This window comes from Caretta caretta, chromosome 24 (assembly GCF_965140235.1).
Source record: "Caretta caretta isolate rCarCar2 chromosome 24, rCarCar1.hap1, whole genome shotgun sequence".
Lineage (NCBI taxonomy): Eukaryota > Metazoa > Chordata > Testudines > Cheloniidae > Caretta > Caretta caretta.
Window position 1 is genome coordinate 5,419,618 of NC_134229.1, and position 280,123 is coordinate 5,699,740.

The 280,123-nt window shown below is 50.5% G+C and overlaps 10 protein-coding genes and 2 long non-coding RNA genes across 26 annotated transcripts; 7 read left to right on the plus strand and 5 right to left on the minus strand.

Annotated features, from left to right (window-relative positions):
• Window positions 1-1,930: 1,930 nt before the first annotated feature.
• On the plus strand, window positions 1,931-59,064 carry LMNA (lamin A/C). Its single transcript, XM_048828931.2, has 12 exons — window positions 1,931-3,859; window positions 42,400-42,556; window positions 43,607-43,732; window positions 44,368-44,538; window positions 45,238-45,363; window positions 45,878-46,098; window positions 47,077-47,290; window positions 48,048-48,155; window positions 48,833-48,952; window positions 49,220-49,315; window positions 51,785-52,051; window positions 57,038-59,064. Exons 1-12 carry the CDS (start codon window positions 3,510-3,512, stop codon window positions 57,062-57,064), a joined length of 1,983 nt encoding a protein of 660 aa, XP_048684888.1. The 5' UTR covers window positions 1,931-3,509; the 3' UTR covers window positions 57,065-59,064.
• LOC125626205 (uncharacterized) lies at window positions 6,457-7,796 on the minus strand. Its single transcript, XR_007353696.2, has 2 exons — window positions 7,400-7,796; window positions 6,457-6,830 (listed from the first exon to the last, which is right to left on the minus strand). It is a non-coding gene; the product is annotated as an uncharacterized LOC125626205 (long non-coding RNA).
• Window positions 59,065-59,550: 486 nt separating the features above from the next.
• On the plus strand, window positions 59,551-112,649 carry SEMA4A (semaphorin 4A). 8 transcript variants are annotated; one of them, XM_075122689.1, is made up of 17 exons: window positions 67,963-68,101; window positions 76,410-76,572; window positions 90,794-90,953; window positions 95,570-95,730; window positions 96,155-96,217; window positions 97,017-97,115; window positions 98,499-98,610; window positions 99,006-99,122; window positions 99,760-99,890; window positions 101,148-101,317; window positions 102,089-102,239; window positions 102,597-102,786; window positions 103,645-103,760; window positions 103,881-104,044; window positions 105,919-106,037; window positions 109,003-109,161; window positions 111,078-112,649. In XM_075122689.1, exons 3-17 carry the CDS (start codon window positions 90,860-90,862, stop codon window positions 111,086-111,088), a joined length of 1,857 nt encoding a protein of 618 aa, XP_074978790.1. In that variant the 5' UTR covers window positions 67,963-68,101; window positions 76,410-76,572; window positions 90,794-90,859; the 3' UTR covers window positions 111,089-112,649. The 8 variants fall into 8 exon arrangements, with proteins under 8 accessions (XP_048684249.1, XP_048684248.1, XP_048684246.1 ...); XM_048828292.2 differs by lacking the exon at window positions 67,963-68,101 and adding an exon at window positions 59,551-63,594 and having other exon boundaries at window positions 109,003-112,649; XM_048828291.2 differs by lacking the exon at window positions 67,963-68,101 and adding an exon at window positions 64,496-64,637 and having other exon boundaries at window positions 109,003-112,649.
• A 4,700-nt stretch (window positions 112,650-117,349) lies between these two features.
• On the plus strand, window positions 117,350-141,247 carry SLC25A44 (solute carrier family 25 member 44). Of its 2 annotated transcripts, none has more exons than XM_048827982.2 (5): window positions 117,350-117,459; window positions 125,431-125,550; window positions 128,063-128,690; window positions 133,939-134,066; window positions 136,330-141,247. In XM_048827982.2, exons 3-5 carry the CDS (start codon window positions 128,069-128,071, stop codon window positions 136,519-136,521), a joined length of 942 nt encoding a protein of 313 aa, XP_048683939.1. In that variant the 5' UTR covers window positions 117,350-117,459; window positions 125,431-125,550; window positions 128,063-128,068; the 3' UTR covers window positions 136,522-141,247. The 2 variants fall into 2 exon arrangements, with proteins under 2 accessions (XP_048683939.1, XP_048683938.1); XM_048827981.2 differs by lacking the exon at window positions 117,350-117,459 and adding an exon at window positions 124,104-124,273.
• Window positions 141,248-144,335: 3,088 nt separating this feature from the next.
• PMF1 (polyamine modulated factor 1) lies at window positions 144,336-149,528 on the plus strand. Its single transcript, XM_048827984.2, has 5 exons — window positions 144,336-144,514; window positions 145,770-145,875; window positions 146,595-146,695; window positions 147,542-147,737; window positions 148,660-149,528. Exons 1-5 carry the CDS (start codon window positions 144,336-144,338, stop codon window positions 148,711-148,713), a joined length of 636 nt encoding a protein of 211 aa, XP_048683941.2. The 3' UTR covers window positions 148,714-149,528.
• A 903-nt stretch (window positions 149,529-150,431) lies between these two features.
• Window positions 150,432-157,285, plus strand: BGLAP (bone gamma-carboxyglutamate protein). Of its 2 annotated transcripts, none has more exons than XM_075122967.1 (4): window positions 150,432-153,387; window positions 155,227-155,271; window positions 155,758-155,824; window positions 156,842-157,285. In XM_075122967.1, exons 1-4 carry the CDS (start codon window positions 152,979-152,981, stop codon window positions 156,966-156,968), a joined length of 648 nt encoding a protein of 215 aa, XP_074979068.1. In that variant the 5' UTR covers window positions 150,432-152,978; the 3' UTR covers window positions 156,969-157,285. The 2 variants fall into 2 exon arrangements, with proteins under 2 accessions (XP_074979068.1, XP_048683940.1); XM_048827983.2 differs by lacking the exon at window positions 150,432-153,387 and adding an exon at window positions 153,436-154,673.
• Window positions 157,286-158,903: 1,618 nt separating this feature from the next.
• PAQR6 (progestin and adipoQ receptor family member 6) lies at window positions 158,904-184,152 on the minus strand. The gene is made up of 8 exons (XM_048828390.2): window positions 184,004-184,152; window positions 178,429-178,620; window positions 176,131-176,258; window positions 174,122-174,327; window positions 172,439-172,565; window positions 168,546-168,642; window positions 166,271-166,415; window positions 158,904-165,564 (listed from the first exon to the last, which is right to left on the minus strand). Exons 2-8 carry the CDS (start codon window positions 178,477-178,479, stop codon window positions 165,293-165,295), a joined length of 1,026 nt encoding a protein of 341 aa, XP_048684347.1. The 5' UTR covers window positions 178,480-178,620; window positions 184,004-184,152; the 3' UTR covers window positions 158,904-165,292.
• Window positions 184,153-190,894: 6,742 nt separating this feature from the next.
• On the minus strand, window positions 190,895-235,676 carry SMG5 (SMG5 nonsense mediated mRNA decay factor). Of its 2 annotated transcripts, none has more exons than XM_048828079.2 (22): window positions 235,512-235,676; window positions 227,830-227,928; window positions 226,473-226,596; window positions 224,437-224,593; window positions 222,478-222,567; window positions 221,268-221,357; window positions 218,762-218,840; window positions 217,712-217,837; window positions 216,248-216,316; window positions 214,221-214,429; window positions 213,131-213,268; window positions 209,881-210,591; window positions 205,917-206,086; window positions 204,986-205,061; window positions 204,348-204,523; window positions 203,051-203,209; window positions 201,899-201,958; window positions 200,755-200,914; window positions 199,320-199,410; window positions 198,176-198,250; window positions 197,443-197,581; window positions 190,895-196,179 (listed from the first exon to the last, which is right to left on the minus strand). In XM_048828079.2, the coding sequence occupies exons 1-22, from the start codon at window positions 235,586-235,588 to the stop codon at window positions 196,096-196,098; spliced, it is 3,159 nt and encodes a 1,052-aa protein (XP_048684036.1). In that variant the 5' UTR covers window positions 235,589-235,676; the 3' UTR covers window positions 190,895-196,095. The 2 variants fall into 2 exon arrangements, with proteins under 2 accessions (XP_048684036.1, XP_048684037.1); XM_048828080.2 differs by lacking the exon at window positions 235,512-235,676 and adding an exon at window positions 231,042-231,211.
• Window positions 235,677-238,550: 2,874 nt separating this feature from the next.
• Window positions 238,551-252,859, plus strand: TMEM79 (transmembrane protein 79). 2 transcript variants are annotated; one of them, XM_075122886.1, is made up of 5 exons: window positions 238,551-238,636; window positions 240,810-241,757; window positions 242,896-243,109; window positions 244,637-244,852; window positions 252,256-252,859. In XM_075122886.1, exons 2-5 carry the CDS (start codon window positions 240,947-240,949, stop codon window positions 252,329-252,331), a joined length of 1,317 nt encoding a protein of 438 aa, XP_074978987.1. In that variant the 5' UTR covers window positions 238,551-238,636; window positions 240,810-240,946; the 3' UTR covers window positions 252,332-252,859. The 2 variants fall into 2 exon arrangements, with proteins under 2 accessions (XP_074978987.1, XP_048684710.2); XM_048828753.2 differs by lacking the exon at window positions 252,256-252,859 and having other exon boundaries at window positions 244,637-247,880.
• Window positions 252,860-252,912: 53 nt separating this feature from the next.
• LOC142069943 (uncharacterized) lies at window positions 252,913-254,512 on the minus strand. The gene is made up of 2 exons (XR_012665905.1): window positions 253,253-254,512; window positions 252,913-253,199 (listed from the first exon to the last, which is right to left on the minus strand). It is a non-coding gene; the product is annotated as an uncharacterized LOC142069943 (long non-coding RNA).
• Window positions 254,513-255,653: 1,141 nt separating this feature from the next.
• On the plus strand, window positions 255,654-265,449 carry LOC125625837 (uncharacterized). 4 transcript variants are annotated; one of them, XM_048828366.2, is made up of 3 exons: window positions 255,654-255,966; window positions 259,954-260,361; window positions 264,104-265,449. In XM_048828366.2, the coding sequence occupies exons 1-3, from the start codon at window positions 255,879-255,881 to the stop codon at window positions 264,241-264,243; spliced, it is 636 nt and encodes a 211-aa protein (XP_048684323.2). In that variant the 5' UTR covers window positions 255,654-255,878; the 3' UTR covers window positions 264,244-265,449. The 4 variants fall into 4 exon arrangements, with proteins under 4 accessions (XP_048684323.2, XP_048684326.2, XP_074978880.1 ...); XM_048828369.2 differs by having other exon boundaries at window positions 264,198-265,449; XM_075122779.1 differs by having other exon boundaries at window positions 264,878-265,449.
• Window positions 265,450-266,284: 835 nt separating this feature from the next.
• GLMP (glycosylated lysosomal membrane protein) lies at window positions 266,285-275,179 on the minus strand. The gene is made up of 6 exons (XM_048828365.2): window positions 275,035-275,179; window positions 271,850-272,107; window positions 271,062-271,250; window positions 269,563-269,781; window positions 268,400-268,677; window positions 266,285-267,895 (listed from the first exon to the last, which is right to left on the minus strand). Exons 1-6 carry the CDS (start codon window positions 275,125-275,127, stop codon window positions 267,727-267,729), a joined length of 1,206 nt encoding a protein of 401 aa, XP_048684322.2. The 5' UTR covers window positions 275,128-275,179; the 3' UTR covers window positions 266,285-267,726.
• Between the last annotated feature and the right edge of the window lie 4,944 nt (window positions 275,180-280,123).

A 280,123-nucleotide genomic window follows, 5' to 3' on the forward strand; every position in this document is an offset into this window, starting at 1 on the left:
AGGATGTGAGGATAAATACACGGAGGAATGGGGAGGCCCTGACAGTGATGGGGACCAGGTGTTATAATTTATTATTGCGATGGCACATGGGAGCCCCGCTCACAGACCAGGGCCCCATGGTGCTAGGACAAACCCAAAAGAGAGAAGGACCTTGTCTAGCTAACTAGCCAGATCTAGGGTTAAAAAAGTGCTATAGTTCTCAATCGTTCCAGACTACTGTACCTCTTTCAGGAGTCTGATTTGTCTTGTGTATCCCCACGTTCCGCCTCACTTAAAAACGACTTGCTTACAAAATCAGACCTAAAAATACAAAAGCGTCACAGCTCGCTATTATGGACAATTTGCTGACTTTCTCCTTATAACCATATAATTATAAAATAAATCAGCTGGAATATAAGTTTTGTACTTACATTTCAGTGTATAGTATATAGAGCCGTATAAACAAGTCTGTATGAAATTTTAATTTGTACTGACTTGGCTAGTGCTTTTTATGTAGCCTGTTGTAAAACTTGGCAAATATCTAGATGAGAGGATGTACCCCCTGGAAGACCTCTGCGTACCCTCAGGGATACACGTACCCCTGGTTGAACCCTTGCTATAGAGGGTTATTACTCTCGTAAGCTGATGAGCGAAGACTTCCCTGACTGGGGAGAGGGAGATCAGTCAAGAAGGAAATTGGGATTCGGCTTCGTGCACTAGGAAGGCACCAATTCTGTGTCGCCTCTGGCCCAACAGGTCCCTGGCCTAGGTGTCATCGCTGCGTAAATATGGCTAACGTGTCCCCCCTGGGGACGATGCTGCCCGCAGCAGGCTGGTCCTGAGATCAGTGCAGTCCACGATGCCCATGAATGGGGTGGAGGAGGCAGCCTCAGCTGCTGCTGAGGTGGGGGAATCAGTTGCCACCCTCTCTAGAGGAAGAAGCTGGCTGGATAGTTGCTTCCTACTCTGATCCTGCTGCCAGGTTGGAGGGGGAGAGAAAAGGGGGGGTCCCGTTGTCCCTAGCGATGACCCCCCCTGCACCCACCCACACGCGCACACAGCTGCTTTCTCTGTCAGGACATTGGGCTATCCTTAGCATCCACGCTCTGTGTATCAGCTGCTGACATGTTGTCTGAACCCAGCTGAGCCTGATGGGACTGGGACCCAAAAGCTATCTAACAAGCTCTAAGAATAGGAGGACTTGTGGCACCTTAGAGACTAACAAATTTATTTGAGCATAAGCTTTCGTGGGCTACAGCTCACTTCATCAGACGCATGCAGTGGAAAATACAGTAGGACGATTTTATATACACAGAGAACATGAAACAAGCTCTGCCCGCTAGAAGCGGCTTGGGCCTGGTCTGAGTGACAGCAGTGGGAGGGGAGGGGAAATGTCCTGGTCCTGCCCCCTGCCCTGTGCATCGTCTATGCTGGCCCACCACCTGGTCGAGATGTATTTAGAGACAGCAGTCAGATCTCCTCTCAGCCTGTGCTTTGCCAGGCTCAACAAGTCAAGCTCTTGTAGTGTCCTCTTGTAAGACTGGTTTTCCGTTCCCTGGAGCAGTGGTTCTCAACCAGGGGTACACGTACCCCTTAGGGTACGCAGAGGTCTTCCGGGGGTACATCAACTCATCTAGATATTTGCCTAGTTTTACAACAGGCTACATAAAAAACACTAGTGACGTCAGTACAAGCTAAAATTTCATGCAGACAATGACTTGTTTATACTGCTCTCTATACTATACACTGAAATGTAAGTACAATATTTATATTCCAGTTGATTTATTTTATGATTATATGGGAAAAATGGGAAAGAGAGCAATTTGTCAGTACTAGTGAGCTGTGACGTTTTTGTGTTTTTATGTCTGATTTTGTAAGCAAGTTGTTTCTAAGTGAGGTGGAACTTGCGGGTACGCAAGACAAATCAGACTCCTGAAAGGGGTACAGTAGTCTGGAAGGGTTGAGAGCCACCGTCCTGGAGCATCCTAGTAACACTTCTCTGTGGCTGCTCCAGTGTGAATTCACTCCTGAGTCCCGCCTGGTTTTACTACTAGACCACACTCCTTGCTTTGATCCGAGTATCTTGCCAGCCTTCTGCTTGAACTAGGGGCTTGTCTGCTCTTAAAATGCTGCAGCGGCACAGCTGTGGGACCGGGTGTGGATTTTTCACATCCCTGAGTGATGTAGTTATACTGACCTAATTTCCTAGTGTAGACACAGCCTAATAGACCACTGCTAGTGCTTGGAAGAGAATGCAGGACTCCTGACTCCCTGAAGCTGCCAGATCTGGGCAGTAGAATCCGGGAGTCTTGACTCTCACTAGCCACTGGACAATGTCCCTCACTTTAGGGGGTTACTGTGTATGCTGAGTGGCTGCCTCACCCCAGCACCCACAAGGTCCTTTGATGCCATGACCTGGCCTGGCACAGATCTGGTTTGGGATGGGAGGTGTCTCTAAGAGCTTGTCTACACAAGGGGAAATTGTTGCAGAGTAAGCCTGGCTGTGAATTTAAAGCACAGTAGCTCTCCAGGTGGACGCTCTCATTCCAGCAGGAGGGTGCCTTTTTCTGGCATAGCTTAATCCACTTCCAATGAGAAGTGGGCTGCTTCGTATTCCAAATGAGCATGCCCACATGAGGTTAAAGCAGGTTAAATTCACACCTTTTGTTAATTCGGATAAACTTTCCTGGGTGTCTCCCTGTAGGAAAGGCCTTATTCTGGAACAAGAATGTCCACCTGGGGGGCTATTCTGGTCAACTACCCCATGTAAATAAGCTCTAACTCCTTGTGTGAGCACTCTTATTCTGGAGGCAGGATTGCCTAGTGGATAGAATACTGCACTGGGCTTCAGGAGATCTGGCTTTGCCACCACCCTGCTGGGTGACCCTGAGCAAGTAATTTCCCTGCCCTCTGTCTCAGTTTCCCCACCTGTAAAATGGAGACCATGATACTGACCTCCTTTGTAAAGTGCTTTGAGATCTACTGATGAAGAGTGCCCCAGAAGAGCTAGGGATTGCTGTTTATTATTTTTATTCTGGAACAAGAGTGGCACTTCGCAGTTCAGTTTAAACCCCGTCCAAAGCAGCAAAAACTAAACTGCAAAAGGTGCTCAAATTCCAGAATACTCATACGGGGATTATACCACTATCATTAGAGCTGTTTAAATTCACATCTGAACGCAGGGGGTTGGACTAGATGACCTCCTGAGGTCCCTTCCAATCCTGATATTCTATGATTCTAAGTACATCTCGCTATAACTTTTCCCTTGTGGACAAGCCCTTATTTTAAACATTGCCTGTTCTTCCAGGAGCCTCTGCTCCTTTAAATAATCAAAGCAGGGGGCTGGCCCTATTTTGCCTAGCCGCTCCCACTCCCCCATCTCCTACTTCCCAAGGATATTTGAGCCGAGATCCGTGGGAGTGACTCAGACTGTCAGTACCAGAGAGGCAGACGCAGACGTGGGGAAGGCAGCTCCAGAGATCTGAGTCACCGACCCGTGTTCCCGTCTCTCTGCCAGGCTGTGAACCGCGATGGACACCCCATCTCAGAAGAGGGCCACACGGAGTGGGGCGAGTGGCACCCCGCTTTCTCCAACCCGCATCACCCGCCTGCAGGAGAAGGAGGATCTGCAGGAGCTCAACGACCGGCTGGCCGTCTACATTGACCGGGTGCGCTCGCTGGAGTCGGAAAACGCAGGTCTCCGGCTGCGCATCACCGAGTCCGAGGAGGTGGTGAGTCGCGAGGTGTCGGGCATCAAGTCGGCCTACGAATCGGAGCTGGCGGATGCCCGCAAGACCTTGGATTCCGTGGCCAAGGAGAGGGCTCGACTGCAGCTGGAGCTGAGCAAAGTGCGGGAGGAGTTCAAGGAGCTGAAGGCACGGTAAGTGCCAGGGCAGTGCCCATGCTAAGCAGCGGGGCAGCTGGTAGTGGAAGAATTTCCCTTTTCCCCCCTTACCAAGAATGGGGCAGCCCCTAGAAGCTGGAGTGGGAGCAACCAGAGTTGGCAGCCTTGGGAAAGAGGCCACAAATATCCTGAGGCTGCGGGCCAAGCGAATAGCATGTTTGTAATGTGTTTGGCAAACAGTGAGGGACTGGAGGGGGAAAAAAAACAATCCGGAGGAGGATGGGAAAAATCTCTAACCTGGCTGGGATGTTACTGTGGAAGCGGGGGGGTGGGGGTGGGGATGATTCTTGGCTCCCCCCCACCCCACCCCCAGCAATAAATTGCTGCATGATGGTCAGTGTGTAAATTCAGCCCTGGGTGTTCAGGGGCCGGCGCCGTCCTTGGAGGGGAATTGTCTCGGCAGCTGTCCGCTGGTGTGGAGAGATCCTGATGAAAGTGCCTTTAATAACGTGACATAGAATTAGCAAGGGATCTGATCCGAACTCCCAGGCTTCAGAGGGAGTGGAGAGGGTTCGGTATCCGAATCTGAATCTAAACTCTGCGTCTGGCCTCCGTTTCTCTAATAGGCTGGACGCGGTGCCCTAGATCCAGTTGGCTCTGAATTTCCATCTTGGGGCCTATCTCTATCTTAGATTCTCTCTCTGAGGCTGCTGAATAAGCCAAGCAGTAATTGATCTAGCTGGCCCAGGTGTAGCTGGCCCTGGCTCTCCAGCTTGGAGATCTTGCTTGCCTGGCATATTCCCCCACTCCACCTTTAACAGATTTTTAAATGACTGGCTTGTGCTGAGCTGTCCCTGTTACCTGACCGGGGGTTTTCTGTGCGTTACCATGCGAGATGCCATGCGGGAGGGTCTTTGGGAATGGGCTGGAGCGCAGATCCATGGCTCTGCTGAGCCTCTTTCTATTGCCCTGTGTCTCTTTCGAAACTAGCCTGAGCCTGCATAGACAAATGGGATTCAAGGGCTTGGATTTGGGGTTAACTCTTGGTGTGTCAAACTCACCTTCTTATTGCGGCGCTCTGGGGTGTGATGGGAGCCCCCCTGGTTCTGTCTGACTGGTAGCTTCAAAGTCTGTTCCTCCCCTCCCTATATTGTACTTTCCTTTCCCCTGCTGCTGCCAAACTTGCCTAAACCCCCCTTTCCCCACCCATGCACCTCCCTGCTATACTAGACTTGGCATGGGGAGCTCAATAGCACCAGGTGGCATTCTGCCCATTCCGACGAGCTGGTTCCCTCCCAAGCTTTGGACCTTGGCACCCAACAAGCAAGGGTTGCCTGGGGACTTGGGTTTCCCGTTCTGTCTCTCCTCAGCCCATGCTGCAGAAGCACTTGTCCCCAGTGGACGGTGGTGAAGGTCAGAGGGATCCAAAGGAGGTTGGGAGTGGCTCCTATATCTGGAAAGCTTCAGAGCCCTGCTGTTTCACTCAGTGGTCCTGATTCAAAAGTCGTGGACTCCCATTGACGTCATGGAGTTTGGATCAGAACATGACCCCCTTTAGGGTCTTCAGCTCTGGCGTATTCTGGTCTCTGCTGAGACCAGATCCTTGCTGGGCAGCAGGGGACACTCCCATAGGGCTAAGTCTGCTGTCTCCATCACGCTCCCACCCACAATCCGTTCCAGGGAGCGTAAGCGGGATTCGAATCCAGGTTTGCATGACAGCAAATAAAGCACGTCTCCCATTCCTGCATTATATCTGAAGCGTCTTACCTCCCTGGCTTTGCTATAACGGAGTTTGTTTTCTAAAAGACCCCCAAAAGGGGCAGCCTGCCATGAATAATCAACCCACTCAGAAAGCGGGAGGAACATTTTACAGATGTCTTTAAAAACTGCCCAGGATTTTATATTTAGCTTCCTGTGTCTCTCCCCAACCATGGATCCGTCTCTAGATAACTCTGTGGTCATCTCTGTGCTAGAACTGTAGCTAGTTCTGAATTTAGATCCTAGAGACTCGTTGCTATTTGGAGATGGATTTTGAATGCAGGTTTCCGTGTGCTGAATGTCTGTGTCTGTTTTCCCCTGGCTGTGGGCATGCCGGGATGGGGGAGGATTTTGACGATAATGGGGAGGAAGAGATTTTGCTCCTACAACAGGAGCCGTGTTTTCTAAAGGTTTTGCAGCCTTAAACGTTAAAACCATCCCCTCGATCTTTTTCTTAAGCCATCCATTACAATAATGCCCAGCCTGCAGCCAGCTCCTGCTGCTGTGTGGCTGTTACACAGCTGCCCTGCTCCACTCCAGAGATGGCTGCATTGCAGTGATCCCTGTATATAATCTGTACGTTCTGTTGCTCACTGGAATGGAATGTGCATTCTTGAAAACTGGATGGTGCTGCTGCCATTCTCTGACACAACAGACCCCCTTGGAAAAAACTCCCTTCCCCGAGGGGTTTCCCAAATGATCACTCTCCTGTTCTGAACCTCGTTATCAAAAGCGACTGTTGGTGACTCAGGCCATTTATCTTGAAAGCCCCCGCTCCTATCTTTCTTTGTGCTTGGAGAACAGGCAGTGACAGTGGTTACCAAGAGACACCAAAGTGTTGTGATGTCTCAAACAGAGACCTGTGAATCAGCAGCGAGAGTAAAGAACAGGGTTTATTTCCCCGGATGTCAATATTGAATTATTCATTTACTACTTAGAGTTACTGTACCGGTTACTGTCAACATGATGAATTCTGGGAAGAGCTTGATAATGAATGTAGGGGTGGGTGAGCATGGAGGAGTTGTGTTGGGTTTCAGGAAACTTTCTGATCTGAAAAGTCCTCGTAATGAGCAGGATTTATTGCGTTCTGCTCTGATTGCTTCCTCGGGGCTGTGAAGTTACTCAGAGGGAGGCACAAGTTAAATGAATCAAAACAACTCCGCTTTGGGGAGGCGTTCCAGTAGAAATAGCATTTCGTGCCTCTGTAGCGTGACTCCTCTGAGGTTCTCAAAGCACTTTAATACACCGCCTGCAAGAGAGGTAGTTACTAGACTCACTTTACACATGGAGGGAAGCTGAGGCACAGAGCTAAAGTGACTGGTTCGAGGCCCTTCACTAAGCTGGGAATGGAGTGCAGGGGTCCTGGCTCTCATCACCCAGCTCTAACCACAGACAATATCCAGCGTCTCCTTTGTATGGGAGAGATCTGGGTTGGAAAGAGCTCTGCTCTGATCCATGCTAAAAGCGGGAGGTGTAGGCTGTTTGTTCTGAGCAGCCTTTCGCGCCGATTTCTGGGATAAAGATATTTGGGTCCGGTGTTCAGGGAGGCCTCCGTGAATTTACCTTCGTTTCTCTTCCTGGGGCTACTGGCTTGGAGAATAGCTGGCCTTCGTGGCGGCCCCATAGAGTTGACTGAATCCCCTACTACAGGCTAGGAAGGGAATTCCATAGGATAATCTTTTGTGGCAAAAGCTCTGGATTGGGCAGTCAGGGCTCCTGGTCCCAGCTGGGGCACTGTGACCTACAGAACAAGTCCTGTCCCCTCTCTGTTGCTCAGTTTCCCCCTTTGTAAAAGGAGCCGGGGACAATAACACTTACCCAGGTCCCAGAGGGGGCTGTGAGGCTGGACTCATTGGGCAGGACAAGGAAGTCAGGCCTCCTGCAGTCACTATTCCCATTGCTAAAGGGGTGCAACATGCTACCAGCTGAGAACAGGTTCTGAGCTTGCTTTGAGCTGGGGTAAGTGGCTTCACAGGGGGACGGAGGTTGGAGCCCATTGTCTGAAATACTCTGAGCTGCCCTGGTGGAAGATTCTCTAGGAGCATGACTAATCCAGTCCACGCGCGCATTCAGTCTTGTATCTAGAGCTGAGGCAGAAACATTTCCTTGGTATCTTCCCCCACCAGGCTCCCAGACCTCCTGTGTGAGCGTTATCTGGGCCGAGCAGCCACTGTTCCATTAGAAGGGCTGGTGCCTACAGCATGGGAGAGATGACGAGAACAAGCCAAGTGTCTAAAGGCTGGTGGTTGTCAGCACCCAGCGTCTCACGCTCATGAGCTCTGCTTTGGGTGTCTCATACCCCAGGCTGGTCAAGCCACTAGTGTGGCTGAATTCACCTGGCAGGGCGTGTCAGGAGAATCATAGAATCATAGAATATCAGGGTTGGAAGGGACCCCTGAAGGTCATCTAGTCCAACCCCCTGCTCGAAGCAGGACCAATTCCCAGTTAAATTATCCCAGCCAGGGCTTTGTCAAGCCTGACCTTAAAAACCTCTAAGGAAGGAGATTCTACCACCTCCCTAGGTAACGCATTCCAGTGTTTCACCACCCTCTTAGTGAAAAAGTTTTTCCTAATATCCAATCTAAACCTCCCCCACTGCAACTTGAGACTATTACTCCTTGTCCTGTCCTCTTCTACCACTGAGAATAATCTAGAACCATCCTCTCTGGAACCACCTCTCAGGCAGTTGAAAGCAGCTATCAAATCCCCCCTCATTCTTCTCTTCTGCAGGCTAAACAATCCCAGCTCCCTCAGCCTCTCCTCATAAGTCATGTGTTCTAGACCCCTAATCATTTTTGTTGCCCTTTGCTGGACTCTCTCCAATTTATCCACATCCTTCTTGAAGTGTGGGGCCCAAAACTGGACACAGTACTCCAGATGAGGCCTCACCAATGTCGAATAGAGGGGAACGATCACGTCCCTCGATCTGCTCGCTATGCCCCTACTTATACATCCCAAAATGCCATTGGCCTTCTTGGCAACAAGGGCACACTGCTGACTCATATCCAGCTTCTCGTCCACTGTCACCCCTAGGTCCTTTTCCGCAGAACTGCTGCCAAGCCATTCAGTCCCTAGTCTGTAGTGGTGCATTGGATTCTTCCGTCCTAAGTGCAGGACCCTGCACTTATCCTTATTGAACCTCATCAGATTTCTTTTGGCCCAATCCTCCAATTTGTCTAGGTCCTTCTGTATCCTATCCCTCCTCTCCAGCGTATCTACCACTCCTCCTAGTTTAGTATCATCCGCAAATTTGCTGAGAGTGCAATCCACACCATCCTCCAGATCATTTATGAAGATATTGAACAAAACCGGCCCCAGGACCGACCCCTGGGGCACTCCACTTGACACCGGCTGCCAACTAGACATGGAGCCATTGATCACTACCCGTTGAGCCTGACAATCTAGCCAGCTTTCTACCCACCTTATAGTGCATTCATCCAGCCCGTACTTCCTTAACTTGCTGACAAGAATACTGTGGGAGACCGTGTCAAAAGCTTTGCTAAAGTCAAGAAACAATACATCCACTGCTTTCCCTTCATCCACAGAACCAGTAATCTCATCATAAAAGGCGATGGAAGCGATGGTGCTACTCATAGCTCTGTTGTCAGCAAACGCAGGCTTGGTTATGATCTGGTGCTGGGGACGTTGACTCGCTTAACAGAGATGCTCTCCCCTTGCCGTAGATACAGCCCTGCTTCCTTCCAGGGCTGGAGTCTCTAGTTCTTGCTGGTGAAATTAACACTGGAGAAAGCCCAATGTTAATTTCACTGTGCGTTGACTCAGGCCAGGAGCTGAATGCTAAGTTAGTGCTGCTTTCTAGCTCCTTTCCTCAAGGGTCTTGGCTGGTGGTTTGGCAACTGTTCACCGAGCCTCCCGACAACTTTGTGCAGTAGGAGATACATTATTGAACCCATTTTAGCAATGGGGAAACTGAGGTAGAATAAGGCTCAGTGACTTGCCCAAACTCACTGATTCTGTCTGGAACAGGACTCATCAGTTCTGACTCCCCCATTCATCCCCCTGCCCCTTGCTCTGATCATTAGATCACACTCCCCTCCCAGAGGTGGGGGTCTGGACCCAGGAGTCCTTGAAGTCCTCTGCTCTAAATGGTAGGCCACACTCTCTCCTGAAGGCATTCCAGTCCATTGAATCTGCCCGGTGCAGGCAGTGAGAGTATAAGACCAGGTCTACACTAAAAAGTTAAGTTGACCCAGCTGCATCAATAAGGGGTATGAAAAAGCCACACCCCCCGATCAACAAAGTTACGGTGACATTACTCCCAGTGTAGACAGTACTGGGTCCAAGGAAGAATTCTAGCTACCACGTCTCGGGAAGGTGAATTAACAACAGTGTCGGGAGAACCCCTCCCGTTGCTGGAGAAAGTGTCTACACAGTGGTGCTGCCGTAGTTGTTTAAATGTAGACAGAGCCCACGTCTCGGTGCCCCTGCCACAGCCCTGCGTGGACAGGTACGGGGGGCGGTGTCTCCCTGGCCTGTTTTGCCCTGGGGCACTCGCTCTAGTGTTAGCAGTTTCCATGCTCCAATCCCCGTGCCCTGCCGTAGAGGGTGTGGCTTATCGCTGGGCTTCCAACAACATCTGGGCAGGGGGTGGCACATAGAGTGACCAGATATCCAGATTTTATAGGGACAGTCCCGATTTTTGGGTCTTTTTCTTATATAGGCTCCTATTACCGCCCCCCCCTCCATCCCGATTTTTCACATTTGCTGTCTGGTCACCCTAGCTGGCACGTGCCAGAGAGATCTCGTTGCAGGGTTGGGCTCTCCCAGTGCGATTGATGGTGGGAGACGGGCCGCAGTTGGCACTTGAGGGAGCTCCGAGCTGCCCTTGCTGAAGGCAGGCACACAATAGGCGCCTTCTTAAGGACCAGGGCTGGGCCCGCTGCATGGAGGTGAAAGGTGACGAAACAATAGACCACAGTGCAGCAAGGGCTGGGTTATGATTAACTACCTTGCTCAGGGAGGCACAGCAATCATGCATCCCGGGCAGCTTTTTGCCATTGCCTAACTCTTCCCACTCTCCTGGCAGTGCCCAGGTAGCTCTGTCAGCCAGAGCCCTCGTACAGACTGGGTAGGGGCATCTTGTTCCGGCTCTGAGCAGGGCTGGGTGGCGTGATGGTGAGAATGCCAGGGCCCAGTGGGTGCTAGCAGTCCAAGTGGCAGGGACTGCACCTGTGCTGGAAGAATGGAGGCAGCTGGAGAGAGCATTGCAGAAACATCCCATAGATTATGGCCTGGCACAAGGCAGATGGACACACGCTTGGCCTGCACCAGTTCAGGACACCAGCCAGAGCCCTGTCCTGTGCTGGTCTCTGGCAGGAGCTGCCTGCTGGACCGTTGCTCCTGTGCTGGGCAGAGCTGGCTCTGGGGTGGGGCCAGCCGCACGTGTCCCTAACAGCCAGGCTTGCCTGCCTGCCCCAGCAGCCTGCTGTTTTCCAACGGGCCAGTTGTGCTCCAGGGCATTCCCTGGCAGCTTGTGATTGGGTGGTGGAGTGGTAGTCTCCAGGTGGTTTGGATTTAAAGTGTGAGATCACGTCAGGCACGAGGGCTTGGCAGTGCTGGGGCGGCCCATGTCTGACTCACAGCTGCAGGCAGCAGCCAACGCCCTTCCCCTCCTGCATCACACGGCCTGGGATTCATGGGCCTCCCCTATCAGGCCCAGCCAGGCTGGAAGGATTGCAGCCAAAACATGCACCCGCCCGGTACCCCTTAGATCTGGGCCCCCTTCATGCCACCCGCTGTGCCACGTCACACCCGTGGTCCTGCGCTGTGGTCCCTGCCCCCACGGTGGCGATTTTCTCCAGCCCCGGCCTGTCCGTGCCTCTGAAGGACAGCTATGTCTGCACTGGTGCATCCTGGGAAAGCCTGGGTCATGCTCCTGGCCTGCCTTAGCTGCTGGAGGAGAGGATTGTCAGATGACATGAGATACCCTAGGCTGCTCTCCCGCGTGGAGCAGCACGAGCTGGCGTGGGAACAGGCAGTCACCCAGACGAGGGGAGGTGGGGGGTTTCCCTTCGAAAGCTCAGAAGGGCGGCAGCACTGGGACTCATGAAATGCAAACCAACCGAGCTCCTCCAGAAGGTGAATGACAGCTGCCTGGGACAGGTCAAGGGGAGAATAGGTTTGTCAAGCCCTGCCACGGCTCATCCTGTCCTCTCCATGGTTCTCTGCTTGGGGTGAAGGCTTCTTCAACAAGGGCTGCCCAACCCAGCCTCTCTGTCCTTCATCTCCCGCTCTCACAGCTTGGTGCAGCCGAGGCGCCATATATCTTCCAGGCGGTGGTATCCAAAGTCTGCACAAGCCATTGCTCGGGGACGGGGGACACCTGCATGCGGGAGAGGGGCTGGGATGGAGCCCTGCCTCAGGTTTACTTTGCAGAGGTGGCTTTGCTATAAAAGCAGCGCCCGCTCTCCTGCTGCTCCCGATCTCGTTCTCACTGCCCTGCACCCCCAAGCTGTACAGGAAGCTCAGTGGTCGGTTTCGGTGTGGCTCTGTTCCTTCTTAATTGGATCCTGCTGCTGCCCTCCTGGGTCTAAAACCACATTTGGCCTGATCCTTTCAGCACCATGGTTCTGCCAGCAGCAGATTCCAGCTGGGTGGCCTAGAGCCTCCGTGAGGAGCTAGCCACTCATGCCATGCACCCTTAGTTGCTTCGTGTTAGGCGGTGATGGTCTGGCGGTCTCTGGGGCCCCCACGGGAATGGATCTGGACACCAGGCTCTACAGGGCTCTTTACTCTGGTGAGTGAGGAGCTGCATCGCCAGAGTAAAGGTTGATACCCTCACTCTTGTTCAGGTCCATTAGCCCTTTGTGGGTACCTGACCCACTCTTATCCCACTGCTGAAGAAATCGAGGGCCTTGCCCCACAGCAAAGGGAACGGGATTCTTCATGGACCTCCCCGCTGCTGCAGTGCATGGGGAGGTGCAGTGTGTTTTGGGCTCCTCAAAGTGCAGTTTCCACGGTATACATCTGATGAAGTGAGCTGTAGCTCACGAAAGCTCATGCTCAAATAAATTGGTTAGTCTCTAAGGTGCCACAAGTACTCCTTTTCTTTTTGCGAATACAGACTAACACGGCTGTTCCTCTGAAACCTGTCAAAGTCTCTAGACGCTAAACTGTTCATCCCAGCTCATGCTTCATGTGTGGCCTAATAGTTAGCTAGTTCCATTCTGGCCATGGCTGGCGGTTTTGCTAAGAGCCTGATCGAAGACAAGGAAAGATAGAGCGTTGTTTTTTTCACCATTCCTTCTCCGAAACAGGAACCAGACCTTGCTCATTATAAGATTGTCTAAGCGATTGCTTCCTGAATTCCAGCCCCTAACCTGATTAAGCTGGTAGCTCAGTATTGACTTTCGCTCTTTCCCCAGCCCAGTTCTTCTCCTGTTTCTTAATGAAGAAGAGTCTCTCTGCCTTTGAAATCTGTGTGGACATGGAGTAACCAAGCAGCTGCGCCTGGCTGTGGGCAATGGGTAGTTAGTTAACATCCAGCACTGATTTCCCCCTCCCCACCAGACCTGAGCCGCAGCACTTTGTTAGTTGCAGGTGGGTCTTTGCCTGCTCTGGGATTTAATGGGAGACACCTGTCCTACCCACTGGGAACTCCACTGAGACTCCACCAAACTCATTCCTCACAGAGGGTCCCCCAACATCCATCAGATGGAAATGGTGGTTGATCCCTACTAAACTCCACTGGACTCAAGCAGGCAAGCTAGAGATGCCAGGCTCAGCAGCACATGGCTGGTCGTGCCAGCCAGTCCCTTAAAACTTCCACTTCTTGTTGTATAAAGAGAATTACATGGCTTCTGTGTTTGTTTAATCTGAGGGCTCTCTTGCTTTGTCTAAACAGCCAGTCTGAGCCTTGAGCCTGGATTCGCTTCCTAGGTCTGGAAGCGAGAGTGTCTGGGAGTGTGATCCAGTGGGTGAAGCAAGGGACTGGCAGTCAGGACTCATGGGTTCTGGTCCGAGCTCTGGACCAGAGCAGAAGAACTTGGGAGTCAGGACTCCCGGGTTCTAATCCCGGTTTGCTACTGACTTTGTGTGACCTTGTGCAAGTCACCGCTCTGCTGCCTGCCTCAGTTTCCCCATCAGTAAAATCTTACATGGGGACATGAGACTTAAAGTCCCCAGAGTACTTTGAGAGCCTTGTGTATGATATACAAGTGCATGTGCCTGCTAAAACTCTTCATGCTGGCAGCGATCTTCCCTCTTCCATTCATCCCACGCGGAGCTGCACCGCCCCTCTCTGAAATGCTTCACTATGATGATGATGTGGTTTCACTGGAACATTGTGCATAGGGAGAAAAATTTGATCTTTATGGAACATTCCTTCTCCCTCTACCACCACCCGCTTTATAAAAAGCCTCCAGAAGAAAAACCGTTTTACTTAGGGGGAGATCTTCCCTTCTGGGATGAACAAAGAACAGATTGTACAGTCAGGCCGAACTTCAAAGGGCTGTACAGGAATCACAAGAGCAACCTGCTAAAAGAAAAGTATATTGGGCAGAGGAATATCCCACATTTATATCCTTGCTAATTTCATAGCCACTGGGCCTGATGCTCATTCACACTTAGGCCCCTTTTCCCCCCCTCTGGGAGCATAAAGGAGCCTTAGAGTGGGTGTCAATGCGAATTGAGCCTGGTGTATTCAGTTACAAGCTCCAGATTATTTCCCCCAAACATTCAGCCATTGACACTCCAGGCTGGGCTCTGCAAATGGGAATTGGCCGGGCTCGGTTAGACCAGAGGTCTGCCTAGTACAGAATCCCATCTCTGACTGGCCCAGCAGTACCTGCTGCTTCAGAGGAAGGAGCACAAACCCTGCAGTGGTGGAATGACCCACAGGTTACTTGCCGTGCATGTTGTGTGTGTATAAAACCAAATCCTGCTTTTCATTCTTATGTCAACAGACTTTACTTGTTTCTACGCTAAAGCTGTTTTGGACCCCTCTGGCAATGTAAAGGGACCTTAGTGTAAATGAGAATCGGGTCCAGCGGTGTTCAGACCCAGGCAGGGTTTAGCTGGCAATGTTGGTGCTGTACACAGAATAAAGACTCCCGCTTGCTCCCCCAAAGCTTCAGGGTTAGTGGGAGCAATAGCTCCTCTGTCCCAGACAAATCTGACCCAAACCCAGACAGGGAGAAGGGATGTTATGTTAGGAGAGAGGATCCCTTTTCACATAGGGTACTTAGACTATGAGCTCTTTGGCACAGGGACTTATTTTGTTCTGTTTGTACAGCACCTAGCACCATGGGGCCCTGGTCTATGACTGGGCTCCTGCCAGCTGCCACCATAGAAATAACTAATAGGGTAAAATTTTCAAAAGCACTTAAGTCCCATCAGTGCCTAAATTGCATTGACTTCTCATGCAACTTAGGGTCCTAAGACACTTAGGTGATTTTCTGACTGTAATGACCCTTAGGAAAACGAGGGAGTGAATGAGAAGATGGGTGGGAAGGGGTGGGAGGCTTGGGTGTGCCTCTTATTTTGTTCAGTCTGTGCATGGAGAGAGATTTGATTTCTCCAGGAGAGAGGTTTGAATTTCCACTGTGAGTTTCTTAAAGAGCCATCAGGAGCCAGGATTTGAGTCCGAGGAAGCAAAGCTACCCTGGCTTGATTCTAAACCGGGCGTGGTAGGATTGTGGCTCCTGAACTGGGGGAAGATGGGAAGGCCTCCTCGATATTTGCAATTGGAGGGGACCTCAAATTATTTACTTGTATTATAGTAGGGGCTAGAGGTCCTAACTGAAATCAGGGCCCCATTGTGGTAGGTGCACAACATATACACAGTCAGAGAGAATGTCCCAAAAGAGCTCACAGCAAGACGAGAAGGGGGAAACTGAGGCACAGAGAGACGTGATTTACCCACGGTTGCCAAGCAGGTCACTGACAGAGCTGGGAATAGAACCGAAGTCTCCCAGTCCAGTGGCTCTATTCACTGGTCAGAGCTGCTGCTCTGTGCCTCAGTTTCCCCACCTGTAAAATGGGGAGGATGATCCACTGGACTATGCTGCTTCTCTGATTTGAAGAGGTTCTTCCCAGTTCCAGCAATGCTGCAGGATCAGGGGGTGAGGAAGTCACACGGCTTTCCCAGCACCGGGATCACTCTGCGGAGTCACTCGCATCCCTTTCTGCTGAGCATGCTCCAGTCGCTTGATCTTCCTGCTCGTCGCTGCATGGCTGGGATCTCCATGGCCCTGAGATACCCGCCAGTATGACAGGCGATTTATAAGAACCGGCTCTATACATAGCCCCAGTCAATCAGACCCCAGCCTCGTCTCTGATCGTCCACCTGTTCTTATGTTCTCTCCCTCCCCTGCAGGCACTCAATAGCCTCAGTGTGAGGCTAAACAACTGGCCAGGCAGTCAACTGTGGAGGGGACTGGAGTCGGGGGGTTAAAGAGGATCCAGTGACGAAGTGGGCAATCTGTGTCAGTTTCACATCCGCAGCTGTGGTGGAATGCAGCAGCCTGTCTCCTAGCAAGGCCTGGCGGTTGAGCTCACCAGGGCATTGGGAGAGCCGAGGGTGATGAGATCGAGACCAGGGCTCAGTTCTCCACTGCCCCGTTACGTGTGCGCTCATTCGCACCAGTGCGTAGCGGGTGTGAAACATTACCATTCTGATCACATTGCGCTGGTGCGACTGAGAGCACAAGGGGAGCAGGGCAGCAGAGCATCGGGCCCTGTGGCGTTGCCCCGCAGGCCCTCCCGACTCTGCAGCAGGCTCCAAACAGCAACAGGCCAGCACGGTTTGAACTCAGCATTAACACAGGGACAGACACATATCCTGGCTGCACCGTGAAAATACCTTATTGGGGTTGGGGAGCCCTCCCAGCAGAGCTGTGCGCCCCTCCGTACGGAATTAAACTGGACAAAACACATGTTAATCACACTCCAAACTGCACTACAGCCTTGGACTGGTCTGTGGCTAAAACATGCTTCTGCCCCATTTAACGCTGCAAGAGCAGCTGTTCTAGCCATGTTGGTGTGGACACCCATGTTGTTACCAGCTCCCTCCAACATGGTACGTTCTATAGTGTTGCAGGATCGTAACTGGTTGTGGGTTATAAAATAACGTCCTGACTGCACTGAATAGGGAAATGGCAGCACAACCGTGGGAGAGCACTTGTCAGTCCCCTTTCTCGTAAGAGGGATGGTCTTGTGGTTAAGCACTGACCTGGGATTTGGAAACCTGCCTTCAGTTTCCTGCTCTGCTACAGACTCCCCCGATGACCTTAGTCAAGCCACTTAATCCCTCCATGCCGCAGTTTTCCCAGCTGTAAAATGATGGATGATTCTGACCTTTGTAAAGTACTTTGAGACCTACTGATGAAAAGCATGATAGCAGAACTAGGGATTATTACTGCTTGCCTTGTCTAGTTTAGACGGTTTGAGGCAGGAATGGCCTCTTACTGTGTGTCTGTACAGTACCTAGGACAATGGGGTCTTGACTTCAGTTGGAGCCTGAACGTAGACGTTGCTGTAATACAAGAGAACGGTGCTTGGAGCAGTGTTGCTAACACCATTCCAGCTGTAGTGGGAACAGATCCTTGCTCTCTATGGCGAAGGGGGCCATCCCTTTTGGCTAAATATCACAAGTGCCATAAACATACCAACCGGAGCAAAGTCCTCAGTTAAGAATCAGGAGCAGAAGAGATAAAACACACACACCTGGAGATCAACACTGGCCAGTGTCAGATTAGAGATCACCTGCACTGTATACCAGATTCTAGTGTGTCTGCTGTATTTTACAATAATATAAACTGCAGTGACTGCCCAGGAGAGGCAGTAAAATTTGTAGCTCTTGTCTTTGCAGAGAAAAGCTTGACACTAGAAGGTAAACACCCGAATACACAATTTAAAAAAAAATTTTTTAAAGAGCCCCTCGTGACTTTTTAGGCCATTCTCATGGGTTTTCTCATTGTAATCCCTGACTCTTCCCCCCTCCCCCCCCAAAAAAAAAACCTTCATGGTAAAGTTCCTGTGTTTGCTATCAGTCCCTTAAGATCATCAGCAGAAAGCAGAAATCCTGACTCAGTCTGCTCACAAGATTCCCCCCCCCGCCCCCAATGTTTTGTTCCTTGGCTTCCTACAGAGGAAAGAAACCCCTGGGAATGCACAGCTTTGTGTCGGATGCCGGCCTCTCTGTGATGGCAGCAGCAGATGAGACTCAGGGAGCCCTTCGCCCATAAGGGGACGTGGGGCTGAGTTGACCTAGCCTGCCATTGTGCTGGGTGGCTGCTTTGAATGTGCTGTCTGCATGGATCTTAGGCCCTGCAAACCCACAGCGGACGTGGAACCCTCCCATATTGGGCCAGCTTGTGATGCCGTCGGTACAAGACAGTAACGATCCCCTGCTCCCATATTATAGGTATTACAGTAGTGTCTGGAGACTTCAGTTGAGCCTGGGGTGCCACTTTTAAAGCGTACAATCTAGACAAGTCAGAGGGTGGCAGGGGAAACTGAGGCACGGAGAGGGGCTGAGTGACTTGCCCAAGGTCCCACAGGGTTTGTCTACACAGCACTAGCTATGCACAGGCTAGCCTGCCCACGTGAGTTTGAATCCATCCAGCGTGCGGGGCAATAGCAGAGAAGACACTGCAGCGAACGGATCCGGGTGCGTGGTTGGCTCGCAAGCCTGTTCTCAGGCATGCGCTGCTCTGTCTTCGCTACTGTTGTTACCTGCGCTGGCAGGGGGTGGGCTAGCCTGGGTCGACTAGCCCATGCACGGCCATCGCTGTGTATACAGACCCACAGTGAGTCTGGGGCCAAACAGGGAATGGACACCTGACTCCCAGTTCTGTCCCGTGTCCGCTGGACTGTGCAAAGTGCTGGACGCTCAGCATCTCTTCGTCTTACTCTGATGCAGCCCCAGGCCCTGGAGCAGGAATCGAGAGGAACCTAGGAAGTTCTGCAATCTTGGTTGGTAAAAGTGGTGGGGATGGGGCGTGACTCATGCTCCATGGCCTGTGAGCAGATGCTATCCAGGGAGTGGTTGCTTCTGGAGTAAGCTGTAAAAACTGAATGGAAAGGTGCTGGCTGCCTCCCCTCCTCCCTCCCGTCCCAACACGCTGCTGTTTCCTTCCTTAAACATTGCATGAGCCGACCTACGCGCATCGGTGGAAACGTGATCTGACCAGACCTCCGTTCACGGGAGCCGGTCTCCACAGTGATCCCAGCTGCTTAGCTGCTACCTCTGCCTGCCACACCTGGCTGCATGGGTCGGAAGCTTTGCCTGCGCTGCGATTCCAGCCATCTGTGTATTGTGCCAGGGCCCCTCACACGGAGGGGATTTCCCCTGGCACAAATGGTGCTGCACCAGGGTGAATGGGCCGTGGCGGCTGAAACCCCAGCATAGACAAAAGCCCGAGGCTTGGTTCTCTGGAGAACCTGGAAGGGTCTGGATAGTCACACAGCCAGAATGTCGTGGCCAGCGGCAGACTCCTGTTCTGGCCTAGTGGGCAGTATTACGGGTCTAAGGGCGTTGTGTTTTAAGCCAGTAAAGCAACCTGCTCTGTTGCACGGGAGGTTTAGGAGCCCTCAGTTATCCAGCAAAAACAGCCCCACTGGGCTGGGTCTGTCTCATCTCGCATGTCACAGCAGCCAAGCATGCGTTTGTCTCCCCCACCCTTTCCCCAGTGCAGCCCAACAAGAAGCCCGACTTTGTTTGTCCCTTCTGGCAGGAGGTGGCTCTGAATTCCTGAGCCGGCAGTGCTGCCAACCCCGCCCTGCCCTGGGGGGGATACTCCCACGCTGGACATGCAGTCTAGGCAGCAGAGTCGGGGCAATTGGATTCCATGCTACAGGGTGTGAGATGGTTGTCCAGTGACTCAGAATTTCCACTTCTCCTCCCCCTCTTGTCCCCCAGCAGCGCTGGGAAGTGGGCATTGGGCATGAGATATGTTCACTTCTCACTATGGGGAAACAATGGGGTCTAATGGTTAAAGCTGGAGGCCGGAGTTCAGGACTCCTGGATTCTGTTCCTCACTCTGGGAGGAGGAGTCTGCTGTTGTGGTTAGAACAGGGGTCCTTGGTTCTGGTCCCAGCTCTGCTGGTAGCTTTCTGTGATCCTGAGGAAGGCGAGGCCTAAAGTTTAAGTTTCTGTCCTTGGACATGAACAGAATCAAAGGATTAGTGATAGCTCAGCCTCGCTGTGTACCAGGTGCTGGCATTTTTCTCATTAATCTCTGCCCTGTTCATAAAACAAGGTACTGTTCAGAGTCCCCTAATGACTCTGTTACTCTGTATCCTGATCGCACAAAGGTCACTGCAGGGCTGTTTGCTCAGTGCATGCATGAGACGTGCAGGGGAGCCAAACGCTGCACTAACAAACCTTACCACTCCTCCTCGCGGCTAAGCCCACGTATGTTTCTGGATGTGCCACAAAAGAGCCTTCATAATAACCGCCAGCCAGGGCACATTGCGAACATCTGCCATTCTCGTTAGGTGCAGATGGTAGAGCCAGTTTGACCACAGCACAGATCGTGGACTGTACGTGGAAGGAAAGCTGGGCTAGTCGTGGGTGGGCACCTGGGTTGGGACACTGGGGTTCAATGCCTGGTTCTTCAGGGCTTCCTGTATGTCCAATTTCTCCTGCGCCTCCATTCCCTGACTGTGAAATGAAATAATCCTTCCCTAACACGCACAGGGGGATTGAGAAGATAAAATCCCATAATCATAACACCTAGCTCTTTTCAGCTGTAGATCTCAAAGCACTTCAATAGCAATATCTCTGTTTCACAGGTGGGGAAACTGGGAGGGGACTTGTCAAAGGTCAGCTGGCAGGCCAGTGGCAGGGTCAGGATTAGAACCTAGGTCTCCTGAGTCCAAATCTCCAGTTCTCTATCCATTAGGCCACACTGCCTCCTTTGGCAATTGTGCCTCAAATACTACATTGCCAAGGGCCACGTAGGTACCTAGATAAAATTGGATTATTTCTATCCCTTCCGTCTCCCCCTCTTTTTCCCTTTCTTCTCTCCCCTCTGGATTTACAGGCCTGTTTTCTGCAGCAGCAGTTACTGCCAGCCCCACAATGCCACGTTTATAGACACAACAGCAGTTAAGAACTTGCTTTTAAAGGGGAATGACTCATTCACAGGCATCCTGAACTGGGCAAACAAGCAGGCTCCTCCGTCTGCTGCCAGCGCTGGCTTCTGTCGGGCCTTTCTTCTGCTGCTGTTGCTTCTCTGTCTCATGCAAAACAAATGCCCTGGCCTTGTGTAAATGTAAATAATTCTCCTGCATTTATCTGCATCTTTCCCTTGCCAGCCAAAATATAAAATCCCTTTTGTTCCAGCAAGGCCGGTTGTGGCTCCTCTTTAAACAGAAACCAGCATTCCCTTTTCTTTTCCCCAGTTATTACCTGCTGGAAATTTGCATATAAAGATCTATGCAAAAGGCAGAGGGAGGGGAGAGTTTCTTTTACAGGGGCTTGATGATGGATAAAGAGGGCTAGAATGTGGACCCCTACACCTAGCCAGGAGCTCCCTCCCGTTTCCCAGTATGATTGTCACAATCCTTTGATGCCTGTTTGGCGAGTCCCCGATTCAGAACTCCTCCCCTGTGTTAGAATTTGAGGTCTTGTCTACTCCATTCCTAGCGGGCCCCCTGGGACAACTGGGGACCCAGAGGAGCCCTGGTTATAGAACCAGTGTCCTGGATACTATCTAGAGATGAGTTGCTGTGTGGGCAAATTATCTTTGGCTGCATCAGTTCTTCCCAGTCGCTCATGATTAAGTCACAGAAGATCTCTGGTGCTCTGTGGGTGCTTCATTGAGTCTATTTGTATTACAGACTCCCACAGAGATCTGGGCACTGCACAGACAAGTAGTGAACAAGGTCTGGGGCCCATTGTGCCAGGCTCTGCAGAGACCACTAGGGAGGGACAGTCCCTGCTCCAGAGAGAACACAGTCTAAACAGACCAGATGGATTCAGAGTGCCAGAAAGGAAGGGTTATTCTCCCCATTTTAGAGCTGGGGAAACAAAGGCACGGAAAGATGACATGACTTGACCAATGGCACCCAAGGAGTTTGTGGCAGTGCTGGGAATCACAGAATATCAGGGTTGGAAGGGACCTCAGGAGATCATCTAGTCCAACCCCCTGCTCAAAGCAGGGCCAATCCCCAATTTTTGCCCCAGATCCCTAAATGGCCCCCTCAAGGCTTGAACTCACAACCCTGGGTTTAGCAGGCTAATGCTCAAACCACTGAGCTATTCCCCTCCCCACCCCCCTTCAGAGTCTCAGACAGTGTCCAAGTTACTGCAGAGAATTCTTTCCCAGGTATCTGCCTGGCGGCTCTTGTCCATGTGCTCAGGCTCTAACTGATCGCAGTATTTGGGGTCGGGAAGGAATTTCCTCCTGGGTCAGATTAGCAGAGACCCTGGGGTTTTTTTGCCTTCCTCTGCAGCATAGGGCATGGGTCACTTGCAGGTTTAAACTAGTGTAAATGGTGAATCCTCTGTAAGTTGAAGTCTTTAAACCATGATTTGAGGACTTCAGTGACTCTGCCCGAGGTGAGGGGTCTATTACAGGAGAGGGTGGGCGAGGGTCTATGGCCTGCAATGTGCAGGAGGTCAGACTAGATGGTCACAATGGTCCCTTCTGACCTTAAAGTCTATGAGTCTGAGTCTTAACCTCAGAACAGCCTGTTGATCTACCCACATCTATGCATAAAACAACCAAAAACACCCTGAACATAGACACCAACTGGCTGGGTCCAGGCACTGTGGTTTTGCCCATGCATGGAGGTCACTGATACAGCTCCTTCCCTGTCCCACTTGATCACATGTCTTCATTGAGCTGCTGTCTCTCTCTGGTCTTGTGAGTCTTCAAACCGTGTGACTCTTCCTGCAAAAATGAGCATAAGTCCTTGGAGGCCAGGCTGTCCTAATACTGACCGCTTCAGAGAAGATCACGCTTTGGCTGTATGACCTGTTCGACAAGCTCCAGCAAATGTGGGCTGTGTGTATATAGCTATGTAGATGTAGCCAGCTAACCCCTGATACATACATGCAGTAAGCGCGAGGTTATCAGTGTGAGAGATTTTCAAGGGTATGCCCGTGATGGACACTTTAGCTGAGTGCATCTTTTGTCTAATAAATCCACGTCGAACAAAGCCTTCGCATCCGTTGTACTGCATGCTGGGTCTCCAGCAAGACTGGGGATCTGATCCAAAAGCGCGGGCCCCTACCCCTCGGGCTAAAGGAGAATCCCCATCAACATTACAGGGTATATGAAACATAGTTGGGCAATTCCAATTCCATCCAGGAGAGGGCAGCAGTTACACCAAATCTTAAAATCTGGCATGAGACATATAAATTAGCTGTGAGGTTTGAGAACTGTGTTGGGCATGTTTCTCAGCTACCTCGTTCCTGTGCTCAGGGCTAGGATGGAGCAGAGAGGTGGCTTTAAGCCACCTTTGCACTTCTCATATTCTGGGCCCTGCCTGGCACCCCGGGGGGCCCTGGGAAGCAGAGAACAGCTGTCACTGTGCCAACACTCACAAGTCCCATCCCTTCTATACAGTGCTTTAATCCTGCTTTTGTGCCTTCATTTCTCATGGGGAGCCACGTGGGGGCGACGGTGAGGGGTGCAGACAGGTGATGGTCTAGCTCCCTTTTTGCTTCGGGAGCATGGAGTCAAGACGAAGACGTGGCAGAAGGTCGGGTTTTTCATTTCAGTGCTGCTCTCAGCTGTGTTGACGGTATTAGCCTTGCCCTCTGGTATGAGCCCAGCTGTTCTGCACATGGGTATACAAGGCAAAGCTCTCAAAAGAGAGGCTAACCCACAGTGTTTGCATGTTGGAAGCAAGTTTTGGTTACTGTGGGGCCGTACGCCCTAAAGGGGATTGGACAAGACTTCTGCATTCCTACATTTAAAGGATATGTATCAGCCCTTAATATTTTCTGTCAAGTTAGCAGAGTCATCAGCTCTTACAATTTTATCATGATTCTGTGAGGTTTGGAGTTTTTCTTTATGCCCCATGTGTTGGAGTCATGTGATTATATAAGAATCTCAGCTTTTATTTAAAAAAAAAAAAAAGTAAATTTCCAGCCTTCCTGATTACAGGGAAAAGTTAGAAAACGTGACTCCTAAAGGCTCAAACACCAAAAGGCAAATAAAAAGGACCTCAGCTGTTTTACTCTTTAGCCAATCTCGGCGTGTCTTGGGGTGAGATTCATGATTTTTGAATCCTTGAGGTTCTCAATGCTGAGTTTGTGATCCCTTAGCATTTACGCCTGTTTGATCTTCAGAGCTGCCTAAATATTGCTATTACCTTTATAATGTTTTTTTACATCCATATAGATTCTAAGACCAGAAGGGACCACTGTGATTATCTCGTCTGATCTCTGGCTTTTGATGGCTTTTTAAAGAGGAGGAGGACAGTTCGGGCTCTGAAGCTGCCCTCCCTGAAAAAACAGTTACCCTGTGGGCAGAATTGCTAGGACTTCAGTCTCCTTTTAGGGCTTGTGTTAAGCACTCAAGTTGCATCTGTTTAACTCAGGCCTTGTCTAAATGGGGAAATTGACCAGCGTATACAAAGCGGAATAATTATCTGGAATAAAATCACTTTCCTTCTGGAATAGTGTCTTTGTGGGATAGTTAGTCCAGAAGAGCTTAATAATAGCAATCTAGAATAGTTATGCTGGTCAGTTTCCCATGGATAGACAAGGCCTTAAGTCTGGTTTTTAAACTGATTTAGATAAACCTGTGCAGAACCCTGTGTGGATTCCTACTTCAATTTAAGAGCATCTTATTTTGATTTAGCTTAAACCTGTTCCTAACTGACTTTAAACTAAACTGAAATAAGCCTGCTTTAGACTGAAATAAAGGGGTTTGGTCCAAAAGGCTCTGTGTTTTAACTGATCAGTTTGAAGTGTCACACTGGTGTAATATTAAAGTAATTCTGCATGTAGACTACCTCTTAGACAAGGGTTAAGGCCATGTCTTCACTAGTGCTTTTGCAGCAGCACAGCTGTGCCGGTGTAACTAATGTCATCCAGAGGGGTGGTTTTTTACAACCCTGAGCGACATAAGTTATAGCAACAAAAGGGCTAGTGTGGACATAGCCTTAGTTACACCCAAACTATCTTCAAAGTTGCACCAGCTGAATTAAAGATGCGATTTGAGTTAAACTAAATCAATGTAAACGGGTTTAAATCAGATTAAATTAGTCCGCACAGGGATTTGCAATCACTCTGCCTGGAGAATGCAATGTTTTGTCCATTGGCATTTTAATGAAGGGCTGGGAATGCAGTCTAGTGGTGGGAGCCAGAGGGGCTGGGCATTGGCTGACTGAGATTCTGTTCCCAACTCTGCCACAGACTACTGAGAGACTGTGGGCAAGTCACTTCCCCCCATCCCATGCCTCAGTTTCCTTGCCTGTAGGAAAGGGATATAATTATTTAGCTGGCCCCAGGGGTTGGGGGGATGGGAGGGCTGGTCTGATTCTGAAGCCTTCCCAGATATTCTGCAACAAGGCACTGCATGAGCACAAAATAGTCACAGCTGAAGCCTATCTCGGCATGTGTACTAGCCTGTTCTTTCATCTGTATGTCCTGGTAGCACACAACTGTTTGCATACACCTGGCTCCGGAAACTCACCACATCCTGCCTAAGCCAAATACAGGGCTGCTAAAGAGATTCCCTAGGCAAAGAGCTGACTGATAGACCGTGTCAAGGGAAGAGGAAACTTTGTTACTCAGCTGATACCTGTAATCAGGCCCGATCCTCTGTCCCCCGGCGCCTTGTAAAGTCATTCACACCAGATCAGCAGGGTCATGTTCTGATGTGTGAATGACTGGAATGGGCCCTCGCATGTGCTAGGAGATTGGTTGGTGCACACCAGCTGACGTTCGGGCCCCAGCCTTTCAGCTGCTGTGTGGGAAGCAGAGTTCCTGTCTTTTTCCCCCGAAACTGTCCCAGTATAGCTGGCTGATTGCTCATGGTTAAAGCTCTGCTAAACACTACCATTTCAGTCAATCGCGGCCCACGCCTGGCAAAACCCAGCTAAGATCCCTTCCTCATCGATATTGCCCTCCGCCTGCAGCAATTCCTAACCAGAGCCAAAGCCCACCCGGTTGTTAGGGCCACATCAGCCCAAACAGGAGCAAACCCTGGTGACTTGGGGTTTCCATTTCTGGCCTTATGGAAATACGCTGAGCGGCTGGGATGACTCATCTGTAGGGGTGTGGCAGGCCTGGACGGGTGACAGATATGGGATCACTTCCAGCCACTGCTCTGTGTGGGGTTTTTTAAATGCAATATTTGTTCTAAAATCCTGTTTCTTGTTCTTAAGCAACTGAAAAAAACACAGCTGTTTGGTGCTCACAGATTCTGATCTGTTGCAGGAGTGACTGACTCCAGTAATTAGTAGCTAGGTAAGATCTGTTGGGGAGGCAGGTGTGTTGAGGTGCGTGTCTTGTGTTGTGGTGGGAGGAAGGATGGCACAGCGGTTAGGGGCTTAGTCTAGGACTTGGGAAACCCAGATGCAATTCCCTACTGTGCCACAGACTTCCTCTGTGACCTTGGGCAAGTCACTTAGTCTCTCTGTGCCTCAGTTTTCCATCTGTAAAATAGGCGTAACAGCACAACCCTGCCTCACAGGGGGTTGTGAGGATAAATACATTTTTTAAAAAAAATGATGAGGTACTCAGAAGCTCTGATGGCCAGGTAAGTACCTATGGTGGCGGTTTTTCACGCAAACAGCAGGATCATAAAAATCTGTGGCATCTAGAAGCCCTGTCTAAGATCAGAGCTCCGGTGCACCAGAAGCAGTACAGCAAGAGATGGGCCCTGTAAGGTTCATTCCATGCGGGGCTTGATGGCCGGTGAATTCCACCAGTGAGCAGAGCCAGCTGAAAAACGGAGGGGGAAATCTTGCACAGAAAGTTTTGAAAAGTGAGAAGCTGTTTTCGTTCGGCGGCTTTAGAAAAGGGACGCTCCTCCAGCTACTCAAAACTTTATTTTTTTTTTAACCAAAGATTCCCCCCTCAACCCTTTTTCTTTTTCTTCTCCTTTACCCGCCCCCTCCCACCCACCAATTTTGCCACTGAAAAGGGGAGAAGCAGGAATGTGTTAAGGAAAATGGCGGGGGGGGGGGCATGCAATTTAATGAATTTGTTTCCCAGTTCCATTTGAAATCTTCCTTTTATATGAAACAAAAAGCTTTGCTTGCGATTTCAGGAAATGGGGAACACCTCTAATTTTGGGCGAGGAATCCGCTGTTCTAATGGAAAAATGGCATGTTCAAAACATTTCCATCAGCTCTGCCAACAAGCTGTTTCCATCCTGTCGAGAGCCAGGCAGCCCTGAGAGAATTCCCATCTCGCCTTAATGAAATACATGTGCCCACAGAGGCCACTTGGGTATGGCCAGTGGGTGCCTGGCAAGGAGGTGCTGTCAGCTCTGGGTTGGCACCTCGGGGGCCCCAGGTCTGGTGTGTCTGGGAGGCGTGGTCTCCTAGCATCCTCTGATCATGTGGATCAGAATCGGTGCTGGGTTTGATGCCCCGACAGGATGCTCGCGCTGTACAGATGTTTTGCTAGACGCACCCCTCCTTGGATACTGGTATCTGTTTACCCAGGCAATTGGCAGCGTCTCTTCAGAGCTGAATGAGATGGGTGAGTCAGAAGCCCTAAGAAGCGGGTTCTCCCCATTGCCACATTGTAATGCTTCCCATTCCACCCTTTCCTGCTTTCTGCATTGTTTTCCAAGCACAACAACATGTCAACAGGAACCCTGCATCCTAGGGAGCCCTCCAAACTTCCCAACCTGCTTCCAGTGAGGTTTGACGTGAAATCAAAGAGTACCTGGGGCAATGCTTGCTCTTGTAGCAGGCAGTGAAGCTAGAACTGGCGGCTGGGAGGAGGCAGGATTCCTGGGCTCCGGGAGGGAGATGTGCTCTAGAAGTGAGAGCAGGTAGGGACTGGGAATTGGGACCCCTGGGTTCTGTTAACAGATCTGTGCAAATTAGAGTTTCTCCTCTGTGCGTCAGTTACCTCATCTGTAAAAGTTTCCTAAGCTGCTCTGGTGTAGAGATTCCACTGGAGTTGTAAGAATGTGGTATGGGAGCTGCTAGGAAATGATTTTTTTCTCACTGGATCTCTGGGGAGGTGAGACGCAAACTTCATTAGGGTGTTTGCAGATAATCACAAGGCTCATACGTGGAAACTCAGTGGCTGGCTGGCTTGGCACAAGTGTCAGACAGTTCTTCCGCTCCAGGTTAATTCTGCTTGAGCAGGCATTTTGCATGGCACGGCGTGGGGTAGATTTTAACGTAGAAACCAGTGGGGGAGGCAACGCTCATATTGCTACCGATTAATCCTGGCATGCTGGTTCAATGCCAACTTTGCAAACTTAACAAAGCCCCCACCCCAGATCGTCCCGTCTCCAGGACCCAAAATAGAAGCTGGTGTCTCCTAGCAAGGAGGCTCATGACTAGGAAATGAGGGCTGCTGCTGATTTATTTATAATAGGCATATTGGGGAGGTGTCGCTTCCTTAAACAAGTCTAGTGGGAAATCCGTGGCAGGCATGTCTTGCGGAAGTAAATTAGCAGGTAGGGCACTGCCAGTCACTCTGAAGAGCCTAGTGGCGTTCCAAAGCTTTCTCCCCTGCTGCAGCAAACACTCTGCTGTTACCACTCTTCACCTGGGTGCCTTCCGCGTTCTCGCTCCGGTGCCTCTGCAAGCCAAGCCCTGCTCTGAACATTCCTCAGGTTATTTACGCCCTGTCTTTGCCCTGCAGTCTGACTGGGGTGTGTTGGTTGCAGGTCCCATCTGCCTGAGCAGTGTCATTCCAAGGCAAAGTTTGCATGAATCAGAGCAATGTCGGGCTGGAAGGGACCTCGAGACGTGATCAGGGCCAGCCCCCTGCGCTGAGACAGGACCAAGTAACCCTAGACCAGCCCTGACAGGGGTTTGTCCAGCCTGTTCTTAAAAATCTCCCGTGATGGGAATTCCACAACCTCCCTTGAAGCCTGTTCCAGAGCTTAACCCCCCTGAGAGTTAGAAAACTCTTTCTACTGCTTTGTCTACACTAGCACGTTTGTCGATAAAACGTGTGAAAAAAACACACACACCCCAACTGACGTAAGTGTCACTGACAAAAGCACCAGTGTGGACAGCGCTATGTTGGCGGGAGATGATCTCCCATCGACATGGCGACTGCCACCCGTTGAGAGTGGTTTAATTATGCCAACAGGAGAGCTCTCCCTCCCCCCCCGACATAGAGCGGCTACACAAGGGAGACCTTACAGTGGCACAGCTGTGTCACTGTAAGGTCTGTAGTGTCGACATAGCCTAAGTCAAACTAAATCTCCCTTGCCGCAAGTGAAGCCCATTGCTTCTTGTCCTACCTGCAGTGGACATGGGGAACAATTAATCCCTGTCCTCTTCATAACAGCCCTTAACACATTGGAAGATTGTCAGGTCTCCCTTCAGTCTTCTTTTCTCAAGACTAAACAGGCCCTTTTTTAACCTTTCCTCACAGGTCAGGATTTCTAAACCTTTGATCGTTTATGTTGCTCTCCTCTGGATTCTCTCCAGTTTGTCCACATCCTTCCTGAAGTGTAGTCCCCAGAACTGGACACAGGACTCCAGCTGAGGTCTCACTGGCACTGAGTAGAGCGGGACAGCTACCTCCCGTCTCTTATATACGACGCTCTGTTAGTACACCTCAGAATGATATTCGTGTGTTTCGCAACTGCATCACATTGTTGACTCATATTCAATGTGTGATCCCCTCTAACTCACAGCTCCTCGTTAGCAGGACGGCCCCCTGCCTAGCTAGTTAGTCCCCTTTTTGTGATATCACTGCTAATCTTTAAGTGACCAGGCATTTGACTGGGTTGTAGAGATGTACCTCCCTTCTCGCTCCCGCGGGGTATCTCTGAAGGTCAGGATTATGGCACAGTGGCTGGGAAGCTCACCCAGCGCTGTATCTGCTCTGTGGATAAACAGAATTTTTTTTTCTACTACATATTTAATCTGGCATCTCGGTTCATGAGGAGTTCAGGAGCTGCAAAGTTGGGCAAGTCGCTTCCCTTGGTGCCTCGGTTTCTCATCTATAAGAGGGGAATAACAATGTCTCCTTTGTCTGGGTTGTTTTTTTAGATTGTAGGCTGGTTGGGGCAGGGACTCTCTCTCTCCTTCTGTCTGTGCAGCACCTGGCACCTGATCTCAGTGGTGGCTGCCGTAATAAGGAACAATAAAGATGAACTCCTCCACTCGGCCAAGTATTTAGGCAAGATCTCTCTGACACAGTGCAGAGACTTGCTGGCCTAAACTGCTTCCTCCAAAGAGCTGTTCCCTTGTATGTCCCATTGGAGCCCATGTTGTCTTTTCTGAACCTGAGTATGATTTCTCTCTTCCATCGTCAGATTAGAAGATTTTTCTCCCGCTTCTTAAGCAGCTGCTGTGATTTGCAGCAGCATCTGCCTAGAAGTTTTTTGTTTTTTTTTCCCCCTGTACTAAAGTAATGGAAACTTGGACTTGATTTAACTGTAAAGTTTGGATTTTCTTCCAGCTCAAGCAGTTGTTTTTTCTGTGTTTAAAAGCTAAAAATAAACACCTCGTCTTGAGGCCCTTTTCCCCTTGTCTTTCATATTTTCTCTTGCGACTTTTCCTTCCTGATGATTTGATGCATCAGTTGCATTTTTGTTGCTGATCCTGAAAAATGCCTGTTTATGACATCTAAATTTAGATGCAACAGGGGCTGGATTCTGAGAGACTCTGAGCGAGTTCTGGAGTGCTGTGCAGGAGAGGGCACTCAGCCCCCTGCAGAATTGCTCCCTGATCTGTAGTGAAACTTGAACTAGAATCATAGGTGGAGAGGAAGGATTGTCTAGTGGTTAGGGCACTGTTTAGCTTCAATTTCCTGCTCCAGCACAGACTCCATTTGTGAACAAGGGTAATTCACTTAGTTTTGCTCTGCTTCAGTTTCCCCGCCTGTAAAATGGAAATAATGGCACTGCCCTACCTTGCAGGGAGGTTGTGGGGATAAAAGTACATGAAAAATGGAGATGATCAGATACTATGTAAGGGGCCAGATAAGTTCCTCAGATAGATACAAACTCTCTATTGCCTACTATTTTTAGCTTGGCACAGACAGGCTAGAGGACAAAGGGGATATAAATGAAAGCGAAAGGCCAACGCGTGAGGGGGTAGATGGTGCAAGATTCTTCATCTTTCTTTAGTAATATAGAGCTTCTGGGACAACCACCAGACAAAGTTGCTAAAGCAAATGCTGGGATTTCCCTGGAGAAATGAAATTGCTCCAGGGCCACATTCTGGCTTCAGATGCACATGTTGAAATTAGAGGGAGCTGAGTGAACGTGTTCAAGGTCAGAAGTTTGGACCAATGTGTTAATTTGCTGGTAGGCGGCTTCCTTTAGAAAACTGTAATGTGGCTGGACTTTGAATTGGCCGCTTGCCTGAAATGGGCCAGTCCAGTGGTTATGGGGAAATGTCGAGATCAAGCCTGGTACATCCCACCAGCATCTTTGGTACCTTAGGTCAGTCTCTGTAGGTGCTCACTCAGGTATCTTAACAACCAGCTTTTAATATGAGCCCCCAACTAGCATCAGATCATGCTCAAACCATGGGCTGACCTGGTAACTTTATCCAGCCAATTAAAGAGACCCACTACTCTTTGAGCGGCTGGTGGAAGCCAGACTGTGGGGCAGTGAAGGCAAAGCTCTCTCTCTAGTCCCAGCAATTGAGCTCTTCCTTCCTGACGACTAACCAGCTTTTGCCTTTGTCTGCTGGAGTAGACTGGAGAATGAAGACTCCCTGTGCTAATTGCTAAATCATTTGCATGGAGATGGCAGTGCTGTCCAGATTTGGATTGGCCTCATTTGCTCACACACTGGGCAAACTGAATCCAGACAGCTCTTCAATGGTTGCATTGCACAGGAAAACCCCTAGCACCTGTTTCTAACACCTGCTCCTAATCAACGAAATGCAAGCGCAAGGGGCTGAGACTCCTGCACCTGCCAAAAGTAGGAGCCTTCTGGTGCTAGGGGCTCATGGGACCTGCTCAGCTGGTGACAGGAGGCTGCAGCCTAGGCTGATGGCAGGAGAGGGATGCAAGCTGCTTCCAGAGGATTTCCCCCTCTGGCCTGTGTGACCTGATCAGCTCAGCTCTCTGGGCCCAATTCTCCATTGCTGGCTCCTGGTTCTCCACTGCCCTGCGCCATGTGATGGGACCGACACCAGTACAAAATACCAAATCGAAGCAGGTAAGGGCACCGGTGTAAACGAGGGCGCAAGATTCAGGGTGATGGAGAATCAGGCCCTTTGTGGCAGCCGGTCAGTGCTGTAAGCCTAGCGAGTCTCACGTTAAATCAGCAGTGACTAAATGTTCTTGTGACATGAGATGTTCATGCAGGCAGATCGACAACAGCAGCACGTGAGCACGCAGATCCACTGAAGCCGTGACGTCTGTCCGGTCCCGCCAGCCAGCCAAGATGGCCCCGACCGTCTTGAAACCTCGCTATTTTTTCCCCCATGCATCCCTCACCAGATGTTTTGTTGAAAGCGAATCCTCCAGCCAGTTCTCTGTGCTAAAGCGCAAGCAGCGATGACTCTCAGGCCCCAGGTATTTGCCGTTAGCCTCGTCTTTTCTCCCCTCACTCCCAGTTCCCCACTCCGGAAGCACTGAGTTAGTGCTTTGAGCATTTGAATTGAAAAGGCACTTTCACTCCCAAGTCTTATCCCCACATGCTGATTAAAAAAGACCCCAAACTAATCCAGCCTTACCGGGCCCAAGGCTTCAAATATCCTGGGATTGGCTTAGAAATCAGGAGGTTTTTAAAATAATTGGGCGGTTTATCTGCTTTTGGTTTTGAAGCTTTCTAAGGAGTCACTTTTTCAAGCTTTTCTCTGCAACTGCGAGGGCCAGAAACGTGAAAGCTGAAATCCTCATGTGGCGCAAAAACCACCCATAGCCCAAGACTCACGGTAGAATCCCCATGGCTGGCAATGCTGTTCTGCTTTTCAGTTCAACCAAGAGCTACTCCAGAGCATGTAACTCATGCATCTGAGTAACAGGCAGATGATAATACCAAGTGCTTTTCAACAGTAGATCTTAAAGTGCTTCAGTCTTTAATGTATTTATCCTCACAGCAGCCTTGTGAGGCAGGGCAATGTGATTACCCGCCTTTTACGGATGGGGAAACTGAGGCACAGCGAGGCTAAATGACTTGGCTGCGGTCACATGGCGAGTCCATGGCAGAGCAAGGAATTGAACGTAGGACTCCCAAATCTCAGGCTAGTGCTGTAACCACTGGACCATCCTTCCTCAGGAATAACGTGTGTGTGTGTGTGTATTTTTCTCTCTGCAACACTTTACAGCAGTAGTTCTGGTGCAACATACAAGAAGCAGGCAGGAGTGTGCCAGGTCCCTTGAGATGAATAGCAATGTTGTTAGGATCAGCCAGTTTTTAGATGGTGTGGAAGGAAAATGACTCCCGCTCAGACTTTTTGATTTCTGTTTAGTAAAAGATCCTAGCATTCTACAGTACACACACTTTCCCTTGGCAAAGGACTCCCCCAGTTCCTAGCGAGTGAATCCAGCGTCTCTCATTCCGCTGTTCAAGCGAAGCTTAGCGCTCTAATCTTGGCATTTCTGCATCTTTATTCCCGTGTTGCTGTTATGGCTGCATTGAGGAGGCATAGACCAAAGGAGAAATTGGAGCCATTGAACAGGCAGAGAATTGCTAAGTGCTTAATATCAATTTGCTTCTCAGCAGAAAAACACGAAACAGCCATAAAAATTGTTTAGTTTTTGCGTGTGTATGTATGTTTTAAATTTAAATTCGGGGGAGGAAGGGTGGCCCAGTGGTTAGGCCATTCGCCTGGGACTTGGGCAGCCTGGGTTTAATTCCCTGCTCTGCCACAGACTCCTCATGTGTCCTTGGGTTAGTTCCTTAGCCTTTCTGTGCCTCAGTTTCCCCTCTGTGTAGTAGGGTATTAGCCCTTGCTTCTCCAGGAGGGGGGCTGTGAGGGTGAATACACCAAAGATTATGAGGCACTAGGACAGTTGGGGGCCACATACAGCCTGGTGACGCCTGTTTCTGTTGCACAGATGCTTCTGGCTGGAACCTTTGTTTCTTCCCGAATGGTTAATTGCGGGAAAGGACATTGCCCAGACAGACCAGCACGCTGGCATCCCTGTAATGGCCTCTAAATGTGATTGCCATATAAATAGTAATAGGAGCACCAAGCATCCTGAGCTCCCACTGAAACCGATGGGATCTGAGGGTGTTCAGAGCCTCTGCAGGACTGGATGCAAAGGGCCTGATTCTCAATTACACTAAACGAGCTTTATGCCACTGTGTCCACTTAGAGATTGGCCCCACTGAGAAATCACGCACACCCATGCTCAGGGGCCTCCCCAGCTGGTGTGGGGCAGGTGTCAGGGCCCATCCCCCAACATAGGGAGAGGCAAGGGGGGGACATGGACATAGCACCTACATTACGGCTCTTCTCTGCTTCCCAGGGACCATGGGAAGCAGAGTGTAAGTGAGAGCAGCCTCTGGGCTGTTCTGACCCACAGTGGGGACCGGGCAGGTCCCCAGCTGCCCCAGAAGGTATCTGCACTACCAAGGGTTTGTGGAGGATTGTTGATCTGAAGCATAAAAGCTGCTTTTGCCAAATCCAGCCGCATGTGTGTTGCAGGCTGCTGTCCGAACTAGACAGGTCCATTCTCAGACTAGCCTCCATTCTCAAAGATGCGCCGGGTTTGGTGCCGTAGCTTCCCTGGCAGATGTTAACAGACACAGACGCCTGCTGGAGGCCTCTCGCAAAGTATTTTTTTTAGAGCAGATGGGATCGGCCTCCCAGTTCCTCCTTGCATCTCGAACAGCGAATTAATCACCAAAGGTTTTAAGGAAGTTGGTGTGAATTCTCTTTCCTTGGTGGAAAAGCACATGCGACAGAGCGAAATCCTTCTTCCCCCTCCACCTCCGCTGTCTGCTGGCAGCTAGTCTGCTGACATTGTGGATCCTCCCTGGGACAGAGACCTAGACCGATTGCACGTGCAGAGTTGCTGTGTGGGGTACACCTCACTGACCCTTAGCTCCTAGTGATTCTTCCCAGGATATCTGGACTAAATGAGTTAATTGGGATGTGTTTTGTTGATTTCTTAAAGCCATGCCTGCCGATTTGGCTGCCCCATTCCTAGTAATTCAAATGGGAATGGCCCATCTGGGTCCCCTTTGCAATTTTCTGCCTTCCAACCTGGCCCGCACTCGTTGAGGAATCTCTGCAAAAAAAAATCCCCACCGCTGCCAGCACCAGGTCAGCTCCTCTGTTGTTCGAAATGTCTGGAGACAAAGAACTGCCCAGGGGCCATGCACTGAACCAGCACTCAATTTTGGTTCAATTTTCCTCTCTGCCACAGGTTCCCCGTGTGATGTTAGGCAAGTCACTTGTTTGCTCAGTGCCTCAGTTTCCCCAATTTCTGCAACATGGGGTGAATGATACTCCTGTGCATTGCATCTTCCCTGGGAGGTGTCAGTCCACTTTCCAAGGGTTTAAATTACTGACCCCATGTCTGAGGGGTAAACTGAGGCAGAGAGAGTGTGGGATTTACACAAAATCCCCGGCATCACAGTAGCACCTAGAGGACCCAGCGGAGATCAGGACTGCGCAAGCTGCTATATATACATATAGTGACGCGGTTCCTGTCCTAGACAGTGTACAGCCTAAATAGACATGGCAAAGGAAGGATTATTCTGCCCGTTTTGCAGATGGGGAAACTGAGGCACAGAGAGACTGACAGCACAGGGTCGCACCCAGAGCTCATGGCAGAGTCAGGGATCGAACCTCCATCACTGCTTAGTGTTTTACCCACATGGCCACCCTTCCTGGCTGTTGTTAAGAGCTGATGCTGAAGGAGAAGGCAGAGGCTGAAAGGAGCAAGCAGCAAGGGGTAGCAGCACTACCAAGAATGTAGCCCAGCTGCAGGAATAGGCCCACCCTTGGCTCCCCTTGGCATGCACTGTGTATGCCACTCTGAGACACAGCAGCTCCGTGATCCGTTCCCTGCTCGGGATGGCTGTGTGCCTGGATTCAGTACTCTCCTGCTGGCTCCGTGGACCATGGGAACATACAGCACGGGCCGGGTCTAGGTGTCGTTGCTTATCGTGCCCGCTTCCCTTCCACTGGGGCCTGATTGGCGCAATGCGGTTCACGCTATCAGTCCAGAGCCACTCTGGCGATCAGACCCTGGCCCAGTGTCGACAGGGCAGGGGTTTTCACTGGCATCACCTTGCTGCTCCCAGACTAATCAAAGCTGAGGAGTGTGTCTTGCAACCCAACAGAGTCTATTCATGTGATTTCTTTGAGGAACCAGGACCCCATGGTGCTAGGGGCTGTACAGACACAGACCAAAGGCGGTGTAGTTCTCATGCTGCTCTCATTTTTCACGTTGGCTGGAGTGGTTCTTGATAGCCCTGTGCCTCAGGTAGCCATCCACGCCAGTGCAGAATGGGTGTGAATTGCTGCCTGGTCTGATTGGTAACACTGGACTAAAGCCCACCCGAGGGGCAGGCCAGGAACTCTGGGACTGCAGCTCTTTGTCCTGGGCGGTCCTCAGTTTATGCTGTTTGACCCCAGCTGTAAGAATGACCTTTCTGCTTTGGAAAGACACGGCACAGCTTCATGCAGCCGGCTGGGACATCCCACGTCTCCGAGCCAGTGGGCAGCCTCGGAGAGAATCGCTCCTTGGCATTTGGGGCCAGGTTTTTGTTTGCACTGAGGTTTTGCACCTGGGTTTTGGGTCTGGGGTTTTGATTCAGGCCCATCTCTGTGCACTACGGCGGTGCTGGCTTTAGAGCCATCCGTGTTGCCTGCTTTCTCTAAAGCTTTCCTAGCCCCTGGCTATGCGGCTGCCTGCAGTGATCCCTGTGTTCCTGGAGCCTCAGCTGGCAGGAACCCTTTTCCCTTAGCAGCAACCTTCTGAGAGGCAGTGTTGACTAGTGGTTAGAGGGAAAGGGGGATTGTGGGTAGGGAGATCTGACTATATTAAAATCCAAGGCTGGCTCTGCCACTATTCACTCTGTGGCCTCGGGCAAGTCATTTCCCGGTCTGTAAACGCTACTGGCTGTGTCTGGGGAGAGAAGGGAGGGATTTTCCAATTCAGTAGGCCATGGGGTCCTAAAATCCCAGACAGTGCGCGCTGACCTTTGGCTAGCACATTGAGAGCTACATTCAGCTGCTCTCTGAGGGGGATGGAGGATTGAACCCAGGACCCTCTGCACTAAAACCATGAACCTCTGCTGCTCCAACTCAATGAAATCCATTAGGTTAGAAACTGCGGCTGACTCTGAAACCCCTCTTATCTAGGGGGAGACAACCATACAGCGTTACCAGGTGATGGAAAGTTCCCTGCAGGCACAGCGTGGTTGCTGCTACTGTTGAGTCACTTGGGGAGGCTGTATTTCTCGGGTGGTTATTTAAGGCGCCCCAAAAGTGAATTGAACCCTGGCCCAGCTCTTTAGAGTTGAAGGTCTCCTGGCTTGTCTGGACCAGGCCAGGGAGGGAATAACCAGAATGAGAATTTAAGTGCTGGCCAATAATCAAAGGCCCTGGGGTTTAAGCCCCAGATCCCTGTATCCTTCTCATGCTGGCTGGAAGGAAGAGGCTGCTGTCAGATGGGGATAATTCAGCATTAAAGGGTGTTTGTAATAAGCCAGAGAAGCTCCAGAAATGCTCTCGGTCGGCATTTTTCTTCTCTGAGTCACTGGCATGTACAGAGCGAAGGGTTCTGCTGGCCTTGACTTGGAAGCTCCGGGGGCTGGGTAGGGCCGGCCAGGAACCGTCTCTGCGGTGGGTGTTGTGTTTTGGCTAGATTAGGGCAGTTCAGATTTGCCCACTAGCCTCTGGAGCTGGGTTCAGGCCTGCCTCTTGCTGGAAGTTGTTTGCAGGGTGGGTGGTGTAGCCATATCGCTCCCAGAATATGAGCGAGACAAGGTGCGTGAGGGAATATCTCGTTGCCTTCCTCGGCCCGCACTGTGTGCAAAGCAGGCCAGCTCGTGGCGCTGGGCATCAGCCTTGGCCATCGCCGCCCTGATATTTTTACCCATGATCTCGTGAGCCCGGAGTTTGCTCCCGCCCCCTGCGGAATGCAGACACTGTGTGCCCTGGGATTCAGGTTGGCAGCTGCACAAAACTCAGCTCTGCACTCGAGTGTCAATGGCTGCAACAGTGCAAAGTGGTTTCAGAGGACGCAGAGTGGGCTTGAGCAGAGGCCTGGGACTCCTGGCTTCTATCCATGACTTGGTGATGGGATTTGCTGGGTGACCTTGGGCAAGTCAGTTCACCTCTCTCCATTTCCCCATCTGTAGAATGGAGATGGTGGTAGTAGAGATGGGTATGAAACAGAGTCCCTCTCGTGCACAAATTTGGTTCTTCTTTAAAGGTCACCTGCCTGCGGGTGCTCAGATTTGGGGCTCCGGCACATAGATGCCCATTCCACACAGCCGGAGCCAAATAGATCCCACCTGCACCCCCAGGTTATGAGATCTGAGCCCACAGTGTCTATTTAGAACAGGGCTGAAACTGATGTTGCTAGCTGAAATTAACAGACTTGCCTAGATCCTTCCTCTTTCCAGCCCAGCTTTTACTTGGGTGTTGACACCCACAGCAGTTGTTTCCAGGACAGTTTTAGGGAATAGGAATTATCAACGACCTGATAATGTGAAAGAAACTTCCAATCTTTCTTTTTGTAAGTCCTACCAAAATAGTGTCCGATAGTGTTTGGTTGTTTTTGGTCCAGCAGTCTCCCTGAAACCTGAATAATGATCAGCATGAACTGCATCAAATACTGAAAGTAACCTTGATGCTTTCTTCTTACGGCGTTAAGTCTGCCCAAAGCAAAGAGCAACAATTCTGAGTGTAATGGATTTTGTCCTTGGGAAAGCCAGGGTTCTTGGGTGTAATTTCAAATATTGCAAAGTGCCCAGCAGGCAGGAAGTCCCAATTTCTCCAGCGCCCCAGATGCAGATAAAGAATTTGCACACCTGAAAAAGTCCTCTCATACTTTACACTGAGTAATAATACTTAGCAGCATTTCCATGGCGCTTTAAATGCTTTACAGGAGCTATAATGTTTGTTACCAGAGGATTTTGAAGCATTTCACAAATGCCGAGTAAGCCTCACCATGCCAATGCAAGGTGGGGAAACTGAGTCCCCGGGAGGCAAGGCTGCACAGCTGGGAATAGAACCTCGGAGCCCTGACCCAGGACTTCTTGCTGTGATCATGGCTCTGTGGCAGAGCTGGGAATAGAACCCAGGAGTCATGAGCCTCAGTCCCTGGCTAAGATCATGGCATTCCCCATCTGCGGGCTGGATTTTTTTTTTTTTTCTCGAAAGGAATCTGGGTCAAATTCATTCTAGCTCTGTCCTCAGGCAGAGGCGGGTCTGGGGAGTTAGCAGGGATAGCAAGTTAGTCAGCCTGTATCAACAAGAGCAGCAGACAGCTAAGCTGCCAGCATTTGGCTTGTCTCTCTGTGCAGGCCTCATGTAGAATGGGAGGGACCTGAAACGGTCTCTGCAGCTCTGATGGGTGGCCTTTATGACGCAGTCCAACTGCCACCCACATGAGGACGTACATGATGTTTATACTATTGTACCAGACGGATCTAAGCCAGGAGCCGTCCTTTCAGCTCAGACTCGTTGCAAGAATCAGCCCCAGCCCTCCACAGGAGAGGGAGAAAACGTACAGTTCTTGTTAGTAGGGTGACCAAGTGTCCAGTTTTTGCCCAGAACACCCGGTCGAAAAGGGACCCTGGCGGCTCCGGTCACCACCACTGACCGGGCTGTTAAAAGTCCGGTCAGTGGTGCTGCCCGGCTATGGCAGGCTCATCCCTACCTGTCCTGGCACTGTGCTGAGCCCCGGAAGCGGTCAGCAGGTCTGGTTCCTAGGCGGGGGGTCATGCGGCTCCGCGTGCTGCCCCTGTCCCAAGCACTGGCCACTGGGAGCTGGGGGGCAGAGCCTGCGGGCGAGAGCCGCACGCAGAGCTGCCTGCGGGCCTCCCCCTAGGAGCCAGACCTGCTGCTGGCCACTTCCGGGACGCAGCGCCGTCCGCGGTGCCAGGACAGGCAGGCAGCCTGTCTTAACATCCCCACTGTGCCGCTGACCGGGAGCTGCTGGAGGTAAGCCTGCGCCCCAGTCCCCTGCCCCAGCCATGAACCCCCCCCGACCTGGAGCCCCCTAAACCCCTCATCCCGAGCCCCAGCCCAGAGCTTGAACCCCCAGCCCAGAGCCCTCACCCCGTCCTGCACCCCTGCCCCAGCCCAGAGCCCCCTCCTGCACTCTGAACCCCTCATCCCCGGCCCCACCCCAGAGCCAGCACTCCCAGCCCAGAGCCCTCACCCCCTCCCACACCTCAACCCCCTGCCTCAACCCGCAGCACTCTCCCTCACTCCGAATCCCTCGGCCCCACCCCCCAGGCCGGAGCCCCCTCCTGCACCCCAAACTCCTCATCCCCAGCCCCACCCCAGAGCCCGCACCCCCAGTTAGAGCCCTCACCCCCTCCCGCACCCCTGCCCCAGCCCAGTGAAAATGAGTGAGGGTGGGGGAGAGCGAGCCAGGGAGGGAGGGGGAATGTAGTGAGAGGTGGGCGTGGCCTCAGGGCAGGGGCGGGGCTAGAGCATTCAGTTTTGTGGGATGAAAAAGTTGGCCACCCTACTTGCTAGGGTCTCTGCAGTTTGGATTCCAAGTGGGGATATTTCTGAGGTCCCATTCCTCTCCTTCATGCCGGCTCAAGATGCCAATTGACCTTGCATTGGTCAAGATGAGAACGCACCACTTGGATTTCCTTATTTTAGGTAGCTCTTCATCCCGAGGCATCTCCTTTCGCTAGAGTCTCAGCACTTCCCCTCCACCTGTGGTCTGTCTTGTTTGTTTAGACTGTAAGCTCTCTGGGGCAGAGACGTTCTCACTGTGTGGGCTCAGTGCCTACCACAGTGGACCCATGATCTCAGTTGGGGCCTCCAGACTCTACCATAAATACACACAATAGTAAATAGCTGCTCATCGATCAACAGGGGGGAGGAGATGTTAACCTCACAGAGCTTAGGGGGTTGAGTTGTCCAACTCTCCCATGCTGTCGTTCTGTATGGAGTCAAAGTCCATCTTAAGCAAATTTATTTATCAAATAAATTTATCAAATTTATCAAAATACCTACGGATCTAAACAGGCTTCCCTGCAGCCTGAGTTCCAGTTTTGTCTCCTGTTGTATGCCAGGGATCACGCCCCTCTTGGGCGTGTATTATATATGTATAATATGCACAGCAACATCTAGTGGGCACATAATATAGTGCAAGCCGACACGGCACATCCACCACCCGCAGCAGGACCGCTGTGGTTTGCCCAGCACTTAAGTCTGGTTTTAAATGTCCTGTGGAAGACTAATCTGTCTTCTTGCTAGGAGGCGTTTCCTGATGATCTGCCTGCAGCTTCATTCTCCTTCATCTCCTCGCTCCTCGGAGCACCCTGAATAATTCCCTTTCCTTCCTTGGTGCATGTATCTTTCAAATACCCCATGATCCTTAGGGCCGAGTTGTAAATACTTCTACTGTAAATCTCTTGGTCTTTCCTCCTCAATCAATCCCTTATTAACCGTCCTCTAAGGCCTCAAGTTTCACAAGCAACTAGTGATTTTTGGGGTACCCAGATTTTTCAGCGCTCCACCTGAGTTGCCTTTTTAAAGGGGTTTCCCTTTCAAACAGAGCCGAGCACTGTCCTGTTGGAAATCTGGCGCTCTCACGGTGTCTCAGGTCTGGCGCCTAAAATCACGAGCCACCAGAAAGTTTAGGCCCAAGTTCCCACTCACCTTTTTCCATCCCTGATAACGTAAAATGTTTCTGAAATTTCCTGCGGCTCCAAGACCTCTTTAGTAGGTAGCGTGGAGGAGGGAGGTTGATTACATTGGTGGGCCTTTGAGGCAGGGACCATCTTGGTCCACGACTGGGAGGCCTAGATGCTGCTGCAGTGCAGATAATAAATACTAATGATATTGTGCTTGCTTTTCCATTCTGAGCTGGAGGCTGTTAACAGGGTGTGTGTGTGTGTTTTCTGTCAGATGTGCTGTAAAAGGGATCATTGCTTTAATTCCCCAGGGAGCCGCTTGCCAATTCATACGTCAGCCTGTGTTTAATTTTTAAACACCCACACGCCGCTCTGAATCACCAGCCAATAAACACCAGCAGGCCAGGGCCAATAAAACAACCCGTAACATGGGTTGGAGCAGAAGCTGATTTCACGGCTGATCACCTTGTGATGCGTGTAATGGGAAGCTGGGTTCACTGGGAGATCAAAGAGCCTCAAACCCTGTCTATAGAGGGGATATTTGTAGCAGGGAAACTATGCCCAGCGCTGCTGGGGGGGTTGTGCTGTATCGGTGTGAAATGGGGCTGGCTCCCGTGTCGTTTCCCCTGGTTTTGAAGCATCACTAACTGCACTGATGCAAAACCCATCCTGTCTGTGCAGATCCCAAGTCGGGGACATGGCAGCTGAATGAATCAGGAGAAAGAGGGCAGGAATTGGGCAGGCTGCACCTGTCCTGTGGCTACATGGGTCTCCGAGCACCAGGGCTGTCAGTCTGACATCTTCCACCGTTGTGAAATTCACCAAGACCATTGGGATCGGGTTCTGAGCTGTCCCCGGGGGCTGGAGGGGTGTTTGGATCTGGGAGTTGTGCTCTGGGCCCCTCTCCAGCATTGGGCCCTCATTTGCATGGGGCAGGGGGTTCCCCGAACACATCACAAGAGCAGTTTGCTGGCTGTGTTCCAGGAATGGCAAGAAGGAAGGGGACCTGCTGGCCGCACAGGCTCGCCTCAAGGACCTGGAGGCCCTGCTCAACTCCAAAGAGGCCGCGCTCACCACCGCCCTGGGGGAGAAGAGGAACCTGGAGAATGAAATCCGGGAGCTGAGGACACAAGTGTCCAAGGTGAGCAGCAGGTCCTGACCACTGTTCCCTCTAAGCTGTGCGTGTGTGCACGCACACAGATCCTAAACCCCACACACATGGCGAAACACCGCGCACACAAACATTTGCACAGAAGCACAATTTGCACAGAAGACTTTTTTTGCGCATACGGCCTGTCAAAAATTAGAGGGAACTTTGGTCCTGACTCCTGACCCTTGCTGCCCCAGGGCGCCCTGTGGGGCGCCAGAGATCATGGCATTCCCCATGCACATCCTGCCAAGCCTGCTGAAATACCCCTTATGGTTCAGAGCGGATGGGACCCCGCAGCTCTGGCCAGTTAATGGTCCCAGCTAGGTCTGAACTAGGGAGCCAACAACACCAGGCGGGATGGTGGGTAGCGGGATGAGCAGGCAACCCATTCCTCTAAGTATCGCCTGAGAGAGGTGCAGCCGTGGGGATTGATTGGTGTCTGGGGGAGTCGGGAAGGAGGCAGTCACCCTCCTACCACTGACCTGCAAGCTCTGGCATCACTTCGCTGATGGGAGAGGTGAGGCGGGAGCCTTGGCTGGCTCCTGTTGCAGCGGGGGACATATCCAGCTGGGCCATGAGCTAGTTCTGCTGAGTGCCGGCCATGGTCCCTTTTGTTGCCCTAGGCAAAGTAGGAAATGCCCAGCCCAACCCTGTCAATCTGCCCAAATTGGCCTGGAGACCCCCAATTTGGAGGGCCTTCTCCTGGGCCCCTGAGCAGCAGTCATAGTCTTGTGATAGGGAGAGCCACTGACCGGTGGGAGGCTGAGGGGGATGGGGGGATGGATTTGACAGGCATAATTTCTGTATTGGGAGGAGGGGAGAATTGATGGATTTAGCGCTGATGCAGTTTATTTAAATTGTGGTTGTGAATATGTATAATATGCAAATTGAGCAATCACAGTTTGCGTAAAATCTCCAGATTTGCCGGCCTGCAGTCCCCAGGCTCAGCAGCCACCTGGCTAGAGACCTCACTTGAGACCCGCCTGCTGGGTCTGCGAATCTCCGTCTAGCTGCGCTCACTTTCCCCTCTCCCCTCCCTAGCTGGAAGCCGCCCTGGGCGAGGTGAAGAAGCAGCTGCAGGATGAGATGCTGCGTCGGGTGGACGCCGAGAACCGTCTGCAGACGCTGAAGGAAGAACTCGACTTCCAGAAGAACATTTACAGCGAGGTGAGCGGGGTCGGGCTGCCCCTGAGCAAGGCCTTCCCCAATACAGACCCTCGGCGCAGACTTATGCACTGAACCGGCCCATGATTTATCTCTTCCCCCATGAGGACAGGTCATGCCAGCGCCCTCAGCAACAGAGAACTTAAGGCGAGGTGCATTAGCATTGTTGGCTCTGCTGAGGACAAGGAAGGGATCCATTTAGCAGAATTCACAAAACCCCACCTAGCTTTTGGGGCAGTGGGGAACAATCCACACCTCTGAGCGGCGAGTTAAGCCGATCTAAGTCCCCATGTAGACAGCACTAGGTTGATAGAAGAATTATTCTCCTGGGGAGGTAGATTATCTGTGTCGACAGGAGAAGTGCAGGTAGAGTCTACACTTGAAGCACAACAGTGGCCCAAGTGTAGACGAGCCCTGAGGATCAAGCACCAGATTCTGGGGCATGTACGTTGCGCAAGGAGCAATTCTTGCTTGAGCCTGGCTTGGCACCGCTCCCACCTAGGGAGCAGGTGACTCCCACCCGATCCCAATGCGGGTCCCAACAGGGAGGCTAACGGCTGTTTGCTGCCCTGTACCAGCGAGCTCCATCTCTGAGACCCATGGCTCACATAGCCCTTTATTGCTGTGACCGCCCCCAGGAACTTCGCGAGACCAAGCGTCGCCATGAGACCCGCTTGGTGGAGATCGACAACGGCCGCCAGCAGGAGTTTGAGAGCAAGTTGGCTGATGCCCTCCAGGACCTGCGGGCCCAGCACGAATCCCAGGTCAGACTGTACAAGGAGGAGCTGGAGAAGACCTATGGCTCCAAGGTAACACACTGCACAGGGCCAGGGAGTGGATAGGGCGGTGAGGTGGGCCAGTGGCTCAGGACTGGGAGCCAGGACTCCTGGGTTCTATTCCTGTCTTTGCCCCCAACTCTCTGTGACTTTAAGCAAGTCACTTAAAGCCAAATTTTCACCCTCAGCCTCTGATCTCTAGGAGCTCAGCTCACAGCACACGGGGGCCTGGCTTTGAGAGGCCTGGAGTAGCCTCCCCGCCGTGTGAAATCAATGAGGAATCAGGCTGAGCTGGCGAGACGGCTACAACTGGAGTGAGCACTGAAAATTGGGGGCCCACTTGTGAAAATGTTGGGGGCCCTTTCCTCTCTTTCGGCCCTGCTTTTCCCACCTGTAAAATGGAGAGATCACTTAGTACCAGCCTCCCCGGTGGGGAAGGTGGAGCTAAATCAGCACCTGCAGGACATGTTCAGAGCCTCTGATGGAAGCTGGCCCAGAGGCCGGGGTTTTTAAAGCCCTAGTCTAGATACCGCCATTGATCCTCTGCAGCGAGCGGCTCCCATTGAGCAGCGCTGCCAGTGCGATTGTCTCCTGCGAGGGGCTGATGGATAGCTCGCCCTCGCGGTCCCTCGTGACCGGCCTCTCCCGGGGCTGTTCGCTCCCACCACAGTGGGACGTCGGTAGGCAGCTGCTCCTCTGCTGTGCTAACCCTGCCTGGCCTGTGGGTTGCAGCTGGAGAACGCCAAGCAGTCGGCGGAGAGGAACAGCAGCATGGTGGGCGCCGCCCACGAAGAATTGCAGCAGTCGCGGATCCGCATCGACAGCCTGTCGGCCCAGCTCAGCCAGCTGCAGAAGCAGGTGAGCAGGAGATGCCAGCGAGAGCATTGTCCAGCCATCTGCCCCCTCCTCCCACTAGTTCCCCTTTGCGGCTGCCCCAGGCCTTTGCTCTGGAACCAAGCTGAGCGCCTGTCATGGGCGAGCTCCATTCAGTACATGAAGACGCCCCTTCAGTCAGCGCTAGGTGCTGCCCTCTAGCCACAGTGGGCTGATGGGATGGAGTGGAGCTGGCTGGCTGCTAGGCGCAGCATTCGCACCCCCATTGCCATGATTGCGGGGCATGGAGCAAAGGGGAGAGATGGGCAGGTTTGGAGGGGACTTGGGCATAACACCCCCAGCCTCCCGCAATCCTCTGGCTCACACTTGGCTATAACAGAGCTGTGTCTCAGGAAGTCCTTCATGGGCAAACATCCCCAGCAGGTGCATGACAGCGGGGTCTGTGTCTAAGGGGCCAGTAGCCCTGGTAGCGAGGGGCACCCTCTGCTGCTTGTGCTCTGCCTCACCCCCTTCCTCCGTGTCTCCTCTCTGCTCCCAGCTGGCTGCCAAGGAGTCGCAGCTGCGGGACCTGGAGGACGCGCTGGCCCGGGAGCGGGAGACCAGCCGACGCATCCTGTCCGACAAGGAGCGGGAAATGGCGGACATGCGGGCCAGGATGCAGCATCAGCTGGATGAGTACCAGGAGCTGCTGGACATCAAGCTGGCCCTGGACATGGAGATCCAAGCCTACCGCAAGCTGCTGGAGGGAGAGGAGGAGAGGTGGGTGCAGAGAAAGGCTCCTTGATGGGGTGGGGGAGGAGCTTGCTGGAGGCATGGCCAAGGAGGAGTGGGGGGTGGGTCTGATGGGTGGGGGGATGTGCCAATTGGGGCTGGGTGAATGGAGGACATGCCTGATTTGGGTGGGCTGGTAACACAGGCCTGGTCGTGTTGACCTGACCCTAATGTGAAGGGGTTTGGTGCTGCCGTGATGGGCCGACTGGGGGTGGGATATGGACCCAAGCAACTTGCCTCAATCGCACCTGCCCCAATGTGGGGAGGGGTGCTGGCCCAGCCTGTTACAGAGACAGGAGCCAGTCACAAAATCTGTTCCCACCCGCCATGATTGGAGCCTCCCAGATGCGGGGACAGTCAGGTGCCGAGCCTGGATCAGGCAGGGATGGGGATTTTAGGGCGTGGGTGAGGGAAGGGGGCACATCTGGGAGCTCAGGTGGATAGGGAGGCCAGTGGCTCAGAGCGGGATGTGGTGGACTGGTCAGGAATGGAGACTGAGTTGAGCTTCCTGCAGTCGCCTATATCCCCGCAGCCATGCTGGGGGTCTGGGAAGGGCAGCTGGTTCCTGCTGCTCCAGTCAGTGATTATCGTAAGCACCCCGGCGTGTGTGGAACTGACAGCCCCAGAGGCTGAACTCCCTCTCTGGGAAACAGGCAGCATCTGGCTGCGCTTGGCTCCCCGCCCTGCTGATGGACCTCCCAGCCCCATTGCTCATCCACCACAAGCTGTTCGGCCCTTGGTGTCTCTGCCAAGAGGTTGGGGGAAGCTGTGGGGAGGGATTTTGTGATGGAGACGTGTCCTTCAAGGGACGTCCCATGGGGTAGTGGCCTCTGTCTGCAGGTCACCAAGCAGCCACGAGATCTTGTCCCCTCTAGCGCTCCTAACCGGGCCCGGATCGGAGCCAGTGCCCTCAAGGGTCCAGGCAGCGGCCCAGCCCGCACTCACTCCCTCTCACTCTCTCCCAAGGCTGAGGCTGTCTCCAAGTCCCAGCTCCCAGAAGCGGGGCTCCAGGATCCATGTGAGCCACTCCTCCACACCAGGCTCCTCCAAGAAGAGGAAGCTGGAGGACGGGGAGCGCCGGACGAGCTTCTCCCAACATGCGAGGACCAGCGGTCGTGTGGCCGTGGAAGAGGTTGATTTGGAAGGGAAATTTGTCCGTCTCAGGAACAAGTCCAACGAGGTAGATTTTCTGGTGGCGATGCTGGTCATGCCTAAGCAAGGGCAAGATGGGTCAATAGCTGGAAGGGAAACCACGTAGTTTTTGGAATGTCCTTCCCCTCGGGTTGGCCCTAAACCCACTGTGCAGACAAAGGGTGCTGCGATTTTTGTGAGACTTAACATGTAGAGACAATTCCTAGTGTAAACCGAGTGTTGTTCTGTTTTGTGTGTTGTTAGATAGATGCTGTGTCCCCCCCCCCCAGAGGTGGATGCATTTCAACAGTTCAGATCGCGTTGGGGTGCTTTAGAACAAAAGTAGATCTCGTCAGATGATCTCAAAGCTCTTTACAAGAAGATCAGTGTCATTATCCCTCTTTTACAGATGGGGAAACTGAGGCACAGAACAGGGACATGACTTGCCCAAGCTCACCCAGGAAACTAGTGTCAGAGCTGGGAGTAGAACCCAGGTTTCCTGAGTCCAGTTTGGTGCGCTATCCACTAGGCCACACTGTACTGGGAGCTGTACATGTAGAGTGCGAGACAGTCCCTGCCCCAAAAATCTTTGTGTATATAGACAAGACAGACAAAGGGTAGGGAAAGGGATACAAGCAGATGGGGAAACTGAGGTGAAGGAAGGTGAGGTGACTTGCTGACGGTCAGAGGGTCTGTGGGAGAGTCCCAGCTCAGTCCCTTAACCACAGGATTTGTAGCCAAGGGGAGGCAAAACTGGAACAATCTTGAAGGTCGGTTTCTCAAGGCCTCTGCCTTCTGTTATGCAGGACCAGGCGATGGGGAGCTGGCAGATCAAGCGTCAGAATGGAGACGAGGCCCCCATCAGCTACCGCTTCCCTCCCAAGTTCACCCTGAAGGCCGGCCAGGTGGTCACGGTGAGTAACAAACTGCACTCGCGTGGGGCTACTGAAGGGTGACTGAGGCGCCGTTCTCAATTGGCGTTTGTCACCCTGGAGTCGCCCCGGGGAGACAGAGCAGCAGGTCCTACGCTCCTGAAGAGCAGAGCAAACCCAGCCCCTCTAAGTGCACACGCATCTCACCTCCAGGCCCCTCGGTAAAGTGGCCATAGGGCTCCTCCTTGGGCACAGATGGGGGATTGCAGCTTTGATTCTAGCTGAGATACAAAGCTCCGACAGGGGGGCCAGATCTCCCCTTTGCATGCAGGAACTGCTGACATTGCCGGAGATCAGCTTGGGATGGCAGAAATCGCACCCCGGCAGCAGCTCGTGTGGGATTCCTGCCATCTGGGACGGAAGTGGTACCACTGCAGATTCAGATCCTGCCTGTGGTTTTCTCAGCCCATCTCCCTTGCCTCCGTTCCTTGCAGTTTAGAGGGCAGTGACGCTCCCCACCCTGGTTCAGCAGTCCAGCATGGAGGTTTGAACCTGGAACGAGCGATCAGAGGAGTTCCTGTATTTAACAGCTGTAGTAGACTCTTACCCTCTTTTGTGGAGCAGCCGCTGGACAGGCGCAAAGACCCACATGGGGAATTAGGGTTAGGCGGATGCCACTGGCACGAGGTGCTACCAATCTCTCGTGTGTTCCTTTTTAGATCTGGGCTTCTGGAGCTGGTGCCACCCATAGCCCTCCCACTGACATGGTGTGGAAGGCCCAAAGCTCCTGGGGCTCTGGAGACAGCCTGCGAACCGCCCTGATCAACTCCAGTGGAGAGGTGAGACTCCAGGGGGCTGGGACAGTGGCAGCTGGGGGCTAGAGGTCTCGAGGCAACATGCTCGGGCTGGATGCAAGAGAGGGATGGGTAAGGGGTGGAAGGTGAAAGTGACCCATTGGCCAGTGGAGTTGGATCTGATTCTCCCTCGTGTGTTGTTGCCATCTGCGGGCTGGAAGTCCCTAGGGTGATCTTTCATTTGAGCCATAGAGCTAAGGGGGATATTGGCAGGTGTAGCTGCAACCTGATTTTGCCCTCCCTCCCTTCCAGGAGGTGGCTATGAGGAAGCTGGTGCGCACGGTGATCATCAATGACGATGAGGAGGATGATGATGACGAAGTCAGCGTCCACCACCGTCACCACCATGTAAGCATCATGCTCTGTCAGGGACAGGCAGCAGGATCCAGTGGGTAGGGGACTCAGGATCTGGTTCTGCTGCTGGCCTGCTGGGTGACCTTAGGCAAGTCCCCCTCCTGCTGATTGATGCACTGATCCTGCATCTTCCAGGACCAGACCCAGGGGAGCAGGGAGTTGAGGTGATGGGGGAAGGGCCCTGTGACTTACCTGGCTGGAAAACAACCAACCACAATGTCAGGGAAGCAAACTGCTCTCCATCGACTGCATGAGATTATCTCTGCACATGGAGACACTCCTAGCACCTGCATGAAGGGATCGAGCTGACGATGGGGGATGTGGGTTCGTTTGGAGCATCTCGAACAAAAGGGCTCTGATCATCCCCATGGAGGAGTGGCAGAATAAGCTTCCAGGCTGGAACCGTGAAGATCAGCCCTGAAATCCAGCCCGTAGCCTGAAGCACGCAGGGTTTCGTCTGGAGAACGATCCAGGCTTTGGTGGGGACCAAGCTGTAGAGAGGGCTGCTCTGATGCCCTCTGCTTTGCCAGGTAGCAGCTGACGGCCGAAACGCGTCCAAGGATCCCGATGGCTGCTGTGGTTTTAGCCCCCCTGGTGCATTCTTGGACTCTTGCTCTCCTCCCTGCAGAGCTGAAGGTGTCCTTCCTAATCTGGGGCCGGTGACAGACGGATGGCTTCATTAAACAGAGGATGGGCTGGTGCCCAACTAGAAGCGTGTTCAGTTCTTCTCCCCCATACAACGTCCCTTATCTAAGAGGGCGTGAGACAGAGGCACCCCCAGCGCGTACCAGACAGGAGGTCTAGGGTTCAGTAACTCCACCTAGGGGATGGTGTCAGATTCAGCTTTCAGCTGCTTGGATTGGTGCAGCTGGGACTGTATCGTGCATGATCAGCTTTTATATTTCATTGCTCTGGATCCAACCAGCCATGTCAGGATGAATATTGATCAGCCCCAGAGAAACGAGCCAGGATCTCCTTCTGGCTGGCATTACCCGTTTGTTTTGAGGACTGAATTCCTTCCAGGAGTGAGCTTCCTACCGTAAAGCAGAGTCACCCAGGCCATGTTGAACCCTTGACAGGGGAGGTGTTAGCCGTTCAGGATGGGCTTGGATAAAAATTTCTCCCCCCAGGCCAATCCCCGGCTTGGCCATCAGAGGCAGGGCTGAGGAATAGACAGGACTGGTTAGTTGGGTGCTAACTATAGGCAAGCCACTAATGACACAGCCCTCGATGTCTTCAAAGCACTGAATTGTCCATGTTATTGGTGCAGAAGAACCAGGCATGACAAGGAGAGGAAAGAAGCAACAGATCGACTCCAAACTGGCCCCATGTCCTCACATAGTGTGATCACGCCACTGCTGAGTATCCTCTGGGTGGGTCTGACTCAAAACCCTAGTGCTCTGTTACCACGGGGATGGACTCACACTGAGACGCCAAACCAGAACAGACTCCAAACTACCCCTCCCCTCCCTGCAAATTCACCAGATCAGAATCTTACATCCTGGGGCCTATCTCGGATCACCTCACCCTGGATCTACATATGGAGTGGTCCGAAGTGTGACTAAGTCGGCTCAGGGACTGCACCACTTAATTACGTCTTAGGTGTTCTTGACATGAAATTTGAGTGCCATGGTGTTGTTCCTCCAATACAAAGGGCTTTGCTGGCTCAAGAGAGATGCGATTCCCTTCTTGATGCACAAATCCAGCTCCCATCACTGTTAGCAGGAGTCGGGTACGTGCATGACAAGAGGGAGTAGCACCAGTGTCTAGACCAGACTGCAGGAATACACCACATGTCCCACAGCCAGCTATTTTGGGGGCCCATTTGCCCATCCTGGGTGTGAGTTGCTCCCTTTGGCTTCAGTAGGAGTTTGTCCGTTCCAGAGGTTCTCAACCATTTATCATACACTGACCACCATCTAGCCGGTACCCTTTGCCCCCACGTTCAGCAATATGGGAGTGGCAGGGAGGTCACAGCCCCCAGGTAGAGATTCCTCCAAACGACACATTCTATTTTATTCAGATTCTTCTAATGCACCCATCACCATGGACTCAGGGCTCCATGGTTTATGAGCATCCTGCAATGGCAGAACATCTGCTGGGGTCCAATGTCCCAAAGTACCGATCACAAAACTGGGCTGGGTGTTGGACGGGCACAATCCAGCCCTGCCACGGCAAAGAGGTTCTTGGCCAGCTCTGATGCCCATCTGAAAATAGGAAAGGCCGATGCCTCCTATCGGGGACTCCTACACAGCCATGGGGCTCCAGCCGGGTGGGATGGGTGTAGCTTGAGAATAGCCTTAGGGCTCTGCCTCCTTGGAGCGCTCATTAAACCCTCGAGCTGATTCATCTGGTCCTGGGATCAGTTCCGCTCCTCACTCTGATCTTCTTGGGGGCCTCTGGCCCTGGAGGAAGCTCCATCAAGTACTGAAGCTCCGTTTTTTTCTCTTCCCACCCCTCAAGGCCCACTGCGGTGGCACAGGTGATCCTGGCGAGTACAACCTGCGCTCCCGCACTGTGGTGTGCAGCACCTGTGGCCAGCCGGCAGAGAAAGCCAGCGGGGGCCAGAACGTCGCGGCTGGCTCCATGTCCTCGGAATCGTCCGCCTCCAGCCTCACCATCACCCGCAGCTACCGCTCCCTTGGGGGCACTGGTGGGGGCAGCAGCGGCCTTGGGGAAAACCTGGTGACCAGGTCCTACATCCTGGGTAACTCCAACCCACGCAGTCAGGTCAGTGCATGAGAAGAAAGGGGCAAGGGAATCTTCTCTGGGGCAAGGGAATCCCAAGGTAGCCGAGTGTCCAGGCTAATGGATCTCACTCATCTGAAGGTCCCACTGGGAATTCCAGCTGGTGGAACCCTGTCATAGTTCGGTTCACACTGCCCGCTGGTTAGGGCCAGTTCTGTGTCAGGATCCATGTGCTGCTCTAAATACAAACAGGTCCCCCACTTAATAAGCCAAAATCCAGCTCTCTCCTCTAGCGGCTCCCGCTACAAACACGAGTAGTTTGTGGATGGGGATCTGGTGAAGGCTCCTCTCTGAAGATCTCTGAGGTGAACAGACTGTGAAATGGTCTAAATGGATTTACTGACCCAGATTTAGCTCCCCCACGGCTAAACCAGCTGCGCCCGCGCTCCTCCTCTCAGGCCCCTTCTGTGCACCTGGTGGCTCCTCAGGCCGGAGTGTGCCTGTTCTGAGTCAGATCCCATCTCTGCTGCTGTGAACCAGCTTCAGAGGCCCCTTGCAGCCAGTTCCGATGCCCCACTGCCCCCAGTCCCAGGGTCCTCACTTGGGCCAAACTCCAACACAAGCAAACAAGTGTCTTTCTGGAGTGAGGACTGCAGGGTTCATAGAATCATAGAATATCAGGGTTGGAAGGGACCCCAGAAGGTCATCTAGTCCAACCCCCTGCTCGAAGCAGGACCAATTCCCAGTTAAATCATCCCAGCCAGGGCTTTGTCAAGCCTGACCTTAAAAACCTCTAAGGAAGGAGATTCTACCACCTCCCTAGGTAACGCATTCCAGTGTTTCACCACCCTCTTAGTGAAAAAGTTTTTCCTAATATCCAATCTAAACCTCCCCCACTGCAACTTGAGACCATTACTCCTCGTTCTGTCATCTGATACCATTGAGAACAGTCTAGAGCCATCCTCTTTGGAACCCCCTTTCAGGTAGTTGAAAGCAGCTATCAAATCCCCCCTCATTCTTCTCTTCTGCAGGCTAAACAATCCCAGCTCCCTCAGCCTCTCCTCATAACTCATGTGTTCCAGACCCCTAATCATTTTTGTTGCCCTTCGCTGGACTCTCTCCAATTTATCCACATCCTTCTTGAAGTGTGGGGCCCAAAACTGGACACAGTACTCCAGATGAGGCCTCACCAATGTCGAATAGAGGGGAACGATCACGTCCCTCGATCTCCTCGCTATGCCCCTACTTATACATCCCAAAATGCCATTGGCCTTCTTGGCAACAAGGGCACACTGCTGACTCATATCCAGCTTCTCGTCCACTGTCACCCCTAGGTCCTTTTCCGCAGAACTGCTGCCTAGCCATTCGGTCCCTAGTCTGTAGCTGTGCATTGGGTTCTTCCGTCCTAAGTGCAGGACCCTGCACTTATCCTTATTGAACCTCATCAGATTTCTTTTGGCCCAGTCCTCCAATTTGTCTAGGTCCTTCTGTATCCTATCCCTCCCCTCCAGCGTATCTACCACTCCTCCCAGTTTAGTATCATCCGCAAATTTGCTGAGAGTGCAATCCACACCATCCTCCAGATCATTTATGAAGATATTGAACAAAACCGGCCCCAGGACCGACCCTTGGGGCACTCCATTTGATACCGGCTGCCAACTAGACATGGAGCCATTGATCACTACCCGTTGAGCCCGACAATCTAGCCAATCTAGGTTTGCTGGCTGTGTGTGCGCAATGCTGGTGAATGTGGAAGGATCCTGCACCCCCACTCATCAGAGAGAGCCTTACAGCCCTCCAGGCAGAAGCTGCAGTATTTGGGTCTGCAACAGAAAACTTGTCAAATCCAGAGAAATATTCCCCAGAGCAAGGAGCCCTGGCTAATGAGGCTACATCCAAATCACCAGCTCCCTTTAGGGGCCCCAAATCAGGTCTACACCCCCTGCAGCAGAGCCCAAACTGTAGCCATCCAGGTCAGCGCTACCTCCGAATGGGCCCGTCTGTCCATAACCAGACTGTCCAGGGTCCTTCAGAATATGGGAGTTCTGAGCCGTCTGCTTCCGAGGGACCTCCCCTTACATGAGGGGCCCATGACGCACCTTAACTGTGGGAATCGCCAGTGGTCCATCGAAACCAGCGGCCTTGTCTCCTAGGGTGACCAGTGGCTTCCGAGGAAAGTACAAGAGACCCCTCCCTCCCCCCATGGAATTGCCTGGCTATGGGAGATGTTTCTTCCTTACCCAGGCAGCCAGTGACTGGCTCATGCCTTGAAGCATGATGGTTTGTACCTTGTACAAGGATGACGATGTTAATTATACCTAGAACATTCAAGATAAGGACCCTATTCGTAGGGTTAAGACCCTAGTTCCCCACCACTCTTGATTCTGGCTTGTCCCCTAGGCTGTTTTACTGGCTAGTCAGGTGGCCAGTGGCTCAGATCTCCAGGGCTGCCTGCTAGCCGGGCTGGCAAGTTAAAAGCCTCCCAACCCCCTGAGCCAGCCACTGAGGATCCCACTGGCAGCATCGCCACCACGAAGCCAGTAGCCGGGAGTTGTGGCTCCTAGTTTCACATTATCTGGGACTCCGAAGCAGGGGGGCAAAACCTGCACCAAGGACTCAACTGGCTTGGCTCAACTGAGTGAGAAACCCAGCTGCCGGCTCCTGGGAGGAACCCTGAACCCTCCCCCTCAGTCATCGTTCTAACAGAGGGATCTTTATACCCGCTTCCATCTCCCGTTTCGGTTCCTTTCCTGGCTCTTTCCCTCTCTCGCCATCTCCTGGCAGCTGCTGCTGCTTCCCTTCTGACCCTCAGCTGCCCACATCTTCGCACACCCCTCCTGGCAGCCTTCTCTTGACTAAACCCATGGCCCCCTCCAGGCTGCCTTCAGCTGAACGTCTCTGATGGAAGGTGCTTCTCTTAGGGCAAGTGGTTAGGTCCTCCCCGCCTCTGAAATGTACATAGAAATGCATCTGTGTCCCCTCCCCGTCTCAGTCGGAATCCAGGCACCAGGCTTCCATCCTTAGTGCTAAGAACAAAAAAATCAGTGGCTTAAGCAGGGAACGGGGAACTCATGGGTCCTGTCCCCTGCTCTGTCCATGTCTCCCTGCATGACCGTGGCAAGTCCCTTAGCTGCTCTGTGCCTGAGTGTCCCAGCTGTGCAGTCGGTTCAATAGCTCTGCCATGCCTCTCTGTGAAGTCCCTTGACCTCCATGGATGACATCTGCTTCAGAAGTGTTGTCATAGAACCATAGAATATCAGGGTTGGAAGGGACCTCAGGAGGTCATCTAGTCCAACCCCCTGCTCAAAGCAGGACCAATCCCCAATTTTTGCCCCAGATCCCTAAATGGCCCCCTCAAGGGTTGAACTCTTGTGTTTGTACTATGTTGCTGCTTATGCTCTAACGGTGGAGTACAGTGGAGCCCCGGTTGTCCAGCTCTCCGTGTTAACCAACAGCCAGCGCTCGCAGGTCCAGAAGCAGGTGACCTCTCCTGTGACGGCCTCACACTTACAAAATGTGGGCTATCTGGAGAATGGGTATTATCCTACCTCACCCCAGTCCCCATTAGATCGTATAAATGAGGTTCTGCTGTATTTATAATATTCTAGTGCTAATGAATTCTACTTCTACTAATGCTCTAATTGAGTATTTATAATACTCCAAAACTAAATGTGAGGACTTAGTATCTGAGTATTGTAATACTCCACCTTTATAGATCATTAGTAGTAACATTTTAATAGTTAATTAAATTAATACTGTTCTAATCAGTATTATTATTCTAATATACTACCACTAATTCTCAAACTATTTAATGTTCTAGAGACTCCATCTATAGAATGGGGAGAATGATTTTTATATGATCATCGAGCACTTTGAGATATGGATGAAAGGCACTCATTATTATTTGTATTACTGTACACTTGCTCATGGACCAGGACCCCAGGGTATTCTGTGCTGTACAAATTCAAAACGAAAAGATTATTCCCTGCCCTAAAGGGTCACAATCTTAAAATATGAGCTGAGTATTTTAACCGATTTAAAACTTTTATTAAAGCTAATGTTAAAAGAATTGTGTGTGTACATCTGGGTATAGTGCTTAGATTATTCACAAATACAAAGTTTGTTTTTAAAGTCATAAGGTACATATAGTGCATAATCAGCAATAACGCAAATGTAGGTGAATGAATTTAAGAATACAGTTTAGATATTTAGCATCTATGCATTCGGGTACATTACTCATGAAAAACGTTATACAGAGAGTTGGTGGCGGAAAGCAAAATATATCCGTGAGTGAAGATTCCTAGAATATCAGGGTTGGAAGGGACCTCAGGAGGTCACCTAGTCCAACCCCCTGCTCAAAGCAGGATCAATCCCCAGTTTTTGCCCCAGATCCCTAAATGGCCCCCTCAAGGATTGAACTCACAACCCTGGGTTTAGCAGGCCAATGCTCAAACCACTGAGCTGTTCCTCCCCCCAAATACCAGTGTGTTGCTCAGTAATTGAGAATTTTGGATAGGGTGTCCATTTAGAGAAAAAAACAGTCCATCAGGAAAGCATTTGAGTTACTTTCCCAACTGCGCTTCTTATCCGCACCCCAGCTCATCCCTCCTGGTAATGCCGATGTCCGGTGATGTGTTCTTCTGGGCATACTTATGGGATCATTCCAATACTGCTATGAGAGACATGCTGAGTTCCTGAGCTAGGGATGGATTTGAAAAGCAAAGTCCACTTACCCGTAAAAGTTAGATCCCTGATTTGTTCCTTGAAATCTGGCTCGTGGAAGGTTCCAACTGTCGAGCATTTTGTCACTGTCCAGAAGCGGAAGCAGGTATTCCTCCAGCCAGACCAATGAAATCTATGAGAGGAGTCACTTGTTAAGTCAGAACTCATGGAACTACTGGGGCCAGGGACCTGCAGCATGTAGTAATTCGTACTTAGCAATAGACTTTCTTGATGACTACTGCTGTTCCCCTTTAACTGAAGCAAACAGACGTTAACAATTATTTATTTTCTCTTTTCTCCCACCAGGGTCCTCAAAACTGCAGCATCATGTAACCAGCAGAGGGTGCTCTCCTTGCTGACAACCTGCCATATCATGCTATTCCCCCCACCCCCGCCCAAGGCTAGAGAACCATTTCCCCCCCCTTTTTAAAACAAAGGAGGGTTTTTTTGTGTTTTTTCTACAGCAGAAATTTTATATATAGATATATATATAAAAATGCTAAAAGATGCTTTGATTTTTTTTTAAGAAAAAGTCTATTTCTATAAAACAAAAAAAGCTTTTTCAGCTTCTAAATTTTTTTAAAAACTAAAACCAAAGAGGTGAAAGAATTGTGGCTACCAAAAAAAAAGAGAAGGGAAGAAAAAAGAAAGATTGTCGTTTAATAGCTTTCTAGATGTATTTTTTGGCCAAAGCTTCTTATGTAAGACTAGCTGCTGTAAAGCCACCAGAGCTGAAATGCTGACCGCTGTTTCCCAGGGGCCGCGTTGCTCTCAGAACCATGCACTTAGACCCGATGACAAAGCTCACTTGAAGTCAGTGGGCCTCACGCTGATGTCCGTGAGCTTTGGTTCAGGCCCAGAATCCTTTAGGAGGAGGAATCATCAGGCCTGTTTCTCATATACGCTAAGGCCCTTTTACGTCACTCTTTACAGTGGGAAGGGGCCTTCCAGTGGATGGAACTGTAACTTACGAGCACTGCGGGGAAAAAAGACCTTGGTACATTTCACCCAGTGGGCCTGATTCTCACTGACAGCTCTGTGTCAGCTTCACATTCTGTTTAATCGCATGGGGGCATTATTTTAAGCGCTCTCCTTTTGTCCCATTTCCTCTGCTTAACTGCTGTTCCCCGACCAGCTGCTGCACTGCTATAGCCATGGGAGATGCTGATGAGTTTAATTTTCGTACTGTACTGCTGTTATTCAATTACACTTCTTTTTCTTCTAAAGGCAGCCAAGTCGTGCCTTAAAGGGTGATACTGATTGGGTGAGCTTAATCAGAAAGGGAGATGATAGAGGAACGAGGAGCCCGGTTTAGAGAGCTTGATAGCCCAGGATCCAGTTCAGAGACCAAGGGCAGAGCGATCAGGGAGACGGAAAGAGAGACAGTTTCGGAATGTGCTTGTTCTAAGCGTGGGACCAGATATCGACGCCAGCCCTGACCAGAGCAACCTTTAAGGTTTCCAAGAGGCTGAGCAAAGCAGGTTGGGTTGTGGGGTTTATTCTCAGTTAACGTGAGCCAGATCCTCAGCTGGTGTGAAGCCTGCCTACCCCCGTTGCCTTACCGGAACTCACTGTCACCAACTGAGGCTAGGCTGTGTGTGATCACGGTTGCACTAGATGCTTCTTCTCCACCGCAGGTATGATCCTGCGCCACACCCCACCCCTTCTGCTGACTTCAGTTGGAGTTTGGGGGGGCACACTGGGGGGCAGGGTCAGACCCCAAGTCCACTAAGGAATTGGGGGCTCACATGGTTTGCAGGAGGACAGGTCTCCTCTCCACTCTGTATTACACTAACTGATTTGTTTTGGAGGCCTGTCTGAGCCCGGGATGGATCAAGACGGCTCAACAAGATCCATCCAGTCCATTTGTCCTGTTGTGCTCAGTGGCTTTTGTTTTCCTGCGTGACACTGTCTGAGCCCACCGCATGCCCCTCCTCCACCATAGCTGGGTGGGGGAGCCCAGGGCAGCTCAGAGCAGAGCAGCGTAGAGTTGTCCAGTCAATGTTGTGTTGGAAAAGTGTTGCCTTTTAAAATCCAACACTAAAATAAAACCACCGCAATCCCCGTATCTATTGATCTTATTGTCGTGGAGCCGCTACCACTGGCCAAGGCTTGTACCCACTACAGCGCCCGTCCTCTGCCCCGCCACCTCCCTTCAGCGTCACCCACCTTGAGCCACTCTGCTGGGTGCCGATCTCTGTTCCGCAGGGGACGTCCCGGCTTTGTCACTGTTAAGGTTTGGTTGCTGTAGGTGGATCTGGCAAGGCCTTGTACTGTTAATTGGAAATGTTGCAATATTTCTGTTTTCCAAAATCAATACACCAGAGAACCTACCCAGCCTGTGTCCTCTCATTATTTCAGCTGCCGTTTGTAATGCAAGGGGCACCTCTGACATCACCCCATGAAGTGGGGAGGAGGGGGATAGTGGGATAGCGCACTGGTTGCCATAGTTCAATGCAACTGCACTGGTATTCTCCTTCCCTGTGGTCCAGCCGGGTCACCCACTCTGGGCTCCAGGCTCCTCGGCTATCGCCTGTTTCGGGTGGAGACCAATGTTCCCCCTAATTTTTTACATCCATATGTGAAATGAATTTTGTTATGTGCACCAATATGGAGGTGATGTGTGGTGAGGGTAGGGCCAAGGAGGGTTCGGAGTGTGGGAGGGGGCTCCGGGCTGGGCAGAGGGTTGGGGTGCGGGGGGTGGGGTGAGGGCTCTAGGGTGGGGCTGGGGGTGAGGAGTTTGGGGTGCGGGAGGGGGCTCAGGGCTAGGGCAGAGTGTAGGGGTGTGAGGGCGCCGGGGGAGAGGCGCCTCTCCCTGGCCGCGGCAGCTCCAGGGCAGGGGCCAGGAGAGAGGTGCCTCTCCCCACCTGTGCAGCCCTTGATATCCTGCCACGCGGCTTAGAGGGAACTTAGGTGGAGACCCACGTGTGTCTCCCTCCTGACCAGGGTATTTCCAGGCTACGCTGATTACACCGAGTTTCTCAGCAAGTCTGACTCTAGTTAATCTATCCCCTCGAGTGACAGAAGCTAGGTCAACAGAAGAATTCTTCACTGACGTACCAGTGTCTACACTGGGTTTAGGTTGGCTTTTAACTACATCTCTCAGGGGTGTGAAGGTTGACCTAACTTTTAGGTGTAGACCAGGTTTCAGGACCCTCCCACAAACTCCACTTCTCAAAAGCTGAAGACTTCTTTCTCTCTTCCAGGATTGGTTGGCAGGGGCATCCCCCAAACAGTCTAAAACAATTAGCATCTTAAACAGCCAAGCTTTAGATATGGGCAACAGCCTGCAGCTTATTAGCAGCTTATGTTTTTTAAGAAAGGCCTTGGCTGCGGGCAGGTTGGCAGCACTGTGGCTGGGGAAGGAAATGCGGGGACGTGCCTTCCCTGGCGGCAGCCCTGCAAATCCGCCTGTCACTGGTGCTCAGTGCTTCCCCCTGGGGCTGCCGCCCGGCAAAGCTACTATACAGGGACCGTGCAGGAGCTAAGGGGCTGCAGGTTGGGAGGGGTGGCTGTGGGCAGGGCAGTAGCGGGGAGCAGGGCCTGCAGCCTGGAAGTTGGAGCAGAACGATACCTCTCCTTGCACCCTCCAGGCTGCGCCCTGCCGAGTGTTAACTAAAAAACAGATTTTGGGGACCCCCCCCAGAATACCTCACCTACTAACCAGTCTGTTTTTCCTAAAGTATGGGTTTCCAGGGTGGCTATGGAAATACCTGGGGCTTGCCAGGGGCTCCCCAGAACAGCTCGGATGTGTTACCCCCAGAAGACACGGATACAGCCTTCCGATAAATGATTGACACCGGCAGTCTTCTTTCCAAAACAAAGACACCTTTTTCTGGTGCAAACACCAACCCCTAATACAACAATAATCTATCCCCCTACCCCACAGATCCCTGGTTCCAAGTTCAAGAGCATCCCAAACCACAATAACCATACAGCTAAAATGATTCCAAGCGGCTGTGCCTTCTCACAGGTGGCCAGTCTGTCACAAGACACTGACAGCAGTTCGTAACTGTACTTTGTCTTCCATACATAAATTCCTTTTACAATCAACACACAGAACCTACATCTTCATTAACCCAGGCATACGCAATTACGCACGAACACTTAGACTGACTCTACTATAACTGTAACTGAGAGGCTTACTCTGCTGGCAGGACTCCCTCTGTTGCTGCTCGTTACAGTTGCTGCGGGTGCTGCTGTTTCTCCGACAGCTCCTCTCCCAGGGATTGTCCAACCCCCCTCCCATGCGTACCCTCCACAAACTCCTCAGCTATCTGCTCTCTCTCCAGCTGTCTTCGCCTTAGGTCCCTGCATCTCCCTCCTTGACTATCAGCTGCCCGCTGACACCCTGCCCTTTCTACTGCCCTGTCAGAACTTTCTAATCACTTCTGCTACTGTCCAATGAAGTGAGCTGTAGCTCACGAAAGCTTATGCGCAAATAAATGGGTTAGTCTCTAAGGGGCCACAAGCCCTCCTGTTCTTTTTGTGGATACAGACTAACACGGCTGCTGAAACCTGTCCTGCAACCGTTATTTACCCCACGGTGTTGTGATCTGTCAGTCGTTGTTTACCACTTTCTTTTTCCCACCAACTTGACTTTTGGTATGTGACCTTTAGCCTACGTTTAATGGGGTTACCAGAGCTTATCAGTGGAGTGACTCTTCTTATATCAAATGGAAACTAGGGACACAAAAATGGAGTCTGGGGAATTTCTCTGCTATCACCGGGGACTATACACAGGGAAGGAAGAGCTGGGATGTGCTGAGCCCCAATCCCCGGAGAGTACAGGGGTAGGTATGGTGCAGCCCCACAGACCCCCCCCCATGCCCCATAGAAAGCCCTGGCACCCAGGCTGCAGCCCCCTCCCCACTGCCACCCTGCCCAAAGCCAGGTATGCAAGGCTGCAGCCAGGGAAGGCACATTTCAGTGCCTCCTTCCCCAGTTGTTGTCTTGCAAACCTGCCTTCCACTTGTTGCCAGACAATAGCAACTTCTTGCTGGAAGCCAAGGGGCTGCCAATAAGCAAAATCTACTGTATTATACGTGACTATGATAGCAAGCCCTGGAGACTGCCGTGCTAAGGGGACACTTCTCCCTGTGACATGTGTAGCACACATCTTTGTCTTTCCACTGGCACGCTCTCCTTTGACAGCTTCTCGGTGTTAGGATCTGAAAGCCAAAATCAGCATGCACCCTAGGCAGAGCAAAAAAACATCCAGCAGATGATAGACTCCTGGCAGAAAACTGTTTCCTTGGGACATGGCCGTCTGGTGCCAAGAGGCTGGAATTTGCACCCTCAATGTACTGCTAATAAAACACCAGCTACAACTCTGACATTAGACCCACAGACTTTAAGGCCAGAAAGGACCATGGTGATCATCTAGTCTGGCCTCCTGCCCATCGCAGGCCACCGAGCCTCGCCCACCCTCTCCTGTAACAGACCCTGTAATGTTGAGCTTCCTGTTTACAATAAATTCCTGCAGGCTTTTTCCTCCAATTTTCAATTTAATGAATCTTTTTTTCAATCTGATACTGACTCTGCCTGCACTCATCCTGCCTGAGTCTGACTCCGTACGTCACATTCTGCTTTGTCTAGCCTGATTCATTGGGGCTGGGTCTTTTTAAACACTTTGGGGGGAAATCTTGAGATTTTTTTTTCCCCGTTAATCTCTCTGTAAAGTGTCCTAGCATGCAGGCACTTAATTACTCACGTAAAGTCCTACCGAAAGCAGGGCTAGGCTATGAACCCTTCTCTTCCGGACCATGAGCTGATTTCTCAGGCCCAGCTCCTTGGAGATATTCAGGCAGGGTTAGGGTTATCCGATGCAGTGAGCTGTAGCTCACGAAAGCTTATGCTCAAATAAATGTGTTAGTCTCTAAGGTGCCACAAGTCCTCCTGTTCTTTTTGCGGATACAGACTAACACGGCTGCTCCTCTGAAACCAGTTAAGAAGAAATTTCCTCTGTGGGCAGATTATCCCGTAACTGTCCAGTAGGGGGAGTTCTTTCACTTTCCTCTGACACAAGGATTACTGGGATCCTAGAATCACAGGGTTAGCAGGGACTGCAAGAGATTGCGGAGACTAGCCTGGGATGGATTCCTCCGTTTCCGTCCCATTTTCAGCCAGAGAAATGATCCTGAACTTCATTTACAGCTTCCTCTGAGTAAAGGACTTGACTAATTTTTACTAGTACTGGTTTTTTTTCACCTCTGCCTTGGTACCATGAGCTTAAACTGCAAAGCCGGCAGAGGGAGCAAATTCCTAGCTGGTACATTTTAGAAAAAGATTTTACAGTAACTTGAGCAAACTCCCAAGATTACAAACAAATCCCGGGTTTCACACGGAACTGGGCCTTTTCAGGTTGTTAGCCATTTCAAAAGTCGGACGAGGCAGCATTCTGGATTGGGCGCAAAATGAAAAATTTCAAAACTATGAGCAAATCGAAATATTGGCAAACAAATTTCATGGGGGGGCGGGTTGACTGAAACATTTCATTTCAACCAAATTGAAACATTTTGTTTCGGTTTTAAAACTTTTGGGGATATTGTTAAGGAAATTACAGGAAACTTGGATGCAAAAGGATGTTTCAAAACAACAACAGAAAGAAACATTTTGTTCTGTTGCGTGACTGCAGCATGAAACAAAACTTGGAGAGTGAGCTGCCTGGGATAAGTAGACTCCTACCCCGATGGAAACCTGGCTGAGGGCGAGAAGTAGGCGATGCTGCCAGCATGGGCTTGCTTTGCTTTTCCAATCTATCCTAAGGGACCCTCCACACTGTATTCCGGTTCTGGCTTATTCTGCAAAGGCTGCGCTGTGTCCCTGCAAAACATCGGCTGCGTGTATGCCTCCCAAGAGAGGTAAGTTTCCAGCAGGAGGTTCATGCATTTTTCGGCGCCACCGTGAGAAACAGGAAAGCTAAAGCCAGAGACCCAGTCTCGGAGGAGTCAGCGGGGCCCCTTGCAAAAAGTGGAGGCCTAAGGACCTAGCACTGAAGAGATAAATTGCCAGAGAGACTGTATAAAGGTCAGAGGTCTAGCATGTCTTGTGGATCCATGACACCCCCTATGCAAGGGTCCCCCACCCCTATGCCAGGGGCCTCTGCAGTGACATTGGAATCTAATAGCAGTAAGACTGGAAAGAACCAGTCTAGACCAAGCTGGGGGAGTTAGGCCTCTTGACCACAGGGAGAAGCCGGCTTTGTCTCGCTCTGTTTGTTTCCAGTGTGTTATTGTTCCGGATTCTAAGAATAAAAGTAGCATCCCATTGCAGCCCTCCAGCAAGAGTATTTGATATTTGTATCTACTGTCGCCGGGTGTGTGGGTTTGCTGTAAACATGCGTTAAGTAGCAGGTTAGACCTGCTTTGCACCAGTGCACGGGACAGTGCAGGGTGCTGGACGACGGAGCAACAGATCCATGGGTTTGTCTGGTTTTTGTATACAGCAGGTCCAAAGAGGGGAGATGAGTCCAGAGGTGTCTCATGGCCTCACTCTGGGCCCCTGGTCAGAGGCTCCGTCAATCTTGGCCGGGACTCTGAGGTCGGAGACTGGATCGCTTGAGGCCGGAATGGCTCACAGCAGCAAGTCTAAGCCCTTGAGTGTTTCTTGCGCTGGGAAGTTGCGAAAGTGTTTGGTTCTTTTAGCAGCCCGGGTTTGACGTACCAGGCGGTGCTCTGCTGGCAGCTGCTCGCCAGCTAATGCAGCGGCACTAACGAGGCTGGGGTGGAATGGGGGAGAGCCGGGCAAGAAGCAGCCTTAAAACCCTTTAGGGATCTGCTTGGCTAGGCACAGTGCTGGGAAGCTGCTGTGCAAACGGGTCCTGGGGCTACCCTTGTACAGCGAGCTGCCGGAGCGGTCATGAAGGGAGGGCGCCAAAGGAAAGCAGGGCCTGCACCACAGCAGTGTAAGTTACAAACAACGTTCCCTGCAGCTTTCCAAAGCATGAGGCCGGGGGGAGCCGGTTGCGGTCACACTCCAGGATTTTTTGCGTTTCTGACTTTTTGCGGTCAGATTTACAGATGTTGCATGAATGACTAAGGAGGGAGTGGGGAAAAAGGGACTTCTGTTTCATGGGTAGCTCTGTGGATGTCTCAGTGCGCAGAGGAGAAGATCAGATGTCCGGCTGCTTGGATTTTGTTACCCGCCCTGCCTCAGCGGCCTCAGCCACGTTATCTTCAGTTCTCTGTGCCGGAGTTGCAAAGAATAGTACTTGGCGTTCACGGAGCTGCTCATCCTCCCTAGAGCCTAATGTGGTCGGGGTCAGTATCGTTCTCCCTGTCTGGCAGATGGGGAAACTGAGGCACAGAGACAGGCGGCAACTTGCCCGAGGTGGTCCAGGGATGATAGGAATCTTTATCCTCCTTTGTAAAAAGGCTGCGAGATCACCAGAGGGAAGAAGGATGCTTGGGCTAAGGCAACATAGTGTGATCCAGGAGCCCCTGCCTCTGCTACCGACCCCTTGCATGTCCCGGGACAAGACACCACTTCTGGTCTTGTTTCCTCTCAGTGCAATGGGGGTGACAATTCTGATGATACAGAGTGCTGGGAGGAGAAATCCATCAATGCCTGAGGGGCGCTGAGACATATAGTGAATGGGGGCCCTGGAAGTACGTAGATGACATGATATCATCATCATCCAAGCAGCAAGATAGAAAGCCCTGCTCAGGCTTTGGCTTCTCTTGCTGGATCCCCAAAATGGGTCCTTTAATTCCAGTGGCAGCCAGGGAAGATCTTCATAGCTGTTAAACCCGCCTGCACATTGGGTCGCCCCAGGAGCTCTCCCTGGCTATGAGAATCGCCCTCAAAAAAGGGAACCCAACCAGGATGAAATCCTGGTTCTATTAAAATCAATGGGAGTTTTGGCTTCAGTGGGGTCAGGATTTGACCCCAGGACTTTTAAAGTAACAATAAAGGATGGTCTAGTGGCTAGGGTGTTGCACTGGGACTTAGGACACCTGGGTTCCATTCCTAGCTCTGCCACAGATTCCCTGGGTGACCCTGATTTCAATGGGAGTCAGGTGCCTAAATACCTTTGGAGGCTCTGGGCCTGTATCTAGCTTGGCCCTTAGATCCACAACTGCAAACTGGGGGTTCTGTTTCCGCTGTGAGGTGTTGAGGGCCCGGTGTGGATACACGTGTATATCTGAAAAGAATTCTTCACCCTGTGTATTACTCACAATGTCTGGGACGACTAACACCGAAAGCTGAGTTTAAGCCTTGTTGACTCTTCACTATTGAAAGCTGTTGGTGTATTTTTAGTAATTTCCCTCCAGCCATCTAGTCCGGTCAGTTTCACTAGGCTGATCAATTTCATTTCCTGATTCTCCTTCCTTAACACATCCAAGTAGGGGATTGGGACTCCAGCCCGCCACCTGAATGTTGGGTGATTTTCAAAGGAGTCTAAACCCTTGCCTCTGTTACAGTGCCGTGTTTGCCGCTATAGTTGTTCTAGTAAGCATAGCTCCCAGTGGAAACGCAGCTTATGCCAGCGGAGGAGTTCTTTTGCCGGGAGAGCTTCTATCAGTTCCCCAGATGGAACAAGCTTGGGCTTTCTCTGGTGTGGCTGGGTCCATCAGGGGAGTGATTTTTGTCACACGAGCAAGGCTGCCAAAACTATTTATGTTGAGAGCAGGCCCATGGCGGTGAAGTGCTGAATTCTGGGAGCTGGGCAACTAATTCCCTTAAACCCACGAAACAAACCAAGCGTGTTTCCTCTGAAACGCTCCCATTCCTGCGGGAGCCCTGGGCAGCAGGAATTTCGGCCGCCTTTGAGAGGGGCTGATAAGATACCATAGGCGTTGAGTTGCTCAGCTGAGTTTCCGCTGAAGTCAATGGGATTTCCCCTCCCCACCCCCCCACCCCCGTTAACTTCAGCAGGGCAAGGATTGGACCCAAGCTACCTCTTGTGCAAGTGCCAGGGGTAAGATACCAGGGCTTTATCTCAAATATGCCAGTGCGTACAGGGCGACGGGGTGCTTGGAGATTACAAGTGGGTCTAAATAAAGCGGATTAGCAGACTTCAGTCACGCCGGGCATTTACTGTTCAGCAGTGGCCCCTGACCACAAGCTAACAGCGCCAGAGTCTGAAGCTGCCCTGAGTTTTAAGCCAAAGTTACAGGCATCTGAGTTGGGGGAGAATTGGTAAACAGCAATTTCTTTCCCCTGCCCCATGTTTGCCAGAATCATTCAATTGACAGGTTGTATAGTGAGCCAGCTACATGTGGAAGAGAGAGAGAAAGAGAGAGACTGCCTGCCTTCTGTTGGATGGAATTAGAACTGTTTGACTGTGTGTCATAAGCCTTATACTGCTACTAGCTAGTGAGGATTCTACTTTAGCTCACATGCAAAAAGCCTGGGTTTTGGAGCTGGAGGATTTGAGTTTTAGACTGGCTGCTGCCGCTATAAAAACCACAGTGACTGGCCTGGTAACCTCTACAATTTGGCTGAGGTGTCTGGCCCCGCCTCACTTTAACCACTAGTCAATCCTGCCTTCCAGCGGTGAGATGAGAACCCAGGAGTCCTGACTCCCAGTGCCCACCACACTCCAGCTCTAACTGCTAGTCACAGCCTTTTGTTTCCCAGAGTTAAGAACAGAACTCAGGAGTCCTGCACCTGATTGGATTTTGCAGATACTCCTGATTGCGCCTTAACAAACTTACACAAGTACCCTTTCCTCACCCCCGCAGCGTTACAAAGCTGCTCATTGAGGCTTGCTTTGCCCTCGCATTACTCTGAAAGGGGTCAGTACATAGGGTCACTCCAACAGCACACTCGACTGCTTGGCAAGTTAACTGCAGGGCAGCTGCCTCACTTAACATTTCACTGCCCTGCATGAAAGCTCCCATGCCCACTGGCTAATCAGTTGGCCCGGCAGCCCCTCAGCGGTCACATGCCCCCTTCAACCAGGACCTGACTCCAGATCCAAACCACCCTGGAGCTGGCATCTGGATCTGGATCTGCACTTGCAGGCCTGCTGCTCCCTCCACAGATGGGGCAGGTCATGAACCTGGCTCCGAACACCCTCCCAGCCCCCAGGAATGTGGGAAATGCAGCCCCAGAGCCCAGCTTTCTGACTTGAATTCACTGTGAATCCAAACCCATGTGAGCTGCAGCTGTTGAGTTATATGCACGTTGCAGTTCAGCTTTTCTAGGGAGATCAGCAGCCAAAAGACGTGGCTGGGTAAGGGTTTTTCAAACAAGGGCTGAGAGAGGAGGCGGTTCTCCACAGCTGGTTCAGTGGCTCCTTTCTCTGACTGCCCAGCGTGGGAACGAGCTCCGGGCAGAGAAAAGCTGCAGGAGAAAGGCTGAGTTGTGAGGTCTACCAGGCGACTGGGAGTCAGGACTCCTGGGGCCTCGTCCCTGCTCTGTGTAAGGTTTGTTTGGTAGCGGTCGGATCGCGGGAGCCAGTCTGGGAGTCGGGACTCCAGGGTTCCCTTCAAGACGACAGGACAGAGTGGGGTCTAGTGGCTGGAGCGGGGGACTGGGAGTCAGGACTCCTGGGTTCTATGCCTAGCTCTGGGGGGCGGGGGGGCGTGTGTTCCACTGCTTGGCGCAAGGGACTGGGAATCAGGACTATTGGGTTCAGTTCAAGGCATCAGGAGAGAGTGTGGTGTAGGGGTTAGAGTGAGGAATGGGGGTGGGTGCAGGACTCCTGGGTTCTCTCCCCAGCCCTGGGCGTGGGCTGCGTTCAGTGGTTGAGGCAGGGCGCCAGGAGTCAGTACCTTCGCTTCAATGGGCTTTGGATCAGGTCTGAGTTCTCCCTGCTGTTTGGTGTCCACGGGCGGCTTTAGAAGCTTTGCAAACAAGGCCGAGCACGGACTGGGCAGGCATGAGGCACAAGCTCCTTAGTGCAGGAGATCAAGGTAGGTTAAGCCCCACAGCACCGTGGGAACCAGCCTTTCTGTCTCCTCCAGCCTGTAAAAGGACCCTCACTGTGTGAGATCAGCCCTGGTGGGAGGAGGAGCAAACCTCTAACTCCCACAGAACAAAGCAGGGGCCTGGGAGCCGGGACTCCTGGGTTCTACTCTCAGCTCTGGGATAGGATGGGGTTTCTTGTGATTAGAGCAGGGGTGAGTGGGAGCCAGGACTGCTGGGTTCAATTCAAGCCTTCAGGAGACCGTGTGGTCTAGTGGTTAGAGTGAGGGATTTGGTGTTGGGGGGGCAGGGGCAGGACTCCTGGGTTCTCTCCCCAGTTCTGTAACTTCTGGTTGGAGCAGGAGAGTGGCAATCAGGCTGGATTCATGCGTGCTAGCTCTGGCTGTGTGTGACCTTGAGCAAGGAACATCCCCTCCCTGTACCTCAGTTTCCCTATCTATGGAATGGGGCTAAATCACAGCGGTGCCATAGGGCTCAGTTAAGGTTTGTAAAGTGCAGTGGGCTCCATGGTGAGTGGAGGCTCGAGACGGGCAAATCTATGCAGAATAAATCTATGCAGAATAACGGGCTTTCAGTAGGGCCCATTTCACAGCCAGGGCTTCCCTGGGAGCAGGACACGTGATGGCAGCAGCTGGAGCTCAGGGGGTTAGTGCAAGGTGGCTAGTCCCCTGGCCGGACCTTCAGCCCGCCCCACCACTTTCAGATGCTATGGGTCTCTTTCCCCCTTAGCTTGTGCTTCGCATTATGGGTGGCCCTGGAGAAAAACCACCCAGTTCTCTGCTGCCTGGAGCCTCGCACAGTCATTTGCACCTGAAACGCTACCGACGCCGCAAGGTGGGAATTTGACACCCGCTGGCGTGTGGGCCTGTGCGAGCCGCCGGCCGATGGGGAATCGGGGCCGCTGTGCCTCCTCTCAGTGCAGGAGGCATTGCATTGCCTTTCAGGGCCAGCCCCGCCTCTGTTGGGCCTGCAGCCCCTGGGGACGATCCAGCTCGGGCTGGAGCTCTTTCTCCGGGCAGCTGGGACGTTCTCCGGCCTCTCCAGCCTCCTGCCCCTCTCTGAATCTCTGGCAGGAGGCCCCTTGTACTCTGCCTCTGTTCTTGGGCAGCAGCCAAGTATCCTTGGTTTCCTCCCCTACAAGTCCACAGCTGCCAGCAAAGGCAACTTGAGGAAGGGAAGAACTTTCAGGACCCTTCAGCAGCCGGGTCTCAATCCCAAACAGCCTGGGAGCGGCAGTTTTGAAGGAGGCAGTGTTGCCTAAAGGGTAGGGTGCTGACCTGGCACTCTACAGACCTGGGTTCCATTCCCAGCTCTGCCACTGACCTGCCGTCACGTTGCCTCGCTGTGCCTCAGTTTCCCATCCGTAAAAGCGGGGACAGCGATAGTGACTCACCTTCATGAAGTGCTCTGAGAGCCAGGGCTGAAAAGAGCTGAGCTTGAAATGCAACTCTGGTAATGATCACAGCTGTGCGGGGTCCTTGCGAGGGGGATTTCACCTGTCTCCTTCTAGATCAGCACCCCAGGAGGGGAGTAGGAATGGATGATACTTGCAAGGCCCAATTCCAGTTTTAGAGCCCCCACCCCTTCCCCAGCATGCAAATCTGTTCTGCTCCCATCTGCATAGATGCTGCCCCAGCGTGTGGTTTCTCGGTCACAGGAGACGTTTGCACAAGGAGCTCCCTGTGGCCGGAGGGTGTTGCTTCTTGTCACGCTGACGGTGAGCCCCTGGCCTCGAGGAAGGACAGTGAAAAAGCCGCAACCATGCAGCGACTGTGCAGCCGACCTGCCCTTGTTCGCTGAGCAGCAGCTGCGCTGTGCAGGGAGGCAGCCGTCATGCAGCAAGCAGCCCCGTGCAAAACACTGGTGCACCACGTAGCTGTTGTGCAAAAGCTGCCGTGTGCACCGTGCAGAAAGCAACGTGCTTGCAGTAGCCGCTTGTGCCTCATGCAACCATGCACAAAGCACGGACGCACGGAGTAGCACCTGGGCACCTTACAACAAGCCGTGGGCACAAAGCAGCCCTGCAATGAGTAGCAGCTGTGCAAGCCGGCTTGTGCACCGTCCATGGGGCAGCCATGGCCCAGACAGTGCTACGGACGCAGTTCCAACAGGCTGCCTATAAAGGCGAAATGAGCTCCGTGCAAAGGCCGGTTTCAGTGTCACTTCCCACCCCGGGCTGCAGTCAGAGCGTGCACCCCGCAGCACTAACCCATGGATTCTGCCACGTGCCCCGTGGCTGCCCGGCTGCCCGGTTCAGCTTGCTAGCAGCCTGGGGTGCTTCGCGCCTTCTTACCTCCTAGGAGCAAGAGCGGGAAGTCAGGCTCCATGGCCCAGGCCATCCCTGGCCTCTCTGCTGTCTGCCAACAAGGGCCCAGTCGTGATGATGGGGGAGGAGGGGTGGGTTGTGACTCGGACCCTCCAGCTAGGGCTGAGAACAAGCAAACTCACTGTGCACAGGCTATCGCCCCCAACCTGGGCTGGGTTTGAACTCGGCACCTAAAGGAGATGGTCAGAATTTAGAAGGGATTGTTAAACCTCCTGCTTTGGGCCTTGAGCTGAGCTCTGGTAGAGATGAGGGCGAGGCCTACGGGTGGCGGGGGAGAGGGCGAATTATCCAGCATCTGCTACTGCAGGGTTTTACAGAGGGTTACCCTTCTGAAATGCAAAAAGAACCCAGCACCCACCCCCTGCGCAAGGCCAGCCCTCCACAACCCGACCCACAACCACAAGGCAACGCCACAGCCCCCCCTTCAACAGCCACGTACAGTAGCTAGAGAGAGCACACGTACAGGTAAGACATCCCACGTGACTTTCTCTCACGCGTGGGGCTCTTGCGTGGTGGCGGGCAGGTAGCTGCTGTATTTTCCCCAGGTTTGATCTGTTATTACTTAAACGGGCCAAGTGGGAACGCTGCAGCACCTTTAGCTGGACACAGCAACTTTTAACCTTCGGCATCCCGGTGTGTTGTGATAATCATGCAAATCTTCAGACTCATGTTAAAAAAAAACCCCGACAGATTAAATTATTTTTCTGGCAACTCGCAAATCCGTTAAAAAACAAAACAAAAACAGCCAGGCCCGTCAAAGACCAGCGAGGTGCTAACCACAGTTTTACACCTTTCCCTGTAACTGGTGCTAGCCACTGTCAGAGGGAGGATCCCGGGCTAGGTGGGCTTTGTGACTGATCCTTTCTGGTGGCGTCTGGGTTCTGATGATGTTCTGTGTCCCGTCACCCCTTTGACACCACGGTCCATTCCTTTGGGACGGCAGCCCTAAGGACCCTGCTGAAATCCACGGGATGACTCCCCACGGACTCCAGTGCAGGTCCGGACATCCCCCTCCACTCGGCTCTGATCTCCACACTGCTTTCGTCAGTTTCCTGCCTGTGGCTGCAGCCAGTGATCCTGCGTGCGTGGCTGGCCCGGTCAGGGGCTGGTGCATCGCATCTCCCCGGTCGCTAACCTGCTGTGTGGGAGAAGGCTCTTTCCGGTGGCTGCTGCATTATTTCTCATTTTGCTGTTATTAGATGAAGGGGGAAGCCACAGGCGTGTCGGCCAAGCCTCCCACAGGGGAGCCTGTCACTAGCGCCAGCATAAATCAGCAGGGCCTGATTCTCCAGGACCCTGCGAGCTCATGCTGCCGGTTGCACTGATGCGGAGCGGGTGTGAAATGCTGCCGGATCAGAGGGCTTACGTGTTTCGCTCGCGTTGCACTGGTGTGAACGAGGGCACAAGGTGCCGAGCAGTGGCGAGCCAGACCGGCTCTGACGGGAGGGAGAGGGGAATGGGGCTGCATGGCTCTTGGGAATATTCTCCTGGAAGCACCTTGGGCCCAGTTGTGGTTCACACCGCAGCTCCTTTGCACTGCCCGAGAGGTGTGAAGGGACACCCCCCCCGGGCATTGCTAGCTCCCAGGCTTTCAGCGTGACTCTTGCGATATTTGGTGACTTGCTGCAGACTCCAGTTCCTGGAGTTGCATGAATCCAGCAGACTCCAGATGTGCGTTTAGTAGGAAAAGTAAATTCCTAGCTCTCGTGGTCGCAGAGGAAAGCTTGAAAACGTGACCCATGCAAAAGTCAAATGACAAATAAAAAGAACTCCAGATGTATAAAATCTCATGGGTTTTCTTAAAGCCAATCTCATGGGTTTTTGGAGGCCTGGCTTATGGGGTTTTTTTTTTTTAACTCTTGGGGTTGGCAGGATGAATTAGCAGCAGGCCTGAGGTGCTGAGTATGAGTGCAAATAACTGCAAAATATGCAAGCTTTGGAGTAGAAAAGAGTCTCTCTCTGTGAAAAAGTGTTTTGATGGCTCTTGGCTCAGGTCACAAGGACTAGGCTGGTTCAGTTTGCATGGACGAGCTCTCAGAAACAGGTTGGTGCTGGGGGGTGATTCAATTGGTGGCACATGCTTCCCCCTGAGTCAGTGGTGAATCACAGCCCCAGCTTCCAGGCACTGTTTTCAGAGATGAAGAGCAAAAGCCCTGACCATTTGTGGTTATAAAAGATTCCCCGGGAGCCTCCTAACCATCTTGTGAAATCCTTGCCACACGCCTAAATTCCTAGATTGTTTTTCATTTCCTTTCTTAGACTTTTGGGTGGTGTTCCTGTGCGCTGTTCAGACAGTGGCCACGCTCCAACGCAGCAGTGGCTGCATTTCAGGGGTGGAGACTGTTGTTGTTATTCATTGGTTACTTGTATTGCGGTAGCACCTAGGAGCCCCAGCCATGGAGCAGGACCCCACTGTGCCAGGTGCTGTACAAACACTGAACAAAAAGATGGCCCCTGCTTTGCCCTTGCAGTTTTAGTCTGTGAGACACTTGCAGCTGGACAGTGTATATGTCCTCTTTTCAGAGTAACAGCCGTGTTAGTCTGTATTCGCAAAAAGAAAAGGAGGACTTGTGGCACCTTAGAGACTAACCGATTTATTTGAGCATAAGCTTTCGTGAGCTACAGCTCACTTCATGGGATGCATACTTGCATAATGACTTAGCCACTCCCAGTCTCTATTCAAGCCTAAGTTAATTGTACCCAATTTGCAAATGAATTCAATTCAGCAGTCTCTTGCTGGAGTCTGGATTTGAAGTTTTACAGACATGAAAGTTGTGATATTACAACAGAAAAACTTCAAATCCAGACTCCAACGAGAGACTGCTGAATTGGAATTCATTTGCAAATTGGATACAATTAACTTAGGCTTGAATAGAGACTGGGAGTGGCTAAGTCATTATGCAAGTATGCATCCCATGAAGTGAGCTGTAGCTCACGAAAGCTTATGCTCAAATAAATTGGTTAGTCTCTAAGGTGCCACAAGTCCTCTGTTTAACAGAGATGCACCCCCCCAATACCCTGGATCCAAAGGCCCCTCACGTTAGTGTCATCTGATCCTAAACCTGTTCTCCTGATCCACAAGATACGATGCTATACAGACCACAGAGTGCTGTGGGATCCCTCAGGCTGAAGGGAGCTATCTAGACCACCTTGCATTTCCACACATGCCGTGGACAGGTACGTTCGGTCTGCTTTTTATTTTGGATGAAATGGCGGAAGGACAAAAAAATACAATCCCCCTGGGAGAAAGAGCACGGGGTGTGTGGGCTGCTCCAGGAGGGTCTGCTCCCGATGAAACCCGCAGTGGCTGCCTCTCTGAAATGTAGAGGGCCGGGACACTGAAGACCAAGGCATATCCTTCCTTACCCACCGGGTTCCTAAGCTATTATCTGTGCATCCATGGTACTTTTATGGCCCCTGTTACTGCCGCATCTAATCTGAGCACCTTGCCGTCTTTTATTGTGAGGTGATGTTAGCTCCATGTTGCAGATGGGGAACTGAGGCACAGAGAGGCTGAATGCCCCTAAGCTATTTAGGCACCTAACTCCCAATGGGAGTTGGGAGCCTAGATCCCTTTGAGGATTGGCGCGTAAGTGAGATACCCAGCGAGTCTGTGGCAGCCAGGGCATTGAACCGAGGGCTTCCACCGGACCATCCTTGCGCATGCACTGATGGCTTGGCACCGTGACTATCTGAGGACAGGAAGCGGCTACAGCTTGGTCTTGGAAGCCTGCGTGTTCAAGGAGCATTGACGCCACTGAAATAGGGATGTGTGTTTGTACGGCTGCCGGGGGCTCATTGAAAGGTGCATGGCAGTGGGGGAAACGCTGCTGCCAGCTTCTCCTTTTGTTCCGAGAAGAAGAACAGCAATGACTCAGGCCGGATGTGTCTAACCCAGCCTTGTGCCAGGCGAGCATGGCAGCCGCTCTAGACAGGAAGCCAGGTCGCCTGTCTAAATGCCACCTGCAGTGGATCGCTCTCCCATCTGCGAGCTTTTCCTTCTTGTCACCTGTTGTTGCTCTCCACGGCCTGCAGCTGGTGCAGGTTTTGCTCCACCTGCCACTGACATGCAGCTACCTCTGGGGCAGGGCGCGGCAGGGGGTCTGTGCCCGCTGCAACGATGCATGAGCTTTGCGGTGTCCTTTTTCTTTTCTAAAGGAGGGGAAGCGAAAAATAACTTCCTCCACGGAGACTTTCAGGGGGGATTTTTGCACAAGCGGAAGTGGAGTTAGCAGGACTCGTCCGGGGGGCCAGAATTACGATCTTTAACTGCATGGACAGAGGGATACGTTACTGGCCTTAACTGAGGGAAAGTTGAAGTCTTCTCTAGCCAAAGCAGGCAGAGTCCGGACAGGGGCAGTACGGACTTCCCCGGGCCGGCGCACAAGGCCCCTCAGCTCTCTTCCTTACGCTGCAAGGTGTTTGGGGCGAGGACAGCTGCTTTGGGAGGTGTTTGTACCACCTGCAGCACCGTGGGGCCCTGGCCTCGGGGTGTGACTGCCAGACAGATAATAGATCGCCTCGCTTGGATCGCAAGCTCCTTGCAGCAGGGGCTGTCTCTTTGGTTTGTGTTTGTACGGCGCCTGGCACGGCAATACAGATAATAACCGCGATGGCTGGTTGCTGCCATGCTGGACTTTCTTTGAACCAACAGCCCCAAGGCCCCATCTCAGCTCCCTTCCCCCAATCAAATCACACCCCTGCCCTTCGCAGCCGGTGGGCCTGATCCTGCAAAATGTTGGGCACCTTCCACGTGGCACTTTCCCCTTCTTGGCGCCTATTGCAACCCAAGGCTGGCCTGTTTGAGGTCAGCGGGGACAGGATTGGGCCCCCGCCTGCAGAAGCTGGATGGAGGGAGAAAATAACCCCACAAGCACATACAGGGCCCGATCCTGCGCTTGCTCGCTCCCCTGGCTTTGATATTCCTGATGTACCCTGGGGCACATGAAAGCAGCCCAGGGCCTCGCGCAAAATGGGTGCAAAACGCTACCGGGGTGCCGGTGCCGAGCGCTACCAGGCCAGCATGGTTGCGATGTGCACGGGGATCAGTCACTGCGTGCTGAGCTGGGCAAACAGGGCCCCACTGCACTGAGCTACTGGCATTTGGCACCTGCTTAGCCTGGGCATCAGTGACAGCACAAGAGGTCAGGCTGAGGGGGGGGGGCCCTGAGCTGCTCCCGGTGCCCATCAGGAGTAACCCCGCTGATGTCGATGGAGTCACAGCGGAGCAAGTCCAGGATCTGGCCCACGAGGCGCCAGGCAGGGTGGCCTGGGGGAACCGTCCCAGCAGGCGATGCCATGACGCCTGGTCACAAATGAGCCAGGTGGGCACTAAGCCTTATGACTGCGGCCTGCACGTGAAAGCTGGGGAAGCCCACAAGAGCCAGGGTGCCACTGGGTGTGGGGCAGCTGGATTTCTAGACGAGGGGGTGGAATGGGGAAGGACTGACTCGTGATGCATGTCTTTCTCTCCAGCCAGGCCATGCCGCTCGGGGGAGAGGAACTGAGCCTTTCCACTGACCCCAGCAGGTCAACTGGATCCCAACTGGAGCCGCACAGAGCTTCTTCCTGCTCGGCTGCTGCCTGGCTTGGGGTGTGCGTGTCAGTCGCACACCAGCTGTAGCTGGCTCGTTGGGAGGTAAGCGGTAACTATGGCAACGCAAGGAGGGTCCCCAGCAGGCTGAGGAGGGATGCACGTCTGGGAAGGGATTTTCCTCCTCTAGATCGCAGGGAGCAGCCCGTTCCAAGCAGGTTGGTTTCCTCGCGCCGGGAGCTGCAGTAGAGTGAGGTCAGGGAATCCGAGCTAGGAGGGGACCCGGCGGGGATAGGAGAGAGAGATCTGGGCTCCTCTCGGGTGAGGATGGGGGGCAAGCTGTTAGTACCCAGGTGCCAATCAGGAGCAGGTAAGATGGTGATGTTCTGTATTGGGGGATGACGATGGGGGAAAGAGGGGCTGTTTGGATGGGAGCTTCTAAAGAGAGCAGGCAAAGGGGGGAACCCACAGCTGGCTTTTTCCAAAGGGTTTCCCAGCTGGGGAATTCATGCAGCGAAGAGCATCGGCGCCTGGTTTCCTCCAGGAAAATCCCAGCTGCTAAAACAATGAGGAGCCCAGTGGTAAAACACGCACGTCCCCAATGGGAGCACCGCTCCCGTTAGCTGTTAATCAGGGAGCGAAACGAGGCACCAGGGACCTTTTGCTAAGCCGGGCTCCATTGTGCATTCTGGCCGCGCCTCTCTAGGCAGCTCACCGGCAGTGCCAGGGTGGGAAATCCAGAGGCCAGACCCGCCGATGTGTTTTACACACCAAGCTCATGCCGTTTCTCAATCGGCTTGCGTGGCCGCCGGGCCTGATCCCCAGCTGGTGCAAATCGCTGCGCCGCCGTTGACTTCGGTGGAGCCACCTCGGTGAACACCAGCTGGCAACACCGTCCGTGGGTTGTAAATTCACTCCAAAGGCATGAAATAACACCTGCCCAATGGGGCTGTTCTCAAGAGAGATGAAGGGTTTTCTTCTGTGCTCGGTAATGCAGCAGATGCAGAGGAAAACAGCTGGCATAAATCCACCAACTCCATTGAAGTCACACAAACTGGGCCACTGACTCCAATGGAGTGACACCGATTTACACTGGCTGGGGATCTCTTCCCAAGGTTCCTGTCCCGCAGGGTTCAGTGAGAGGTGTCGAGTGGTGCATTGGAGCCTGTGGGAATGGAGGGAGGGCAGTGCCGGGGCAGGGCAGGACTGAGAGAATGATACAAATGCAAACTACCCTGAAAGAGTCTCAGCACTGTGAGCCAGATCCTCAGCTGGTGTAAATCAGGGTTGCTGCATTGAGTTCAATTAAGCGATCCTGGTTTGCACCAGCTGAGGATGTGGCCCGTTGACACCAACAGAGCGGTGCCGATTGGCAGCAGCTGGGGATTTGGCCCAGCGCGATTTGTTTTGGGTGAACAGCTGCGTGGGGTGCTGTGCTCAGCCCGGTGCAGGGGGAGGGTTAAGGAGGGACAGTCGGTTGGCGGGACTAACAGAGTGATGACCCAGAGCCCTTTGCGTATCTCTATTGCTTCTCCATTTTTCACGGAGGTCATCGCTGCCCATTGCACTTGGTTCCAGGGCTGCAGGTGTCAGTAGCTCTTATCGCACTATCTACACAATACTCAGCGCTTTACATACCTGAGCTAATCCCTCCAGTGCATCCCCTGCTGGGGAAACTGAGGCATGGCAGGGGGACGTGATTTGCCCCAAGACCACAGACAGGGAGTTGAAGTAAGAGCCAAGGGGCAGAACTCAGAGGATCCTGGGTCGCTCTCCTGAGCTCAAACCACTACACCACTTTCACCCTCTCCCTCTCCCAAGAAGCTTTGCCTTCTCGTCTGTCGATCACTAGTACTGGAAAAAACCTTCTAGGCTGGGAACATAGGGGCAGAACCCCACCTGGTGTAGAAGGACATAACTCCATTGGCGACACCAGGGCCAGATCCCTAGCGGGTGTAAACAGGCAGCGCTGCATTGGAGTTGATTGGCCTAATATTTATTAGATAGACAATGTAATCTTCATTGGATAGGATGGAGGAGACCACAGATGGAGGGATATGGATAGATAGAGGCATATGGATGCATACAGCTGGATGGATAGATCAAGGGGCATGGATGGAGGGATATGGATGGATAGATACGAATGGATGGATACAGATGGATGAATGGATAGAGGGGCATGGATTGATGGGGATGGATGGATAGAAGGATATGAAGGGAAACAGATCGATGGAAGGTATGGATGGAGGGAGATGGATGGGTGGATGGAGGGGCTTGTTTGGTGATAGATCGATCAGGTAGCTAGGAACCCAGGGGGCTGCTGCCCTCTCTGAGAATCACAGGTCAGCAGCTGGGAATTACCTGCAATGCTCAGACAGGGCGGGGTCTCTCCTCTCCATCTCCAGATGAGAGTGTCTGTAATTCCCCGGGGTGGCTGGCTCCACAGGGTTTGGGGTGTGCGCAGCTGGGCGGCTAGCTCTGTGATAAAGAGGGCTGGACAGATCATCTCTTTCTGGCGCTGGTGGGGAAGGTGGGGAGAACCAGAAGAAGAACCCCCTGCTTTCATATTCCATGGGAGGGTGGGCAGGCAGCGAGAAAGCACCAGGCGCTCTTATTCCCAGCCTAGAGACCTGGAAAGAAGCTGCTGTTTCCCACCCGTTGGAAAGATAAAGCCAGGGATAGTGGGGAGGTAGAGAAAAGCCATGCTGATCAGCTGCAGACCCGCAGGTGCCAGCATCAGGCTGCAGCAGATCCACTGATCTGGGAGGAAGGGCAGCCAGGGAGAAGGTGGGAAGGGGAGGAATCTGTCTCTAGGGGGGTGCGATTTCTTCCTGTGCAGAGAGCCCAGGACCCCACTCAGTCCCTCAGTGACTGAAGTGTGTGCATTCATTTTGTGCTGGTCCCTCTTAACCCCAATGTAGCGCATCTGGTGGATAGTGCTACATCACGTAATACCAGTATAGAAGGGCCCCTAGAATTGCGAGTGGGGGGCGGGGTGGAATTAACCCTTTCTGCCAGCAGTTTCTGTCACTGTCACAGGTTCCCTCCCTGCACTGGATCTGAGAGGGATCCAGATGGCAAAACTGGTTCTGGACTTTGAACACCCCAACCTTTTAACTATCTTGAATAATTTTGTATCACCTGCAAATTTTGCCACTTCATTTCCACTCCCTTTTCCAGATCATTTAAGAATATATGGAACAGCACTGGTCCCATTACAGCCCCTTGGGAGGATCCCGCAGTTTACCTCTCTCCATTGTGAAAACTGACCATTTATTCCTACCCTTTGTTTCCCATCTTTCAACCAGTCACTGACCCATGAGAGGACCTACCCTCTTATCCCATGACTGCTTAGTTTGCTTATGAGCCTTTGGTGAGGGACCTTGTCAAAGGCTTTCTGAAAGTCAAAGTACAGTATATCCACTGGATCATCCTTATCCACCAGCTTGTTGACTCTCTCAAAGAATTGTAATAGATTGGTGAGGCATGATTTCCCTGATCGATCTGTTCTTTATTGTAGTTTCGACCAGTTTGCCCAGTACCGAAGTTAGGCTCGCCAGTCTATAATTGCCAGGAGGGCCCATGGAGCCCGTTTTAAAAATTGGCAATATATTTGCTTCTTTCCACTCATCTGGCACAAAGGCTTGTTTCAGAGAAAGGTTACATACCGCAGTTAGTAGTTCTGCAATTTCACATTAATACTTATAGAAATAGAAATTAATAATTAATTTCACATTAATGAATACCAGCTGGACCTAGTGGCTTATTGACGTTTAATGTATCCATGTGTTCTAAAACTTCTTCTGTTGACACATCGTTGTGGGACAGCACTTAACGATTTGTTGCCCACAAAGGAGAGCTCTGATGATGTGGGTAACTCCCCCACATCCTCGTCACAAAAGATGGATGCAAAGAAATAATTTACCTTCTCTGTAATGGCTTTGTCCTGCTTGGGTGTTCCTTTAACACCTTGGTCATCCAGGGGCCCCACTGCCTGTCTGCCAGGCTTTCTGCTTCTGATGTACTTTAAAAAAAAAGGTTTCAGTGTAACAGCCGTGTTAGTCTGTATTCGCAAAAAGAACAGGAGGACTTGTGGCACCTTAGAGACTAACCAATTTATTTGAGCATAAGCTTTCGTGAGCTACAGCTCACGTCATCGGATACATACTGTGGAAAATACAGAAGACGTTTTTATACACACAAACCATGAAAAAATGGGTGATTATCACTACAAAAGGTTTTCTCTCCCCCCACCCCACTCTCCTGCTGGTAATAGCTTATGTAAAGTGATCACTCTCCTTACAATGTGTATGATAATCAAGGTGGGCCATTTCCAGCACAAATCCAGGTTTTCTCCCCCCTCACATAGCCCCCACAAAAAACCCAGTCTCCTGTTGGGGCTCTCCTTACAATGTGTATGATAATCAAGGTGGGCTCGTTCACCTGCACATCTACCAATGTGATATGTGCCAGCAATGCCCCTCTGCCATGTACATTGGTCAAACTGGACAGTCTCTACGTGAAAGAATAAATGGACACAAATCAGATGTCAAGAATTATAACATTCATAAACCAGTTGGAGAACACTTCAATCTCTCTGGTCATGCGATTACAGACATGAAAGTTGTGATATTACAACAGAAAAACTTCAAATCCAGACTCCAGCGAGAGACTGCTGAATTGGAATTCATTTGCAAATTGGATACAATTAACTTAGGCTTGAATAGAGACTGGGAGTGGCTAAGTCATTATGCAAGGTAACCTATTTCCCCTTGTTTTTTCCTACCCCCCCCCCCCTTCCTCAGACATTCTTGTTAAACCCTGGATTTGTGCTGGAAATGGCCCACCTTGATTATCATACACATTGTAAGGAGAGTGATCACTTTACATAAGCTATTACCAGCAGGAGAGTGGGGTGGGGGGAGAGAAAACCTTTTGTAGTGATAATCACCCATTTTTTCATGGTTTGTGTGTATAAAAACGTCTTCTGTATTTTCCACAGTATGCATCCGATGAAGTGAGCTGTAGCTCACGAAAGCTTATGCTCAAATAAATTGGTTAGTCTCTAAGGTGCCACAAGTCCTCCTTTTCTTTTTATAAAAAAAAAAATTCTTACAGTTAGTTTTTGCGTCTAAAGTTGCTTCTCAGATTCCTTCTTGGCCTGCCTTGTACTTTTACACTTAACCAGCTGGAGTTCATGCACCCTCCTATTAGCCTCACTGGGATTTGACATCCACATTTTAAGGGGGGCCTTTCTGCCTCCAATGGCCTCTGTTAGTCAGCTGTTTCGCCGTGGTTACATGGCATTCGTTTGGCCCTCTTACTGTCTGTTCTGATTCAGGGGGACGCGCCTCTGTTATGGTGGTTTTAAGGAGGCCTCATGCTGCTTGCAGGCATTTAACCCTAAAGCCAGCTCCACACAGGTCAGGGAAGCCACCTGTGTATGGGGGATTTTGAGGGGGCTTCTTCCACCCACTTTAAGGCCCCTGTGGATGCCGGAGGGGTCCTACCGTCACTGAGGACCAAGCTCCACCCCCCTCCCCCCGCCATCACTCTCCATTTGTGGCTTTGCACCAGCGCAGAACAATGGGAATAATTTAAACCTCCCTGGGGCCTTGTTTCTCAGCCAACGGCTCCAGGGCAGAGTAACCTAGTTTCTGTGTCACAAGGAGCTTTCTGTCCCGGCCGAATAGCAAATGCGGGGGTCCCCCCCTCCTTCCCAGCGTTCAGACAATGCGCTCAACCACACACGTCCCTGCGATCGGCTCCTCAAAGGGGAAAGCTGGCCCACAGCCGTTCTCATGTCAAAGCCAGCTAGGGCTATATGCCCCTTTCCTGGAACCTCTCCTCAGAGCTCAGGGCCTAACTAGCTGCTAGTAGTCGGCTAAGGCAGGCGAGCAAGGTGCCTAACAGGCCTTGATCCTCAGTCATTTCCTTCTGATCAGTGAAGGGCATTTCCCATTAGGGGCAACAAAAGGCTGAGCAGTGTAGTGTATCAGAATGAGGTAGTATCCCTTTAAATAGTGTGTGAGCCCCACAGTGGCGCTCATCGTGTTCTGTGCTCTAGAAGCCAGCTGGTTTGCAAAACTATTTAAAGGGACACAAACCTGTTCTGATACATCACATGCAGAAGGGGCGCAGCCCTCTTGTTCCTGCTCTGGACGGATGATCTGAGGTGGAAGCATCAGGCCGTTCCCTGCAGACCGATGCCGTGGAGAGACATTGCATCAGGGAAATGGCTTGGATCTATAGCACCATGGGGAAATGGCGGGGTGGAGGATGAAGATGCAGTGCTGTGCCTTCATGGCTAAGGGAGAACAGGGATGGATAAAGATGAACAAACAGCTGCCAGCTATGATAATAATGCTGAGTGTACTTTGCAAGTGGGAGTTCTTTTCATGCAAGGATCTAAAAGTGTCGCCTAAGGGTGAGAATTCTGCTCCATTTTGTTAGGGGAAACCGAGGCACTAAGCGTTTTTAATGTGGTCTAGTGCTTGGAGCAGAGGATTGGGAATCAGGACTCCTCACTTTCCTTGTGGTTAGAGCACGGAGGATGGGTGTAAGGGATCCTGGGTTGTAGCTTTTGCTCTGGGAAGGGAGTGGGGTCTAGTGGTTACAGCAGTGAGCTGGGATTCAAGACTCCAGGATTCTACTTCTGCCTCTGGAAAGGCATGAAAATCAGGACTCCTGGGTTCCATCCCCACCTCTGCCACTGACTCACTGTATCACCTTGGCCAAGTCCCCACCTTTATCCAGGTACATGCGCGTAACACCAGTGGAAAAGAGTTCAAATGGGTGGAATGAAAGTTAACAGTAGCTTGCAGCTGTGTTGGCTGGGATTGGTTTGATCCTGAGTGTAGCTTGCACCAGTCTCCCAAGACAAGGACGATGAGCGTGTGCTGCCAAAAGATAAGGAGTGAAATTCTGGCCGCCTTGAAGTCAGTGGGAGTTTTGGAATGGCGCCAGAATCCCACCCGGGGTGTCTCCCAACCTGAATGTTCTCAGAACAAACCAGACTTTTTGCACCTTTCCCACCAAAAACCACCGAGTCTTGTTAAAAGGCCCTTACGGGATTTGAATAGCCTAATGCTGGCTTCCTGGAACCTGCTCTCTGCCTCCATTTCCCCGCCTGTGCATTGCAATGCTAATACGTGTCTCCCACACACCGCTGTTGAGAAACTTGCTGACTTTGTGGAAAGGGCTCTGAGGCTCTGAAATGACAGAGGCCAGAGAATGGCCAGGGATCATTATGGGTGTTGGGAAAGTAATGATGCTTTACAGCTTCTAACTGAGGGCTCAGCCCTTTTGAGAGGTTGGATGATCCCCATTTTACTCCTGGGGAAACTGAGGCATGGAGAGGTGACATGACTATCCCTGGGCCACACAGCAGCAGAGTGGCCAAGCCAGGCAAAGAACCTAGGATTCCTGCCTTTCACTCCTGTGTCTTAACCACAGTGTTATGCTTATTATGCAAGAAAAGCCATGTTCCGGGTGTGTTTTGCTAGACCAAGATGGTTCTTCCCATGGGTCTCAAGAGAGAGGGCCTGGTTCTCATTTAAACTGGCTATTACTAGTAAAAAATCTGTGTATAGAGGAGACCTAAGACCTGAAAACCAAAATATTTCAAGTTGGAAATGTTCATAGAATCATAGAATATCAGGGTTGGAAGGGACCTCAGGAGGTCATCTAGTCCAACCCTCTGCTCAAAGCAGGACCGATCCCCAATTAAATCATCCCAGCCAGGGCTTTGTCAAGCCTGACCTTAAAAACTTCTAAGGAAGGAGATTCCACCACCTCCCTAGGTAACGCATTCCAGTGTTTCACCACCCTCCTAGTGAAAAAGTTTTTCCTAATATCCAACCTAAACCTCCCCCACTGCAACTTGAGACCATTACTCCTTGTCATGTCATCTTCTACCACTGAGAACAGTCTAGAGCCATCCTCTTTGGAACCCCCTTTCAGGTAGTTGAAAGCAGCTATCAAATCCCCCCTCATTCTTCTCTTCCGTAGACTAAACATCCCCAGTTCCCTCAGCCTCTCCTCATAAGTCATGTGTTCCAGACCCCTAATCATTTTTGTTGCCCTCCGCTGGACTCTCTCCAATTTATCCACATCCTTCTTGTAGTGTGGGGCCCAAAACTGGACACAGTACTCCAGATGAGGCCTCACCAATGTTGAATAGAGGGGAACGATCACGTCCTTCGATCTGCTGGCAATGCCCCTACTTATACATCCCAAAATGCCATTGGCCTTCTTGGCAACAAGGGCACACTGTTGACTCATATCCAGCTTCTCGTCCACTGGAACCCCTAGGTCCTTTTCTGCAGAACTGCTGCCGAGCCATTCGGTCCCTACTCTGTAGCAGCGCATTGGATTCTTCCATCCTAAGTGCAGGACTCTGCACTTGTCCTTGTTGAACCTCATCAGATTTCTTTTGGCCCAATCCTCCAATTTGTCTAGGTCCCTCTGTATCCTATCTCTACCCTCCAGTGTATCTACCTCTCCTCCCAGTTTAGTGTCATCTGCAAACTTGCTGAGGGTGCAATCCACACCATCCTCCAGATCATTTATGAAGATATTGAACAAAACCGGCCCCAGGACCGACCCTTGGGGCACTCCACTTGATACCGGCTGCCAACTAGACATGGAGCCATTGATCACTACCCGTTGAGCCCGACAATCTAGCCAGCTTTCTATCCACCTTATAGTGCATTCATCCAGCCCATACTTCTTTAACTTGCTGGCAAGAATACTGTGGGAGACCGTGTCAAAAGCTTTGCTAAAGTCAAGGAACAACACGTCCACTGCTTTCCCTTCATCCACAGAACCAGTTATCTCATCACAGAAGGCAATTAGATTAGTCAGGCATGACTTGCCCATGGTGAATCCATGCTGACTGTTCCTGATCACTTTCCTCTCCTCTAAGTGCTTCAGAATTGATTCCTTGAGGACCTACTCCATGATTTTTCCAGGGGCTGAGGTGAGGCTGACTGGCCTGTAGTTCCCAGATCCTCCTTCTCCCCTTTTTTAAAGATGGGCACTACATTAGCCTTTTTCCAGTCGTCCGGGACCTCCCCCGATCGCCATGAGTTTTCAAAGATAATGGCCAATGGCTCTGCAATCACATCTGCCAACTTCTTTAGCACTCTCGGATGCCGCGCATCCGGCCCCATGGACTTGTGCTCGTCCAGCTTTTCTAAATAGTCCCGAACCACTTCTTTCTCCACAGAGGGCTGGTCACCTCCTCCCCATGCTGTGTTGCCCAGCGCAGCAGTCTGGGAGCTGACCTTGTTCGTGAAGACAGAGGCAAAAAAAGCACTGAGTACATTAGCTCTTTCCACATCCTCTGTCACTAGGTTGCCTCCCTCATTCAGTAAGGGGGAGTCACAGTTGTATTTCAGTGGCCTCGTAGCCTCTATTCTTCTTTATGGGGTGTGCTCTCTGGCCAGACTACATCTCCTATAATGCACCAGGGCCAGGGGCTCCCATGATAAACCCCCTCCCCTCTCCAAGTGGGGAGGGACACTGTGATGCATCATGGGAGATGTAGTCCAACCAGGAAGCCTGGCCTATAAAGGAGAGTGGGAGCATGCAGCAGCTGGACTACAACCCCCATGAGGTGCCACAGCAGCGTTTCCAAATCAGCATTTTTCAGGATTTAAATTTCTGTTGAAAATGTATTCTCCCCCCGGCCCCCGCCCCGTGGGGAAAAACATTCCCAATTATTTTCATTCTGCTCTAGCAAAGGAGCCTTAGTGCCAATAAGAATCAGGCCCAGAACTGGTCTCGATCGAACAGGCATGCCAAGGCTGCACCCGCGGGCTGTGGGTGGAGGTGTTAGCTGGCCACACCCGCTGCTGGGCAGGTGTCCAACCCGTGATTTGTTTCTACAGGGTGTTTTCCACCCTTCTGCTCTCCAGCCCTTTGTTCCAGTTTCTTCTTCCTGTTTAATTTGCAGCTGATGACAGATCCAGCTGTTGCAGCACACGCCTCAGCTGGATCAGCTGGGCAAATAGACAGGTTCACTCCAAATCACTCCCACAAACCTGGGTGCTCTCCCAGGGCCCCCAGGTACAGCAGACGCTCTGTAGATATCTGCAGAAGCTCTGCAAAGGAGCTCTGATCAGGGTAACAGTGGGGCACTGCTGGGCAGGGCGAGATCCGGCTGGCCTGAGCAGTCTCTGCCTCCTCCGTCACAGACCGAGCACCCAGATCAGTGCAGCTGACTCGTTGAAACCCAGTTCTTGGGGAAGGGGCAGTTCCATTTTATGACTTCTCGCAGCACACCAGCAACGGCTGAGTGGAAAGGAAGTGAGGTCTGGGAGCCAGGACTCCTGGGTCTTGTTCCCAGCTCTGGGGAGAATGTGATCTAGCGGTTAGAGTGGATGAGGACTCCTGACTTCTGTGCCCTGGTCTGGGGAGGCATGCTTAGACGAGCAACAGAAAGTCGGGACAACTGGGTTCTCTTCCAGTCTCTGGGAGAGTCTTGTCTAGTGGTTAGAGTTTGGAGGACCAGTAGCCTGGTCACCTGGGTTCTATACCCAGCTCCTCTTTTGACTCTCTGTGTGACTTTGAGCAGATGGAGGCGCGGCTCTGTGCCTCAGTTTCCCTATCTGTAAAATGGAGCTAATAATCCCTGCCTCGAGAACTGCTGAGGGTTGTCAGCTAGTGGTGCCTTTTCGGGAAAGGCCAAAGGCAGCAGCAAACCCCCTGGTACAGCTCTCCATGGGCTCAGCACGCTCCTGGTAAAGGCTTTGGGTGGGAGATGAGTTAAACTCCAAAGGTGCTTAGACAGACAGCTTGTAAATAACAGTGTACTTGAAAGTGCGTGGTGGAGAATTGGGAGGGGCCAGGGGCTTATGCGCTGGCCTGTTAGTGTTAGTACAATGGTTGTAATTAACCATAAATACTTACGGATAGCGCGTCTCCGAGCCTCGCAGTAGTCGGCTCACCCAGGGTGAGGGATTTTGTCACTTTGGATGGGCGAGGAACGTTTTCCATCATGTCTAAGGCCAGGTCTGCCCCAGGGGCTGCTGCCGGCACAGCTCTGTCGGTCAGGGGCATGAAGAGGTGAGATCCCTGACCAGCAGAGCTGTGCTGGCAGGAGCCGATAGAGGAGATGCAGCTAGACCAGCCCAACTGCACTTTGCACTGGGATAGCTTATTTTGCCCAGGGCAGCGGGCGAGGGGGTGGAATAAGCTATGCCAGGAAAAGAATCAGCTGTGCTGGTACGGCTGGATCCCTTCTAGGTGCGTTTTGCCTGTGTAGACCTGGCCTGAGACTGGAAAGGTTTGGGGGTTCTGGCTTGATAAACATTTGTTGTGCAGCTGCTCGATGCTTCAAGGTGCTGTGTTGGCAGTCGCTGACCCTCAGAAGGCAAGCACCATCATTATCCCTGTCGTACAGATGGGGAAACTGAGGCATGGACTGGCTATCCCTTGCCCCAGTTCATACAGTGGCAAAGCTGAGAAGGGAGTCCGGGAGTTGCCAGTTCCACTCTAATCGCTAGACAACATTCCCTTCCCAGAGTCAGGAATAGAACCCAGGCGTCCTGACTCCCAGTGCCCCCCCCCACTCTAACCACTAGACCCCACTCCCCGTCCAATGGTCAGGCATAGAACCCAGGCGTCCTGACTCCCAGTCCCCCTGCTCTAACCTCTAGCCCACATTTTCTCCCAGAGCTGGGAATAGAACTCAGGCATCCTGGCCCCCATTCCTGCTCCATCTGCTGGGCCATGCCACCTCCTTTAAAAGCTCTTGTTTCCTATCAAAGCAACCACCCAAGGAAGCTGCTTTCTGCCTGGCTGGGGGGAGCAGGGGAAGGTCTCTGAGCTGTCAGGATGAGTCGGGGAGGCTGGACTTTCTGGTTCCCTGACTCACTGTGACACCGATCTAGCTGTGCCCAGGCAGCTGCCAGTGTGAGCTGGAGACTTGAAACAGCCTCAGCTCCCCGGCCCTAGTGTTGGACAGGAGCCCGGGAGGGGAAGGAACCGAAGCCACGTCTGGGAGGAGAGTGAACCCAGGAGCCAGCCCCTCCAGCTGGAGCTGGGCTCGTCATTCCAATCCCATGGGCCCAGAGGCCACCCCAGGACGTCTCCAATGGGCACCGGGCACCGACCAGGGAGTCCATCCATGCAGCGCTGGGGGGATCTACCAGGGGCTTAGCTGCCAATGGATGATGCTGGCCGAAAGTCTGCGCTAATTCCGCCTGTGCCCTCTGACCTCAGCCCCAGGAGAGGTAATTTCGCTGGAGAATGAGCAGCCAGATCCCGCTCTGCAGGGATCCGAGGCAGAGCTCGGGGGGCGCTGGGCCCAGGGGGAGCGGCTCTGCACTGGGTGCTGAGAGCAGAATCTCTTATACAGTAGCGCCAGGCAAGGGGATCCGGGACGGAGGGATAGAGAGGGGACTTGAAGGGGCTTCCACTCTCTGCTAGAAACACGGGGCATGGGGGCACTTTCAGAGCTGGTATTTGAAGGGAGGGGTTTTCTTTTCTTTCTCCTTTTTAAAAATCCCTCCTCCCACCCCTGGGCCCCCGCAGCATCAGGCGCCGGGTCCTGTCCCACGCTAGCATGTGGTCTGTGTGTACAGCTTGGGGTCTGGGCGTCACCTTGCTGGTCTACGGGCCAGTCCTTGCTGGCTTAAGCACCCTGCAGTCAGTGCAGTTACCCCAGGGCTGCATTTGCCCCCCCACACACACACACCCATCCCCACCCTGTGGTTTATTAGCTGCTGTTCATGCAGAGGAGAGAACAAGGTTTAGAGTTGCGAGGCAGGATGAGGCTGCGGCTTGGCAGAGTAACAAACAGCTCGGGGCGGGGATTACCTCTCTTGCCCAGAGCTGGGACAGTAGGGGGTGGGCACTGAAGCATCTTCCTGCCCTGCCTCCGGCTGCATTTCAGGGGTTGGGGAGGTTCTAGGTTAGGCAGGGGCCAGAGTGGCTTTGAGCACGGTCAGGGTCAATCATTTCCTGCCCCCAGGGGAGCCGCGCGAGCGCCCCACATTTCACAACCTCCTCTTTCCACACCGTTTCCAGCAACAGGTGCAACATCTCAGCTTGCTGCAATCTGGCTGGGGTGCAGAGGAAGAGGAGGAGGAAGGACTGTGTGTGGAGACAGCATTGGGGCCCGGGTCAGCCTGTCACTCAGCTGTCGGTGGCTTTCGAGCCCCACTCACTGGAGCGCTTGGGGAATTTGCCACCTCCTGGGAGCCCCGGATGCAAATGCCTGCCTCGACCCAGCCCCCAGCAGTGCCCGGCGGTTCTGCGAGGTGTTTCTGAAATGCTGGGGCTGCAGGGCTCATGCCAGGGAGGGGCCAGAAGGCCTGATCCGAAGCCCACTGGGGATGTCAGTGGAAAAGCTCCCACTTCAGCCGGCTTTGGATTGGGGCTTGGATCTGGCCCAAAAGATCATCGAGGCCAGGAACACACATTCCCCAACCCTTTGGGGAGGACGAGTGGGACCCGGGCAGCTTGGCCATATAGTCTCCATAAAGGGCTCCCCACCGCCGAAAAGAGCATGAGAAACAAGTTGAGTGACGGGGGGAGGGAGGGGGAATCAGGTTTCGGGAGCAAGAGGAGGGATGGCAGAGAGGGGCTTGGGATGTGATGAGGACAGGAACACTGTGTAAGCATCGGCTTGGGGTGGGGGTGGGGGTCCTGACCCGGGCACCACTACAGGAAGAGTTAGTCTGGGTGCGAAGATGGCACCAACCTGAGCTAAAAAAGCTGCCCCATCAACTGGCAGTGGCAGTAGGCTATTATCTTGTATGTGGACTGGAGGGGACACGCATGACACGCCCACCCAGCATAGGGGGTGTGGCCGGAGTGCTGTGAGCTCTTCTTTGATTCCCAGGGCCTATAGTGGGCAGAGTGTAAGTTAGAACAGCCTTGAGGCTGCTCCAATTGATACGGGTGTGCTGGGTGGAGCCCTGCACAGTCCCAGAACATGAGGGGTGCAAAGGCTTAAAGGCATCTCCCGCATCCATCTTGCCCCAGCAGCAGGAGCCGAACCGCCGAGAATCAAGCCCCGAGAGGCTTCTCCTTGGCATCTCCTGCCACCTGGGTCAGCCTCCCAGTATCACCATGGCCCCATGCCGGCCCCGCTCTCAGCTGGAAAGGCTTCTTTCCTCCCTGATGCTGCGGCTGCCTGCGGGGCTCCCGTGATGGCGCGAAGGGGCAGAAAGCTCTGCCCCGGTGAAGCATGACTGCGTACGGCCCTCTCTCCAGCCGAGCGCTTCCGCTCCAGGTGGGAGGCTGGGGCGGGGACTCTTTCATGTGGTTACCTCACTCGTTTCAACCATCTCTCCCCATCCTGCTTTCTTGACAGCTCAACAGCTGGGGCCGGGCCCCTGCACATTTCACCGAGGGCCTCACCCTTTGCAGATAACCAGCCATGCCCGGCCGGGCGCTCTGCCTCCTGTGTAGTTTGGTGATGCCCGCCACCTTCCTGTGCGCAGATCTGCTTCCCAGGGTCACCTTTCCAAGAGGTGAGCAAAGGGGGCTCGGGGGAGAAAGAAGGATGGATGGATGAGAAAGCAAGAAAAGAGGGGTGATGGGAAGGAAGGAAGGAAGAAAAGGAAAGAAGAGTGCAAAGACAGACAGACCGGGCCTGGACAGACACGGCAGCGAGAATAAATAAAATGGAGAAAGCAAAGCGAGAGAGACCGTTGGAAGGAGGAAATGAAGAAAGGGGTTAAAGGAAGAGAAGGAGAGAACGGCGCCCCTCCGAATGGCCCGCTGTCAGCCTCCCAGGCCCGGGGGGAGGGGCATGGGGCGCCGGCAGAGAGAGAGGCTCCTTGCCTGTAGCCAGGACTGGGGGGCTGCGAAATGGCTGGGGGCGAGGGGGGGCATCTCATATCTCCCTGTCGATGCAGCACATGTAAAGAGCAGGGCTCTGATCTCGGAAGCTGCTTTTCCCCTGCGAGGTTGAGAAGGGGATGGAGGCAGGTGCTTCGGAGGGAGGATGTGGGGGGAAGATGTGAGTTCAGATCCTGAACTCTATCCCTGTGCCCCGGCTTGGGGCATCGTGGGCCTAACGTTGATGCCACCTTCCGGCAGGGCTCACCCTGCGGCTTGATCCAGGGCCCACCGGATTCAGTGGAAAGGCTCCTGCTGGACTTTAGATCAGAGCCAATGGGGGCTGTAGAAAGTGGTCTCCACAGGGCCGTGCCGAGCCAGCCTTGCTCACACGGCATCGTGGCCTCCAATAGGGAAGATGGGGCAGGGGGTGGGAGGGAGCTGCTTGGGGGGAGCGGTGTGCCAGTGTGAGCCAAGTGCATGAGGTATTTAGGGAGTGGAGCCATGGGGGGGCAGGGGCACAGTGAGTGCATGGGGAGCTTGCTATGTTTCTGCCCTTGCTGCTTCTCCCCAGCTCCTACAGAGAGCACCCTGGAACTGGCAATCCAGCCCCTATCCAAGGCTGGAGCTAGGCAGGACTGGCTGCCAGGACACCTGGGTTCTATTCGTAGAGCTGGCTGGCTCTCTGTACCTCAGGGTTCCCATCGGGGCAACAACGATGATATTCACAGTCGGGAGAGTTGGAGATGCTATAGACCAAAGGAGCAGCTGTCAGCACACCAAGGAACTGATACAAAGCCCACAGGGGTTGCCAGTGGCTTGAACGGGCCTGAGTTCAAATCCCAGATGGGCCCAGTTTTCCTACCCCAAGGAACTGGCCTGGAAGTCTGACATTCTCTAGCTAGCCTGCCCTGGGCAAGAGGTCACAGTAGATGATCGCAACGGTCCCTTTGGGCTGTGGTGACGTGAGTCTTTCCACCAACTTTGGATCAGGCCCTGATTGTACAAAGCGAATGCATTCTTCCTTTTCCAAACCCAGAGGCAGTACACACCAGAGCTCCGGGGAATGCTTATAATTACCCCGGCATCCGCTGGCACCCCATGAAAACAAATTCCAGCTGCAGCCTCTCTAGCGAGCAGCCATCTATTAAACCCGGTCGCCTTTCAGCTCCTTCTGAAAAGAAAAGAAATATCATGCGGTTTCCGCTGAGCTGGGAAGGGATTGTTGGGTGCGGGAGACGGACCTGATTTAGGAGGGGAGATGAGAAGAGCTAAATATGACTGACTTGGCAAGAGAGGACAAGCATCTAACAAGCACTTGAATATCAAGGAAACAGGATGGTTTGAGAGGGTTTAGCAAGGAGTATTTATTATTGGTAGCACCTAGAGGATCCAATCTAGGAGCTGCATAGACACAGTGAGAGACAGTCCCTGCCCTGGACATCTTATAAGCTAAATAGGCAAGACAGGCTGAGGGTGGGAGAAAGGAAGGATTGTTCTCCCAGTTTTACAGATGGGAAACTGAGACATTAAGGCCCAGATTCCCAAAAGTGTTTAGGCACCTAGACCAAGGGAGTTAGGTGCCTAAATATCGTTGAGGATCTGTACTGAAGCGAGTTGCTGAAAGCCAGGAATAGAACCCCTGAGTCAATGTCCAATGCCGGCGTTACAGAATCCTTGCTCCGAGTAACAGAAAATGGAGCAAAGGAACAGTCAGGCTGAGTATCAGGCAATGCTTCCTAATAGCAGGAGGCAGGGTTGTAATTAGAGGAGTTGGAATTTGTCCAGAATAAAATAATGAGCCTGATACTCAGCCTGACTCCTTTACCTCATTCGAGCAGAGTAAAAGGGGCCTCAAAGTGGTGTGTAAATGACATTGGCTCTCGTGTTATGCTGCCAGAGTAGTGAGGATCAGGCCTCCCCTCCACCCGCATATTTTACTAAAACAATTTCCCTTCCCTGTGGTAGATTATTAAATCAATAAGAGTTTAGCAAGATCTAATATTCTTATTTCACCCTTTGGTTTGGTTTTGTTTTTTGCTTCAGCTCTGGAAATAGACAAGTCACTTTGGCTTTGGGATCTAGTCAGTTTCTGTTCGGGGGGCGGGGGAGGGTGGGGCTGAACTAGATGATCTTGGGAGGTCCCTTCCTGCAGTTCATCTCTGTGATTCTGCAGAGCAAACACACACAATCCTAGGACATGGCTGCAATTTGGGATGCAAATGCCACCGGGGACTTTTTTTTGTCTATTTGCTTTCGGTATATATAAATAAACAGTAATGGCCAGGGAAGTGTTTCCGGTTCTCTGAGGCCTTCAGGAAACGTATTTATAGTATTCTAGGCTGAATCTGCATCCCCTTGTGAAGACTTCACCCTTGCAAAAACACTGCAGGATCTTCAATGATCACAAATGAGCCAGTCCTCGTTATTTCTGTCTCATCCTTCTGGCAGCTCAGCACTCCCTAACCCCACGTTGAGGTGGGAACAGAAGGGAGAGCGCCCCCTGCTGAGCCCCCACCCCGCCCCCTGCAGCACCGGGGGGGACATTGGGGTCAGCACTACCTCTAAGGGAAAAGCACCCCCTACTGAGTCACCAGCAGTCACCGCCTTCCTCTTTCCCACCCACCCTCAGCCTGCTGCTGCTGAGAAAAGGCCACGCTCTTCCCCCAGGCCCTTTGTAGGGTCCTGCCAGCAGCAGCACCGGCTCCAGGGCCATTTCCACTGCCATGTGCTGGCTGCTCCTTCTGCCAGTGTCATACAGCCTACAGAGCCTGCTCCAACCCCCTCTCCGCATCAATTCCTTTGACTTCAGTGGGCTTTGGGTCAGACCCCAAGAGCACTGGAAGTCTATGGGATATAACATGCTACATTACATTACATAGGCACTAAGTTGCAGTATCTAGGTTATGTTACAGTATATAGGTGCCAAGTTGTGGTATATATATGCTACATTACAGTATGTAGGTTCTAAGTTACCGTGTGTGTTTATAGAGAGAGATATGCTATGTTTCAATATATGGGTGCTCTGTTACAGTACATGCGTTTATTATTTATCTGCATTATCTCCAAGAGGCCTTCACTGAGATCAGAGCCCCATTGCGCTAGGAGCTGTACAGACACACAGTGAGAGCCAGGCCACGCCCTGTGGTGCTTCCATACGCAAGGCAAACCAAATGTGGGAGGGGAAATGATTTGCTCCAGGTCACCCAGTGGGTCTCCAGCCGAGACTGGACTAGAATCCAGATCTCCTGAGTCGTAATCCAGAGCAGTGGTTGGCCCGCGCTGCTTCCCGCAGCCCCCTTTGGCCTGGAGCGGCAAACCACGGCCAGTGGGAGCTGCGATCGGCCGAACCTGTGGATGCGGCAGGTAAAAAAAACCAGTCCAGCCTGCCAGGGGCTTTCCCTGAACAAGCAGCGGACTGGCTTTGAGAACCACTGGTCCAGAGCCTTCGCCACTGTACCACATACATGCTCTCTTATGGTACACGCATATGTATTACGTTATGGCATATAGATGCTAAGTTATGGTATATACATGTAAGTTGCTGTATACAGATGCTATGTTACAACATATACATGGTAAGTTGTGATATATTTGCCAGAAGCTGGGAATGAATGACAGGGGATGGATCACTTGATGATTGATTCCCTGTTCTGTTCATTCCCTCTGGGGCACCTGGCATTTGCCGCTGTCAGAAGACAGGACACTGTGCTAGATGGACCTTTGGTCTGACCCAGTAGGGCCGTTCTTTTGTTCTTATGATAGACGCTATGTTACAACACATACGTGTTATGTAGCATTTTGGGGGAAGTTACGTTTCTGGTTTTAGCAGGAAGTTCCGCCATTTCAAAATTGTTTTTTGTTCCGAATGGGAATGAAACGTAGAATTTCAACAATTCCTCCTAAATGAATTTTTTTTTTAATTTTTTCGAGTCAATTGATTTGGATTGTTTTAAATTATATCAAATAAATTGTGAAACAAAAGAAAACAGAGCATTCTGTTGCATGATCAAAACACTTTGTTTAGGTGATTTTTCATAAAAAAATGAAATTCTGTGGAAATCAGTATGTTTCTGACAAAAAAAACCACCCCCATTCTGTTGGGAAATTTTCAACCAACTCTAAGGCTATTCTGTACAGGTGCCACTTTACATATACGGTGCTGAGTTATGGAATATAGGTGCCAAGCTGTGGCATATAGGTGCCAGTTTACAGTATGTGGGTGCTTCTGTATGGTATATAGGACCCACGTTGTGCTATATAGGTGCTAAGTATCATCCACCATGCACTGTTTGATCCCTGCCAGGAGACCCCCGGAGGACCCTAACCAGCTTCAGCCAGGATGGAACCTTCCACTATGATACTTTCCTCTTGAGCGAAGATGAAGGCACTCTGTATGTGGGAGCTCGAGATACCATCCTCTCCCTCCGGGTGGACAGTGCTGGGTCCATGGAGCTGACAGGCTCAGTGAGTAGAACTCGGCCTTCCCCAGAGAGTGGGGAGCATTTGGGGTGCAGGAGGGAGGCAAGCTGTTCCCGGAGGCGGGGCAAGTGGAAGTCAGATCTGGGTTCTGTTCCTCTTCCCATGCCTCAGTTTCCCCATCTGTAAAGTGGGGATAATGTTACTCAGGAATTGTGAGTTGTAATTCATGAATGTTGGTAAAGTGCTTTGAACCTTAAGCAGAAGCCTCTAGAGAGAACAGAACTGAAGTAAAGAGTCCTGACTCCCTAACCCCCTTGCTCTGACCACTAGATCATACTCCCCTCCCTGAGAATTTTGCTCTCAGCAGCTTCCTTTCCTTCCAGTGCACTTTTACAGGCTCTTGACCTTTTCTCCAGGTGGAATCTTCCTCCCAAACTTTGAAGAATCTCTCTCTTTCCCCCCCTTACAGATAGTGTGGCAACCCGTGCCTGAAAAAAAGCAGGAGTGTGTCTTTAAGAAGAAAAGCAATCTGGTAAGGAGCTGGGGGAGATGCTGATGCTGGTGTGGGTTGTATTATGCCCCTTGAGGGCACAGTTAGTCTTGGAGTGTATATGGAGGGCGTGGAGAGCTGGCAACAATGCTGAAGGGTGGGTGCTGGGGTGGGTGGGTGCTTTGTGGTGCCGTGAGAGGTGGTGTCAAGCCAGGTGCAATTCCTGAGCCTGGTTTCTCACTCCCACAACTTGCAAAGGAAGCAATAGTGCTTGCTGGTGGACTAGGTGGCATTCTTCTCAGGGTCTCAGCGTGGGGTCCCGGGGGCGCTGGCTTGTGCTTGGGGTCTTTTAAAACATCCCATGCATGGGGGTGTTAATCCTGGTGTCCTGGCTAACTCTTCATTTGCCTCCCTAACTTCCCCTTGCAGCTCAGCTTGGTCGTGTTCTTCTTCTCCTAAACTGTACAGCTATCATGCTCCACTCTAGAGGTGGCTGCTTTTTAGGGCTGGGTGAGTGATCCCTGTGCAGCATTGCTATGCGCTGTTGAACAGCTGTCGCGTTCCACTTCAGAGGTGGATGCTGTTTAATGCTGACTAGTGATCCCTGTGTAGCATTGCTCTGTGTTATTGAACTGCTGCTAAGTCCCACCCCAGAAGTGGCTGCATTTTAATTATGGGTAAGTGATCCCAATGAGATGTTGCTGTTAAATCACGGCTGCATTCCACCCCAGAGGTGGCTGCATGTCAGTGCTGAGCATAGTGACCCTGTTCTGTGCAGCCCGTGAAGCAACCTGAAATCTGAGCTGTTGTTTTTTAAGTGGCATGTGCTTTTCTCCCACAGACAGAGTGCTTCAACTTCATCCGTGTCCTAGAGCCAGTGAATCAGACTCACCTGTACACCTGTGGGACCTATGCCTTCAGCCCCACCTGCTCTTACATTGTGAGTGTCTGCGTTGGGCTGGCGGGAAGCTCTGACTCCAGCACCTTCTGTCTGAGTTTCACCCGGCACATCGCGTCAGAGCCTGCATTCCGGAAATGGGCCGAGGCTCACAGAAGAGGCAGGTCTGGTCTGTGATTGACACTGAGGCTGCTGGCCACACAGAGACCTTGTGACTCTCTCTGGCCCTCCAGTTCCCCAGACTGCACTGTGTAGTGTTACCTAAATCCTGACCCGGACTGGCGGGACACAGAAGGCAAAGGGGTTTAGGCACCTAATGACACAGCTAGGCACCTCTTGGGATTTACAGTAGCACCTTAGTCCCATTGGTCTTCAAAGGGAATTAGGTGCCTAGGTGCATTTGAAGATCCCAATAAATGCCTACCTTTATCTTTAAGCACTTAAACGCTGGAAAATCTGGCCTTTATTGACTGCCTTGTCAATGATGTGTGTGAGAGAGAGGAGACCAAGAGAGCAAAGAGGGCGGAGTCAGGACTCCTGGGTTCTATTTCTAGCTCTGAGAGGTAGTGTGGTCTAGTGGTCAGAGCGAGTAGGGGGGATAGCTCAGTGGTTTGAGCATTGGCCTGCTAAACCCAGGGTTGTGAGTTCAATCTTTGAGGGGGCCATTTAGGGATCTGGAGCAAAAATTGGGGATTGGTCCTGCTTTGAGCAGGGGGTTGGACTAGATGACCTCCTGAGGTCCCTTCCAACCCTGATATTCTATTATTCAGAGTCAGGACTTGAATTCTAGTCTCTACAGAAGAGGCTTTGCTGCCCTCTGTTGGCTCTGTGTGTATGCTAAGCAGCCTCTTATATTTTCTGGTTATTTTCCTTTCCAGATGAAAGGCTCGGGTTTACGGGAGAAGTGGTGAGTTTACAGGAACCTGGGTCAACATTTTCAAACCTGGCCTCTGATTTTCTCAAGTTGCGCAACCAAAAAGAAGTAGATATGCAAAAACAAGCGGCCACGTTTGAGAGTAGTTGGCCCTGTTCTTTTGGAGTCACCAGAAGAGAGAGCTAATCTGAGCTATCCTGGGTTCTCTTCCAAAATTCACGGGTGTCCTGATTTTGGGTTCCTGGTTATTGGGATTCCATTATAATTTGACTTTATTGGGGTTATATTATGAGTGTGGCGTAATGGATACAGCCCTGGGCCAGGTCTCAGAAGACCTGGCTTCCATTCCTGGCACTGCCATTGGCCTGTGGGTGACCTCCTTGGTAAAACGCATCGATTATAATATAACATAGAGAGTTATCTTTATTATGAAAGTTGGATTCCCCCGTCCTGTTGCCTGGAGGGGATCTGTCTCTAGACTGAACTCAAGTGACCACCGTTTGCTTTGTTCTTGTCCTGCGACTGATGGATTGATTTCTAATTCCTTGCAGAATCTGGAGAATTTCAGCCTGGTTTCTGTCAGCCAAGGGCAGCCCCTCCTCCAGGATGGGAAGGGACAGTGCCCCTTCGATCCCAGCCACAAGTATACGGCCATCCTGGTGGGTGAGTATGGAGCCCGTAGGAAACCATGGGCTGCGCAGTGACTGCGTGATGGGGAGGGAGGTGGAACCCGCAGCCCTACCGTTATTGTGCCTCGAAGCAGAGGATTCGGTCTTGAGCTGCACCCGTCAAGTCCCATGTCTTCGGTGCAGCAAGTCCAGGATTCAAAGGCCTGGGGCTGGCTTGAAAGAGGCCTTTAAGGTCCTGCTGTCATCCTTTGGTGCTGTCTTAGAGATGTAGGTTTATCCCTCAATGCCCGGGTAACCCACTCTGATCCATCAGGATAACGAGTCCCAGGTCTCAAAGCACTTTACCTCTCTCTGACTAAATAACCAAGCCCAGAGGCACCGGCACTGCTGCCGGCCTGGGCTTCCCTCACCGCCTCTCTCCTCCTGCAGGTGGGGAGCTATACACGGGGACCATGAACAACTTCCAAGGCAACGAGCCCATAATCTCCCGCGCCCTGAGCAGCAGGACCTTGCTGAAGACCGATGCCTTCCTCAGGTGGCTGAATGGTGAGGATGGGTAGGAGGGCCTGCTCCTGCTGTGGGGAAGGGCAGGGGCTGAGGTAGCATCTGAAATCGACAGCTGCCCATTTATGGTCTTCCAGACACAGGACCTGACTCTTTTACCTGGTGGGGATGGGATGAGAGGCTGCAACACCCTTTGAGCTGAGGCTGTGCTCAGGCTGGCTCCGGGGCCAGTTAGAGCAGCCTCGGGGCTGCTCTAATTTACACTGGGCTCCCTGTGGCCCCCTGCCATCCCTGGAAAGCAGAGAATAACCACAGCACAGTGCACTCTACTCATGCCCACAATCTGCCCCCTCAGCTGGGGCAGGTGCAGCTCCACGATGGCCAGGGAGGACCCTGCTCAGGAAGGATTCTCAGGGGACCAGTCCCCCTCTCGTTAAGGCCCTTTAGCTGCTTAACAGGGCCTCACATCAGTGGGAATCAGGCCCAGGGACTCTTTGCTCGGGTCGCCGTCACCTATTAGCCAACAGGCGAATGGCTGGTGCCCACTGGCCCTCGGATGTGTTTCCTAGGCAACAAGTCCACCGTCTCCCATGAATATTTACATGCCCCCCCATCTGCCCTTGGGAAGCAGTGCGCAGGGATTCGGCATCTAACCTGCCTGGTCTCCTTCTCCCCACAGTCGACGCGGGCTTCGTGGCCTCCGCCAACATCCCTGGAGACGAGAAGGTCTATTTCTTCTTTGAGGAGACGGCCGAGGAGTTTGATTTCTTTGAGAAGCTCATGGTCTCCCGAGTGGCTCGTGTGTGCAAGGTATGAAGCAGGCCCGAGTTGGCTCTTGGAGCACGTGTGCGCCTATGTCTCGTACTCTCGCATTGTGGTCTCTCCTGCTTGTGGCCTGCCCCGGTGATGACAACTGACCCACCAGTAACACAGGGCCTCCATTCTGCCTTCCGTGGCATCTAGGCAGCTTGATTGCCTTCAGATCTGTGCCGGGGGCCTTGCATAGATGTAGCTGATGGGACCATAGTAGACAGTGACATTGATGAAGAATAAAATTCAGTTACCCCCTCCCAGAGCTGGGCTCTAGCCAAAATCTGGGACGGTTCCATTTGGATGAAAGGTGGTTGGTGTCACCTGTTTATTTACAGATATAGACAGATGCTGCCCCGTTTCCCTGGGGCCCAAGAACCAGCTGGCTGGCCCGCCTCCACTGCCTTTCAGGGTCACTCTGCAACTGTTCCTGCAGCCACGCCCTGCATTCGGACCCCATCGCTCCACGTGGGTTATGGGGCGGCGTGAGCACCGTCTATACGCATCTGTGTGGGGGACAAATATTTGATGATGGGCTCTTCAGTCTAGCAGGAAAAGGTCTAACACGAGCCAATGGCTGGAAGTTGAAGCCGAACAATTTCAGACAGGCAATAAGGCGTCAATTTTTAACAGTGAACGTAATTAAGCATTGGAACAAAAGACCCAGGGTCATGGTGGATTCTCCATTTTTAAATTGGATTTTTTTCAAAAGGAGCTGCTCGAGGAATGATTTTGGGGCAGCTCTCTAACCTGTTCTATACAGGAGGTCAGGCTAGACGATCACAATGGTTCCTTCTAGCCTTGGAATCTATTAATCCTGTATCTTAAGCTGGCCCACTAGCCTCCTAACAGCCCGTTACCACTGTCTGGGTGGTTTCCTGCTCGTGTCCACCTTTTTAGTTCCTCATATCTCACTGACTGCGCACGAGGGCTTATTACATCATTGTCTGGAACATCAGCTGATCAGAGCCTGGTGGTTGGTTTACTCACCACAGTTGTACCTCTAGAACTCCCCCTTCTTATTTTGAGCAGGGGATTGAGTTTGGGTCTACCCACAGGGCCATCCTTCCTCTCAGACCTTCCCTTCATTCAGAATAACTCTTCCCCTTTCCGGGGCAGCACACACACCCGGAGTTGTACCAGCACAATGGCAGCATGGCTGCGTGCTGACCCCCAGGACAAGCCGTCCTCTTAGCCATCCCTTTAAGGAGAGGCCCTGTTCCGGTCCGGGTGACCGGGCATTCCTCTCTCCTGCAGAATGACGTCGGAGGAGAGAAGGTGCTGCAGAAGAAATGGACCACGTTCCTGAAAGCCCAGCTGATGTGCTTCCAGCCGGGACACTTCCCTTTCAACGTGATCCATCACGCCTTTGTCCTACCCCAGCCAGGAGGGGGCGCCGTCTTCTATGGAGTCTTCACTTCACAATGGTAAGGCAGGAAACTTTCCTCTCCTGCCCAAAGGGCTCAGAAATCCCCCAAGGACCCATGTATTCCCAGGCCCGCACAGCCACAAGTCCCCTATCGCAAGAAGGACATTTTGGGGGGTGGGGTCTGTCCATCAGGCCCATTCAAATGGGTATGCTGAACCCAGAAAGTAGGACCCCTTCTGCGTTATGGTTCATCCTGAATATTTCGTTATTGCAGCAGATGTAATTAACCTGTGGAACTGCTTGCCACATGGTATTGCTGAAGAAGTTGCTTAGTAAATTTCAGACCTAAGAGATGAGACTGGTGTCTAGTGGTTAGAGCAGGTCAGGACTCTTGGATTGTAGTCCCACATCTAGGCGTGAATGTGATCTAATTGAGCACTTGGGACTGGGAGTTGGCATGCCTGGGTTCTTTGCTCAGCTCTAGGAAGGAGCATGGGCCAGTGGCCAGAGGGGGCTGCGAGTCAGGACTCCTGGATTCTATTCATAGGCAAGTGCCTGTCACTGTGGGATGGTGAGGGTTGATGCTTTGCAAGTGTTTGGAGGCCCTGGATGGAGGTTGCTGTGGAAGCACCTGGCATTATTATTTCAGAAGGTTTATATGGCCAAGGAACAGCCCTTCTAGAGGGCCCCAAAGGGGTGGACTTCCCATGCCCACTGACCCACACGTCACAGGCAGGGTGTGGCTGGATCCCACATCTGACCTGCCCACCTCAGGGTGTCCCCCTAGCGCTGGCGTGTACCACCAACAGGATCACTCGTCCCTTGGCAGGCAGGCGGGAGATGCAGGCAGCACGGCGGTGTGCGCTTTCAACCTGGAGGACATCGAAAGAGTCTTCAATGGCAAATACAAGGAGCTGAACAAGGAGAGCTCCCGGTGGATGACATACAGCGATGCGGTCCCTGAGCCCCGCCCGGGCAGCGTGAGTATCATCTGCTTCACGCATCGAACTTCGCGGCATGAGGATGTGCGCCAAAGGATGACTTTGCAGGACAGGTTTGGGGTGAAGCCAGGCGGCGGGAACTCAGGACACCTGGGTTCAATTTCTGCCGGGGCCGCTGACTTCAGGCAAGGCACTTAATTGCTCCGTGCCTCAGTTTCCCTGGATAATAGTCCATCTGCCTTGCTTTTTACGGGAAGCTGGCATAATCAACTGTGCTTTCCCCCTTTGCAAGGGTGCCTAGAACAAAAAAAAAACCCAACCCCCTAAGCCTGTCACTAGCCCAGTTCCCACTTCTGATAGCCCTTCTGATCCCCTGCCTTTGTCCTCCCACTGCAGTGCTCAGTGCGCCCATCGGCAGACAAAGTCCTGACCTTCATGAAAAACCACTTCCTGATGGATGGGAAGGTTGTGCCCAGGAACAAGCAGCCGGTGCTGGTGAAGCAGAACGTGAAATATACGCGGATCGCAGTCGATCAGACCCGCAGTGTCTCGGGCACCTCCTATGAGGTGATGTTCCTGGGAACAGGTACAGTTCCCATGAGCAGGGGACAGCACCTCGTCAGTGCGTGGGGCTGGATTCTGCACCCAGCTGAGTGTTTACCCAATGGGAAAGCTCCCATTGGCGTCAGTGGGATGGGGGCAGGCACTTATCGCCGGAGTCAGACGGGTCATTCGTTTTCCGGTGGTTGATTCAGGTGATTCAGGTGGAAATGAAATGAAATGAAACTTTTTGGGGTTTGGAATGAAACGAAAAAGTAAAAAAAAAAATAAAAAATTAGTTTTTGAGGCTTTTTTACCTTTTGAAAAAAATGAAATTGAAAATTCAAAGAAAATGTAAACATTTTGACAATTTTTGTTTGCCAATTTGTGTATTTGTTATTTTGGAATTTGTGTGTTAGCAGAGCAGGGAGGTGTTTCTCCCCATTCTGCTGGCCAATCTCAGGTCTGTTAATTGCACCCTGCCCATTGCACTTTCAGTTAGATATGTCTCTCCTTCACTTCCTGTCCCATGCATTGTTAAACACATTTACCGCTCTTCACCCCAGAGGTGGCTGCATTTTAGTGGTGGACAACGTGGTTTCTATAAGCCTGACAAGGTTGGTGCCAGCCAGCTAACAAAGTGCTTTGGAGGCATATTGGGGCAAAAGGTCCCATATAAACGAAGGGTCGTTCTCTTTTAATTAAGCAAATTGTGTGTGAGAGAGAGAGAGAATTGAATAGACTAGCCATTTAGATCCAGATACTCCACTTCCACTGAAACTAAGAACTTAAAAACCTTTGTTACACACAGTCAACTTAGAGAAGAGATCAGCTCCTCAAAGAGAGGATGCATTGTCTCAGCCCCATGGTAAATACACTTGTGTCCCTATATTTCCTCCCACAGATCAAGGATTCCTGCACAAAGCAGTGGCTCTGGCCAGCGGTGCTCATATCATTGAGGAAATCCAGCTGTTTAAGGACCCGGAACCTGTGCAGAACCTTCTGTTCTCACCTGGGAAGGTAGGAGACTTGCAGAGCTGCCTGGTGCAGCAGACAGGAAGGGGAGACGCTGCCCAGGGGGCTAAGTAGGTGATGTAGACGTAACTGTGTGACATTTTCTGTGTGTCTCCCCCCCGGCAGGGGATCCTGTATGTGGGGTACTCCAAGGGGGTCCTGCAGGTGCCGCTGGCCAACTGCAGCGTGTACAGGAGCTGTGCTGACTGTGTCCTCGCCCGAGACCCCTACTGTGCCTGGCACGGGCGCAGCCAGTTGTGCCAGGAGACCCGAGCCACAAACAAAAACACGTGAGTAGCTCAGTGTGTGGAACAGCTCAGGTGTAACTTCCGAGAGGGAAGCAGGCATGTCTAGTGGTTAGAGCAGAGCCTGGCCAGTCAGGACTCTTGGGTTCGACTCCCTGCTCTGGGAAGGGAGTGTGCTCTAGTGGTCAGAGGAAGGGGGCTGGGAGTCAGGATTCCTGGCTCTGTTCCCAAGTCCAGGATGGGGTAGGGCAGGGGTGGTTAGAGCAGGGGACTGGGAAATAGGACTCCTGGGTTCCATTCTGCCTTATCCCACCGTGTGAATTTAGGAAAGTGACTTGCTTTATTTCCTGCCTGCAAAGTGGGGAAAATAACACTCCCCTGCCTCCCAGAGCTTGCCAAGTGCTTTGAGATCCTCCCAGGACAGCTGCTCTAGAAGGGCAGACGGGTATTTCTGGGCCTCGGGGAGTGCGGGGAGAGGGGAGGGCGAAAAGCCCCTAGTGTTCCCTGAGCACTAGCCCGAAGGACCGCCCACCAGAAATACAGCCCTGCGGTGTCGCTAATGCACTTTGCTAGCTCTGACGGGCACTCTCAGAGCATGTGCCACTGGCCAGTCACCTGTGGGTGTCAGCCAGGATCCCTGCAACAGCCACGTGCTTCCTAGTCCATGGACCCACTGCTCAGCTGCCCTCAGCTTTCTTCTTCCTGATTGCTTTGCAATAAGCTCACGCCAGGAAATCGGTGCCTTCCCAGCTCTTGTCCTCTCCTCCACAGCGGCTCTCTGGATACATCCAAGCTGCTATTTTTAATACGCTCCCTCTGGCCCCACTAGCACCCATCTGTCCACCTGGCCTGCGAGGCTCCCAGCTGCCCTCCGAGGCTGCCTTGTCTCCCTGCCCCGGCTGAGGCACTGGCAGGCGAGACCTGAGATTGTCCGTCAGCCAGGAGAGGTTTTAGAAACAAACAAACCAACAAACTTTGCCAGTGAAGCTGGGGCCACGTGGTGGAAGGAGAGGAGCTGCTGGTTCCCACAGCCCGTGCGCTTCCATCCCAATCCACAGGCTCCCACCCCCTCCCGCTGTCCCAGCCCTGAGCTCCCCACCCACACAACTCTGCCAATGCCCCTCGCTTTTGCAGAACTCCCTGTGCTGCCAGTCCCGGGCAGACTCTACAATCTCACCAAGCTGCACCCAGATCTGGAGGGTGATGGCTCTGATTGATAATAAGACAGAAAATATTATGTTGCCTCTATATAAATCTGTGGTAGGCCCACATCTGGAATACTGCGTGCAGATGTGGTCGCCCCATCTCAGAAAAGATATATTGGAATTGGAAAAGGTTCAGAAAAGGGCGACAAAAATGATGAGGGCACGGAACAGCTTCCATATGGGGAGAGATTAATAAGACTGGGACTTTTCAGCTTGGAAAAGAGACGACTAAGAGGGGATAGGATAGAGGTCTATGAAATCATGACTGGTGTGGAGAAAGTAAATACGGAAGTGTTATTTATTCCTTCTCATAACACAAGAACTAGGGGTAATCAAATGAAATGAATAGGCAGCAGGTTTAAAACAAACAAAAGGAAGTATTTCTTCACACAACGCATAATCGGTCTGTGGAACTCCTTGCCAGAGGATGTTGTGAAAGCCAAGACTATAACAGGGTTCAAAAAAGAACTAGGTAAGTTCATGGAGGACATGTCCCTCAATGGCTATTAGCCAGGATGGGCAGGGAGGGTGTCCCTAGCCTCTGTTTGCCAGAAGCTGGGAATGGATCACTGGATGATTCCCTGTTCTGTTCATTCCCTCTGGGGCACCTGGCATTGGCCAGCAACCAGCTCACCTGCCGTCCCCACGTCAAGCAGCGGCTTGAGAGCGAATTCATTGCCTTGGGTTCTCAGTGTGTCACTTCTCTCTCTCTAGGAGCGACTGGCTGCAGGACATTGAGACGGGTAGGCCGGGGGCTACGTGCCAGCAGATCGGTGGGAAAGGCAGGGCCACGCCCAGATCTCGGGACGACTTGGGCAGCAGCCTGGTAAAAAGTTGAGTATCGATCTTCCAGGTTTACTGTGCTTGGGGCACGTGTCTAACGCCAGGTGGGACTCTGACACCAGCAATGCTACGAGGGGGGCTGGGGAGACCCTCTGTGAGCCGGGGGGGGCTGCCTGCTCTAGGGAGGAGCTGCAGCCAGGGAGGAACGAACGGGGCCAAGCTCAGTGCTTCTGAGGCGTCAGGTCTCCGGTGGGCTTTGGCCCTGCTTTCTGCAAACATCGTGGAGCAAATCCCAGGAGAAACTCTTCAATCAAAAATAATGTAATCAAGGCAGCGCTCGGCCCAGTAATAAATAACACGCCAGGGTGCCAGCCCCCCTGGACCACCCTACAACACCACGCCAGGGTGCAGGGCCCCCTGGACCACCCTACAACACCACGCCACGGTGCCAGCCCCCCTGGACCACCCTACAACACCACGCCACGGTGCCAGGCCCCCTGGACCACCCTACAACACCACGCCACGGTGCCAGCCCCCCTGGACCACCACTACAACACCACGCCAGGGTGCCAGGCCCCCTGGACCACCCTACAACACCACGCCAGGGTGCCAGGCCCCCTGGAACACCCTACAACACCACGCCAGGGTGCCAGGCCCTCTGGACCACGCTACAACACCACGCCAGGGTGCCAGGCCCCCTGGACCACCCTACAACACCACGCCAGGGTGCCAGGCCCTCTGGACCACCCTACAACACCACGCCAGGGTGCCAGCCCCTGTGGGCAACCCTACAACACCACGCCAGGGTGCCAGGCCCCCTGAACCACCCTACAACACCACGCCAGGGTGCCAGGCCCCCTGGACCACCCTACACCACTCCAGGGTGCCAGCCCCCCTGTGGGCAACCCTACAACACCACACCAGGGTGCCAGGCCCCCTGAACCACCCTACATAACCATGCCAGGCCCCCTGGACCACCCTACAACACCACTCCAGGGTGGCAGCCCCCCTGGACCACCCTACAACACCACTCCAGGGTGGCAGCCCCCCTGTGGGCAACCTACAACACCACACCAGGGTGCCAGGCCCCCTGAACCACCCTACAACACCACGCCAGGGTGCCAGGCCCCCTGAACCACCCTACAAAACCATGCCAGGGTGCCAGCCCCCCTGGACCACCCTACAACACCACTCCAGGGTGACAGCCCCTGTGGGCAACCCTACAACACCATGCCAGGGTGCCAGCCCCCCTGGACCACCCTACAAAGCCATGCCAGAGTGCCAGGCCCCCTGAACCACCCTACAACACCACGCCAGGGTGCCAGGCCCCCTGAACCACCCTACAAAACCATGCCAGGGTGCCAGCCCCCCCTGGACCACCCTACAACACCACTCCAGGGTGACAGCCCCTGTGGGCAACCCTACAACACCATGCCAGGGTGCCAGCCCCCCTGGACCACCCTACAAAACTATGCTAGGGTGCCAGCCCCCCTGGACCACCCTACAACACCACTCCAGGGTGGCAGCCCCCCTGTGGGCAACCTACAAAACCATGCCAGGGTGCCGGCCCCCCTGGACCACCCTACAACACCACTCCAGGGTGGCAGCCCCCCTGTGGGCAACCTACAACACCACACCAGGGTGCCAGGCCCCCTGAACCACCCTACAACACCACGCCAGGGTGCCAGCCCCCCTGGACCACCCTACAACACCACGCCAGGATGCCAGGCCCCCCTGGACTCCTGCAACACCACGCCAGGGTGCCAGCCCCCCTAGACAGCCCTACAATAACAAACTGTAGAGTTGCCCCTCTGTGCCCAATCCACTGAGGATTAGGGGCTGTTTTGGTGCTGGGAGCCTTAGCTCACACTTCAGCCGCTCTTGCTTTTAGCTCCGGAGGTCCCCACTGGTGCATCAGCCAACACGGTAGCCAACACATGGTCTGACACAGCAGCCGCCGCTAGCTAGCAAATCTCCCGGTTCCCAGCCAAAAGTTGCTATTCAGTGCTTCCCCGGCACTCCGCCTGCAGCCCTGCAAACCTGCCTGTGGCCAGGGCCTTTCTTCCGAAACCAGCGGTCGCTAAGCAGCCTGCCTGTTGCCAGGATCTGGATCCCCAGTGGGATGGAATCAGCTCCCGGCAAACTGTCGTTATTAAAGTTGGTAATATCGGGATTGCTGCAAACCGGCACCCAAATGTACTTAGATATACTCTTCAGTGCAGGCATTGTCTCTTCGCTCCCCGTTTCTACCGCAACCAGCGCAAGGGCGCCCTAGACAATAGTAGACGGCCCGAGGTGCAGGGCAGTGGAGAACTGGGCCCGTTTACTCCAGTTTTGGCCTGGATTCTGCTCTCAGTGACACCAGTGTGAATCCAGAGTCACTCTGGTTGCATCCATGTCGTTTATACTGCACTCAGAGTCTAGCCCTTCCCGGCCTGACTTTCCGAACTGCTTTGCTCTTGTGGCAGCCCCCCTTGAGGCGCAGAATGAGGGGATGGGGGGTGCCCAGTACCTTTGAAAATCCGGGTTTCTCACTAGGTGCCAGGGTGGATGCCCAGGTTGGAAATGGAGCTTTTTTCCCACAAGAACCATTTTTTGTTTGTAATGAAAACTGCTGATTCAGAGACACCGAAACATTTTGTGCATTCGTGTCAGTTTCACACCAATTGTTTGCCAAAAACAAACCCTGACGAATTTCCAAAACTCTTGAACCGTTTCAGTTTTTCACTTCAGCATTTCCTTCCGTTTCCGAGTGAATTAGCCACCTAAAAATGCTCAAAAATCGAACCCTTTCATTTGACCTGAAACACTTTTTGTTTTTTAACTTTTCGATTGGCCACAAAAACGGTCACTGTCGGTCCAGTTCGAAAGGAATTTTGTTCCCCCGCAAACGCCGTGACTCGCCCCGGCTCTCGTGGCAAGGGGCTGGTGCAGCTCTTTGGACAGCAGCGTCAGCTGGTCCGGGTGGGCAGCCAGAGACTCACCGCTCCCTCTCCCCTCCTTGTATCTTTCCAGCGTTGAGCCCAGCTCTGAACTCTGTGATTCGGCTGCCGTGCCCGCAGCTCTCTGCCCTGGCCGATTACACCTGGAGCTACCCAGGGCCGAAGACCCCGGCGGGGCTGACGGTGTTGGACGATAAGACCCTGGTGATCATCATGCAGCGCCAGGCAGCAGGCGAGTACACGTGCTGGGCCAGCGAGAACGGGCACCACCAACCTGTGGCCCGCTATGCGGTGCAGGACCCCACGGGGGGCGACGGCTACCCCGACGTCCTGAGAGAGAGCGGAGGGGACAGCATGGCCGGGGAAGGGCTGGAGCGGGGGGCAGGCCCGCAGGGCGGGCACCGCTCCTACTGGGCGCAGTTTCTGTCGGTGATGGTGCTGCTGTTAGTGACGCTGGCCGTAGCAATGGCCGTGGCCGCCTTCTCCTACCACAGCAGGCTCAAGGCCAAGAGCAAGGTGCAGGGTTGCAACACCCCCGAAGCCACCAAGGTGTCCAATCGGGAGAAGGTGCCGCTGAACGGAGGCCGGAGCCCACAGCTACAAGGGCCCTTCCAGGAGCGGGCCAAGGACCCCAGGGACTGCTGTGTCCAGATGGAGGGGCTGTACCAGGACATAGACGCGGACAACAACAGGTTAAGCGCCAGCCTGGGGGCCAGGCAGGGCTCCCAAGGGGCGGCTCTGGAGAAAGCTTAAGCTGGCCGTGCCTGCCCCGACCTGCCTTTCGTCTCGAAATCAGCCGTGTCGTGGTAACGAGCAGCCCTACGATAACAAACCAGTGTGTGTGTGTGTGTGGCTCACCGCTTGGGAGCAACCCTACAGTAACAAACCGGTCTGCGTCCACCCCCCAAATTCATAACAAACGTTGTATCAGCTGGTTAGACCTCCCACACGGCGCGCGCCCAGAAACTGCACCTGCTCCTCGTCCGTTGCCAGCTGCTGCCGCCCGCCCATGTGTGGGTCGCTCCACCACTGAAGAGCGATGGGCCCCGCCTGCCTCACTGCGCTGTCTGGGCATCACCAGCAGCCAAGTCGTGGGAGGGGCGTTAAAAAAAACCCAAAAAAAACCCCTTCCGCTTTTGGGTTTCCGCACCAACCAAGAGACAAACACGGAGCACATCTGGGGCTCTAGATGACTGGGTTCAATGGAGCTGGAGGGCAGAGCAGCACTGAAGAGAGCATGAGCCCTTCCTGGCTAGTGCCCGCTGCGGGTTCAAGCAGGGAGCAACCCCGCGGTGGGATCTGAATGTGCCCAGTGTCGCTGTGTCTATGTAGCTGCTGCTTCCCCGGCTGGTGCCCCCAGCAATTGGTGACATCCCTGCGCTGGCCTGGACTAGCTGGGAGTTGCCACGTCCCCTCTGCGAGTGCTGTGGACGAAGGCCAATAAGCGATGCTGCAGCTGCATGTTACCTAGCGTGCCCCTGGCCAGCTCGGTCCTCCCCTGTGTGGGAAGCAGTTGGTGCCAGTCGATGCCTGGGTGTAGCTCTGCTGGGGCCCAATCCGGCTCCTTACAGCTCTGAATATGGGGTCTAATGTTCTGCCTTTGAGCGCAGGGTCAGCAGTTCAAATCCAGCCGCGGCTGGCAATGATCAGACAGCTGATCCTCGTCGGCCTGCGTGCAACGAGCAGCTGGGCTCCCAGTCTAGTTCCTGCTTGGCCAGAGGTCTGGATCACAACAGCCAATGCTAACTGGCCCCCGCAACGGGGAGACCGGCGATGGCCCACATCACGGAGACTGCGCTCTGCTCTGGGGGGTGTCCTTCCATCAGAGGGCATTGAACGGTCACTCCCTGCTGTGTGTGGGTAGACGGCTTTAGGTCCTGATTCTCATTTACACTAAGGCCTCTTTACACCACTCTGGTCCGGTAAAGGAGGTATAAATTATAGCCACGTCCCCTCTGCACTGCCGGAGGGGTATAAGGGGCCTTTTAGTGTGAGAACCAGGCTGAGTCCCTGGGGTTTTGGAGCCAACAGCCTGAAAAATCGGCTTGGGGGGAGGGGAGGGGACTTGCAAGGGGCTTTGGGGATGGGGAGGAGGCAGAGGTTGTGACTGAATGTGAAGTTGTTGTTTTTTTAATTTAATGTTTTTAGATTTAAGTTAAACTTTTCCTGGTAGCAGCGACGAGCCATCGAACCCTTTGTTTCACCACCTCTGCCAGCTGCGGAAGGAATGCAGCTACCGAAACCAGCTCCGAGCCCAGCAGCTGGCCGATAGCCACACTGACAGTGCCCAGTGACTGGGTTCGGAGCCTCGGAGCCGGGAGCGCAAACGTGGTGCGGTTTTTGCACGAACCACTTGGTTGCACCCGGGGCTAAACACAGCCAGGCGAGTGGATTTCCCTGGGAAAGGCTTCAGATTGCTCCCTATCCAATGGGATCAGTTTGCTCGTTTCTAAAACCCTTCTTCAACCGCATCAGTATTATTTTGTGATGGATAAATTAGCCCCATGTATTGCTGGTCTGCTATAGCTCTGACACTGCTATTATGCTTCAGTGAAATCAACGCAACACGGGATGGGTTCACTTGTTACATTTTCCAGCAGCGCGGGCGGGTTCTACCAGGGTGTCCTTCGAAAATCCAGGCTTCTTTCTCAGTTACACTCACACCCACTAACCCTGCTCTGTGCAAGACTGGTTTCTCAGGCACTGTGGGCCTGATTCTCATTTACATCCAGGTCCTTTTACCCTGCTCTGTCAAGGTAGATGAGAACCAGGCTCTGGAGATTTCAGACGCTGGGGCAGTTGCATGGTTGCAAATTATGGCTTCAAGTGGCAATGCCTGTTAGCACCAGGGCTTCCAACCGTGCAACTACGCTGATGCTCGTAACCGGAGCAGATCCCCAGCTTATGGTACAATAGCCGCCTGATCTGATGTAAGAGCATTGTCTGAGCTCAGTGACAGACTCAACGCCCTTACAAAAAAACATCCAAGCAAAACTCTTCCCTGGAACCTTTCCCTCTTTCATTCTGTTCACTGGATAAAAATGGGTGTATCTACATGGAGATTGCTATGTGACTGTGAAATCCTGCTGGAGACAAGGCCAGGGAGTTTTTACCTTGATGTGGCTAGTCAAGGTGAACTCCAGGAGGGGCAGGGTTCACTTGGACAAGCCACACTGACAGCTACCTGGGCCTCGTCGGCATGTGGAGTTTATTCTGAGGTACGCAGGCCTTTCCGCAGTGAAGACCTAGCCTGTGTGTGCAACCTCCTGCTCTCATTCATGTGCCGTCTACTGCTCTGTAACAGTGACTAGATTCTTCGATCAAGGGCCTGAGCTTTTACAGTCAGGACAAAGCCCATTCTATCTCTCTGTGTCGCTGATCACCGGGGTCTGTGCCACGTTGTTCGGACTGCAGTGGCAAGCACAGCTTTCGGGCCTGATCCTCCGCTGGCGTCCATCAGCGTAGCACCTTGGGCTCAATGCGTATCTATACCCGCTGGGGATCAGGCACTATTAACTTCAGCGGAGCTGGACCAGTTTACACCCGCTTGGGATCTGGGCCCATTAACGTCAGTGGAGCAGGGCCACATTAAACCAGCTGGGGATCTGCCCCTTCATTGCTTGTTTTATGATGTTTAACCTTATTTTTTTTAAAGAAAGATGTACATCTTCCTGCTCTGGATACATTTTATTTTTTATTAAAAAGCGAATGTCACACTCACGTGCTGCTTTTCTATTCTTATGTAAAGCGCGTGTGGCTAATGAGAGAGAAAGGGCCTGATTCTCCATTGCCCTGTACCTTCCCCGTCATTTACACCAGTACCAAAGGGTGTGAAACACTACCCTTCTGCATTGATGGCCCTTTGCACTGGTGTAAATGACTGGTGTAAAAATATCTGTTTAATAACCAAGGACTGGATTCCATTTCCTTTGATTGTTGGTCTTAAAGGAGCTAAATTTACTTGATGTTTAATACCATAGGGATTACCCCAAACACTATTGAAAGGCAGCTGGCTCTGGGATGAACGCCTTTTAACAGCTCTCAGCAACACTACAGGATGAGAAGCAGCAGAGAAGCTGTTTGTTGAGTCAGAAGGGTTAATATATTAATACGCATGTCTAGTGGCTTGCATAGCTCTGTGATAAAGTGGGCATCATTGTCTCCATTTGACACAGGGAAAATGAGGCACAGAGCAGTAGGAGTGACTTTCCCAAGGCCGTCAGCAGAGCTGGGAGCCAGGACTCGTCATTACCAGCTGCCTACTCTGTTAACTTTTCTCCAGTAGGAGGTAAGCTCCTAAATTCCTTTGAGGAGCCGCAAGATTCCAAAGAACCACAATTTTGTGCACACAGCAACTCATAACTCCTTGCGGGAGCATTGATTCAGCATCTGATCCGAGGTATGAGCACTCCCTTACTGAGTCACCAGCACACCAGTTACATCTACGTCCCCAATGCCGCTCAGTTTGTTAGATGAGACAAGATCACAGTGTTATCGCTGCAAATCAATCTATGGCCTCCATCCCTGTAGCATCTCAGCACTTCACAATTGCTAATGTGTTTATCCTCACGCACACCCTATGAGTCAGGGCAGTGCTATTATCCTCGTTTGTCAGATGAGAAACTGAGGCCCAGAGAAACTAAGGCCCAGATCCTCAAAAGTGTTTAGACACCAAAATACTTTTGAAGCATCTGGGCCTAGGCGATTTGCCCAAGGTCAAACAGCAAGTGCGCAGCGGAGCAGGGAATTGAAGCTAGGTTTCCTAAATCCCAGGCTAGTGTCTTAACCACTAGGCTGTCCTTTCTTTGGGAAAAGCAAAACCAGACCTGGTTGTTATGGATTAATCTTCAAAGGCGTGTGGCTCCTGCTGACTTCAAGTGCAGCTGTTTGCTCAGCACTCATGCAAAGCAGGGCTTTATCAGCCAAACTCATCTGCCCCACCTGTACACCCATCTCACTTCAATAAAGAAGGAAGGCAAGAAATGGGTCATGAACCAGAGGGACCTAATGGCAACTTTCTCTCGGACAATGTGAAAAGACAAGTATGGGCTGACAGCTGTGAACTGCCAGGGATCAACAAAAGGAGTGATTTGAAACCGTGATCTCGGAAGAGCTAGCATGCTCACAGGTCTGAAAGAAGCATGCTCCTTACACTGTAATTACAGTTTTCCTGTGGTCCTCTAGGAGGGATTAAAAGCTTCTGGCCCTTTCTTTGAATTACACAAATTTTCTGTCCCTTTAAGTGCCTCTTTCCTATTAAGAAGGACTGTTTTAAGGATTGTTACTTGACTATCCCTTTAAAGAGTCATTATTTGGTTTGGTTCATTAAGAGTCATTAATTGTCTCTTTGTTCGCAATGTTCTAGCCATGTTGGTCCCAGGAAATTAGAAAGACAGGGTGGGAGTTGTAATAGTTTTTATTGGACCAGCTTCTGCTGGTGAAACAGACAGGCGTCCCAGCTACACAGAGTACGCCTGGGGGCATTCTGCGCTGAAAAATGATAAATTCTGCACACAGTATTTTAAAATTCTGCAAAATTGATGCAAATTTTATTTACCAAAATAGCACTACATAATCATGCCAGTTTCAATTATTTTACATCTGAAGAAGTGGGTTTTTTACCCACAAAAGCTTATGGCCAAATAAATCTGTTAGTCTTTAAGGTACCACCGGACTTCTAATTATTTTGGTAATTTATTTCAAAATACCTGTCAGCAAGTATGTCTGTAACAATCAGACACACACAAAAATTCCCCCAGAAGTAGAGAGTTAAAGAAACCCCTATGACAACCTAGTTCCTGTTTCTCTGCCTCCTCCCCCCCACCCCCAGAGCCCAGCTCAGGGGCCAGAGACCCACAACCTCTCCCCCGCCCTGAGCCGACCTGCGGGGCCCCCCCAGGCAATACACCCTAACCCCCTCCTCTCCAGAGTCCAACCACAGGGCCCCCCCAGCCCAGATAACTGCATCCCGTCCACCTCCCAGAGCCCAGCTGCAGGCCCCACCTTGCCCAGACACACCTGCCCCCCCAGCCCAGGGATCCAGAGGGAGAAATAACCTGATGCTCTGTCCCAGGCTTGCAAAGAGTTTCCTGCACGCCACCCTCTCCTTCCCTCAGGGCATGCTGGGAATTCCAGCTGCCAGGAACCATTAGCTCCCTCTCCCTCCCCCCCAGCAGTGCCTTCTATGTGCAAGCTGGGCTCTGCCGAGTCCAGTGGCCCCTAGTGGCGGCTAGCAGCATTGCAGCCCATTTCTGTGGGGGAAGGAAATTTCTACACACACAATGTTAATTTCTGCAAAATTCTGCATTGCGCAGTGGTGCAGAATTCCCCCAGGAGTAACAGAGCTCTTCTTCAGGTCTGGGAAAGGTATTCAGGAGTGTCATAGCTAAACACAAGGTGGAACTTGTTTAGCATAAGGAGTTAACACATATTCTAAGGGACCCTGCAAGGCGAAGTGGCTCATTAACACCCCTGCAGTTAGAGGATAAAAAGGGGGTTTACAGATTGGCTTGATGTCTTATTCCGACAATTGTTATTAAGACCACAATCGTTAATTCCTAGCCAAGTTGTGAATTTAAGCTCCCAGGTTTGTCTTTTGAAGGTGTTGTGCAGGCTTCCTTTGCAGCTGAGGACTGAGAGATCTGATATGAAGTGAACATTTTGTGAAAAGTGTTCACCTCTGGGTGATATGGTGTTTTTGTCCTTTATCATTTTTCTGTGTGAGTTCATTTGAGAGTGTAGTGATTGTCTAGTTTCACCGACACACTTGTTGTTGGGGCTGTTAATGCACTGGATGAGTACAGCACATGTTGTGATCGGCAGGTAGGTGTAGGACCCCTGGATCTTGAAAGGTGTGTTCTGGGCATTATAAATCTTTGCAGCCGTGGCAATACATCTGGAGGTTTTGCATGTTGTTACAGCAGGATCTGGTACTGCCAACTTTTATTTTTCTGGGTGGGTGCTCCACCCCCCACTCTGCCCCAAGGCCCCGCCCCCATTCCACCCCTTGCCCCAAGGCCCCACCCTTGTTCTGCCTCTTCCCTCCCCCTCTCCGAGCCACTCCGCCTCTTCTTGCTCCCACTCCACCCCCTCCTCTCAGCGCCTCCTGCCCACGTGAACAGCTGATTGGCAGGTGGCCGCTGAGCGGACACTATTCTTTTCCCTGGTTGCTCCAGCACCCATGGAGTCGGCACCTATGCCAGTGACCACCCCAAACCCACCAAAAAAAATATTATCTACTGCTGGGCCCTCCCCTACCATAGAATAGGCTCCCAGGAGAAAGGCCAGGGTACGCACCTCAACACGCTTAACATCACCTTCGCCAACCAAGGACATTCCACAAGAGAAGTCGATCACACCATGGAACGGGCTGGCCACTGGGCCGGTATTAAACCGGACCACTTTGCTTTTCAAGGGTTTGTCCCCCATCCGGTACACAAGCAAAACCAGGCATGGTTTTGTCCGGTATTGGGGGTGGGGGGTGAGATGATGTTTTTAAGAGCATGCCACTCTGCCCCTGCCAGCATGACCTCATATGCAATGTAACACTGACGGAAGTGAAAAATGGCACACGCGCACACCCGGGTGGTAACGTTCCCTCTAATTTTTGACAGGCCCTGCGCACAAAAAATTTCTTCTGTGCAAATGTTTGTGTGCGTGGTGTTTCGCCGTGTGCATGGGGTTTAGGATCTGTGTGCACGCCCACATGTGCACAGTGCCCTGCCCTGTGATCTTGCAGGCACCATGCATCCTAGGCTGCACCCGCGGGGGTGGGGAAGTGAGCTCTTAAAAATGCCCCCCTCCCCCGCAGCACCACGCTCTTAAAAAAGGCATCCCTTGTCAGCATGACGTTGCAGACATGTGCCCCAGGTCACGCTGGCCAGGGTGGGGTCACGGCAGCAGGAGCCGACCCACGCCATTTGCAGAACACCCGGGAATGTGTGGGTGACCCCCCACCCCCACCCCCAAACACCTCGAGAGAACCTGGTTCGATGCCAGTTACATACTCCATGGGGAACCACACCCTGAAAAATTCCTGGCTGACCCCCCTTTTCTAATCTTCGAAGAGCCCCCCGCAACCTGGCCAAGCCCCCCAGATCAGGACCCACCAACTCAAAACCCACCACACCCTCCCCCTCTCTGCCCTGCAGCCCACGTGCAGCACCCGTGGCTGCTGCAAGCCTCAGAACCCAAGCTGGCGGGGGGGGGGGGGGGGGAAAGCTGTGAGCGCGCATGCTCATTGCACGACTAAGCCTTGCGGGCGGCCATGTTTGACTGGGGCAGAGGAGGGCGGACGCCATCTTTGTTAAGGCCAAGAATCACGCGAGGGAACTGGGCCGGGCGAGGCTTCTGCCCGCACCTAAGATGGCGGGGCAGGCCGGGCTGGTCATTGGCCGAGCGGACGGCCACGCGAGCCGCGCCTCCCTCCGCTGACTTCCGGCCGGGGGGTGGGGCGGGTGCCGGCTGCTGCTGGCCCAGGTCTCGGGGGCGCCATGGGGGCGGAGCAGGGGCCTGGGGGCGCCCGCCCGAGGTGAGTGAGAGGCGGCCGCGCAGGGGGCGGGGCTTAGCTGGGGGGGTCCCAAGGGGGCTCTGCGACAGCGCTCACCTGGGGTGGGGGCGGCAGCTGGGGGCCCAATGGGGAGGCAATTGGGGGGCTCGGGAGACAGTTGGGGGGCCAGGGTGCGACATATGAGGGGCCAGGCAGGGGCAATGTGGGTTTTGGGACAGGGCCCACCTTGGGGGGCAGGGAGGGGCAGTTGGGGCAAGGTGAGAGAGTTGAGGAGCTGGGGGGTGGGCAGTGGGAGGCTCTGGGACAGGGCCCACCTGGGGGGCAGGGTGGGACAGGGGAGGGGCAGTTGTGGGGGCAGGGCAGGGACAGTTGGGATAATTGAGGGCCTGGAGAGGCAGTTGGGGACAAGGTGAGAGAGTTGAGGAGCTGGGGGGGGGGCAGTGGGAGGCTCTGGGACAGGGCCCACCTGGGGGGGCAGGGTGGGACAGGGGAGGGGCAGTTGTGGGGGCAGGGGAGGGGCAGTTGGGATAAATGAGGGCCTGGAGAGGCAGTTGGGGCAAGGTGAGAGAGTTGAGGAGCTGGGGGGGGGCAGTGGGAGGCTCTGGGACAGGGCCCACCTGGGGGGGCAGGGTGGGACAGGGGAGGGGCAGTTGTGGGGGCAGGGGAGGGGCAGTTGGGATAATTGAGGGCCTGGAGAGGCAGTTGGGGCAAGGTGAGAGAGTTGAGGAGCTGGGGTGGGCAGTGGGAGGCTCTGGGACAGGGCCCACCTGGGGGGGCAGGGTGGGACAGGGGAGGGGCAGTTGGGGGGGCAGGGGAGGGACAGTTGGGATAATTGAGAGCCTGGAGAGGCAGTTGGGGGCAGGGTGGGACAGTTGAGGAGCTGGAGGGGCGGGCAGTGGGAGGCTCTGGGACAGTCCCCACCTTGGGGGGGACAGTTGGGTGGGAACAAGGGGGAACAGAGGCTGGGCAGGGGCAGTTGGGGGATGTTGAGCTGGGGGAGGGTCCAGGGAAAAGCGCATTTGAGGAGATGCGTCTGGGGAAAATATCGGGGGCATTTTGAAGGAAGGATGGAGTGGGGCCTTGTGGGAGGGCAACTAGTGAGAATGCTGGAGGGGAACAGGCCGGGGACACCTTGAAGGGAGGATGGGGCAGGACACAACTTGGGGGAGGTCATGGGGAGAGGGAGAGATGGGGTGGCAAGGCCTGGGGTAGGGGGACTGGGGTGAGCTTGGGGTGCTAGGGAGGGGCAGCTGGGGATAAAGCTGCAGGCCAGGCAGTGATGTGAAATGATGGTGGAGTCAAAAAGGGGTGCTGTTTCAGAAGCTGGGACTAGAAGGATCCTGTTCTCCACTCAAGTCCCTTCTGCCAAAACTTTCAAATGTCTACTGACTTCTGCATGTGTCCGTTTTTGGGTGCCCCAAATTAAATACCTATAGCCTTGTGTTCAATAAAAATTGTGCAGCACCTGCCCCTCCACTGCAAGGAGTAGCCCTTACCAGTGACCCTCAGCTGATCTGCACACTCCATAAAACAAGGGAGAGTTCACCATCTGTACAGTAGATCAGAAGAGCAGCTTTGGATCTTTCCAGAAAGCCATTAGGTCACCCCAATCAGCTCTCAATTTGAGTTGTGGGTGCTTGCCTCTTCTGAAAACCAGCCATGGATTGTCCACATTTGGGTGCCCAAAAATTGAGGCAACTGAAATCAGTGTATGTGTTTGAAAGTATTGGCCTTAACCTCTCCATGACTCAGTTTCACTCTATGTAAAATGAGCATGATGCATAGAGGCACTGTGAGGCCTTATGTTTGTAAAAGATGTATTTTTTTATCCTCGGATAAAAATGGTATAAAAGTGTGAAGTATTTATTAAAAATTAGTTATGCTGAGCCACCTAACCAGCCCAGGTTCCCTCTGGCCTAGTACAGAGACAAGAATTAAAACTAGGAGATCCTCAGTGGCCTGGCTTTCAGGAATGTTTGACCTCCTGTGTTTAGAGAGAGTCCAGAGGCAACATAGATCTTGGGGTGGCAGTTTCTCAGCCTACTTTGGATGACTCATAGAATCATAGAATATAAGGGTTGGAAGGGACCCCAGAAGGTCATCTAGTCCAACCCCCTGCTCGAAGCAGGACCAATTCCCAGTTAAATCATCCCAGCCAGGGCTTTGTCAAGCCTGACCTTAAAAACCTCTAAGGAAGGAGATTCTACCACCTCCCTAGGTAACGCATTCCAGTGTTTCACCACCCTCTTAGTGAAAAAGTTTTTCCTAATATCCAATCTAAACCTCCCCCACTGCAGCTTGAGACCATTACTCCTCGTTCTGTCATCTGATACCATTGAGAACAGTCTAGAGCCATCCTCTTTGGAACCCCCTTTCAGATAGTTGAAAGCAGCTATCAAATCCCCCCTCATTCTTCTCTTCTGCAGGCTAAACAATCCCAGCTCCCTCAGCCTCTCCTCATAACTCATGTGTTCCAGACCCCTAATCATTTTTGTTGCCCTTCGCTGGACTCTCTCCAATTTATCCACATCCTTCTTGAAGTGTGGGGCCCAAAACTGGACACAGTACTTCAGATGAGGCCTCACCAATGTCGAATAGAGGGGAACGATCACGTCCCTCGATCTGCTCGCTATGCCCCTACTTATACATCCCAAAATGCCATTGGCCTTCTTGGCAACAAGGGCACACTGCTGACTCATATCCAGCTTCTCGTCCACTGTCACCCCTAGGTCCTTTTCCGCAGAACTGCTGCCTAGCCATTCGGTCCCTAGTCTGTAGCTGTGCATTGGGTTCTTCCGTCCTAAGTGCAGGACCCTGCACTTATCCTTATTGAACCTCATCAGATTTCTTTTGGCCCAATCCTCCAATTTGTCTAGGTCCTTCTGTATCCTATCCCTCCCCTCCAGCGTATCTACCACTCCTCCCAGTTTAGTATCATCCGCAAATTTGCTGAGAGTGCAATCCACACCATCCTCCAGATCATTTATGAAGATATTGAACAAAACCGGCCCCAGGACCGACCCTTGGGGCACTCCACTTGATACCGGCTGCCAACTAGACATGGAGCCATTGATAACTACCCGTTGAGCCCGACAATCTAGCCAGCTTTCTACCCACCTTGTAGTGCATTCATCCAGCCCATACTTCCTTAACTTGCTGACAAGAATACTGTGGGAGACCGTGTCAAAAGCTTTGCTAAAGTCAAGAAACAATACATCCACTGCTTTCCCTTCATCCACAGAACCAGTAATCTCATCATAGAAGGCGATTAGATTAGTCAGGCATGACCTTCCCTTGGTGAATCCATGCTGGCTGTTCCTGATCACTTTCCTCTCATGCAAGTGCATGACTCCCAGGACTTCAGGCCAAGGCATTAGTATGCTGACTGGGAGATATTCTGGTTTGGGGCAAACAAAGGCTCTGTCTTCATTGGTCAAAGAATCACGTTTAAATACAGGTTTCAGAGTAGCAGCTGTGTTAGTCTGTATTCGCAAAAAAAAAAAGGAGTACTTGTGGCACCTTAGAGACTAACCAGTTTATTTGAGCATAAGCTTTCGTGAGCTACAGCTCACATAATCGGATGCATAAAGTGGCTTTATGCAGCCGATGAAGTGAGCTGTAGCTCACGAAAGCTTATGCTCAAATAAATTGGTTAGTCTCTAAGGTGCCACAAGTACTCCTTTTCTTTTTGTTTAAATACAGTTACAGCAAAAAGTTTATAACACAGATCAGCCGGCCTGTGTTAAAGGGGTACAAATTGTGTTTGTTTGAGACTAGGTTGGGCTCTAGTTCCAATCATTGCTTGGCTTCCTTTGACACAGGCTACATTCCTAGTGATGCCAGGCACTCCTCTCCCCCGCTCATCTCCTTTAGAGATTAATCCACTGCCATAGCCCTGCTTCCATCACTGGCAAACGATGGGATTAAAGCAACGTTGTCTGTTAGATTTAGATTTCAAATGAAGGTGGTTATTAACAAGACATAGAGGAAAGTACAGTCTCTCCCCCAAGGAGCTGACGGTCTCAGTAATAAAATCAACACAGTATAGAACCTAAAACCAATGCAAACGTTTCTTTGGACTTGTAAAACTCCTGTGGGTGGAGGGAAGGCATTACAAGCCAAGCATTGCAGCTCTTGCAACAGCTTGAGAGCCAAACAAATGAAACTAACTAGATCCAAAAGTGAAAGTGACCAGTGTGTCATTGTTCACAATGAGCATGCTCTGAGAAGTAAACTAGACCTCACCTAGTTCCATGGTGATACTAATAACACAGGTAAAGTCAATATGATTTTTGACCTCGCTGTGTTACTTCTAAACCTGTCATTGAGCAGCGGAGCAGACTGGGTTGAAGGCCTGGACTATCCGTGAAAGTTCCACCAGTGTAACTGTGTTGGTTAAGGGGTGTGATTTTTATGTTGAAATAGTTCTACTGGTATAAGCCTAGTGTGGGCATAGTTATTCTGGTACAAAGGTGCCTTATAGTGATTTAGCTTATTCCCCGTCTTGTATGGGAATAGCTATACCAGTTTAATCACTTTTATATTGATTATATATACATATATCCAGACACTACAGAGGGTTTTACTGCTTTAGCTATACTGATGTAGTTACAGTGGTACAACTTGTATGTGTAGACAAGCCTTTAGCTTTCTTATATTCCATTTGTCTCTTTCAGTTGGCGGTAGCAGTGAGTCATGGTTTTATTTTTGTACCAGGTAAAATAGGATACCTTTTTTTTTTTTTTTCCATTCAGATTGTTGTTTTGCAAATACCATGTGGTATTTTCAACCTCACCCTCCAGTCTGAGCATCATTAGAAGTTGTGATGAAGCCTATAACAGTGTTTGCTGAAGTTCTTTAAACATTTTGTTGGCTGATAGTAAGCAAACATTTTTTTTAAAATGTAAAGGACTTTTGAAGGGATTTCGTCACCTTAAAATCCTCTATTTCCTTCCAAGGGAATAAGCAAATATGTAAATTGTTTTATCATGCAAATTTCTCTCATAGTCTTGGTTATTTGACTGTTACTGTAGAACCTGAAATTTGGGGCCTTATTCTTATTTACACTAAGGCTTCTTTTTATCACTGTAAAATGGCTTTAAAGTAGGCATGAATTAGTTAAACCTTACAGCTCCCTTTCACTGCCAGAGCTGTGTAAAGAGGCCTTAGTGTACCTGAGAATCAAGCCCTTCACAATAACTTAACACTGTCAATTACTCCAATATTCCATCTGACTGTTTTCCATCTGACTGTTTCCTAGTAGGTTGCAAACATAGGGTCCCTGCAGTCAGTGGCATTATCACAGCTGTCTTGATCTGTATGATTAGGGGTTGTCTACACAGGGAAATTGACCAGAATAGCTATTGCTTTCAAAGTGGATTAAACAAAACTAGGAAAAGGCACTCTTCTATAATAAGTGTGTCCACACAGGGAGCTGTTGCTCTTTAAATTCTACCTTCATCTGAAATAACTTTCAAGTGTAGACAAGCCCTTTGAAGCAAGTTGTACAAGTTGTGTCTAAAGCTGAATGGCTCTGACCTTTGTATTACATAGCCAGGATGTTCTCTGACCGATATGACTGTTCTACACTGAACCCAGGGAGGTGTCTTTGATCTGGAATGGGAAATGTTTGGTTTAACAATAATCTGGTTCCAGTTGGATATTATAACTTTATTTTGGCTTTTTTTTTTCGTAATGGTTAGTGACAAACACTGTCTGGTGGGAGTTCCCAGATTTAGATCTGTGAAGTCTATGGTGGGTTGGGGAAAACTTTGCCAGAGGAGGAAACTATACTGTATGCTTGGTCAATACTGGCAAAATTGGCCTTCTGTTGGCCCAGCCTGAGTGGTTAGAGCACAGGCATTAGAGGCAGATGTGGGGAGTTGTTCACGAAGCAGCGACTTTGTTCCTTACTCTGCCACTGATTAAGTATGGGACCTTGGAGCAAATCCCCTCACCTATGTACTTTTGATTCCATGTCTGTATAATGGAGCTAACGCTACTTGTCTATACCTGGGTGTGTGAAGAATCCTGTCTGAGATCCTGAGATGATAGGTTCGGTGCTATAGAAATCCAGGCGATTACTCTCATGGGTTTTTTTCCCCTGTGGAATTTATGAATGTATCCAAACACACTTTTCATGGGTCAGGCCTACCACCAGCCACCTCTTCAGCGTGAAAGAGGAGCATCCTCAACTTCAGAGAGCTCTCTTGCAAGCCGCTGCTATATGGCTAACCTTAGTATGATGCTTTAGAGCGAGCCTGTAAATAGAAGGGTGTGGGGGATACCATAGCAGAGGTAAAAAGAAAAGGAGTACTAGTGGCACCTTAGAGACTAACCAATTTATTTGAGTGGAAAATACTGAATGCATCCGATGAAGTGAGCTGTAGCTCACGAAAGTTTATGCTCAAATAAATTGGTTAGTCTCTAAGGTGCCACAAGTCCTCCTTTTCTTTTTGCAAATACAGACTAACACGGCTGCTACTGTGAAACATAGCAGAGGTAATGTCACGTGAGGGGTGAGTTGCCATGGCTCTCTGTGTCAAGTCTCTCACTTATACGCATTTTCGGGAGCGCTTGTCACTGAGGGCTGCTGCCTGGGCATTGTACCTTTCCACCTCTTCAGCACTGATGTGAAGGGGGTTGTTTTCAGTTTACAGGAACTGCATGAGAATCAAATACCGTCTGTTTCTGCTGATAGTCGGAAACTGAATAAGGGAACCAGCAGGAAGCTCCACTTGCTGCCTTCCATGGCTTTACTTGAGATAGTAAACAGACCTTCTAGTGAGAAATACGGGGGACCTATTGGCCGCTCTTCTGATCTCTTATACAGATCGTGAGTTTTCCTTTGGTTTATGGAACGCCCAGATCAGTTCAGTGTCACTGGCGTGGAGGGGTGGGCACTGTATCATCCCTGTTCCTAGCATCTCCACAGGAAATGGAAGCCTATAGCCAGTGTTTTTGAATGATCCCAAAGTGCATAAAGGCTCGAATCCTTTCCTGTAATAAATTCCCCGCTTGCGCTCACGCCCAGTACTGCCTCAGGTATGGGAGGGCAAAGAGTTTATTGTCTGGGGAGGCTGCTGACAGTGGAGTTGTTCCCAACCACCAAGGCTTGTGCTCTAGCATTCCCCTCTTAGCTCAGCAAAGTGCCTCTGGGCTTTGTCCTGGGGCATCCCTGCTGCCTTCCTCCTGTTCCTTCGTGGGTGCCCTGACTCTCCAAGGAGCTAGGCCTGCTCCAAACAATCAGCTCAAGCTTCGCGGCAGGTGAGCGCACAACAGTTCAATGGGAGTTGGGACGTACAGCTCAGAATCTTATCCCAGAGAAACACATCCCCACAAAGGTTGGCACTCGTTGGCTTATGGCATGGCGGGCAATTCAGCAGAGATCAGATGGTGGGTTGTTAGGCGAGGAGAGACCTGTGTTAAATAGGGTCGGCTGGGTTGAAGGGGGAAACTGAATTGTGAGTAACCTCTTACTGTGTCCTGCTGCTGGAGATCACGGTGTTCTGTGGCATGAATGTCCATATGGCCCCAAGGAGTCATTGTGTTTTACTGAAACTCCGCTCTGATCCCTGACTCTGCGAGTGCAGCCGTAGCTGGAGGCATAACGAGTATTTCAGGATTATTGCACCAGAGAAGATTATCTAATAATGAAAGTGATTATGGCTAAAATGAGCAAAGTTCATCAAAGTACAACCTGCATCTCCTTGGCTGTGGTGGGCTCCCTGAACCATGATCTTTGCTAACTTTCTTTTCAGGCTCTTTGTCTTCACCTTAGAGGCACTGCATAATTCTGTGCTTGTTTACATCTGTGCTCTCACTTCCTCCTTCCTTTAATCCTTATTCTTAACTTTACCCCTTGACTTGCATTTCCAATCAGTGAGGGGGAGGGAAAAATGAGAGGAGCATGGAAAAACACATCTGTGATTCATGCGATGAATCTAAGATCTTGTTCAGAGATTTCAAAACATATCACCCTTTACTTTGTAGACAGCCTTGGACCTGAAGGGTGGGATCCTGAAGGCCAGCAGCACCAGTGAACTCAGAATGACAGGGAAGAAGCTGCGCTGGTTGCCAAAAAATTTTCCTGCTCCGCATGCTCAGTAAGAGGTAATATTTAATTCTTCATCCATAGATCTCAAAGCATCTCACAAAGGTCAGTAAGCATTATTTTACAGAGGGGGAAACTGAGGCACAGAGGGGTGTGGTGACATACTTAAGATTTCAGTATGTCATAGCAGAGCTGGAATAGAATCTGGGTTTCCTTCCAGCTGGTGCCCTATCAGTTGGATCATGGCCATGCCACTCCAAAGGAAACTAAAGTCAAGATAGCATGAAGTGAGGGGTTCTCACTATGAGTAGGTTCTCCCTCATTCTGGAGAGCAGTGTGGATTTTAATCATAATTTAAATCAACAACTAGGAAACCTTGGGGGAGGGATAGCTCAGTGGTTTGAGCATTGGCCTGCTAAACCCAGGGTTGTGAGTTCAATCCTTGAGGGGGCCATTTAGGGGTCTGGGGCAAAAATTGGGGATTGGTCCTGCTTCAAGCAGGGGGTTGGACTAGGTGACCTCCTGTGGTCCCTTCCAACCCTAACCTTCTATGATCCTAACTTAAGTCATGTTTTCCATTTATATTTTCCTAAATAAAGATTGATTCTCATTGGTTGGTAATCATTAAAACATATTGATTTGCAGTTAAACATGGCCTTTGCACTTTATGTGGTGCTGCTTTTTGCTAATCAGAGGGATACACCATATCTATGCACAATTATTTAAGCAGTTCTATAGCTTAACGTACCCTTGTTGACATTCTTAATTTTTACATTTTTATTACATTAGAAAATGGTGAATGATGCATTTCTTGCTAGATTAATTTTTTTACTTACGATATGAGTCAAGCTCTTTTTGGAAATTCAGCATTTAAACTTTTTATTAAATCAAGCTACCCTAAATGCACTGGATACATAAGGAAAAAAAGTTTATAAAAAATGTATTGCCTTTGAAATTAACTGAGGCCTTGTTTACGCTACAGGGTTAGGTCAACGGAGGGCAGCTTCCGTTGATCTAACTCTGTATAACGTCTAGGATGCTACAATGTTGGTCCTGCTGTTGTAAGTCGCCCGCTACACCAACCTAATAACTCCACCTCCGTGAGAGGCGTAATGCTTAGGTCGAGGTAGTTAGGTTGATGCAGTGTGTGTGTAGACACCGCGTTGCTTGCCCAGCTCAGGCTGTCAAAGACAGCAACAGGTGATATAAGCGCAGGGCTGACATGCCAGAGCCTCTCCGCCCCACGTGGGGCTGGCAGGTGCAGTGGCTGGTCCCCGAGCTGTCAGTGCCCCATGCTGTCAGTTAAATCAGTGGAAGCGCTCCTGGTGAGGATGTGCACCACCAACAGAGGGGGCGTAGTGTGGACATCAAAGACCGCAGTCATTTCTGCGGTGGCTGTGCACCACCCTAATTTAGGTCAACTTTAATTTTGTAGTGTAGACTTGCCCTGATTTATTAAACAAAGAAAGTATTAGCTGTAGTTAATGGATTGAACTGATAATTTCTGGTCACTGTCCTTCAAGGTTTTAGTACTAGTAGATTTTGCCCTCTAACACCTAGTTTTTATTCATAGATTGGAAGAGGAGACTCATGGTTGGTTTCTTAACTTTGAGCTAGTCCCTGAACTGAACTAGTTGAATAAACTGAAGTGAAGACAATACTTGCTCTGTATCTTCTGAATATATCAAAAACTGGTTTGGCACTTCATACACTGGTTCCAGGTGCTTAGCCATGGAACTTGCACCAGTTCAGTGGCTTGATTTTCTTTAAAACTTGTCAGCAAATCTGTACTACTTAATATTTTTTATATTTAGGTGTTATTTTAATAGATTATAATGAATTTAGGTCTTACTGTAGGTTGTCATTATTTCAAATTTAATTTTAAATAGGTTTATTTTTTAAAAACCTGTATTTAATTTAAATTAAAAAAAATGTTTTAAATACATTTTTATCCACCCTACTGGAGACCTAGCATGATGTGGGCAGCTGATCCACTTTCTGCTGGTAGTGTGTTAGAATGATTAATCTCAGAAAATGGGGGAAATCAATTCGGTACCTCTTAACTTGGTTCAGGGATAACTGCTGGTAGACTCAGCAACACCACTGTGGGGCCTCATGGCAAATCCTGTTGAGTAACCACCTCAGCCTAGACATGTCTATGCTCAAGAGGCTTGAATAAACCAGGTGTGTCCTCATGTACAAAGTCCCTATAGCCACTTTCTGGTTGTGTGTTCATCTGTTAATGGCAAAATCTCTCCTTCTCATTGACTGCTAGCCAACTGTGGGATCCTCAGATTTACCCATCACTACCCCCCAGGCAATCAGAGCTTGGGTGCTGGGTGCCCAAGAGGCTAGGCCACTTGTTTCACTCAGGCCCCACAAACATCATTATTTATAATAATGGCTGGTTCTTAAGTGGACTTAGTCCAGCCCTTGGCTAGCTGGAAGGTCACTGCAGGGCTGAGCCCAACGGAGAAAGGAGGCTTAATCCAAAAAGTCCCTTACTCCCCTCCACCTTCCAAAGGATTAGACTATCTGATGATCACTAATTTTAATTCCCCTGCATTCCAGGGAATTATGGAGGACAAACGCAACATCCCAATCATCGAGTGGGAGCATCTGGACAAGAAGAAGTTCTATGTGTTTGGTGTCTGCATGACCATGATGATCCGGGTGAGCGTTTACCCCTTCACGCTCATCCGAACACGGCTGCAGGTCCAGAAGGGCAAGAGCCTCTACAACGGGACCTTTGATGCCTTTGTGAAGATATTGCGGGCGGAAGGGGCAGCTGGGCTGTACCGGGGCTTCTTGGTCAACACCTTCACCCTAATTTCAGGCCAGTGCTACGTGACCACCTACGAGCTCACCCGCAAGTACGTATCCAAGTACAACAACAGCAACGTGGTCAAGTCGCTGGTGGCCGGTGGCTCAGCCTCTCTGGTGGCACAGAGCATCACGGTACCCATAGATGTCGTTTCCCAGCACCTCATGATGCAGCGTGAGGGTGAGAGCATGGGCAGGTTCAAAGTGCGGTACCAAGACTGCAAACGTAATATGGTCTTCGGCCAGACCAAGGACATCCTTGTACAGATCTTCAACGCCGACGGACTGAGAGGCTTCTACAGGGGCTACGTGGCCTCTCTGCTCACCTATATTCCCAACAGTGCCGTATGGTGGCCTTTCTACCACTTCTATGCAGGTAGGTGGAACACGGAGGCTTCCACAATGACTTGGCATGGGCAGCTACTGGGCACTTTGGGGTCTGAGTGCTTAAATGTGAATGCTCCCTGATTTTCAGTAATCCCTTTTTTTTCGACATTACTCCTTGGGGCATTCTGCCCCAAAACGTTAAATTCTGCACACAGTATTTTAAAATTCTGCAAAATTCCGCAAATTTTATTTGTCAAAATAACACCATATAATCACATCAGTTTCCATTATTTTGGTAATTTATTTCAAAATACCGGTCTGCAAGTATGTCTGTAACAGAGCAGACAGACATACAAAAATTTCCCCAGGAACAGAGTTAAAGAAACCCCTACGACAACCCAGTTCCTGTTTCTCTGTCCCCTTACTCTCCCCTCACTCCCCGCCACCCCCCCCCCGAGCCCAGCCAGGGGGCCAGACAACCACAACCTCTCCCTAGCTGTGGGGTCCCCCATACCAATACACCTGAACCCCCTCCCCCACATAACCCAGCCATGGGATGCCCCTAGCCCAGATACCTGCACTCACTCCCCCTCCACAGCTCAGCCACAGGACCCCTGAGCCCAGCTACAGGACCACCCCCCCCAATTGCACAGATACCTACACTCCCAGAGCCCAGCCACAGGGCCCTCTCTTGCCCAGATACCGCCCCCCTCCAGAGCTCAACCATGGCCCCCTCCCAGCCCAGACACCTGCTCCTCTCTTCCCCCAGAGCCCAGGGACCGAGAAGGAAAGCCTGATGCTTGGTCCCAGGCTTGCATAGAGTTTTCTGCGCGCTGCCCTCTCCGTTCTTCAGGGCATGCTGGGAACTGCAGCTGCCAGGAACCCTCTAGCTCCCTCTCCCTCCCCCCAGCAGTGTCTTCTCTCTGTGAGCTGGGGTCTGCTGGGCCCAGTGCTGGCTATCAGGACTGCAGCCCATTTCTGTGGGGGAAAGGAAATTCTGCGAGCACAACATTAAGTTCTGCAAAATTCTGCATTGCGCAGTGGTGCAGAATTCCCCCAGGAGTATTACATGTAATTATGAAATTACTAATTCAGGACTCAATCTACTAATTTTGCAAGGTAATTTTGTAAGCATGCACACACATTAAAAAAGTGCATCTCTCTCACTGCTACTGAGGTCCGACGAACACAGGAAATAGTGTCGCGTTTGCTGGCGTTATTCTCCACCGCCCCACGGCACCTGTGCACTGCACAGTGAGACTCTGAAAGGAGGCAAGCTGCAGCAATTGTTTGAGGTGATGGATTCACCACCTAACCCACAGCATGCGTTGCAGTCTAACTGCCCAGAATGGACCCTGCTGGCCTATATTAATGTGCACTCAATAGGTAGTGCGCACCAGCAGGGACTGCATGGGGCGGTTAGAGCACAACATGTAGCCGGTGGCTTGTGCGGGGAATCCAACACCCCGAGCCCTACAATGCCCTATCAGACCCTCCCTACACGGCCTTCTGGGGAGGAGAAGTCGGAGGGGCAGGAGGAGGCAGTGGCAGCGGAGGAGAGGGAACGCAACAAAGAAGGGAGAAGAGAAGGATCATCCTGGGATAGATGTCCAGGCCCAGGACTGGCCACGGTAATTAAGGGCCCTAGGTAGCATAGGAGGGCAGCTTTCCTAGGGTCAGTCCACCCCTTCTTCTTGTTTGGGGATTGTTTTTACATAAATATTCCTAAACGTCTCAGAGCAAGGCTGTTATCTCTGTAAATGAGATCAGAGTCCCAGCCATAGTGATTCGCACTCATGCACTTGAACTGACTAGGGGCTGGAAAGGCGTTTTCCCCACAAGGCACAAAGGCAGAGAGCGGGTCAGGGGGGTATGACTGTCCCCTGGAGCATTGAGCAGCCATCATCTCTTGGATCAGGTGGCTTGTATCCCATTTGATCACATTCTTTAATCAGTGGAGAGCGAAGCATTGATAGACCTCAGCTCTGGCAAGAGAATGGCATGGTCTAACCCAGTGGTTCTCAACCACTGGTCCAGGTCCCCCTGGGGGGCTGTGAGCAGGTTTCAGGGGGTCCGTCAAAATAAACCAGAAAACAGGCCCTGCGTTAGACTTGCTGGGGCCCAGAGTAGAAAGCTGAAGCCTGAGCCCTGCCGCCCAGGGCTGAAGCCAAAGCCTGAGCAACTTACCATCACGGGGCCCTGCTTGGTACCCCATAATACTGACCCTGGCTTTGAATCTACTGCATATGCAGAAAACTTGTTGTTGTGGCACAAGTGGGCCCTGGAGTTTGTATAGCGTGTTGCGGGGGCCTTAAAGGAAAAAGGTCGAGAACCGCTGGTCTACACACAGGACTGAGAGCCAGGAATTTGAGTATTAATCCCAGCTCTTATATGCTGTGTGTGGCCTTGGGCAAGTCATGTGGCACATCTGCCAGGACTTCCCCATCAGTTACTTGTGGATCATACTTGCCTCCCACACAAGAGTGTGGAAGAGCTGATGTTCACGTAATGGTTTGAAAATTAAAACTGTTTCATATGTGTGACTTGTACTTTCTCAAGTGTGGAATGTGGGGCCCTTTAGGTTGCAAAAAGACTTCTAGGGTATGAAATCCCTTAGCAGAGCCAGGAAATGGAGCTACAAGCAAGTTCAGCTGTGGTTGGGCATCTAAATAAAGATATGCTTGTGTTCAATAGGTTTTAATCCTCGGGCCAAGCCTACTGTTACATCAGTGGCTCTCAACTATCCAGACTCCTGACCCCTTTCAGGAGTCTGATTTGTCTTGCGTACCCCCAAGTTTCACCTCACTTAAAAACGACTTACTTACAAAATCAGACCTAAAAATACAAAAGTGTCACAGCTCATTATTACTGACCAATTGCTGACTTTCTCCTTTTTACCATACACTTATAAAATAAATTGATTGGAATATAAATATTGTACTTACTTTTCAATGTGTAGTATATAGAGCAGTATAAAGTCGTATAAAATTTTAGTTTGTACTGACTTCGCTAGTGCTTTTTATGTAGCCTGTAGTAAAACTAGGCAAATATCTAGATGAGTTGATGTGCCCCCGGAAGACCTCTGCGTACCCTCAAGAGTACACGTACCCCAGGTTGAGAACTACTGTGTGACATAACAAAGCTTTCAGGAGATCATTGTTCCTGTGCAGAATGCCTCCGGACTCAGCTAATTTGTACAATACAGGTGATACTCTGGCTGTTACCAAACTGTAAAGTTGCTAGCCCAGCTGATATCTTTGTCTCCCACTAGCTGTTTGGCGGGTGTGTCATTCCACAAGGGGATTTGTTGGCTGTGATTATTGGATTAAGTTGGCTGTAACAGATTGCTGTACAGTGCACTTCACTGATTCTCAGGGTTTGCCACCATTAAAAATACAGGCATCCCATGTGTCCAGCTCTCTCCTCAGAGTTGGCAGATCCTATTAGCGAGGCAGAGAATTGCCTTGGTACGTGGGTCTTGGACCACCTGCTGGTTACAGTCGGCACGATTGCTTTTAATGCCACAGCTCTTATTTCTCCAGCTTTTGGGACACTGTTGTGGTTTGAGCTTCCCAGTAGCTGCAATCCTTACCTTTGAAATCTGCTCTGCCCTGTTTCATCCAGCTGCTGCTTCAGCACACAAAGCACAGAGTTGGGTTGTAAAATCTCCACGGTGTATAGGTGCTTTTTTAAAAAGGTGTGGGGCATAAACTATCCACAGTTCAGATAAGCTCCATTCTCTCCTCCCAAAACCTGATCATTTCTACTTGGATATTTATTTTTAAAGAATCATTTAACTTCTGTGATTGGGTCAGCTTTCCCAGAAAGGTGGTGAGATCTCCAGGACCCAGGCTCAGAATGCCTTTCCTCCAGCTCCTGATGCTCTGGATGCTTCTAGTTTATATCTTTGCACAGCACTCTGGTCTTGATCTGTCAATACAGTCATCATGTGACCTGTCCTGAGGCATAAAGTACACCAGTAGAAATGATCCATGGTTTTGGGTTTGCAGCCAAAATAGCCTCTAGAGCTCTCTCCTTGTTTTCTAAGCAGACACAAGTACATCTTAAAATATGAACCTATACAACAAACAGGGAATGGGGAATAACTGGATAGATGGCAGTACTGCTGAAAAGGATCTGGGGGTTAGAGTGGATCACAAACTGAGTCAACAGGGTGATGCAGTCGCATAAAGGCTAATACCTTTCTGGGGTATATTAGAAGGCAGGTCATATATCAGAGATGGGAGGTAATTGTCCCACTCTACTCAGCACGGTTGAGGCCTCAGCTGGTGTCCTGTGTCCAATTCTGGGCACCGTACTTTAGGAAAGATTTGGACAAATTGGAGAGTCGAGAGGAGAGCAACAAAAATGATAAAAAGATTTAGAAACCCTGACTTATGAGGAAAGGATAAAACCCTGCGTATTTTTAGTCTTGAGAAAAGAAAACTGGGATGGAGGGACCTGTTCAGTCTTCAAAACTGTTAAGGGCTGTTATGAAAAGGGTGGTGATCGATTGTTCTCCATGTCCACTGATGGCAGGGCAAGAAGCAATGGGCTCAATCTGCAGCAAGGGAGATTTAGGTTAAATATTAGGAAAAACTTTCTAACTAGAAGTGCAGTTAAGCTCTGGAATGGACTTTCAAGGGAGGTTGTGGAATCTCCATCATGAGAGGTTTTTAAGAAGAGGTTGGATAAATACCTGTCAGGGATGGTCTAGGTTTACGTGTGCCTGTCTCAGAGCAGGGGACTGGACTTGATGACCTTGCGAGGTCTTTTCCAGCCCTATATTGCTATGATAAACAATCTCTTTCCTGAAGAAACAGCCATTAAATTGCTCTGTGTGTGTAAGTGTTTAAAAACTACACATGATGTTACTTAATATACTAACATGTAAAAGCAGAATGAAGAAAGCGATGGCCCCCACAGTGTGGTAAGCTCTTTAGAGAACACATCGCTCTCTGCTTGGAGGGATGTAGCAAGAAGCAGTGTTACAATTCACTAGGTACTACCCTTCTGGAGACTTAAATAGCCTATGGAGGAGTCAGTTTAATACAAATCTTTGCAGACAACATGCAGTGTTTTTATATTAGAGCAAACAAGCTAGTCCTAGAAACATAATGAGGCATGTGAGTGGTGCATAGGTATGTAACAAGTTTTCCCATCTGTAAAACACGGATTCTACTCCGTGAAGTTGGTAGGGGTGAGTGCTTGGAGTTCTGGCTGGAAGGAGGCACAGAACAGCTGAGTATATACATATATACACGTGTCTGTAACTTTACTCTCCCTCCCGTTCCCAGAACAGCTCTCTCGCCTGACGCCTAAAGACTGTCCACACCTCCTCCTCCAAGCTATATCAGGGCCACTAGCAGCTGCAACGGCTTCCACTCTGACCAACCCCATGGATGTCATCAGGGCTCGCGTGCAGGTAAGAGCTCGTCCTAAAGGTAGCGTGGTCTAGAGGCTAGAGGGCAGGACTGGGAGTCACAAAGCACAAGTATTGTCCCAGCTCTGCCACTGATCTGTGCAGCTGTGAGCAAGTCACTTTGTCTCTTTTCTCAGTGGCTTCTAGCATTTATTTCTAGGTGCTCCGATGGATTGTTAAAAACTCTCCGTGGCTGTAAAATGGGGAGATTACCCCTTCGTTTTTCTCCTGATCTAGTGTCATTAAAGGCTTGTCCAGAGTGGGGTCAGAACCTTGCTAGCTAAAGCCATGTTGTGAGACTGTTGTTGGTCACAGGATTCCCGGATTGGTATGAACAGAGAAATGGTCCTGTGTAAATTTCATGTAATCTTGCTATGGACGGACTTCTAGGGGAATCTGTAGCACTGTTCTCACGGGAAAGATCCCTATCCACAATGGTCACGGAATCCATGCTAGTACCCTGGTACAGTTTAAATTCAATTATACCAACCTGCTTCTCCAGTGTATTTTATTTGGTTTATTTCCTGACCTGATGAGCACAAAAATACCCCCCTGATTTCAATCCCTTGCTGCTCCTATGAAACTCTGTTCTTGTTGGTCAAAGCTCATATTATTTTTCCTTTGCACTTCTCCTGATCTCCCATCTCTGCGCTCCAGACTGTAACAGCGTCGGCATGTAAAGACAGGTTTCAGAGTAACAGCCGTGTTAGTCTGTATTCGCAAAAAGAAAAGAAGTACTTGTGGCACCTTAGAGACTAACCAATTTATTTGAGCATAAGCTTTCGTGAGCTACAGCTCACTTCATCGGATGCATACTGTGGAAAATACAGAAGATGTTTGTTTTTATACACACAAACCATGAAAAAATGGGTGTTTATCACTACAAAAGGTTTTCTCTCCCCCCACCCCACTCTCCTGCTGGTAATAGCTTATGTAAAGTGATCACTCTCCTTACAATGTGTATGATAATCAAGGTGGGCCATAGCTGGAAATGGCCCACCTTGATTATCATACACATTGTAAGGAGAGTGATCACTTTACATAAGCTATTACCAGCAGGAGAGTGGGGTGGGGGGAGAGAAAACCTTTTGTAGTGATAAACACCCATTTTTTCATGGTTTGTGTGTATAAAAACAAACATCTTCTGTATTTTCCACAGTATGCATCCGATGAAGTGAGCTGTAGCTCATGAAAGCTTATGCTCAAATAAATTGGCATGTAAAGAGCGGCTGTGAGGCAGTGAGCAGGAGCCAGCCAGAATAACCTAGAACTTACACCTACATGGCACACTTTCATCCCCAAATGATATACATGTCGCACTGCTGAAAGGCAGCCACCTCTGGAGATGTGGGCAGCACCCAGCAGGAAGTGAAATTCTGTCCCGAGACAAACTCCAGTCTTGTGGGGTCTCTAATGTAAACACATAGGGTGATGGAGAAAACATAAAATAATGCAAGTGCTTAAATTCCACTATGGGCAGGTTGTTGCATCATTGCGTTGTCACAGGGTGGGCTGGTCCTTTAAGGGCATTGGGTTTAGCTGCACATGTGACGAATCAGCTGCCTCGCAAGTGGCTAGATGAAAATTCAAGCAGCTCAGTTAGTTGGGAGAGCTGCAGAGAGGCTCCTACAGGAAACCCTGGGCTAGGGAAAGGACCTGGAAGGCGGCTTGCCAAACTAGCTAGGTGCAAGACATGACTCAGGATCCCACTGTATAGGTAGCAGAAGAAGCCCTCTGAGGTATAGGTGTTAGAAGGGTTCATGTGGCAATACCTGGTTTACCTGTGTGGTGACGAACTGTGTTTGGATAAATGGATTATTTGGAAAAGGGAACGAAATACTGACACTGGTGGGAGCTTCATTGACACGCTGGCCAAGGAGCTGGCCTCTAGCTTACACGGGAGTGGGGAAACTGAGGCAGGGTCCGACCGCAGGTTTGCAAAGTCCCAGTTACAGTCTTCTTTGGGGTTTCTTGCATCTTTCTTTGGAGTAGCTGGTTCTGGCCACTGTCTGAGCAAGGGCACCAGACTAGAGGGACCTTGAGTCTGATCTGGTGCTCTAGTTTCTATGGTTCCCCCTCACATTAAAAACCAGAAGGCAATTCAATGGTATGCCCCTTGAAGGAGCTCAACGGAGTGCAATATCTTCCAGTCTTATTGCAGAACAACCCCTTATGAAACCACAGATGCAGTTGTTTTATCTGCCACTGCCCGAGCTGCCTCTCTGAGCAATCGCCTCTCCTAACGGTTTCACTCTTGGCTTTGCAGGTGGAAGGCAAGAGTTCCATCATTCTCACTTTCAAGCAGCTAATGGCAGAGGAAGGCCCATGGGGCCTCACTAAAGGCCTCTCCGCCCGCATCATATCCGCCACCCCTTCCACCATTGTCATAGTGGTGGGGTACGAAACGCTGAAGAAGTTGAGCCTCCGCCCAGAGCTTGTGGACTCTAGACATTGGTAGCAAACACAGAGAGAGAGCGTCTTATAAACCCTATGGATTGAGACAGTGCTTAAAAGCTCAGCGAAAGAGAGAGAGCTGGGCTACTCCTTGGTCTCCCGCAATTACAGGATTGTGTAGTTTCACAGCAGAGGACAGAATTGAGAGCAACTGCAGTCACCTCCTCAGGTCTGTTGCAACACAACATTCTACTGTTATCCGGTTGGAAAAACAAACAAACGTATGGCAAAGCTTTTGACTGACCATTCATTCAAGGACAACCAGGTGTGTGAGTGAAACCCAACAATTTCCTGGTCTCTCTTAAATGAAAGACTATCGGGTTAAGCAAAAAAAAAAAAAAAAAAAAAAAAAAATTTATTCTTGAAATGAATTGTAATCTTTTAATTTTGCCAAATTTCCATATGGGGGGAAATGTACAAACTCTAGCAGGGCCTCCTGGTGGAAAGTCTGCTAATTGCAGGGGTATCGTGGGAGGTGGAAAAATATATAATATATATGTATATAGTAAAACTTTTCTCAAACATCCTTTATTTTTAAAAAATGAGGGAAGAGAGTAACAAATACCTGGATCAGTTTTTAAGACCTTGCTTACCACTTTCTGAATAGATCTGTACATAATTTTTGTATATGCTTGGAAACTATTTCACTTCCTTGCACATCTTCCAAGTGTCAGAGCTGGTGTTCTGATGCTCAGGAGAGTTAAATAACATTTGAGCTGTTTGTTTCTTTAGGCTAATGGCAATTATGGCTCTTAATCCAGGTTTTAATCATCCTTTTTTTTTTTTTTAATTGTGGGGTTTTTTTTATTTCAGGGTTGGGCAGGGAGGGGAGGACATTTATTGAGGGACTGACTGGTTAACTCTATGCCCTTGGCAAATGTGAGTGTAAACATTCTACATCCAGTGGAAATGTCTGCTGCTCCCCACCCTTAATTTCTGTAGGCACAAACAAATCCAGAGAGTGGTGGAAATGCTCAACTGCCCTGTCTTTAGGTGCAAATTGAACTGGATGTGACTAAGGAGTAGAAGCTGAACTTGCTTTAATTGACATAGGATGCAAGAAGGAAAATCGCTTCTGTCTTTCCATCCATACCTGATAGGTGTGCATGTATCAGATACTGAGTAATGGTTTATTACTACAGAATAGATCAAAATCCTGTGTCTGGGGGAGAGGAAGGGGGTTTTCACCAACTTTTGCTGTAGAGAAAAGCTTATTCCAAACTATGGCTTGTCTCTTACCAAACTAAGGCTCCGAATCAAGTTGTGCAGCACGAGCCTGTACTCAGTGGGTCCGATTCTGTTCTTAGTCACATTACCCCAGACTTGCATCCTATGATCGAGAGCAGAATCTGGCTCTCAGGTCTTGCTTTTCCTAGCTAGTTATAGAGGTTGTGGGGGCTCAGTAAGATCGAGTAGATAACGCACTACTTCCAAATAACTGATTCATATAGCTCAGACTGATACTTGGCTGCCTGTTTTCATCCATCTGACTACCTTAATGATGATTTTTTGGTGCCAACCCTGTTGTACTGCAGCTGTCCATCTCTTGTTCAACTCTCTGGATTTGTTTGTGCCTTGTCTTCTAGCCCTCAGTAGAGCATGGGCTTCCCCTGAGCCCCAGATGTGCACAGACTTAAGGAGCTCCTGGTTTACTCTGCAGATAGAGTGAGCACAGTCAGCCCTGGGGCACAGAATAAAGGCTCAAAGTTCAGACTTCCTGTGTGACATTGGGCACTGTGCTGCAGTTCCCCTTATATTACACGGAGAAAATAGTACTCTTCACATGGGATGTTACGAGGATAACCATGAGGTGCTAACACACCATGGTGATGGGTACCATATCAGGAACTAGACAGAGGCAAGAAGGCCAGCTGGTACATCCAGCATCTTACCCTGATTTTGCTCTCCTCTGAGCTATGTGCATGAATGCTTGGTGTATAGAACTCCCTTCTTCAATACACTATAGTCCATAATACGATACAAAACCCTATTCCCTTAAAAAGAAAGATGGGGCAAGAGGAGAATATCAAAATTAAGAATTGAACCCCGTGAACTTGCAGGGGGGAAAATGTGGGTCCTAAACCAGTAAATACGGAGAAAATTTTGTTGAAATTACCTGGGATAATGAGTTTCCCTGTCCCTGGGCATGCTGTAGGAGGAACACACTGCTTTGTGTGTGTGTGATATATAATGTACATATGAAACATCAGTGATATGCAGGTGAGGTGTCAAATATAGCAAAGGGTTATAGTCCTACTGTGGACTTCAATGCTGTAAGTAAACTGAAATTGTATCCCATGATAAATTAGTCCTCTTTCATTTAAAAACAGAAGGTTTTCTTAACTCGGGCAGGTAACTTATGATTTCTAGTGGGTAACGATTTCAAATACTCTGGAGTCATGTTGCTTTTTTTAACTACCATTGTTTTATTAACTGAATTGAGTGACCTGGAATACATCCCCTCATGCAGAGCAGACACTGTGCTATAGCTGCCAGACACTGATCCTGAATGGGTTGAAAAGCACTGACCAAATGGCCAGAATCTCCTCTCTGAAGTCCATACAGGTGGCTGTCACTGAAGTCTGTGGATCTGAGGGCAGAATTTGGCCATAAAGGACTAAATGTATCACAGTACAGTTTTTAAAAAATAAAACAGTTGAGTCTTCAAACCGCACACAGAGGCTGGTAATGCCACTGAGTGCTTCTGCAATTGAAGAGAGCTGCGTTCGTCAAATGACCCATTTCACACTTGAGCCAGTATGACAAACCAACTCAAAGCAGCATAGCCAGCAAACAGCTCTCTGATTTTTTTGATTTTTTTTGTTCTTGTTGAAAGATATTTGTGTTTTGAAATCTGCTCATTCCATAATAGCGGCTTCTGCAGGGAAGATTATAATCCTGTCTTCTGAGACTTGACGGTTCAATTTGGAATGTTCGCTTGCATAGTATCCATGCCTTGATCTTTAGAAGGAAATGGGACACTGGTTGTATGAGGATTCTTTTTTTTAAAAAAAAACATGAGTATCTGACCATTTTTAACAAGTGAGAGGGTAGGGTTTTTTTGGGGGGGAGGTGTGTGCACTATCTTACTGAGCTTATGTATCTCAGGAGCACTGTCAAATTTAAGAAACCTTAGAGATGCCTTCAATTTGAAACCTCGTCAATTTTAAAAGAATTGAAAGTAGGCTATGGCTACACTACAAGGCTTTTAGTGACATGGCTATGCCCGAGAGCTGTGCCACTGAAAGGCATGCCGTGTAGCTGCTGTTTGTCGGCAGGGGAGAGCTCTCCTGCTGACAAAGTGGTGTTCACACCGGCGCTTTTCATCGGTAAAACTTCTGTCGTTCAGCAAGGTGGGTTTTTTTAACACACCTGAACGACAGAAGTTTTGCAGACAAAGTGCCAGTGTAGACAAACCCTCGGGTTCTACATTTGCCTGTGGGGTCCCCGTCCCAATTTTTGTGATTTCACAACACATTTCTGTTTTTAAAAAATGTTGCTTTCACAGAGCAACAGGAGAGATTAGCACTAACCGAGAAATTGATGGTCTTTGAACAGTGAAAATGAATATATGCAAAGTGTCAAATTTAAATATCGTGCAAGGTTAAACATTCTGGGAAACCATAGACTGAGGCGGGTGTAGTACTTGAAACTGCAATCCCTTGTGAAACTGACTAGATAGCAAGTTAAGTGTCCCTTCATACTGATGTGCAGCTCAGCTAGTCTGGATTTAACTTTTACAAGCGGTGCAGTTTTGTCCTGCAGAAGAATGCAGGCAATCTGTTTTCCTTCTGTTTTGCTGCAGTAACCTGGCATCTCCAGCCATCTGTTTTGTGCCCAGTTTGGATTATTCCTCTTCCTCACATAGTTCAGATTTAATTGATCACTTTCATTAAACCATCCAGCCTCAGTATATCCAATCAGTTCTTAAGATCTGAATCAGGCAGAGGTTTCCACTGGGGATGTTGCAACAGAATGATAGTATATTCTACTAATCAGCCTGTAGTGGCTAAAACGCATATCTTTTCTGGCAGATAAAGCATTTCAAACCCTTTGTGGTTATATTCATTTAGATTGTTTTTTCTGCTCATTTATCAGCTGTGGCGTGACTATGTTAATCTCTGCTGTGACAACTTGTGGTAATACAGTATTTCCATTGAATTTTGCTCATTTGTTACCATATTGTCAATTTATTCTTGACATCCCCACCCCCAGCCTTTCTGATGTACTGTTGGTTTTTATGTACAGTAGATGATCATCCTATCAGTAAACTGATGAGTGGGTATAATTGTTTCCTGATGAAATCCATGCATTTGTCTTTATCCCAAGTGCAAACCCCTCTAGATAACGGAGTATTCTGAAGTTTTGCCACTCTCTCAGGCCCAATCTTAATTGTTGTTATATATGGTGGTGTGATCTGAACTTTCCCATACCTACATGCCAGGCTGCAAGAAGAAATCTGGGAATGGAACATTGTAGGGCTTCCATGGTATTAGAAGAACTGTTGTGCGGGAATAAAGTGGTGTCCCAACGCAATACAATCTTCGAATGAGTTTGGAAGCCACGATGTTGGAATCTGACTGCCTACATCTGTCGCAGTGGGAGTACAGAATGATACGACTCAGTGCCTGTTCTAAAATATGATGCTGGGTGAATGTATTGTGTATGTTTAACAGGTTTCACTGTTGCACTGTAATATGTCTTTGTGTAATTAAAGTTTTTATTATTTATTTGATCATCTCATTATGCGTCTATCTTGGTTTGATACCTTGCAAACATTGCAAAACGTAAATTAACTTGATTTTTTTTCTACCCTCTGAAACCGTAGTCTGTTTTATGTAACAGCTTATTAACTGCAGCCCCAATACATTTCTACCTACAACATCTAAGGTGGGATAAGTCAAATGACTTTGACTTATAAGTCATTTATAAATGAGATGCAGCCTGATTCTCAATTTACACCAGTGTGAAACTGTTAATTCCATTTACTTCAACGGTGTTATGCTTGACTGACACCCATGTAAATGGGTGCAGGCTTAGGGTGTCTGTTAAACACTTATTTCAGTAGCACCTAAAGCCCTCAACCAGATAGAACCCCATTGTGCTTGGCCCTGTACAAACCGTATTATAAATGACAGGTTCCTGTCCCAAAGAGCTCCCAATAGATGTGGAGACCTCCTAAGCGATGGTGTCATACTAATAATACAGGAAGGCTGCTCTTGATGATGGGAAATGCAAAGGAGAAGGCTCTTGCGCCCCTCAAGGTGAGCTCTTGTGAAGTCAGTACTAGACACACTTCCATTCATACTTTCATGTAAGGGGATTTGTAATAGTATTCCCCCTACAGCTACTATCCAGCCATGTGTTTCTCTCCCAGGGGAGGGCAGAAAAGGATTAACGTATTGCAGAGTGCTTTACAAATGTGAAGCAAATCACCCAGTATGCCCTTGAGATGGGTATTATCCTTATAGCACAGAGAAGTGAAAGTGGCACATAGCACTGAAATGAATTTCCTAGTATTACCAACCCCCTGTGTTCAAAGCTCTTGAGCCAGGCTCCTACCCACTGATTACTTTTAAACACATGAGACTTTTACAAAAAACAAAACAAACAAACCCCAAAGCTGTTAGTGTAGTAGTTAGTTACAGCCCTAGTCATAGAGTGGAACCCCATGATGATAAGGGCTGTGCAGATGCAAAACACAAAGATGATTCCTGCCAGATCTGCTTTGGGTTTCAAGACGGGGAAACAAACCATAAGGACTGAGATCCCCAATCACTGATTGGAGTAACCCTGAATATGGACACTGGACTCTAACCTATGAACTATTTCTAAAAGGACTTTTGGCAACTACAAGCTCATCTCTGCTATGTATCTGAACCTCAAGAATTGAATTCAAGTCTGTATGTATTGTGACAAAGTTCCTGCTCTACCGTGGAGGGTCTTGCACTTATTGGCGGATTTGCTCATCTTGGAGCTTCACAGCAGCCCTCACCTTGGCCGTTTTTCTGAACCCACAGTCCAGGTCGACGACTCCTGTGTCTGACCAGGAGTTGGAGGATTTGGGGGGAACCCAGGCCTGCCCTCTACTCTGGGTTCCAGCCCAGGGCCCTGTGGAATGCAGCTGTCGAGAGTGCCTCCTGGAACAGCTGTGTGACAGCTACAACTCCCTGGACTACTTCCCCATGGCCTCCTCCCAACACCTTCTTTATCCTCACCACAGGACCTTCCTCCTGGTGTCTGATAATGCTTGTACACCTCAATCCTCCAACAGTGGACGTTCTCACACTCAGCTCATCACACGCACCACAAACTGAAGTGAGCTCCTTTTTAAACCCAGGGGCCCTGATTAGCCTGCCTTAATTGATTCTAGCAGCTTTTTGATTAGAACACCTGCAGCCAATCAGCCTGTCTGTCTTGTCTCCAGAAGGTTCCTGATTATTCTGGAACCTTCCCTGTTACCTTACCCAAGGAAAAGGGATCTACTTAGCCGGGGGCTAATATATCTGCCTTCTATTACTCTCCTATATTTGACCACACTCCTGTCCCTGTTGTTCATTATTTGTCCCCTGTAATTATTTGGTTTTCCAGGTCTTGTGGACCCCTCTCTTAGGCTGCGGCAGAGGGGGGGAATCCCAATAAGATTACTCTCCTATAGCCATCTGGCCTGACCCTGTCACAGTATATTGATCTTTTAACCCACACTCACTCTCTCTTCAAGAAGAAAAGGAGGACTTGTGGCACCTTAGAGACTGACCAATTTATTTGAGCATAAGATTTTGTGAGCTACAGCTCACTTCATCGGATGCATCGATGTAAAGCTTATGCTCAAATAAATTGGTTGGTCTCTAAGCTGCCACAAGTCCTCCTTTTCTTTTTGCGAATACAGACCGACACGGCTGCTACTCTGAAACCTGTCTTTTCAAGGAGCTTCCAAGGTGTGTGTTCTTTGTTTTCTGGTTTCCGTGGCCATAGGGTGCATCGGGATCCCCTTTGCCAGCTTTCCTCCACGCTCAGAATGCTCAAATAAATTGGTTAAAAGAAAAGGAGGACTTGTGGCACCTTAGAGACTAACCAATTTATTTGAGCATGAGCTTTCGTGAGCTACAGCTCACTTCATCAGATGTATACCGTGGAAACTGCAGCAGACTTTATATACACACAGAGAATATGAAACAATACCTCCTCCCACCCCACTGTCCTGCTGGTAATAGCTGGTAAATTGGTTAGGCTCTAAGGTGCCCCAAGCCCTCCTGTTCTTTTTACTCAGAAGGGATCCCAAGGCGGGTTTGGAAGGGACCTCAGTAGGTATCTATCCAACCCCCTGCTCAAAGCAGGACCAAGCCCCAATTTTTGCCCCAGATGCCAGATGGCCCCCTCAAGCATTGAACTCACAACCCTGGGTTTAGGAGGCCAATGCTCAAACCGCTGAGCTATCCCTCCCCCTTGATCACTGGGCTTGAAGGAACACAACGGACTAGCAGCAGCCTGGGGCCAAAAAAATAAAACGGCAAGAGCCGGCACCCGTGCCTCCACCAGAGCCGGGCTCTTGGGACTCCCGCCACCCAGTCCCGTGGAACGGGGGCTTGCGCGTGGAGCCAGCAACCCCGGGGCCGTGGCTGGCCGAGGAGCTGCTCGGGCGCCGGGGAAGGACAAAGGAACCGAACCAGCTCACGCTGGGCAGGCTATTACGGGGCGGGGCTACTCTCCCGAGTGACACGAGATCTCACCAATAGGGACAGAGCTCCCGCCTCAGCCAATCGGAAGAAGCGGGGGCGGGACTATCCGAGCGCTTGAAGATTTCTTTGGCGGTTCAAGATGGCGGCGGCTGGCGGCGAGGGCCCGGCGCGGGCGGAGGGCGAGGGGGCCGCCGCCGCCGCTGCCGCTGCCGCTGGCGGCTTCCCTTCGCTGCCAGCCCCGGAGGAAGAGCCGGGCCGCGGGCAGCTCTTCGACACCGTGGTGGACGCTTTCCTGGAGAAGCTGGTGGCCGCCGGCAGGTGAGGGGACAACATCTCGCGACAACGGGTGGCCAGGGGGTTCGAGCGGGAAGTCTCGCGAGGGGTGAGGAAGGGGCGGGGCAGGTGTCGCGAGACTTTAGGCGGAAATCACGCGAGACTTGTGGCTAGGTCTCTGTAGTTGGCCAGGGTCTTGTTTCTCTCTTCCATGTGTTGTCAGAGACCAGTGGCTGAGCTCTGGACACCCTGGTGAGGGGCTCTTTTAAAGCTAACTGCACAGCCTGTTGGGAGAAGGGGGAATCTTGCTTTCAGTCTGGCTCCCCTTCTCCCTCTGGGTAGTAATGTCAGTACACCTGCCCAGCCCCTTATCAAGTACCTAGTGACTTGCCCCCCAGAGCCAATAAAAAGCATCAGATCAGAGTTTTAAAAATTTTTTAATTTCAAACACTAATTATGCAAAGGGCCCAAGTGTTGTTATACCTGTCGATAAACTGATGCCATGAATGTAATTCTGGTGGGGGGAAGGCACTGCCCTTAAACACAAGCAGCATCTGATACCTTTCATACAGCTGTCTTGTATTTCCTCGAGATGGAGGGGCCACCCTAGGTCTTAAGACCTAGCAAAGTGAGGATCCGTTCCACTCTGTTCCTGCCACCTCCTTAATAATTCCTGGACCAGGTGCCCTGTTGTGGGAAAAAACGCACCACTTGTCTAGATCCACCCCCCCCCCCCCCAACCATGCATTTGGTGGTAAGTGCAGACCAACCCCTGTGGCTTCATCCTGTTTCCCTAATCTCCCGCAAGTTCCTGCCATGGGTTCAGCTGCTCACACAGCAGTTCTGCCTATGGAGGAGATGATACCGACTCCTAATCTAGATCGCAGGGAAATGAAGGATAACCCATCTGATTTAGCCAATTTCTGCCTTTAGTTATACCACTGCGATACTGCTGATTTCAGAGGGGTTATGTAGATGTCACTGAGTGCAGAATTTGGCCCTTTACAGGTGACTGTGAATAAAGATTTTGTTCTGTTCTTTTGAACACAATAAAACCTTTGTGAATTGGTGCTCTTTTGTTAGACCAACCAGTCTACAGATGTGTATGGATCAGTTGTGCATATGGTTTGTTAACTATGGACAATTTTACAGAATATTTTTTACTTCCATTTTGTTCTCTTCTGACATAAACATGAATCTTCAGTCAGGCTTTTACAGTGTTGTAACTCTGTAATTTCCAGTGTGTGGTATTTTAAACCACTTATCTGGTTTGCATTTTTCTTCTTCTTCTTTTGCACAGTTACCAGAGGTTTGCAAACTGCTACCATCGCTTCTATAAACTCCAGCCTGAAATGACCAGAAGTATATATGATCAATTTATATCCCAACTGCAAACTTCCATTCAGGTAAGAACTGCAAATGTTTAGCTGAGAATTAAAGACTTGTTTGTAACATCCCAAAAGGTGTATGGGGAAATATAACGCTTTGGATGTTGCAGAATTTTTCATCCAAAGGTCTTGGAACATTTTCCAAATAATATTGAATCAAGCCTCATATCAACCCTGTGCGACAGGTTTATATTACTCATTTTACAGATGGGTAAACTTTTATAGACAAGGCACAAAACAGCTGACTTACCTCAGATCTGACTCCCAATCACTAGGTGGTGCTCCTGAAACTGCAAAGCTATGTGCTTCAATACAGTGTGCTCTGATCATTTGTTCCCTGAGATCCTAAGCAAGTTTGCAACTAATATACCCTTCCCTGTCCCCCCTTTTTTGGGTCTTTCCCCAGTGCCTATCTGTACTGGTGGGGGAAATTGTCTTGATCCCTGTCAGTTTCATGACTGCCTGCAGAGTTCTGAATAGCTTCCCTGACAACTGACAAGACTGGGACAATTTTCATTCTTCTGCTACTTGGGAAAGCTATGAGCAGCAGCAAATGCACTGGAGCTGACTACAGACTGAGGAAGCAAAGCATAGTTTGTACTTGTTTCCTGTTTCGAAGGACATGTAGAGGAGAAAGTCCTTGCGCTCACAGTGGGAAGGACCAAGCAGAGAGATGTCCATGGATTGTACTTCCATTTTGTTATCGTTCTTGAATCCCCAGTGGTTTTCCTCTGCAGGAGGAGATTCGTGAGATAAAGGAGGAAGGGAATCTTGAGGAGCTCTTTGCCTCGATGGATAAAATTGTGGAGGAAGCAAAGAATCGGGAAGAGCCCGCGTGGTAGGCAGTGCTCTGCTTGGCATGTTGGAAGTATGCTTGTGCTAGTTTATTGGAGACCTGTTCCTTTGATTCTTAAAGAGATAAAATTGACCCTTGTGCAGCACATTAAACCCCGTGGAAGTGAAGTGGTGCATAGATCTTGTGATGGCTCTCTGGATGGGGTGAATTTCACGCAAAGGTGAATGGCAGAGGGGATTTTTTTAAATCATACTACTGTATCACGACAGGAAATTGATTTCCAAAGTGCACCTTCCACTTAACTGAGTCTATTTGAATCTCTGACTCCGTCAACTAGTTGGACTTCTGTGTGTGCTAGAATCACACGTTCTAGGCCATGTCCATAGAGTTGGAGGGGAAGTAAATTCTTGTGCTGAATGTTACTCTGAACCGTAGCTGCTTGGAGTGTCCTGATATGTTGAAAATTTACATGGTGCGTAGCCCTTGGGGCTTATTGGCCACTGAAAGTGCTGGGAGTCACATTGTGTTGTCTTTGAAAGGCAGCTGATAATCTTTTCACCAATAATTTGTGTAGCTTTTCGTGTTCAAGGGTGGGGATGTGTGTTAATCAAATCTCATGCTTCAGGGCATCATCTGATTGCATGAGTGTCAGAAAGGATTCCTCCCTTCCCCCCACCTACATCATGGCACAGTGAGACAGGTTCATTATGGGGTGGGTTCGCCTTGCTCTAAAGCTTCTACTGTTGGGCACTGCCAAAGATAGGATACTGGACTTGAGGGCCTGATCAATTATTGTAATATTACATGTTCCAATTAAAGCACTTAAGTACAGCACCATGCAAAGTTGGTGCATTCCAGTCCTCTCAACAACATCCCTGTCACTTCCAGGCGCCCCAGTGGGATCCCGGAGGAAGATATTCATAGTGCCATGGTGCCGTACCTCCTGAAGCACCAGACATACCTGCGTAAAGCCCTGAAAGAGAAGGAAGAGGAGAACAGGAAGCTGGCAGAGTCTGTATTGGCCGGACGGGCGAGAATCTCAGAGATGCAGCAGCAGATACAAAATCGCAAGCAAGCATGGCAGGTAAAATCTCCATTCCAGCCAGCCTCCAAATCAAGAAAACTGAGCGAGAGTGTCCCAGTCTCTCCAGTTTGAATAGACAATGGCCACACTGGGATAGAAGGTTCCAAGAATGCTAGCTGCAAACAAACTGCACTCAACTGCAGGATTTGCTTATGTGCACAAATCCCAAGGCTCCAATCTAGCTTCATTGTGTTGCATCTGTTGCTGCTCTGATTAATTGCATATCAGCTAATTGCATAATGCTGTTAATTGCCTGCATCCCACAGTGAGGTCCCCATGTATAATCACACCTCTTTCATGAAGAGTCAGGAAACCCATGAGATTTTGCTTATTCATGCAAGTTCTTTTTTAACAGCTGTTAGGACATGCAGAAGAGGGGAAGATGAGACTGTCCCTGTAATGGCAAGAAGAACTGTTCAGACCCCTAAGGCCAGACTTTTCACCAGGGCTGCCTTTGCACCTGCTCTTAGAGCCACATTTTCCAAAGAGCTGCTCCAATGGAAATCTGGCCCTTGGTGTCTTAGTGGAAGCAGCCAGATGCTGAGCATTTAAAACAGATGTGGCCCTTATCTAGACGGATGCTGAGCTCTCTGGAAAAGTCAGCTCTAAATGCATAATTTCACTTGTATGCATTTGCAGGGCATGGGGGGGTTAGTCCTGCATCTGTGCTCATAAGCAGAGTGTTTTGCCTAGGGTGGTGTTTTGTGTACGTGCAGTTCCTTCCCTTATGGGGCCTTGTTCCTGGATCAATGCATCTGAACAATGAATGAGCTGTATTCTGCACATGCTGTCAGCAGTGTTACACTGTCCTGTCTCCAAGTGTGGAAACGATGCTCCTTTTTGCATCAGTGCTGCATTTGTTTCCTGAACAATGGGATTTGTGGAGGAGAGAGACTTCACCAATATTTTTTCTTCTATCCAGGCAATTAGTAAAGAACAGAGAGAACTAATCATGACGTTCCAGGAGCCCGAATGAGGAGGCAGGGGAAGATTTTGCAGGAGTTTCATGTATGGGGTTTATGTTCATCAGTGAAGCCTTGCAGATCTTTTCAGAAGTGGGATTCTCTGTGCATTTACATAAATACCCACTCAAATTGCGCTGAAAACTTGACTTGTCAAGAGCTTTTGTGTTCATTTGTCAGACAGAAGGGAGAGAACAGTTTACAACACCGTGTGAAAATTGGATATACTGAAACAGTTATGGGACGTAATTGATCAAAATGTGTTGAAATGAGCGACTGCACCAGGGTTTTAGGAAAATCAGCAATAACTCCCGATTCCCAACTAAGCTCAACAGGAAGGAAGATCTCACACAGGTTTTGAAAGCTACAGCAGATCTGTGCATTCATGCTGCGCTATCTTAAAAGCTTTACCAAACAGAGAGAACTCTGTCCTTCCACATTTAAAGGTAGAATTTTTAATACTGATCGCTCTTATGACCACTCACAGGATTTCAGGAGTGTAATAGAGCCAATCGTAGGTTCCTTCTGCAGCAAGTAACACACCTGTACCTCTGAAGGAAAGAAGCAAATACCAAAACTTCAGCTTGTAGGATTTCTGTCAGCAGAACAGTCTGTAGATGTGAAGGCAAGTGACCGTCTAAGGCAGGGAGAGAGATGTTACACTGGTACAGTGGATGAATCCCTTGTACATAGTTACTTGGAATGGTGTTTTGACATAATAACACTTGTTTTTATAATCTTAGCACCTGCCTTTTTTTTTCCCCTTTAACAAGTGCCTCCTAGTAAGAAAAATAAACACTTCCTTCGTCGTAGCTGCTCTAACCCATTATTATGTGGTTAATTGTCGTCTTTGCAGCAATTTAACTGGAACGTTTTGCCAAAACAGACAAACAAGGTCTGCTGGGCGTTTTGTCTTCCCAGAGCCCAGACGCAATAGGCCTGATTCTCTGTAGCGCTGAAGTCATTTAGACTTGTGCAATGCACCATTCTGACTTAGTGCAGGGTGGGCATAAAACACGAAGACTTATGAACTGCCCCCCATTAAGTAGGGAAACAGAAGCACATCACTAAAAAGGGACCTGCTGGCCCTGGGTCAGTAGAGCGTGAGTAAAATCCACCTGTGCTGGCAGCCGGTGCCTGCTTGAACCACGGTACTCGAGCTAACAGTGAGGGTTAAAACACAGGACTAGGATTCAAGAGAGCTGAACACAGTGTGTGGCTCTGCTACACAGCTCCTGTGTGACCATGGGCAAGTCCCTAAGACACTTTTTAAAATGTTCTCTTGTGTCTCTCCGGCCCAGATCCTAACTCTCATGGGTTTCCCTGGGAGTTAGGAGCCTAAATACCTTTCAGGATCTGGGCTTGTCTGCCTTAATTCTCCATCCATAAAATGGGGAGATGGTCTGTCTTGTCTCTTTAGATTGGGAACTCTTCAGGGCCGGGCTTGTCTCCCTATGTGACTGTACCATGGGATCCAGATGCGGGTTGGGACCCGTCTGGGCCGCGATCAGACAAACGACGTTGTTCAGATTAGGTGCGTGACTGATTGCCTAGGCAAGTTCTGGCAGGTGTCTGGCCTGCTAGTATCTGTGTAAAAAGAAAAGGAGTACTTGTGGCACCTTAGAGACTAACCAATTTATTTGAGCATAAGCTTTTGTGAGCTACAGCTCACTTCATCAGATGCATCCGAATCCGATGAAGTGAGCTGTAGCTCACAAAAGCTTATGCTCAAATAAATTGGTTAGTCTCTAAGGTGCCACAAGTACTCCTTTTCTTTTTGCGAATACAGCCTAACACGGCTGTTACTCTGAAACCTGATAGTATCTGTGTGTTACACCCCTACCTAGCAAAGCCTTTTCCTGGCTGACGTTTCTGGGGACTTAAGAATTTACGTTTCGAACTAAAAGCCACTATTGAAATGATATGCAGAAAGGGCAGATGATCCTTGTGCAGCACCAAACTATTAATGGTGAAAACAGGCAATGGATTTACCGTACCCAAATGTCAGTTCCTTTAGAGGCAAGTCACAGCAGTGGAGACTGACCAAATGAGGTATATTTTTCTTCTGTAAACAAGGCTTGCCTTGCTGCATTATAATCTAAATAAACTGGGCCTGCAAACCCCTTGTTCTTGGCTTGGACTTTGCGCACTTGGCCCAAGTGATCTGTGGTTTATGGCTTTGTTTGACAGCCTCTGGCTGCCTTAAGCTCCCCACAGCATCTCTCTTCCACCCCAAAGTCCAGGGTCCTCCTCCAGACAAAGCGAGGTTTGGAAGTGGTTAGGAACTGGAAGTGGAACGTTGGCTTGAGGAGCACTGGCGATTCAAAACAAACCGCTTTCTATTCCAAGCCAGCCATGAACTCAAAGCCCTCTCATTGCAAACGTGCACAAGCTGAGGGGGGGGGGGGTAGTTGGGTTTAAACAGCCCTGCACATTAGCTCCAGCGGGGATAAATTAGGAGGTTGATAGGCAAAGAGTTCCTGCTTACTGCAGACTATCACCCTGATTAAGGTCTAAAACATGCCCAGCCATCTCGCTCCATGCCAGGCCCATCAACAAAGAACTTAAAACTAGAACATGTCAGCTAAGCCCCGTGTCCAGACGTGGCCCTGAGAACATCATCCCAGCCTGCCCCTGACTGCAGGGATTTGTCTCCCATTGCGGGCCTGGAAGGTTGCAAGCTACTGCTTCTCCCATAATCCTTTGTGCCTCTTTCCACCCCATGCCTTCGCCTTCCTCGTCCACATGGCCCACGCACATTCTGCGCGCCTTCCGTGCTGTTCACTAGAAGTGAGTCGATAACTGTTCATTTAAGGTCACATTTTCCAAAAGCACTTACGTGGCTTAGGCCTGGTCTGTACTTAAAAACTAGATTGACCAAGCTACGCACGCAGGGCTGTGAAAAACTTTGCACCCTTACGTGATGTGCTTACATCAACCTGCCTGCGGGTGTAAACATGGCTAGGTTGCTGAAAGAGCAGTTGCTGAAAGAACAGACTAACACGGCTGTTACTCTGAAACATACCTGTGTGTCCCATTGAAAGGCAGCCTGCTTAAATGGGATCATTCAGCTCTTCCGTCTGTGCTGAGCTTAGAATTGCATGAAGCTGTGCAGTGAACTAAGTACTGCCCTTGGGCCACAATACCAATGCAAAAGTAGAGCTCCAAGCACTTTGCCTAGGCAGGTCAATATTATCCCCATTTTACAGATGGGGAAAGTGAGGCACTGAGCGGGGCTGTAATTCGCCCAAGGTCACCCAGCAGGCCAGTGGCAGAGCTGCATCTAGAAGCTAGGTCTCCTGAGTCCCCATACAGATGCTGCTGATCTGTTGCCCCAAACCACAACAACCTCCCCCTCAGGAGTGAGGACAGATCAGCTAAATCCAGGGGGGATGAATTAAAAGGGGGCAGAGCAAAAGATACAAGGAGAGTGAGACAGCAGTGGACACTGCCCAGAAAACCCTGGATACTCCCCCGCCCCACACACATATTTTGAGACAATGTTAAGGGACCTGGGGGTGTTGGCACCCTGGGCCTCTGCCTGGTGCCAGCATGAGTGAGAGTGAGCTTGAGGAATGCAGCCCCATGGCCACAGAGCACCTCTTGCTTGCCTTCTCCGGGGTCTAGAACAGGCCGTGCTGGCCAGTGAGCACTGGAGTGAAATGCTGGGTTAGCAGCTGGGGGAACCGGAGGGTGCTGTCTGCAGAAGAGGCGCAGCAGGGCAAGCTCTCCCCAGACCCCATGTGCGCCAACCCTGCCTACCTGGGCTAAGTGAGCAGTTCAGGCTCCCTGGGTCCTCCAGGTCTGGGCCCAGCCACTGTGGCCAGTCTGTGCCAATTGCAACTCCTTTGCAGGGGTCAGTTCAGTCCTCAGCCTCACTGCTAGCAGCACCATGGCCCCTGCCTGGTGAACGTGGCATAGAGCAGCTTGCCTGCTTTTGCGTAGCTTCCTTGAGAGGGCTCGACCAGCGTCTGGGGTAAGTGAGGGTTGAGCGGCACCGTGCTGTGTTTCCTCCCCAGGGTTTGGAGGCCATCCTGGGGCTGGAGCTCAGGAAATGAGCTTAAATGACATGCTGCACCGGGGAAGGCATGTGCACCAAATTGCAAGGCAAAAAAAAATTACAGCTTAAGAGCCCTGTACACTCACGAAGAGGAAAGCCCCACTGGGCCGTGGCAGAAAACTTCCGCAGCTCAGCAGCAATTACAGGCCGCAAGCACGTCACCTGGCGGGCCTCTGCTGCCAAGCCTGCCCCAAGAGCACCAGGTCTGCTTTGCCTCGGATGCTCCCGGTTCTCACCTGTGAAAGAGGGAGCGGGGACTCAGGTGCGTTTGCCGATGGCCAGCGAGCGCTCAACACCCCCCCTCCCCCCCCCATGCAGTACGGAAACAGAGCTGCTAACGCGGGGCTACGTGCGCGCCTGGACTCAGGCCCTCTCCAGCCGGACAAGTGGGTGACGGAAACCGGGCTGTGCAGAGACAATGCTGCGGCTCGTGTCCAGCTCCCCGTTGAGCCAGGCCCCGCTTCCAGAGCAGCGGGCGAGGCAGCATCGGGGGCAGCGGTACGGGGCCGGCCTCACGCTGGCATGAGAGCGCTGTTGGTAGCAGTGGGGGGGGGAGGAAATGGGAGGACACCACGGTCACAGCGAGAGTTGGTGGCACAGTTCCAAGCTTTTCGCCAGAGCCCTAAGGGTGAGAACCTGCTTGTAGTTTTTAAAATAAAAACCAGGTGACGCCAGGCGCTGGCCCTTTAAGACACCACCACCTAGCGTGAGCTTGGGGATTAAAAAAAAAATCATCGATTGCCCTGCATTAGCTTTGTTACATCTGCATGGGCTGTGCTCAGTCCCCTGGATGAAGAGCCCGAGCGAGGGGAACGTTATTTGCTCCCAATAATCTGTGCCAGTTCTTGGGTATTTCTGGCTGCGAGGCCTCTGCGCTGCCCGCTCCCTGGGTGCTCGGGGAGCAGTGACAAAGCAGTGCAAGCCATGGCATCTTTACAAAGAGAGCTTTTCTCCAAGCGGTTGTTTGGACCACTGAGTTAAGTAGATGTTAATAGAAGACACAGATCTCACGCTTCGTCTGCAGGAAGCAGAGAACACGCGGGGTGGGAAAGGTGGCGCCAAACCATCCCCCTCCTCCCCAGGTCTTGGGCTGGCCTGGAGCTGAACAATTCCCCCAGTGTAGCTTAGAGCGCCCTCAGGGCTGCTCCAAGTCATGGGTGCTCACAAACAGCTGGGCCTGGTCCCCCTGCTGGGGTCTCAAGGTGGAAATGGTTGAGAACCAGTCACACCAGCTGGGGACTGTGGCGTTCTGTCGCTCATGAACCCCCCCGCCCCAGCCTGCCTCTGATGCAGCCCCTCTGCTGGGGCGGCCAGGGGGAGGGAGAAGAATCTCATCATTACAGCAGGATCCTAATGCCTCCCCCCCACCCGCAAACACCCTTGAGCTTTAGGCCCGTTGGGAGCTAGCTCTGAGCATCACAGTTTCAGCCTGTCTCTGCATTTGACAATGCTCCTGAGCCCCTCCCTTGTCATTCCCCTGCAGCCCACACGGGCCCCCGTTGGCCCTGAGAATGCAGGGTTGTTTTCCACCCCAGCCCACACGGGCCCCCATTGGGCCTGAGAACGTAGGGTTGTTTTCCACCCCAAGGGTGCCTGAAACCACAATTGCCATCTGGGTTTGGCAGCCTTGGGCCCAGACGGATGGGCTCCAAATAGATCTGGCAGCAGGGCCAGGCCCCTCCTCGCCTGTGGTCAAAGCCGGAGTGGGCGGGATGAGGGGGGATGTGGCCCTTTACCCAGCCACACCAGGACTAGCAGCAGGGTATAAATGGTGGCCTGTGAGCCACAGGCTACAACAGGCATCAGCAGAGCATCCTACAAGACAAGAGCGACCAGCAAAACCGGCTTCTACCATGAAGACACTCACCCTGCTGACTTTTCTGGCACTGGCGACCCTGTGCCTGTGCCATGGGGGTAAGACGAGGACGGGGGGGGTTGCCAGATGCATTAGCCGGGGGCTTTCTACCTGCAGGCTGCTAAGGCCCCCTCTGACTGATGTTATTGGAGCTTGTGTCCCTATCGCTGCATTGAAAATCTCAGTCCCCCCCGTTCCCTCGCACAGGAGCACACATAGGATACTGGGCTGGGGGCATTCTGGCATCTCATTCGCTGCGTAACAACAGCGCTTAGCTGCCCCCTGCCTCAGTTTCCCCATTTGTGCCAGGGGAATAACTATGCTGCTGTAGCAGGCTGGGGGGCATTCATCAGGGACGTGGAGAGCTTTGTTTCCAGGTGCAGTAGATTTGCAAAGCATCACGAACGTGCCTAAAGCGCTAGCCAGAGGCCCACTCCAAACCCGGCAGCTGTTTGGCCTTGAAGTCTTTCCCCTCCACAGAGATCTGTGACCTTTAGAACATCCCACGCTACCAGCCCAGCCCCGACAGCAGATGGGCTTTCAGGGGCCTGGGCAGCTCACTGGTGAAGGGGGCATATTATTTCTGACCACTTCTCTCTTGGTGCCTTGCAGCCTCGGATTATTCCAACAGCGCTAACGACTCGCCCAGCTCTGAAGGTGAGGCCCGGCCCGTGTGTGATCCAGCTTTGCTGCCTGCCATTCAGGGAGCCTTCCAGCAGTGCTCATGGACGCCCTCACCCGTTCTAAATGCAAGATCCCTGCTCTAGTCAGTGTGAACCTGGTTTTAGACCAGGGGACTGGGAGTCAGGACTCCCCCAGCTCAGGGAGTGGAGCGGGGTCCAGTGGCTAGAGCAGGGGAGACAGGGACTCAGGACTCCTGGGTTCCTTTCCCAGCTCAGGGAGGGGAGCGGGGTCCAGTGGTTAGAGTGGGGGTGGGGAGAGGGACTCAGGACTCCTGGCTGCTATTTCTGACCCTAGGATAACCAAGGGGGAAGATTTTCCCCATCCTACAGAGCCGCAGCTGCTCGGTGTCTGGGATTTCCACCGAAGCCATGCAGGGCAGCTACAGGGCAGTCCCGTTACAGCAACGCTGGGTCTTTGGAACAATTCTCCTCATGCTTCCTTTATTTCCTGGCCTTGCAGCATTCGTCTCCAAACAGGACAGCGCTGAGGTGGTGAGGAGACACAAACGGAGCTACGTATACAACAGGTAAAGCCCTGGTTGCGGCCCACGGGCATGTGCTCGACCCACAGCTCGCTGCGGGCGCTGGGGTCCCCTTCCAAAGCCGGCAGGAGGGTGGGGGGTGTTGACAGGCTCAGGCCAGCTGAAGTTTTCACCAGGCCCACGTTACCATAGGAACCCTACAGTCATTCACTGATTCATCCTCCCTGGTGCACCCAGCCCTTCCTGTTCTCGGTGTCAGCCCTGACAGCTGAAATACTTTGCTCTAATCTGGGGGGGCTGGCTGGGAGGGGTGGCCTGTGAGACTCCCAACGCCCCTGGATCCATCCCCAGCCTCAAAGGGCTCAAGGCATCTCCCTCCCTAATCAGGAGCTGGGCCTAAGTGACTTGCCCATGGTTACGGAGGGAGGCTGTAGCAGAGCAGAGAACTGAGCCCCTCTCTCCTAAGGTCCAGGCTAGCATGCTAACCCCTGGGCCTGCCTTCCTGTACCTGGGGCTTGTCTATTATCAGCCAAGGCCCCAGTGGAGGCAACAGCAGCAGGCCCAGCACTGGGGCCCAGATCCATAGCCACTAACGGCTCCTGTATATTAATACAGTAAACCAGACTGCAGCCCTGGCTGCTTTTTGGACATCATAAATTCCAGGCTGCTTTTTGGCAGGGCCCAGGAGCCCTGCCCGCATCCCGGTAACGCCCAGGCAGCACCGTGCTTCAGTGTCACCCTAATTGGAACAGGATAAGTGAACTCCTCACTCCCTGCCCTCAACCGTGGCCTAGTATTGCTGCTGCTTTCACCCCAGAGGTGGCTGCAGGGCAGCCCCGGAGAACTCAATCCTGTGTGCCATTCCTGAGGGCTGTTTTCGGGGGTGGAACGCGGCAGCTGTTTAACAGCCCCCAGCAATGGCGCCCAGGATTAAAAGCGGCCATGTTCCACCCCAGAGGTGGGTGCATTCCCAAGGCAGGTGCACTGATCCTTGCATGTAGGCTGATTAGACAACCACAGAGACCATTCTATCAGTCATTAACCCACCTTGTTCACACGCAGGTTCTATGATATCATCGACCCTCTCGAGGGCAAGCGTGAGATCTGTGAGCTCAACCCCGACTGTGACGAGCTGGCTGACCACATTGGATTCCAGGAGGCTTACCGAAGATACCACGGGGCGGTTTAGAGCTTCCTGGCCCAGAGATCCACCCAAGTCCATCCCAGTGCGGGGGAGAGAGAAAGAGGAATTGATACCTAAGCACAGCAGGGAGCAGAGAGATCTTCTGCCCCACGCTGATTCCTGTAACTGTGTGTTAAATGTACAAGCTTTATGTTCCCTAAGCTGCCAGCCCAGCCCTGCTCCTTGTACTGAGCCTGGAGCACTTGCGCTTGTATCTATAATGCTTTACTGGTGGTTTCCTTTACGGGCCAGGTGCGTCATGCTGGGTTTGCGCTATGGAATGTTTCTTCAATGATGTGAGAAAATAAACATGAGGAACGGTGCTGCTGTCTCATTTATTGGGCTGAACAAAGAGAAGGGGGACGGGACGGCAGATTGGGGTGCTAGGGTGGGACTTGGGAGCCCGGCGTTCAATTGCCAGCTCTGTGAGACCCCTTTGTGCCTCAGTTTCCCTGTCTTTAAAATGAGGGCCATAATACTGCTCTACCTCACAGGGCTAAAACTGCTCGAGTGAGGCACTCCTGCTATTGGAAGGGAGCCCATGTGAGTACCTTATCTAGCTTTCCTTATTAACATATGCGGTAGTGCCCGGGGCCCTGATCAGAGCAAGGCCCTGGCCGAACACCCAACAAAAAGACCATCCCGGCTCTGAACCCTTTAGGAGCTAAGTGCGAGCTCCAAAGCAGCAAGGGGGACCCGCCTCTGGGCTCAGAGACATCAGCTAGAGCAGCCGGGCTAATGGGAAACCAGCCCGAGCAAGGCAGTGGCCATGGCAGGGGCAGGCTAGTCCATCGGTAAGAAGCTGAGGTTTAACTTCACCCCATCACTCCCTTTGTGGGGCCCTAAATAATCCTCCCGCCTTGCTCTTTACACTCTTCAGAGATTTGCTGGCTCATGTCCCCCCCTGCTCCTTATGCCCCCAGCTTCTTCCGAGAGTGGACCTCCGTGTATGTCATGGACCTTGATGGATTCAACCTCCCGGCTTCCCCGGAGAATCCGGTACAGCAAGACTTGTCCCCTCTTTCATAACCTGGCAAAGCACCCTGCAGCAGAGGTGGTAACAGAACTCAGGCGTCCTGATTCCCAGCCCTTCCTGCTCCCATCTGTGGATTGTGCTCCCTGGCAGAGCCAGGAATCAAACCCAGAAGGCCCAGCTTCCAGTCCCTCTTCTTGAACCTTCCGGCTTAGGTGAGGGGAATGAAAGGAATGTGATAGAAGTCACCGCTGCTTTCAAGGCTGGGGAAAGGAGAGACTCAGCAGTGTTAACAAAAAGAACAGGAGGACTTGTGGCACCTTAGAGACTAACCAATTTATTTGAGCATAAGCTTTCGTGAGCTACAGCTCACTTCGTCGGATGCCTACTGTGGAAAGTACAGAAGATCTTTTTATACACACAAACCATGAAAAAATGCCTGGATTTGTGCTGGAAATGGCCCAACTTGATTATCATACACAGTGTAAGGAGAGTGATCACTTTAGATAAGCTATTACCAGCAGGAGGGTGGGGTGGGGGGAGAGAAAACCTTTTGTAGTGGTAAACACCCATTTTTGCATGGTTTGTGTGTATAAAAAGATCTTCATCGGATGCATACTGTGGAAAGCATCCTGTGGAAAGTACAGAAGATCTTTTGTACTTAAAAAGATCTTCTGTACTTTCCACAGTAGGCATCCGACGAAGTGAGCTGTAGCTCACGAAAGCTTATGCTCAAATAAATTGGTTAGTCTCTAAGGTGCCACAAGTCCTCCTGTTCTTTTTGCGAATACAGACTAACATGGCTGTTACTCTGAAACCAGCAGTGTTAACAGAAATCACAGCTTCTAGGCAAAGGTTTATGGCATTCGAGGGAATTGGCTGGCCCTTCCTCTTTGAGGCAAGCAGCCGGGCTGCTCTCCGAAGCGCTGACCCCTCCGAGAGGGAAAACAACACAACGAACAAGCCAGTTTTTGTTCTAAAGTTTATTCCAGTTTTGATTTAAAGCTGTTTATGCCACACACACGCATGCCGGTAAAAACCAAGCACCCCCCCAGAGCAGACAGAGCGCAGTCTATCCAAGGGGCTGTCCCGGACAGACGGACTCCGAGACAGGCAGGTTTGCTGCCTGCCCAACAGTGGTAATATTAATAATCCATCTCAGCGGCAGCTCTCAACCCACTAATTGACAAAGGAGGGCAGCAGCCAACTTCCAACTGCCAGCGTGTCCCCTCGAGTGGGGTGGAAATTCATGCAACCATATCACCCGGCAAGTGCATTCCAACCTCGTTGAAAGATAGAAATGGAGAAGCCACCGATGAATCCATTCAGCCCCTAGAACCAGGGGAGGCGAGGTTCCCTGCACTACATTCCCCCCACGATTTCCTTGGGAGACTATTCCACAGCGCAGAGGAATTGGGTTGGATCCCTTTAAATAACGCGTGGGCTTTCTAATTCAGACGCCAACAGCAGCAGCGTAGCTAGGCCTGGTATGTTTGCATAGAGACAGTGATCGTGGTTGTGTGTCACGGAGGTTTAAACATAACCTTATGTAGAGAACAAAGAAACAAACTGGCATCCCAGGAAGGCCCGTGAGAGGGCTCACAACCTATTTAAAAGGAATGCCACCCCATTCCCAGACACTGCATCCAGCGGTCACTATCAAAGCTGGTCCTGATATTTACCTGTCTGGGTCTGATCACATCGGCCAGCTTCTGTCCTCTGATCCAGGCCTTTCATTCAGAGTTAGTTGCACGTGTTATGCCCAGAAAGCACATGGAGTATACATATAAATTAAGTCAATGGGAGTGGGTATTTCCTAGACACTGGCTCAAATCTTTCCCTTCCAAAGACGAGTTTCGATTTGGGGTTCCCTCCCCAAATCAATAGGCCAGGACTAACACCCCCACCATCGCTACCTACAATAAATAGGGAGAAAAATACAAAACGCACTGGGATCTAGTGAGTGCTCGCTTTCGTCACGTCAGAAAACAGCAAAGAAGTTGCTTTAGGAAACACAGACTCAACCCCACAAAATGCAGTAGGACGGAGAAGACGACAGCTCCGGGTTGTCTAATACCCAGCCGTTATAAAATGCTTTCCATCCATTGGTCTCAAAGCCCTTTATAAAGTAGGCTGACAGCTATTATCACCATTTTATCAATGGGGAAACTGAGGCACAAGCAGGAATGCCTTTTCTTGGGTCACGTGCTGAGCCACATAAAGAGCCCAGCTCTCCTGATTCCCCATCCACAGCTTTATCCCCTAGGCCCCCCTGCCAAGCGATTCTCCAGTCTTGAGTTTAAGGCAGCAGCTCTGGCAAGGTCCCATCGAATGCAGAGCGACCTCAGAGAGGAGCCGTTTGTTCTACTCCAGAGAAAAATGTCCCTTCAGCCCCGATCCTGGGAAGGGGTGAATAATCCTTAGCTATGGGGGCTTCAGAGATTCACAGGATTGGGGCCTCTACACAGAGGCATAGCTATAACTGGGACTCTGAGCTTCACATATCAACGCACGGCCCCGCGCTTGGGCCATTCCTTCTGTACAGGCCCAGCGAGTCAGCAACAGCACCGACAGGAGACTCCTGACCCCTCCCCAAATCTCCTGCTCTGACCACTAGATCTCATTCTCACCTGGAGCTGAACAACCACCGCCTGCCAGACAGACAGACCCACACCCACAATATTCCAGATCTAACCCCCAGATGCCCACACTTCCCTGAATTCAGGCAGGGAGAGGACAGCCGGCTGGGCAGACTGATTCTATACCATGAAGGCTGCTCTGGTGCCGACCTGCAGGGCAGCTAAATTGAGGCCCCTTCCGTGAGAAATAAGCGACGAGTGGCACAGCTCACCGTGCAGATTGCTGTGTCTGTTGCTGCTGTTGGCAGGCTTCTAGCTACAGAGGAAGGTGGGGGAAAAAATCTAATCTGACAAGCAAGTGCGTGTCCCTTGGCCACACGGGTGATAAATACCAGGAGCATAGCAGAATCGCAGGCAGCCCCTTGCAACACACAAGAACTTTAATGCTGTAAATCTACCCCCTGCTAAACTGGCTTCATGCAGACATTTATCTGCATTCCGGGTTCTCCCGAGGAACACAGGATAGCCAGAGGGGGACCTGGGTTCTTTAAGAGAAAAAGGTGAGTTGTTAGAGCAGTAGATAATGCCAGGGCGCCAAACTACAAGATTTGCCCCATTCTCAGCTGGTGTTCATCAGCAGAACTCCATTGATTTCAATGGAGCAATGCTAGTTTACGCCAGCTGAGGATTTAGTCCAGCCTCTGGGTAAATGGAGGCCGATCTAGCACAGAAGGCACCAAGGCGTCTCAAAACACTCGGACTCAGCCTGGATTGTGGGGGGGAGTGGGGGACTGCCTGTCATTGAAACAAAAAGAAAAGGAGGACTTGTGGCACCTTAGAGACTAACCAATTTATTTGCTCAAATAAATTGGTTAGTCTCTAAGGTGCCACAAGTCCTCCTTTTCTTTTTGCGAATACAGACTAACACGACTGCTCCTCTGAAACCTGTCATTGAAACAGAATCACTCATTGCTCCTAGGAGAATACAGGCCTAGATGCACCGAGGGGTTAATCTGGTACAGGTGCAAGACTGGACAGAGGTCAGGTCTAGTACAACAGGAGGTGGGAGAAGTGGGGCAACGGGTCATTAATTGCAGGGGAGCCTTGCAAAAATGATTAGTGTGAAAAAAGGCAACCCCAAGCCAACCCAAGGAGGGGAAGGAACAAGGCAGTACATACACAATGCCACTAGGTGGCCGCCTAAGACCCAGGGTGTCTGCCTCCGTCTTCTGCACCAGGCTTCAGGGCTAAGCCATTGGGGCTGATCCGGCCCAGTGGCTGGGAGCAGCCCGGATCACAAACACTCGGTGCGCGCCCAGCTCAGGGAGGAGAGAAGCCAATGCCCGCTGGGAGTCTGGCCAGCCATGTGGAGCAGCTTGAGTTTGTTTGGAAATTGATCTGTCGGTGGGTGGAGACAGATGAGCTCCAAGAGTTACCATCAACGAACACACTGTCCGACCCGCTAGGGGCCTGGCACAGCCCTGCCTCTGGGAGTTCCAGACTAGTCAGCCTTTTCGAAGGGCCGGTGCATGGCCACACACATCCCACACAGGGCTGGCATCAAGGGCAAAGCTCTCATTGAGTCCAGTGGTGCAGGATCGGGCCCTACAGCAGAGAGACTGACATATGGTCTGTACAACACCAGCTCGGTTGAAGTTACTGGGAGTTTGGCCACTGGTTTCTCAGGTGGCCAGGATCTCACCCGCTAGCTGTACAGCCAAGGTCAGTTGCTGGGCACTTTAGAGACGGCACAGAGGGAGGCAACGGCCCAAATCCGGACCTATTTGAAGCAGCTGGATCTCCAGTGATTTCAGCACAGCTGCTGGTGCCAGGACCCTAATCTAGTGCAGAGAATGGGGGTGCTGGAAGCACCAACAGGGGCCACCTCAAAGTGGGGAACAGAGTCCAGGAGAGTCCCCAAAGAAGCCAAGCCTTCGGGGGTTTGTTCTCTTTGCTTAACGAGGTCTTCCCACCTGCCTTTTTAATTAGCCTTTTAATTAGCCTTTAATTAGCCACCTGCAAACAGAAGGACATAAGCACCATGCAAGAGTGTTAAAGCATCTTAAGACTTGATTCTACGTTGCGCCCCTCCCACTCCTCCTGCCGTTCCTTGCACTAGTGAAAACACGCCACCGTTCTGATCTGGGAGTGTCTCACACTCACACAAGGGCCGGGAGAGGCGTGGAAAATAATCATGCCTCTTAAGTTTGGCTACTGCATTCGCTGCCTTGACTAGCTCCTCCTCAGCACCTACTGGGAACCACTTAAAACTACTCATCTTGCTGCCCTGGCTACGCCATCTTTCTACCAGCCTAGGGCCTATTCCTAGCACCCTGTCAGCTCTACACACCCCAGAATAACTGTCACACTGAGCCAAGGCTGGGTCATTCGCTTTTTCCCCCAACTCAAACCTCAACATCTCCCCCCTTTACCTCTCCGGATGATTTGGCCTTGTCGCGAAGGCCCTATAAACACACCGTAACGCCTCTCAGCTACCCCCTCCGGACTGATGGCTGTTGAGGACTCTCCAGGACAAGTTCCCCCAGTGCTGGACTCTAGCCATGTGGGGATCTCCAGCTGGGCAGCGCTTGGCAGGGCTGGCTTCATGCAGCGCTCTCGCTACAAAGCTGACCTCTCCGAGCACACGGATTTCCCCGGGGCCGGATTCCAAGCGCCGTCAGACCCTCTGGGGCCGGGGGGGATGTCTGCCTTGCAGGCGGCGGTGTGATTCGCAGTGCAGGGCAGACAGACTAGCGCTAGCTTGGCTCCAGCTAACCTCTGTCCACCCGCACTGTGCAATCACAATGCCCAGCTTGCCGGGCAGACACCCTCAGGGAGGGATCCGGAGGCAGATTTCGGCCAGGGTGTCAAGCTGAGCGCAGAGTCTATGCAACAGGAGAGCTGAAATGAGAGACGGGCTGCAGTGCAAACCCTCTGTCGGCATCACCTGCGAGGGGACAATGGACTTCTCCTTGGACAGGTCGTGGAGGGGGAGTCGAGAGAGAGATTTTATACTCAGAGCTGGAAGGAGATTTAAAAATACACCGTAAACCCTGCGCGCACACACCCCCCAAAAAATACACCGTAACCCCCCCCACACACAGAGACACACACACGCAAATACACCATAAGCCACATGCGCGCACACCCCCCCCACAAAAATACACCGTAAACCACACACAAACACACCGTAAACCGCCGCACACCTTACCCCACACAAATACACTGTAACTCCCCCCCACAAATATACCACAACCCCCCCACACAGAGAGAGAGCGAGACAGAGACACACACACACAAACACCGTAAACCACACATACACGCACCCCCCTCCCACAAAAATACACCGTAAACCACACACACACAAATACACCATAAACCACACACACACACACACACACACACACACACACTCTCTCAGCCAGATGCAGGTTTAACAATCTCGATTTGAATCAAGCCTGCTCTCCCACCAAAACTAGCCCTGTTGCAAAACAAATCTTTGCCACATTCCCCCTGCCCCAGCCTGGTTTTCATGTCAGCCCCTCCTGACTAGGGCTGCCAACCCTCCAGGATTGCCCTGGACTCTCCAGGAATTAAAGATGAATCTTTCATTCAAGATTACGTCATGTGATGACCCCCTGCCCCCCGGGGACACGTCCAACCAAAATTGGCAGCCCTGCTCCTGAGAGCGCAGAAGAGCCCTGGGTCACCCGGGGTGGGTGGCACCCACCAGATGTCTCCTGCCATCGGTTGGTAAAAAAGGAACATAAGAGCGGAGGACAGGATTCACCTCGGTCCATAGACCCACCAAGCCCCTTGCCCATGGGGCCTTCTCCAAGCCTGATCCACAGATACGGCCCCCAGCTACGGTGGGGGCTGTTTAGCTCAAACACCAGAGGCTCGTGTGTGTGGCTCTGATGGTTGGTGCCCCAGGGCATCAGCTGGCACATTGGCATCAAGCTCTTCCCCTTGGGAGCAGGGAGTGACTTGTCCGAGATCACACACTGACTCAATGCAAGGGTTGGGAACTGAACCCCGGAGTCCTGGCTGCCAGTCCTCTGCTCTATCCACTAGGTCCAGGCTCCCTTCCAGAATGGGAAATAGAACCCAGGAGTCCTGGCTCCTATGCCCCTTGCTCTAGCCATAAAAATCACACTCCCCAGAGTTAGAAATAGAACCCAGGAGTCCTGCTAAAGCCACCTGTGGCCTCTCATCTTGTCTCTGGCCAGTAATGGAGTCAAGCTGCCCCATTCCAGTTTGGATTTCAAGCCATCCAGGGGCTAGAAGGTGACAGCATCAGCCCTGGGATTTGGTTCAGGGGATAAAGGGACAGGGGAAAACCCTGGATCACGCCCAGTTCCCAAAGCCAAATGGCCACAAATATCTCCGGAGGCCTCCTATCACTGGTGACATACCAGCGGCCCATGTCCGCAGCCTCACGGGAGGACAGCTGCAGTTACAGGGGGTCGGAGCAGGGGATCAGGAGTCAGGACGCCTGGGTTCTTCTCCCAGCTCTCGGGGAGTATGGGCTAATGGTGAGAGCTGGATCTAGGGTTGGAGGCTCAGCCCTAGGTTAGAGCACCCCCACTTCAGGGAGCGCTCGTCAGGGAACCTTGTGACAAGGGCATGGCCCCTCCCGCACGGAGCTGTCCTGAGGTACGAGAGGTGGATCCCGCCAGGCACTGACATACACACGCTAAGGGCCCTTCTCCCTTCAGCCCCCTCTGAGCCCAGACCCCAAGCCGCCCTCACCCGTTGTCTCTGGGGGTGGGCAGGCGTCACTGCTCCTTGGGGCGGCCTGCCTCGGGCACGGTGCTCTGCAGGATGGAGGAGCCGCCCGGCCAGCGTAGCAGGGCCACGGTGAAACCCCCGATGATGAGCAGGTTCCCCAGCAGGGCCAGGCTGACGGTGCCGAAGGTGGCGGAGAAGGCGGGCGCCGGGGCCCGGGTGCTCAGCCAGGCCTGCCGCGAGCGCACGTCCGACAGGACGGCCTCCAGCTGGAAGTGAGTGCCCACCACCGCGCAGATGTGGAACAGCTGGTGGCTGTGCCCTGCCGAGAGATAAGTGGCCGGGGGGGGGGAAGTCATCACCCCCTGCTGTGATGCAGGGAGGGGCAGGTAAGGTGGGGGAAGGGACCTGGCTGGTGGGAGTAGGGTGTGTGTGTGTGTAGGGTGCAGGAAGGGGCTGAGCTGCTGGCGTGGGGTAAAAGGTTAGAAAGGGACTGGTGTGGGGCTTGGACCTGGGCTGGGGGGATGGGAACAGAGGGATGCCAAGAAAACACCCCTCCTCCCTTTCCCAGCTGGCCCCAGGCTCTAAAGGGCCTTTCTGCACCTGGCCTGCCCCCCACACCCCGACTCCCTGGGATTCACCCCATAGGTCGCTAAGTGACAGGGAGGCTGGTGGATGGAGTCACTCCAGATTTAGACAGTGGGGCGGGGGGGGGGGTCCGGTGCTGTGCTCCTGAGCATGACTGGGTCTACAGTGTCCAGGTAACTGAGATAGCCAAGGGGTGAGGCATGGTCAGGCACCTCGTCCTCCATGGGGGGCAGGTCACAGGCCCCTGGAATCCCCAGTGAGCAACTGGGGGCAGAACAGGGGAGCCGAGGCCGCAGGAGGGGGGAAGCCATCACAGTGCGACACGCCCTGCTGGCCATGGTCGATTGGCCTCGCGACAGGGTGTCGAGACACAGGGGCGCAGCTCCTGCAAAGCGGTCTGGGGTACAGGAGCCGGGTCTCCTCCCCCCCCCCCAACTTACCAATAAAGTCGAAGCGCCCGGGCGCCAGGCGTTCCGGCAGGTGGGAGGCAAAGAGGAAGCCGGTGAGCAGGGCAAAGAGAAGGTGGTAGAAGTAACCCGCGGTGGCATCATTCCAGGTGCAGCCATCCCCAAAGCAGAACAGAAGCTGCAGGGCAAATGGGGATGGGGCGGGAGAGAGGAGAAGCAGTGGTAGGGAAGACCAGTGGGGATGCCTGGGTTCTAACCTGGCTGTGGGAGTGCGGTCTACTGGTTACATTGGGGGTCAGGACTCCTGGGTTCTATGCTCAGCTTTCCTGCAGACTCAGTTGAGCAAGTAACTTCCCTCCCTCGCCTCAGTTTCCCCTTCTGTCAAAGCAGGATGGGAACAGCGGCATACCTCAGCGAGAAGCCATGAGGATGAATTAGTGAGAAGCACTAAGCCTGGTGAGAGTTAAGTGTCGCACCAGGAAAGCCTGACACTGCAAAACATTTGCCTTCCTTTGTATCATTCCATGTCGTTTATAGCCGGGTGCTGCCTAGAGGCCCCAGCACAGTACGTACCCACAGAAAAAGTTTGTAGTGTAATTAGTCAAGACAGGGAGGGGAAACTGAGGCACACAGAGGGGCAGTGACTTGCCCAAGATCAGCCAGCAGGTTTAGTAGCAGGGCTGGGAATAGAACCCAGCTCTCCTGACTGCAAACCCCAAGGCTCTATCCATCCTGCTTACTTTACAGCACTAAGTATTTTCCCAAAGCGGGGCCTAACTCTTTAGGTCCCACTCCGGCAATTGCATCGCCCCGAGCCTCCCCCCAGAAGCCAGCGTGGGTCAGCCTGGGAAATGCAGTACCCCGGGTGGGTCATCAGACATTAAAACACAACAAATCCTGCATCTTGGCAGGGGGGTTAGACTAGACGACCCTTGTGGTCTCTCTTAACCCTACGGTTCCAGGGTCAACAGCCAGGATCCAACCTGGGACCTGGGGATCAAAAAGCACAACCCACTACCTCTACCCACTGAGCTCAGAGACCCAGTTCCGCTAGCCAGTGCTGTAGCAGGCTCAACACCTCGGTGGTCCAGCCCCACTGAAGGGATAGAGCCCCACATCAGCTACGTAACATTAGCTACGTCTCTCCTACAAGCACTACGGCTGTGCCCCAATAGTGAAGACATTTGCTACAGCCATGGAAGGGGTTTTCCCCCTATCATTGTAGTTAATCCATCCCCTTGAGTGGCGGTAGCTATCAATGGCAGAATTCTTCCAGCAGCGTCTATACCAGGCTTAATTATGTCTCTCGGGGGTCAGGGGGGTTGACTTTTCTGCATCCCTGAGTGACGTAACTAGGTCGATCTAAGTTTTAGGTGTAGACCAGTCCCAGGTGCGGATTACGGCAGCAGATCCAGGAGCAGGAAGGTCTCACCCACCCCTGCATCCCACAGCACCAAGAACCATTTCCCTTTGCTGTTGTATTCCGCCCGCCGAGCCCATGCCCTCTGAAACCTAGCCACTGCCTGCTAGTGCTGCTGGGAGCAAATTCAAAGCCCCAGCGGTTCCTTTCTAGGAAGGATGAGTCACATCCTGCATTGCTGAGGAAAACAAGCCACGGAAGCTGTTATTGTTTGCATCGCTGGCCATAACACTGCAGGAGGCATTAAAGAGACACTCCCTTTTTAAAAACTGTTAATGTCTCCTGTGGAAATGCCTTCTCCTGGGTTCCAACCACTCTCCTGAGTCCCACGCCTCCCTGGCGCTCCCACAGCCTCCCAGTGGGGACGGGGACAGCATTTGCAACAGCAATTTGCAATTTGAGCCCCCTCCCAACTCAAGACACCTCAAAGGGACTGATTTGCTGACAGTGCTGAGCCCCCGCTCTTAGGAAGTCAGGATTCTTCCAGGTGTCTCATGGTGCACGTCCAGACGTCACGGTTATGATTAGTATGGGGGTAGCGTCTGGAGGCCCCAGTTCTGGACTAGGATGCAGATCAAAAAAGACATCCTGCCCCCAAAGAGCAAACAAAGCAAATCTAGTCCTTTTTGAAAAAAATGTACCTCAATTTGCCCATCTGTAAAATGGGGAGAATAATGCTTCCTTTCTCCCCCCGAGTGTCAGCTCTATGGGGTGGTGGCTTTGCAGCACCCACTGCAATGGGACCCAATCTTAGCTGAGGTCTCTTAGCTGGTGTACAGGAATGTATTGGACTAAGTTCTTTGCATCAAGGGTGGTATCTTCATAAATTTCCCTACAGAGCCTAGGGCAAGGGAGCCCCACCCCAAATTGCTCCTGAAATTGACTTACCCTATAAAACAGCGGGATATTGTCATAGACAAAGGGATACACAAAGGCCGTTGTCCGTAAAACCTTGCTCAGCCGGGGACACTCCAATTCCGGGAAACTGGGAATCACACAGGGAGAGATCTGAATTAAGAGCCACATAGTCACTAAGAGCTGCCAATGAGCCTCACTAAATTCAGTTCTGGAATGGATGCTGAAACCAAACCAAACTAACTGCATCGCCCCAGGCAGACCCCTATGTCCCCCAGAAGCCAGCATGGGTTAGCCTGGAAAATGCAGTACCCCGGTACTATTTTACCGGTGCCCTGGTTTATTAGCGCAGATTATTATAGCAATGATCCCAAGTAGATTACTTCAAATGAACCCTCACACGCTGAAGCTGGGATTGGTTTTTCAAAGGAGACAAAGGTCTTGTCGACATAGACATTGACAATTGCAGAATAAGCTATTCTGTAACAGTTCCAATGTGGGCACTCTATTCCAGTATAAAAGTGATTTTATTCTGGAATAATTACTCTGCTTTGGAAGCACCTCAATTATTCTGTAACAAGTGTCTTTTAGTCCATATTACTGTGTGGACACCAAATTATTCTGGAACGGCTACTGTCTAATAGTTTATTCTGCAATAGCTAATCTGATCAGGGTCCCTAGTGGCCTCAGACACCAAACGCCTTTCAACTGAGTGCCTAAATCCCCTCGAGTCACCTTTGAAATCCAAGCCTGAATGATTAAGAACAGAAAGCAGGATGAAATTCATGTTAGACTGAAATGTTAATTTACTGTTTGCAATTCACGCAGCTTGGAAAATGCACAGACTGGTCAGTTTAATTTTTTTTATTCCTAGTGAATTTCACACAAAGATGCATTAGCAAGCCAGGCAAGGGAATTTTTGTTTCTAGTCAATTTCCCTTTCAAGATCTCATGCACAAGAAAGCAACCAGGGAATTTGGTTGGCGATATAGAGAGGAACATTTATCACCGCTCTTAAGGTTTTGTAAAAATTGGATAGTTTTGGTTTTTTTTAAACACAAAAAGGCTAATGAAGGGAGTCAAAAACAACGTGAAAGCATCCCATTCATTGTGATTCATATAATCCCTTCAGATAACCAAATCCAGAATGAAAAGGAGTACTTGTGGCACCTTAGAGACTAACCAATTTATTTGAGCATGAGCTTTCGTGAGCTACAGCTCACTTCATCAGATGTGAGCTACAGCTCACGAAAGCTCATGCTCAAATAAATTGGTTAGTCTCTAAGGTGCCACAAGTACTCCTTTTCTTTTTGCGAATACAGACTAACACGGCTGTTCCTCTGAAACAAATCCAGAATGTTGCTTGATTTCCTCTCCCCCTCCCACTCCTGGAAGTGTATGGCATTTGATCACAATTGAAGTCTGCACTGAGAATGTTGTGAAAATAAGTCACAATTGTTGCCAAGTCTGGCTGCATTCTTGCATAACAGCACTTGGACACCATTCCTGGTCATTTCTGTTTCAAGTTATGGTGAAAAATATGCTTGTAAAAAAAGAAAGAAATTGCCGTTCTCTTTTGGAAAGTTACAATGTCAAAACTCCTTTCTCAGCAGATCTGTGGGTAGGCAGTGTTGTCTATAAGCCTATGCTGTTTTGTACTCCTCCTATAACCCTGTACAGCACCATTAACCCTGGATTTTATTTCTCGTGCTGCAGCAGGAGAATTGTTTACTAGTTCCAATCAGCTGTATAAACCCACTGAAGGCAACAAGACTGCATATGGGTCCCTGATGGCACAACATGGGCCTGAAAGGTTTTTGTTATTAGTGACAATGTATGAAAAGGAGAAGCAGCAGCTAGATCAAAACCAGGTTTGATCTGGAGTAACTGAGAGGCAAGAAACCCCAGCTCCACACAGGACCATTAGTACAAAGTCACATTTCAGACCTGAACCTCCCCTTGAAATTAAAAACACTTCATTTCCCAGCTTCGGGACTGAGGCCCGATGACCCGGAGGGAGCAGCAGCTGCTCTCGTCAATTTCAAGAGCAGACCAGCATCAAGGAAAAATTAAGACCAGAGCTCAAAGTGGGAGCAACCTGGGAAAGCAGGAGATCTTAGACCTACAGTGATTAACAACACTTCCCTCCAACTGCATAAAGCAGGAGAGATACTGACCTGCAGGCTCGTGCACTGTTTTCCCTTGGAAGTCTGTCCTGGCCCAGAAATATAACCAAAACTCATTTATTTCCACATCCACTGAGCTGTTTAGTTCCTGGCAGGTGGCACTTCTGGGGCCAGGAGGGCTGAACTAAATAACACTTTGCATCTCTCCCTGCTGCTTTCCATCTGTGGATCTCAACGTGCTTTACGCCTCCATCTGGTCAACGGTTTTCAGAAGTTGGCACCAACGTCTGGGTGCCCGGCTCAAGATGCCCTGGGGCTGTATTTTCAGACAGCTCCCACAGACGCCAGCTGGGGTTTGGGCTGTCCAGAGATTCTGCAAATTAAGCCCCTTTGGGTTTCTGAAACCAATTGCCACTTTTTGGAAATCTTGGACATTCAATTCTCACCCCATCCCTCTGGGGTATGTAGTATTATTTATCCATCTAAGGTATGTCTATTCTGCATTGTGAACCCACATTGGTGAGGCAGCTTCGTGGACTGTTTCCAAGCCCACGTCTGAGCGTCCACACTGCAGTGGAAACCCAGGTTTACAATTGCTGGACCAACATCTCACAGCCACGTTAACGCGTCCACACTGCGCTACGCCGACCTTCTGACGCAGGTCTGCGGTTTGAGCTGCATCCACACTGCAAAAATGACCCGAGTCAGTGGGACTCTTTCTGATCCACCCCCAGAGCAGGGTTTGAGGACCTGAGTCCTTGCTGAGTCGAGTCAGACTGATGTGTGAGTGGATGGAAGAGGGACTAGGGCTCAAACCTGAGTCAGAGCCTAGGCTTAGCATGCAGTGTAGACAGACCCATGATTGGGGGATGGTGGAGGCTGAGGTACAGGGAATGGAAGTTATCACAAGGTCAGGCAGTGAGACAGTGACTTAGTAGGGAATAGAACCCAGGAGTCCAGGCCAGACACCCTATCCGCTGCTCTCACCCCTAGATGCCAATTCTCATGCTACCTGGCTACAGGTTCCGTTTAAAGACTGAACGGTTATGACTCTACAAAGGGATTTGTTTGATCACCATTTTAAATAAAGGCACATGCTTTCAACAGAACAGATGATATAATAGGCTAGGATTTTACCCTTTGCCTGAAGCAAGTTGAGTGAAATCAGCCAGGGCAGGAGAACCAGTATCCAGTCTCTGAGAGTGGATGACCTGACTAAGAGCCGTGCGTAAGCTTGAAAGAGTCTCTCTCTCACCAACAGAAGTTGGTCCAATAAAATATATTACTTCGCCCACCTTGTCTGTCAGTGGACAAAACCAGACATTTCAGACAGGCGCAAGAAGTGCCCAGTGAATAATTATGGACTAACCTGCCCATCACAGGGGACGTTTCCCCACCCCTTGTCAGCTAAAGGTTGGCTTACGACCTGAAAGATTGAAACCCCATGTCTATTGTTTTTATCCTATGTAATGTAACCATAGATTGTTCTCTTGGATTCAGTGGCATCTTGTGGCAAGGAGTTCCACCGGCCAACTCGGCACTGCACTCAAAATAACTTGTGAAATCATGCACGAGACCCACTCAGTGCAGCCCCTGCTGAAATCATCAAAGGTTGTACGGGTGTGAAGTGCTGGAATAATTTGCCTCACAAGCGAATAGGACAGATCTGCTGACTGGCTGGGGTGTTAGTGTATTATGCATAAAGAAACAGATGCAAGGAGGATTTGCACAGCAGAGAAATGGATAACGCCCTGATATTTTGCATAATACGTTCTTGGTACTGCATAGACCCTTACATACCGGGAGTAACAAGACAGACTGGTGCAGATAAATGAGTTAAAAGCAGCCATTGGTACAAAGTAATGGTGTAAAGTGCTGTTAACCCAACGGTCTGGCATCGCATAGGCTCCATATGTGAAAGCACAGCCTACAACACAAACACACTACATTATGGGACGGCATTGGACAAGACTCAGGTCACATTCTGCTAGGCCAGGGGCGGCCGACCTGTGGCTCCAGAGCCCTTCAGAAGTTAACAGGCGGCTCCTTGTCTAGGCACTGACTCCGGGGCTGGAGCGGCTGGTGCCAACTTTCCAATGGGCCGGGGGGGCGGGGGGGGGGGGGCTGGGGGTGCTCACTGCTCAACCCCTGGCTCATCACAGGCCCTTCCCCCCACTCCACCCTTTCCCGCCCCCTCCCCTGAGCCTGCCATGCCCTCGCTCCTCCTCCTCCTCGCCCCCCACCCAGAGCCTCCTGCACTGCCATGAAAGAGCTGATCCAGAGGTGCAGGGAGGGAGGGAGGGGGAGGCGCTGATCGGCTGGGCTGTCGGTGGGAGCAGGGGGAGCTGATGGGGGGCTGCTGATGTGTTACTGGGGCTCTTTGGCCATGTACACTGGTAAATTCTGGCTCCTTCTCAGGCTCAGATTGGCCACCCCTGTGCTAGTCGCTTAGTGGCAGGGAAACCAGCCAACTTTATGAAGCCGCCTTTGGGAGCTTAATAGAGCTGGGCAGAGATTTTCAACGGAAACATATTTTTTTGGCAACGGCAAAGTGGATTCGGTGACCCCCAAAATGCCAAGTTTGTCACATTGCTTCGGTTGGAACAAGATTCCAACAAACAATCAAAGTTCCGTTTCGGCATTTTCTGAAACCAAACATTTCCGTTTGCTTATTTCAAAATGTTCCTGCCATTTTTAGGTGGTTGGTTTTTTAAAAACACATTCAAAAACATGCTCAGAAAACAGAACAAAATGCTCCATTGAAATAAGTGCTTCATTCAACCCAAAATGGAATGTTTTGGATTTTCTGATTCACTGGGAGTCCAATTTTTAAAGTCCAATTTTTCTTCCAGAATTGCCAGTGAATCAAAAAAAAAAAAAATCTGTTATTTGCCCTGCTTTAGACTTCAGGGTGCTGGCAAAACCTAGTCCACAGAGAGAACTCACTCCCCAAACTGAAACTGATCAATTGCTCAGGGGGAAACGAGAGAGGCTTTAGGGCAGTACAACACTGAGAAATCAGACTGGCTCTGGCAGATCGATCTGGGGAGCAGATTCCAGAGCCCAGGGGGCTGCGTTTGAGCACAAAGGGGCCTGGAAAGGGAGCCGGCTGGGAGTACATTTCAGAGCTCTCAACCAAAAAGAGGAGAGCCTGTACTTCTCACGTGATGAGATTTACTAATCAGGGGCAGATCTCCCCTGGGTGTAAATTGGTGTCATGAAGTCAATGGGACGATGCTGATTTACAGCAGCCAAGGGTGTTGCCTGGCTGACCCAGAAGGAGAAGCGTACTCCCAAAGGCCGGGCTGTTAAACAGAGCTGCACCTGACCCAGGACCGTGGATCCAATTGGCTAGGGCATCCAGATTCCAGAGCTGAATTCTGTGACTCAAGCCCCTCCCTAGATACAAGCCCAGAGAACCTCTGGCCTTGTCTTTAAACTTGCTGCCCCTGGCCACTTGCCACGTGGGAGCTTCGGACTTACCCAGGCTGTAGAGGCTAAGGGCTCCATAGTCAAAGAAGTAGCAAATGTGGCGGGCGTGGGCAGACATGGTGCTGAAGGTGTGGGCGCAGCTGGAGGTGAAGGGGTACAGGCAGACCAGCAACATGTAGACGAGGAAAGGCCAGTTGTAAGCGTCTCTGCAGAAATCCAGGGAGGAGGAGAGCACCAGGAACCGCCACACGAAATACCTGAGAGGTCAACGGGCACAAATGGGGTTGGTGCATCACAGGGACTATAGCGCCCCCCCAGACCTTTATGAGGTTTGGCCAACTTTCCACACTCTCTGAGAATAGGGAGCCGGGAACCAGACCTCTGGAGTTTCTAGGTCAAGCTCTGCAGCATTGTCATTTCAGTTCCCACACGGTGAAACTGAGGCAGAGATGAAGAGAACAGAACAGGACTCAACTCAGGATTCCTGACTCCCCGTACACCCTGCTCTAGACACCATTCCCTGATTCCCAGCCCCCGTTCTAGTCACTAGGCCCTCGGTCCTTTGGAGAGCTGGGAATGAAACCCAGGAGTCCTGACTCCTGCTCTACTCACTAGACACCATCTTTCAGAGGATGTCTACACAGTCACTAAACACCCGCGGGGCTGGCCCATGCCAGCCGACTCGGACTCGCAGGGCAGGACTGTTTCATTGCAACGTACGTGTCCAGGCTCAGGCAGAAGGCTGGGCTCTAGGACCCTGTGGGGTGGGAGGCTCCAGCCCAAGCTGTAAAGTCTACACTGCAGTGAAACAGCCCTGTGTAGACCAGTGGTTCCCAAACTTTAACAGCCTGTGATCCCCTTACACGAAAATATCAAATCTCACAAAAACCCCTCCTAAAAATGAATATTTCCAGGGATTTTGTCCCTTACCTGAGCATAAATGATAGAAGCAGTGATCTTGGAAATAATTTGGTTTTTTAGGACATGCTTATTACACACTATTTATCATTACATTATTATTTAGCATTACATGATTAATTCTTTTACATTATGAAAACGGCAACGCTCTTCCAAGATTTCACTTCTGTAGCTTGTACCACTTTGATTCAGCCTCCTACATGTTTCATCAAGGAGTACCAGACGTGAAACAGCAGGAAGGTATTTAAGAAGCCGATTCAAATAAAGAGTTCCTCCCACAAGCATTCAGGTCTTGAGCAGTCCAGGCAAACAACTCACGACTACAACAAAGCTAAACTTGTTCTGCCAGGAAGTCATGGTCATGGGGCTCGGGCTGCCGGCAGCAGCGCCCAGGGTCCCTAGGGACGGCTCTGTCGAACCTCCAAGGGTTCACAAACCCCAGTTTGGGAACCACTGGTGTAGACCAAGCCCCACGAGCACGAGTTGGCTGGCACGGGCCAGCCAGGGGTTTTTCTTCGCTGTGTAGACACCCCCTCAGAGGCCAAAGAAAGGAACCCTTGAGTAATGACTCCCAGTTCCCTGGTCTGGCCACTAGACCACCCTGCTTCCATTGCTGGAACGGATTCCTCGAAGAGTTAACAGCTGCTTGGGGACCCAGCTGTCGTTTCTTCATATTGATTATTGGGCAAAGCGTTGGCACAACAGGAAGAGTTGGGGCAAACAATCAACTGATTTGAAGATGGAGCTTGATCAGTTTCTTAACGGGATGACCTGATAGGGCTGCCTGCCATAGCCTGGACTGGACTCTATGACCCAGGAGGACCCGTTGCCCATGTAATAACGTGCAAGCTTTGGGCAATAGATTGGCACCCCTCCATGCTTCAGCAGTTAATAAAGCCGGGTGGCAAAATAGTTTTTCCGCCCCCATGAAAGTTCAAGATAGCAAAGAAATTTCCCATTCAGAAATGGGACGAAGAGTTTCAACCCATCGGCATTTCCCGACAGAGACGTGTTTAGCTGAAATATTCCCCCACCTCCCACAGGTATCCCCATTGAAGGAGTCCGTGCGCCCAGGCAGGACGGGCATCGCCCCATGGCCGAGAAGCCACACTTCATCTGGTGCAGCCCAGCCAGTCATTTACCAGGTCGGGAGGAAGTGGGTCCAGATATTGACAGTCTCGTTGGTCATTTGGAAGGAGCTCAGGATGCAGTCCAAGGCAGAGCTCTTTGGATGGCGGTAGCCTGACATGATGCCATCCTCCCAGAAGATCTGCCAGGGGAGAAAAGCCACACCAGGTCAGAGGGAACCAAAAGGAGGCATTATTTCATCCCTTAGTGAGTGAAATCCACATTGGGACATCCCTATACAGTATCACCAAATGATTTCCATAGGAGGTCAGTATCAACAGCCCCATTGTACAGATGGGGAAACTGAGGCACAGAATGGAGCAGTGACTTGCCTAAGATCGCCCAGCAGGTCAGTGGCAGAGCTGGGAAGAGAACCCAGGTCTCCCACCCCACAGGGCGGAGTCCTATCCGCTGCCTCCCACAGCATGGGGGTGTTTTGTCTCTGGATCAGGAGCAGAATCAGGGCCCCTCTCTTTTATTGGGGGATTTTCCACGTGGGCTTCTGTGCTGGGAGTTGCATGGAGCTCTCTTTGGAGGGGAGACGCAGGGCCACCCAGGATGCAACAATCCGCCCTTTAATCACCACTGCGTGGGAGGGGCAGGGCTGGGATTCCGGGAACAGACCCTGGCTTACGCTCACTGTTCAGAAAGTTCAGCCGGGGAAAGGGACCTGACCCACCACCCACCCAGCCTGTCCTCACCACTTGGAGTCATTTCACTCACTGCATGTTGCTAAACTGAGTGCTCTACAGAGACCTCATCCCAAAGAACAGTGGGCCAGATCCTCGACTGGTGTAAATCAGGGTCTACGCTGACACCAGCTGGAGATCTGTCCCAGTGCTTCCAATGGAGTGACATCTATTTACACCAGATGCATGGGATCTGGCCCCATTGGCTCCAATGGAATGGGGCAGATTTACACCCCCTGGGGATAAGATTCTGAATATGGAGGACACAATGAATCTGAACAAGCAGACAAATAGGAGAAAGATGGCAAAATGCCACACTGTTCAAATCAGCAATTTATGAAGTGTGCGTGTGTTGGGGGGGGGGGTCCTGCTGAATAGGGATTGGGGGGGGGGTGTAATGACTGTCCTCTCCTAAAGAGATTTTTATTATTTGTATCACAGTAGCATCCCAGAGCCCTAGACATGAACCAGGAACCCAGGGTGCTAGGCGCTGTACAAACAGAACAATAAGACGGTGCCTACCCATGGTACCACCACATCACAGAACAGCCTCCTCCTTCCAATATAATAAGGCTCAGGAAGTTAACATGGGCTTTTTAAAGCCTTTACCACCAGTTGCTTCCCAGGTCTGTCTCTTTTGTTGATTCTCCCAGATTTATCCCAACTGGCCTTTGTTGGCTTCAGTGACATTACTCCTCACGAACCCTTGCTCTAACTCCATTGGGGTCCCTCGCCATTTACATCCCAGCTGGGGAGAGGTAAACGAGGCCCTGTGTGCGCTGAATTGTTTTTCATCCTAGATGCATCAATTACATCTTTCTTCAGGTGAATCTTGTTTTGTCTATTGCTCCCATAGCTGATCCCTTTGCATGTGTCCTCCCTGGTATTTGCAACTCGACCCCGTTTGGTAGCATGTGAATTTCATTTAACATGCCTTCCCCATATCACCTATAAAGATGCTAAATAAAACCAGAACTAACCCTGGTCCCTGCACCCCATCCCCACTCACTTCATCTCCCCACTCCTAATTTAACAGATTGCACTCCATATTGTATGCACCAATTACATAGAGCCTCCCAAAGTTCTGTGTTGTAATATTGGGTTCACTTGCAATTTCACCGACCAGGGAAATAACCTATTTCCTTCCCTGATGAACCAACGGACGCACCCCACCCATGTACTTATTCTCTACACCAGTACTGACTTGGACTCTTGATACATTCCATGGGTGGCGTACCCGAGCCCATTTATCCACTGATGCTTTAAACCCCAATCTGGATCTATGCTGGTTACGTGATATGTATGTACCTCGTGAACCTTGTAACCGATACTTGCAATCCCGCATAACCCAAGCCTGACCCCAGATGTACAGTACCTTCCCTCTTAACTTGTGTAAATTTGATTTTAAACATTAATTTTAATAAAATGTTTAGCCACTAGATGGCTCCGTATGCTGTAGAGAGCTCCAGGAGGGGGACTGCGGTTGCCTGGTCAACAAAGGAGACAAAGCTGGGACTAGTTCTGTGTGGAAGGTTGCCTGTTTGGATCTAGTTCCTGCTTAAAGACAGACTGGGATTGCACAGATCAAGACACGTGATCGGGGTGAAGTGGGGCAATACTCACACGAGGTACTTGGTGAACCCTGAATATCTGAGGCAACTTTATCGTCAGCATTTTAGGTCGGGGGTGGGGAATATTAAAGGTGCAGGTGGCTCAACCTTCAGGAGGGAAGCAATGGAGCCCTCAGAGCCTTTAACTCTCCTGTGTGGCTTCACTCTTCTCTAGCCCCTTGCTAGAGGGTCGAACGTGTGTGTCCTGGAAAGACATTGCAAATAAAGGGGGAGAGACAGCAAAATAATTATCATTGCACAGCAACAGAGAGGGAATATACAGTCAGCCTGCACTTGGAATATTGAATTAGAGCTCAGCATGTCCCAGATACTCTCCAAACACAGAGGGAATATACGGTCAGCCTGCACCTGGAACTGTGGAGTAGGGCTTAGCACGTCCCAGGTACTCTCCAGACACAGAAGCAGCAGCATCCCCTGCCCCAAGGAGTCCGAAAAGATCTCACAAGCAGGAAAGAACTCTAGCTGCCCAGAAACTGTGATTGCTTGAATTTCGCAGCATTGCCAAGCCCAAGTGTTCCAAAATCATGAGTCACGTGCTCCAAAGTCATTAGATTGGCTTAGCAAAGTGGTGAGATTTAATGGAAAAAAAAAATCACAGATTCGGGGTTTGTTTGATTTGCCAGCTGGTTTCCAAGCATCCAGGGTGCTCTCACTGCATGATTTTAAGCTCTTCTTTTAGTGCCCTGGCAACTTCCAGGGATTCTCACAACAACATTTTTGGTGGCCGCTCTGACAAACCCGTCACTCTGGCCCTTCAACGAGAGCCCGACCCAGGGAAGGTGGGTCTGGTGCTTGTGTCCCAGGCTCCCTGTGCCCTGTCTGGGCAGGAGCAGGGGAGCACCCCGGTGACCAGATACCACAGCTGACTCCACTGTCAAGAGCCGCCTCTGGCGTTACACGCACAGGCCCCATGTGTCCCCAGAGGTGCTGCCCAGAGCCCTCGAGGAGGCTGCATGGTGCAGGACGCTGATCCCTGCGGGCAATCCCAATCTCTGCCCAGGCTTTGGAGGCTGTCGTGGCTGCAAAAAAAAAAATAAAAAAAATTTTTTGCTGGTGGCCGCATTTGAGAAACGTTGCACTAGACCATGCCACATCTGTGAAAGGAACCAGGACTAGAAGGGAATGCATGCATCTCTTCTCCTTTTCTCCATTTACTCCTACTGATGGCAGGTGTTTGTACTAAGGGAGCTGGTGGTGAGAGTAGAACCCCAAACCCCTGCTCTCAGTTTTGGCAATGCGGTCCCATGGTTAGAGCAAAGGGTTGGGAGCCAGGGCTCATTGACTCTGGGAAGCAGCGTTTCCTAGTGGTTAGAGCAGCAGACTGGGAGTAAGGCCCCGGGGGCTCTATTTCTAGCTCTCTCATGGGCTCACTGCACAGCCTTGGACAGGTCACTGAGATGTTTCTCTGTTTATGTTGCAAGGCCTAACTGAGTAAGGAACTGAAGCCTTAGGAGCCTAAGTCCCATTCACTTTCAATGAGACTTCAGCTCCTCACCCGTGGAATGTGAGCAGAGCAATACCTAAATGCCTTAAAAACCCCACCTGGGCCTGAGTCCCTCTGTGCTTCATCCCCATCCATAAAACAGGGATGATTCTTCTTGGTTACAGGGGCACTTAGCAACTCTAGTCAGGGACCAGGAGTAGGTGCTATACAGACCCAGAACACAGACAGCCCCTGCCTCACACGCTGTACAATCAAAGTGCCAAACAAGAAACAGGTGGGGACGCAGAGAGGCTTAGCATCATTCCGTCTTTTGCCAGCCTGGTCCATTTAGACTCCAGACTTTTTGGGGCAAGGACTGTCTAGCCCCATGTTGTCTGTGCAGCACCTGGCACGATGGAGCCCTGAGCTCAGCTGGGTGCTCCAGGTCATCACAGATCACAAATGGCCTCTGGAAAGACCAAGCATAATTTTGCCCCAGATTTCACCGTTCACCAGACACATGACTATAAAGGGAGCTCAAAGAGCCTCCAAAAATCGACAGATGTTAGAAATCAACGTTGCCTTGTTTGGCTCGAGTTCCCCCGACTCCCCCAGCGGGAGCACAGCCCTATCCTGCCAAAAGAAGAGCAGCAAAAAAATCAACTCCCCCGCCTCACCCCTTGGCTAGAAACCAATTCCCCTTTGTCAGTTTCACACAAGGCTTCCATTGAATGCCAGCCATCTGCATCACGTGTCTCCCAAAGGGTCAGGAGGGAGCAGCAGAAGCCAAGGTGAAAGTTAGTTCCGTAAGGTTTGAATAGAGGGAGAAAGTCGGAAAGAGCCAATTTGCCAGATTGACCACCAAGATAATCCGCGTCAGATTGCCCCTCTCCTGCTCTTCCCCTGAACCGGGGCTCCAAATAAAACCACCTCCCAACTGGAACAGGGTTCAGAAAGATCTGGCTCTGGATCAGCCCCTTGCTATTTGCTCAACATTCAGTGTTTGGCTGTGCAAAGCTGCTACAGTTATGATCCAAAATGACAAGCAGATTTCCTTGTCCCCGACTCTGAGCGTCCCAGCCTGTAGCTACTGCTTCTCTAGCCTCTCCCCATCCATCGAGTTCACTCCTGGGCATTACTGTATGTCACTCTGAACGGCATTAGCCAACCGAGAGTCATCAGACCGTTTGGGGAAAGGAGAAGAGTGAGGGCGGAGCCAGATTTGAAAGATTTAACATTTTGAAGATTTTCTTTGAACGTTATTATTTGCATCAACCTAGTGCCTAAAAGCCCTAGTTGGGACCTCATGGTGCCAGGCGCTGTACAAACACAGACCAAAAAAAAGACAGTCCCTGCCCCAAAGACCTGCCGATCTAAGTCAGAAAGACAAAGAGACAACAGATGGAATCGGACAGGGGTGTACAAGGAGAAAGTGATCGGCCCACCAAGGCATAACCGTTGTCAAGTTTTCTGTAGGCATCCCAGGCAAGAAGAGTTTTCACATTCCAAGTTGAGAGTCAACCAATCAGAAACCTCATCTTCCCTAGGGTCAGCCTGGCCCTGCTCAGGGTCCCGGCCAGAAGGGAGAAAAGCGAAAGGAATCTTTGAACTCAATTCCTCTGGGCAGGGCCCATCCAAATCCCCCTGTCTTTGATTGGACCCCTCCCACTCCACATACTCACAACAGCCTCCTGGCTCACCTCCTTCCCTACCTGGGGGTGGGCTGCGGGGGAAAAGACCCTTCGATGATGGTGACAGATTCTGTGGCAATGAAGGCTAGAGAAGAACCCAGAAGAGACAGCAGTGGGGCCCAGAGGGTAGAGCACCGGGGCTGGGAGTGAGGATTGCTCCCGCTCAACTGATGGAGCTTTGGGAACGTCCTTTCCCTCAGATGGCCCTTCTGTTAAACAGGTAACAAACCCCATCTCCCGGGGGGCGGCGCAGGGTAATTTACTAGTGTTCGAAAACAGTTCTGGCATTCTTGGCTGGAAGGTTTCATAGGTGGAAAGACAAGTTCTGACAAGCATCAGACAAACCCTGCGATGCAGAGGACACACAGGAAAATGCTCGAGAGAAGTGCGTTAGGTAATTATGACTCCCGCTGCTGCAGGAATTAACTGAGCGCCTCATCGTCTTAATCAGTTTATCCTCACAAAAAGCTGTATCAGTCCCATTTTACAGATGGGGGAAACTGAGGCAGAGAAAGATTTAAGGCCCAGAACCCGAAAGGTAAATTTGAATACCTTCGAGGATCTGGGCCTAACTGACTTGCCTGAGGTCACACGAGGAGCCAGGAATCGAACTGAGATTTCTTATCTGTGTATCATAGGGTTTTATACTGCCACCCATCACCATAGCCTCTGGGCACCTTCCATGTAAAATCAGTATCAATAGCCAAGTCCGTGGCAGACTTCCTGAAGCCTCTGGCACTTCCTCCTTCTGGATAAAACCCTGAGCCCCAGTCCAGTGCTGCATCGAGACCACCCTTCCTACCATCAGCACCTGACTGAGCGGCATAATCCCCATTGCAGAAGGGGAAAGGGAGGCACAGAATCTGCACGACAGCAGACCCTAACTTACCTCCCATACCCCGGCCGAGCCTGTCTGACAATTTAGGAGGAAAGAAGCCATGGGATCGATTTTAAAGCGCGTTGGGAAATGAAGCCTTATCAAGAGGCCTTTCTGCAGCAGACGCTGCTAAGCACTCAGCGACTTTCCATGTTCAAATCACTTTACAATCATGAGCAAATGAAGTCTCACCCCTGCCCGGCAATAAGACTGCCTAGCGCCCACCCTGGATAGTGCTTTACCGTCCGAGCGCTTTGCAGACAACACGCTGCTAAAACCTCCCAGGGTCTGAGGGGAGCCGTGGGGCCTCCAGGTGCGGGGAGGGGACACCGCATGTCACTGGCAGAGCTCAGAAGAGAACCTGGGAGTCCTGACTCAGAGTGCCCTAAAGCCCCAGCAGCCCTGTCATTAATCATCCTGGGTCAGACCCACCGCTGAGGTGGAGGGCCCTGACTGCTGTAAAGAAGGGCCCAGGGATAGGGGCGCTAGCCTGGGACTGAAGATGCCAGGGTTCAATTCCCTGCTCTGCCACAGACTCCTTGTGTGACCGTGGGCAAGTCACTTAGTCCCTGCACTGCCACTCCTGTCATAGCACCCCCTTGTGCCTGGACATAGCATTGCAGGGAACTTTGCTTCTAGCACCCCTGGTCACTGCTTCCTTGGCCCCCGTGGTGTCCTGTCTCTCCGAGGGTCTGGCCCTCCAGCCAGCTGACTGAAAAGTTCAATGCCCTTCTGGGGTAACAAAAGGTCCAAGTCAATCTCTAAACTAATAGCTCCTGTCCCCCACTCTTGAACGTCCCTGCGACATTTCTCCTACGCTGCTACCTTCAGGCAGGTTTCCCCTTCACCCCCCCCCCCTCTCGTGGGGACACTGGCAGCTTCCCTCAGGGATCTCCCTGCTCCTTCCAGGGCCCCTCCAGAGGGGTCCAGCCAGCTCCGTATGGGTCTCTTTCTGGCTGGCTTCTCCAGCTTCTTCTCTCCTGGGCCTCCTCCTTGACTGAGTTCATGGCTCTGTTTAACGACCCCTCCCCGCCACCCCTCGACACAGATGGGGTCAGTCATTATAATTAAAGTCTCCTTCACACCCAGCTAGGGTCACTCAGGAGGCCGAGGGACAGCTGCTAGCTCACGGGCCCGGCTGAGCCCAGCTTGCCTTTAAGGTCCAGCCGGCCTGTACCAGGGGGATCCCAACACTGCCCTACCGCTCCAGAGGGCTGTGAGGATAAATCGATTAAAGACTGTGAGGCTCTTGGCTACGAAGTAGTGGGGGCCAGATAAATACTGTAGCTAGATTGACTACAGTGTAACTATGCCAGTTTACACCAGCGAGGACCTGGTCGCCACAGATGGGGAAACTGAGGCACAGAGTTTGGGGGAGAGAGACAGCAAATCAGAAACACAACCCAGGAGTCCTGCCTCCCTGTCCTCCAACGTCCCATTTGGAGACGATCCCCAAGCAGGCGGTAGCTCCCTTCGCACAGTGTATTAACAGGGAAAGGGTGGGGGAGGGAAATCAGCCAGCTGGTGACTACCCTACGGGTAATGGTAAAGCCAGAGAGCAGAAGAAATGCCAAACCTGGTCTGGAGACGGTAGAAGGGGGATCCCCCAGCCGTTGCTACCGCTTCATGGTATCGGCTTGGAGCTCAGAGCTCGCTGCATCGGAAGGGGCCCTCCTAGCTACTCCACTGTTGTGTTTTTTCTCGCTTTTTTTAGCCACATTCCTTGGCAGAGCACATGGAAAGCAGCCAAGGGCTCCCTCCCATGACAGCTCCAGCCTATTGGTGGAGGGGGAAGAAAAGGCCTCTTTGAGAGGCTGGGATCAGGAGACAACAGAGTCAATAAAAAGGAGCTTTTGTACTGGAAATATCCCATTATTCCCGCCCCCCCCCCCCCCTTTTATGTTTTAGTCTTAAAACATCCACCGCAGGGACTGCAAAACAATCGGGCACCCTCCCTTCTTGGGACACCTCCCCCAGCTAAGGGCATTAGCCTCCAGAGTATAAACTCACAATCCCTAGCATCTTCCCAGGAAATCCCATACCCTACTTCTGGGCTCCCTCCCATCAAGCGGACGGGGAGGTCACCAGCAGGGCATTATTGTAAAGACTTTTGCCCCCAGCTGAGCACGTGCAGCTCAGAACCTCACTGCAAGATATTCTGGGTGGCTGCATGTGGAAGACAAACCAGAAAAAGAGGAATCTTTTCTCGCTATGCCCGAATCCCGAGTGTCCTTTGGTGACATCATCATGGTCAGATAGGCCATAACGCTTCCCCTAAAGGATTTCTGGAGTGCTTTGCAAACAGGGCTGTGACATTAATCATAATGCTCTCAATGTTATCTTGGGCTCCCCCTGCCCGTTTATAAAGGGTTAATATACAATTAATAGACCTTACCTGAATGCTTCAGACAGGAGTACAGACCAGATCCTCAATGTATTTAGCCTCTTAACTTCCACTGATTTCAGGGGAAGCCTAAATATTGGAGCCTAAATACCTTGGGTCACCGTTAAACCAAGCTGGCATGGACACAGGGCTGAGATCAAGTTGAAGAAGGGTAGAGGTGGAGTTTAAGTGGGGAGGGTGCTGCAGTAATCTGTTAGGGCCCAACTGTAGCTCGCACCCTTCATCATTAGCTAGAAGAAAGTCACCTGTGGAGAGATTCAAGTTCAGAGATAACCGTAAATTGGGAAGAGCTGTATGCCCAAGCGAGGACAAAGAAATAATACAGGAAGACCTAAAGTACAATTATTAGTGACTTTCACTTAAACTAACTGGGGCTTCCCTACAAAGTGAGTTATTGCATGGCCAGCCAGGGCGTGAATCTAGAGTGCACCAGCTCGCCACGCAGTAACGGCTGGTGCGGTCGCTGCTACTGTGCAGGGAAAGTCCCTGAGCGCAGCGTGGCGTATGCCTGCTTGAGAACTGCAACATGCTAAGCTGCACTCTAGGGCTTCAGCAGCGTCCACATGGGAAGTTACACATGTGCGGCAAGCTGGCGCTATGGATTTGCCTGCTGGCTTGCCATGCATTATCCTGCCATGTAGATACGACTTCACTGCTGTAAACAAGACACTTGTCACTTGTGAAAATTTCCCCCCAGTCCCTGATTCAGCAAAGCATTTGCACTTGCTTAAAATTAAGCGTGCATGAAGGTTCCTCCCTATTCACCAATGCATTAGGGCATATTTCTCATGCCCCACTAATTGGTCTGTTTCAGAGTAGCAGCCGTGTTAGTCTGTATTCGCAAAAAGAAAAGGAGGACTTGTGGCATCTAAGAGACTAACAAATTTGAGCATAAGCTTTCGTGAGCTACAGCTCACTTCATCGGATGCATGTAGCCCACGAAAGCTTATGCTCAAATAAATTTGTTAGTCTCTAAGGTGCCACAAGTCCTCCTTTTCTAACTGGTCTGTTTGATCCATAAGAGATAACACACCCTATGATCCCTTTTGGTGATCAACATGGAGCTTAGAATGGCAGTACAGGAACGAGACAAGAACAGCTGGGAACAAGAAAGGTTGCACTCCTGTGTTTAGTTGCAGACCATGCTCGACAAGGAGCTGTCAAAAGAAAGGGACAGTTTTACAGGTCTGGGTTTACAATATGGCACTAGTGTTTGCCGGAAGGTGCTCAGGACTCGAAGGCAGATAGTGTGAGAAACTGTAGAGGATGCAGAAGAGAATTGCTAGAATGAGCCAACGTCTGGGAAACCTGCCTTACACTGAGAGACTTGAATAGACTGACCTTTTATGTTCTCAAAGAGAAGGCTAAGAAGTGACTTGAACATGGTCGACAAGTACCTCCACATAGGTACAAGACACCAGATCATAAAGCTTTCTTTAGCAACCAAAGATCCACAAGATCCAATGGCCAGCAACCAAAGCTGGAAATTGTCAAAGGGTGCACGTATTTAGCAGTGAGTGTAATTAACCATTAGAAGTTTCCCAAGAGATGTGCGTGGATTCTCCATCACTTGGAGGCTCTCTATAGAGCTAGACCCGCTCTAGCTCACCCACAAGATATGGGCTGGATTCAGAAATCATTAGATGCCATGCTCTGGGCGATGTTACGCAGGAGCTCAGACTAGATTATTCCCAATGGCCCGTTCTGGTGTTAAACATCTATGAACTTCAGCCATGACCTGCATTTTTAAGAGGGCTGCAGAACTAGCTCCTGGTTAATTTCCTTCGGCTCAGAGCACGTGAGCCGCATCTTGCGGCCCATTCAAGCAGAGGGCAGCCATGGGGCTGATTAGCATTCAGGCTCATGCACATCAGGAATTGAAGCCAAAAAGAGGCTAGCTTTTAAAACCAAACCCTCTCCACTCCAATCCTTTGGGCTAGAATGAATCTCCATAAAGCCAGCCCTGGGATGCCGTATGAGGCATTTCAAACAGGCCTCATGTAACTTTAAGCACCGTTACCAGGAGACTGTAGTTCCTTCTTTAATCCACCTCAGAGGCACAGCATGGGTCAAGCTAAGAATCATGTTAAATGTGTCCATAAAGGACCCTCAAATCCAATTGATTATTTATATTCAAGTAGAGCCAACTGTCCCAGGTGCTCTACAGACATAGACAGACTCTGCCTGGAAGAGCTTACTATTTAAATAGCCAAGGCAAATGAAGGCTGGGAGGGGAAACGGAGGCACAGAGGGAAAGTGATTTGTCCAAGGACACCCAGCAGGTCAGTGGCAGAGCAGAGAGTGGAACCCAGGTCTCCTGACTCACTGGCTGATGGGATGCTCTCTCCACTGGACCACGCTGCTATCCTCTGTCAAACTCTCCCTCGACACCTACACTCGATAACAGTTTGGCATCCGGTGTGCCGAGACTGCTGTTTATATAAATCATCATCATCTCAGGGCCACGCATACCCCCCTCTATACATGGTCGTCTCTTGCCATGCAAGCTGTCTGGGGCAGGAACTGGTTTTGTGATGGGCGTACAGCACCTAGCGCAGGGAGCCCTCCCCCTCCATTTAGGCTTCGAGGCATAACTGCTATAGAAATAATAAATAGCCACGTGGGTTTCAGAAGAGAGCACATGATGAGCAAGTGGTAGAAACAATGACAGAAATCCAGGAGGCCCAGTGCCCCCGTAAACATGACAATCAGATCAAGAAACATTCAGGGGATAGCCATGTTAGTCTGTATCCACAAAAACAACGAGGAGGCCGGTGGCCTTATTGGGATCCAGGAAGTGGGCGGGCGAAGCTCACCCACTGCTAAAGGATCCCCCCCCCAGCCTAAGGGGGAGATCCACAGGACCTGGGAAACCAAGTAATTATGGCACCTTAAAGACTAACAGATTTATTGAAAGCTCATGCCCAAATAAATCTGTTAGTCTTTAAGGTGCCACCGGACTCCTTGTTGTTTTTATCAGGAAACATTGCAAGTGAGCTAGCTAGGACTGTATAACTGTAAGGATTTTCCGAGAGAGCAGTGAAATCCGAAATCCAATTATCTCAATGGGCCAGGCTCAAGATGTCCCATAAAAATATGGCTTCCCCTCCCTCCCCTTCCCACGAGCCCAGCATGCGGTGCTCAGATACGATGGTTGTGAGTGTTGTCGAAGAACCTATCCGGAACAGAATTCTAGCCGGAGGGCTGCAATAAATCCATGGGACAGAAGGGACTCCTGACCCAAATATCACCAGTCACTCCAGGGAGACGGGGGGGGGGGAGGCAGCCATCCAGGTACAGCAAACAAAACCCGTACTGCTGCTTTGCAGCAGGATCTGGCTCAGTTGAACAGGGGCTCGCTGTCTGTATGGAACGAAAACCTTGGTGCTGGGTGGAGGATGTGTCCCGAGAAGCCGCATATTAACGGTGCATCAGGAGCACCAGCCTTTGACCCAGTTGATGCCAGGCATTGTCTTGGTGTGATCAGTCCAAACCAACACCCAGACATTTTAAAATTCTGAGGATGCAGGAGCTGTCCCCGACTGCCCCCCTTTTTGTGCGGCTCCTGGCACGACCATTTAGAAACAGGGCACGCTTCATTCCTCGTTAGAAAGCTGCTGCTCAGCTTATTGTTCTGGAAGGAAATGGAGGGCCTAGTTCTCCTTTGCACTAAGGCCCCTTTTCACCACTGGCAGCATAAAGGAGCCTTAAAGGAAGTGTAATTTACATCTGTGCCCACTTCAGCGGCCCCTGCCAAAGCATTGTAAAGGGGCCTTAGTGTGAACGAGAATCAGGCCCTAAGGCCACCATGGAAGATTTTTAAAAACTGAGGCCAAGATTTTCCAGTGTCTTGTGATTTCGGGTGCCTAGCTTGCCACACACCTTAAAGAAGTTGGGTTATCAGAAGCTGAATGCTCCGCTTCTTTCTGAAAATCAGGCCCCCTTCCAGATGGGTCACACTCTTTCAGTCGGCCCCACCCTGCTGAATGTCTGTCGATATTACTTCCTTGAAAGCAAAGACCTGGGGAAACCGGACTTTTATTACTATTACAGCTGTGCATAGACACCTCAACTGAGAGCAGGGCCCCAGTGTGTCAGACGCTGCCCAGGCCTGGTGAAAAAGAGCCTCTGTCCTGCTCTAACTAGACTAAACAAAGGCAGTATCATTATCTCCATTTCACAGATGGGGAAACAGAGGCAGAGAGATATGGACGGGTTTATCGAAGGAAAGAGATCCCTGCCAGTCTGTGGCAGACTTGGGAACAGAGCCCACCATGTCAACTCCCAGCTATGTGCTTTAACCACAAATTCAAGTTTGGCTAAAGCTGACAATGGTCGTCCTCCTAAAAGATACAACCGCAGGTCAGCTCTGAACCCTGCGTTCTCAGGGCTTGGAACAAAGGTGGCGACCCGTGGTGGAAAGGCTACATTCCAGATGCACCATGACATATGTAGGCACAGCGCAAAGAAACCTGAGTGGAGATCCAGTCTCCCAGGGTGGAACTGATCCCCTCTCCCTCTCAGCTATCAAGTCACTAGTCCACAGCAGCCTTAAAATACCGCCAGAAATGGAGTTCTAGCCGCCTCCCTGGGAGCACAATGACTCAGTATCTTCTCAACCTTTCAGGTTGGCTCTGAATCGAGTGGGAGGTGCCCGGGTGGTAAACACTAGTGACAATTTGACCAAGTGGAAGCGACCCTCCTCCCCTTCCCGATTGCCTTTCATGACGCCCCTAGGATCATGCACTGATTGGAGAAATAGTGGTCTAAGATCTCACTGGAGGGCAACTTTCCCTATTATCTGACCTTAGATCCTTTGATTTATTTCAGCCCATTAATCGCCGCTCGAGCTGGTTGAAAACACGTTCCGTCCCCTCCCCCCCCAGCAAGCAAATGAAAAATTTTCATTATACTTCTAAACAACATTTTCATTTCAAACCAATCTATTTGTTTCCTCAACATTTGAAAAGTTTGAGTGACTGAGTTGAGAGTCATTTTTTCCTTTTGCCACTCTGGAACTTTTTCGAAGTTGGGAGAACTTCTGGAGAAGATAGAGGTGGAAAAAAAGAAGTGACACACACAAACTTGGACATTATTCTTTTTAGTCTACTTGGTGTAAAAAGAAAAAAAGGGGGGGGGACCAAAAATTTGAGAATTCTTCCATTTTCAAAAAATTTGAGATGAAAGATTCCATTTGAAATGAAACATTCCCTTAGAAAAATTCAGTTGAAAATATTTAGCCACAAAAAATATGAGTTTGACAAAACCCCATTCTTTGTCAAAAATTTCCAACTAGCTTTGTTCCTAGTGCATTCAGGTGCTTCTTACACTAGACCTGAGCTTTATTGTATGTTGGAGACCACAGCTCCCATCTGGTACAGCTGAAGTGTTCCTTTATTATAGGAGATTGGGGCCCCATTGTGCTAGGCACTGGGCAAAAAGACAGCCCCTTGTTTCCCAAAGACCGTACACCATCTAAACAACTGTGTAAGCCCCAGTCAATGGGGATTCCACAATGGCCAAGTTGACCAAGAGTCCCACACTAATACTTACAGAATGAGGTACTCGGCCTTTCAATGCTAGGTTGCTGGTTTGGATCAGTAATGACTCAAAAACTTGTTGCCATCCCTGGTTTTGCTTCGGGGAGGGAGCACAAACTTTTCACGCTGCTGCATCTGTTCTGTGGCTCAAGGACTGGAGTCCCAGGGCTGTGTGTCTGGTAACTTTCACAAGCATCATATTCACCAGCTAATACAAAGACAGCGGACTCAGTAGAAAGAGGGATGCCCACTCAGTCTCACCGGAGAGAGCAAAACGACTCATGACATGCCAGGAGCCAATCTAACGAAAGGCAATTTCCTGGCGAGGCAGAACTTGTGCCACGAACTCCCATCTGCGTCTCTGAAGTCAGCGTGAAAATGACATTTAAAAGTGGTTGGAGAAATGTCCAATTTAGCCTGGCAGGCACAGATCTACAAGAAAGGTGCCGTTCTGCGTGCCAGGGATGGACTCAACGATCATAAACAATAAAGGGGAGAAATAATGAATGGAGCGATCAGGAGGTACAAACATCTTGTACTTTATTAAGCCAGTCAATGTGTTCCAACCACGGTCAGACGCATGCCATGAAATCAGAGGTCAAAAGGCCCTGTGCCCCCTGTGTCCCAAATCCTCTTTGAGTTCATCTTATCAGATAACTGACAAGTGTGTGGCGAGGTTCCGCTAGGACACACATCACCTGGACAGTGTGCCCACTCCTCCCTGGTTAATCACCACTGAACTGTGAATCCACAGGCTAGGTGTCGTTTTTGCTATAAAATGTCTGGAGAGTGAGCGTTAGCCTCCTTTGACTCCAACCCAGCAACCATTCTCTCAACATTGGTTGTAATGTTTGCAGAAGCAGAGGAAGGATTGGGTTATGGAAAAGCCATACCCATGGTCATTTCCCTTCTCATCCCGACAGACCTCTGATTTCATCATCAGCTGGTATCCCACTGTATTCCCCCGCCCCCTTTAAACAGCTCCCTTGCTAGATGACAAGAAGGAAAAGCTGAGTCGTTTCAAACGGCATTCAAACAAATCGTGTGACCAGAGTGGGGGAACAGCCTAAAATAAAGAATTTTTGGCACAGCCTACCCATACAGTACAGTGTCCAACACACACCGAACAGCGTTTTTCATCCATAGCTACACATATAGACGGCTGCTGGCAAAACAAACATGTCACCCGCATGAGAAATCAAGGATGACATTAGCCCCCAGAAACCAACAGTCTCCGTGAATGCAGCTGTCGTGCTGAAGCTTCTGGGAATCCAACTCGGTGGAGGGGGAAAAAAGGAAAAGAAAAACAAAGCCCAGAAACACACAAAACGATTAAATTAAAAACAATGGTTTCAACCCCATAAAGCACTTTTTTTTTTCTTTTTACCAGCATAGCGGGTGTTATGACGCTTGAGTTAACATTTCTCCCCCCAGGGGCTAGTTTGGACATGGTCTAAGAAGGTTTTTGGTAGCTACTGAGATAGCACCATTTGCATTAGCAGAGGAAGAGCTCGCAGAGGAAGAGCTGGCTTTGCAAGGCTTGAATGTTGCACTAGGAAAGCGTGGAAGGTCAGTTTGCAGCTACAGCTCAGGGTGGTGCTATTGAACGCTGTGGGAGACTCCTGTAAGACCCGAGCCACAGCGCTAAGCAGCTACGGGCACTAGTGCTGTGGGCCACAATACGTCAACTCTCAGTCCCCCACTGGCCATTTAGTGATCTAGCCTCGGAGAAATACTTGGCATTAGCAACTTCCATTGCTGATCATTAAAAGTGGCCACCTCTGTTTGAGTTCTAGCCTGGGATTTGAGATTCCTGGACCAAGTCCCCTGCTGGTTTAAGTCAGCACAGCTCCAGTTATGCATTTAATCATGGCTGCATATTTTTGACAGACCTGTGCCAACTTATTAGTTGGGAATTTTGGCCCATTGTGAGTTGTGGGATCCAGCATTGAAAGCATCCTCCCCTGCACCTCTCCTGAAAAGAATCAAGCAGTGCCTCCAATTAAAGCCCAATGTAAGAAAATGTTTCATAAGAGGGAACAACGTGCCATCTTCCTCGGTGCCTTGATCTATGGCTGTGCTATTCCACAGACTCAGACGCTATTTTTCATCCCTTTTCCAGTTCAGATTAAATCCGGCAAGGGCACAGAAAGTGTGTTGCTTGCATTGAATCACGGTTGCATGGCCACACATTTTTGAAGGATAAAAGCATGCTTGGGGAGCTTCAAGATGCATCTTTGAAAACTGGCCACCCCTGCCTGAAGCTTCCTATCTCAGCAGAAAGAAGGTTGAAGATGTATACGGAGCAAAAGGGGCGATCAACACTCCTCATGACAGAGGATAACCAAGGGGCCTTTCCCATCCTCCTTAATGACCAAAACTCTTGCGATATGACCAAAAATACCCTTTAGACAGGCAGTGCATCAAGACAGGGATGTTTTATAAAATACAGACACACACTCCCCCCTTTAAAAAAAAAAATCATGCCTTGATTTCTCTTTCTGGACACACGAAGGGGGATCTCTTTTTAGCTCAGCAACGTTTATTGTTACAAAATAAATTTGAGGTTAAAAAAACACCTTCAAAAAATGAAATTTAAAAATGTCTTGCACAGCCCCACTGCAACTGTCAAAACAGCCCCCCATCAACAGCCTGCTCAAACAGTCACTCCATTTCAAAAGACAAGGAGCTGTGGCATCAAGCTGGACATCACTTCTCCTCTTCCCTAGCATCATCCTCATTTCCTGGTCACATTTGTGCAGTGCTGGGTAGCTGCTCCACACCCCTATTCTATCCATGATCTCTGCCTCACAAAGCTTGGCTCTAGGATTCCAGTCCCAATTTTGGGTTGCACTGTTGCCTTGGAAATCATAACTAACTGCAGTGCCAATGGATCTGTTTGCTGGGGCCTGGTTTTCAGTTTCTGCTTCACTTGCACTGCTTTTCCCCCCCCTTAATCTCATCCGTGGCCATTGGAATATGCTACATCTGAACAGCTCCCATCCTGGGCTTTAGACATTAACTGCAGTAGAACTATTCCCATTTCTTTACAAAACCAGAACAGCATGTCTCAGACGGCACCCCCGGAAGGGAGAAAAAAATAAATATTTCCGAGGACTAGAGATGTAATCAGCTGTGACAAAGCTTCATTTAGTGCAGATCTTGCTTCCGCTACAACTCACTCATGGCTGTGGGTTCCAGTTTGCGTCCTACCAAGAGGAGCTGGGCAGAACACCCAAGTCAGAGAGAAGTCTGATCCACCAGACAGAATTCAAGATGACCTAGACGTGTGGGTGAGCGGGGAGTGTACTTTAATGCACTGGTCAGCATCATGTCAAAAACAGGGACAGAATTGCAGGGGGTGAATTGGTTTCACCTTCAAAGCTACACCGCTCTGGCTCGTACAACTCAGGTGGGAGGGTTCTGATGGAGACATCATACACAGGGTAGGTCTTTTTTTACTTTTTGCATCTCCATTACATAAAAACATGAGCTAAACAGAAACAGACCTGATAAAAGAAAATAGCTGCACGTGTGTGGGAAAGGATAAATGCCATGCACTAAACTCCACCTGGGGACATACCACAGCTGAAATCTGTTTGTAAACACAGGAAGCCTTCAGAAGCGGGTGAAAGCCCCCATTCAGCACTTTTGCTTACGCTGTCTTCTTGGCATGGCCTAGTAAAGCACCACAAGTTTCAGGTGAAGACATAAAGAGAAAATCGGTTAGTAACACTGACCCCTTATGCCCTCCTCTGCTTTCCAAAGGAATAAAATCACCTTTAAAGCACACTGGCTTTCCAAGGCCTTTCATCTGAGCAACAAGGCTGCTGGCTGCAAAATGATCTAAGCTGCAAAGTGGATGAATCCTGTGGGATTCATACTGGTCTGAAACCAAAATGGGACATTTTGCAATTCTGGTATGATGCGTTATGCTGGGAAATCTGCAGGTATTGCAAATGGTTATGTTTTCAAATGGTCCATTCATAGTACACTATTAATAACCAGTTATAGCAGCTTCTTGTCAGGCCAAATTAAAAAGAGCTGGACCAGTGGGTTAAACTCATTACTTGCATAGTTGCTGCTGGTTCAAGTGGATGGGGACATCTGGTCTGAAAATACAGGGACACAGATCAACAGAGATGGAACTTCTACCCGGTGCTTCGTGATCTTTATAGCAATGTGCTTTTCATTTATAGGTATCAGTGTTACCAGAAGTCAGATGGAGGATGCGTAGAGAGGGTGCAGGAGAGAGGTTTGTAAATTTACCTCGCAGGAAACAAAGGGAGCTGATTCCAGCATCTGCACAGCTATTGCCTTCCCTTCCTTTATGGATGCTGTTGTACTGATTGAAAGGCACAGAACAGTCCATGAGCCAGCTCCGGATGACACTGACTTGCAGTGACCACTGCATTTCCCCCTCCTGCTCCTAGGGACTACATAAGCTCTGCAAACCCCTCGTTTTACACAGAAGAAGCTGAGTCCGAGAGCAACTGAAGAGACCATTGATAAGCTTAAGAAAATCCTCTGTATCCCCTCCTCCCCCAACATCCCACTGCAAAATAAGGAAGAGGAATTAGGGACCGTTTGGAGAGGTTTTCAGGTCCGATTTGTCTCTTGAGTCTCAGCAGGCTCGAGCCAAATCAACAACCCTTGCCACTGTCTAAGCATCCAATGCAGCTCCATTACGACTACCAGCAACTAGCCTGGATTGCATTCAACCTGTACCCTCCCCTGCACAAAGACCTAATGCTGGGGGCGGGGGTCGTTTAGGAGGAGGAACAAATCCTTTCCTCCGATTCTCTCAAACAGCCCAAGCTAGACCTATCATGGCTCACAAAACACGCAACAAGTACAAAAGCAAGGAATGCACACCAAACTCCTAGCGGGATAGGGAAGGTTTCCGTCTGGTGCTTTTCTCTACAGGCAATAATCACTTTGCACTCCCCCCAGTATGGAAAGGGCCGGAGAGGAATAAATATATTTGTTCCTAAAACTTTTTTTTTGCTTTTCTGTTTAAAAATAGCATCATCATTTCCTTGTTCTCTTTAATTCTTTAACATTTGAAGAGGATGCAGAAACCCCAAAGGAACTCCACTTTTTTAAATATGTGTATATATATATATATATGTGTGTGTGTGTGTGTGTATATATATATATATGTATACACACATATACATACACACACACACACACATATATATGCTAAGAATTAAAAGAAAGAAGATGGAAAAATTAATTAAAAAGGTGTTCATTTTCCTATCACCAGATTCCCAACAAAGAGCACTCTTTGGAACTTTGTCCCCAGCCCCGGAGGCTAGCCCCTTCTGTGTTCCATTTCCACTGCCGTGGTTTTGGCTTGTTTAAATAAAGTACATACAGGGAGCTGCCTGACTATTGGGGACGACCAAGCAGGGGGATGAACGACTGCCCGTCTCTCGCCCATCCCTGCCGACCGGGAGAAGGGGAGATCTCTTCTTGGCCTCGCTGAGGTGTCTCTCTTCTCAGAGCAGTTGGCGCTGTTGGAGATGTACAGTCGTCTGTTCATGGTGTGGGTTGTGGGTGTTTTGTGTGCGTGCCGGAACTGGATTTGTTTTTCTCATGGTTGCTGCTGCTGCTGCTTCTTCGTGTCAAGTCTCGCCTGTGTTTTGTTTCCTTCGTTCAGACACCGCGCGTTCTGAGAGGGGGAGAGAAAGGTACACCAACCCGATGCCCTTCTGACCATCAGCCCATCTCCTTCCACTGCTTGTAGAACTCCAGAACATTTTTTATTTCTACACTGGCACTGGCTGCTGCCTGGATAGCAGACTGGAGACAAAAACAAGACAATCACACACAGAGGGAATTTTTTCCTGCATTGCCAAGACAGCAGACTGGATGATACTATCTGTGTAGGCACTTACATGACCACCCACCACCATGGGATGGTATTAGCCTCAACACCCTTGTGTGAGAGAGAAGTGTTATCCTTCAGTCCCAGAGTGATTAAATGACTCACTTTAAGTTCCACATGGAACATGTGGCAAAGCCAGGAAATGAACCCAGGTCTCCTGAGCCCCAGTCCAGTGCCTTCACCACAAGATCAACCTCCCTCCTCAGTTTAAAAGCTCTTTCCCTTCCCTACTGCCAATGGAAGGAGAATTTTTATTTTATTAGGTAGTTCAGAGTTAGATTTTAATTTTTCCTTGACTCTGTGTGTGGGGCAGGGGAAGACATCAGTAAAATATCATGGAACGTTGGCATGGGAAAAGCCCACTGGTCTCCCAAAGTAATCTATCGTCCAACCACCACAATAGAGTCTCCAGAACTTTGTCCACCAAATTTAAATCTCCTAAGGAACGGGGCTTTTTGACTGAGGCTGACTGAGCTCAAAGTTGGGAAACATTTCCTGACAGCCTTCTCAAATTCTCTTTGTCATTTTTTTCTCTAATTACATGAAATTCCGCCCCTTTGGCCCACCCTGAACAATTCCTGTACACAACATGGAACTATGTTTTTAGAAGTTTTGCTGTTTTCCATCCTCAAGAGCACAAGATCAGTGACAAGAGAAGAACCTGGAAAAGGGGCACACTTTATTCCTTATATAGGAAGCCACAGCTCTTCCAAAGGGGGCACAGCCTAAACAGAGGCTGAGATTTTCAAAGCAGAGAAGGGGATATAGACATACAATTGCCATTTCAATTGATGGGAGTTGGGCGTCTAGGCAGCTTTGAAAATCTCAGCAAAAGTGCCCATGCAGAACCAAAACCGTCGGATTTGTATTCACCCTAGGGCCCCTTTACGCTGCTCAGACATCATAAAGGGGCTTTAAAATGGTGTAAGTTACAGTTATGCCCATTCCAAAGACCCCTTTGCGCTACCAGTGTAGTGTAAAGGCGCCCTACTGCAAACAAAAATAAGGGCCACGATTTATAACCCAGGCTTGTGGAAAAAGAGTGCACTTACTAGACCAGGCAGAAAATACACTTGCAGAAAGGATGCTGATGATGAAAGGAGTTTTTTCCCTTACCTGGGGTCAGGAAGGATTTTGTCAGTTGTTGTAACCCAGTTACCTTATTCTGAGACACTGACCTGCATGGGTGCAGAGAATTTGCTTGGATCATCCGGCTGAAAGCCAGTTATGATGGTAACCATCCCTGTGGTGTCATCCTCTCCGTTCCCTTGGGACACAGTCAGCTGTTTGCAGCTGTCCAATATTTTATAGAGGTTCCTGTCACATTGATGTAAGAAAAATCAAATCGCTATTTGTGTCTGTGCAAACAGATACTGATTTCACTTATCCACAAAAGCATAAAAGTTTATACAGCTGCAGGGCAAGCTTCATCCTAGCAGTGCAGTGTCTCTCAACCCCATTATTTGTATTAAAAGTAGCACTGAGAGGCCCTGAGATCATGACCCCACCATGCACACCCATTATATGAGAAAGTCGCAGCCCCAACTGTCTTATAATCTAAATAGACAAGACAGACAAAGGGCAGGAGGGAAACTGAGGAAGAGATAAAGGAAGTGACTTGCCCAGCAGTCTAGTGGCACAGATGAGAATAGAACCCGGAGTCCTGAGTCCCAGTGGGACTAGTTGCATGAGTATGGGTTGCCAGATTTGATCCTCCTCCAGTAGATAAGACACTGGACCTCACAGCCCCTTTGATTTGCAGGTTTAAAACAATCTGAAGAATAGGATCAAATCTAGCAATCCAAATTTATGTAACTAGTCCCAAAGGTGGCACCTCATCCCAAAACCCACCTGGCACGCATGTAATGAGAAAGTAAGAACTCCAAAGGTTGTGCTAAGCTGTAACCTTACCAGGCATCTAAATCCTGTCTCTTCAGTTTATGCCTCTCAAAGTTTTTCCCAACATCTTTCTGGCAACGAATGTACCTGAGGAAAGAGCAGATTTGCTGAGTCCACATGGAGGTTACTAAAAGGGAAAATGTCAATATTTTAAAGCAAAGGAAGTTGTATGATTCTAAGCATGTTGGTTTCCTTGGTACTGCTGGATGTTTACCAAAAGCAGGTGCTCCCCTGTCACCCAGCTTGCTTAGGTCCCATTTGAAGTTCCTCATGGCTTTCTCTAGTCTCAACTAACCTAAATAATTTGATGTTCCTTCAAATGTAGATACCTCACTGTTTGCACATCACCAGATCAGTGGCATGTAAAGTGCCATCAGCCCTAACACAGATTTCTGGGTCATGACACCATTAACCTTCTGACATTTTACAAGCTGACCATTTATTCCTAATCTTTGTTTTCTGTTTCTCAGCCAATTTCTAATCCATAACAGTACTTTGCCTCTCACCTCATGACTCCTTAGTAGCCTCTTGTGAGAAACTTTGTCAAAGACTTTCTAAAGATCAAATAGATTAGAACACGCAGTTTTCCTTTATCCAATGTGTTGACTCAGTGCACGCGAGTAGACCAGAGAGGAACAATTTCCAGCATCACCCCAGTGGCCTTTTTCTAAAGATAGGACCAGACAGTGGCAAATATCGGACCGCTGATATAAAACCTGATTTTAAGGAAAGTTTGCATATTCTGTTAGCCACTCAGCCGCTTCGTTCTTAAGGGGATTTGATTACATTCTATATGCTTGAAATTCTGTTGGAAAAACCATTCCCCAATTCCTGTCCTAAAATGCTGTGCATCAATAAGCAGCTGCAACTTCCCACACCAGAAGTGGCTGCATTTCATTACTAAGTAACGTGGTCCCTACAGGTACACAGAGATGGTCAGACAGTCGTGTGTTTTGGGATCCATCCATGAACCACATTAAATCATTGTGCTGCCAGTGCCCTCTTCGTACTGCCCTGGTATACATTTAACTGTGCCCATTTCCCATTCTGTTCTTATTCTGTGTTCTATCTGAACAAAACACCATTTATTTGAAGGACTTTTTCTACATAAGAAACAGATACATTTATTTTAAAACCAAAGGGAAAGGGTATTTACCTGTTTCCCTTTTTAAATTCTGCCTCTAAATATCGGATGCTGTCGCGAGCGCCTGCATTCTCCTTTTTCAGGAAGTCTAAACCATCAATCACTAATAAAAAACAGAAGTGAGAAAGTTAGTTTGCTCGTGCCTTTTGCAGGTTAATCCTACATGTGGCATGAACTCTAGGAGCTGTGGAATTGCCTCTGGCAGGTGGCAATAACTTTATGCTGCTGCTAAATACAAACTAATCAGCTGCTGACCTGGACCTTTCTCCAGTTATTAGCTGATGAACCATGTTAGACTCCAGCCTGAGCTACAAATAAAACGGCCAAAGAAGGACCTATGCAATGATTTTCAGCTGCTACTCCTGAGGCAAGGAGCCTTTTTCAGTAAAACATAAATCTAATTAGTGCTGGGAGTAAGCACTGAACTCACAGCCCTTGGGAATAGGATCCTCTAGCCACAAAACAGGGCAAGTCAGGCTCCCCTACAATGTCCCAACATTGCTCTAACTCTGACCTGAAGAGCTCACCTTCCTAGGGGTAAACAGGAAGATCAGTTTCCATGAAACATTAAGTCCTTGATCTCTGCTGAGAATGCAAACAAGGGTGCCAGTGAATGCCAGCTGTGGCCAGTGGTTTGAGATGTGGACGTTTATTTATAAAGTGTCGTGAATATACATGGGGAACTATGCAAAACAGAGAGAGAGTCCCTGCCCCAAAGACCTTGCAATCTATAGGAAAACCAACATGGGATAGAAGTTCTGGTGCAGGAAACCAATACAAGGAGGATTTATGGAAGAAACAGGATTTAAGGAGTGGGGTCTGAAGAAGGAAAGGGGGGTGTATGGCAGACAAGAACAGGTTGTTCTAAGTTCACAGGGTATTACAAAGTGATGCACAAAGTTGGGGGGGAATATGTAGTATTTATAGCTATTTTCATCCTCAAAGCCCTTCACAAACATTAAGGAAATGGGAACTTGCCCACCACCTCATTTCACACAAATCACAAAAACAGCCACCACAAATCAGGCAAGGCACATAGCAATGTGAGCTGAACCCGAGGTAATTTGGTTGTCATAAGACTGAATAGATTCCCCCAGCACACCAGCTAAGCCAACCATTCTCCAAAGCTCTGCAACACAGGGGCTGTCTTTGCCTCAGCTTTCTAAGAGTCACTAACCTCCTTGCACATTTATACAAGAACACTGGATAAGTTTTGCAGGGGAAATCCAGACACCAGTGTTCCCTCTGACCTACTGGAGGTTGCCGAGCTACTCACGAACCATGAGCCCGATTTCCAACAGAGCTCAGCACCTGACACCCACCTCCTGTTCTCAGCCGGGGGACAGAGAGGATTCTCCATTGTTCTCAAAGGGAGCGTGACTCTCTTGAAAGCCTTTGGGCTTGAACCCCTTCAAAACCACACACGCAAACAGGAGCCTAATTGTACCTGTTCGAGGGATGATGATGATGAACCTGCCGCTGGTAGCTAACTGCCGGATGATGTTGAGGTGCTGGCAGAGAGCTTGGGTGTCTGGGACAAGATAAGGAGACATGGCAGACTGAGCTTTGGGCTGTTGGAGACTCCCCTCCAGCTGAGAAACCTCCAGCTGAAACAGGATAGCAGCAATACCAGATTAGGAATTCATGCAGAAACAGAAAGAGTGATGGTCCTCCTGTCATGTGCAGCCCAGCCCCTCCACTTCCCCAATCGCATGGCATGAGCCCGCCTGATCCTGACAAATGTGTTCCCTGGGCCAGCGGATGGTGAAAACTCTCCCAAGGCGAGGTATAAATTCCCTCTCAGCCTCAAATCAGGCCGTAAATTCGACTTTCTGCATCTGAGCAAGAATCACCTTGGTTAAGGGTTCCTGCCTGTACTGAGTCATCCTTGGTGCCTGAGTAGACTGACCGTTTTTATCTGTCACTCCATTAATGTGGCATCTACACAAACTCCACATACCTCTGAATATTTCCATGAGCCAGACCTTTTATTCCTTTCTTGACAAAAATAAGCTGTTCAAAGAGTCTCCCTATCTTTACAGAGAGCATATATAACATGTACAGCACACATCTGGTATATACCTTTATGGAGTTCTCCAAATCTGTACTCACAGGGGCACCTAATGGTGATGATACTACCTTGTGTTTGTACAGTGCCTTGCATCTCAATATCCCAAACGACTGACTAACGTCTTACCAAAGGCCCTTGAAATGCGTATACCTGTTTCCAGAGGGGTAAACTGTGACAGAATGGGAGATCTTTGCTAAGGTCACAGAGCAATTGAGGAGCTGGGCTGGAAATAGGACCCAGGAGTCCTGATTGTTAGTACCCCTGCTCTAACCACGCCTCAAATCAGACAGTACTGTTTTAAGAGGCAGATCTCTACAGTTTTTATTACACTAGGTCAAAACAGAGGGGCTGACCTGTTTGGGGTTTTTTAAGAATGAGATGTGAACAATTATGACCAGAAAATGATTTTTCCATAAGTGTACCAAATAGAAGATTGGCAGGCCAGGTTCATTCATGCGCTTGGACATTTAACTCTAAGTTAACAGACCTGGTGGTTTAGTTGAGAGCTGGGATCTCATACCTGCAGTCGGAGCTGAGCCATGTCTCTCATTAACCTGTTCCGACGAGCTTCCTCCGCAGCCTAGTTTTAAAAATAGAGTTGAAAATAAAATTAGCAGGAAGAGTGTGGGCTAGTGATTAGCATGTACTTCCAGAAAGGTACTGAGAAAAGGGGAACAAATCGCTCAAGGGACTGGTAAAGGGAGAGAAACTGTTTGCCTCCAGGTCACCAGCTTGAATCCAACCCAAGCCAACCAGGACAATTGTTACCATCTGAGGGTGGCTTGTATGAAATGAGCGGGTACAAAAGTCCCCATCATGATTGGCCCACCTTGTCAGCTGTCTCAGCCGATGGGAGAGGAAGAATGGATTACCATCCCCCTCTGAGGAGGGCAGAGGCAAATTTTGGTGGGGCAGCATGGAAAAAAAGCTTGGTTCTGCCAATTCTTAAACTGCGTCTGCTCTGTACAACAAACTTTGGTCCTCCAGAGCTGCAAATCTGGGATGGAGTTTTTCCCATGCACAAAGACTACACAATAACGATTTGCCAGGGGGTGGGGCAGCTCTCTAGAGCCAATTCCCTGCATTACACTGGGGGACAATGCTTGTGGCACATTCATTAGCACGCCAGATTATCTATGACTTTTCATTCACAACTTGGTGGGGCGGATTATCCTCTTACGAAACAGCAAGACTCAACAGGAACAGACTTTTGTCCCTAGGTGCACTTTGCTCCTGGCAAGCAGCTTTCCCAAGAGGAATGTGGCCAACCTCTTCTCTCACTAGGCACTGAAAGTGTGTTAATTATGAGCCATTACCGAGCTTGTTCAGGAACACACGGCCAGGCAGAGGAGCCAATGGCAACATTAGTCTGGGATGCCAGCATGTCACAGACCAGAGCATCAGCCCCTCTGAGGGTACGTCTACAATGCCTGCAGCGCTGTGAGGTGGGCAGCGTAATCACGCTTTATCGCTGGGGAGAGCTCTTCCGGCAATAAAAAAATAACCACCCTGAATGAGCGGTGGTAGCTTGATTGGCATTCCTGGTGATAAAGCGCTTTTCAGTGTTAAAATTTTTGCCGCTCAGGGGGGTGTTTTTTCACGCTCCTGAACGACTAAAGCGTCAGTGCTGAAAGTGGCCGTGTAGACACAGCCTAAGACTCTTCCAACTCACCATGCGGAACTGGGCCTGGGCCTGATGCAGCAAGTTGTCCTGCTCAGACTGAGCGATGCTAATGAAGATCCCAACCTCCGAATTAAACTGCAGGATGCTGCCTTGCAAGTGGGTGATGAAGTGGCCAAAGCTGCGGATGCAGCAAATACGAATCACGGACTGCAAGGAACGAGATGGTTTGACATGAGATGTACCACACCCCCCTGGCAGCAGCCTGCGCTAGCTGAGAAGCTGGAACCTAAACTTTTAGAAAAAGGTGGAAATGACTAAACACACACACACACTCACACAGTGAAAAATTCTGTGAATGTTCCTGAAGATGCAGGACATGATAATTCTTTGGAGAAAATAAATGGGGTCGGGGTGCAGGAAAGTCAGCCAGAGTGCTTTGAAATATTTGCAGTCAGGGTTTTCAAACAGAGAACAATGACATCTGACTTTTCAGAGCAATCTGTGCCAGCCAGTTATCCCATCGTTGAAACTTGAGTCGTCATCTCTCTGAAGAGGGGTGACATAACTAACAGGACAGCTAAGCAGGCTTTAGTAAAAGGAGAGACTGTACTCGGCTTTGGATTGTTGTATCTTGCCTCAGAGTTTCTCCACAGAGCACCAAAAGCATGAGGAGACATCCAGGAATTCATCTCCGGGCTTCCTCAGCTGGAATCTTACATTTTTAAAAACGCAGCTCCCAGATCAAAGGCCATAACATTCCCTTAAAAATCAGGTAGCAAAGGTGGACAGATGTTAATGTGCTCTAAGTCATCAGGTAGTTCAGAGACTGCCGTAGCAAAATTAGATGGACCACTACTCTCCTGACTTTCTCCCTAAACGTCTCACCTTCCCCTATGCAGTAATGATGATCTTAGCCCTTTTTACTCTGCAGCTGGGCTGACAATTAAAGCCATTCTGGGCATGAGTATGGCACAATGCCAATTCTTCTGCCACTGCCAGTCATCGTCACTGACACAGGGCTAAAGGAGATAGCCTGCAAATGGTTCAAGACTCGTCCCAACTGATTTATCCAGACAAGGAGGGTGAGGGGTTAAACACAGCAAAGAAACCCATAGGTAGCAGCTCTGCGTTGCTTTGAGGGGAAAGGGAAGTTTCTGGACACTGCCTGGGCGATGGAGCTAGAAGCAATGTGAATCATCCTGAGGTTCACAAAGGTATTTCAGTTCGGGGCACACTCTCCCCCACAATAAAACTAGACTCTCCTCCTGTGTTGCTAGGATAAGGAAAAGTTTCTATCAAGACAAGTTTAGCTGGTAGCAAGAATCCAGGGCTCGCCTATCCTCACCTCCTCCACCGCTGAGAGTATGGGTCTGTCCTGCTCAAAGTTAAACCTCTTGTGTGCATTTTTCAGAGGGGGCAGGTTACGGAGCGCCACGTCTTCTGGAAGCAGCAAGCTGGTGCTCAAGTCTGGAAGTTCACAGCCAATCAGCAAGTCCTTGACCTCGTTACCAAGAGCCAGCCCTAGATTGTTGGGGGGAAATACAGTAAGATGTGACTGATCATCACTGATGCCAGGACAGCTGAGGTCCGAAGTCTTATGCTGTGCTTTATGTTCTTCAAAGTTCAAGCATTTTGGTCATACGGGAATGTCTATGGCATGCTACCAGTTTCCATTAAGGTTTGAGCCAGTCAATCAAGTACCCTGCTTTAGTACAGTTTGACTCCATCCACACTAGCTAACCAAACCATGGGAGGTAACTAACTTGAATCATGATTCAACACAACAGAGGCTAAGGTAGACATGGCCTTACTCATATTCCATTATCCTTGTAAACCAAGTTGCATTAGTTACTCTCACCTTGCAGGATAATGAGCTATAAGCACCACTGATAACTAGGTTTGAAAAATAAGGAGTTGAATCTGTGCAGGGAGCATTGTTTGTTTGTTTGGAGGATAATGATACGGGATGGGCTCCAACGGTACCTGGTTCCTTCAGTTCTCCAGCAGAAGGCAGAAGGTTCAGAAGCACGGACAGTCTGTTCCATAGACTCTGGGAGCTCTGGAAGAAGGAAAAAAAAAAAAAGGCTGCAAAATAAATCAAGTCGTGCAAATCTTCAAGTCAAGATAGATGCAAATAATTATGAGGATACTTTGCACTTTGATAGCACCTTCCAGAGACTTCAAAGCACTTTGCAAATAATTAAGCCTCAACATCCTGTGAAGTAGAGATTAGTTTAATTTGATAGACAGGGAAACCAAGGCAGAGAGGCAAGGATGACTTGTTCAAAGACACAACAAGACACTAACAGAGTCAAGAATAAAATCTCTGGCCTATGGATGCCCAGTCTCCTGACCTAGCCAGCAGGCCACCTAACCAGCAGTTGCCTCTACATCCACCCTCTCATTTTTTTGGCGAGTTGTTGAAACAGACAGAAGACTCAATAGCAATCGTGATAGATGATCCCTGTGTCTAGATGTGGGTTTGTCTCATTCTCATGGCTTCTAGGTCAGGGCTATTTAATAACCCTGAATCCCCTGTTCCCCCATCACCAAAACATATTTGTAGGGTAGAACCTAACAATAACATAGTTATAAAAGTGAGAGGAAGTAATTTGATTATGAATAATACATTTCATCCCAAGAGATCCCAAACTGCTTTACAAACTTAACACACTGATTTGCAAACCATGCACAGAGATCACTACCCCCATCACTGAGTTGCTGTTGAATCTATGGTGCAACATGGGATCTGTTTAACAATACACATTAAAGTCACAATCATTATTTATGCCAGGAAGGGACAAACAATGTATCCACCTGAATCTACAGGGAGGCTTATCACAATATAATCACCCAAGCTGACACTTAAGAGACGCTGTCATTAACAGTGTACATGTAAACAAAACCCCCACACCTGGGCACACATGATGATGAGGTCAGTGTTGGTTCTCAACCAGTCCAGGAACACCTTGACAGTCGGAAGCAGGCCCTCATTGGTTATGATCTCTAGTTTCTCTTGGAGGGATCTCTCGTTCCGACAGGATTTGTTACTGGTGATGCTCTCTTCAGAGTCGGACAAGTCATCTGAAACAACAACGAAAAGAGCAAAGATACCCTGCGTTAAATATCAAGTGGAGACCTGGTAAGAAACCATATTGGCATTTGCACAGCGAGTCACCATCGGAGTGGGAAGGGAAAGATGCTTCAACTTTCCCTGCTTCATCCGCACACACCCACAACAGTAGTTTACTGATTGGTGTAACTATCTCTTGGAAGGCAGCAGGCTCATCATGCTGACCAGTATAGTCTCACTGTGTCCTTGTACTCTCCTGTCTGTTCGCTTATCCATCTGTTCTCTCTTCTCTTACACTTAGATTTCTCCTTGGGGCAAGGTCCGCCTTTTGTTCTACATTTGTACAGCCCCTACCACTAGGGGGTCCTGGTCCATCTCTAGATCTCTAGGCACTACAGTAATCAAATAATAAAAGTAATAATAAACTAGTGGCTAGAAGAACAGCTGACACACCTGGGAGCGATTCCCAACTTCCCCATACTTGCTGTGTTATCCTACAAGTTAGTGACTCTCTGACCCTCCCTGCCTATCCTTTCTTCAGTGGGGACAAGAATGCTTCTTTATTCCACCTGCATCAAGTGCCGTGATATCCTTATCCGTTGACTTACCTTATTCTTCTTGTTCCGGTGGAGTACCAAAGTCCACGGGAGAGTGATCGGCGGTTGATTTAGTGGGTTTTCACATTGCTGCACATCGGTCACCCCTCTGCCCTCCCCCCCCAGCCCCTGGAAGTGGGAGACAAGCCCTGAGGCTCTGTCTAGACTAGGATTTAATGGTGTGGCATTAGATCATGTTAGCTAACTTGATCTATCCCTTTCTAAATATCCAGATTTAGCATGCTAGAGTACAACTTCCCTTTTCTTGACTAGAGTTTTAGAAGGTGTTAGTTAGCTCAAGCTAGTTAACATGATCTCACACTGTACCTTTAAATCTTAGCCTAGGCAAAGCCTGAGTCCTTCTCAGAGTTGCACTCCCATGGAAACTAGGTTTGAGCTCGATGCAAAATGCTTCCTTGCTCCCGGATATAAGGGAAGCTGGAAGGAGTGACTAACAAACAAGACCAGACTGGCCCAAGTGGTTTATCTGAAATACAGACAATGCACTTGTATTATATCATCTCTTTTTCTATCTGTTCTCTCCCAGAACATTACTTTGTTTGAATAATACATGTCACTGAATAGCTTTAAGAAATCTGCAGTGCCATCTACTGTGCATCAAAAGTTAGAATCTGGCCCTACAAACCTAAAGATTGATGTGATATTATGGTTGACAGTGTATAGAAATTGCCCCTAATGCCACATCTCTGCTCTTTTCATGTCACTCAGTCAAATCTGCTGACTTTTACTGACACAAACAAGTTTTCACTTCTGTGAACTCTGCAGAGCTCACCAAGCCAGTACAGCTAGGGGAGAGTCACCTGGATTCTATTTGCCTCATTCACCATTAACTTAATTGCCAGTTAAGTTCCAATCACAACATTTTTATGATTTAATAAGCAGTAAAACGGCCAAAATTTCAAATTCAGCTAGACTCTGCAGCACTAGCAATTGAACAGACCTTTAGCTTTGTGAGTGGAATGAATTTCATCAGGAAGCATTGACAAAAAACACAGAACCCAAAACTAATTTTACAGATATGCTGGTGACTTTATATTGGCATTTAAACATTAATGGCCCATTTCTCCATTACCCTACACCTTGTGCAGGCATTTACACTAATGCTCTATGAAACACTTCGAAATCAGAAAACAGTAGCATTTTGTACATACTTTGCAATGGTATAAATGACTGTACAATGCAGGGCAACAGAGAAGAATGATGCTAAGTCTGCTTTTCATACTACCACAGAAGTCAGAGATGAGAAAGACCTAGTCATAGAATCAGAGAATATCAGGGTTGGAAGGGACCTCAGGAGGTCATCTAGTCCAACCCCCTGCTCAAAGCAGGGCCAAACCCCAACTAAATCATCCAATTTTTTTTTTCTTTTTGCCTCAGATCCTTAAATGGCCCCCTCAAGGATTGAACTCAAAACCCTGGGTTTAGCAGGCCAATGCTCAAACCACTGAGCTATCCCTCCCCCCAAAAGATTTAAAAAAATAAAATTAAAAATATATATAGCACCTCCTTGGAGCTGCACTCTCCCGCGTGGTGCCGTGAGGGTCCTTCTCCCAGCCGTGTGTGTCCCCCAGGTGCCCCAGTGCAGCGTGGAAAGCACCAGCCTCTCTGGACACCAGCTCCGAACGTAAGGGGGAGCCAGAGTCTCCGAGTGGGTTTGATTTTGAGGAGTGGTCCAGACGCTATGGTGCTGAGGGCTGTAGAAATGCCCCCATCCCTCCAGCAGCCTTCTCTGGAGTAGCCCCGGCACCTCCTATCTATCAGAACTGTTCCCTTTGAACAGGTTATAACAGCATTTCCCAAAGTTTTTAAAGTTGATCCCCCTTTTAAGAAAATGAAACTGACCTCAACTCTTTTGCTACCCTGCAATTCCTGGTCCACACTACAAAATTATGCTGGCATACTTATGTCATCTAGAGTGTGAAAAAATTCACAGCCCCTAGCCAACATGTGCCAGCAAAACCCCCACGCAGAAGCAACTATACATACAGAAGAGTGTTTCTATTAGCTTAGTTCAGGGAGGTGGTGTAGCTATCCCAGCAGAAGAACTCCTGCCACTTAGGCTGCATCTACACTCGGGAACTATGCCAGAACAGGCTCTGTAGTGTAGAGAAAGCCTTAATTTATACATCATCTCCACCCTGCAATCTAATCCTCTGCACCCCAAACTTTAGGAAATGCTGGTATAGATCTTCATAACACGGCCTTTCCTCTCCTTTCTTACACGCTTTGAAGAGCAGCGAAGTGTTTAAATGTCAACACTGTTAACTCTCATTGGCATGTAAATCAGCACTCACTGAAATGAATAGGGCAGTTCAGACCACAGAGATACTATGTCAGGCTCTCTGAAAACTCAGGCAGACATCTCTGTACAAGTTACATTTGCTTCACATTTTGAAGGTTTTCTTCACAACCATAACAGCTAGAGACTTTAAAAATAAAAGATGACACTTTTGAGAACTAAGTTCCACTGATACCTCCTCAGTTTGTCCTTTGCATCCCACAGGGGAATACAGCCCATACTTTGGGAAACACACCGACTTATAATGTCCCTCCGTATTAATTAATAAAGCCCCTAAACACCCAGTTGGAAATATTATTGTGCCTATTGCACAGAAGCTTATAAACTATCTCAAACTAGTTCAATAAGTAAAGTTATCTCACTAAATTGTTCTGTGTTAACAGGTTAATCATCTTTTATTACGTCACACAGAAATACTATACAACACTGTCCTGATGCACTGCCCTCTCGTTTTACGGTAACGTATGGATCTGGCCTTCCATGCATTAAGGGTGAAATTAATTCCTATGCAAACAGGCAGCCTATCCACCACTTAAGTCCCACTCTGGTGAAAACAGGGCTCTAAGGGACTTCAGTGTATCATGCTGACAAACAGTACCTCATTGTTCTCTCCCTATATCCATCTGTTGTCTCTTTTCTTACATTTAGATTGTAAGCCTCTTGGGGCAGGGACCATCTTGAGTCTATACAGCACCAAGCACAACAGGGTCTTGGTCCACGACTGGGGCTCCCAGGTGCCACGGTGGTGCACAGTAATGCACTATAGTATTGCACAGGGATAGATTTCACTCCTCGAGAAGACTGCTACTGCTCAATCATTTTCTACCCAGCTCTGTGTGTTCTTCCATGCCAGTAAAGATATAATTTGTAACCAAGTATCCATCCTTACCTTGCTCAGGGAAGCCGGGCTTCTCCACATCCCCATTGACACAAGGCTTGCTGTCCACTACCTGCTTCAAGGCAGCTGGTTCATGAGTTGGTTTCAAGAGGACGTTGCTGAAGGTGGGGGCCAAGCGAAAGCAGCGTTTGGTCTGGAACAGCTGTGTGGACATGGCCTGGAGGTTACTGGCTATGCTAGCTTCATTAGTGCCCATGGACCCTGGCCCATTGACTGCAGCATCTGAATTCTCAGTCTTGGAGACACTCAGGCTTTTAGAGTCCACCAGCCCGCTCCCCTCCATGCAGTTTTTTAAGGCCTCCTTGGCCCCATTTTTCATGCTTTTGGTTCGGCCGCATCCCTCCTCCCCTGGCTCGTCCTCCATATCCTCCAGGTCGGAACGGGATTCCTGGCTGTTCATGTCTGAGTCTGTCTCCACATCAAAGGCTGTCTCCACCTCCTCGTCGCTTTTCTCCGAGCCACTCTCCGAGCCATCGCTGCCCTTAGTGAAGTCCTGGCTGGAGTCAGAGTCGAAGCCCTCACTCAGATCACTCTCATCGACCTTCTGGGGATGGCGCCGGCGGCGCAAGCAGGAGAGACGGGAGTATTTCTTGCTCTTCTTGTTGTCCTTCTTCCTCTGCTCATCGCTGGGACGGTGGTTGGCTAAGTCAGCATCTGCTTCCTTCTCAACGGAGTTCAAGGGTTCCCGGGTCTCTTGGTCATCTGCAAAAGACACCCAAAACAAATAAACTTGACGTACAACCCAACCAGGTGGCCAATCCCAAGCCGGGGAAAGCGCTGGTGTCTCACTTCTATAGCAGCTTTCATCAGAGGATGTTTCAAGGCACCCTTGGGAGATAATCCCACTTTACAAATGCGTCAACATAAGCACCAACAAGTGAAGTGATGTGAACTCCCTGACCAAGCCCCAATCGCACAGAAACAGACAAGTTTAATTACGGACAATTCCTTTACCTCCTAATGGCACTTACTAATCCCCAGATCCATTCAGTAGCCAGCAGCAGAAGTTTATCCTAGCAAATACAGGTGTTCCACCCAGTGTGACACTGGTTTAAATCCTGCTCAAGTTGTACCTAGCAAGTGAAAGCCACTTCCATTTGACGGCTGGTAGATGGGCAGCTAGTGTGAAATGAATGGACAGATCTCAATCCAGTTTCTAGTTATGGAATCCATATTATACAACCCACAAGGGCCTTAGACATGGAGTCTGTCCAGGACAAGACTGGAGTACACAAGCAGAAGTCTAAAGAAGCTTGTTTTCATATTGTTTGAGATGCACCTGATCAGTCATTACGTGGCTTCAGGTTTCAAGACTGCCACCCCAGTACAAAATTCATTTAAACACAAAACCACTTTCTCCCCAGCCCAACTTTCCAATGAAAGAGCCCACGCAGTTAACTACAGAGAAAATTTTTCTTCTTAATGGGTCCTTAGCAAGAGAGGAATACACACGTTTTACCAGAAGAAAACAAATTCACTGACTAATAAAAATGCAATCTTCTGCCAAGAATTCAGTCATCCGACCAGAGGCTAATTCGTCTTAGTTGAGATGCATTTAAAATAAAAATCTTGGTTTAAAAATAGGCCTGTATTTTACTTTCCAATTAAAACGTGTTGCTTGCACTTCAGATTGCTGACAATATAGCAAAGGGGCAGGATACTTGCATGCATGTCAGAAGGTTTAAAATTAAAACGAACTGCTCCTCTCAGTAATCTTGGATTGAACTGGTCTAATCCACCTTTCTTATTAGGCCGATAGCGCTCAGTGTCTTAAGATGCTTAATTCACCTTGTTTTATTTAAAATCAAGGCTGGGGGAGAATCTGCATCAACTATATAAACACAATAGCTTATTAAACAACACTGCAGTGCAGTGGTATGTGGGAATTTTCTCAGAGGAGTAGTCAAGACAGGTTGAAACATTTGACTAATTTTATAAGAAAGGAAGGAAGGAAGGAGAGAAGGAAAGAAAGCTGAAGTTAAATTCCTCTTCTGCAGAAATGAATGAACTACACAAGCATGCCATCATTCTAAAGATAGTGATTTTCTAAAGATAGTGATTGTGCAGAATTAACGAAGGGGCAGGACTTCAGCTTTCCCCGAAGCTGAATGGACTTAAAAGAAAATAAAAAGCCTGATCAATAGGCAACCTTGGAGACCAAAGACCTCCGGTTTATCCTACAATAATAGAAATGTAGGGCTGAAAGACCTCAAGAAGTCGTCAAGTCTAGCCCCATGCACTGAAGCAGGACCACGTAAACCTAGAATCTCTCTGACAGGTGTTTTCCCACCTGTTCTTTAAAACCTCCAATGATGGGGATTCCACAACCTCCCTACTTCAGTGCTTAATTATCCTTATAGTTAGAAAGTTTTTCCTAATCTCTAACCTAAATCTCCCTTGCTGGAGATTAAGCCCATTACTTCTTGCCCTACTTTCAGTGAACATGGAGAAGAGATACTGAAGAAGAATGAGCTGGAGAGAGATACAGAATGACTGTTCCAGACAACAGGGAAGGCGCCTCTTGCATGAACTGTAAGATCATGAAATGGGACAGGGGAGAGAAGTGCTAGATGAACAGAGGATGCAGGATTGGAAGGGGCCTGCTGGGTTGTCAAGTCCAGTCCCCTTCTATAGCAGGCAACCTCGTCATATAAGCCCATTCATCAACTTATCAGAGGATGTAGCAAGAACGGCACAGACAAGATCCATGGGTTCAGCTGGAGCAAAGCCAATGGAGAGTTTTAAAAGCCATGCAGGACTCATTTGAACTAGACCCTGAAATGAATGAGGAGCAAGCGGAGGTGTTACAAGACAGGGAGGACACGCACTTTGGTCACATTTGTGAAACTGAAGTTGTTGCTCAACGATTTAGCAAATGTCTCTAGTCTGTGCCCCCCACCACTTCCCCATGGGCTGCCTTGGAACCCAGAGGGTCTTCCCTATTTTTCACAGCAGCAAGCAGCCCTCTGATAGCTTCCTATGAAAGCACAGTCATCCAGAACAGGGCACTCTGGAGTAAAAGAGGGGACTTCCTTTCCCTCGGGGCTCAGCATACAATTTGTGCCTAGTGCTTCCAGCCTGGCAGTGAAGGATCAAAGCGTTTCAAACTCAGCTCTGCAAACCCATAGCTGTGCACTGCACTACAAAGCTCATTCTGAATACACTCAGGAAAGGGGTGTGGTGGCCACAGAGAGGGAAGTAGTTTGAGCTAACACAGCACTCACCACCTCCCTCTTATTACCTGTGCCGTCGCTCTGGAACGCTGGAACTGGATTCTCCCCTTCTTCCAGTTCTGCCTGCAGGCGAATATTGACGTGGTTTATCAGATGAGAAAAGAGGGCCAGAGTGAAAGCAATGGCTGCACTGTACTGCTTTGAACCTGCAACAGGACAGCACAGAGGTGAAGCGAATAGACTACCCCTGTTCTGCAGCAAAATGGATGTCAAATAAGATACGTTTAAGATTTACTGTCTAATTGCATAGGACACAGCCATCTTGACAAGTGGCATCAATATCCAGGGGTTTCCACTTTCTGAAAAAACTTCAATCCATAAATCAGCCCAAGGTGGCATCACCAGTATTTCATCTCTCACCTTAATGATAGTAAATAATCATTTTTTATGCAGATCTTTCTATTATAGTGAAAAAAGTGTTGGCAAGCAGGATAACCATCTGGTATCTGAAGGACGTAAACACCAAGAAGGGAGAGAAGTTGCACACTCTAAACAATTCCTCTTCCTTCTCGGTGATGACATCCTTCCGATACCAGATGGTTATCCTTCATCTACATTTTCCCAAAGGAAGTGGTGGATGCATCATTAATTAGGACATTGCACATTGAATTGGACACTAGAAAATACACTGTAGGGAGCAATCCTGACCCGGTCCCGGAGATAGATTTAAACGCAACATAATAAGTCTTCTCCAACACTAACAACTAACAAATTTCAAGTTAGATTATAGGAGTTACCCAGTTCTAAATTAATCTGTGTAAAGTGGGTCCCCTTATTCCAGTGGTCCCCAAACTTTTTCTGTCATGGCTCCCCTTATCCATAATGGAATCTGTCCATGCCCTCCTGGGGGCTGGGAGCCAAGGGCTGGGGCTGGCCCAGAGTGGAGCTGGAGGCAGAGTGGGGCTGAATGGCGCTCCCGCCCTGCCCCCCATGCGGGCTGGCTCAGGCCCCTCACCCCACAGTTTGGGGACCACTGCCTTATTCTATGGAAGATGAGTGTCCAGAATAGACAGGTCATCTTGTTCAGCATTTATGTTCTTCTCTCACAGCACTACAATTCAATGAGCCACCAGTGTTCATTGTTAGTGCACTGATTACCTGCCCGTTTGAGGCTGTGGACGCTCATTAGGCAGATGATCACCATGCGGAAGATGAGGAGGTCGGGAAGGAAGGAATATCCACACTCATATTCCTCTTCATCTTCGCTTGCTGAGTTCAGATTAGGAGGAGAAGGCAGGTAGAACAAGCAAAGGTTGAAATCCTCCAGCACCGACTGGCAAAGAGATGTTAGCTCAGAGTCCACAGAGCTTAACGTGAGGGGAAAAACAAATAGATTTACTCTTCAAATGCCCTGCACCAAGTTAAGTCTCAAGCTCCCGGCAACTGGAACGTTCATGTGGATACTGAACAAAAACTGGTGCAAGCTCAGACATCACTTAAGTCATTTAGAACAAGATAGGACAGGGCACTGGAGAATATACTGAAGGGAACAATCATGCACAGGCAGATGGGGAAAGACTAGATAATCTGAGCAATCTTTCCCATCCCTACAGAGTGTAAACTAAAGTGACACAGTAAACAGCTGTCGGAGTGTCTCCTATACTGCCAGGATGGATCACTAGAGAATGAAGTGAGGGGCTCAACTCCTCACTCTTGGGATGAAGGTGCTGCCTCCATGGCTGACCCAAGCAGCGAGAAACTAGTCACAATTGACCTTTCATCCCATGTAGTAATGGCCAGGATATGAAGCAGTACATCAGCTAATTCTTCATTGATTACTTTAATATACTGACCTAATCAGCTATGGAAAGTTAACAGGTTTCTACAAGTCTGGAGCTCAATCTGATGCTGATATGATCCTTTACACTCCTAATCTAAGGATCTCAAAGCACTTTAGAAACAGCCACAAAAATTCCGCATGAGATGGATAAATATAAATCATCACTGGGTGACTTTCTTCCTACAGGGGTATGCCTGGGTCAGGAGGCACTATATGGCAATACACATCAATATATACAGTACCCTTCATTATTAAGAAGAGTGAACATTTCAGAATCAGTTATTTCTACTGTGTAGTTAAAACATTACACTGCAACAGCCTAGATCGAGAGTCTCGACCTTTTTCCTTCTGTGACCTCCCACACCTGTTCTCATCTGCAACCTCACACACACCCCAGAGTCATTTGCAGCTCTTTGCTGCTTCAGAGGCAGCATTATGGCAATCAGTACAGTGGATTACAAGATGTTCCCAGCTTTTAGAGAGAAACTGTCTGCAAAAAGTCCAGCAAATCCTCTTCAGCAGGATAGCAGAGACGGGCAATTGGAGGAGCTGTATTTCCTCTTCCACCCTGAGACACATACACCACCCACTGAATGTGCGTTACATAGAGTAACAGTGAAGTGTAAATCCAGGGTCAACCAGCACAAATCAATTCATTAAAATGGGCAAGAGAATCAGAGTGTGTACTGCCCCCTAACAGAAATCAATCTGTAACAAACAGTATTTAAAGGGTTAACCTAGAGCTACCTGAAATCTCTTGGCAGAGACAGAAAATCCAGGAAAAGCCATGCAACTGTACAAAGCTTTCCACTTATTCCAACAGAAACAGGTTACAGAAAGAATAGCATCTTTCCCCTGAACAAGGAGGTTAGATTACAGGTGTTTATAATGAACTGCTCTACTGTTCTGCACGTGTGCAGATTGTGACCCTCTGCACCAATGTCATTCTGCCAATGCTTGTTAGAAGCACAGATTTTAAGACTGGGCAAAGCGTTTGAACACAGTGAGAGGGGCATCATAACACAACTGTGACACTGGGGGATTGGAAAGTCAGAACTTCCGAGTTCTACATTCGCTCAGCCACTGATTTACTGAGTGACCACGACTAAATGATTTAATCCCTGTGTATGAAGTTTCTCTGTGGTGGTGATAATACTCTCCTCCCTCACAGAAGTGTTAAGACTTTACTGACATTTGGGATTCTTGACTGAAAGACTCAGTAGAGGCATCACTAAGATATGTGGTTTTGCATTTGTGGCAAGGGTACAAAGCAAAGTCTCTTCCATTTCTAATGTTTGCAGCTGCAAGTCACCTACAGAGGACAGAAGTTGTAAGGTAACCTTACCTGCTTTTTGGCTGCAAAAGGCTCTGGAGGTACATAAAGCTCACCAGTAACCTTTTAATATCTTTGCACCTAAAAATTAAAGAGAAACACAGTTAAGTGAGTATCCCATCACTTGGCTGCAAGATGACAGCAATCTTCTTATTCGTGTATGTAAATCTGGATTGCTAGTAAATTAGTTTATTCATGGTCTCCCACCTTCACTTTAGGGGCACAGATGTGTGGCAAGCTACCTTTTGCCATCAGAGAGTCCTGCTTTGAGAAAGGGGCATTGATAGTCCATCCATTTCAGAATTTATGATCATGTTTAAACTTTGGAAACAAGAAATATACACAGGAGTTTGGACGGCAAAAATGGTGGTGGGGTGGGAGAGCATTAAAGGGAGTTAAGAATTCTGAGGCTGTTCAGTACTAAACAGAGCAAGAGCTTAAGTTGTAAAGGCAGAGGATGTCAGTACTCTCGTGAATCAGCGGTGCTGGTTGAAGAATATTCATTTCTCCAGTTTTCATCCACATATTTACAAAATTTGTTCTCTCAGTACAAGAACCACGTCACACAACCAACCAATCGTCTGTCCGGTTCTGGAGATGCATAGTGGAACAAACTACATATCTACTGGATGATATTTATTTGGCTCAGGCACTAGAATATCTGGAAGCAGGTGGTGGACATGAAGGAAGAAACTAGTCTGGATAATACTTGAGAAAAGCACTAAGAATAGAACCAGACCATTAGCAGAAAATTCTAATGCATTAAAAATCAAGGCCAGATAAATGGAAACAAGTTACTCACACTATTGACTTCCTATTAAATGCACCATGAATATTGGTCTACTAGATGGGTGATGACTATATGGACTTCCTGCAAAGGCAGCAGTAAACATAACTAGCAAAAATGTATTTAAAACAAAGTAAACGGCTACATTGCTGACACACGGTCTTAGTGAAGGACAGTGGGTTATGGTAGGTTGCTGAGTTAGATTCAAAGGGCTCTCAGTACCTACTTGATGCCAGAGTTCCCATATTGTTTTTTATTTCGTAAAGTGAAATTTAGTCCTTGTGACTCAATGGCAGCCCGGGAGACTGAAGTCCACAGGCTGGATGTACATAGGCTGTAGCAGCGCAAGCTTCATACATATTCCACTCCACCAGTATGCCTCAACCCTGATCTGCAGCAACCAGCTCTAGGGTTGAGAAGGGAATTCAACCTTTGCACCTAGTCAATCCTTGGCCTCTTTCCCAGAGATCACCACTAAAGGGACCAATAGTGGGATCTAGACTGAGATCATCCAAAAAAAGTTTATTAAACAGCAACAACTGTGACTGGCGACTGATTTGAGCTGGATTTGTGCCAGACCCTATTAAAGTCCCCAGGAATCATACCCAGTGTCCTGTTTCTAAAGGAAGCCACTGATGATCACCTTCCAAGTCTTGTCCCAATACCACCCTCTTCTCTTGTGTTCTTACCGTTTTTTGCTTGGCGACAGTTTCCTGGTTTCACATTTCTTCAGCTGGTGATACATTTTGGCTGCCTTGTCATACAGCCGCTTCAGGTTACCATACGCACCTTCAAAGGACACTTCAGACTGGATACTAAGATACCAACATTTTACAAACAAAAAGTTACTTTTCTGCAGGGATTCTCACCAGTTACTTTTCGTGGCTTTGATTGGGCTGTGCCACGAATCTTAGGCTCAATTTTTAAAAGGTATTTTGGCACCTAAATATGAAGATAGGTCCCGAGTGAGACTCTTCGAAGTGCTGAAGGGATAGATTTATTTATAAGGATTTCAGTAGGCATTAGGCACTGTGAAGGAGTGCACTCCCTCTGTAAGGGACAGCCTGGGGTATAATCAAGGAGACCTGCCCCACACTAGGACAGAGATATTTAAACAGGAACAGGAAGCGGAGTAAGACAGAGGGGAATAGAAGCCATGCAGACTGCAGCAGGGTAGTGGTGGTTTTCTCTCAGGCTCTAGGAAACTGGCCTAGCCAGCAGCTTTGTTCTGTGGATTTTAAATCTGGGAGCTGAACCACGGTCCTGAGGTGAGAACCTTAGGAACTGTTTATTGTAATCACTCAGGTCCTGAACCCTTATTAAAAGGGGATATGCTATTTGGTTGGTGTGTTGGTCTCTCCTTGCCATGGGGAAATTAAAAGTGGGTCACATGGGCAGCACCACACTAGACTGCAGGGACTTGCCTGCCCCTTTATAAGCACCTAGGTGCTTTTGAAAATACCTGTCTTCATCTTTAAGTGCCTAAATATCATTCAAAATCTGGCCCTTTGTGTTTTATTTATTTATTTGGTGGCATGGTGGCCCTGTGATCCAGGATAGTCTTGTCAGGGAGGCAGCCTTCACCACCTCTCTCCACCAGCATTCCCACTAATAGCAGATGTGCAAGGAAATGGAGCAACACATGAAGAAAAAGGAGAAAATCTGGCTCAATGACTGGGAGAGCAATGAGGATGCATCAGCTCCCTCCAGCCTCAGTATGTTATGTAACAGACACTCACCAGCGTAAATAGCAGTAGGTAGCTTCCACGTTGTAATATTTACTCCCTGCCAGTGTCCCCAGCTGGTTAAAGGGCATCCCTGTCATGAAAATTAAAAGGAGAATGAACTAAGCCTGTGTTATTTTGAACAATCCTCATGCAAGAAGATCCTTTACATCTCACTACATTTCCGTTCATGATAGAAAGTGTACACAGCCAGCAGGTACAAAGGACATTTACAAAGCCATGTTGAAGAGGCTCTGACTACTTGCTCGCTTCACCTTTTCCCACTCTGCTTCATGCTACCCTCACATCTTCCTGTCCCGCCTCGGCTTGCTCTCCTTTCTCCTTCAAGCAAGCCCTCATAGTCATCAATAATTCACCTGTCCCCTTCTCTGCTAAACTACTGTGCTGTCTGCCTGATTTGGATTAATAGAATAGTAGGGTTGGAAGAGACCTCAGGAGGTCATTTAGTCCAATCCCCTGCTCAGAGCAGGGCCAACACCAACTAAATCATCCCAGCCAAGGCCTTGTCAAACTGGGCCTTAAAAACCTCTAAGGATGGAGATTCCACCACCTCCCTAGGGAACCCATTCCAGTGCTTCACCACCCTCCTAGTGAAATAGTGTTTCTAATATCCAACCTAGACCTCCCCCACTGCAACTTGAGACCACTGCTTCTTGTTCTGTCATCTGCCACCACTGAGAACAACCTAGCTCCATCCTCTTTGGAACCACCCTTCAGGTGGTTGAAGGCTGCTATCAAATCCCCCCTCACTCTTCTCTTCGGCAGACTAAATAACCCCAGTTCCCTCAGCCTCTCCTCGTAAGTCATGTGCCCCAGCCCCCTAATCATTTTTGTTGTCCTCCGCTGGACTGTCTCCAATTTGTCTACGCCCCTTCTGAAGTGGGGAGACCAAAACTGGACGCAATGCTCCAGGTGTGGCTTCACCAGTGCCAAATAGAGGGGAATAATCACTTCCCTCGATCTGCTGGCAATGCTCCTAGTAATACAGCCCAATATGGTGCTGGCCTTCTTGGCAACAAGGGCACACTGCTGACTCCTATCCAGCTTCTCGTCCACTGTAATCCCCAGGTCCTTTTCTGCAGAACTGCTGCTTAGCCAGTCAGCTAAGGATTGCTAGAACATCTTATCTACATTTGTAAAAGTTCCATGTAAATTTACCATGCTATATAAAGTTAATCAATAAACACCAATTATTCATACTTAGGGGTCAGCCATAGCAACAACTCAACAAGCAAAAAGCTTTGCACTATGTTTTTGTAACTGTACTCATTGCAAAAACTGCCTCTAAGGACCACTCAGAAGCTTTAGCTTCTACTGAATGCAGCTGTCCACTTAACAATACCTCTCTGAGGGGGCTCATTACACATGTACTCCATGATCTGTATTGTTTGTTTCTGAGTGCAGCTCAAGTGGTTAATTTGACTCTAAGTATCTATATAGTTCAGGTTCTTAGCTACCTCTGCTCACATCCAAAGCCCACAATTGAGATCATCTGGGGCGTTTAATTAAGACATCCTACATTTCAATATCTGTATACTGCTAGAAAGCGCACTCAGTCAGAAGCCCTCAACTTTGATTCTCAAACTCAGGCTGTCAGACTTGGTAAGCCTTTCAGGGCATTCTGCAAGACCACTCTATTCAGCCAAGCTTATTCAGGGCAGCTCAGGCAGTCTGTGTGTTCAGGAAGGTTTGAATCATTAATTGGCCTGTGTCAATTTTGTTCCGTATCGATGCATTTCTAATTTGTGCATATGCTTAGCGAGCATGACAGAAATTAATACTAAATTTTAATTGCCACTGACTATTTAAAAGACATTAGACAAGAAAGCTATTAAATAAGTTCCCGTACTTCTATTGTATCTTTTGACTGAGAAGATCAGAGTGCTTTACATGCACTAACCTTGTAATGTAGCAAAATTTCCCCATTTTACAGATGTGAAAACTGAGGCACAGAGTGTTAAGTGACTTGCCCAAGAGGTCACAGTGGCACACCTGGAATAGAACCCAGGAGTCCAACTCCCAGTTTCCCACTGTGTTATATTTGCACAAAGTAACTGCTTGTAAGTCAAAAAAAGAGCATGTGGGGTTATATCAGTGGGAAAAGTTGTATTAGCAATAATGCTCTGCAAAAGCAGCAACACGCAGCTGGATCTTGGGTGAGCCAGACAAGTATGACATCACCACTTGTGTGTAAATTTGAACTTTTATGCATGATGCAGCTAGAGAATAAGGATGAAGTTACCTGATAAATCAGTCATCCTGGGAGTTAAAGCAGAGATGCTCTCCTCTCCTTGGTTTGCCAGCAAGAGAGAGTCTCAAAGGGGAATTATTGTAACTGGATAATAAAACAGATCTCTCAAAAGTAAGAAACGTAAGGGTAACCCAAAGCAGAGCAATTGCTACAATAGTGTTTTCTTCCAGTCATTTTCACAAGAGGTTTAGATTATGTGAGCCACGTTATTGTTCTGGAAGGCCCCAAAATTCATGGCAATTCACTTACCAATTTGTGGTGCAACAGAAAGGGCTTGATAGTAAAACCTCTCAGCCAACAGTTCAGTGTCCACACCTGCCAACTCATTCTGATAGCGAGCTGAAAAGACAGACACATCATGCACAGGCTGAGCCCTGGTATTGCCCAGTGCATAAAGGGAACAATATTGTGTTTAGCTGTGACGCTTGGAGTACCTTTCCCAGACCTGAAGAAGAGCTCTGTGTTGCTCAAAAGCTTGTCTCTCTTGCCAAGAGAAGTTGGTCCAATAAAAGATATTACCTCACCCACCCTGTCTCTCTAAGTTATTCGTGCACATTCACATGCATTTTCATTCCTTCACACGCACACATAGATACTCAAGCAAGAAGTTAAATCATGTCACACACTCACTTCTTGTGATCGTGACTGTGAGGTACAGACAAGTCCTCTACCGAATGGACCAACCCATGTACATGTTTCGTACTAACTATTGAAAGGCCACAGTTTTGTCATTATCGTCCTGCACTGGATTCAGTTTAGAATTCTACAGGTTGGGCCAAATTCTCATTTACACTCAGGCCTCCTTGCACCACTCAGGCTCGCTCAGAGGGTCTTAGCATGTATTTGGTAAGTTATGCCCACTTTAAGGACTTCTTTACAGTGCCAGAGCAGTGCAAATGAAAGTCAGACCCTACGTTCTTATACAGAAACGGATTCAGACCCAGAACACTTGTTAAATGTCTAAGTAAATAGCGTACTCCATGTCTGCGGCACTCAGACAGGACCCCCACATTCTGTAACAGATCTGTTAGCTGAGGGGGTTTCACTTCAAATCTGTTAGTGACAAATGTGTGTAAGGGCTTGTCTATACTGTCGACGGTGCCATAGCTCTACCAAACAATCCTCTACTGCAGGAGCAGCCTACAGTGATAGAATGGTCTTTTCCATCACTATAGAAAAACCACCCCCCGAGCAACAGTAGCTAGGCTGATGGAAGAATTTTCCATCCAGCGGGGTTAGGTCAGCACAGATATGGCACTCGGAATTGTGGATTCTCCCCCTCCCCCTGCTCCAGAGCAATGCAACTGTGTCAATCTAAATTCTAAATGTACAACAGGCCTAAGACAAACCAGTGTCTGCAAGGAATTATCACTGGTGACTAATGATCATGGTATCCGTGCTATGCATGCAATAGCTTTTATATTTTAAAGGTCCCCGTGCAAGAAAACACTGCTCTTACCTAAATCTCCCAGATAAACCAGACATCTGTGACACGCCATCTGTGCCCACTCCATTTCTTTCCCCGATGCAGACACAGGTTTCTTGCAGCCTACATGAGAAATACCAAATCACAACACGCCCGTGGGTGAAGACCGCTGGAAAGAGACAGCAGCAGCCTATATTTCTTCATGAGATACATGACGGTTAAGTGCATACGCATAAGAGATCACACACTGAGACCGGAGTGCAGGCCTTTGTCTGTGTTGTATTACAGATCAACGCAGGTTTGTTTCAGGCTGTATAAGACTCATGCAGACAACATATCCTTTTTTTCTAAAGCCACCTCACTTCTTCTGAGGGCTGTATAATGCACTGTTCCACAGCAATCACTAACAGTGCTACCTCACTCATTTGTCCTGAAGCCAGGGCCAGACCTTTCACCACCAAGCCACTAGAAATGTGGTGTGCATTCAGCACTGGATAAGCTTGGCGAGACTGTTAAAATAACAGGGAGAAAAAGGAGGCGAGAAGATGAGATGACAGACAACAGGGGAGGAAGAGAAATAAAATGGGTGAAAGGGATAAAGAACAAAACATATTCCTGTAGCTACAGCCATCAGCAGTCTTACAGGGAGAAAAGCCTCCAGAAAAGAACTCAGTCATTGGGAAGTGGCAGGAGCAACAAAAGAGGGGTCCAATCAGCTGATCTAAAGCTAACTACAACAATCAAGCATAAGTCATCTTAACTCCTGGAGGTGTTTGTCACTGGTGGGTCATGTCCCACCAGGACAGATGTTTTTGAAACAATCTTCCATCAGCACCTTCTCACCAGCCAGCGACCAGTGAGGAATATGTTCTGATTATTACAGGCATTGCATACGTGATATTTTACCAATACGCTGACTTCAAAGTTGTGCCTATAGCTGATGGTGAACCTATAAAATGTTTTGCCATGTACCTCTGTCATCCCCATTTATGCCACCTTGCCGTTCGCCTCCTCCCACTTCCCCCATTTTTAGTTGTCTGCCCTTCAGCACGACTCTTCCCCATCCACCATTTTTAATGATGCTGCAGTGTTTAATTTTCATTGTATTTTAATTGAAAGTGTCTGCAGCAACTTAGAGGACAGGACTTGTGCAAATGCAGTCACCTATCAACGATTACAAATCCAGCCACAATTTAAAATAGGATTTATTAGCCCTGCAGTTCCATGAAAATGTTTCTTATAGCAACAGTTGCTAAGGACATCTGCCTTCTAAACTGATGTTTCAAAGCCAACTGCAATACAATCATCTTCCACCAGCTAAGAACTGAACACAAACAAGTTAAATAGTCCATTGCTAGATACAGATGGATATCTCGAACTCCAAATTCTCTCTTTTCTCCACTTAAGTCCTTTTCAATGTTTCATTATTCTCCTTTCTCATATAAATAATAATAATAATGATGATAACAACAACAACTATTATACAAAAAAAATCAGCTTAAGTTTCAGCTCCATTTCTGCAATTGGAACCACATGGATAGACCCCTGAAGTCAGAGAAGTGCAGAGGTTTGCCTAGATTCAATTGCAGCATCAAGGGTTTTAGTACACACATGCGGGATAAAGCACACAAATGTAACACAGAGGGAAGATAACAAGAGTGCAACACAATTTTGCTCACTCTTTATAGCCAGAGGTAAGTGCTTTTTCAAAATTGGGCTGTAAAATCTGCCATACTGAACACTAACACTTGCTAGAGGATTTTCTAAGAGAAGTTTGACTGCAATAAAGAATATTTTCCACCCCTCTTGTTTCATTACCAAAAGTTTTAACTTGAAAATAAAAGCTGAGCAGCCTGTGTTTTGAACAGGTAACAAGCTAATGAGAAAAGGATAATCCTCTGCATTTTGAAACTGAAACAAGTATTTGCATGGGGAAGCCATCTGCTTATGACTCTTGCATCAGCCAAGAGCAAATACACATCAGGCACTGACCTATCAGTGGGTCTGTTACGTGAGTCCAGTCAATACAGCACTGCAGCTCCAGTTGATAGTGAGACTGAATGTAGAGAAGAAGGTGTTGGTAAAACCCTATGCCAGCGATTAGGTGAGTCCGGTATGCACACTCCAGGGTGCTGCGGCTGTGAATGTGCTGTAGAAAACAGAAATAGGCAGCCAGGTGAGAGCCTGTTAATGCAGTCCAGTAAGAATCCGGCAGACAACATGAGTTGCACTTGGTTAAACAGAGGTAGCTGGTAACTCATCTTTTGCCATCCTCCCTCAATTCACTCCACCTTCCTGCTCAATAACCTAACCAATATTGTTGATATCTAGTATTTGACAGGTGTAAACATCAAGAAAGGAGAAATTACTTAGATACTGTACAGAGATATAACTAGGAATAATAGACTATTAAGAAATTAAAACACAAGCTGAGAATCAGGAAACGTTTCCTATTTCCATTTTATTCTCCCAAGGGAAATGGTGAAAGATCCATTAGCTTGAAAAGAGAGTAAACCAAATGCTCACAAGAAAAATCATTTGTTGGCTGGGGGGGAAACAGACTGTATCTAAGAGAGGTTTCAGATCTCTAACCTTTATGAATTACCCGACTGCACTGATTACATTATCATTCTTCATTTAGGCACCAACACTCTCAGGTGTATTTAACAACTACCAAAGATAGGTTTCTGGTATGCAAAATAACCTTGTTTCCAGCAGTACTAAATCAAACCTTCCCTGATCAGCCACACTCAACAGGCTAAGATGATTCTACCTCTAAGAGCAGGTCCATACTGCAAGAAAAGGTGTGCTCTTAACTTGGGTTACAGTAGCAGTGAAGACAGCAAATCAGTTTGTAACTCAGGTTAGCAGCCTGAGTTGAAGCCCATGGAGTTGCACTCAAGCAGCTAAACCAAACTAAAAGCAGAGTTGCCACGTCTTCACTGCTATTTTAACCTGAGTTACAAACACTTTTTTTTTTGGTAGTGCAGACACACTCTCACAAGCATCCCACCTAAAAATCAGCAGCGTCAATCTTTCTTCCCTCCTCGGTTCATCTGATTTACTATTGTGGGACAGCAGGACTGAAGGACTTGTGCCTCTAATAGGATAACGCACACATATTTACACACCCCTACCTCAAAGTGAATTCATTTTTTCAGGATATTTTCACTCACTTTAATTACTATCTGTACATAGTGAGGTACTGAAACAAACCAGGACTTTCACTCTATGGCGCTACCAATGGAGTTTCACTAGATGGCAAAGATAATCTTGAAGCCAACACGCAGAGCTGAGAGTCAGGAAATCTGGATTTTATTCCCAGCACTGCCACGGACTCGCTGCAATAACCTGGGCAAGTCACAACACCTCTATACCTCGCTTTCCTGACCTTTTAAAAAAAAATAAAGGTGATAAGCATACCCCTTGTGATCTGAACTGTGATATCTGAGCACTTGTTTGCAATACTTCCCTCCACCTTGGAGGTCCTATGGCCATATTCACTGACACAGTATTTGCAAAGAACTTTTGAGATCCTCAGATGGAAGGCACCAGGAGACCTCAGTTCACTGTAAAGCAGAACCAAATTTAGATAAGACCAGTATGGTATTCCAATTAGAATGAAGTTCATTTGACAGTTGTCTGATAAGATCACCAGGATAATGTGTGTAGCACTATATAATAAAAGTAATTTGACTTTCTAGATTCTCTCTAGCATGAAACTAATTAGCACTTTTCTGGATCTTCACATGAATTGATTCCAACAGCAGCTTCACATGGAGATATTATTCCTATTTTGGAGATGGGGAAACGGAAAGCAACCTAATTCGGAGAGGCTCTCTGCACCTGCACCGCCAAGGCCAGAATGATTTGCCCACGGTCAGAAAGGAAGTCTATGAAAGAGCTAAGATTAGGATTCAGGAGCTTCTGGCTCCCAGTCTTGTGCTCGGACGCTGTTTCCAAATAAATTAAGCCATTTACATGTCACACAGCACAAGAATTTCTGGCTCAGAGGCACAGATACCTGCCTTTTTATTCGTTTTAATGAGCTGGATAACTTCATAGTAAACCTTTCTCCACAGCAGTTCCTCTGCTTTTCTCCCATAATCCACCGGGTGCAAGAACATCAGCTTCACACACAACTCTCGCAACCTGAGACACAGAGCAGAAAGTTTACCATTCCATTAGCTGCAGTAGCCACTTACATAACCAGAACTACATGCGTTAGGGACAAAGGAAAGCCTGAATGTCATTAAAGGGGAAGCGTGGCCACCTAGTGGTCATGCACTCTGGGTTACTCACAATCCAGATTGACAGCAACATGCCCAGCCCCAAGGGAGAGCGGTGACCAGTCACCCACTCTGCTCAAGACCAGTCTGGCTGAAGCATGGAGCAGGGTTGTCAGTCTCTTGAGGGAGCTGTACGTATCACTCCTCATCTGTAAGCAGGGAGCCACTCTTCTGCACAAGTAATAAGACTGCTCGTGGCCTGCCAATTCATGGGGCAGCCCACCCCCCACCTCCAACATACACACACCACATCAAGACCAGAGAGTCAAGAATTTCCCAAGCTCTCTCCCTCCAGCCACCCCACAAGCCCTGCATGTTGTGGCAGACTCTCCTGCCTTGCAAGTCTTTTGAGAGTGGAAGAGGGACATAAATATACTTTATTTTTCAGCAGTGATGTGTTCAGAGCTGCACAAGAAGCTTACAGGCTAAAATCAGATATAATAATTATGCGAATGAGGGAGTGAATGAACACGTACAATTAGCCTAGCACTCTTACCAGCTATTTATCAGCGTCTAACCTGCAAGACACTTTTACAGAGAAGTAAACACTAAAGCAAGCCACATAATAAATTTCCACAGCAAGGGAACTAAAAATGCTGTCAGAGTAGCATTTATATAGAATGAAACCTGCACTAAGCACCACCCCCAATAAGCAATCACTTTTAATTATCCCTGTATGGCTTCCAGTAAAAAATTTTTCAACCATGATAAAGAATCCTCTCTACTAGGCAAGAAGTTTATTTTACTTATTTTTTATTTTTTCCTGGAAAATGAAGACAGGCTTCACTATATATGTATGAAATTCCTTCAATACACAGGTATTTTAAAGGTATTACAATTATAAAATTATAAAAACAGATCATCATTAACCACAGTGGAAAAGACTTATCTGTTTTGCCGGAGCCCCAGTCATGAACCAGGACAACGTTGCGTTAGGCGCTGTACAAAAAGAACACGCAAAGAGCTAGGGGTACTTTGCTTGACAGGTGCACTACAAACTCAGTTCCCTGTGAAACTGCTGAAACAAAGCCATGTGTAACTTAGCTCATTAGATTTCTCCTACCAAAAATTAAAATACAGCATCTGCCCAACTTACTTGTTCCTCAAGCTGATGTTCTCTGGCTTGAACACTTCTTGATAAGCTGCCTTGTTACCGAGAATGAGATCCAGTCTATGAACTGCCTCCACCACCGCTCTGCCAGACAATACAGAAAGAAGAGCTTCAGGATAACAATTCACATGTGAGGGCCTTCTATGAGATCCAGGATCTACCCATGATAGCTTCAGCCAGCGAAGAAGCCTGGCCTATTTAACATGATCATTAACGAACTGTACCATCCCACATCACACCAACTGATCTACTATTTTTGAACAGTTCTATTATCCTTAACAAATTACGGAAAAAAAAAAGGTTTGATGTAACCAATAAAGTATATGCTAGAATTCATCTGCTTAGCTACTGGGTACCACTACCTGATGAGTCAAATATAAAGTATTTTTGCACTGGCAGACTTAAATGAGACAGACTTCTATTGATACATTAGTGTGAACTTTTAACCTCTGCAGTTAAAAAAAAAAGTCAAAATGGATTGGTTTTCAGTGATTACAGGAGGGGGCTAAGGATCAACAGTCCTGTATTTCCTGTTCCTGTTCTTTTGTTGACTTGTTGCATGACCTTGGACAAGTCACTTCTTCACCTTTATTGTGCGTCACCTTCCCCATCATTGTTGTAGTGATTCATTAATTAATAAGTGCAAAGAACTTTGAGATCCTTGGAAGAAATGTGCTCCCTAAGAGCCAAGTATCATTATGCTTCTGGCAGAACAGTTTAAAACACCTGAATTAAAAACAAAATGTTTTCTCCAAAGCCAGCTGCAACATTGAGCAGGCAACATCAAGTGTACCATCAGTCCAAAAACTGCATTCATGAGTCACTGCTTGAAACTCCTGGGTCTCCTGGAGAAGAATGCAAATGTGTGTAAAATACAAAGTATGTGACGATTCGAAGATATGAACTAAGCTGACTGGCCAAATTGATTCCATCCAACTGCACCATAATCAAAACCGAGAATCTTCTAAGTATCCACAGCAAACACTAGTACAGGCAGAAAGCACATTGACTGATACCTAATAAAGGAGTTCAAGAAAACAAAATGTAGCAATGACCAAGTCAAATTCACTCCATTATTTAGGGCCTTCTTTTTAACCTCTGCTTCTGTCAACCCTACAACTTGGCGGCCACTGGAACAGCTATGGTAAACAGCCTACCCACCTCTCTGCATTTCACTCATTCGTCACATCCTCTCTTTAAAATACAGCTCCCAACTCCCCTTTCCTCCATCCTGCCAACAATCTGCAGGCTATCAACCATATAGGAACTTACTCTTTCCCATCCAGATTCCTCTTTACTTGTCTTTGCTCATCCACTCTGAACACACTTTAACATTTCCATTGCTGAACTGAGCGATTTTTCTTCGAAAAAGAAGTTGAAGATAGAGAAACTGTACTGTAAATAAGGTATAAGACAGACCAAATATGGGCTACACAAAGCAGAACATTAGCCACTTCTGCTGCCACCAACCTCCCCCACAAAAAATCCCCATCACTAGCATAAAGCAAATCACCCCACTGAAACTTCCCTGACCTTCTCTTCAGAAATATGCACAGATGGACACCAGACAGTTTGTGTAAGGGACTTGCACATAGGCATCTGCAAGCAAGAACATGCAAAGGTAATTTCAGCCTACCCATTAGAATCTAACAACTGTTTCCTTGAAAACTACAGAAGTCAGTACAAGGCAACGGATAGTTTCACATGCTGCTCCTTCTAGCAAATCAAGTCTCCTTTACAAATGCACAGGCTGAAAAGTAATCTCGCAAAAAAAATTTCAGGATTCCAGAAAGACAAAAATCTCCACCTCACATGACACCCCAAAAGAAAGGGGGAGGGAGGGAAACAGAGACTGAAATGATTCTGTCCCTAAACAGGATCATTGTTTGTAAAGTAATGGATTGGGAGATGAAAACATAGCTAACGTACAAAAAAAACAGTTCCCTTAACGTAACACTTTCTTCTTAATAGTCTATCTTGTCTTGTATTTCTTCATGGCTGAGAATCACATACTAAAGAGTATATTATAAATACTCCACCACCTTCTACCCAAGGACCTCAAAGCGCTTTACAAACTCCAATCCAATCTCAGAATAGCCCTGTGAGGTAGACAGGCAACATACACATTTGCCGGTGAGGAAAGAGAGGCACAGAAGCTACGCAATTCACCAAACATCAAGCAAGTCAGTGGCAGAGTCAGAAACAGAAGCCATGAGTTTTAGTTCTAGGTCCCCTGCTTTGACCACAGGTAGTAAGCTAGATGGATAAAACTTAATAACTATGAAGATATGGTGTAACTGTCATCCTACAGTTTTTGTCCTACCATTTACACCTCACTATAGACTTTGCTACCAAAGCACTACAGGAGGATCAAAGATTAATTTGATCAAACAGAGCTCACTTCTCTGTTTCATTCACTAGCATTTCCAGAAGAACTCAGAACTTCTGATTCATTTTCCCCCACCCATAGTGAAGACGGAAGCCTTTGAAAGACTCCTTTCCTTCCAAGAATGGGCCAAAATATGTACTCTTTACTTCTGTCAAAGCTATTGTTTAAAAAGCCACATCTTTTCGTGGCGTACTAGTCAAATATGAAAAAATTGTACTGCCTCCAGTCCAGCCTCGCTCAGTCACAACGACACTTCTCAAAAGTGAAAATGATGTCACTCAGACTACAAGGGTCAGAAACGGAGTAGCAGTGAACACCTGTTTATAAGCAGCTGAACAGACCCTGAAAATGGGATGTTAACTTGTGATGCAAGCACGAGTCTTCTTTTAAAAGAAGTGTAAATTAACTGTATTTGATGATCAAACACTGACCCATTTGTCCTGCCATTTATTAAACTCAAACTGCTTTATGGATCTCTCACATGGACACACAACTCTGATTATTTCATTGCTGACAGCTCAATGGAGCTCATAGGCCAGGACAGAATTGTATTCTTGTATATGTACCTGAAAGGGGATCACAAAGTCTTGTGTAAGGATCTACTTAACTAAGCAACAACATCAACACACATGGACACTGCATGTACACATGAAGTTAGACTAAACAGACTGAGGAGACAATTTGCCAGAGCACCTGGCAGTATTGCCCTTACTGAGAGTCAAGAAAACCAAACAGATTGTTATTTGGATATCAACAGTATTGCTGGGTAAAAATGGGATCAAATGGTTAAGTAATGAATCTTGCTCACATGCACCAGAGTTGAACCGACTTGCCAAATTTGAAGACAGGAAAGGTTTTGCTCCAGGGAGTACTTAGTTGGGAACTTCTGGGTATTTTTGCCTTCCTCTAGAGCATAGGGCTGGGAATCATCCATTAGGGTGTATCCCACATGATCAACTTCCTGAAATTGCAGTGGATGGGCACTAGTGGACACTGGTCCTTCCAGTTGTTTTCTATGTTTCTATGGACAAACAAACTAACATTGTATCTGCAACCTAAAAGCCAAAAAAGAGAGCAAGATTTGTTTTCTACAAGATATACACAACACACTGATCAGAACATAACTCAGTCTGCTCATGTCCTAATCTGACTGACACCAGGGGCTGAGTTACGTTTTGGAGTTAACAAACTGATGTCATGCCTCACTACATATTTTAACACCTGCTGGGTTTAATCCCTGCATTCAGCCAGCAGATCAGAATCACAGAGGAAGCAGATCAGATGCCAGTCTGTAAAAAGAACCAAACAGGGCATCTCATGCCAAGCTACATGGAAACAATCCAATGATGAGTCCTCTTTGTCTAGAGGAGAAACTGAGCTAACATTTTCTTTCCTTGCCATTAACATTTTGGAATTGGGCAGGATGGCACATCTTATTTATTTAAAACATTACTGATCGGGGTAGCCTTGTGGGAATGAGATGTGTCCACAAAGGGAACTGCAGCCATTGTCTTATTCCAGCTTGTATCAGTACAAAATAATATAATGCAGTACAATCTAAAATTGTAGACTACACAAGGTTAATGCAGAGCTGAATGGCTAGTGGTTACTTGGAGGCAATTCTGACTTGGGATTCAAGTGAAACAAGTTTGGTGGTCTCAAATTAAACCACATACTGTTAACAAACACATAATTTAACCCAATGGACAGATTTTTAGGAGAGACCCAGGACTGGACTAGCTCAGGAATTATACATACTGGAAGAGCCAAATGGGAAAGCTTGCCCACCTCTGCCTACAGCATATTCCTCAATCTCACACAGGAGTCTCTGCACTGAAGGAAGGATGGTTTTGTTGTTGAAGAACTAGCCTGGGACTTAAGAGACTTGAGTTCAATTCCCAGCTCTGTCACAAATTCTCTATGTGACACTAGGCATAATACTTAGACAACAATTACAGCCACAAAGGTGAGCCCATTCATGCATAGTTTAAAGTCTGTACTGGAACGTACAAGAAGAGATGAATCAAAGAAACACATCAACACGGGGATCAAAAGTTTCTAGAAACTCACATCGTAGCCCGTGTCCTCAGCTAGCACATGGAATATGATGAGTACAGTACATCTTCCTGCAAAGCAAGTTACCTGTACATTTTACATAATCCTACATTTGAACAGAGGAACAAGATGTGACACTAGGCTGTTTAGTGTGCAAGCCATGTTAGTAGACTTACTAAATGTAAATTCTTTAACAAAATCAAGCTACAGGGTTAGCTTCTGGCTAACATAATTTGGCCTCTCTTGTAATAAGCAGACCTTTTTAAAGGCTAAGCACATAGTTATCTCAGCTATAAAAATACAGCAAGCACTTAGATGTCTAGTGAAATTCTACTCTGGAAGTTTAAATATAAAACTTACTTCCTATTGCCTTGAACACCAGAATATGTTAGTATGGAATGGAGTATTTTACAGTCTGACTGCTAATACCAAGACCCTAATACATTTTGGCGCTGTAGGCATCTCCTGCATGACAGAGCATCCTACAACATGGGCAACTAAAACCACTGCTTTTCGCTACACTCTGTGTAATGAAAAACACGTCATTTAACTTGAATGTAAAAAAACATGCAATTGTATAAAGATCCATCACAGACACAGTTAGGGAAATGCTTTTAATAACCTACCAGTCAAAACTTTGGACTTTTGTACAAGGATCTCAACATGCTTTGCAAAGGTAGGCGTGGTTATCTCAATTTTACAGGAGAAGGAAGAAAAATTACTCAGATGGGAAAACTGAAGCAGAGAGGGACAGTGACTTGGTCATGGGTATGCAGCAAGTAGAACCCAGGAGTCCTTATTCTCATGCCTGGACTACACTTAAAATTTAGGTCGATGTAGCTATGGTCCTCAGGTGTGTGAAAAATCCACACGCCTGAGGGTATGTCTACACTGGGACTTGGTCGGCAAAACTTTTGTTATTGAGGGATGTTAAAAACAAAAACAACCACACCCCAAACAACACTTACCAACGAAAAGCGCCAGTGCGAACAGCACTTTGTTGGCAGAAGCACTCTCCTGCCGACAAAGCCACTGCCGTTCATGAGGGGTGGTAGTTTTTTGTCGACAGGAGAGCTCTCTCCTGCTGAGAAACAGCAGCTACACTGCATGACTTTTAGCAGCATAGCTGTAGCAGTACAGCCGTGTCACTAAAAACTGTGTAGCGTAGCCATAGCCTGAGTCACAGCTATGTCAACCTAACCCCCAGCGGAGACACAGCTAAGTTAACAGAAGAATACTTCCTATCATCGCTTGCGGAGGTGGTGTTCCTACAGCGATGGAAAAACACCTTCTGTCAGCATAGGCTGCATCTATACTACGGGGTTAAGCCAACAGAGCTAGAGCATTGTAGCTATGACAATATAGTCCCCATAGTGTAGACATACCCCCACTCCCTAGATATAATGTTCACTGACACCTGAAGCCTACAGCAGTCCTTTGCTCCAGGTTATACGAAGAATGCCATCCCTGCTGTACTACCTTGACTTGTATTGCAGTAGCACCCAGAGACCTCCACTCAGATCGGGGTGCTGTACAAACACCTAGAGTGACAGGGTCCCTTAAGAGTGACCAACAAGGTCTATGAATGCCCAGCACCCTCCAAGCCTGCCAGCCCCTCTGGATCCTCAGAAACTGGAGACTAACAATACAACTGCTTTGGAGAAGGACGAGGTGGGGATTAACAGAGGCTTAGTGCCCAGCTCTTCAGCACACCCCTCCCCATCCTATATAAGCAATGGCACAATCAGGGCAGGGATGAGATGAGAAGAGAAGAGGACAGCCCCTCTGCCTCCCCATTCACAGGTCTCTCTGACCCAACCCCCCCCACCTCCTATCCTGTGTCCAGCTGCCCCCCACCCCCTGTTCTCCCCCAGTTCTCCCCCACCCCCTCTCCCCATCCCCACATCCCCCAGTTCTCCCCCACCCCCTCTCCCCATCCCCACATCCCCCAGTTCTCCCCCACCCCCTCTCCCCATCCCCACATCCCCCAGTTCTCCCCCACCCCCTCTCCCCCTCTCCCCATCCCCCAGTTCTCCCCCACCCCCTCTCCCCATCCCCCCATCCCCCAGTTCTCCCCCCATCCCCCAGTTCTCCCCCACCCCCTCTCCCCCTCCCCCCATCCCCCAGTTCTCCCCCACCCCCTCTCCCCATCCCCCAGTTCTCCCCCCATCCCCCACCCCCTCTCCCCATCCCCAGTTCTCCCCCACCCTCCTCTCCCCATCCCCAGTTCTCCCCCACCCCCTCTCCCCATCCCCCAGTTCTCCCCATCCCCACATCCCCCAGTTCTCCCCCACCCCCTCTCCCCATCCCCACATCCCCCAGTTCTCCCCCACCCTCCTCTCCCCATCCCCACATCCCCCAGTTCTCCCCCACCCTCCTCTCCCCATCCCCACATCCCCCAGTTCTCCCCCACCCTCCTCTCCCCATCCCCACATCCCCCAGTTCTCCCCCACCCCCTCTCCCCATCCCCACATCCCCCAGTTCTCCCCCACCCTCCTCTCCCCATCCCCCCATCCCCCAGTTCTCCCCCACCCTCCTCTCCCCATCCCCCCATCCCCCAGTTCTCCCCCACCCCCTCTCCCCATCCCCCAGTTCTCCCCATCCCCCACCCCCTCTCCCCATCCCCAGTTCTCCCCCACCCCCACCCCCTCTCCCCATCCCCAGTTCTCCCCCACCCCCACCCCCTCTCCCCATCCCCAGTTCTCCCCCACCCTCCTCTCCCCATCCCCAGTTCTCCCCCACCCCCTCTCCCCATCCCCACATCCCCCAGTTCTCCCCCACCCTCCTCTCCCCATCCCCACATCCCCCAGTTCTCCCCCACCCTCCTCTCCCCATCCCCACATCCCCCAGTTCTCCCCCACCCTCCTCTCCCCATCCCCAGTTCTCCCCCACCCTCCTCTCCCCATCCCCAGTTCTCCCCCACCCCCTCTCCCCATCCCCCAGTTCTCCCCATCCCCACATCCCCCAGTTCTCCCCCACCCCCTCTCCCCATCCCCACATCCCCCAGTTCTCCCCCACCCTCCTCTCCCCATCCCCACATCCCCCAGTTCTCCCCCACCCTCCTCTCCCCATCCCCAGTTCTCCCCCACCCTCCTCTCCCCATCCCCTGCTCCCCCTTCCCACACCCCCCGCCCCTGCCCCTGCCCCAGGTCTCTCCCCAGCCTCTCAGCTCCCCTCCATCGCCCCCGCCCTCCCGCCGGTTCTGCCCCCGGCCCCGCCTCACCGGTACAGCCGCTTGGTGTGCAGCACCTTGGCCTCGGGCTCGCCGCTCTCGCCGGGGGTCCCGCTGCCCTGGCTCATGGCGCCCGGCAGGGGGAGGCCCGGCGCGGCCGGCTCCCTCCCTCCTCAGCAGCGCCCGCTCCCGGCCGCCTCCTCCGCCCCGCAGCGCGGCCGCCGCAACCACCGGCCCCGCGCGGCCGCCATCGCTCAGCCGCGGCCCTCTGCCCGCCCCCGCTCGAAGTCACGCGAGACTTCGCCCGCCTCTCCCGTGGTCTCTCGAGAGCGGGACTGCCCGCCCATGCCTCTGGCGGGCAACATGGCGTCCGCTCCGGCTTCACCGCGCGAGATTTCGCGGCTAACGCCCCCACCGCCAGAGCTGTCGCTCTCCGCTGCCAGGACTTAGTGCTGGCAATATGGCCGCCTCCTAGCTTCAACTGCCATTCAAAATAAACTTTATTGACAACACATGACTTCGGCAGACAAAAGGGGGAAGGGGCGAGGCGAGGCTGCAGTGGGGATGGGGACAAACCAAGGCTTACCCCCACCCTCTGAGACGGCAGGGGCCTCAACAGATGCAGACAGAGCAGGGCCTGATTCTCCTGTCACTTAAACCAGTTTAAATCCGGTAACAGTAATGGAGTCCCTCCTGATTTACACTGGTGAAACTGAAGGCCAAATCTGGCCCGGGGAAGCCAGGACCAAGGAATTGACATAGGTGCAAGTCAGTCAAGCTGAAAATGTTAGGGGATCAGGCACTGGACTGGGAGCCAGGAGACCTTGGTTCTGTTTTAATTGGCCCCACTTTCACACTGAGGGTATGCTTTTTAATTCGTGTGTAAAGGGTTAAGAAGTGATTCATCGATATTTAATAAAGGGTTGGAGTCTAACAGGTTGCTTATGAATAGAGCCCCACCAAATTCACGGCTGTGGAAAATGTGTCACGGACCATGACATCTGAGCTCCCCCTGTGAAATCTGGTCTTTTGTGTACTTTTACCCAATACTATACAGATTTCATGGGGCGGGACGACCAGTGTTTCTCAAACTGGGGGTCCTGACCCAAAAGGGGGTCGCAGGGGAGTCGCAAGGTTATTGTAGGGTGATCATGGTATTGCCAACCTTACTTCTGCACTGCCTTCAGAGTTGGGTAGGGTGACCAGGTGTCCAGTTTTCGACCAGTTAAAAGTCCAGTCGATGGTGCTGCCCGGCTAAGGCAGGCTAGTCCCTACCTGTTCTGACACCGCGCTGCACCCTGGAAGTGGCCAACAGGTCTGGCTCCTAGGCGGGAGAGGCCACGAGGCTCCGCAGGCTGCCCCTGCCCCGAGCACCGGCTCCACACTGGAACCGGCCAATGGGAGATGGGGGGGCGGTGCCTGTGGGTGAGAGCAGTGTGCAGGGCTGCCTGCGTACCTCTGCCTAGGAGCCGGACCTATTGCTGGCCACATCTGGGGCCTGCCTTAGCACCCCCCACTGCGCCGCTGACTGGGAGCCGCAACCCGGAGACCCAACCCCCTACCCCAGCCTGGAGCCCCCCCAAACCCAGATCCCCTTCTTCACCCCAAACCCCTCATCCCTGGCCCCACCCCAGAGCCTGCACCCCCAGCGCTTAGCACAACAAGGTCTTGATTTCAGTGGAGATCCCAAGTGCAACTGTAATACATAATATAATTAATCCTTAGGAAATCCACCCCGTATTGCCAGTCACGTAACCCTTCTAAAGACAGTAGGTTCAGGGTAGATCAGTGCTTGGATGTGGGACCTAAGGGAGCAGAATTCAAACATATGTTGAGATTATGTTAATAGTTTGAATCAACAGGAGCAGCGTGTTCTGAGTAAAGTCCAGATCTCCACCCATTGGGCAGTGCTGTGATGCGATGGAGTGAGGGAAGATGAGTGTCTCTTCCTTAATTCAGAATTCTCTTTCTTTTCTGGGGTATTTAATTACAATTTCTGTAATTAGATCTAAACATAATCTGTTTTTTGTGGGGAAGGTGGCTAATATAATCAGGAGCCATGTTAGCTCTGTTCCCTCGTTTCCTTGCACTAAATTGCTCAACATGAAAACGAATCTTGGAGTGTTTGCTTGGAGAAGTGGCTGTGGAGATGCTCTAACTGCTTCTTTCCGCCTCCAGGGTCCTTGTGAGTTATCCCAAATAAACACAAATATGGAGGGCAGCTTCCTGGTTTCCTTACCCCATGCAGTTTAATCACCCAAACCATTGTCCAATCCAGGGGTTTGTACATACTGCAAACTAAATATTGATCTAAGATTTTGATGCTGGGGTCAGCACTTATGCTGACGTCACTCACATCTGCCTACACACACACGGAGTTTATATTACACCACACTCATATGTGCATACAGACAGATCCACACACTCCAGCACTAACACACGTAGACATCATAGTCAGATATTATGCTTTCACCCACACGGGGACACACACAACATACACTGTGCTCGTATACACACAGACACACCCACACACGCCCCTCCCTACTTATTACATACACAACATACACACGTGCTCCACATTTATATACACACACCATACTTACATATATACACACACACACCACCCAGCATACGCGGCAGACGTGCACACTGCAAATGAACCAAATAAATAAGTACACACGCGATGCAAGTGTGAGCACACGCACACACACACACCTCAAAGACACATGTGTAAAGTTCAAACAATGCAGTTACATACACATGAACAGGAAAACACAACACACCAAGCTGAATGCATAACATAACACATCTATACGTCACAAGTCCATGCTTTCACAACACAAGTATACAAAAGCATGTTAATAATAGTAATAATAAGGCACATATGCAAATCACACAAACATGCATGCGCAACACATGTATGGACCACACAAACATGCACACACAATACATGAGCACACCACACACAACACAACACAACACACGCACACAACCTCTGGGAACAGCCTTTTCTGCCGGCTGATTCAGTCGGTCCAGTGAAGCAAAGCTGCCTCTGCCCCTTTAATTCCAGCCACACCTTTGCTGGTTAAACAGGTTTGAGATCCAGGCAAAGGGAAGAAGCTTCAGAAACATTCACAACCCGGGACAGCCATCCGCAAAACTGCTCCACTTTCCAAGTAAGCAGCCCAGCAGGGAAACAGATCTCTGCTTTACTTTATTAATTTTCTCTTGCAGTCTGGTCGAGTGGAGGGGTTGTTCGGAAGATGGGTGCAGGACAGAGTTTTGTAGGTTGCCTGCGTGTGTGTTTGTGTGTGTGTGTGTGTGTGTGAGAGAGAGAGAGAGAGAGAGAGGGACAGACTGACAGACAGACTCTGGAGACCTGGCTCTGCCACTGGGATGTAGTGTGACCTTGGGCAACTCATGTCACCACTCTGTGCCTCGGTTTCCCCATCTGCAAAGTGGGGACAGTGCTACTGCCCTCTTTTGTAAAGTGTTTCAAGACTTCTGGATGAAATGTGCTATGTAAGAGCTAGGGATTATTATTGGGTGTGCAGGATACACGTCAATACTTTATTTGTAACTTCTTTGATCCCAATCCCTCTCCCCTCCAGCACTAACACTTGGGCAACCACTTAATGAGGGCCTCACAAGTTGTTTTTAATCCCCCACCCTATATTAAGCCCCACATGGGCACACTCCTACATCTCTTTAAAATCAACAGGGCCAGATGGTTTTAGTGGAGAGAAACTGACAGACACCAGCTAGGAATCTGCCCCCTCCTCCCCCCCGGGATCCCTCATGGGTGCAGTGAGTCTGCTAGTGGGGAGTGCAGTGTGGAGATGAATAAATTAACTATCCTAGTTGACAGATCTCAGCCAATCCAGGAGGGATTGCCAATATTCCCCATATGTGCCGCCTTTTTTTTAAGAGTGATTAACATTGCAGGGGCCTTGGGCATTCATACATCTCAGTCCTTCCTAGTCTCCACCTGTGGAACATCATAGTCTCGTCTCCTGAGGGCTGTCATACTTCAATCTCATTTCGGTTGTTGGGTGGTGGTGGTGGCCCATGAGATACAGGTCAGACTAGAAGATCTGGTGGTCCCTTCTGGTCTTCCCTTTATGACTCAGTGGTATTGTAATTGTTGGCCTGCCATATGTCGTGTATGCCTACAGTTGATAGGTGCCTCCCAGTTCTTGTCGATCAGTGTTCACGCCGCTTCCTCTGGAGAGTTTTGCAAGGTGTGCGCATCTCAACGACGCACTACGCAATTTTGCTCACCACCTGTGTAATAAATATCCCTCCAGGTAAACTGGCAGGTCCCTGCAAGGATTGACCAGCTTGATTTTCAAAGGCGAAGAGCCCCGGCAAATGGGATGGGCTCTGCCAGAACTCACCCCTCCTGAAAATCAAGCCCTGCTCTTTTCATTGCCATCCGAGGTCCTGAACCCCAAAATTTGCATCTCTATTCCCAACATTCAGGGGTCTTTTGGTTCAGCCAACGAGGGGCCAGCCCCAGCACTGTAATCCAGATCCCAATTTCAGAGATGATTTGGATCCAACATTTATGTTCAGTTGAGCGGAGGCGAGGCACAAAGTTCTGATCCAAAATCCGTGAAGTGTTTGGATTGGGTGTTTTTGAAAATTTATCCCATTATCTCTCTAGGAGTAGCCATGAAGGGTTTGTGCACACATGGAGTTATTCTGGACTAGCTATTGGGCCTTACATTCACACCCAACCTTAATCTGAATTCACTTTCAAGTGTAGACAAGCTGTCAGTTCTGTTCTAGATCGAGGCATGCCCAGAGTTTATAGGAGTGTTTGGATGTGGGATTTTGCTCAGGGTATATCTATTATTTAACCCTTTCCTAGAGCTCCATAGAAACCGATCCTGTGGTTTTTTTCAGCTGCTGTTTCATCCCCTGGATTTAATCATTTTAATAACAAATAGAATAGTGTTTAATTGAGCTCAGTGGCACTGGTATACTTCCAGAGCAATTCCACCAACTTCAGCTGGAAGCAGCTTGACCTAGTGGGGAGTCAGGACTCTTGGGCTCTCTTTTAACTTTGGAGGAAATGTGATTTGGTGGTTACAGCATGGACAGGAGGGTGACTGGGACCCAGGACTCTTGTGTTCTATTCCCAGCTCTGCCACCAATTTGCTGTGTGACCTTGGATTAATTGCCCCACTTCTCTTGGTGTCCCCAGTTTATAAAGGAGGGATGACAATGTCTTGGAAGTGTTGATTAATGGTTGGGCTTGTGAGGGGCGTTGGCCACTTGAGAAGGGTGATCTACAGGCAGTTCCTTATTGGTATCTCATTGTGTATGTTCTTTGTCCCTCCATAGGTGGAGAACAGCAATGACAGAGGACAGTAACTAGACTCTGCACCTTTAAATAGGCGATAGAGTCTATTGCCCGTACCACCACAAAGCCAGCCTCCCTCCGGGTCTGTCCCCGGCTGGAACGTCCCCAAAGGCCCAAGATGGCAGCTGCTGACCCTGGGGCTCACACAGAGAACGTGGCGCTGGTGGAGCTGAGAAAGGAGGCTCTGGAGCCCCCAGAGCAGAAGGTGGCCTGCGGCAGTGTCCAAGACAAGAAGCCAGGAGACCCTGATGCTCCTCTGCCATGGGACCAGTCCCGGCACTCTTCCGTGAGTGAGGTGGCCTCGGAGCCCACCACCCCATCCCGCAAGGCATCTGAGACAGAGAAGAGGCCAAGCCCTGAGGGGAGCCGCACAGGCCCCGAGCTGGGGCCTCCTGGAGACGAGGAGGTTTTCCTCGGCTCCTCCCCTCTGCGGGAGGAGGAGGAAGAAGGGAACAGGATGCCTGAGGTGGCCATGCATGTTTTCGTCCCCATCGATCCCCACTGTATCGAGAAGGCCCCCGGGTGCCAAGGCTCGGCAGGGGGCAGCGACTGGAAGAAGAAGCAGCAGCAGCTGGAGGAGGAGGAGGCCATCGTTTGCTGTGAGAAGGAGAACGGCAACCCCGAGAAACTGGCCTTCCTGACCCACGGCCCCCTGAGCTGCCCCACGCGCTACGAAGAGCCAGCTGGCTACGACGGTGGCCAGACCAAGCCGCTTTTCAAGAGGCTACAGTGCCTCCAATGCCAGGACTGCAGCTCTGCCAACCTCAAGGCCGTGGCCTCCATGATTGGGGCCATGATCATCTTCCCCTGCTTCGTGTACGGGGCCTACGTCTTCCTGCCCTTTGACGCCCCCCTGATGCCAACCATGAGCGCCCGGCTGGTCTACACCCTTCGCTGCGGAGTGTTCGGCACCTTCCCCATCATCCTAGGTGGGTGGAGCCGGGCGATTTGTTCCTCTCTGCCCTGGGGGGTTGTTCTGGCTCTGAGAGGCAGAGTGGCTGGCTGTGGGAATGGGAACTGACTCTTCAGAAGAGCTGACCACTCGCTATTCCCACTGGAGTCAGTAGGGAGCTGCAGGACGCTCAGCACCCCTGGAGTATTGGCTCATGGCCTACTCAGATCAGGAGTGATGGACATTCCCATCCAATGGCTGCTTGGTGGCTGTCATGAAACAAGTTGGATGGGTCTCAGCCCAGTGTCTAGTGACCACATCCCCCAAACCACCAATGTCACCATCACTAACCAGCCCCCTGGCTAGGAAGCTCAGCTGAGAGGCCAAGAACTGACTGGGCCATGCACTCTTTCTGTGCAAGTCATCAGGCTGAACGTGAGAGGGAGGAAGGATGATGGGGATGGATCACTTGATGGATCACTTGATGATTACCAGTTCTGTTCATTCCCTCTGAAGCACCTGGCATTGGCCACTGTCGGCAGACAGGATACTGGGCTAGATGGACCTTTGGTCTGACCCAGTATGGCCGTTCTTATGTTCTTATGATCCAGTGGTTAGGTTGCTATCTGGCAACGCAGGTTCAATTCCCTGCCCTGTTTGACCTGGGCAAGTCACTGACTCTTGCTGTGCCTCAGATTCCCATCTACACAATGGGGTAACAACACTGCCCTGCCTCACGGTGGAGGGTTGTGAAAATAAATACATCAAAGATGGCAAGGCATCCTTTGCTGGCCCGACACTAAGGCCAGGTCTACACTTAAAATTTAGGTCTAGCTACATCACCTACGTACGATTCTTTCACACCCCTGAGCAATGTAGTTACACCGACCTAACCACCAGGGTAGATGCCACTCGGTTGACAGAGGAATTCTTCTGTCAACCGAGCTCCTGCCTCTCAGAGAGGTGGATTAACTACCATGATGGAAAAACCATTGATGTCCACCTCTTCCATCGATGTCTACATTATGGAGCTACAGCGGCATGGCCGTGTCACTATCATGCCTAGAGCGTACGCATAGCCTCGCACTCTCCAACAGTCACTGTGCCCCCAGTCCTGGTCTCCACCCATCACTCCTTGCGTCCCCCACTCAGTTCTCTCTCTCCAATCCCACCAGGTCTGATCGTGTACGGGGTCTCCCGCCTCTGCTTCTCCTCAGTGCAGCCCTTCGGGGAGCTGCGCCGGGAGGTGGAGATCCACCGGCGCTACGTCTCCCAGTCCGTCTACCTCTTCATCCTCTACTTCTTCAACATTGCTGTGCTGGCCACCTACCTCCCTCAGGAAGCCCTGAAGCTCATCCCGTTGCTCACGGGGCTGTTTGCCATCTCACGGTAAGCTCACTCCCCTCCCGCATGGCATAAGACCCCTCCCCATGCTACGTTTAAATGGACCACGAGCTGAGAGCAATGAGTCTAAGCCCAGAGCAGAGCTAGGATCACGATGGGGAGGTGGGTTCTTTGGTCTTTCCGTTAATTTAGTGCTGAGGGAACATATCAGCATGGCTGGAGTTCGCTCCTTCATCCAGGAGACAGGACAGCTTGGGTCCTGTCAACATTTAGCCAGGACTCAGAGATTAATACTGCTTCTCCCCCACTCATTTGGAAAGCACCAGGGGTCTTTGAAGACCACTGGAGGTCCAGCATACCGGATTTTAAATCTCATCCAAAGATGGCGCTTCCAGTAGCACAGCGCCCCCTAGTGCTGGGGGATTGGAGTCCATGCTGACTCAGAGAGGAGCGCGCCCCCTGCTGGGTCAACCCCCTGCTCCCTGCAGGATAACACCACACTGGGGAATAGGGGTCAGAACTGAGCCCCCTAGCTTCATGCTGGGGTGCTGGAGTCACCCTAACTCAGAGGGAAGAGTGTCACTGATTCCGTCACCCACCTGACTCCTTATCACCACACTGCAGCAGTCGGATCAGTACCAGGGCTTAATTTATGCCAGGGCTTGTTAGGGCTGAGCCCTGGCACCTCTGGGCTGGGCAGTTCAGCGCCTCGGCACCTCTGGGCTGGGCAGTTCAGAGCCTCGGCACCTCTGGGCTGGGCAGTTCAGAGCCCTGGCACCTCTGGGCTGGGCAGTTCAGCGCCTCGGCACCTCTGGGCTGGGCAGTTCAGAGCCCTGGCACCTCTGGGCTGTGCAGTTCAGAGCCCTGGCACCTCTGGGCTGGGCAGTTCAGAGCCCTGGCACCTCTGGGCTGGGCAGTTCAGAGCCTCGGCACCTCTGGGCTGGGCAGTTCAGAGCCCTGGCACCTCTGGGCTGGGCAGTTCAGCGCCTCGGCACCTCTGGGCTGGGCAGTTCAGAGCCCTGGCACCTCTGGGCTGGGCAGTTCAGAGCCCTGGCACCTCTGGGCTGGGCAGTTCAGAGCCCTGGCACCTCTGGGCTGGGCAGTTCAGAGCCTCGGCACCTCTGGGCTGGGCAGTTCAGAGCCCTGGCACCTCTGGGCTGGGCAGTTCAGCGCCTCAGCACCTCTGGGCTGGGCAGTTCAGAGCCCTGGCATCTCTTTCGTTACAAATTAAGCACTGATCCCAAGGAGAGTTTCCCTCACTGAGGCACTAGTTTCCCCTGGTGCCACGCTGGCGTCCGTACTGACGCGAAGGGAAGAGCGTCTCCTAGTGAATGGGCCACAATACTCCCTGGCTTTCCCCTAGAGGTCTTCCATCCTGCCAGCTTTGACTGTGGGCAGCTCCAGGATGGCTGCCCATGAGCGGCGCAAAGCCAAGACTCAGAGCGTTAAACCAGCAACCTGTTCCCAAATCCTACGGTGTCCACCAGCCCTGCCCTCGGGCAGAGTGCTCCTCGGGCAACCGGGTCCTGTCTCCCGACGCCCCCCAACACCCGTGCCTCTTCTCTTCCCCAGGCTGCTGTACTGGCTGGCCTATGCCATGGGCCGCTCTTTCCGCGGCTTCGGCTTCGGCCTGACCTTCCTGCCCCTGCTGACCATGCTCCTGTGGAACCTCTATAGCATGTTCATCCTGGAGCCCGAGAACATGTTTGCCACTGCCACCAACAGCAAGCAGGACGCCCCGTCGGAGAAGCAGAGCCGGGCCGCGGCGCCCAAGATGAGATACTGGGGGTAAAGGACGGGACAAGGGGCTCTGGTGATTGGCAGCAGGGAGATGGGTTTGATGGAGATGAACGGAGCCCGGATGGGGGGCTCGGCCGGGGTGCCCACATTTCAGCGCGTGAGTGCCCTGATGCCCAAGGGGCTGGTTTGCAGAAGCACTGAGCAACCCCCAAGTCCAGCTCCACCTGGTGCAGGCTCTGAATCCCAAGCCTTAAGAGCTGAAATGAGTGGCCAGATACAGACCTGGCATGGGCCCCCCGTCCATGCATGAAAACCATGGGCCCAACAGCGCCTCCTACTGGAATCAATCAAGCAATTGCATTCCACCAGCTAATCAGCTGGCTTCACAGGGTTAATTCTGTCCTCCCTTTAACTTGATCCAGACCTCAACTAGCTATTTATATTCAAATCATCCTTTCTTCCGACCACTATAAGGCTGGTGTTGGATAATTAGATCATGGAGTAACAGTCACCACTATGGAGCCTGGGAATAAGAAAGATTCTTGCTAATAAAAGTGGACTTAATGTTTTCACTGATAAGCCTCATTAGCTGCACTGATAAAGGTGGGGAGGTCAGGCTCTTAGCTCTGTCTGAGCCAGGCTAACAGACTAGGGGTATGTCTGTACGCTGCAGTGCCCCTGGTGAAGACGTTCTATGTCGATGGGAGAAAGCTCTCGGTCGGCGTAAAACTCCCCCCTCCGTGAGTGGCAGAATCTATGTCGGCAGGAAAAGCTCAGGAGGTGGGGGGGAGGGTTAGTTCAGGGTAACCGTTGCTCAGGGGGACGGATTTTTCACACCCTGAGCGACGTCGTTATACCAACATAGGTTTGTCGTGTAGATCTGGCCTCACCAGGGCAGGGCTACACTGGAAACTTCAACATGCTGGCGCGGGAACGCATTGAGTGCGAGTGTGGTCACGCACGAGCGCTGGGCGAGAGCACTCCTGGTAATCCACCTCCTCGAGGGGATTAGCTCCCAGCGCTCGGAGCCTGTCCACATTCCCGCTTTAAAGCGCTCAGACTTGCTGTGCTCAGGGGGGAGTGATTTTTCACCCCCCTGAGCCAGCAAGTTAGAGGGCTATAAAATGTAAGCGTAGACAAGCCTTAAGAGGGTCACCGTGAAATACAAGGTGGAACAGATTATTTAGCATAACATATTTCAAGGGACCATTTAAGGTGAAGTGGCCCGTTGACACCCCTCCAGTCCTAGGGAGGAAAGGAATGGGGGGAAGAGTTATTAGTGGGTTTCAGCTTGTTCAAATAAGCCATAAATCCAGTGTCTCTATTCCGCCCATGGTTTTTATTGTCTAGCAAAGTTAACGGGCCACATCACCATGAATGGTCCCTTGAAATATGCGTTAACTACTTCTGTTCTACCTTGCATTTAGCTGTGACACTGGGTTTCCCAGATCTGAACAACTCTGTGCAGCTGGGAAGCTGGTGTCTCTTACCAACAGAAGTTGGTTCAATACAAGATATTGCCTCGCCCACCTTGTCTCTCTAGACTGGAATAAGCAGCCAGCGCTGTGGCACTGTGATTTCACCCACTTTCCAGGGGAGACGGGACTTGCTTTGACTCATCCTTGCAAACAGGAATGTGTACAGCACCAGGGGCTCTTAGGCCAGACTGATGTACGGTCTTCTGGATTGTGTATTGATTTTGGCAAGGTGCGGCCATCTCTGAGGCTAACAGCTGTGGCTGGGGCTATTTTCCTTTCGGTTGTGAAATGCTACAGGGCAAACAGTGGATGGAGGGCATAGGGCACATGCAGAATCAGTCAACAGCTTCCCCGGGCAAGTGGAAGAACAAGTTTCATCAGTGGGTGGATCAGGATTGATTGGTATTGGGTCACTTTATTTTACTTAACCGCGGGCTGGAGTGGGCTTTACTTAATAATGGCTTTTGCAACCATTATGCTGGGCCTATTCCCTCCTGCTAGACTTCTCCCTACCCTGGGGAATTGGGTGAACTGTTATTGTCCCTATAGTCTTCTCAGAATTCCCCTCGTGGTTTCTGAAAATGTGAATCCACTCATGGTTGGTTTGATTGAATATACATTCTTTCTTTTAACCTATACAGCGCTAGGGCCAAATTAGCCATTGGGGATGTGATGAAGTCTGCATCACTTGAAGTCTTTAAATCAGGACTGGATAGCTGAGACAGAGATACTCTAGCTCAACCAGAAGCTATCGGCTTGCTGCAGGAATCACTTGAAGACGTTTTCAGGCCTGTGTTATACAGGAGGTCAGGAAGGCAGTGTGGTCTAGTGGCCTGCACTGGGACTCAGGAGATCTGGGTCCTATTCCTGCCTCTGCCACGGGCCTGTTGGGTGATCTTGGGCCAGTTGCTTCCCTGCTCTGTGCCTCATTTTCCCCATCTGTAAAATGGGGATCATGATCCTGACCTCTTTTGTAAAGTATTTTGAGATTGAGTGATGTACAGGGCCATAGAAAAACTCGGGATTATTATTAATATAGTTCTGGCCTTAAACGTCTTTGACTGAAATTCTGGCACCCCCCAGGCAGCCAGGCCTTCATTAGCCATCACCTTCCTCCCAAAAAAATCATTTGCAGAGAGCAGCACAGAGGTGGGGCGTAAGGAAAAGAAGGCATGGACTACATAGTTTTGCAGCGCGTGGCCCCCGGCCAAGCAAAGCATCTCTGTACAGTCCCTTGTGCTGGCTGTCCTTGCTTCTGTCAGGAGTGATGTACCCTGGGGGCTGTGACAGGGACTGCTGCCAGCTTGGCAACAGGGCATTTGGGGGGTTCAATTCTACTTTTTACCTTCCAGCTTTACCCTTCACATCATGCAAAGTTTATTGTTTCTAAATAGATTGTTTTAATCTGATGGCTGTTGTGTTGTTTCGGGGGGAGAGTTACGGGTTTTTTGTTTGGTTTGTGGTTTTTTGGCCTTGGTAACCGCTTTTGCTAAATACAGTGCAAGGTGTAAAACAGCTCCATGTCCGAGTACTCTGTGTTCGGTACTGATTTTATCATCTTTGTGTGCAATATGCATGAATAAAACCTTTCCCATGGGTTTCCCATCCCTCCTTGTTTTCCCCTTTAGGCTAGTTATAGCTTAGCAAAGTATGTTACCTAAGATTTTCAAGAATGCCTACTGATTTTGGCTGTCCACCTTGAAACACCATGAAGGGGTTATGTTCACAGTGCATACACCGAGAAGTTACATAGAAACATAAAGTACTCTTGCTGAAAGGTTGCAACGTAACACTACTTTATAGCTTAGAATTCAGAACAATAACACACAAAAACAGAGAGAGACAAAGCAGGCTGCTCCTTAAGGCAGCGAGGAACAGCTCACCCCACCTTACTTTAAGCTGGTTCTTTACCAGCTCCTCTGCTCAAACACTTCTCTCAAGACCCCTCTAGCCTGCAAGCAAACCCAGGAAAACCCTTTCACTTAAAGTGATAGTTTGTAATTTCAGCACTGTTTTTGATACACCACAAAAGGGGCCTAATTTTCTGAGGGTAGATGCTCAGCACCAGTCTTAAAAAACAAACAGAATGCTTTGGTGTTTTTTGGTAAGAGATGAGGTTGGGTCAAAATTCTTATCTGAATGGATGTTGGAGGCATGGATTGGGGAAGTAAGTGGATGGGTCTTGGAAGAGTGAATTGGAGAAGCTGGATGGAAATCAGAGAAGCAGAGGGAGTGGTTGTATTCGGGGCCAGAGAGGAGGGGTGAAGTGAATCCGAAGAGTTTTGAAAGCCAGGAAATCTCATTCTAAACTGAAGCAAGAGATGGACAGGAAACCCAGGCAGATCAATGGAGGATGGTGATGAAATGGCCCAACTTCCTGCAGTGACAGAGCATGCCAGTTGCAGCACGACGAAGCAGGGATGGAAGGCTATTAAAGACGGATTGCAATAAGTGAGATGAGAAGTGATTATGTCACGAATGAGACTTTTGGCAGAGGCTGGGTTGAGGCAGGTCTGGATTCTGGTAACATTCCAAAGGCCAGAGGCAGCAGAGGGAGCGTGGGAAGAGGCCAGAAGCATAAGCTTGGAGGTGAATTCCCAGTACCTCTGGAGCTGAAGGAGATAAGGAAGGTGACAATGGAATCAGAGATCTAGGACAAAGTGGAGTTGCATCTGTGGAGAATGCAATAGCCAGACCATGTCTGGTGAGGGAGACAAGTGTTATTCTTTGGGGGCAGGGACCGGCCTTTGGTTCAGTTTGTACAGAGCACCATGGGCTCTTGCTCCATGATGGGTCCTGAGGTGCTACTGCAATACAAATAATAACACCAGGAGAAGTTTGGGTGGAGAATCCTCCTACGAGGTGACCCTGCATTTTCCAAATCTGAAAGGCAGCCCAGATATGGAAAACACCTGTTCGGACCCAGCTAGTCCATCCCCCAACCCAGTGTAGTACATCCACCGGTCTTGAGCGTCCCACGCAATGCTCCCCCAGTGCCCTTTGGAGACCATTCCACACCCTAAGAGGCCTCACCATGGAGATGTTTTTCCTCATCAGAGGAGTAGGAGTCAGACAATGAGGGTTCACTTCCCGGTTCTGCCGACTGCTATAGCCTTCCTGTGTGACCTTGGTAAGTCACTTCCCCACTGTAGACCTCAGTTTCCCAAGCCTTTGTCTTGTCTATTTAGGCTGTGGGTTTTTTGAGGTAGGGGCTCCCTTTCACTAGGTGTACGTACAGTTCCCAGCACAATGCAGCCACGATTTCCGTTGTGAACCTTCAGCACTACTATAACATACAAAATAATGACAACCACTTCCTTTTCTTAACTCCTTTTTCCCCCTGTTTACACCCTCTTGGATCCCCCTAACCCACCTCCATCCTCCCTGTTTACCCTCTTCACACCCTTGCCAGTAGTTCTCCCATCTCCCGCGGTTACAAGCTTAGACAAGGAATAATTCTGAGCGAGCCCAAACAACTGCAAAATTCCGGCTGAACTGGCCGGGGCCTGTTTTTGACACAGTGACTCTTGATCTGTGATGCAGCTCAGCTTTTGTTCCTGTAACTGGTTAGATCTGGGTGAGCCAAGCAACGCGGAAGAAACTCTGTCTGTGTGTGTGCGCATGCATAAGGGCCCTGGGCTGGAGCTTGTGTCTCTTTGCTGGTGGGGCAAGTAATTATGGGGAAATTCCTATTTTTATACCTTTGGTTGGGTGTGTCAAGAGGATTGTACGGATCACTCAGGGTTCCCCATCCCTTTTTTCCTGGAACTCCTGCCATTCCTGTCTACCTTCAGTACTTCGGTGGCCCACATCCCTGGAATATCTGAGCACCTCGCCATCGTCAGTGTAGTTATCCTCACAACACAGGGCAGTGCTACTGCCCTCATGTTATAGATGGGGAAACTGAGGCATGGAGTGATTATGTGACTCGCCCAAGGTTCTCGAGCAGGAAGTCAGTGGCAGACCCGAGCTCTCTCAACTCCCAGACCCGCATCTTAACCACCAGCCCCTCCTTCCTCATCACAGCCTCTACCCCTGAGGGCCATTTCCCAACATGTCTCTTATTCACCCATCAGGCCCTAGCGCCAGCCTGGGCGAGAGCTAGACAATAAGGTAGGTGCTGGGGGAGCAAGAGGGGAACTGTCCCTCCTTTGGCTGGTGTTAAAGGTACCATCAGCTTAATACCGCGCGGGAGGTTGGCGGTGGTTGTCTATTTATGCCGCACTGCAGGTGGTGATGGTGCTTTCCAGGCACATGAGAAAGCAGGGGCTCAGATTCTGATCTCGGGGCTTGTGTACACTTGAAACACGACCCTGGTGCTGCTGCAGCACGTACCTACCCTGCGCCAACAGGAAGGGTTCCTGCGTCCCCCTAGCGTGGTCGACGTGGGGACACGTGCCACCTTCACTGTGGGCGTGGCTACACTTGTGAGTTACAGCGCATTAAAGGAGCCCTGGGCGCACTAGCTCAGCCCCGTCCACACTGGCAAGGCACGTAGAGCGCTCTGACTCCGTGGCTGGGCCGCTCCTGTGCACTCCACCTCGGCGCGTGGAGTAACACTCCAGCCGCGGCACCAGTGTGGACGCCCTGGACTGTTAGTGCGCTCTGATCGGCCTCCAGAAGGGTCCCACAATGCCTGTGCTAGCCACTCTTTGCACTCTACTGCCCTGCCCTCCGGTGACCAACCGTCAGACCTGCCTTTCAGATTCTCCGGGAATTTTGAAAATCCCCTTCCTGTTTGCTCAGCCAGGCGTGGAGTGCTCTCAGCGAATCTTTCCAGGTGGCCATGCCGCCACGCGCCAGGCGAGCCCCAGGATGGAGCAATGGCGAGGTGCTGGACCTCATCAGTGTTTGCGGGGAGGAAGCTGCCCAGTCCCAGCTGCGCTCCGGCCGCAGGAATTATGATACCTTCGGGCAGATATCAAGGGACATGCTGGAAAGGGGCCATGACCGGGACGCACTGCAGTGTAGGGTTAAAGTGAAGGAGCTGCGGAATGCCTACCGCAAAGCCTGTGAGGCAAACAGCTGCTCCGGTGTTGCCCCCGCGACCTGCCGTTTCTACAAAGAGCTGGATGTGATACTTGGGGGCGACCCTACCTCCACTCCGAGTACCACCCTGGACACTTCAGAGCCCAGTGCAACAAGGCAGGAGGAGGAGGAGGAGGAGCAAAGCAGGAGCGAGGGTGCTGAGGCGGAAGAAGACACCCCAGAATCCCTAGATTCATGCAGACCGGAGCTGTTCTCAAGCCAGGAGGAAGTTAGCCAGTCATGGTGGCCAGTGCTTGGGGAAGGACAAACACCAGAGGAGGTTCCCGGGAAGCGGCTTTTATTTTGGGAAGGAAGTTACTCGGTGCGGGCTCTTGGGGCGAGAAGGGTTAGGGCCGCATGCCTGCCTAGATGCGGAATAGGGCATTGAGGTGCTCTCTCACATCGCGGCAATTGGCCTGTGGTCTCCTCAGAGGTCTCATCGAGAACTTGGGCAATACACTTGCGCAGGTTTCTCGGGAGAACCGCTGTGTTCCTTGTCCCAGTCAGGCTAACATGTCCGCGCCACTGTGCCGGGAGGGGCGGGGGGACCATTGCTGCACACAGGCAAGCTGCATGTGGGCCAGGGCAGAAGCCGCATTGCAGTAGAAGATCCTCCCTTGCTTCCCTGGTCACCCTCAGCAGCGAGATCTCTTCCAGGACGAACTCCTGTGGAAAATGGGGGGACAGTGTTCAGTGTAGGGGCCCCCTGCTGCTGTTGGCTCTCCCCAAGGCGCAGAGGACAGTACAGCCATGAAAGATTCAGTCCTCCTTGACCCTTTGCTTATTCACCATTTTGGGGCTCCCGTGGGTTTATCTGCGCTCACCTTGGGACGGGCAAATTATGCTATTGTGTAGACTGTGCTTGCTCTTAAGTACGGGGGAATCATTGCTCTGTCTGGTGTGAACAATGCTGCCTCTGTGAAGTGTTGCATTTTGCCTTTACAGATGCAACCTTGAGCTCTCAGCCGTCCGTGTTATCACCAGCCGAAAGACTCCAAAGAATCAGAAAGAGGCCACGTAGAAGCAAGGAAGACATGTTGCATGAAGTAATGCAGCATGCCAGTAATGAAAATCGAAAAGTGCAGGAGTGGCGGGACCGGGAAAGGAGGATCCGCCAGCAGAAGGAGGAGAGCCGGCGCAAAAGCGCGGAGCTCCGGCAGCAAAGCACGGAGCGGCTGACAAGCATCATGGCGTGCCAAGCGGACTTGATCCAGGCGCTCGTAGCCATGCAGGCAGAACACTACCGTGCCCAACCCCCCCCGCAGCCCTTGTCCCAAAACTCTTTCCCTTGTGCCCCCATGTCACCTCCAACGTCCAACTTCCGGGTTCTTACCACCACCAGCTGCCTCCAACACCTGGAGCTTCACCACCCAGCCCTGAAAACTACGACCCTTATCCACTGCACTCAACCCCCACCACCATGCAGTATAGCCATCCTGAAGTGCAGCACTCCTTGCACACCACTCCAGACAGGAAGGCTGAGTATGATAACATACGCATAACCTGTGATTGTACCGTTCCCCACCCCACCCCCTTGCCCTTTGTGTTTCCCAAGCAGTTGTGTTTCTTTTCAATAAATGAATTTTCTTTTCAATAAATGGATTTTTTGGCTTTGAAAACATTCTTTATTGCATAAAGTAAAAGATACCTTAGCCCAGGAAAGAAACAGGCACTGCAAGTCAGCATAGCAAACACAGATTCCTACTAACATTGGAACCATTGCACTTCACTCCCATGCAGGGCACCAGATATTACTGCTGGCTTTCAGCTGCAAATTGCTCCCTCAAGGCATCCCTAATCCTTGCAGCCCCGCCCTGGGCCCCTCTAATAGCCCTGCTCTCTGGCTGTTCAAATTCAGCCTCCAGGTGTTGAACCTCTGAGTTCCATGCCTGAGTGAATTGGTTAGTCTCTAAGGTGCCACAAGTACTCCTTTTCTTTATGCCTGAGTGAATCATTCACCCTTCCCTTCACAAATGTTATGGAGGATACAGCATGCAGATATAACCGCGAGGATGCTGTCATCGGCCAGGTCCAGCTTCCCATAGAGAGAGCACCAGCGGCCCTTTAAACGGCCAAAAGCACACTCCGCAGTCATTCTGCACCGCCTCAGCCTGTTGTTGAACCCCTCCTTGCTGCTATCAACGTTCTCTGTGTAGGGTTTCATGCGCCACGGCATTAAAGGGGAAGCGGGGTCTCCAAGGATCACAATGGGCATTTCAACTTCCCCTACGGTGATCTTCTGGCCCAGGAAAAAAGTCCCGGCTTGCAGCTTCCTGAACAGGTCAGTGTTCCGAAAGATGCGTGCGTCATGCACCTTTCCGGGCCAGCCTGCGTTAATGTCAATGAAATGCCTGCAGTGATCCACAGGCACCTGGAGAACCATAGAGAAATACCCCTTCCGATTAACATACTCAGAGGCTAGGAGGGCTGCTGCCAGAATTGGAATATGCGTGCTATCTATCGCTCCTCTGCAGTTAGGGAAACCATTTGTGCAAAGCCATCCATGATGTCATGCACGTTACCCAGAATCATGGTTCTTCTGAGCAGAATGCAATTAATGGCCCTGCAAACTTGCATCAACACGATTCCAACAGTCGACTTTCCCACTCCAAACTGGTTAGCGACCAATCGGTAGCTGTCTGGAGTTGCCAGCTTCCAGAGTGCAATAGCCACCTGCTTCTCCACCGTCAGGGCAGCTCTCAATCTCATGTCCTTGCGCCGCAGGGTGGGGGCGAGCTCCTCACAGTCCCACGAAAGTGGCTTTTCTCATCTGAAAGTTCTGCAGCCACTGCTCGTCATCCCAGACTTGCCTGACGATGTGATCCCACCGCTCAGTGCTTGTTTCCGAGCCCAAAAGCAGCGTTCCACAGTGGTGAGCATGTCCGTGAATGCCCCAAGCAAACTCGTGTCGCATGCGTTACTCGAGTCGATATCATCGTCGGAGCCCTCACTGTCACTTTGGATCATAAGGGATAACTCGACGGCCAAACGTGACGTGCCGGCGAGACTCGTCAGCATATTCCTCAGCAGTTTGGGCTCCATTCCCGCAGACTGAAAGGGAAGACAGAGCGCGCAGTGCAAAAACCGTTGAAAGATGGCGCTAAATGTGGATTCAGAGGAACAGCCGTGTTAGTCTGTATTCGCAAAAAGAAAAGGAGTACTTGTGGCACCTTAGAGACTAACCAATTTATTTGAGCATGAGCTTTCGTGAGCTACAGCTCACTTCATCAGATGCATACTGTGGAAACTGCAGCAGACTTTATATACACACAGAGAATATGAAACAATACCTCCTCCCACCCCACTGTCCTGCTGGTAATAGCTTATCTAAAGTGATCAACAGGTGGGCCATTTCCAGCACAAATGTGGATGGAAGCACAGGGATTGCTGGGATGCGAACTGATGCATCATGGGGCGTTGGGATAGGACCCAGAATGTCCCCTGCCCCCTTCCCGCAAGCCACAGCGCCAGAATGGGAAGAGGTGCTCTGTGGGATAGCTGCCCATAATGCACTGCTCCCAATGCCGCTGCAAGTGCGGCAAAAGTGGCCATGCCAGTGAGCTTGTTCCTGTCAGTGTGGACAGACTGCAGCGCTTTCCCGACTGCGCTCTTCGAAGGCGGGTTTACCTCAAAGCGCTCTACATCTGCAAGTGTAGCCATGCCCTCTGTTAAACTGACCTAATTTTCTAGTATAATCCGTTGTAAAGCCAGTCACTGCACTGACTTCAACGGAGTAACTCACCAGTGTAACAGATCCAATTCTGGTCCTACGGTCATTGATTAAAGTGGAGCAACTCCAGTTTTACATCATCATAACTGAGATCAGTGTGGCCCCGGCTTCACTGATTAAGTGGAATGACTCTAGATTTACCCTCAGGGTAACAGAGATCAGAGTCTGGCCCTGACTATTAAGTGGCGTGCCTTCAGATTTACACCAGCATCACAGATCCACTGATTAAGTGGAGTAAATCCAGATTGACACCAGCCTAGCTGTTGCATCCAATGAAGTGAGCTGTAGCTCACGAAAGCTCATGCTCAAATAAATTGGTTAGTCTCTAAGGTGCCACAAGTCCTCCTTTTCTTTCAGCCTAGCTGAGATCAACTTGGCCCTGACTTTATTGATTAAGATTTTATTGATTAAGAGGGTCCCCTGGGGCTGGCAGCCATGAGGGTCCCCTGGAGGAGGGTCCCTGGGGCTGGCAGGCAGGGGAGGAAGGTTCCCTGGGGCTAGCAGGGTGGACCGCACAGGACAAAGGTCCCCTCTTGGGCTGGTTGGGGGGCTGTCCCTGGGGCTGGCAGGGGTGGGACCAAGGTTGCTTGGCTTGTGGGGGTCACTGGGACGAGGGACTCCAGAATGACCCCCGCCTGAGATCAGAGTCTGGCGTGTGGGTGTGAACGCACCTTTGCCCCCCGCCGCCGCCCCCTTTCCAAACCGATCCGCACCTCAACCCTAGCCCGGCTCCACCCGCGCCCGGGGCTGTGGCCCGCCGGCGGGGAGCGGCCCGGCCGTTCACAATCCCCTCCCCGGCGTCCCCGGGAGCTGCCGCCGCCGGAGCCGCGGGCGGACCATGGCCGCCGAGCGAGGGCCCGGCCGCAGGAAGCCGTGTCCGCTCCGCAGCGCCCTCCGGAAGGCGGCCCGGAGCCCCGGCCCCCGCGGTAAGGAGCCGCAGCGGGGAGAGGGGCGGGCTCCGGCGGGCGGCGCCCCCGGGACGGCTCCCGGAGGCCGGGTGCTGAGCCAGGGGCCGCCTGCGGGGGCTCGTCTCCTCCCAGGGGTCCCGGTCCCGCCCCCGCCAGCCCCAGGGGGCCCCGATCCCAGCCCTGCCACGCCCAGGGGACCCTGCTCCCGTCTCCTGCCTGCCCCACCGACCCTGCTCCCACCCCCAGGGGACCCTGCTCCCGTCTCCTGCCTGCCCCACCGACCCTGCTCCCACCCCCAGTGGACCCTGCTCCCGACTCCTGCCTGCCCCACCGACCCTGCTCCCACCCCCAGTGGACCCTGCTCCCGACTCCTGCCTGCCCCACCGACCCTGCTCCCACCCCCAGGGGAACCTGCTCCCGTCTCCTGCCTGCCCCACCGACCCTGCTCCCACCCCCAGTGGACCCTGCTCCCGACTCCTGCCTGCCCCACCGACCCTGCTCCCACCCCCAGGGGAACCTGCTCCCGTCTCCTGCCTGCCCCACCGACCCTGCTCCCACCCCCAGGGGACCCTGCTCCCGACTCCTGCCTGCCCCACCGACCCTGCTCCCAGCCGTGCCAGCCCCAGTGGACCCCGCTCCCACCCCCAGGGGACCCTGCTCCCAGCCCTGCCAGCCCCAGTGGACCCCGCTCCCATCTCCTGCCTGCCACAGGGACCCCGATCCCACCTTTCCCAGCCCAAGGGGACCCTGGTCCCACCCCCACCAGCGCCAGGGACTCTCCCATGCCAGCCCCAGCGACCCCGGTCCCTCCCCCACCAGCACCAGTGACCCCGATCCCACCACTGCCAGCCCGCCCAAGGGACGCCAGTCCCACCCCCAGAGATCCACCCTGCTAGCCTCAGGGAACCTTCCTCCCCTGCCTGCCAGCCCAAGGGGACGCACCCTGCCCGCCCCAGGGACCCTGCTCCCGTCTCCTTGCTGCCCCACAGCCCCTGGTCCCTCCCCCGCCAGCCCCAGCGACCCCACTCCCACCTACGCCAGCCCCAGGGGACCCTGCTCCTGTCTGCCCTACCGACCCCGGTCCCACCCCTGCCAGCCCAAGGGACCCCCCCACCTGCCCCAGAAGACCCTGCTCCCATCTCCTACCTCCCACCCGAGGCACCCTGCCCCCACCCCTGCCTGTCCCAGGGGACCCCCCTGCTAGCCGCCAAGGACCCAGCAACCCTGCTCCCACCTCTGCCAGCCCCAGTGACACTGGTCCCACCCACACCAGCACTGAGGGCTCTCTTGTCAGCCCCAATGACCCAGGACCCGCCCCCTCCCCCTGCAAGCCCCAGTGACTCTCTTGCCAGCCCCAGAGGACCCTGCTCCAGCGACCCTGGACCCCCTGCCAGCCCCAGGGGCCCTAGTCCTCCCCCCACACGTCCCAGTGACCCCCACAGGCCAAGCAACCTTGGTCCCACCCCTGCCAGCCCCAGGGACAGCCCCCCAACTAGCCCAAGAGGGGACCTTTGTCCCGTGCGTGCCATCTATAGGAGATCCACCCTGCTAGCCCCAGAGAACCTTCCTCCCCTGCCTGCCAGCCCCAGGAACCCTCCTCCAGGGGACCCTCATGGCCTCGTCCCATCCCTGCCAGCCCCAGGGGACCCTCTTCCTAAGACTTCTCCCATCCATACCAAATACACTCAAAAGAGTCAGACCTCTGGCTTCGCAGTAGAAGGTTCTTCCCTATGATGAAACGGACACATCCTGTCCTGTGGGGAAGGAGGTTCCCAGGTTGGGGCCTGGTTGTGTGTGTTGTGGGGGAGGGGATGGATTTGTGGGCTATGGTGCCTGTGACCCAAATTGAAAGGTGTTGGGGAGGCTATTTCATTTGTCCCCACTTGTGTTAATTATTTTGCCTGCTCGGTCAGTTCCGCTTGTAAATTACACATCCCAAATGCCCCCCAGTCACATCCCTTCTGGGACCACCTTGCACCCCCTGAATTTGGCCGAGAGGTGTACAGGGGAGGTGAGCACCCGCTTAACTGGCTGTGTTTTAGCCTCTGTGTTGAGGTGGAGCAGGAGAGAGGGAGGTCTCTGTGGGTGGAGGGAGGAGATGTGGGGTGGGGTGTGTCTGTGTGTGGAAGGCCTTCTCTCACAACTGGAGTAGTGAGTGACTAACAGCACTAATTGTTTCACGGATAATGGGGAAACTGTATTCAGCTGCAACTCCCACTGCATTGGTCTGGCTGGAGCTTGGGTCAATATTGACCTACACCTCTGTCTCTTTGCCTGCTATTATTCCCATGGCACCAAGGATCCAATCCAACGCCCATGAAAATCACTGGAAAGGCTCCCCCTGGGACCCAGGTGGGCTTTGGATCCAGCCCTGAGTGTGGCACTGAAGATCCTTGTGCTCCGGGGGGAGTCGAAGAGGCCCAGCCCCTGACAGGATTGGGCCCGTAATAAAATAGATCTGGTATATGCCCTATGGGCATGATTTTCAGAAGGCGCTCAGCACCTCCCCCACATGAGCTGGGAGCGCCCAGGATCCCCGGGAATCAGGGCCTAGGTCACAAACAAACACAAACCAGCTCCTATTCTTGCCCTTCATGCGGAGATCTCAAACGTTAGTGAACAAGGCCTCACCTCCCAGGGCTAGGTCAGTATCATTCTCCCCATTGTACAGAGGGGGAAACCAAGGCACGGGGGAAGCAGCTTACCCAAGGCCATACAGCAAGTCAGTGGCAGAGCTGCGAGCAGAACCCAGGCGTCCTACCTCTCGGTCCCCACTGCTCTGCTGAGGAGGGACTTGCCCACACGTGGAGTTACTCAGGAATAGCTGTTTACACTTTAAATTCACACCCTGCCTCAGGGGTAGGCAACCTCCGGCCCGCATGCCAAAGGTGGCACATGAGCTGAATGTCAGCGGCACTCGCACTGCCCAGGTCCTGGCCACTGGTCCGGGGGGGGGGCTCTGCATTGAAATTTCATTTTAAATGAAGCTGCTTAAACATTTTAAAAACCTTATTTACTTTACATAGGACAATAGTTTAGTTATATATTATAGACCTATAGAAAGAGACCTTCTAAAAATGTTAAAATGTATTACTGGCACGCGAAAGCTTAAATTCGAGTGACTAGATGAAGACTCGGCACACCACTTCTGAAAGGGTGCTGACCCCAGCCCTGCCTGAATCTGAATTAACTAAACCCTAAATCCCTTTACAGAGAGAAGAATAGAGCCCAGGAGTCCTGACCCCCAGGCCCCACTGCTCTGATTAGTATATCCCACTCCCTCCCAGGGGCAGGAATAGAATCCAAGAGTCCCGCCTCCCAGTCCCATGCTCTAACCCCTAGACCCCACTCTCTCTAAGGACAGGAACAGAACTCGGCTCACAAGCTTTTTGAGGTAGGAACGGTCTTTTTGTTATGAGTCTGTGGGGCAGGGGCCCTAGCACCGTGGGGCAGGGGCCTTTAGATATTACTGCAATGCAAATAACCACACAGGCATCCTAACTTCTAGCGCCCCACTTCTCTAACCACTCGTCCACCCTGCTTCTCAGAGGTAGGGATACCCACAGGTCCTGTCTCCCTTTGCCCCCCTGCCAGGCATGGAACCCAGGAGTCCTGACTTGAACCTCCTTCCTTCTCTCCGGAGAAGCTGCTAACCCCTCCCGTTCCTCTCTAGTTGGGGGTCTTTAATAGGTTAGTGTCCCTTTGACCCTAGGCTTGGGCCTGAGAAAAATAAACCTGTTAGCCTGGCTGAAACTGGCCAGGTCGGTATTTCCCAATTAGTAGCTCCCCCATTGATTTCTTAAGGACCCTTGGTATTCTCTGTCTCCCTCCTTGTTCCGTTTCCTGCTTGCTTCCCCGCTAGCAGCCGCCTTTGATTTCATGCCACACAGTCACACAGAATAATAGTAAGCAGGTAAACTGAGGTACACATGATGCTTATCAAAAAGATAATGCGGCTGTCGCCCTCATTTTCCAATGCTGGTCTCTCGCTCTCCCTCTCCTTAGATAGCAGGCTGGACCCATCCCAGAAGCTGGTGGGGCACTGGGCCTCCATTAACTTGGTCTCCGGTGTCCCCTCCCAGCTGCCCCCGCAAGAAAGCATGGAGTCCTCCCAGGAGGACATTGCAAAAGCCAGGCCGACAGCCGCCAAGCTGGAGCAGATCCTACACCCGGAGGTGCCTTCAGCCGAGACCTTTAGCTGCAACCCAGCACCCTGCCCTCACCTATCCCTGGAGCACCAGGCAGGCCAGCTGGGGATGCTGTCCGGGGAGTATCTGCAGATGTGTTTAAGCAGCATGGGAGAGTCGCCTTTGCACAGCAACTTGGCGTCTGCCTTGCTACCTGCAGTACCTTCCTCAGATGTTCCTTTGCTACCAGCCAGCGTGCCCCCATCTCCTAGGGCCTCCTGCATGGGTAAGTCATATCATGCCAGTTTGGACACCCTAGGCTCCGCTTCCCCATACAATCAGCCCCACCTTGCAGTTCAAGTAGCCTAGTCCCCGGGTTAGCCCTTAAGGCTACTGTCTGAGGCTGCAGGTTGGCTGAAATGCTAGCTGTAGGAGAGGTGAGAACTGCTCCCATAATTGGTCGTTAACTCTGAAACCTACTGACCAAAACCCCATACATTGTCCTTGTTAGCTGTTTCACTGCTGATCATTTCAGCAGTAAGAACTAGCTAGTCTGGCATAGTGGGAGGAGTCTAATTACAGCACAGCCACTCCCTCGCCCCCTCCCCCCCACTCCTCTTGACGACGTTAGAGATGTTTAGAGGGAAGTAATGTGGCTGGAACTTGAGAGATGGGGGTTCTGTTCCCCACTTTTCCACTGGCAGGTTAGGTGACCTTTAGGGCCCTCTTTGTGCTGGTTTCCTCATTACACAGATGGGGCTAATGATCCTTACTCTCTTTTGTAAGAGGCTTTGAGCTCTCGGGATGGAAAGCACTAGATAAAAGTGAGGGGCGGTTACTAAACAGACCTGGTTGCCATTCTTTCAGAAACCAATGCAGCAGTGGATCCCGAGACTGGAGAGTGGGCACTGGCCTAACCCTGTCCATCTCGCCCCTTTTCAGAGGGCTGATCTCTTCCCCGGGGCCGGCCATGCCTCAGACCCGCTTCTCTCCTCCCTGCCGCCACGTCCTTCCGAGCTGGAGTAGCGACCCGCCGTTCAGCGTCCCAGCGATACTCCCTACGCGATGGGGGACATTAACCACTTTCCCCTTAACGTGCTCCAGGGCGCAGCATTTAGAATGGTGGAGAATAAACCCAAGCTAGAGGGTCCCACAGCAGAACCCCTGAAACCTTCCAGATTCACACCTAAGCCCTTTGTGCCTTCCAAGCGCTCGACTTCCCGCCCATCCTCCATTCTAGCAAAATCAATGGCAGCTTTGCAACCTCTTCTAGACAGGAGCAGGCACCAGTGAAATGCAGCCACCTCTGGGCTGGAACACAGCAGCACCGCAGAGCCTGTTATGGTCTGTGTGCATTTCACAGGGACAATTTAGGGAAGGAGGTTGATTTGGCCAGAAGCAGGGGGGGATTCAGGTTAAGATTTTTTTTTTTAAATTGCGTTTTAGGTTGTCTGAGTCCCCTTAGAGGCCCCCCACTATCAGAAAAGATCAAGCAGGCACCCTCTGAAAATCAGGCCCTCTGAAAAGAGGTCTCAGACTGGGTGTTCAATGGGAAAGCAGGATCCCCTTTACGATCTCTGCTTCTCTCTCTCCACCCTGCCCGTCTTCCCCTCTGTCATTCCGTCCCTGCAGCAGCTCCTGCTGGTCATGGCCTTCCCTCTCCTGTGTTCCCCTTCCTCATGGCAAATTCTGTAGCCTCCCTGCAGATCAAGTACAATGCAATCTCTAGCTAGGTCCTTAAGACTGCCTGGCTGTTCAGTCTACATCCATCAACGGTGATCTTCTCGTACCCCCAAAGCTTTGGGCACCCACGTGATTGCCACCCAGCAGCAGCCTCGTCCAAGCGTTTCCATCAGCGCTGTTAGTGAACGAACACTAGTGCCAGGCTGCAGGTCCTGTGGGAATGGGAAAACCGCACAGCTGCCCTGTTCCCCATCGCACCTGCTCAAATGAGCACCTCCCCCCACCCCAAAGTCCCTTATCGCTTTTGCAAATCTTGGTCTTTGCCGTCTACCTGGGGGTAGGTGTCTCTGGGCTTCCACCCTATGGTTGAGAGGCGCTAGAGAAAAACCTGCAGGGTACAGAAGGCACCAGCTGCAGCCTTAAAGCATTGAAACAAAATTCTACTGCTTACAATCATGCCAACATTTGTTTTTCCAAAGGCTGGTTTTAGCCAACTCTGTTCTTTTAAAAAGAGCTCTCCACTTTTTTATATAAACACTCTGGCAGAGCTCCGACCTTGGCCCTGTGGGTCCCGCGCTTCCAGGTGGGTTATGCTAGCCTCAGCGGCTCACTGCGACCCTCCACGTAGCCCTTCTCTCTCTAGGGCCAGGGTTACAGTCTACTGAGCCCTTTTCATCATAAGCCAGCAAGGAGGTTGGTGAGAGAACTCCCACAGTCTCTGTTGTCCCTAAGGGCTTATTCCAGAACAGTTTTGCCTCCTGTCCTGACAGGGGCCTGTCTTCCCCTCCCATGAGATGTTTCTGTAGTGGCGGGTTGGGGGGCATCTGGGCCTGCCTTCTACTCCAGGTTCCAGCCCAGGGACCCTAATGGTAGCAGCTGTTGGCAGCCGACCTTTCACTGCCAGAGTTGCTACATTTCCCTGGGCCACTTCCCCACAGCTCTCCTGCTTCTTCACCCTTACTGAGGGCTTGAGGGTCTCTTCATTAACCAGCCTTTCGGCTGCACTTCCTCTCCCTTGGCTCTCCTCAGCCTGACTGAGTGAGCCCTTTTATAGTATCAGAAGGGCCATAATTAGAGTCAGGTGTTCATATTACCTTAATGACCTCACCTGACTCTTTGCAGGTTAATTGGAGTCAGGTGTTCTCCTGAGCCTGGAATAGCCCCTGCTCTGGTCAGTCAGGGAACAGAAAACTGCTAATCCAGTGGCCAGTATATCTGCCTTCTACAACTCTGCTGTACCCAACTGGCCTGGGTCTATCACCACACTTTAAAGAGACATCAATATTTGTCCTATAAACACTGATCTCACAGCCTGCCTGGTAAAAGTTAGGGGCTAAAACCTAGCCTAGGCTTCCATGCATTCCTTTGCAAGCGTGTTACGCAAGCTGCAGGCTGCCAGGTAGGCAAGCCAGTGTTGTGTACGAAGAGCTGTCCCTCTCTCTTAGAGAGGCATTTCATATGCAGGAAAGAATTGGCACCTACCACAGCCTCAAAGGATTTTTTTTTTTTTTGGGCTACTAGGCCCTGCCTCAAATTTATTTTTCTTGTTCACGCGTCACTTGCGACACACCAGCTGCAACATTCTTGTCAAGGGTGAATGGTTTTCCCAAAGGAGGGGGTAATGATGGATGTGGGTCAATCCAACGCCGCGTGTCAGTAGCAGATGAGTTCCCCTTGACTGCAGAGGGCTTTGGATGGGGGCCTAAGAGAAAGCAAGTAGGGGAGGGATTGCTTTTGCATTATGTCAGTGGGGAAAATAAATAAATAAAGGATCTTTTACTTTCGTAAGTTGTGTAACTTGGTTCAGTCACTTTGAACTACCTGGAAGTTCTTGTATAAAAGGAGCGGAGCAGATTTAAAAAAAATAATCAGGCTTTCTATCCTGCAGGAAATTCCAGTATGTCTGTATCTGTTTCCAGGCTGAACTGGGGGAAAAACAGTCTCAAAACTTTTCATGAACATAAGAATGGGGATAGTGGGTCAGACCAATGGTCCATCTATCTCAGTATCCAGTCTAAAGAGTTCTAAAAAAATTCCCATTTGCAAGTGTCTAATTGTTGTGGGTTGATATTAAGCTCTCTGCCTTCCTGAGAGGCTGCAATGATTGATGGGAGTTATAGTTCTGGGACTCATGCTTGCCTGTGGGCTCAGTTCACTGGTTAGACTACATTTCCCATGAACCACTGCAGTCTCATGCTGCTCAGTGAATCATGGGAGACATAGTCCAGTCAGGGACTCCTTAGGGAGAACAAGGGCAGGAAGCACCACGGTAGCTTAGGCAGACACAGATAGTGCTTAAATTTTCCTGCTGAAAGTTGTGTTGGTGAAACCCCATTTCCCAACAGGAAAAGGTTTCTTCCCACCGTTCTTCCAAGCAGCCTGGAAAAAAAAAAAAATCATCCAAACTGCAACAGGCTCCTGGTCTGGTCTCATCTGCAGGAACAGCCCGAGGAAGATGAAACCACTAGCAGTGTGGAATTCCTGACTCCTTCAGGCTTGCAACCCTGCAGCAAGAGGTTGGGGTTGCTTTAGCCCAGAATCGTAGATACAGAAACATCACAAAGGTGGCAGGTTCAGCTCCAAAGCCCATGAACGCTCAGCACAAGTGTGGGGGATTTGATCTGCAACCAACACTGGAGCCGAGCACCACACAATCCTGTCTTTTTAAGAATCATCCAGCTGGAGTCCTGAAGCAGAAAGTCCCACAGGTTAGACACTCCATGTCTACAGTGCCGTGCAACCGCACCCAGGCTCCTGCAGTGAAACCCTGGCTGCTGGGAACTCAGCGTGAGTGGTACCAGAAGACAGGATTTCATCACTAGAGCATATCTGCACCACGCTGTCACAGCAATGCTTGAGGCCTACTGGGTGACCATGAGCAAGTCACTTCCCCTCTCTGGGCCTCAGTTCCCCCCCCAATCAGTAAAGTGGAGATAGTGACACTGAACTCCTTTGGTGAAAAGAGCGAGATAGCATTAGAGGTTATTACTGTTATTTATATACACAGCAGACCGTTGTCCCATTAAATAATTAGCTTGGGGAGGACGGGACAAGTTCATCCCAGACAGGGATAGTGCCGTCCATGCTAAAGCTCTCTCTGCTCCCCTTTACACTTCTAGGCCTGTGTGCAATACATCACAGACAGTCCCCAACCCCCTCCCAAAGACAGCTGGAGGCATGGAGCCAGAACTGATCCCTTGTCATAAAGGCAAGAACTGTTTATATCAGAAATGGACTGGACCAGAAACTCTCAACCAACCACCCTGCAGCCATAGAGTTTGGATTCAAACACTGGGCCCACCCTCTAGGGCCTTACCCAAGCCAACGTGACTGCTAACTCACCTGTTTCTCTGAGGTTGGGTCATCTCACGTGACACGGCAGGCAGGATAGCACTAAATAACGCTTAATAGAGCAGTTGGCAAACCCATGCCTCGTTTGAGATCTGGACATAACCTGTACCAGCTGAGACACCAGTTCTCTCAGGCCCAGAGCCAGCAGCTAGGCCAGGCTCAGTTGGATTCTCTACTCTCCAGCATCTTGCTGTCACTTGCTAGAGGGGAGCGGACTCAGACATTGCTCTGTTAGCAACAGGATGAACGTAGATCAAACCCAGGCAGAGAGAAATGCTGCTACTCTGCTACCTTGCACCTTAAGCTATTTGGCAACCATTAAATATTGATCACAAACAGATTGGCGTGACCGAGAAATTATTTCTTCCACTGGGGAAATGCAGCCAGTTCTGGGGCGGAACACTGTAGCACAGAAACAGTAAAGAGTAAGCCAGAAAGGGGAGCAACATCCGGTGCCAACTGAGACTGCGGGGAGAAAGGTAAATTCCAAATCTCTGGAATTTGGCTGGGACACTAACTTTAAATGGCTGCCCTCGTACCCAAAAGCCATCTTTGATCTTTAAAATGACCTGGGGCAATTCATTTCACTGAGCAGATATCCCTCCAGCAACACAATCCCACCTAACCCCCAGCGGGGGCACTGCATCAGACCACCACACCAAATCAGCCACGACCAGTTCCTCTATCGGTCTGCCATGTAGGCACCAGCCAAGCCGGGTTCACCTGGGAGATCTTACGGGATTGGCTTTTCACTGTGACCCACACAAGAGCCAGAAGCCCTCAACTGTAAAACTAGTTGAATTAAAATAGGCCACCAGAGAGCTGAGGCCCCATTCAGCACTAGAGAAAAGAAACCAGGATTTCATTTCCCTTTCAATAGGGAAATCAGTGAAGACTTACTCCCTTTTAATAATTTTTTACTATCTTCACCATTATCCCAGGTGGACGTTCCTGCAATGAAGCTGGAATGCCCTTTGACCACTGGGTCTTGCTGCCCCCAATGGTTTGTCCTGGTCGAGCAGGACACATGACAATTTATTTCAATCCATGGGGCAGGGATTTGTCTACTTCGGTGTTCACACAGCAGCTAGCCCAGGGTCCCAGGCACCACTCGAATATACGTGTACCAACAGCCTGGCCCTACAGATGTACAAAGCCACCAAAAGGCACAGAGGTCTTAAAAGTATTCTTTAATTGGTCCAAAAGGCAGATCAAAGATAGAAACATCTGAAGAAAACCTGCCACCACCTCACAAAACACAGAGTGAATTAAATAGAGCACAGTGAGGCACTGGGAGAGATTTCAAGTAACATTCAGAGCTGGGTCCTCTGAGCAAACTCAGCAGAGTGAGAGTAAGGATGTAACAACAGTGGGATCTGGAACTTGTAAGCTGGAGGAGTGCTGGACACTCAGAATTAGACCTTTCAGGCCAAGATTTTCAAAAGGGTGACCAAAAAAAAAAAAAATCACCAGTCCCAACTTGAAGAGGCCCCGTTTTGCAGGCAGGGCCAAGCACCAACCCGCTGACAAAAGATCTGGCCCCTTTTGAGGGGGCTCACGTTGGACACCTAACACTGACGCACCCCAAAGTCATTAGCTCATTCTGAAAAGCCTCCACCCTATTGGCGAAAGGCAACCTTTTCGCCGTTCCAGATACGGTTCGAATTCACGGGCAGCAGATTGCCTCACTGGTGAGCATACGGCCGAGTGTTAGAGCTGTGAGACACCAGCTTCTCCCTCCAGGGAATCGGGGACTTTACGAACACTCAAGTGGGTGGCATGGGGGGTGTAAATAGGTTGCTGATCAGCTCACAAGCTGGTGATTTATACAGCAAAGGCATGTTGCCTTCTGTGACCCAGCCCCTGATGTCTCCTTGTGGGAGAAGGCGACTAGTGGTTTCTCCTTTTTAAGGAGACAGAAGATCATTTCTCCCAGTGGTGAACACAACCGGCCCTGCCCCCCGAGCCACAATCCCTCACTGGCTGGTTTAAAACAAGAGCAGTGATTAGAAACCAGAAGCTGGGTAGCACCTTGCAAAGCGCCCTATGGGAAGGTTCTGCATTTGTGAATGCCGGGTCAGGTGCGCTGATGGGTGGAGTGAAGGGAGAAGCTAGACACTGGACTAGAAACTGCTAATGCTTCTGACCGCCCCCACCCCCCACGAGACACATTTCTCTGGCAGGCCCTGCTGGATCCCAGCCCTGCCCTGGAATGTATTCTAGAGCCCCTCTGGAGAACCTCAGTGCCAGATACTGCTTCTAAAAGACTTTAAGAAGCAGTAAGGGAGAAATGGATCAGTCCATCCTCAAGGCATCAGACAGTCGAACAGTTATGAATACAGGCCGGGTCTCCTTCCCACCCCACCATGCCAAGCTCCGAAGAGCCAGGATCCAGGGTGCAGAGGTCGCACTGCAGATCATTGCACTATTCCCCTCTGAGCCTGGATTGGCGAGGGGTCAGGACCACGGAGAGAGCGAGAGAGAAGAGGATGCATAACCATGGCAGTTAATAAATAAGTTCCCAGGAGCAGCCACTTCAGGAGCCTTGGGAGAGCCCAAGGGTCCGGCAAGAGAACCGGGGCCGGCGCTAGCTGTTTCCAAGTCCTGCCCACGTCGGTCAGTTGATGGGCTCATACTGGGAACGGCGCTTCCTCCGTGCGAACAGCACCACGAGGGCCCCCGCCAGCAGCAGGACCACGGGGGTGCCCAGGGCCACAGCCACGATGGCCATCACGAGGGGAGAGAAGGCGTCTTTCGGGGGCGTGCCGAAGCCGAGCAAGGCAGACCTGGTGGAGGCAGGGAGCAAAGGAAGAGGCTAGCCAGCGATGAAGAGGCCTGTTTGGGCCAATCAGCCGAATCTCATAGCCTCCTTCCTCCCGGGAACGGGGACAGAGGATGGCCTTGGGGCTAAGGCACTGGACTTGGGAGACTGCAGGCCAGTCACTTCCCCTCTGTGCCGAGACAGTGGGGTGGAGTTTGAAGTAGCCCGTGGCGGAGGACACAGGAAGCTACTTGGAGGGCAGGCAGAGATGGGGCTCAGTGACTGACCTTTCCAAGCCACAGGCCTGTCGGGAGGGGGAGTGGGGCAGCAGCAGCCAATCACAGGGAGCAACGAGAGTCAAACAGAGGCCTTCAGCCAGGAGCTCTCCAGGGCAGGGGCTGCACCCATCCATGCACATGGGCAGCACCTAGCACTCTGCAGGGTAGTGGGTAGAAGACAGCACTGCTGGGGGGGGGCGGGGAGACACCACTCAGACAGGCAGGGGGAGCAGAAGGAAGGTACCACTCACCAGCTCAGGTAGCCCTTCTCGGCGTAGACCTCCCCGTCCTCGCCGCTGAAGGAGATATTGATGGCGGCGATGCTGTGGCTGCGGCCCAGACCCTCCCCGAAGTAGGCGTGCGCGATGCTGGGCCCCGGCAGCGTCCGGTTGGCCGTCTGCAGGGGGTAGTAGCGACAGCGGATGGCGTTCTCCCGGCTGGCATCCCTGGAGCCGTACGCAGTCGTCTTCCACTGGAAGAAGCTCGGGCCGACGCTGTCGTTGCGGGGCTCGGACACCAGCTGGGCCATCTGCCCCCACCCAGACAGAGGAGAGAGAGCAAGACGTTAAGAAGGCAGACGAAGCAAGGGCATAATGACCAACTGTTCTCATGCTGGAGCAGGGGAGCTGGGATCAAGGACTCCTGGGGTCTGTCCCCAGCACTGGGAGGGAGCATGATCTAGTGATTAGAGCAAGGGGGGGCTGAGAGCCAGGATTCCTTCCAATGCCAAGGACAGAACCCAGGAGAGCACATTCTGCTGGTCAAAGCGGAGGGCCAGGACTCCTGGGTTCCTTTCCCAGCTCTGGCATTGACTCAGGCAAGTGACTTCACTTTCTCGTGCCTGGATTTCCCCCCACAAGCTGAAACTTCCCTTAAGAGCCTGAATAGCACAGACAGGTTGTAGAAGCCATAAACAAAACACCGTGGGAACAAATATTAGGCGAAGGGCCCTTTGCTAACCCTAACCTTTACCTTTGAAGCTTAAGAATTATAGCAGCCGGGAAAGTCTCCAAAGACAAAATTCCAAACCAAACAAGCAACGTTTCTCAGGAAGTTTTGTTTTCCAGCCAAGCTGGACTTAACCCTGCATGTCCTCCCCTGCCAACATCACAACCTCTTCAGGTCACTAGCAACATGTAGCACCAAGGGCCTGCACCTCTGCCACTTGAGCTAAAGGAGGAACTCCACTCGCTGTCACTGGTAGTAGACTCTTATCCTCAATATATGCGTCAGCTATTAGAATGGGACACCTCCAGCATGGGTCACATTCACGCCTACTCCAGCCTCTTCCCTCCCCATTCTATTCTATATCAGCTCCTACATGGTGCCCATTACCATGGTATCGGAGCTCCTAATCAGCCTCTGTCTAGGCAGCTAGATGGCTTTCAGCACCATAGCACCCCCTAGCCCTCACCTCAAAGATGGTGGGCGTGTACTCATCATCAATGGACCGCACCGACTGCAGCCTCTTGTGCCCCCCTTTCTCCTCCACCGTGACCACTTCCAGCAGGAAGCGAGACTTGTTGCCGCGCGGAGCCACGCTGTCCATGATGAACTCCACCTTGGAGCTGTTGGCGGTGTGCAGGAGGCGAGGGAGGGGGCTGTCCCGGCCACCCTCCTCGTAGGCAGTCACCTGGAGGCGGAGGCATACGAGAGGAATAGCACAGTCTAGCGGGCCAAGACTCAGAACTCATGGGGTCTGCTCCCAGCGCTGTCACTGACCTGCTGGGTGAGCTTGGGCAAGTCACGTCCCCTTTTTACGCCTCAGTTTCCCCTCACACCCTCCTTTGTCCATTCAGGTTGTCAGCTCTTTCAGACAGGGGCTGCATCGTGTCTGTTCAGCACGCAGCACTAGGGGGTCCAATTTCAGTGCTACCATAACACAAGTGTTACAGCAAGGATATGGGGGACTCGTCACGACACCCCTTATAGCTCCATATGCCCTACAGCAATCAGGAGCCTACAGTGATGAAACTGTGCCAGATTACCCAGCCCAGAGGCGTTACCATTGGAATAACAATGCACCTAAGGCCCTGGAGGATTCCCCAACTCTTCCAGCCTTTAAGTCAAGCCTGGATGTCTTTCTTAGGGAGACATGCTAGCTCCCCCAGAAGTTATGGGCTGGATGCAGCAATTGGTGGGCAAGGTTCTCTGGCCTGTGTTATACAGGAGGTTCGACCAGAGGATCAGAATGACCCCACCTCTCCTTAATCTATGAACCCTGTGAACCTCCTCCAAATAGTCCTGGGGGCTGGGAGAAGGTCAGAGAAATCTTGGGGTCTTGCTGGGCCACTGGGGAACCAGTGAGGAGTGGTCCATCCTCTGGGAAATGCTCTCACGCTACAGCGCAGGAGTCTGGGAGCCAGGACTCCGGGGTTCTATTCCCAGAGGGATATAATGGGGGGGGGGGTGGAAGGCGGAGTCGGTGTGTGGCTTCTGGTAGTCAGGAAGCAGGTCCCAACGCAGCCCCACCTAACCATGGCCCTGCTGTGAGCTCAGGGAGGAGGCCCTTTCCCCTACTTGATCAGGAAGAGGTGAGGGGAAGGGTATATATGTCTGGGTGTGTAGGGGGAAGAATGCTGTTTGGGGAATGCAAACAGGGCTGGGAAGGGGACCAGAGCACCAGCACAGGACAGGGAGTGGGTGGACAGCAACAGAGGAGAGGCAGCGGAGAGCCCAGCGGGGGTCAGGAGAGGTGCATAGAGGGGTGCCTGGAGGGTAAGAGAGCAGGAGAGCGTGTGGCATATATCCAATGGCACAGGGGGTAGAGTCAAGAAGGCCCAAGGGGCCCTATCCAGAGCTCTTGGGAAGCCTCCCTTCACTTTCAATGGACATTGGGTCACATCCTTGGTCGGCTAGCAGCAACAGACCCCTCCCCTGGGAAGGACGCGAGGCAGGGGAGGGCTGCCTCACCTGGAAGGAGATGGTGCCATTGTGGGAGGTCCCCCCAGGGTCCACGGTGTTCATCCCCTGGAACTTGGCCATGAGGGCCGTCTGGTTCACGATCTGCCAGGAGAAGCCAGCCAGGTCATAGGAGGGGTAGAAGGGCTCCTCCTGCCCCTTGGAGAGTCCCGACGCATTGGTCCCGTTGTATTCGAACACCTGGAAGCAGGAGGGAGAGGGGCCTTGATTTGCATGGGAAGAGACTTTAAACACCCCCCACCACCATGCACGTGCGTACTTGACCCCAGCCCCTCGGCAACGCAGGGCACCAGGCACGTTCCACCTATTTCACCTGACTACTGAGGGAGGCACCCTCCATTGCAAATCCCTCCCGCTCCTTTCATCCCACCTGCATGCTCACTGGGGCTTGTTCCCCCCACTCCCCAGAAAGGAGCTGCCTCCTGCCGTACATTTCAAGGCACAGCACACAGACTAAGAGGCAGCAGAGTTTCCCAATTTGCAACCACAGCAGGGTTCCCACCCCAAAGGAAGTGGTGGGTGTGCCCCCGCCCCGCCCCGGGAAACGGATGGGGGACAGCGCACTGGAGAAGGCTGTGTAGGGACAGCTCTTCTCCCCCCCCCACCCCCAATCAGGCAGCAAACGGGCACGAACGGAGGGCAGCCGGATGTCCTACATGGCAGAGTTGGACGCCACCTTCTAGGACCAGTTGTGCCGGGAGCTAAGTAGGTGGCTCCTTCCTGGGGCGGCCCCTGCGACTCTGACCCAGCCTCCCCCCCCCCCCCACCGCCACCCCGACCTTCGTGAAGACGACAGCGGTGGAGTAGACGACGCTGCCGGGCGGCTCGATCCAGATGGCCCCGGCAGGGGAGGCCGAGAGGAGCTTGGTCCAGTTGACGTGCAGGGCGCTGCTCTCGCTCCGGGTGTAGACCAGCAGCACGGTGGGCGCCCCGATGCCACTCCACACGTAGTGCAGGGTGTCGTTCCGGCCCACAGCCCGCACGTGCAGGAGGCTGGCGGAGGAGCTGTTCGAGCCAGGGATGTACTGCAGGGTCACCTGGGCGGTGGGAGGCAGAGAGCGGGCAGGGCGTTATTAACTCACACAGACCGTTCCTGAGCTCATTAGACTCCACTCAGCACGTGCCCTGCTGGGCAGCAGCAGGACAAGTTTAGACAGTCTTGGACTCCTTAGGGCCACCGGGGATCTGGAGCGCTGCATTATATGGGCCCATTAAGCTGCCATACAACGTCTTAGCGACCTGTCTGGGACCCATTACCACAGCATCTAGGCATGAGAAAACCTTTGCGGTCTTCAGTCTCACACACTGCCTGTGGGGTAGCGAAGTATTCAGACAGGGGGAAACTGAGGCCCAGCAAGTCTCAGTGGCTTGCCTGATCTCACACAAGGAGTCTGGGGCAGAGTTGGGAATTGCACCCAGGCTTGGGAGACCTGAGGCTTGCTCCCTAACCACTAGGCCATCCTTCCCCGGCAGAGAGGGCTTCACTCCTGCTCCTCCTACAGGAGTGAGGTACAATTCCACTGTAACACACACAGCTGTATTTTGAATACAGTGGACCCCACAGGTACTAAACCCAGTTCAAGAAGGTTTCTCCTAATTCCATCAGGCTTGCCCCAGATATCGTCAGTCTGGCACACAAGGCTCCAGATGTTAAGAGGTGGAAGAGACACATCGAATCACCCAAGCCATCTACACAGAGCTCCCATCATTGAGCAGCCTCTAGTTTTGTTGTGTGCTTCACTTCGGCCAAAGTGTCTGACCAAAAGGAGCAGAACGTCAACCACCAAGGGAAGGGAAGGACATACATTTTCAGTTTCTTTCTGATGCAGGGGAAATAGGAGAAGAATCAAGAGGTTTGCTGCTGGCCTCGCTTCAATGCTCGGATTACACGGGACAGACAAACACACACTCCCCAGGCATATCATGAAGCCTTGTCAAAACCCACAAAGAAGTTGTATCCCAGGATAGCTGAAGCCATACAAGTGTGGAAGCAGCATAAATGGGATTACGTATAGCTATTCCTCTAGGAGAAGGGAAAATAAGTCACACCAGTGCAAGGCACCTTTACACCAGTACACAACTGTACACCATAACTGCAGCCACACTGGGAGGGTTGTACTGGTGTAACTATATTGCTTTAAAAAAAGAAAATCAAAGAAGTTAAAATAAATCGCACCCCTAACGAACAGTTATTTTGGGACAAACCCAGTGTTTCCTAGACCCACGGAAATGTAGGGCAGGAAGGGATCTCAAGGGGTGATCTAGTTCATCTCCACCCCCCAAGGCAGGATTAAGTAAAGCAGATTGAAGAGGTTTCCCTTCTTCCAAGCTTGATCAAACTAAAAAGTAAAGTCCCAAGGAGCCAGAGCGCTTTGCAGAAGCAGATGCCCCACAGTTGCAAGCCCGGAGCCTGCAGGCTTAGAAAGGAACCAGCTCAGCAGTTCCACTTCCTGCTTCGAAAGGGCATGTCAGGGAAAGCCAGAAACTCTCTAAGCAAGTGCCATTCCCCCATGAGTCAGGAGTAAGAGGCCTGTTGGGGAGAGCAGACGGCTGTTGACAACTAGGAGGGTGCTGAGAAGAGAGGGTGGATAGCTGGCCGTGATCACCAGGGTGTGTGTTATTCATTAACTACACACAGGAACGAATATGCCCCAAGAACAGACGACCTCCACTCCAGCCACAGACCAGATACTTGCAGGACAACTTTCAGAGTAGCAGCCGTGTTAGTCTGTCTTCGCAAAAAGAAAAGGAGGACTTGTGGCACCCTAGAGACTAACCAATTTATTTGAGCATGAGCTTTCGTGAGCTACAGCTCACTTCATTGGATGCATACCGTGGAAACTGCAGAAGACAGCAGGAGAGTGAGTTTGTGGGTGGGTGGGGGGGCGGAGGGTGAGAAAACCTGGATTTGTGCTGGAAATGGCCCAACTTGATGATCACTTTAGATAAGCTATTACCAGCAGGACAGTGGGGTGGGAGGAGGTATTGTTTCATGGTCTCTGTGTGTATATAATGTCTTCTGCAGTTTCCACGGTATGCATCCGATGAAGCGAGCTGTAGCTCACGAAAGCTCATGCTCAAATAAATTGGTTAGTCTCTAAGGTGCCACAAGTCCTCCTTTTCTTTTTGCAGGACAACGTCCCCCCAGCACTCACTGCCATACTGATCTGCTGGGACCCCCCTAGAAGGCCGACAGGGGTCTGCCCGAGCCAGGCATTCCCTGCCCTCTCTCTGCAGAGTCTCCCCACTGAGGGCACACCCTCAGTTACTACTGGGCAGGCCCCCATGTGGTGTCATTAGCAGGGTTCTGAGCCCCCCAGCCCCCCACACTGGGCCAGACCCCAGTTCACAGAAAGGGCCCCCTAAGGCTACAGGACCCCTCAGAGCCAGAGAGGGGTATTGAGCCCAGATCCAAACTTCAGCATGTGGGAGATTCTGCCCCCCCCACACCCCCATTTCTTCAAGGTGCCTATTTGGGGCTTCCAAGCTACAGGCCTCTGGTTTATTTCACTCCTGGGCTTGTCTCTGGCCCAGCTGTAGGGAAGGATCAGTAGGAGCTGGTGGGCCAGGGTAAGAAGCCAGCTTCCTGGAGAGCCAGCGCTCGCCCTGCACCCCGGCTTCCTCCCCAGGGCCGGGCAGCTTGTTCCCTTTCTAGGGCTCGGCAGAGGCTACAGCGAACCCCAAAGTCAGCCAGAGGGAAGGCAGGGCGGTCGCAGACTTGCACAGAGAGAAACACCGGGGGACGGGACGCAGGTAGAGCTAATGGCATGAATCCAATCAGCCACCCACAAAAACAAAACCACCGCCCAGCCCAGCCTGCAGAGCCCCCCGCCGGCTGATCGCTCCCCTCTTTGCACGGATGTCCCCGGGGCCCGACACCAGACGCGGCGACAGCCACTAAATCCGCTTCCGCGGCCAAGGAGCCGAGCCCCCGGGTCCCAGCCCCCGGGTCCCCTCCGCTCACCTGCCTCCGATCGCCCCCCGCGGCCGCCAGCAGGCAAGAGAGACCCCCCAGCAGCCAGAGGCCGGGGAGCAGGAGGCGGCCTCCCGCCGGCATGCTGGTTACTGTGTTGCAACTCTCGCCTCACGTGCGCCCGCCCGGCTCGTCCCCCCTTAAAGGGGCAGGGCTGTCTTCTCTTAAAGGAGCCGCCGCCTGAAAAGAGGGGAGGGGGGAGAAGAGGAGGAGGAGGAGGGGGGGGGTGTAGCCCAAATGAGGCTGTTCTCACCGCTCACTCGCATAAAGTTGGTCCACAGCCAGCCTGCCTCCCACAAGGCCCAAGCTCTAGGCCTACGTGAGGATGTCGACGCTACATCGTAAGTCCGGGTCTGGGGACCCGAGCTCGTGGACTGGGTGTTTCCAAGACCGCACCTGAGCATCCGCACTGCATTGGAAGCCTGGGCTGGACCTGGCTTTCCTGACCGAGCTACTGCATCCACACTGCTCTACGCAGACCTCCTGACTCAGGTCTGCTGCTTGAGCGGCATCCACGCTGCAGAATGACCGGGCTCGGATCCGAGCCGCAGCAGGACTCGGGCTCTAACCCCCCCACCCAGCAGGGTCCCAGGCCCCAGGCCTTCAGTCCTTGCTGACTGGAGTCAGACTGATTTGTTTGCAGAAGGAAGGGCGAGGGGGCTTTGGCTCAAACCTGAGGCAGAGCCCGGGCGTAATGTGCAATGTAGACAGACGCTGTATATCTGCAAGGATCCTTCCCCCCACCTCTGAAATGCAGCCACCTCTGGGATGGAACACCACAGCTGTACCATGTACGGGTGGCAAAAGACAAGCACACTGACCTTGCTGCCATGCCTCCGTTCTGTTAAGATTTCCACGGCAGAAACGCCGTAGCTGCAACACAAATCGAGGGTGAGCTGTGAAGCATTTAATACAACTTTTATTGGGAGAAAGGGGGGGACTTATTCTCTCTAATAACTTCCCACATCTCCCCTTTCAATGGTCTCCCATTACCATGACCTATTATTATGTATTATTGGCATTGCAGCAGTGCTTAGGAGCCTACCCCCTGGTGCAAAGTTCTGTACAAACACAAAAAAATGGTCCCCGCCCACAGAGCTTCCAATCTAAGTATAAGGCAAGAGACCCCAGGTAAATACAGCCAGGCAGGGGAGCACAAGGAAACAATGAGACAAGGTCACAGTGTTGGACAGTGGTCTCAGCCCACCAGCCACCTATTCATTGTCAAGGCATAACAGCAAAGGAGTCTCTGTAGATCAGCTTCTCTACGGGCATGTGAGGACTATTCCATTCAGCTTCATGCACGGACAACACCATTTTGTCTACACACAGAAGTGGCCCTGATTTTACTGAAACTAATGCAAGCTAAACTGCTCTTAGGGAGCTGTAAACTGACTTAAGCATGTCCACATGGGCATTTGTATTGGTTTAGCTACATCATTTTTGAAATTATAGTTAAATGGGTGCAACTTATGTCTGCTCTATTCTACAGAGGTTCTTATACCACGCTCATCATCCCCACAGTATCTGAGCACCGTCCCTTCGTGCACTAAGCAACATGTGTAGGTAAGGCCTACGTTCCGGTTGCAGGAACTTTGGCCCAGATCCTGAGGTACTTGAGACGATCTGGATGACCTTGAAAACTAGAGTAATAGGAATGGGGTGAAATTTAATAGTGCAAAGACATGCCCTAGGAACTAACAACAAGAATTTTTGCTATAAGCTGGGGACTTAACAGCTGGAGGCAACAGTGGAGGAGAAAGATGTGAGTGTACAGGTTGATCACAGAATGACTGTAAGCCACCAATGTGATGCGGCTGTGAAAAGGGCTACTACAGTCCCAGGATGCATCAGGCGAGGTATTTCCAGTAGAGACAGGGAAGTGTTAGTACCATTAAACAAGGCCCTGAGGAGACCTTATCTGGAATAGTGTGCACAGTTCTGGTCTCCCATGTTTAAGAAAGATGAATTCAAATTGGAACAGGTTCAGAGACGGGCAACGAGGATGATCCAAGGGATGGAAAACCTGCCTTATGAGAGGAGACTCAAAGAGCATGGCTTGTTTAGCCTGACCAAAAGGCAGCTGAGGGGAGATCTGATTACTGTCTATAAATACATCAGAGGGATAAATACCAAGGAGGGAGGGGAGTTATTTAAGTTAAGACCAATGTGGACACAAGAACAAACGGCTATAAACCGGCCATCAAGAAGTTTAGGCTTGACCTTAGATGAAAGTTTCTAACCATCAGAGGAGTGAAGTTCTGGAGCAGCCTCCCAAGAAGAGCAGGGGGGGCAGAAATCCCAACTGGCTTCAAGATTGAGCTTGATAAGTTTATGGCGGGGATGGTAGGAGGAGGCTGCTTACAATGTGGTATGTAGCTGATCTGCGGCTGCCAGCAGTAACTATCTGCAATGGCCGGAGAGGGGACACTAGCTGGGGAGGCCTCTGAGTTACAACAGAGAATTGTTTTCCAAGTGTCTGGCTGGTGGGTCTTGACCACATGCTCAGGGTCTAACTGATCACCAGATTTGCAGGGGAGGGGATGGGGGGGGGAAGGAATTTTCCCCTGGGTCAGACTGGCAGAGCCCCTGGGGTTTCTCTGCAGCATGGGGCCCGGGTCACTTGTACATTTAAACTAGTGTAAATGGTGAATGCTGTGTAACTTGAAGTCTTTGAATCATGATTTGAAGATGTCAGTAACTGAGCCAGAGCTTAGGGGTCTTTTACAGGAGCGGCTGGGTGATGTTCTGTGGCCTGCAACATACAGCAGGTCAGATTAGATGAACATGATGGTCCCTTCTGGCTTTAAAAGTCTATGAGTCAATGGGGAAAAAAAAAAAAAAAAGACAGTTTTAGCCCTGAACAGCCTCCTCTCCCCCTGCTGCCTTTAACTTGGAGCTTGTGTGCCTCGTCCAAAGGCGGGAGAGAGAGAGAGAGAAAATACTAACACTTCTGACAATGCAATCCCTCTTCTCTTGACATGCTTCAGGCACACTCACACGTGCTGCTTGACACTTTGGCTGTAAGTGAAGGAGAAAGGGAGGGTTTTAAGGTGAAATTTAGAGAAGGGAAGGGAGTCAGTCTTGGAAAGGAGAAGGGGAGGATTAGATGGATGGGAAAGCACAAGAGCACCCCGCAACTGTGCAAAGGGTGTGTGAAGGTGGATTTGAGATCCAGGGAAGGCAGAAAGAAGTCAGAGGTCTGGGTGGAGCAAGCCCACAGAGAAATGGGAATTAGATTTGGAAGTGGGTATGAGGCACGCAATGGATAAATAGCTGGGGGACTGAGGCTCACCTTCTTGCGGCTGGGAAATCCACCTGGGATATTCTGGACCCTCCTGTGGTTTAGAGATGTATGGTGTCAAATCCCTAAAAATGGGACCCAGCAATCGGCCATCAGGACCAGTCTGCTTTAAATCCATTTGTATTGGCACAGAATGATCCAGCAACAGGTTGACACATTAAACATGGTAGCTAAGGAAGCACAGACCCCATCAGGTTGCCTGAAATGGAGTAAACCACCCAGCAAGCATTAAATACATACCCACCCTAGCAGGAAATACACCTCCTACTGATTTGAAAATAGTTTCCTGAGACCGTGTAAATTGTGGGTAACAAGGAGAGGGCACAGATCACAGCCATGGTATGGGCACATAACACAGGGAGCACGTCAGTGGGTGCTTCAAGGGGAGCAGTGACGCCTAGCACATGCCGTTCCGAAGCCAGTGTGAGATACATGGATCGATGTGGTTGCTAGCATGGAATTCTTAGTCCCTGCCTGTGGATTGCTGCTCCTTTATGATACACGTATACCTCCCACTGGAGGATTTCAGAGCACATTAGAGGGAACATATAAAGCCTCAGAACCTCTACTACCATGGAAGTATTACCCCAAGGAGAAACTGAGACACCGAAAAGTGAAGGGACTTACCCAAGGTCACAAGTCTCTGGCAGAGTTGGGACTAGAACCCAGCCGCCCTGATTTCAGGAGCCCTTTGCTCTAAAATGCTAGCCACACCCCCGGCCTCCAGAGTGGTGGATTTGCATCAGTGTCGCACAAGCAGAAACAGGAGTTTGTTCAAGTAAAAGCACCAACCTAAGGTGGCTATTTGAAGTTTCAGGTATTACACATCAACTTTCTTAACTATTTACACCACAGGCGGCAGGTAATTAATTCCCCTTGGACTAATCCATTTTAGTGCAAGTAGGAGAAGGGAGCTCCCAAATCTTGCACAGCCCCACCTCCAGCATTCAGACAAGGCAGAGTTAAATCTACCAGCTAGCCCCAGCGCTATTTTAGTAGCCAAGCTTTGGAGCTCACATGCAGGGTAAACGGGCAGAATGATCTCTCCTTTCAAAGATGTGCAGCTCAGGGCACCATTCAAACCCAAAGTCTCAGGGAATGAAATGATAGGTGAGTGGAAGCCGATGGGGCAGAATTCTTCCTTGCCTGCTTTTGGATCTGCACCGTGATGTTACTTAAACCACAGGAGTCAAAGGAGGACGAAACTAAATACGTTCTAGGTATCACAGTGTTCAGTTAAACGATCGTAACGCTGCCCTGTAGTGACACCCTGAAGGAACAGTATTAACTGTACAGTAGTTACTGCAGAAGGTCACTGCAGGGCAGAGTTAAGGTGCCACAAGTACTCCTTTTCTTTTTGCGAATACAGACTAACACGGTTGTTCCTCTGAAACCGGTTATTTGAGTGTCTTTACCATAAAACGTTCAAATTTCAGTTTAACCTTAATCCTCAATTTCCTAGGTTTACAATGCTTGGCTTGGGCTAATGACGATATGCCTATGAGGTCCTTTACCCTGATACTTTTTTTTTTGTGGGGGTTGGGGGAGAAGAAAATATATGTGGGTTGAGATTTCCAGGTTCCATGGGGAGTTAGAAACCCAATTCCCATTTAATTTAAAGACACTGGACATCCAAATCCTAACCTTACGATTTTAAATTTTATGTAGTGCCAGTGAAAGATGCCAGCCTACTTACTTGGTGGGCACTAGCCACTAATCTAACAGAAGGCCTACCCCTCAGATGAGGGAGGGGGCCCAGGACTTAATCAAACATGG

What these genes read in the sequence shown, in the direction of transcription:
- LMNA (XM_048828931.2), top strand. Translation starts at nt 3,510, where the DNA reads ATGGACACCCCATCTCAGAAGAGGGCCACACGGAGTGGGGCGAGTGGC. An exon ending in TTCAAGGAGCTGAAGGCACG is followed by an intron (nt 3,860 to 42,399) that starts GTAAGTGCCAGG and finishes GCTGTGTTCCAG; the next exon opens with GAATGGCAAGAAGGAAGGGG. An exon ending in CTGGAGGGAGAGGAGGAGAG is followed by an intron (nt 46,099 to 47,076) that starts GTGGGTGCAGAG and finishes CTCTCTCCCAAG; the next exon opens with GCTGAGGCTGTCTCCAAGTC.
- SEMA4A (XM_048828292.2), top strand. Translation starts at nt 90,860, where the DNA reads ATGCCCGGCCGGGCGCTCTGCCTCCTGTGTAGTTTGGTGATGCCCGCC. An exon ending in GGAGTCTTCACTTCACAATG is followed by an intron (nt 101,318 to 102,088) that starts GTAAGGCAGGAA and finishes GTCCCTTGGCAG; the next exon opens with GCAGGCGGGAGATGCAGGCA. An exon ending in GGGCAGCAGCCTGGTAAAAA is followed by an intron (nt 106,038 to 109,002) that starts GTTGAGTATCGA and finishes GTATCTTTCCAG; the next exon opens with CGTTGAGCCCAGCTCTGAAC.
- SLC25A44 (XM_048827982.2), top strand. Translation starts at nt 128,069, where the DNA reads ATGGAGGACAAACGCAACATCCCAATCATCGAGTGGGAGCATCTGGAC. An exon ending in TTTCTACCACTTCTATGCAG is followed by an intron (nt 128,691 to 133,938) that starts GTAGGTGGAACA and finishes TCCCGTTCCCAG; the next exon opens with AACAGCTCTCTCGCCTGACG. An exon ending in TCATCAGGGCTCGCGTGCAG is followed by an intron (nt 134,067 to 136,329) that starts GTAAGAGCTCGT and finishes TTGGCTTTGCAG; the next exon opens with GTGGAAGGCAAGAGTTCCAT.
- PMF1 (XM_048827984.2), top strand. Translation starts at nt 144,336, where the DNA reads ATGGCGGCGGCTGGCGGCGAGGGCCCGGCGCGGGCGGAGGGCGAGGGG. An exon ending in AACTGCAAACTTCCATTCAG is followed by an intron (nt 145,876 to 146,594) that starts GTAAGAACTGCA and finishes TTTCCTCTGCAG; the next exon opens with GAGGAGATTCGTGAGATAAA. An exon ending in AATCGGGAAGAGCCCGCGTG is followed by an intron (nt 146,696 to 147,541) that starts GTAGGCAGTGCT and finishes TGTCACTTCCAG; the next exon opens with GCGCCCCAGTGGGATCCCGG.
- BGLAP (XM_075122967.1), top strand. Translation starts at nt 152,979, where the DNA reads ATGCTCCCGGTTCTCACCTGTGAAAGAGGGAGCGGGGACTCAGGTGCG. An exon ending in CGACTCGCCCAGCTCTGAAG is followed by an intron (nt 155,272 to 155,757) that starts GTGAGGCCCGGC and finishes CTGGCCTTGCAG; the next exon opens with CATTCGTCTCCAAACAGGAC. An exon ending in CGGAGCTACGTATACAACAG is followed by an intron (nt 155,825 to 156,841) that starts GTAAAGCCCTGG and finishes GTTCACACGCAG; the next exon opens with GTTCTATGATATCATCGACC.
- PAQR6 (XM_048828390.2), bottom strand. Translation starts at nt 178,479, where the DNA reads ATGCTGACGATAAAGTTGCCTCAGATATTCAGGGTTCACCAAGTACCT. An exon ending in AGTCTGTCTTGTTACTCCCG is followed by an intron (nt 168,643 to 172,438) that starts GTATGTAAGGGT and finishes TGTGATTCCCAG; the next exon opens with TTTCCCGGAATTGGAGTGTC. An exon ending in CGGGCGCTTCGACTTTATTG is followed by an intron (nt 165,565 to 166,270) that starts GTAAGTTGGGGG and finishes ATCTCTCGGCAG; the next exon opens with GGCACAGCCACCAGCTGTTC.
- SMG5 (XM_048828079.2), bottom strand. Translation starts at nt 235,588, where the DNA reads ATGAGCCAGGGCAGCGGGACCCCCGGCGAGAGCGGCGAGCCCGAGGCC. An exon ending in TCATTAAAACGAATAAAAAG is followed by an intron (nt 224,594 to 226,472) that starts GCAGGTATCTGT and finishes TGTTTTCTACAG; the next exon opens with CACATTCACAGCCGCAGCAC. An exon ending in AGACAGGATTTAGATGCCTG is followed by an intron (nt 197,582 to 198,175) that starts GTAAGGTTACAG and finishes TCAATGTGACAG; the next exon opens with GAACCTCTATAAAATATTGG.
- TMEM79 (XM_075122886.1), top strand. Translation starts at nt 240,947, where the DNA reads ATGGCAGCTGCTGACCCTGGGGCTCACACAGAGAACGTGGCGCTGGTG. An exon ending in GGGCTGTTTGCCATCTCACG is followed by an intron (nt 243,110 to 244,636) that starts GTAAGCTCACTC and finishes TCTCTTCCCCAG; the next exon opens with GCTGCTGTACTGGCTGGCCT. An exon ending in CCCAAGATGAGATACTGGGG is followed by an intron (nt 244,853 to 252,255) that starts GTAAAGGACGGG and finishes TTGCCTTTACAG; the next exon opens with ATGCAACCTTGAGCTCTCAG.
- LOC125625837 (XM_048828366.2), top strand. Translation starts at nt 255,879, where the DNA reads ATGGCCGCCGAGCGAGGGCCCGGCCGCAGGAAGCCGTGTCCGCTCCGC. An exon ending in CCGGAGCCCCGGCCCCCGCG is followed by an intron (nt 255,967 to 259,953) that starts GTAAGGAGCCGC and finishes CCCTCTCCTTAG; the next exon opens with ATAGCAGGCTGGACCCATCC. An exon ending in TCCTAGGGCCTCCTGCATGG is followed by an intron (nt 260,362 to 264,103) that starts GTAAGTCATATC and finishes ATTTCCCAACAG; the next exon opens with GAAAAGGTTTCTTCCCACCG.
- GLMP (XM_048828365.2), bottom strand. Translation starts at nt 275,127, where the DNA reads ATGCCGGCGGGAGGCCGCCTCCTGCTCCCCGGCCTCTGGCTGCTGGGG. An exon ending in ACACGCCCACCATCTTTGAG is followed by an intron (nt 268,678 to 269,562) that starts GTGAGGGCTAGG and finishes GGGTGGGGGCAG; the next exon opens with ATGGCCCAGCTGGTGTCCGA. An exon ending in GAGAAGGGCTACCTGAGCTG is followed by an intron (nt 267,896 to 268,399) that starts GTGAGTGGTACC and finishes TGCCTCCACCAG; the next exon opens with GTCTGCCTTGCTCGGCTTCG.